Genomic DNA, 288,358 nt, shown 5'->3' with positions numbered 1-288,358 from the left:
GCGACGGACCGAGGGTGAGTGCTGCGAGAGGATTGCAGCCTCCCCTCACCGCTGCCCGCAATGCCCTGACATAACCCCCCCCTCGAAGACCGCCCAGAGGGCGGGAAGCCGAAGGCTTCAAAGGAAACCGCGCATGAAAGGAGCGGATCAAAGAGGGCGCGTCCAAGTCAGAGACAGAAACCCACGACCGCTCCTCCGGGCCGTAACCCTTCCAATCAACCAGATACTGCAACCGACCTCGAGAGAAACGAGAATCAAGGAGAGCAGCCACCTCATATACGTCACTAGAGACCGCGCGGAGGGCATCGGAACGCCTGAGAGACCCAGAGAACCGATTACAGAGGAAGGGCTTCAAAAGGGAGGTGTGAAAGGTGTTAGGTATGCGCATGGAAGGGGGCAAGGCCAGGGAGTAAGACACAGGATTCACCCTACGCAACACCTTATAGGGACCAAGGAACTTGGGCGCGAACTTCATCGAGGGGACCCTAAGGCGGAGATTCCTAGAGGACAACCAAACCCTATCACCCGGAGCATAAGAAGGAGCCGCACATCTGCGACGATCAGCAAATCTCTTTTGAGTAGCAGCAGCACGACAAAGAGCAGCATGGACCTGATCCCACATCTTCCGTAAGGAGGCGAGGTGCTCGTCCAAAGCGGGCATTCCCTTGTCGGAGAACACACCGGGAAGGACAGCGGGTTGGAACCCATAAGCCACCATAAAAGGACTTACGCCAGTAGAAGAATGAGACACAGTGTTCCTGGCAAACTCAGCCCAGGGAAGGAGATGGGACCAGTTGTCCTGGTGTGCATTCGTGAAACAGCGTAAATACAACTCCACAGACTGATTTGCTCGTTCGGCAGCTCCATTAGATTGCGGATGATAGGAGGAAGCAAACGATAAGGAGACCCCCATCTCAGCACAAAAGCCTCTCCAAAACCGAGAGACAAACTGAAGGCCCCTGTCAGATACGATATCTTGTGGTATACCATGCAAGCGGAACGCTTCTTTGGCAAACACCTGAGCCAACTGAACCGCAGAAGGTAGCTTCTTAAGCGGAATGAAGTGCGCCATTTTGGAGAACCTATCCGTTACAGTCAAAATTACTGTCTGCCCATCAGATGAAGGAAGATCCACAATAAAGTCCATGGATAAGTGTGTCCACGGTTTCTTGGGTACATATAGGGGCATAAGGAGTCCCAGGGGTTTAACATTAGGGGACTTACACTGTGTACAGACACGGCAAGCCTGCACGTAATCTACCACGTCTTTTTTGAGTGAGGGCCACCAAAACTGTTGGAAAAGACCCTTGTAAGTCTTGGTAACCCCTGGATGACCGGCCGTATTGGCTGTGTGAAATAAAGTTAACAACTTCTTTCTGTCTTTTACTTTCACGTACAGCTTACCAGTAGGAGTCTCAGAGGGTGCTTGGGATTGGTATGACTTGATACCATCAAGAAAAAGAGACGAGATAACCAAACGGGTAGTAGCTATTATATTAGTTGTGGGTACAATGGGCTCAGGAGTGGAGGTAATAGAATCTACAGGTTCGTACTGGCGGGAGATGGCATCAGCCTTGACATTTCGATAACCAGGCCTGTATGTGATTATGTACTGAAAACGTGAGAGAAATAAAGACCATCTAGCCTGACGAGAGGATAACCTCTTAGCATCTGCGATATATGATAGATTTTTATGATCGGTTATAACCAGAATCTTGTGTCTAGCTCCCTCTAACAAGTACCTCCATTCTTTAAATGCCATCACTATAGCTAATAATTCCCTGTTCCCAACGTCGTAATTCTTTTCAGACTCAGACAAGCGTTTTGAAAAGTAACCACAGGGAAGGAGGGATTCGTCAAACGATTGTCTTTGTGACAACACTGCTCCTATACCTGATTCAGAGGCGTCTACTTCCAGTACAAAGGGAAGGGAAGGATCAGGATGGTGTAACACAGGGGCAGTGGCAAATGCCTTTTTTAGAGTCTCAAAGGCCACAATAGCATTAGGATTCCAAACCCTGGGGTGTAAACCCTTTTTTGTCAGTTTAGTGATAGGGGAAATAATGGATGAGAAGTTTTTAACAAACTTTCTATAATAATTGGCAAACCCTATAAATCGCTGTATTGCCTTAAGTCCTTGGGGAAGGGGCCAGGACAGTATAGCTTCCAATTTTGAAGGATCCATGCTGAATCCTTGTTCAGAAATAACATAACCCAAGAATTGTACAGAAGTTTGGTTGAATAAGCATTTCTCTAATTTACAATAAAGACCGTTCTGCAACAACCTTTTAAGCACCATCCTAACATGAGTATGATGTGTCTCCAAATCCGGAGAATATACCAGTATGTCATCAAGGTAGACTACGGCACAGACATGCAGTAGGTCTCTAAGGACATCGTTTATGAGATCCTGAAATACGGCAGGAGCATTACACAATACAAAAGGCATGACTAGATACTCGTAATGCCCACTGCGTGTATTGAACGCCGTTTTCCATTCATCGTTCTCCTTGTGTCAGGATCGGGTCAGGGATCCAACACGCAGAGTACAAAGAGTAGCAGATACGTATACCGGTCCTTAGAATGGCCGGACTTAACGTATAACTACGATAGAATGGTCAGAGACAAGCCGAGGTCGAGGGAACGAGAAGACAGGTAAGCGAGAGACAAGCCGGGTCAAGGATAACAGAAAGACAGGAGAGTAAATATCAAAGCCGGGTCGGAACCAAAAGACAAGAGAATAACAAAGCACTGTGTGACTAGGCGGACTAGAACCACGACAGGGCAATGAGTGAATGAGAGAGCCACTGTTAAGTATCCTGGCTAGGGAGAGAAGACACGCCTCCGGCGAGTCCTGATTCGTCTCCCGAGATTTGAGTGACAGGACGTTCCGGGTTGGCGTCATGACGTCTACCTCCGGTCCTCCTGTTATAAAAGGAAGTGACTCCCTCGCGGCCGGCGTTAGCAAGACCGAGTGAACCGCGAGGGGCCGAGGAGACATGCCGTCCGGATGGATAAACTTCTAAGTCTCTACCTCTCTCAGAGGTAGAGGCTTCAGGTACCCTGACAGTACCCCCCCTCTCAGATACGCCCACCGGGCGGAAGGAGCCGGGGCGAGATGGAAAGCGGGAGTGAAATGCCCTGCGAAGGCGAGGAGCATGAACATCCTCTTGTGGTACCCAACTCCTCTCCTCAGGACCATATCCCTTCCAGTCAACTAAATATTGTACTCTCCCCCGGGAGACACGAGAATCAATAATGGAGTTAACCTCATACTCCTCCTGACCCTCCACCTGAACAGGGCGCGGAGGGGCGATTGTGGAGGAGAATCTGTTACAGATTAGAGGTTTCAGCAATGACACGTGAAAGGAGTTCGGGACGCGTAAAGTAGCTGGGAGAGCTAGACGATACGCCACTGGGTTAATTCGAGTCAAGATCCTGTAGGGACCAATATAACGAGGAGCGAATTTCATGGAAGGAACTTTAAGACGAATATTCCTAGTACTCAACCAAACTCTATCGCCTGGAACAAAATTCGGAGCCGCCCTTCTACGTTTGTCAGCATGTTTCTTAACCAGTACAGAATTGTGTAGAAGAATCTGTCGAGTCTGATCCCACAACTTCCTCAAATTGGCCACATGGACATCAACCGACGGCACTCCTTGGGAAGGAGAAACCGAGGGAAGAATAGATGGATGAAAGCCATAGTTCATGAAGAAGGGGCTTGAATGCGTAGAGTCACAAACGAGATTGTTGTGCGCAAACTCCGCCCAAGGAATCAAACCGACCCAATCGTCCTGGTGTTCGGAAACAAAACAACGTAAGTATTGCTCAATCTTCTGGTTGGTTCGTTCGGCAGCTCCGTTAGACTGAGGATGATAGGCGGACGAAAAATTCAATTTGATGCCTAATTGAGAACAGAACGACCTCCAGAAGCGTGAAACAAATTGGGAGCCTCTATCAGAAGTGATCTCCGAGGGAATCCCATGCAAGCGAAAAATCTCTTTAGCAAAGATTTCCGCCAATTCAGGAGAAGTCGGGAGTTTAGGCAACGGTACGAAATGTGCCATCTTGGTAAACCTATCGACTACGGTGAGGATAACAGTGTGCTTTTTAGAAACAGGCAAATCCACAATAAAGTCCATTGCCACACAGGACCAAGGTTTGCCAGGAATTTCCAGAGGCTGCAGAAGGCCACAAGGAAGCGAATGCGGTAGTTTAGTTTTAGTACAGACCACACAAACTCCGATAAAATCCTTAATATCCTTCCGTAACGAAGGCCACCAGAAATCCTTGGAGATCAAAGAATACGTCTTGCGAACACCCGGATGACCAGCCACCTTACTCTCGTGAAGACACTGTAAGAGCTCCAATTGGAGTTCAGGAGGAACGAAAAGTCTGGAAGCCGGGGTCAGTCTAGGTGCCAGATGCTGCAAGCTCCTTATCTGATCAAGTAGCGGAGAATGGACTTTGAGAGTAGTGTTAGCGATAATGTTACACTTGGGTACTATAGAGGACAAAACCGGCTCAGATACGGCAGCAGGTTCATACTGGCGAGATAAGGCGTCGGCTTTAGAATTCTTAGAACCTGGCCTATATGTGAGTACGTAGTTGAAGTGAGTGAGAAATATGGACCAACGAGCCTGTCTAGATGATAGTCGTTTAGCCTCTCCAATATAGGATAAGTTTTTATGATCTGTCAAAATAGTAACAGGATGCAAAGTACCCTCCAATAAATGTCTCCACTCCTTCAAGGCCATTATAACCGCTAGTAGTTCCCTGTCACCAATGTCATATCTGCTTTCAGTACCTGACAATTTTTTGGAAAAGTATCCACAAGGATGTAATGGTTTATCTACACCCAACCTTTGGGACAGAACAGCACCTATACCTGTCTCAGAAGCATCAACTTCGAGTAGGAAAGGTAGTGTAGTATCAGGGTGAACTAAAATTGGTGCGGAAGCAAACAGCTCCTTGAGTGTCTTAAAAGCCAGAAGTGCTTCAGTAGACCAATTCTTAGTCTCAGCCCCTTGTTTGGTCATATTGGTGATGGGAGCAATGATAGAGGAGTATCCCTTAATGAAACGTCTGTAGTAATTGGAGAAACCAATAAATCTCTGGATAGCCTTGAGACCCTTAGGTAAAGGCCAATCTAATATGGATTGGAGCTTCTCCGGGTCCATTTCAAACCCTTCCCCAGAAATCACATAACCAAGAAAGGTAGTTTGGGATTGGTCAAAGCTGCATTTCTCTAGTTTGCAGTATAAGCCATGCTGAAGGAGTTTGTGTAAAACCCTTCTGACTTGTCCGTGGTGAGTCTCAATATCCCTGGAATGTATAAGTATATCATCAAGGTATACAATCACACAGTCATCTTGAAACTCCCTAAGAACCTCATTAATAAGGTCCTGAAATACCGCCGGGGCATTGCAGAGACCAAAAGGCATTACAGTATACTCATAGTGCCCATATCGAGTATTGAATGCAGTTTTCCACTCGTCACCGTCGTGAATTCTCACCAAATTATAAGCACCTCTAAGGTCTAACTTAGTGAAAATTTTAGAACTTTTTAATCGATCAAAAAGCTCGGTGATCAAGGGAATCGGATATACGTTTCTGATGGTTATCTTGTTAAGACCTCGGTAGTCAATGCAGGGTCTTAAAGAACCATCCTTCTTTTTAACAAAAAAAAATCCAGCCCCAGCAGGAGAGGAGGATCTTCTAATGAACCCCTTGTCTAGGTTTTCACGAATATACTCCTCTAGAACTAAGTTTTCATTCGTAGACAAAGGGTATACATGACCCCTGGGGGGCATGGTACCAGAAAGTAAATTAATTTTGCAATCAAAAGGCCTATGTGGTGGTAAGGTATCAGCCTTTCCTTTGTCAAATACTGCCTTTAAATCTTGATACAAGGACGGTATCTGTACTTTGGTAGAGTCGGTAGCGTTATTAAGTGAGTTGACACTACAGAGAGGTGACACTTTCTTTAAACAATTCTCTTGACAATCCTGACCCCACGAAACTATTTCCCCTGATCTCCAATCTATAACGGGGTTATGTCTCTTAAGCCAGGAGTATCCCAGGACTATGGGAACAGAAGGAGATGAAATGAGTAGTAGGGATATTTCCTCCTTGTGTAGAATACCAGTAGTTAAGTAAAGAGGTGTGGTCTCCCGGAAAATCACAGGCTCAACTAAAGGTCTACCATCAATGGCTTCAACAGCCAAGGGTGTCTTCCTTAACTGGGATGGGATAGTGTGTTTGGTGAGAAACTCTTGGTCGATAAAACTCTCAGCAGCGCCGGAGTCTATCAATGCCATAGTCTCTAAAGTTCCCTTCTCCCAAGTTAAAGAGACCGGTAATAGGAGTCTATGTTCTTTGTAGTTATGAGTAGAGGACAAAATCGAAACACCCAAGGTCTGTCCTCTAGAGAAACTTAGGTGCGAGCGTTTCCCGGACGACTGGGACAGCTCAAACGTACATGACCTCTGGCCCCACAATACATACACAGTCCCTCCCTTCTCCTGTACTGTCTCTCCTCCTCTGATAGACGAGTAAGGCCTAACTGCATAGGTTCTGAAACCTGTGGATTTTTGGTTTCAGAAATTTGAAATGATGGTGCTAGTCTAAAGGAAGATTTACCGGTTCTATCTCGAGTATTTTGTCTCTCCCTTAGACGTTCGTCAATACGAGAGATAAAGGAAATTAAGTCCTCCAGATTCTCGGGAAGCTCTCTTGTCGCTACCTCATCAAGTATTACATCAGATAATCCATTTAAGAATACATCTATATAGGCCTGTTCATTCCATTTTACCTCTGCCGCCAAAGACCTGAACTCTAGTGCGTAATCCACAAGTGTTTGGTTGTCTTGTCTAAGGCGCAACAGTAATCTGGCTGCATTGACCCTCCTGCCAGGGGGATCAAAAGTTCTTTTAAAAGCAGCTACAAAGGCATTATAGTTATAGACTAATGGATTATCATTCTCCCACAACGGATTAGCCCATCTCAGAGCTTTCTCAATGAGTAAGGTAATAATAAATCCCACTTTTGCCCTATCAGTAGGGTATGAACGAGGCTGTAGTTCGAAATGAATACTAATCTGGTTCAAAAAGCCACGACACCTCTCAGGAGAACCAGCATAACGTACAGGTGGGGTAACTCGGGAAGAAGCACCTACAGTAACTACCTCTAGCCCTGAACCCACAGAAGAAGCAGACATATTACGCATCTCTTCAGGTGGATTAATAGGACGAGACAGCAGCGCCTGTAGTGCTAGAGCCATCTGATCCATCCTATGATCCATGGCGTCAAACCTAGGATCAGGAGAACCAAGCTGACAATTTGTACCTGCAGGATCCATGGCCCTGTCGTAATGTCAGGATCGGGTCAGGGATCCAACACGCAGAGTACAAAGAGTAGCAGATACGTATACCGGTCCTTAGAATGGCCGGACTTAACGTATAACTACGATAGAATGGTCAGAGACAAGCCGAGGTCGAGGGAACGAGAAGACAGGTAAGCGAGAGACAAGCCGGGTCAAGGATAACAGAAAGACAGGAGAGTAAATATCAAAGCCGGGTCGGAACCAAAAGACAAGAGAATAACAAAGCACTGTGTGACTAGGCGGACTAGAACCACGACAGGGCAATGAGTGAATGAGAGAGCCACTGTTAAGTATCCTGGCTAGGGAGAGAAGACACGCCTCCGGCGAGTCCTGATTCGTCTCCCGAGATTTGAGTGACAGGACGTTCCGGGTTGGCGTCATGACGTCTACCTCCGGTCCTCCTGTTATAAAAGGAAGTGACTCCCTCGCGGCCGGCGTTAGCAAGACCGAGTGAACCGCGAGGGGCCGAGGAGACATGCCGTCCGGATGGATAAACTTCTAAGTCTCTACCTCTCTCAGAGGTAGAGGCTTCAGGTACCCTGACACCTTGATACGAACAAGGTTATAAGCCCCCCCTGAGGACTAGTTTTGTAAAATATAGAGAACCTTTGACACGATCAAACAACTCCGTAATGAGAGGGATCGGATAGGCATTTTTAATCGTTATATTGTTTAGTGCTCTGTAATCTATACACGGTCTCAAATCGCCCTCCTTTTTCGCCACAAAAAAGAAACCAGCACCAGCCGGAGAGGAGGACCTTCTAATAAAACCTTTAGTTAAGGCTTCCCGTATGTACTCCTCCAAGACCTGGTTCTCTTTCTCAGAAAGAGGGTAGACCTTACCCCTAGGAGGCATAGTACCCGGTAATAGGTTAATGGCACAGTCATACTCACGGTGTGGAGGTAACTTATCTGCCTCCCTTTTTTCGAAAACCAATGCAAGGTCTGCATATACAGAAGGGACAGAAACAGAAAGTGGTTTAGCTGTGGGCACGTTGAGTAAACAAACGGGACGTACCTGGGCCATACAGTCTCGTTGACAAGATTCCCCCCAGGAGAGTATATCTAAACAACCCCAATCAAGTACTGGGTTGTGTTTAACTAACCAGGGAAAACCCAGAACGATGGTAGCAGTAGGGGAGTCAATTATTTGGAAGGTTAATCGTTCCTTGTGTAAAGCACCCACAGACATAACTATATCTTGGGTTTCATGGGTCACCAGAGGTTTCTCAAGTGGTCTACCATCTATGGCCTCAACGGCCAAGGGTGTGGCCTTTCGGATCAAAGTCAGGGCTGCGGTTTTGGCAAAGTTCTCATCCATAAGGTTGTCTGCCGCACCTGAATCGATCAAGGCTTTGGTTGTTATAGTAGTTTTATTGACCAAAAGAGAAACCGTAATAAACGGTCTGGAGATGGACACATGAGGGGACAAGGTCATAACACCCGAGGCCGACCCCTCTCTGGGCCTTAGGTGCTGTAGTTTCCCTGTAACTTAGGGCAGGTATTACAGTGGTGCCCCCTCTTACCACAATAAAGACATAACCCCTCCCTTCTACGATACGTTCTTTCAGCCTCAGTTAACCCTGTAGCACCCAATTGCATGGGTTCGGGGGATGGTTGCCTAGGAGCGGGTAATGCTAGTAATGCAGTACTGGGTAGAGCAGGTAACACCCGTGTATCCAGCTGTCTTTGAGTACGCCTCTCTCTAACACGGTTATCAATAAGGATTACATAGTCTATAACATCATCCAGAAGAACAGGCAGTTCCCTGGATGCTATTTCATCCAGTATGTAAGCGGCCAAACCCTCCTGAAAGGCTGTTACGAGGGCGTCATTATTCCAAACCACTTCAGCTGCTAGAGTGAGGAAATTCGATAGTATAATCCGCTACAGATCTGTTACCCTGTCGAACCCTAAGCAGAGCCTTGCCAGCAGAGGCAACCCTACCGGGTTGATCAAACGTGCGTTTGAATGCTGACAAAAAATCTGCAAAGGACATAGGAGACATTTTCCCACATGCGGTTTGCCCATGCTAAAGCTCTCCCAGACAGGTGGTTTATCAAAAAGGCAATTTTGGACCTGTCGGTGGGATAGGAACGTGGATTCATCACCAAATGGATGTCAATTTGATTGAGGAAACCACGACACAAAGCTGGGTCACCACTATAGCGCTGTGGCGGTGTCATATGGACTACATGAGCAGGAACGGGTACTGGAGTGGCAATGGGTTCGGGCACAGCAGCAGCCGCCTCCTGGACGGCAGGCTGCAAGTGTGCAGTACGAGCCAGTATGGTCTGTAAAGCTTGAGCAAACTGATCCATACGGTGGTCCAAGCCATCCATTCTAGCCTCCTGATTAACTAGGAGCTGGGGTATGTCAGCAGGTTCCATTATGGCCCTGTTGTAATGTCACGATACTGGGGAACCCAACACGCTAACACACACACAGACACACAGACAGAAAGTGTGCAGTACCGGTCCTTAGAGTGGCCGGGCTAAGCACACACAGAATAGTCAGGAAACAAGCCGAGTAAGGGGAACCAGAAAACAGAATAACGAGAAACAAGCCGAGGTCAAAGGGTAGGAGAAAGTCACAAAGTCAGTATAACAAGCCAGAGAGTACGTAACCAGAAAGCACACGTTCAGAATCAATACTATAAAGCAAAGACCACAACAGGGCACAGATAGACAGGAAAGGTAAGTAGTTAAATCCTAGCCTGAATCCTGATTGGCTAACCACCAATCAGTATTAACAAACACACGTGGGGGATATCTATACCCCCCACTGTGTTTGTTGCACTGTAGCTTTAACGCCGGGTCACGTGAGTGACCCCGGCGCTTAGGTAATAGTGCCGGCTCCCAGCGTGCAGCGTTAGACATGCTGCCGCTGGGAGGAGGAGAGGAGGACGCGAGCGGCGTGTCAAGAGGAGAGGACGCCGCTCGCTTATCGGTAAGGGGAGAGGGGACCGCGGGCGGCGACGGACCGAGGGTGAGTGCTGCGAGAGGATTGCAGCCTCCCCTCACCGCTGCCCGCGGAGCCCTGACACGGTGAATCGGAAGCATTCTCTAAGTCGGCAATGTTTTCATTCTACATATTGGCTTAAAACATGATATCTACTTATTGGCTTAAAACGTGATATCTACTTTGAATTCTAGACAATTCCCGTTGTAGTGAATAACCCTGAGTGGTTTATGACAGTTTGACGGATGTACTGTTACAAAATGTCCATCTCCTGGCAGTTTCTAATAGAGAACCACCAGCATCTTGAAGCCTATCTGTAAGGACATGAAGGGGTGCTGCCCTGCGACAGCACTGTCCCTTTAAATGTGGGAACCAACTTAGCAGAGAAATAATGCAAGGACACGATGAATGGAGCAATCAAGAAAATGTATTAAAGAAAACCAAAGGATAATATATACAAAACAAAATGTACAAGGCAAAAGTAAAGGCCTTAGGCAGGATAGTGCAGCCACCACAGAATATAAGTGGGGCACAGATCCTAAGCCACCAAGCACTAAATAAAAGACACCAAGGAGCAAAGCCCGCAGCAGGTCACACGAAAATAAGGCAGGAGCAAGGAGTCAGAATCACGGGAACCAGGAAACAGCAGGTACAGGATAAAGGATGAAGGATAATGATCTGACCGGGAGTGAGGGGAGAAACCAGAATATATAGGTGCTAAACAAGGGCCAGGTGTAGTGCTTAACGAAAAGAAATGAGAAACAGTGCCAAACAGAAACAGTGGTGAGTACTGCACGAGGGCATATTAACTAAGGAGTGTCGTGACACTATCAAACCTTCAAAACCACAAGAATTTACGCCAACAATAGGTTTACTTGGAGATTAATTTCAGACTGAACTGCAATTTGGAGGAATTCCAGAAATCTGTGTATCAGTGAATCTGAATCACAAACTAGCTGGGTTTCACAATGCCAAACGTGTTTCGGGGAGGCTGATATTCAGAATTTTGCCTTTGGTACTAAAATAAGAGATGATTGATGTCAAAAAAGATGTCTACGGAACAGTAACTAAATGTGGATTTTATTCACAGATCAAGTGAGCAATACAGGGGTGGGGGGGGAAGGAGGGGTAGTAAAAAATATATATATTTATATATTATACATTTAACCTACAATATATAAATATAGATTTGGTTTTACTGCTCTGGTTTCAATTTTTTTTTTTTGTTGATCTGTCATCCAAATGGTGGGAAAATGCTCCTATCAGTGTACTGCAAAACATGTGCGTAATATTATATTATGTATTTGTTTTGCAGAACACTGAGTAGCACATGTTTGCACGTGTTTAATCTGTTTTCCTGATTCAGATTCCAATCAACATCTGGACAAAATTTTATATTTTTAGAAGAAGAAAAAAAAAAGAATTTGGCAGAACCGAAATTACTCGAGTTTAATAAAAACAACCAGACCATACATGTACATGTAGCAGTTTCTGGATTTGTAATAAATTATATGTCCATCCCGATATAAAGCTTACTTACCTAATGGATGTTGAAGAGAAGAAACCGTGTACAGTGGTTATCAACTCGTCTCAGAGGAGCACATAGAGAATGAAATCTCTAAACAATATGGTTAAAATAATCCCACGATAGTAAATTTATCATGCTGTCCAAGTTTGGATTTATATACATCAGTTTTATTTCCCCAGGCAAACTGAAGGTTGTTTTAGATGTCTCCTCTATTCTCTACAAGTAAAGACAAGTCCTAACAACAGAACTCTTTAACAGCATAGGTCCCACCTGTATTTTACAACGCAAAACAAATGATTACGGGTCATTTTAATTAGCCATTTAGCCCATTAAATATTTAAATTCTTCCCTCAGAGCTTTGTCATAGCCCAGATTTACTGACTGATAAAAGTGATGGCATTTCATAGAAAGTTCAACCGAGTAGGGCTTAGGATCGAAGAACCCAAAGGTTAACAAATGTTGGAGATAGAAATAGCTAAAACGAGTTAATGGGGAACAGTTTCAACCAAAGTTCATGTTAGATTATTCAATATTAAAACGAAACCATATGTAAATCTGCAAAAAATATATATTTTACAGACATATATTTGGAGACTGCATCAGGCTTGTTTTCTGCTATTTAATTAGATGTTACTTGTTGCATAGAGACATATCAAGAAATTATATATAACATATTGATACACACACGTTATATAAACAGTCATGGGAAAAAGAAAGTACACCCTCTGAATTCTATAGTTTTAAATATCAGGACATAACAATCATCTGTTCCTTAGCAGGTCTTAAAATGAGGTGAATGCAACGTCAGATGAACAACAACCCATGACATATTATACCATGGCATGATTTATTTAACAATAATAAATCTGTGAAATAGCTAAGTACACCCTTACTGCTTCCATAGGAATTAATAGTCTAAATAACAGACGGCTGCTGCTAATGAAATGCCCTTGACTAAATGATCGTCATCAAGTGTGATCACCTCTATAAAGGCAAAGTTTTAGCATTTTGCTGGTCGGGAGTATTTAGTTGTGTTAACACAATGCCAAGGAGGAAAGACATCAGCAATGATCTTAGAGAAGTAATTGCTGCTGCCCATCAAATCCTGTATATATTTAACAAATATATTAATTTGGTTACACCTGCATTAGAAGAATTAGGAGTCTGAGAAAAAGGTTCAGTGGTTATAAGGACCCCTGTACTGTAAAAGGGACCGAGATACGATGAATCCTCCTTTAAGATATCTGGAGACCCCAGCCCATTATAGATATATTCTCATTCCACAGCACTAGGGGTATTTATTGCCACCTGTCAAGTAACTATACCCTCCTGCCCCCATATATTGGTTGGGGGTATCAAATATTGTGGGTCGTTCCAGGCTGCAGCTGTTGGGAATTTACAGTATTCTTAACATTTTAGGCCAAATAGCCAAACAGAAGACACGGCTGACCTGGAAGAGGTTTCCAATATGACTATATTGTCCTGAAATGTACAATTCACTTTGTATTACGGACAATTCTCAATGTAGTGAATAACCTTCTCTGTACAATGGCATGGGCCGGTTATACTATGCCATTCCATTCTTCTAGATTCCAGGCCGCTTCCCATAACCAGACCAGTGTAACGAGTATATACCCCTACACGCAGGATCCAGCCAAACAGAAGACAGCACAGAGGAGAGATACGTCTACTGGACCTTAGAGTGGCCGGACTCGACGTAATAGGAGAAGTACAGAGTCAGGAACAATCCGAGGTCAAGGGCACAAAGAGACAGCGTAAACGAGAACTAGCCGGGGTCTGGTACACAGGAATCAGCAAGCCGGCAAACAGTACAGACAAGGATAAAGCGAAAACGAAGTCAGAATACAAAGCCAAGGTCAAATACGGAGAAACACAACTGAACACAACAAGCACTAAAGGGAACTGTAGCAGAAACCACGATAGGGCAAGGAACTAAGGGAAAAGGGTGAGTATAAGTAGCCTTCAAACTAATGTGATTGGCTCCTGTCATTTCCACACCCCCAACAGGTAAGTGTATGGGGTGATTGGCATGACAGGAGCCAATGGGAGCCTTTTTGCAATTTAGGCTCCCACTGTCTCTTTAAGAGCGCGCCCGAGACTCGCGGCGCGCTCTTAGCTGCAGGCGGGACACGTGACCGCATCTGGCGGTCACTGCCCGTCTTCCTGTTGGGAGAGTCGGATGAGCCGCGCGCGGCTCGTGCAGCCGCAGGACCGCGCGCGGCTTGAAGAGAGGACCGCGGCCGGCCCCCGGATAAGGTAAGTAAGGCTACAGTACCCCCCCCTGAGGACACGCCCTCCGCGCGGGCAGGACCAGGCCTGGCAGGAAAACTCGAATGGAAAGAACGTACAAGGCGGGGAGCATGAACAGCATCCGCAGAAATCCAACTGCGCTCCTCAGGCCCATAACCCTTCCAATGTACCAAGTACTGAAGCCGACCCCTAAGGAAACGAGAGTCAATAACAGCAGACACTTCGAATTCCTCATGACCCTCCACAGAAACAGGAGGGGGAGGGGGAGTATGCCGGGTATAGCGGTTGCGTACGTAAGGCTTCAACAACGAGGTGTGAAATACATTAGGTATACGCAGATTCTTAGGCAGACCCAAGGCATAAGAAACGGGATTAACCTTATGTATAATGCGATAAGGACCAATGAAGCGGGGAGCCAATTTCATAGAAGGCACCCGGAGGCGAATATTCCGTGTGGAAAGCAAAACCCTGTCCCCCACAACATAGGAAGGAGCCGCTCTGCGATGCTTGTCAGCCTGAGCCTTCTGGCGGGCAGCAGAGTCCACCAAAGAACGCTGAACCTGCTCCCAAGTATTACGCAAACCAGCCAAATGCTCATCCAGAACTGGCATGCCCTGTGAGGAGAATGCAGCCGGAAGAACCACGGGATGCTGGCCATAGACAACGTAAAAAGGGCTTTTGCCGGAAGAATCATGAGTGGCGTTATTCCGATCAAATTCAGCCCAAGGAAGCAGATCAGACCAATTGTCCTGATGGTGAGACACAAAACAACGGAGGTACTGCTCCAGAGACTGGTTGGCACATTCAGCAGCTCCATTAGACTGGGGATGGTAAGCGGAAGAAAATGAGAGAGAAATACCCATCTCCGAACAAAAGGCTTTCCAGAACGTGGAAATAAATTGGCTACCCCTATCGGATACAATAGATAAGGGAATACCATGTAATCGAAACACTTCTCTAGCGAAGATAAGAGCCAGTTCCTTGGAAGTGGGCAACTTGCGAAGAGACACAAAGTGAGCCATTTTGGAAAAACGATCCACTATCATTAGGATGACTGCGTTACCATTCGAAGGGGGTAATTCAACAATACAATCCATTGATAGATTAGACCAAGGTCTCTCGGGAACGGGTAACGGATGCAACAGCCCACAAGGAACTCTACGAGAGGATTTCATACATGCACAAGTAGTACAAGCACTTATATAGTCAGTAACATCCTTACGTAAGGTATCCCACCAGAATTACCGAGAAACGGCTGACACCGTTTTGGAAATACCAGGATGTCCAGCAGTCTTAGTATCATGATACAGTGACAGAATATCCCGTCTCTCTGGAACGTCAACAAACAATTTATCATTAGGCCTCTCGCTAGGTGCCATGCTTTGTTTCGCTTGTATGGCCTGCAAGAGGGACGAGGAAATAGACAATATAGTAGTTGCTATTATCCTGTCTGGGGGAATGACAGGAGTGACATCAATCTCCTGTTTGTCAATAGTCTCGAACTGTCTGGACAGAGCATCCGCTTTAGTGTTCCGATCACCTGGCCTATAGGTGATTATATAATTAAAATGAGACAAGAACAGTGACCACCTAGCCTGCTTGGAAGACAATCTTTTAGCTTCGCTAAGGTAGGATAGGTTCTTATGATCCGTAAATATGAGGATAGGATCCTTAGTGCCCTCTAACAAATGTCTCCATTCTTTGAGTGCTAAAATGATAGCAAGGAGTTCGCGATTACCCACATCATAATTCCTTTCTGCTTTGGACATTTGTTTAGAAAAGAAGCCACAAGGATGCAATGGCTTGTCAGGAGACTCTCTTTGGGATAAGACAGCACCTACCCCTATATCGGAAGCATCAACCTCAAGTATATATGGCAATGAGGGGACAGGATGCTGTAAAATAGGTGCAGAGGCGAACGTAGTCTTAAGAAAGTCAAAAGCCTGAAGTGCCTCGGTAGACCAGGCACATGTATTGCCATCCTTTTTAGTCATACGAGTAATAGGTGCTACGATAGACGAAAAACCTTTGATAAAACGTCTATAATAATTAGAGAAACCCAGAAAACGCTGGATGGCTTTCAGACCTTGCGGCAGAGGCCATTCTATGACCGCAGCGAGCTTCTGGGGATCCATCCGAAAACCCTTAGCGGAAATCAAATACCCTAAAAACTGGACCTCGGATTGGTCGAATAGACATTTTTCTAGTTTGCAATAAAGACCATTAGCAAGAAGGGTCTTCAGAACTGTCGTAACATGTCTGTGATGAGTGTGTAAGTCTGTAGAATATATTAAAATGTCATCCAAGTACACAATAACAAATGAGTGAATAAAGTCCCTTAAGACATCATTAATAAATTCTTGGAATACTGCTGGGGCATTGCAAAGCCCAAATGGCATGACAGTATACTCATAATGACCTGACCTAGTGTTAAAGGCTGTCTTCCATTCGTGGTCCTTTTTTATACGTATCAAATTGTATGCTCCTCTAAGATCTAATTTGGTGAATACCGTAGCATGTTTGAGCCTGTCAAACAATTCTGTTATTAATGGTATAGGGTAAGCATTTTTGATGGTGATTTTATTAAGACCTCTATAATCAATGCAAGGTCTTAAATCACCTTCTTTCTTTGATACAAAGAAGAACCCCGCTCCAGCCGGAGAAGAGGATCTCCTAATAAATCCCTTGTCTAATGATTCTTTAATGTACTCCTCCATGACACGGTTTTCTTGAACCGATAGAGGGTACACCCTGCCCTTGGGAGGTATAGTGCCAGGCAACAAGTCAATAGCACAATCGTAGGGTCTGTGAGGCGGTAATTTGTCAGCCTCTCTTTTATCAAAGACAGTCTTTAAAGATAAATACTGAGAGGCTATAGCCGTAGACAAAGGAGGAATGGTAGGAACATTAATAGAATTCACAGGCGTGACTTCAATAGCACATGACTCATGGCAGGCTTCACTCCATGATTTTATCTGCCCTGTCTCCCAGTCAAAAATGGGATTGTGGGCACGTAACCATGGATACCCTAACACCAACTGTGAAGAGGGAGAGGTGATGACCTGGAACCGAATGGTTTCATAGTGTAGAACCCCTGTGTACATGTGTAGCGGTGCAGTCTCGTGAGTAACAACTGGAGATATCAATGGTCTACCATCTATGGCCTCAACGGCCAAGGGTATCTCCTTCTCCCTAATGGGAATATTGTTTTTCTTTACAAAACCAGAGTCTATAAGATTCTCAGCTGCCCCAGAGTCAACCAGGGCGTATATATTTTCAACTATACAACTCTCTCCCATATGTAAAGAAACAGGGAGAAGCAGTCGGTTAGGAGGCAATGTAGGAGACTTAGAAATCACACCCAAGGCCAGTCCCCTATAAGGTCTTAGGTGCGAGAGTTTTCCGGGAGAAAAGGACACTCCCTTACCATATGGTCTCTCTTACCACAATATAGGCAGAGTCCCTCCCTTCTCTTATGTAATTTTTCATTATCAGAGAGTTTGGCAACCCCTAATTGCATGGGTTCCTCTTCAGATACTTTTACACTCTCCGGTGTATTAACTCTGGGGTGAATAGTTGTAACAAAACGTCTATTCCTGTTCTTGGTATAGAGCCTGTCACGAATCCTATTATCTATATCGATGAGGTAGTCAATAAGGTCCTCTAAGGCAACAGGAAGCTCCTTAGCTGCTACCTCATCCAATATAGAGTCTGATAAGCCTTCCATGAAGGCAGTAGTTAACCCATTGTTGGTCCAATCTACCTGTGAGGCAAGGATACGAAACTGAATAGCGTAATCAGCCACAGACCTAGAACCCTGTTTAACCCTCATTAATGCTCTTGCGGCATTCTTAGACCTTTTCATAGTGTCAAAAGTTCTGCGAAAAGCTGTCAGGAAACTGTGAAAGTCATGCACTATAGGTCCATTAGCCTCCCAAATAGGGTTTGCCCATTCAAGTGCTTTGTCGGTAAGTTGGTGCATAAAGAACCCAACTTTAGACCTCTCTGTGGGAAATGAACGTGGATACATCTCAAAATGAAACTCTATTTGGTTAATGAACCCTCTGCATGTCTTAGAATCCCCTCCATACCTAGGAGGAGGCGTTAAATGGGCCGTAGCATTAGGCACAGTCGATACTTCAGGGAGCAGGGGTGTAGGAGGGTTAGGTGCGGTTGCTGGAATGGTTCTAGCTAAGAGCGTCTGGAGAGCCTGAGCTATCTGATCCATACGGTGATCCTGCTCTACAAATCTAGCCTCATGGGACGCCATCTGTTGAGCTAAATCTGCGGGGTCCATGGCCCTATCGTAATGTAACGAGTATATACCCCTTCTATAGTTTTAAATATCAGGACATAACAATCATCTGTTCCTTAGCAGGTCTTAAAATGAGGTAAATGCAACGTCAGATGAACAACAACCCATGACATATTATACCATGGCATGATTTATTTAACAATAATAAATCTGTGAAATAGCTAAGTACACCCTTACTGCTTCCATAGGAATTAATAGTCTAAATAACAGACGGCTGCTGCTAATGAAATGCCCTTGACTAAATGATCGTCATCAAGTGTGATCACCTCTATAAAGGCAAAGTTTTAGCATTTTGCTGGTCGGGAGTATTTAGGTGTGTTAACACAATGCCAAGGAGGAAAGACATCAGCAATGATCTTAGAGAAGTAATTGCTGCTGCCCATCAAATCCTGTATATATTTAACAAATATATTAATTTGGTTACACCTGCATTAGAAGAATTAGGAGTCTGAGAAAAAGGTTCAGTGGTTATAAGGACCCCTGTACTGTAAAAGGGACCGAGATACGATGAATCCTCTGGTTTAAGATATCTGGAGACCCCAGCCCATTATAGATATATTCTCATTCCACAGCACTAGGGGTATTTATTGCCACCTGTCAAGTAACTATACCCTCCTGCCCCCATATATTGGTTGGGGGTATCAAATATTGTGGGTCGTTCCAGGCTGCAGCTGTTGGGAATTTACAGTATTCTTAACATTTTAGGCCAAATAGCCAAACAGAAGACACGGCTGACCTGGAAGAGGTTTCCAATATGACTATATTGTCCTGAAATGTACAATTCACTTTGTATTACGGACAATTCTCAATGTAGTGAATAACCTTCTCTGTACAATGGCATGGGCCGGTTATACTATGCCATTCCATTCTTCTAGATTCCAGGCCGCTTCCCATAACCAGACCAGTGTAACGAGTATATACCCCTACACGCAGGATCCAGCCAAACAGAAGACAGCACAGAGGAGAGATACGTCTACCGGACCTTAGAGTGGCCGGACTCGACGTAATAGGAGAAGTACAGTGTCAGGAACGATCCGAGGTCAAGGGCACAAAGAGACAGCGTAAACGAGAACTAGCCGGGGTCTGGTACACAGGAATCAGCAAGCCGGCAAACAGTACAGACAAGGATAAAGCGAAAACGAAGTCAGAATACAAAGCCAAGGTCAAATACGGAGAAACACAACTGAACACAACAAGCACTAAAGGGAACTGTAGCAGAAACCACGATAGGGCAAGGAACTAAGGGAAAAGGGTGAGTATAAGTAGCCTTCAAACTAATGTGATTGGCTCCTGTCATTTCCACACCCCCAACAGGTAAGTGTATGGGGTGATTGGCATGACAGGAGCCAATGGGAGCCTTTTTGCAATTTAGGCTCCCTCTGTCTCTTTAATAGCGCGCCCGAGACTCGCGGCGCGCTCTTAGCTGCAGGCGGGACACGTGACCGCATCTCGTGGTCCCTGCCCGTCTTCCTGTTGGGAGAGTCGGATGAGCCGCTCGTGCAGCCGCAGGACCGCGCGCGGATTGAAGAGAGGACCGCGGCCGACCCCCGGATAAGGTAAGTAACGCTACAACCAGTAATTCAATGTATAACACGAAGAATTTCATATGAGATACATTTTGAATGGCCTTTCTATTACAAGTGGGTTTTTGGGGGTCCAATTCTCATATATTACTTTGCTGTTATACATTCCATTGCATAGCAGTAAAATTTATTTAAAAAGGTCTGAAATTCTACTAACAGAGCTAGTAACAAAGTATTTCTTATGACAGTTGATCTGATTAACTGAGAACAAAGGAGAGCGAGGAACACTGCCTATAAAGTATATGTATATACAAAGAAATTAAATTAAAATAAAGAAAAAAAATATATATTTATTTGTGAACAAGATACAAAGTGATTATTTCGTACATCCACTCCTAAACCGTCTGTATAAATACATACAGGGGCATACAGAGATGCTATGCAGAAATAAAAGGTTTAAAAGGAGAATAAACAGCACTTGAATCACAGCTATTCTCAGGTTAATCGTTGCCCCTTGAAAAGCCGCCTTACCGGCGAAACGCGCGTCGGGGGTTTTCTGTTCCCTCCTAATATTACACTCTCTGCACTAGCAGTTAATACCTTTGAATATTCGGATTACTAACGATAACCATATAGGCTGTGGGTGAATCGGGAGGGATACTAAGGTTGTAACCACCTACACGGATTGTGGTTATAACTTTCTCTGCGTGTTTAGCGCATGAACATTATTTAATGTACGTCTGATAAGACTTTATTCTGTTTATATTTTAGTTATTTAGACGCAAGATAGCGAGTTGTTTCTAAGGGAGGTGCCCTTGAAGGCACAGTTAGTATCTATTATCTGACTAATTTGTGATTAATTTCTACCTCTCTCCTCCTGTACCTTTCTATTTTCTGCAGTTAGCGCTCCTACCTGGTAGGTGCCCTTGAAGGCACAGAGATATATATCTTTCTATCTGTCTTTTCTCCATACTGATTTTGGGGTTACTCGTAAATTTACCACCCAGAGTAGGTATCATCTCAGAAATAGGAGATACCACTACCATAGCTTGCAGCCTACTATAACTCTAAGACAGGATTTAGACAGCACCTGTCTCCTGTCTTAACTACAGTTATAGATAATATCTTTTGCAACCTGACAAACCACATCGAGATATTACTAATCATAACGGTAGAGACATTACTCAGATAGCATTGTCTCCTGTTTTTTGACCACAGTTATAGACAGTATCCTGTGCAGTTGTACGAACTGCCAAAAGTACTACCAATCGTGACAGTGGAGACATTGCAACGATTAACCTCAGAATAGCTGTGATTCAAGTGCTGTTGATTCTCCTTTTAAACCTTTTATTTCTGCATAGCATCTCTGTATGCCCCTGTATGTATTTATACAGACGGTTTAGGAGTGGATGTACGAAATAATCACTTTGTATCTTGTTCACAAATAAATATATATTTTTTTTCTTTATTTTAATTTAATTTCTTTGTATATACATATACTTTATAGGCAGTGTTCCTCGCTCTCCTTTGTTCTCAACTAATCTCCACGTAGGGTTAACCCCTTCACTGCCTAGATATCTTTACACTAGGCTTTCACTTTGTAAAAACTTGATCTGATTAACTATTATTTCACGGTTGACTCATTTCAACAGCAATTGACTGGACTACTTCTTTCCTGGTTTACTACTGCCCTCTGGTGACTGATATGTAAAATGCATTCACCAATGAGTCCTGTATAAAAGCTTAGTTGTGGTCTCGATGTCTAAAAGGGGCAACCATGAATCAGTACGTTTAAAGTAAATGTGATCACTTTTAATGACCATATTGAGGGATATATGGAAGTAGGTCCCAATATTCCAGGTTTATAAAGCGTTATACCCCTTGTTTTTATATTTCCACTAAACTCTATGCACTCCCTTATATACTCTACATTATGTACCCATTATAGGACTATCTGTAAGTTATTACAAAGCGTTATTATTTTTTTCAGACATAATTTGTTAGCAAACCTGTCTGTCATTGTCCTCACATATCCCAATATTTATGTTTAAACATTTCCCCAGTGATTCTGCTTATCTCGCCCCCCCCCCCTCCTGCTTTTGAGAGTACAGGATATAACACACTGCTTGTCTTATTGTATCACATCAGTGGGGGGGGGGGGGGGGAATCTAAAACAACACAGCCTTGCCAAGCAAAACAGATTGGAATATACTTTGCTGGGATTACTGGGCTTTCATTTTATATTAAAAGGGACAATAATGATTAATAGCACATAAATCTTATAGAAACGATTGTATGAACGGGCCTGTACATGACTGGCACATGTACTTATTTAATCATTGTAGCAAGCATTGCGTCCACTGCCATCATTTCTTAATTTATATCAAACAGGTATTTATCACTTTATTAAGAGACAAAGTGCGAAAGCGGACGTAATCACCATGGAAACCAGTAGAATGTTTCATTGAGCACTTGTTTTGACAACGTATTTAATAGTTACTTTGGTGCACACATAATTCTCCTTTGAAACGAGAAGCACCATATAATTATACCAGAATTAAACAAATATGTATTTATAAGTTGCAGAATAACTTAAAAAAAAAAAAAAAAATGATACACCAGGATTTACTATTAGGAACTTCTAATTATCATGAGTATGTCTGTGGCTTACAGTCAGAATATATTGAGAATATATTTCTTTTAATAAAACTGTTATTTATTAAATAATTTCGCATAACATCCTCTTTTAAATATAAATAAATCGTTCCTTTCATGGCTGTTAATATTCCAAAAATGAGAATCAAATATGACCTTTGTGGGATGCCACAGTGTTTCTTTTTTGGGGTGCAGGGGCATATTACCAAACTAATAAAGAGGGGGGGGGAGAAAAAAGGCACAATAGGTTTGTTTTTTTTGTAAAATAAAAAGGATATTTAAAAACATTGTCAGTCAAAACAAAGCTAAGAGCCTAAAATGCGAAGAATAACAGCTAAATAATGCCAGAATTATTAATTTAAAATAATTAATTTAAGACGCTACATACATACATCTCTCAAGCGCTACTAAGTCACCGGTCTTGGGACATGTCCAATTTTTAAACCTGAAATTTTGAAAGATTGATATGTGTTACCATTATGTCATTGCAAACTGTTTAGTGGCACCAATTAAAAAAAAAACAATAAAAAAAAATAAATGTATAACTACAGCACACATTAGTGGTTATGGTGCGAGGAATGCCTTTACACTACCCCTCCCCACTCCACATTATTGTAAGCAGTCAATCTGTTTTAGAATGGTTTGACTTCTTACCACTAGAGGGCCAGTGGTACAGAACTTAGATTATTAGCATGCTGTCCTGAGGAATTATTGGCATCCTTTATTTTATATGTAATCAATAAAAGCAACATTTTAGAAAGACCGTGAGTGCGGACCTTTAGCTTGATCTCTACATACCTGGATGACCCAGGCCCAGCACCACTAAGTATATATATATATATATAAAAAAAAAAAATTTCAGTCAGTTGTGCAAGGAAACTATGGATTAATATATATAAATATGTTAAAGATGAAATAATTTTTTTTAAATAATTAAAAAATATATATATATGCAATTTCGTTCTAACTGTATTATATTATATATATATTCTATATTGATATCAAAATACACTTAGAACGAAATAATATATATATCTATATACATAAATATATAAGCATATATCACTTTATATATATATATACCAATATATAAATAAAAATACTTGTAAAAAATGAATTGGCGTTCAAATTAGTTTTTTGCATTTTTCACAGAAAAACTAATATTAACGCTAACTTTGGCCACTATTTGTGACTAAGTGGCTACTAAAAAAAGACTGGACATACCCCATTTGCAATACCTTGGGTTGTCTACTTTTGCAAATGGTATGCCATTATGGGGGTTATTCTCATTTATGGGCTACCTTACGGTCTCAAAGGCAACATAACCAATCTGGCAAATTTCAATGTTAAAAAAAAAAAGGAAATGCAAGCCTTATATTTGACTCTCTAACTTTTGAAAACACCCAAAAACCTGTACATGGTGGGTACTGTTATATTCGGGAGACTTTGCTAAAAACAAATAGTGTTTTAAAACAGTAAAACACATCACAACAATTATATCATCAGTGAAATTGACGTTTGTGTGTGAAAAATGCAAAAAAAACTGCACTTTCACTGATTATATCATCGTTGTGATATGTTTTACGGTTTTAAAACACGAATATTTGTGTTCAGCGAAGTCTCCGGAGTACAACAGTACCCCCCATGTACAGGTTTTATCGTGTCCTGGAAAGTTACAGGGATAAATATAGGGCTTGCAAACCAAATTCTCTGGACTTTGTGCCTGGGTTGTCAGGCAGGTCCCTCATATTGTAATTAATAAAATTACTTAATTATGTAAAAATATTATTTAAATAGATTTGTAGAATTCAAATATATATATATATATAAATGTATATATTTTAAATTATTTATATATATATATATATATATATAGATAGATATACATATGTATTTATAATGTCATTCTAAATGGATTTTGATTTAAATATATATATATATATATATGTAGATTCTTATCAAAATACAGTTAGAACTAATTTAAACAGGTATATAATTTTGTGGGGGAATTTTTTTTTCCAATTTATTTATTGATTATTTTATATATATATATATATATATATATATATATATATATTTAACATCATTCTAAGTGTATTTTACTAATATATAATTATATATATTATTATTAAAATACACTTAGAATAATGGTTTATGTATGTGTATATATAGATATGAGCGTTCAGGCAGTCCCCCTGCAGACACTGCAAAAGCCGGCAATTTCGGCCCTGTGATCTCGGGGACCTTGCGATCACATGGCCTGGGAGGGCCGGATCGGGCAGAGGAAGGATGCCTGAGCTCCCAGGATCGTGACCGCCAACGTGGGATCGGCGGGGACCCGGTAAGTGCCCTGGACGGCAAGGACGTTCTATGCCGCCCTCCGGCATTTAGAGCCACCCCAAAAAGGACGGCATAGAATGCCCGCCATCCTTAAGGTGTTAAATATAGTCTCCTCCTTTACTGTATTTAAATGTTTCTATCATATCCCCCCTGTCTCGTCTTTCCTCCAAGCTATACATGTTAAGATCCTTTAACCTTTCCTGGTAAGTTTTATCCTGCAATCCATGAACCAGTTAAGTAGCCCTTCTCTGAACTCTCTCTAAAGTATCAATATCCTTCTGGAGATACGGTCTCCAGTACTGCGTACAATACTCCAGCCCGACATCCAAATATACACATCAAAAGACAAAGATTTGGCTGAGACACATCATTCATTTTGCAGTCTGTAGAAGCTGCAGATCCTGTATTTTTGCAGATACAGAGACATTGTGAGAAATATTTTTTTATTTAAATGTTTTTGATACGTGTATAAAAAGCTGCCCTTTAAAAGCCAAAATATAACTCCCTTATCCTTTTCTTCTTTCCCGCTGATCGGATGCTCCTGCGGATTCCAATTCTCTCTTTTTCTCCTCATACAAGCTGGAGAGATATTGGTCAGGCTGGATCGCAGCCTCCTTTAACTCAGACATGATTTTCTCAACTTTCTCCATGTTCCGAGCATTCTTCATTCTCCTCCCTGCAATGTACAGCTTAAACTCGTCCAGCTGGATGAGTCTGCATGAATCTTCCTCGCACAGGTTTTTCAAACCTTCCGCACTTTTTACTTCGGGGAAGAAAACTAAGCCAGACGTTTTCTCCAACTCTTCGAGCCCAACTTGATACTCGGGTAATTGGTGGTCAAATCCAATGTGGACATTGGGTATCACAAAGGCTCCGACTGCAAGTGTCTCTGCAGGTGACTTCCTCTTGGCCAGGATGACTTTGTAGAGATGAGAAGGAACCGAGACATCATTCATTCCAATCACCTACAAGTAAGAGTTTTGACATATAATAAAAGTTAGGTTTGGCAAATTTGTATCCAGTTGAATTCATTAGATGACATTATTTCCTATGTTACATTATAATTGTTTTGGAAAGATTACATGACTCAAACAGGGTTATTAACTAAAGTGAGAATTCTGGGGAATTAAAGGTGAATTTTTAATTTGAGACTAGAGTAGCCGAACTGGAAGCCCAGTTGACTTGGACAATTTTTCCAGTTCGGCTACTTTGGCCTTAAATGTGAAATTCTCTTTGAATTCTCCATAATTCTCATTTTGGTAAATAACCCTGAAACTGTTGAGAAGAGAAAAGAACTCCTAAAAATATATTGTCAAAAAGTGCTGCTGGGATGAAATTTGGTGCATTGTGATATCAAAAGCACTATGTTATCTTTCGCAAAACTAAAGCAGACCATCTGTGTGCTGTGCACCATTAACTGGAAATGTTTTGCATAATTTTCCTTTTAACATTTCCTTGGCAATTCTAAACACTATATACACTACAATAACAATGTGACTTATTGTTATATATAGCGCCAGCAAATTCCGTAGCGCTGTACAGTGTTCAACGCTTATTACTACATCAAGGTTAAAATTTATCGTTTACTATCCCACAGGGATTTATTCAATTTTTTTTCTTCTCAAAAGTTTAATTTGAATTTCCAAAATTACAAATTATCGCATTATAATCTTGCATTGCGGGAAAAAAAAAAACACAATACACTGATGAAGTGTAGTGCACAGTTTCTCTGCGGTAGCCAAGAAATTAGGTATTATTTTAGTTTACTGATAAGCACAAAATTCATTTCACGAATGAATGCTCTTAGCCTCTGTTTGATTTGCTAAGAAGGAGTGTTCAACTAGCCTGGAAATTCCTAATAGTGTAATGGCAAACACGCAGACCGCTGTGGTTTTAAGTAATGTTTAGAGACAATTTCTTACCTGATAAGTGACTCTTTTTTTCCCGTCCTCGTTCGTTTGAGGCAATACCAGAGGTCCGGAGACGATCCATACATCATCGAACCGGTTTGTCAAGTCCCGACAATACATTTCAAGTCTCAGAATAAAAGAAAATATCATTTTAAAAAGGAAGGCAGAACTACACTCCCTCCACCACCGCCGGAATATAACACAGAATAATTTACCACAAGCTTTTCTTTTGTTTGCGATTAGACACTTCGAGAACATAAGTATCTGATAAAAAGTAATTAATTGAGAACCGTAGCTTGTGCTAGACAAAAGGATCATTCCCAATGTACAATAATTATGGAACAACAGGACCTCTGTGGTTTAGTAAGAACCTGCAAAATGTGGAATCAAAAAACTCAACAGGAAAAAAACGAAGATGTAAAACTAGTATTTAATAAAGTTGAGGAACTTGGAGTGAATTTGTCTGTAGTGATTTGTCGCACTTATTGGGAAACGGGTTACCCCATGGGTGTCTAAAGCCCTGGACAGACCCAATTCCTCTGATCCATTGTCATTTACTCTGTTGGGACTGACTGGACTGGTGTATTAAAAACAATGAAAATAAACTAATAGGCAAGGTTTTCCAGGCAGACAGGCTCCGTAGCCTTATGTAAATATTAAAATAAATAATTATTTTACTCAATAATAGTGGATGATAGGGCACTATACAGTTTTTGGCTGCCACCCCTGCATTTTATAAAAATGTTTTCAAAATACTTTCAAGTATTTTGACAAAAATTGAGGTTCTCCTTGCGCCCAGGGACGTTTGAGCCGCGAGGCAAACAAGGAATTTGCCTTGGGCAGCATTTTCCAGGGGGCGGGAAAAAAAGCCACCCCAAATGCCCAGGGCAAATGTCTTTTTAGCCTTGCGGCTAACTGACAAGCCAGGCGGGCGGTCGGGTGGTCAGGCGGTGAGGGAGCACTTTCCCCTGAGCTATGATGTCATATTCCGTCTCCCGGCATCACTCTGCGGCGCGCGAGAGAGCTGAGCAGAGCGTTCAGGGGAAAGTGCTCCCTCGCCAGCGCTGCCTGACCGACCGCCCAGCAGCCCCACTAGACCCCAGGGAGAGGGAGAACCACCCCCAGTATTCCCAAAGGTAAGGAGGCTGGGGGGGTTACATTTTTTTTAAAAAGTGTGTCTGTTAGTGTGTGTGTCTGTTAGTGTGTGTGAGTGTGTTTGTTAGTAAGTGTGAGTGTGTGTGAGTGTGTTTGTTAGTAAGTGTGAGTGTGTGTGAGTGTGTTTGTTAGTAAGTGTGAGTGTCTGTTAGTGTGTGTGTGTGTGTCTGTTAGTGTGTGTGTGTCTGTTAGCGAGTGTGTGTTTCTGTTAGCGAGTGTGTGTTTCTGTTAGCGGGTGTGTGTTTCTGTTAGCGGGTGTGTGTTTCTGTTAGCGGGTGTGTGTTTCTGTTAGCGGGTGTGTGTTTCTGTTAGCGGGTGTGTGTTTCTGTTAGCGGGTGTATGCGTATCTGCCAGTGAATGTGTGTGTGTGTATTTAGAAGGCGGGGCAGGGGAGAGCGCGTGAGTTTTGTCCTGCCTAGGGCAGGACAAAACCAGGATACACCACTGCTTGCGCCCAAAGTCTAGTTCCTCTACGGCCAATCGGGTATTGGGATATTTTTTCCATACAGGGGCACACAAGCTTGGACAGTGATGATAGATTGCAAGAAGCCGCCCCACTCTTCATAAATCACTGTTGTCAAAGGTTGGGTATTTTTGGACAGATAATATGAGAGGAGGAGGGCGGAAAGCCAAAGAACTGCTACAATATGATTATAAACACTATCCGTTACTGTTTATACTTCCATTGCAGCATAATACTTATAGTGCTAACAGATTCCTTTAACATGATTACAGAATGGATAGAAATTAAACAATGCAATGAAACAAGAGTTACACAACTCTTCCCATCAATATCCGGACACCTCGGCCTTCACCCCTCCTGCTGTTCTGCAGGTCTCATTCCCACTTTTTATATTTTTTTCCCTCTATTTCGCTTAAAATGTGATTTGCAAATAAAGGTTCCACATATAAGGCCACTTGTCTTATGATCTTCCTTTTATGATATGTCAAAACATTTTGTTTTTGCTTTATTTGGTTTTATCTTTAATAAAAAAGGGTTTACAAAATGAAAACAAATGACATAGAAAGCTTGGTAGTAACAAAGTGTCCGCAGCTCTACCAAACAGATTTCACTGTAAAAAGTCACATTTTTGATATGATCCAAGTGGAGTTATTTACAGGTTTTATGCTATTTTAATTTTAACCCCCCACACTCCTACTAAACCTATTCTCTGCTGAGCCTTTCACGAATGCATGTGCCCTTGTATTTGTTTTCCTTTCAGATTAGACGTTTTTATTTAGCAGAACTCATGAAAAGAAAACAAAAAGTTTACCAATATCTTAATTTGGCTTAAAAAGTCAGACCTATAATGAAAAGAAAAATTCTTCTCAAATGTCTACAAAGAAAAAACACACCATTGTCCAGTGTGTGACTGATTCTTTAATAACCATATATTCATTATTGTTCTATGCTCCGTAGTATTAAACTTCACCTTTCTAAATCACAATGGCTTTCTGTTGTATTCAACTTTTCCCTTTTAAATCAAAAATTGCAAAATAAAAAGGTCACATGTCAGTTTTTTACATTTTCGGGATATTTAAGCATAAATTTCAGCTTTTTTTCCCCACACACGTCATGTCACATATAAAGTAGATCCTGCAGTTTCAAGACGTATGGTTTCATTGTGGATACACCCAGATGTAAATGTAGCAGAAAAAAAAAACATATTTAATTGCCCGCGTTTTTATCAGATTCATGGTAATTGTGCAGACATTTGTTTTAGAATTTGTGTAGATCCCTACATTAAAATGCTACTAACTGGCTTCACGTTAAGAAAAATATCTTTTAAATAAAACACAGATTTAGAATAAATCTCCCAAAAAATTTTAATTTAAAAAAAAAAAAAAAAAAGGTCACTTTAAAATAGATGGTGATGGGTATTCTAATTATGGGATTTACCCCATTAAGGCAGTAATTGACAACAGGATCATGATAACTTTGTTCAGTTATGATGTTTCATAGCCAAATCTGATAGACAGGAAGGATGATAGACAGTCGTCTGGGATCCTAATGCTGTTTGCAGTCGTGTCAATAATTGTGAAGACATTATATTTACAGATAGGTAAATAGACAGACAGCCTGATTTGTGTTTTGTCCACGTGGCATTTCAGTACAAATAATTTTGTCCATGCATTCATTTTGGGAAAAACTACCCACTCCCTCTGTGGTGGAATCTCGGTAAAAATAAATTTAGTAGGCCGAGATTACCACGTGGCATGTGTACGTGCATATGCTGACGTATCGATCAGTTGGTTGCACGTGGCAAGATACGATCAGTAGTGTACGGAGCATGTGCAAGAATACAGGATATAGTATTCCCCTCCTCCATTGTGCTGGACAGGCCATGCGGTCAAACAGGAAGTTAATTCTTATTTGTGTTGATTGGTTAAGAGAATGTGCGGGTGGAGCTTAATATGGGAGGAGTTATATGCCTATATAAGGAGCCTGCACTATTGTCCGGGGCTCAGAACTTGTGGTATTTTGGTGACGCTAGTCCCTCTGAGTCCCGATCGGTGATCCAATAAAGAATCTCTTCCTTCCTGAAGAAACCTGTGTCCATCTCTCTGTGCTTGGCTTCCGTCAGTTTCTCCGGTATCACCTCTAGCATGTAAGCTCATTGAGCAGGGCGCCCAACCCCTCTGTTCCTGTGTGTCCAACTTGTCTGGTTAAAACTACATGTCTGTTCGTCCACCCACTGTAAAGCGCTGCAGAATTTGTGGGCACTATCTAAATAATAACATATAACATATATACATATATGTTATGTGTGTGTTAAATATATAATCATACATTTTCTACAATTTTTTTCCACCCTCTAATGGTTTCTTCTCAAATGATCTGTGAATAAAATTAACATGTTGTGGCTGTCCACTATAAACCTATTTATTTTTGGGTGGTGTGAGGAGACTGTGGGTAGAGTCTATCTGGATTTCATCCAAGACTTTTCAAACGGTTAGACAGAACCAGAGAAATCAGAGCACCCTTAAGCCCGCCGTCTGAGATAACAATGACAAATGTAATTTCATCCGGTAATATATGCTCACTTTATGCAATAATATGCTGCAGGTGATGGGCTGGCAGGATTTAGGACACCAGGTTCTAGCAGTTCTTTCTGAGTCACAGAATAGATATAGCTTAACACAAACCAGAGAGTCTGTATTAATAACTACCTACCACCATAACCACTATGATAAGCTGTACTGGTTATGATGTCTACAGGGTACCTTTAGATACGGCCAGATGCCAGTTCTGGTTTTGTTCTCATACTGTGCTCACCTGTTCCAGAAGCCAGCATTATTTTCGTAATTTTGGGGAACAATATTGGAGAGGTAGAATGTTTCTGCCATGGCTTCCTAGGTTTAAAAGGAAAAACAAACAATTAGACATCATACTAAGCAGAATTATCTAAAAAGAATCCCATAAATACACGCATTAAAGAAACTGGACATATGGGAGTAATACTGAGATCTAGCCCCTACTAGAGCTTTGAGCCCCAAACAGTTCATATTTTGGTTAATCCCTTCCAATCTTCACAGTTTCCAAGGTCTCATACTGTGGATTCCAACTAATGATGTTGAGCTCTACTCTTGAGGATAGAACATAAACCAGGACAGATTACCCACTGTAAAGCGATGCAGAATGTGTTGGCGCTATATAAATATTATAATAATAATAATAATAATTACTTGGAAGGGGAGAAAACAGATTCTACAGCACAAGGAAAATCCAACCAGAACAATCACAATACAAAATGCTAAATGTTAAGATAAATCAATATTCTATGGATGATAGCCAATACGTAGTACTCCAGCAGCAGGACTAAAACTCCTGTGATGGTCAGCCAGTCACAGACACCTTTGGCTGCTTTTAGGATGCTGGCCGAGGAACATAAAACATGCGGTTCCAAAACTGCCAAAGGAGATACAAGCAGATAATGCCAGTTATGACACTAAATGGCATTAAAAATGAAGCCCCAGGTATATAAATAGGTCAAAGTGTTGCCTTTTGCAGCGGAGCAATAAGGCTTCATTCAGGGGCGGTCAAGGGGAAGATCCTCAGTTGTTGCAAAATAGCAAAGCATCATGGGGGTTATTGTTTTGCAACAGTTGGAGATCTGCCAATTTACCATTCCTTTCTTCCATAAAATGAAAGACAAATATCTCATTTAAAATCAAGTATTACAAAAAAGAACACTTTAGCAAACTTCAAAATTAACTGAGGGGTCAGCATGTCTTCACTGAATCCACCTCCACATAGGGCAAAAGAAGAAAGCCAGATCAATGTCATGTATCACACGTTTGTCAGCAGAACCCACAGACACAGAGAGATACAGCTACCGTGTACAGACACAGGCTGCATTTAAAGGACAACGCTCACTGCCCATGATCTTTCATATTATGTTTACTTATCCCTATATCTAACAAATACAGGATTTTTTAGGTGTTTAAAATAATATTAAATATATAAACACACACCTTGTTATCCTACAACTGGGTGCCTCCATCTTAGCTCCCTGTCAGTCATTGTTATAAACTCTGTCCTTTGCACCTGGCAGTCGGCATAGAGAAAGCGTACAAAGAAGACAAACAATGTTTCTATTTCTCGAATTCATTTGCAATGTTTGCCCTGGCTGTGCCTTGTCGGAACTGGATTCTGATAGAATTTGCTAAATCGTTCATATAAATTTAACAAGGAACAGAGCGTCTCAGGAAAACAGGTTAACTCAAGTTAAATGTAATTATTAATGTTTTATTCAGGGCTGTAAGTTCTATAAAAGTATCAGTTCCGGTAACCCTTTCTGTCAGACACTCTCAGCATATTGAGTCAACACACTTATAAACAGGGCCGGCGCGTCCATAAGGCGGCACAGGCGGCCGCCTTAGGGCGCACGGGCTCTGGGGGCGCAAAATTTCAGTGACCGGCAGGAGGGAAGCTCTCCCTCCTGCCAGCCACCATCTCGGCCCCGGCGCGGCTGTGCTGTGCGGAGATCAGACGCGGCGAGGGAGCTCTAATCTCACCGCTCTGCTCCCTCGCGCGCTGTCTGCTGATTACCGCGGGAGCCGAAATATGACGTCATATTCCGGCTCCCGCGGTATCAGCAGACAGCGTGCAAGGGAGCAGAGCGGTGAGATTAGAGCTCCCTCGCCGCGTCTGATCTCCGCACAGCACAGCCGCACGCCGCTCAGCAGGACCCCAGGGAAGGATGCATCATCCACACCAGCTCTCCAGGTAAGGAGGCTGGGTGGAAAATGTATATTTATTAAAATAATTAGTGAATGTATGTGATGTGTGTCTGTGAGTGTCTGTGATTGACAGTGTGTGTGTCTGTGAGTGTATGTGAGTGACAGTGTGTGTGTCTGTGAGTGTCTGTGTGTGTGTCTGTGAGTGACAGTGTGTGTGTCTGTGAGTGTCTGTGTGTGTGTCTGTGAGTGTCTGTGTGTGTGTCTGTGAGTGTCTGTGTGTGTGTCTGTGAGTGACAGTGTGAGTGACAGTGTGTGTGTCTGTGAGTGACAGTGTGTGTGTCTGTGAGTGACAGTGTGTGTGTCTGTGAGTGACAGTGTGTGTGTCTGTGAGTGACAGTGTGTGTGTCTGTGAGTGACAGTGTGTGTGTCTGTGAGTGTCTGTGTGTGTGTCTGTGAGTGACAGTGTGTGTGTCTGTGAGTGTCTGTGTGTGTGTCTGTGAGTGTCTGTGTGTGTGTCTGTGAGTGTCTGTGTGTGTGTCTGTGAGTGACAGTGTGTGTGTCTGTGAGTGACAGTGTGTGTGTCTGTGAGTGACAGTGTGTGTGTCTGTGAGTGACAGTGTGTGTGTCTGTGAGTGACAGTGTGTGTGTCTGTGAGTGGCAGTGTGTGTGTCTGTGAGTGACAGTGTGTGTGTCTGTGTCTGTGAGTGACAGTGTGTGTGTCTGTGTCTGTGAGTGACAGTGTGTGTGTCTGTGAGTGTCTGTGTGTGTGTCTGTGAGTGTCTGTGAGTGTCTGTGTGTGTGTCTGTGAGTGACAGTGTCTGTGTCTGTGAGTGACAGTGTGTGTGTCTGTGAGTGACAGTGTGTGTGTATGTGAGTGTCTGTGTGTGTGTATGTGAGTGACAGTGTGTGTGTCTGTGTGTGTGTCTGTGAGTGTCTGTGTCTGTGAGTGACAGTGTGTGTGTCTGTGAGTGTCTGTGTGTGTGTATGTGAGTGACAGTGTGTGTGTCTGTGTGTGTGTCTGTGAGTGTCTGTGTCTGTGAGTGACAGTGTGTGTGTCTGTGTGTGTGTCTGTGAGTGACAGTGTGTGTGTCTGTGAGTGTCTGTGTGTGCGTCTGTGAGTGACAGCGTGTGCGTCTGTGAGTGACAGCGTGTGCGTCTGTGAGTGACAGCGTGTGCGTCTGTGAGTGACAGCGTGTGCGTCTGTGAGTGACAGCGTGTGCGTCTGTGAGTGACAGTGTGTGCGTCTGTGAGTGACAGCGTGTGCGTCTGTGAGTGACAGCGTGTGCGTCTGTGAGTGACAGCGTGTGCATCTGTGAGTGACAGCGTGTGCGTCTGTGAGTGACAGCGTGTGCGTCTGTGAGTGACAGCGTGTGCGTCTGTGAGTGACAGCGTGTGCGAAAAATGCATCTTCGCCTATGTACCTAAAAATCCAAGCACCGGCCCTGCTTATAAAGCAAAACAGACAATTACAATTGTAACGGATCGCCTGGCACCCCGACTGGGTACCTCCGTTGAAGGATGCTCCTAGCGCTTCCTGAGGCCTCCAAGCACTGCAGCAGACACCATAACCACCGTAGACTCCTCCAGAGAGCAAAACAGGAACCAGCTATTCCAAGGGCTTAGCAGTGTTTCCGCAAGGGAATATGACAAGCATAGCAATCCCTTGTAGCAGATTCCCCCAATAAGAGACGGCACTCCAAATTGAGGGTAAAGTAGAACTCAGGTTTAATTACACACACTATGCTTTTATGCAATTCTCCCCTGCAAGGGAGACGCCCACATCCAATTATAGATTACCCAATCACACAATGGTTACATCCCACAGATTCCCTCCCCTTAGCCTGAGAGGTAACCCAATTATACGTACAATTTAAACATACATTTTACCCAACTTTCATAACTCTAAAACCATACATCCAATATTAATAACAGTTACAAATTATTAATCAGCACATTCCAAATACAAACATACCCAAAAATCATACGAATCCGTCCAGACGTTCGGGAGATAGGTATAAGTCACTTTTGACCGACCGGCGACCGCAGGCACCTTTCGATGCCCAAAACAGTTCCATGGATTTGGGCTGTGCGGTCGGTCTATTTTACACCGTGAAAACGACTAAGTCCCATTCGAACGGGCGTTCGAATCTTCGAACGGGACTTAGTCTCCAGCCGCGGTGTCGAAGAAGGTACGGGTCAGCGGTGTTCGTGCATTTGGGTAGCCGCAAACAGTTCCATAGATTTGGCTGCACACACCGCTGACCGCATTCGAATAAGTTAAAATGGCTGCCGCCACGTGTTCGTTTGTCGAATGGCGGCCACTTGACGACTTCAGCACTTCGACGACTTTGACTGCATTCGAAGTGCCAGTTTAAAAGTTGGAACACTGCTCCCAAGTATTTAAAGGGCCAGGAACAGCATACAAATATCCATTGTGCCCAAATACACTTCCTACAGGGTTAATACACCCCAGGGCCATAGTCGCAGGGCAGGAGGCTAGCAACCAGGCTTCTCCAGTTCACAGTGGCGAGGTTGGTTCCGCCACAACAATGTCCGGGATTTAGTCACTAAACCGGGAAATTGGGAAGTGAAATTGTTCATGATGACGCAAGCACTGGAAAATAAAATAGCAAAAAAAAAAAAGGGGGCAAAAATTAGATAAATTCTACAACTCTGTGGTTTTGACCTATAATTTGTAATTTTTTTTGTGATTTTCCAGATATGTAAATCGGTTTGTCAAGTTCCACTGAAACATGTTAGAAGGACAGAAAATAAATAAATAGCTGATGAGTGGATATTTATATTTTGTAAATTTCACTTTGCATTTCACAGCCGTCTTTCCCTGAATTTTGTGACAGGTTTGTCTTAACATTACTTACAATAAATGACACACATTCCACAATAATAAACAATGGTGTAGGTAGCCCCTGATACATTGCCTCCCTCCTATATATGTTAATCTTCATATGTCAATCATTGTCTCCGGAGAGCGATAACGCATACAGCACACACATGAAACGGAAATAGGAATGTGTCGTACAGTTGAAAACTTATTGTCTCCTGCTGGCGCCATGTGACCTCTGGACCACCCGCTCTTCAGATAGTCTTCATTGGAGGCATTAAAGATTTGGGGGATGTTCGGATCCGGCTTGAACTTACAGTGTTTCCGGTCAGCTTTACCTAAGATAAAACAAGCAATTTCAATCAAAAATTATATAAATAAAAAATAAAAAAAGAAACATATATGAATGTTTCTAATAAAAAAAAACACATGTAGAACTATACCAAAGTAATTAAAGGAACACTCTCCTGCCCGATATTGGTTTAAATCACTGTTTAGTACATATACCCCTAATGAAAACTTACATCATTTAATTGTGTTAAGCTATGTTTGTTTAGATATTATATCAATAAACGGCTTGCAGTAGTTGTAGATCTATTGTCTGCAGCCTTTACAATCACTCTCAGACACCCAGACTTTCTGTGGCTGTCCAATCACAGACTTCCCAATGCAGCTCAATGACAAGTCTCTGCAAGGCAGGTGCTGTCTCTTGAGTTTAGCTCCGCTGACCTAACAGACCAGAAAGTAACAGGACCGGTTGTCTGATTTGCAGCCAACAGCCAGGAGTTTCTATTGAAACCTGCACTTTTTGTAAAATAAAATAAATAATAAATACGGTATATACAATAAATTAGAGGACACGCTCTTCACACATAAAGCACTTCAGAAAACTAACGTGCTTTAGGGGTCAGTAGTGACCATTTAAATTATGGAGACAGGAATGAGATTAAATTGTTATGGAGTTGGAAGTATTCCTTTTGGGACACAGACCTCTTTCTCACCAGGCAGACCTACTATATTGCCCATAAAAATCTTTATAAAAAGTATTAATATCCAAGGGTTGCAGATTTCCAGTAAGCACAAATACTGAAAAGATAGCAGAGCTTAAACATATTGCATGCTCTGTACTGTAGATGTAACAGCAGTTAGACCACAAACATGCAGGTTATGTACTGATAAGGTAGCAGAGCTTAGACCATACACAGCGCAGGTTCTGTATTGATAAGGTAAGAGAGCTTAGAGTATACACAGTGCAGGTTCTGTATTGATAAGGTAAGAGAGCTTAGAGTATACACAGCGCAGGTTCTGTACTGATAAGGTAAGAGAGCTTAGAGTATACACAGCGCAGGTTCTGTATTGATAAGGTAAGAGAGCTTAGAGTATACACAGTGCAGGTTCTGTATTGAAGAGGTAGCAGAGCTTAGACCATACACAGTGCAGGTTCTGTATTGAAGAGGTAGCAGGGCTTAGACCATACACAGTGCAGGTTCTGTATTGAAGAGGTAGCAGAGCTTAGACCATACACAGTGCAGGTTCTGTATTGAAGAGGTAGCAGGGCTTAGACCATACACAGTGCATGTTCTGTATTGAAGAGGTAGCAGAGCTTAGACCATACACAGTGCAGGTTCTGTATTGATAAGGTAAGAGAGCTTAGAGTATACACAGTGCAGGTTCTGTATTGATAAGGTAAGAGAGGTTAGACCATACACAGTGCAGGTTCTGTATTGAAGAGGTAGCAGAGCTTAGACCATACACAGTGCAGGTTCTGTATTGAAGAGGTAGCAGGGCTTAGACCATACACAGTGCAGGTTCTGTATTGAAGAGGTAAGAGAGCTTAGAGTATACACAGTGCAGGTTCTGTATTGATAAGGTAAGAGAGCTTAGACCATACACAGTGCAGGTTCTGTATTGAAGAGGTAAGAGAGCTTAGACCATACACAGTGCGGGTTCTGTATTGAAGAGGTAGCAGGGCTTAGACCATACACAGTGCAGGTTCTGTATTGAAGAGGTAGCAGGGCTTAGACCATACACAGTGCAGGTTCTGTATTGAAGAGGTAGCAGGGCTTAGACCATACACCGTGCAGGTTCTGTATTGAAGATGTAGCAGGGCTTAGACCATACACAGTGCAGGTTCTGTATTGAAGAGGTAGCAGGGCTTAGACCATACACAGTGCAGGTTCTGTATTGAAGAGGTAGCAGAGCTTAGACCATACACAGTGCAGGTTCTGTATTGAAGAGGTAGCAGGGCTTAGACCATACACAGTGCAGGTTCTGTATTGAAGAGGTAGCAGAGTGTAAACAAAAAACAAAGCAGTCATAATGATGTATATTTCAGCTTCATGGTATGGGATTCACTTACCAAGCATTTTTTCTTTTGAAAGATGCTCAATGACCCATCTAGGAGTTTTCTTTGCTTGGTCGTAAGATAAGGCATGGTTAATATACTGTCGGGTCTCTGCGCCACTCAGTGGAAATCCAAACTCCTCCAAGGAAGTCCTGGGTGCCGTTTCTAATAGGGATACATCCGAATTACACGTCAGAATAATACAGGACTGTATCTCTTTCTACAGTGTACATATTACTGTTATAGAACGAGAGCAAATAGGTTATTATGGTATTTGCGGAATAAATCTGAGCTTTTATATTTATCTTACGTGATAACTATATTACTAATCACTCAGGTGTGCTGTAAAACTGTCACAAACTGCCATGAAATATATCGTATAATATTGTCTCAGATACATTTTCAGCTCTGAAAAACGTTTCTTAATATTCAAACAAAAGATTCCCTGTGCAAATTATTTATGAACTGCCTTCTGTGTGGGATCAGTCTGATGTGCCATTACAGAGAGAACATATCTGAAGAATAAGTGGACAAAAACTAAAACGTGAGATGGGATTTACTAAAGGGCATGCTACTGAGTTCTATAGAGAGAGAGAGAGAGAGAGAGAGAGAGAGAGAGAGAGAGAGGGCTAGACTGTGTGAATATGTATTCAGTATTTATTAGTACATATTAATGTAGTGTACAGTGTGCATATATATATATAACTATTGCCTGCTTTTACATTGTATAAACTGATATCGTATAAACAAGAGCAGCGTTTCCCAATTGGTATTCCGCGGAACACTAATTGGGGTATTGATATATATATTAATATATTAGTGTATATGTATTGATATATTAGTGTGTGTATTGATATATTGGTGTATGTATTGATATTTATTGATATATTAGTGTATATGTATTGATATATTAGTGTGTGTATTGATATATTAGTGTATATGTATTGATATATTAGTGTGTGTATTGATATATTGATATATTAGTGTATGTATTGATATTTATTGATATATTAGTGTATGTATTGATATATATTGATATATTTGTGTATGTATTGATTTATTGGTGTATGTATTGATTTATTGGTGTATGTATTGATATATTAGTGTATGTATTGATATATATTGATATATTTGTGTATGTATTGATTTATTGGTGTATGTATTGATTTATTGGTGTATGTATTGATATATTAGTGTATGTATTGATATATATTGATATATTTGTGTATGTATTGATTTATTGGTGTATGTATTGATTTATTGGTGTATGTATTGATATATATGTGTATGTATTGATATATTAGTGTATGTATTGATATATATTGATTTATTGGTGTATGTATGGATATATTGGTGTATGTATTGTATTCATATATTGGTGTATGTATTCATATTTATTGATATCAGTGTGTGTATTGATATGGTGATTTAGTGAATACGGTTACATTATACAGAAGACATTCTGCTTGGATAAAGCTCTCTCACCAGGTACCGGTTCCCTCCGGCCGTACAGTTGCAGGGCGGCCAGACACGAGGCTCCGCTGGCTGTAGCTCCTACAACGAAACCGGCCAGGAAACGGCGGCTCCGGGAGAACATACTGACGGGGGAGTTGCCGGTTCAAGGAAGAGCGAGGAGGGGGAGGAGTGGCCGGGACCGGGAACAGCAAGGGACCAGGGGGAGTGGCCAAGAAAAGGAAGCGCCGGATGGAACGTTCAGGAAATGTATCGCTTGCAGAGAATGACAGAGAGATACATTGTAACAGGGATTAGAACGTTATACTGAATCCCCCATTAAACCTGCCTGGAGCGAGCCTGGTCATTTATACACACACAACTTACCGGGAGCTCTGTGATACTATACATACACTGCCTGCACAGAGTGGGTGTTACTTCGTGGAGCTCTGTGATAATATAACATAACCTGCACAGAGTGGGTGTTACTGCCGTGGAGCTCTGTGATAATATAACATACCCTGCACAGAGTGGGTGTTACTGCTGTGGAGCTCTGTGATAGAACACACCTTGCTTGCACAGAGTGAGTGTTACCGCTGTGGAGCTCTGTGATACAATACATTCATGCACAGAGTGAGTGTTATTGCTGTGGAGCTCTGTGATACAATACATACCGTGCACAGAGTGTTACCGCTGTGGAGCTCTGTGATACAATACATACCCTGCACAGAGTGTTACTGCTGTGGAGCTCTGTGATACAACACACCTTGCACAGAGTGAGTGTTACTGCTGTGGAGCTCTGTGATACAACACACCTTGCACATAGTGAGTGTTACTGCTGTGGAGCTCTGTGATACAACACCTTGCACATAGTGAGTGTTACCGCTGTGGAGCTCTTTGATACAACAACATACCGTGCACAGAGTGAGTGTTACTGCTGTGCAGCTCTGTGATACTCACTCTGTGCACGGTATGTTATTGTATCACAGAGCTCCACAACAGTAACACTCACTCTGTGCATGGTATGTTATTGTATCACAGAGCTCCACAACAGTAACACTCACTCCGTGCACGGTATGTTATTGTGTTACTGTTGTGGAGCTCTGTGATACAATAACATACCGTGCACAGATTGAGTGTTACTGTTGTGGAGCTCTGTCATACAATAACATACCGTGCACAGAGTGAGTGTTACTGTTGTGGAGCTCTGTGATACACTACACAGCACATGGCAGTATGTTTTATTGCTGTGGAACCAGAAACAGATGCAAAAAACGATTGTGAGTTGTATTGCTGTGGAAATGTGTGATCCATCCTGGCACATACTGCAGAGCTCTGGGATACTCTCATACACACCACATATTACTGAGTATTATTGCGGTGGAGCTCTGTGATAAACACACACGCCGCATTCTCTTTACACAATTTACGGTGATGCAGTTGACACACAGTGTCTGGATTTTTCTTGTACTCATCTTATTCAGTTAGCAGCATGGCATGCTGGGTTATAGGAGGATTCAGCCACACTTAATATTTCTTTGCATGCATTCTTGGTATTGCCAAATCAACTCAACCTAGTCTTGTTGTATGGAGCAGGCTGCACCTAACAATTTCTTAGATTCAGTGGATGTTAAAGGAATCCTATAGTGCCAGGAAAACAAACCCATCTTCCTGGCACTATAGGCTCCTGGAGTGCCCCCCTTCCTTGGGGCACTTACATGAATCCAGCACCGATGTCCCTGGGCGCTAGGTCAGGCTTTGTCCACGCTCCCCCCTCCTCCCTGCAGTCAGCCGGCAGGGGAGACCTAATGCGCATGCGCGGCAATGGCCACGAGACCTCCCCCATAGGAAAGCATTGAGGACATCCAATATCCAGATAACTGACCAAAGGTTTGTTTGGATTCCGGAAGCCCTCTAGTGGCTGTCTGTTAGACAGCCACAGATGGCAGACTTAGAGCTGCAATGTTGTACATTACAGCACTAAGTGCAAAAGGGACACAGGGGGGGCTCTAATGAGGCATCCAGGCAGGAGACAGACACCACACGAGCGATGCCTTCCTACACAGAGCAATCCCCCGGCTCGGGGCAAAGCCCCGCTCCGCACCCCCCCTTGGCCGACGGGGGTTATCTGGGCTTCACAGAGACGACTCTCACTGCGGCCAGAGTTTCCGTGTTAGTCCTACGCCGATCACCTGCACTGGCAAAGGCTGTCTGAAGAACAGCCCGCTAGCAGACAGATGCAGACACAGAGGGTAATATTCACTTCAATAGGGAAGCACTCTTATGCTGCTTTGGGGATCTTGACGGCGCTTCACGGAAGCCTATGTGGTGCTGGGAGGTGCAGGAGACGGTCAAAGCATGGACTCTTGGTGGGGGGGTCTGATGGACTGATTCAGACTCTGAGTGCCCACGATATGCTTCTTATCTGCCGTCACATTCTATGTTTCTGGTGAGTTGGATCTGACCCAGGGAAGACTGATGGAGGATAGGCTTCCTAGGGGGCCTACAATAGCAAGCATGGGAACAGCTCTCTCATATTACAACTGACACTGCTTTACTCAAACCACATCATGCAGCGATATTGCTTAGTCTGTTCCTATCTTTATAATACAGTTTGCCCACATTGCTTAACGACATGTGCTTCAAGTGTCGCTAATTCCAGGTTTCCTAATGCTTAGCCACTGCTTGTAAGATGACAGGTTGCACAGCTTTACTGATCAGCCTGCTACTATCCTCCCTAACATGTATTTTTCCCCTTTGGCTAATAGTTGTAACTCATTGCCACCATTGGCTTTACCTTGCTGATACCTAATGTAGTCCGACCTGGAAACACGATTTAAATGCTAAATTGCATATCATATATTGCATATCTGCGCACAATGATTCAGTCAGATTTGAGGCCAATCCCTTATTGTCTGTGTAGCACTTACCAATTTGTTTGTTTCCCGATGCCTCTCACATGTCATGTCTTTGCTTAACACAAAGTTTATTGACACAGTAAATACTTCCAAAAGTGGCCATGCCCCTTAACGTTCAACCACTGATGCTAACTTGTACTTCACCTGAGGAATGTGCCATTATTGGAGAATGTAATGTTCTTTTATGCTTTCTCGCTACTGATCTGTGATATTGCTCTCTACTGCCTCATTTAGCCCCTGTGATGTGCTCCAAGTGTCACTAATCCCTGGTTTCCTAATGTTTAGCCACTGCGTGTAAGATGACAGGTGCACAGCTTTTCCCCGCTTTGGCTATTAGTTGTAACTCATTGCCACTATTGGCTTTACCTTAACGATACCTAATGTAGTCTAACCCAGGAACACTATTTAAATGCTAAATTGCATGTCATATATTGCATATCTGCGCACAATAATTCAGTCAGATTTGAGCAGGCCCGGACTGGCCATCAGGCACACCGGTGCTGACACTATCCGAGTGCCGTCCCTGCTGCATTCCATGACTGGCCGGTGGGGAGATCTTTGATCTCCCTCACCGGCCCACATGTAGTATATTGCAGCCGCCGGCGGGCAAGAGAGGGAGGGAGACAGGACTTGCAGATCCGCCGGGTTCCTCTTGCAAGACTAGAGGCTAGACTTCACTCACCCCTAGCACCACCAGGGATGGCAGCAGCACAATCCCCCCTCCCAGGCTAAAGGTAAGAAGGGAGGGGGGATATAATCAATCAAAGCACCTTCACTTTCACTCACACACTCACATCACCCTCACTCACACATCACCCTCACACACTGCACCTCTGACACTCACAGCACCCCCACACACTGCACCCCTGACACAGCACCCTTACCCCCACACACACACACACACACACACTGCACCCCTGGCACTCACAGCAACCTTACCCACACTACACCCCTGACACTCAGCACCCTTACCCACACTACACCCCTGACACTCAGCACCCTTACCCAAACTACACCCCTGACACTCAGCACCCTTACCCACACTACACCCCTGACACTCTCAGCACCCTTACCCACACTACACCCCTGACACTCTCAGCACCCATACCCACACTACACCCCTGACACTCTCAGCACCCATAGCCACACTACACCCCTGACACTCTCAGCACCCTTACCCACACTACACCCCTGACACTCAGCACCCTTACCCACACTACACCCCTGACACTCTCAGCACCCTTACTCACACATACTGCACCCGACACTCACAGAACCCTCACACGCACACTAAACCCTCACGCAAACACTACACAATACTCTTTCCTGGCATTTTTGTCTCCTGGTATCCCATCTATAGAGACACTGGAGACAAATTTCAAGCAAACACAGTGCAGGCATGTTATTTAATTTGCTTGCGCTGTGCAGAACATATACAGGGTCTTTTTCTCATGCTAGAGCTCTTCAGCAGAGTTCTGCACATGGTCTGCCCTGGAAGAGCATTGAATTAACATGCTCACTTTGTGATGGGGCTTGCTTGTCTTGGTGATGACAAAACACACGCTACCTGGCCTGCCCCCTTTTCTGTGGACCACTGTAATTAAAAATGCCCGGGCCGAATTTTCTTCCTAGTCCAGCCCTGGATTTGAGGCTACTACCTTAAATGTCTATGTAGCGCTTACCAATTTGTTTGTTTCCCCGATGCCTTTCACAGGTCATATATTTGCTTAACACAAAGTCCATTGGCACAGTACTTTCAGTCTATAAGGACGCCTGCTGTTGATCTCGGTTACACGATGCTTCTAAAAGCAGCCATGCTCCTTAACGTTCAACCACTGATACTAACCTGTACTTCACCTGAGGAATGTGCCATTATCGGAAAATGTAATGTTCTTTTATGCTTACTCGCTACTGATATGTGATATTGCTTCCTACTGCCTCATTTAGCCTCTGCGTAGACAACCGCTCTACTATCTTGCTGTTTGACTGACAACTATAACTACAATAAAAAAAAACATTTAAACAAAAAGGGACACAGCACCCAGACTACTTCAAAGAAAAAAAAAAAATAGGAAGCTATATAATCCCATATGGCGTCAAAAGTTAATGCAGTGCAATTGAAGATTATGCTAGCGCTAGTGTACTTATAATCTTAATTTTAATAATGACAGGAGGGGAGTATTTTGCATTACTCTCTTTACTAAACTCCACAGCAGAAAAGAAAGTGAAACATTTAAACCAATCAAAATGCAAAACAGTGAGCATATAGTCCCAGTGAACAGGCACCTCCACCTCTTTCGGAGCGACATCGGAACAGGGAAGAAGGTTGATGATAAAGTCTGTAACGAACATCAGTAGTAGTCTTTAACGGGAGTGATGAACTTCTTGGCTTGAGTAGAAAACCAGGTACCAACAGGTGAAGCGTCCAATAGGGTCTTTGGTCTTTATAATATGAGCCGTAATCCTATGGATATGTGGTAGATGTTCCCAATCTTTGCGAAATTAAACTGAAAAGAGAATATGAGAAGGTTAGGCACCGGTCTTGAAACTGTTTGTAGTCATGACAGTGATCCATCGGATAATATTGCATTAATAATTTGAGAATTCAGTGTGTAATCTATTAGTAGTTAAATAGGCTGATGATAACAATGGATATATTAAGCCTAACGTATTAAATTTAAGAAGACAGTTAGACAACAGGAAAGGAAAGATGTAGACAAACTATGAATAGAGTAGTTCCCCTCCTCCGGGTGGGAAGGGTGGGAAAATACTCGCCTCCTGTCATTATTAAAATTAAGATTATAAGTACACTAGCGCTAGCATAATCTTCAATTTTATCACATGACAGGAGGCTTCCTATTTTGCATTTTTAACGCTGTAGAATAAGAGACATAGCCGCACCGGAGTTCGGTCGGAAATAGAAGGTGCGGAATGTAGATTCTCTAGACCAGTCTGCGGAGCGTAGGATTTCCGTTAGGGAAGCGCCCGCCATAAAGGCTGAGGATGCTGCTGCTCCGCGCACCGAGTGGGCTCCAAACGTAGTGTCAACGCCGGCTAGCGATAGTAGCCAGCGAACCCATCTTGCTAGAGTGGTGGTAGTGATGGGGACATGTGGTCTAACATATGACACTAGGAGTTGACCTGATGGTGAGGATCGGGGTGGTAGGGTAGTTTCCACGTATTGTTGTAGAGTGGAGACAACACAGAGTTGTGGATCTGTGGGGAAGAAAGGATAAAACACAGATGTGGAGTCCGTCTTAGTGCGACGAGATATCCGGAATGTAAATCCTTCAGGGGAGATTGAGAAAGCGTCTATGTCCAGAGCTCGAATGTCTGAGACCCTGCGGAAGGAGACCAGGCAAAGCAAGACTGTGAGTTTTGCTGACAGCTGACAGAGGGAGAGTCTGTCGTTAGTTGGCCAATCCCTCAGGAATCGGAGAATTACGTCGATGTCCCAAAATTGAGAATATTTCGGCCCTGGGGGGCGTTGTAATCGAATGCCTCTCAGGAGTCGACATACGAGTGGGTCCTTTCCAACCGGGATCCCTTGAATGGGGACATGGGCCGCTGAAATAGCTGAACGGATTACGTTTAGTGATCTGTAGGATCGGCCCAATGAGAATAGGTGGGATAGGAAGTTCAAAATGGTTGGAATAGTGGCCGTAAATGGATCGAAGTTTCGTTCCAGACACCAAGTGGACCAGGAATTCCAGGCGGATAGGTAGCATCTTCTGGTTCCAGGGGCCCATGAGTCCCATAGTAGTTCCTTAGCAGCCTGCGATAGTTCGCCGACTTGCCAGGAGCCCCTGAAAGCGTCCAAGCCACCAGATGGAGACGATTGTCTAGGATGAGAGGATGCGCATTGCCTTTGGGATCTGTGAGAATGTACTGATGATGAGGTAGTAGGAGTGAATCGTTGCATGATAGAGCTAGGAGATCTGGGAACCATGGTTGTCCCCTCCATAGTGGAGTGATGAGTACTAGCGAGGTTTGCTGGTTCTTCAGGTATGGTCCTCGCTATCATGGCGAAAGGAGGGAAGGCGTAGGCTCCCGTGATCGGCCATGGTTGTAGAAATGCGTCCACTGCTGCGCACTCCGGGTCCGGGAGCCAGCTGAAGTATGATTTCATTTGTCTGTTGTTGCGGGATGCAAATAGATCTAGGTGGAGTGGTCCTAGGCGATCCGCGATGTGGTTGAAGATTTGTGAATCCAGTTTCCAGTCGCTGGTGTCCCGCCAGTGGCGTGAGAACCAATCTGCTGTGAGGTTTGTCTCTCCTGGGAGGTATTCCGCCGTGAGGGAGATGTTGCGGGGTAGGCAGAAGTTGAAGATGTCTTTCATTATTTCTGACAGGAGCCGGGAGCGGCTCCGCCTAGGCGGTTGATGTAGCGGACTGCGGAGATGTTGTCCATCCGGAGGAGGATGCAGCAGTCCGACTTGTCCTTCGCTAGGCTTCGGATAGCGAAGGACCCGGCTAGAAGTTCTAGGCAGTTTATATGTAAGTTGAGGTCCTGGGATGTCCAGGCGCCTCCTGTCGATATATTTCCGCTTGTCGCGCCCCATCCTCAGAGGCTGGCGTCTGATTCCAATATCATGTCGGGAGCCTTTCCGAAGATGGCTCGGCCGTTCCACGCCTCCATGCTGTCCAGCCACCATCTGAGTTCGTCTCTGACTTCCTCTGTCATCGGGACCAGCTGGTCGTAAGAGGGGTTTTCCCTGAGGAAGGAAGCTTTGAGACGTTGCATCGCCCAGTAGTGAAGTGGACCCGGGAATATAGCTTGAATGGAAGCAGAGAGAAGTCCCACTATGCGTGCGAGGGCGCGGAGTGGAATGGTGTGGCAGCGGATGGCTCTGCGTAATTCCTTGCGGATGGCTGCGGATGGCCGTAGGGTGCTGGAGATGGAATCTATCTCGAATCCCAGAAATTGTACCGTTTGTGACGGGGAGATAGCCGATTTCTGAAAGTTCACTATGAAGCCCAGAGATGACAGGAGATCCGTGGTATACCGTGTGTGACGTATCAGTCTGAGTCTGTCTGAGCAGAACAGTAGAAGGTCGTCCAGGTATATGATGCAGCAAATTCCTTGCGCTCAAAGATGTACGACCACGGGCTTCATCAGTTTGGTGAAACACCATGGGGCCGAACTGAGGCCCAAGGGGAGGCACGTGAATTGCCAGGGAAGGCCTTGCCAATGGAAACGAAGGTATTGTCTGCAGGATTGGTGGACGGGAACTGATAGGTAAGCGTCCTTGAGGTCTAATCTCGTGAACCAATCCTTGTCTTGTAGCAGGTCTCGTAGAAGATGTATGCCTTCCATCTTGAAGTGGTTGTAAGAAACTTATTCGTTGAGTTGTCGTAGGTTTATGACGGGCCGAAGATCTCCCGTTTTCTTCTTTACCAAGAAGATGTTGCTGAAGAAACCTTGAGGGTCGGAGGCGGGTTCGATCGCGCCTTTCGAGTATAGGGTTTGAAGTTCGTCGTCGATGAGAGAGGTGTCTATCCTTGAACCGTGGATGGGACGTGGTAGTTCCGTCTGTCGTGGTTCGTCTACGAAGTCTATGACGTAGCCTTGTACTGTCTGAAGGACCCATGCGTCCGTGGAGATGGAGGTCCATTCCTGAAAGAAAAGGGATATGCGACCTGCTGTATGCATGGGAAGAGAAGAATGAGTGAAATGGTTGCTTACCTGAGGAAAAGCGAGCTCTGCCTCGGGTGCGTGGTCCTCGACCTCTGTCTGCGCCTCGAGTGTAGGAGTATGGGCGATATCCCACCTCTGGGTAAAAAGGTTGGGGTCTCGTAGAGCGGGGGCCTGAAGGCCAGAAGCGGCTGGCAGCACGGCCCCTTTGGCGGCCAGCCCGTCCAAAAACACCCCTGGTAGGGTTTTGTCTGAAGACTCTACGCATTGAAGTCTGAGCCTTGTTTAAGGATGCATAGACGTTTACGTGTCTGCTTAGCTCTTTTAGGAAAGCTTCTCCAAAGAGCTTGCCCTGTGCCATAGGACCTAGTTCCTTGGTGCCCAACTCCACCAATTTCCCGTCAATGTGGAGAAGTGCTGCTTTACGTCGCTCAGATGATAAGGCGACATTGGCATTACCCACAAAACAGAAGCACCTTTGTGCCCATTCCCGCACATCATGCGCCCATTCTCGCACCATAGTAGCGTCAAATTGATCGGCTTTGGCGTCGTCAGCTAAATACATAATTCTGGATAATGGTCCCACAGAATCTAGAAGTTTATCTTGTACCCCTCTGAACCCTTTCTCTACACCTTTGCGTGGGTCACGGCCACCTCGCGACATAAAGGTGGTCATCACCTGGTCGAATTCTGGAGTGTCCGCAACGTGGTCAGGTAAAAATAGTCGTGGGCATTCCGACCTTAAGCGGTTGCGGACTGTCTTGTCCATGGACTTCCGTAACCAGAGGTGCATGAACCTCGCTAAGTGGTCGGGTGGTGTCCAGTCGCTTGAGCGTGGGTGTCTTATTTTTCGTGGGTCAAAGAGTTTTTGCCCCAACGGGTCGAGTATGGTCTCCTCGTCTTCTTGCGGGGTCTCCGCATTGTCTGGTTCTTGGGGTTCTCCCGTGAACATGTGTTGTGGAATGAAGGATTGGGATCCTGAATCTGAGTCCCAAACGTTTTCGTTGGAGTCTGACTCGTCCGCTTGCCATTCGTCTAAGATGGCCATGGATTTAGCGTGAGATTCTTCTTCTTCCGAAGAATACTCGTGTTGTGGGTTCGGGGTGGTGGCTATAGCGGGCTTAGTGCGTTTAGCCGGGTTTTTGCCTTTGTTAGGGTTCTGGTGACCCTTTTCGCCTTTCCAATGGCGTTTGCCCGTGAAGGTTTCTGGGCTCTTGCGTGATTCTGGTTCGTCAGAATCTGAGTCATGGCGGGCTGTGTGGGTTTTTGATGGTTTCCTCTTGTCATTACCAGAGGCCATCATTTTGGAGAGAACCTTCTCCATGGAGGCGGATACGGCCTCATTTACCATGGTTTGGAGCTCTGAATTCTGAGAGGTCTCCATAATGCCTGAATATGTGTTGGCACAGGGCATATTATAGAGGTCAGTAAGCTGTATTAGACAGACTTAAGCTGTTTTATATTGTTATGCAGACCCCAGCAGGGTGCAATAACGCGTTGTGTTGTACAGAGTACAAATTACCCCAGCAGGGTTTATACAAGGTATGAAATTGGTTTGAGGAGAAAAAACAAAAATAACCCCAGCAGGGTTGTAAATATATATATATATATATATGATACCCCAGCAGGGTATACAGTGTCAATGGTGGTAATATAATAGTATATGTAGCCCCAGCAGGGCAGAATACAATACCACTAGTTGGGATTTGTGTTCTGGGCCTCACCCAGGAATGCAGAGGTGGCCACAAAGCGACCTCTATAGCAGCACGGTTAAGGGCAGCACCCCAAGTAAGCACAGGTAAATACCTTATGTGCTTTACACAGCTTTTGCTAAAAACTGACCTCTGTGGAGTATTTGCGGTTAGAAGTCCGTCCGTGTGTGTCCCTTGCGGTACTGGCTGCACTCGCGGCACTTCTAAGATGGCGTCCGTAATCTCGCGAGATGCGGGATTAAAGATAGCCGCCGCGAGTGTAGCCGCGGCTGGCGCCAAGCCGCGGGAAAAGGTGAGAGGGAGCCGGTAATGGCGGCAAAGCGGGGGCAAAGACAGGGGGACCTGCCTAAACTCGGGGAGCCGCCCGAGGGCGGAAACCGAGCGGAAAGAGCGGGAAAACAACGGAATATTCTCACTGGGTTATGAGAATAAAACTAGAGAGTCCCAGTAAGGGAAATTAATTTAAAATACAGGGACACCAAGTAGTATAAGTAGTAGAAAAAGTAGAAAGATAGAAATAAAAGTAAAAGTCAAAAGAAAAAACAATTATACATGTACAGAAAACTTTATATATTATGAGGTAAAAGGGAAGAGCCAAAAACTCTGACCTGTCTGCGATGGAGCAGTAAAGAAAGAGGGGGAGGAGCCTGTTCACTGGGACTATATGCTCACTGTTTTGCATTTTGATTGGTTTAAATGTTTCACTTTCTTTACTGCTGTGGAGTTTAGTAAAGAGAGTAATGCAAAATAGGACGCCTCCTGTCATGTGATAAAATTTGGGACTATATATATCAATCTGAATAAAAAGGGTTTTGTGAAAAAAAATAAAAATCCCATAGTTTCATAGCACCATCACCACTAAAAATATGATTAATGGTGTTTGGAATTTCCCTTTAGCCCCTTCGTAACCAGTGATAACATTGTTCCATCATGTCATGGTGTAATAACTCCACAATTCTACCATCACTCAATTCCTGGGGCCAGAATTAGTTGCTCCACACTGATCGAGGTGGTGCTTCTTGCAGTCCTTTAAATTACTGCGGCTGGACTTCTGGGTTGACAATTTCCGTCAGCACCAAATATTACTTCTGATAGGGGAAGACCCACTGGCTCTCACTACAAGCTAGTTGCAGAGGATGTTCAGCGTTGAGCAATTGGGCAATGCAGGCTGATAGGCACTGATCAGGGGTACATTTAAATCATAGTGTAATAACATGTCACAATAGGATTGCGCTGTTCCCTTACAGTGGCACTGCCGCCCTCCACCCCCCATAAAAAGCGCATGTTATGTTTTGGCATACACGGCTTTATTCATGCAAGGACTAGATTAGGAGACTATCAGGGTTGTTCACTACAGTGAAACTTCAAAGGGAATTTCAAATTAAAGTTAAAAATAATTGAACTGAAAACATTCTCTAGGTTAAAGGGACACTCCAGGCACCCAGACCACTTCTGCTCGTTGGAGTGGTCTGGGTGCCAACTCCCACTACCCTTAACCCTGCAAGTGTAATTATTGCAGTTTTTTTTAAACTGCAATAATTACCTTGCAGGGTTAAGTCCTCCCCTAGTGGCTGTCTATTAGACAGCCACTAGAGGGAACTTCCTGCTCTATAGCACAGGTTTTCTGTGCTAGAGCGTCGCTGGACGTCCTCACGCTGTGTGAGGACCTCCAGCGTCGCTCTATTCCCCATAGGGAAGCATTGAAATTCATTTTCAATGCTTTCCTATGGGGTGCGCTAATGCGCATGCGCGGCATTGCCGCGCATGCGCATTAGGTCTCCTCGGCCGGCGGGCGAGATCAGTCTCGCCCACCGGCCGACGTAAGCAGAAGGAGGAGCGGCGGGGGAGGAGGAAGCAGCGACTAGGGACCTATCGCTGCCTCTGGTAAGTCACTGAAGAGGTTTTCACCCCTTCAGCAACCGGGGATTGGGGTGGGAGGGAGAGGGACCCTCCAGTGCCAGGAAAACGGATTGTTTTCCTGGCACTGGAGTTTCCCTTTAACTATGCTCCTAGTTTTGGCTACTCTGGCCTTACACTGACGTTCACTTTAAATTCTCACATTCGTAAATAACCCCGAATGTGCACGCTCTTGAATTTTACAAAAAAAGAATGTTGAGACTCAGGGAAACAATGACAAATTCTCTGCAGAAACGAAAGCACAATGCAGCAATTGTGTGTGTGTGTGTATATGTATATATATATCTATATATATATATACACACACACACACACACAATTGCTGCATTGTGCTTTCATTTCTGTATGCAGAGAATTTGTCATTATTGGTTTCCTGACTCTCAAATTTGTTTTTTGTATATGTGACATCTTTCAAACTGTACTGTGTGAGTGTAATATATATATATATATAAAAAACATACACACACACTACACACAGTACAGTTCGAAAGATATCACTAAGAACGTCTTAGGTATTGAACTTTGCTTTTAAATATCACAATTAGTTTTTTTTTAAGAAATCAATGTTTCAGTTCAGAATATAAAGTGATATCAGGATAAACACACAGAGTCACAATGTGATTTTCAATTTATTAAATAAAAAATTATCTAACTGTGCTATAAACACAACATGGCTATTATCTTTGCCTGAGTTTTGTCATTTTAGCAAACATTCAGAGTTTTGTCAAACACCCTGAGTGTCTCACCCTTTGCTCACCCATAGTCTCTCCTTTGTTATGGTATATCCCAGTATATTCAGCATATATATTTGCTTGCCCAAGTTCTATTTTATCAAAGTAATGGATTTTTACCACCTCTTCTTGGCAACAAAGTAATCTTCTACCCTTTAATTTACAGTTAACACACAATCAGAACACACAAACACACACACTCTCATACCGATTCTCACTCGAAGATTTACATTAACACACGTCTAATTTGATACCGAGGGATAGGGCACTGATTGGCTAGAGCAGTGTACCTGCCATAACTTAGGCATGGAAAGAACAGGGAAGAGAAAACTGGTAAATAGGAAAAAATATATATATTTACATGCTTTTTCTGCCTGTCTATAAAGGATGAATGTCACTATAATGACTGCATTCTAGCGGAAGGGGGACTGGAAGAGCTCAGAGAACATAGTACACTACAGGATTTCTTTACAGATTGCAAGAGCAATTTGCAGTGACCCTATAAATTATTTTTTTATATATATATAAATCTTTATTTTTCAATTAAAAAATTCATTCACATACGACTTTTCAAATATATAAAATTGGAACACAGTACAATAGGTTGCGTTACAGTAGGATATTATGCATAATTAACAATAGGACCGTGTTTCAAATGATATATACAATTTCTGCTGTATCTACAATCATACAGTCATACGATACATACAGTTCATCTTGTCCATACATCACACAGTTCTCTGCTACCTAGGAGTGGCGATCTATAGGGGAGCGGGGGGTTTGAGTTTTATGATTAGAGTATCTAACTCAAGGGGCCCAAACTTCATTGTATTTCTCTTTGGATATCTTATTTTGAGCTATCCCAGCTTCCATACTACGTTGAAATTCTACCTGTGAACATATATCGTGCCAGTTTAACGCACCCATATTTCTCCAATTTCTGGCCATAACTATTTTTATTGCCATGAAGATATGAATCATGAGAATTTTTAGTTGTATATTGCTTTTTGGCAGATCCAATTGAAACAAAAACATTTGAGGCGTAATCACAGTCTGAGTCTCAAAAATAAAAACTACCAGTTCTGATAAGATTATTTTCACAGGTTTCAACTCCTCGCAGTCCCACCAGATGTGGGAGAATGAACCTAACTCCCTACCACATCTCCAACAATCTGGTAGGAGTGTGGGTTGAAATCTGTGAAGACGAGTAGGTACCAAGTACCAACGGTAAACAACTTTAAAGTACACTTCCTGAATATTCACCCCATGTATGTATCTTTTTACTGCTTGTAGGCCCGAAACCCAATCCTCAGCCGAAGATGAAAAATCGAGTTCTTGCTCCCATTTATTCATTGCTGGTGCTTTTTCTATTTGCCTTTGGCTTCTTAGAAATTGATTAAATCTAGATGCAATTTTTTTTTATTATAATGGGATGCTACGAACTGGTCTATTGGAGAAGTTTCCGAAAGGACTTTCCCATAGTAAAAGATTTTATTCTTAGGTAATTAAATATTTCCTTCGAAGGGAGGTTATATTTAGACTGTAACATTGGAAATGACATTATTTTGTTATCATTTAGGAGTTCCGCAATTCTTACGATTCCGCAATTTTCCCATTCTTGAATATTTATATCCTTTATGTAAAGTTTTAAACATGCTAATGGGGCGTTTCTTGATATATGTTTTGTTCCATATTTTTTTTTCAAGTGCTTGACAATATAAATCATTGTATTATTCATCGGGTTACTAGACCTTATATTTTTTAAAAATTCACTGTCGCACCACCAGAGAAATAAGGGTTCAATATTACAGAGATCTGATTTTTCGATATCTAACCAATTTGGTCTTGACATTGTGAAATTATCACACTTAATTAAGTGTGCTAACATATTGTTCATATATAGTTTCTGTATATCTGGGAAAGAAATTCCCCCTTCTTTCCAATCTCTCTGTAATATTTCCAATGCCACTCTAGGTCTCCTATCTTGCCATATATAGTTTGATAGTTGTCTTTGGAGACCGCGTATCGTCTGGCATGGCACCCTTAATTTACAGTTCACACACAATCAGAACACACAAACACACACACTCTCATACCGATTCTCACTCGAAGATTTACATTCACACACGTCTAATTTGATACCGAGGGATAGGGCACTGATTGGCTAGAGCAGTGTACCTGCCATAACTTAGGAAAATATATATATATTTACATGCTTTTTCTGCCTGCAGAATGAGACAACTGTCTCATTCAAAGGCAAAGTCTTTAAATGAGACAGTTGTCTATAAAGGATGAATGTCACTATAATGACTGCATTCTAGCGGAAGGGGGACTGGAAGAGCTCAGAGAACATAGTACACTACAGGATTTCTTTACAGATTGCAAGAGCAATTTGCAGTGACCCTATAAATTATTTAACTGTACTTCTGTATGCAGTCATTATGCCCATTAGGGATGTGCAGGGGCAAAAAATTCTGTTCGGCACTTCCAAAATTCGGGTCTTCGGCAATTTGGTTCGGTACTTCCGGAACTCGAGACTTCGGCAATTCCATAAACCTACCACTAACCCTACCCCTTACCCTACTAGGTTAGGGGAAGGTTGGGGTACGGGTTAGGTTTAGATTCCTGTCATCATTCCCTTAATTTTACCTCCCTCACCTGTTTTGCCACTTTTCAGAAATCCGAAGCACTTCGGCACTTCCGAAATTCAGAACGTCCGATTTGCTGAAATTCGTCCGAATTCTAATTCGGACTGAAACCAATTGCATATGTCTAATGCCCATATCCAAACATTTTTTTACCATCTAAATGATACTTCCAGGGAAACTGTGCATGTAGTGAACTGCTGTTCACAAATTGGAATGATTATTTACCAACCTGCCTGGCCTGGTTCCTTGTCCTAGTACCTCTGATTGTATACTTTTTTATATTAAATAAAATGTTTTACTCTACATTGATCTCAGCATTTATTTTTTTTAATACAACATTCAAATGCGGAAAAAAAACCACAAACAATAAAAGACAACAAATCAATATTTACCTGTAATTTATTGTTCATTTTAATATACAAAAAAGATAAACTTCAAATAGTCCTTCCTAAAATGTCCTCCTATTGGTTATGATGTGGCTGCTTCACACAGGGCAAATACTACATTCATAATTATTTATCCTGGCTCCCAGTGTACATAATTAAAGCAGTCAAACTGGAACTACAGTATAAAGGGACAAAGATTCACAGCAAATGTATGTACTATGATACATTATTCTCTCTCCAAAAAAACCCAAAACCCTTCATGCCTTCACTGCAATACAATGAACGTACGGTTTTACAGCCGATGTGGTCATTGGTAGCTCTCTAGCTGTTGGTCTTACATTTGTTCCCTTTAAGCACATCTGGAGAGTAGTCCAGCCTTAAAACAACAACAACCAGAACACATGTTTTGCATACAAACAAAAGTTAGTTTTTAAGTAGACGATTGCTCTTCTAAAAACCCTTTTTTGTTTTGTTTTCATGCTAGAACTCTCAAACTATGCATACAGGGAACATTGCCTTTGTCTACAGTTTAAAACAGGGCTGGATTTCACATGAGTTTTGTAGGTAGGCACATGCAAGTGAGCTATTATTTTAATGGTAATGTGGGGGGCTTCTAGGCATTACTAATTGGTATTCACTATCAGTTTAACATAAGTCCTTCCCCAACCCATCCCACTCAAAGAATTACAGCTTCTGCCCCATAGATGGGTGGGGTATCTATTATAGTGGCTTATAAGCATCTGTGGCGTACATGTGACCTTGGCTGCAGAGCTACCATTTTGCCACCCCTATTTTATCAATATAGACATATCTAGTGGTACACAGCAGATATGTATAGATCAATATATCTATTGAGAAAAAGTCCATTTGTTTAATACATGTTACAGCAACAGGCTCAAATGTATATATAGGTATATATAGAATCTTTTAAACAGTTATTTTAGCATTACGTTCGTTAAATCAGTAGTATAAACTATCTCTGCTACATTGTGTTTTTTTTTTATAGCTACAACAGTGAAATATAACATACAATCTTGTACATTTCACTTCTCATCGTATTCAAACAGTACTGGTGGATTGGAACCAAGGATTGGACATCTTTTGTCTTATTTAACCATCGGAAAGACTTCTTGAAATGCTGTTTTGTATAATGCTTTTTTTTTATTTTTCAATCTTTTAATATAAAAAACAAAAACAAAAAAACAACGAAATAAAAAATAACCATGATTAAATTTTTTTTTTTTAAATATATATATAAAAAAAAAATAAAAAATAAACTAAACACCTTTTAAGAGCGTTCAGTATCTTTTAAATAATTTGATGAAGTCATCCCGACACAGATGGTAAATTCTTTTCTCATGGCTATTTAGACAAAGATTTTTTACAGATGCCAAGATTGTTCCATAAGTATGTAAGACAGTGCTGTTTAAATGACTTACATTCAGAAATGTGCTTTTAAAACAAAAACTGAAAAAGTTGAAGTCTTACGATATCAAAAACTTAGAGGAATGTTTAATAGGATTAATAACTGTTGCATATATTGTATGGTTTTCAGTTTTTGACAGCTGTTTTCACCTCTGGGAGACTGATCCCAAGTCTGCTTTTAACCTGGGAACTTGCAGGATGGAGATGTGAAAAGTTGATGTATGTATTGAATACCCTTAGTCCTAAAGATGTCCCCCTGGAAGTGGGTGAAACAGCATTCTATTAAAAAGGGAGGTTTGTAAAGAGACCAGGGGTTAAATATAAATAAAAAAAAATTCTAGCGCAATTAACGAGAACAGTCCATTAATTTCTATAGTGATTGAGCCACTCTAACAAATACACAATCCTTTAAGGTACTCAAAACTCTAAAACGAGCCCCACAGTTTAACGGTGGATAAACTGACAATTAAATTTATACACACCACTAATAGGTGTCCATGATCACAGAGTGATTAGTGATTTAAAGATGAGGAGATTTTGCTAATTTTATATATCTTCTACACCAAAATCTCAGTCTTAATTTTATGAGAAATATCTTGTTACCTTGAGTTCTATGGCATCTTTACAGACCTCCCCTTGTGTTTGAGTTTAAATATTAATATTCCTGTAAGCTTCTTGATAACTATCAAAGATCAATATTGAGGTTACTCTGAAATTTCACCAGACATGCAAGTTTTTCAATACAGATAAACTAAAGGTTTATGAATGGCATTGTGTGGACCGAGAATTAAGTGAAAATAAACCACTAATAATTTAAACTTCTCTAAAAAGACCATGGCCTGAATTTTATGGGAATCCTTGAGTAGATCATTTTCATGGCTTCTTGAAATTGAATGGGTTATCTCGTCTAATTATTAAATGCAATTTAATTGGATTTGGAAAACAATAGAAATATATATTATGGTTTGAATTTTGCATGTAACCACAACTCACTGTCTAAAGAATAAACACAATAAAAGTCCAATACTTGGAGACATTTGATAAAACCACTGCTGAATCTTCAATTTTCTTTCCCCGATTAAAAAATATCTTGACTTAAACTGTTGTGGTATGTAAAGAGGAATCTCACGCACTCCACTGCCCCCCTCAAAAAAATAGTTAAATATATTATGAATAGCTGTGATAATCCTAGAGAACGGATATTAAAGTCTTGTATGTTTTTGTGTGCTGTCATTTTAAAAGTAATGATGTTTCCATGTCACAGGGATAAACATTCCATTTGCAGTTTGTCTAGCTCCTGCACACATTTTACAATGACATTTTTATTTTTGTTAGCTGTATCAAGCTATAACATTTGTTAGTCCTTACAAAACGGCCATAGTATCCGGTTCTGTTTGGAGATAATTTTCCACACTATAAAGCGATTATCTCTTACTGCCGGAGTAATCTCTAATTTTACAATCAGTGTATGAGATGTTAACAATCCATTTCATAGATTGAGTTTGCGTTAATTTGGGTTTTCCGGTTTGCAAGAGTGGAAAAAAAGACAATCAAAAGTAAATGCCAAAAAGAACGTTGATTTTGTAAGAATCATAGACTCTTTATGACCATGTATAAAAGCAATGAATCCACATTTTTATTTTTAAAAAGTTGCACTGGGGATATATGTGGTTTGTGTATGTATTTGTGCATGCAGAGTGGACTGTGATCCCATTTACCTCAGGATACGGATTACATTTTTCCATTTTTTACCTCGTCCACTTTATTGTGGATTAGGTGAATCGTTCCGGTGTTATTATTATTATTATCGCCATTTATATAGCGCCAAATGATTCCGTAGCGCTTTAGGTGTTAAAATTGAGGTATAACTTTTAAATATGTTCACCAAAAAGGAGGATATTTGTTAGTAAATTATTTTCAGTTTTTCTGATGACGTTATGATGTAGGACGATACTTTTGGTTCGTACATCCAAATAGGTGTGAGACAAACGTGTGAGTTAACCTCCACTAAATGACACATTTGAAGACAAAAGTGGAAATGGAACCAACAATGCAAAGCCACTCCTGTGAGGAGTTTGCAGAAGGAGTTGATGGTTAGCAGTTAGATATGATTATATTAATATAGGCCAAAATATAATCCGAGGATGGGGGAAAATATGTTCAAAGTATTGACAAATGTTGTGGGTGCTTTGACTACTAACACACAACTCACTCGTGGTTGGGCTCCAGTAATGTGTATTTATATAGGAATATCAATCTAAAAAGGTTTCCAAAACCATGTTGTTTTTTTTCTTCTTAAATTTTGCACACACCAGAATTGTTAACCAAATTAGCTGATGAAGGAATAAGCTATTAACTGCTTTATAATTGATCTGTGAACTTAGTAGACCTAGCCAAGAATGAAACCTGTTACCCATAGGTCCGACCTTAAGGCAGTGCATTAAATCAACCAACCTTTCATAATTGCATCAAGCAAATGGCAACTTATTTGAACACCTATGATCTTGTAAAAATGTGTGCCTCAAATGGTTGGTTATTAACCTTTTGTGACAGGGACCTACCATAAGCATGGTAACACACAGCTCAGTTTTAATAGGAGTTCAGTGTTCCATTCTTTAACTATAAAATATTAAAACGAATTCTGCAAAACACCTTCATCAGGCTCTACACAGTGTCAGAGGGATGGCCAATGCCCTGAGGAAGGCAGTGCCACTACAGTAAACAATTTAGAGCGAGTAGCACCAGGGAATGGACAATAAAGATGTGCTAGCCCCAACCACTGGAGAGACTCACTGAACTATTTTTGGACCACTGTCATAAATTATAAATGGTGCTTGAATTATTATAGGGTAACTTATTAGTCTCTAGATGTTGATGGGAGTACATACTTTCAGCTATTACTAAACGATGCCTATAACCCAGGTTAGAACAGGAACCTAGTTTGAAGTAAAGTCGTATAAAAGGCAACATCTGGAGTCAACTGGGCCAATTTATTTTGGGAGACCTATTTTACTCTGGATTGCATCTCACCCCAAGATAAACAGCATAGAAGAGATTTAAAAAGTACTAGAATGTCACTTTCACAGACCTTTCCCAGGGCGTGCGCTCTGTCTGGTTTAGGTCTCATAATTCAAAGAGGTTATGGGAACAAGGTGTCCTGAATTAACGATGTGCGGACATAAGCTCTTTCTCTACTGCAACTATACCACAAGAGGATGATGCATTCGAGAAGTCCCATATATGATACATTATTTTTCATTTAATTATTTTTTTTTTTTTTAGAGGGGTGACAGGAAGGCCTAGCCCATGTTATGTATATAACACTTCAGTCCACTATCAAATATAGGACTTTTTGTTGTTGAAGGTAAATGACAAATTATGATCACACAGCAGACATCCAACACAATGCCATTCAATAATTTTACACAATTTTTTTTTAGAATGTTGGGATTGTTCCAAAAAACTTTTCAATAGGTTTCATTTTCATTTATTTCACACATCATAAAAACTTGCATCAACAATTTCCTGTCTCGAATGGCAAAAATTCCAAGATAGCAACACTGTTTAACATGAGATTTGAGGTAATTGGTTTATACAATAGCTGGATCACAATAGTCAGAAACCAAAGAATGAGATGAGATCATGAAAACGGCTAAATCGACTTCCAGAACAATACAAAAAAAACCAATATATATATATGTAAAGCAATATAAGATTGAGATGTTTACAGCAGTTGTTCCCTCTTCCCCTTCCAATGAAACAAAGGCACAAAAACATATCAGTGTTCAACTTCAACCCTTCAAGTGTTTGGAGGACAGCACAATGCGTCACTCCATTCCAGCACTCAAAGTGTTAAACATATAGAAAAAACTGTTCCGTCACAGAGGAAATGTCAAAAAAGTTATTTGAGGTCTTTTTTATGATTTTTCTTTTTTTTTTTTTAATCCATGAGATATAATGTAGAGGTTAAACAAGAGCCTGGAACACAAAGACAATATCTGAACAATCCATTTCTTTTTTTACACAATATGTAATATTACAATGTAGAGGAGTCAAATAACATTCATAGATAAAAAGTTATAAAGTGATAATGCACTTATATCACATATCGGCTGATCATTAGGAAGGTGCCTGCTGAACACTGTCCACTCAGACACCCACAGAAATCTGCTGCTAGGCCTACTGCGCAAGTCGTGATAACACGGTGTCTTTAAATTATTGCCTGTCAGTTGATGTATGCACCAGAAAGGCGCTAAAAGCATTAAAAATACATTTTTGGACAAGAATGCATCAGTTAACTTCCACAAATTTTTATTTTAGTAACTTTAAAATGACACAAGAAAAGAAACCCACGCAAGTCTTTATATTAAAAGGAGTTGTGCTGCACGGCATGGGATGGTTACTTGAATAAGCCGTCGTATTACTTATTTATAAAAATACATAATAAGCCAAGCTGACATTCTTAAAGCAGCCCCTCATTTCCAAATTATGTGGGTCCTACTGTGATCAAATAAGCTTCCTCAGTTATATCCCAATATTAAATGAGGAGATTAAAATATATATATATATTGAAAGTGCAATGCCATTTTAACTGAATTTTGAAACTGATCAAGACTTGACATTCACTGGTATGATGCAGATCGACTTTTAAAAATGGTTTGCATTAAAGTTACAAATCATTTTCTACTGTGACCTTGTTAACGTCTCTTGTAATACTTTGCTTTACACATATGCCCTTATCTGCTTAGAATGGATGTTGTCCCTTTAACATTTCCCTAGGGTGCACACAGCTTCCTGGGCCAAGAGTTTTATACACAGTGGGCTTAATGTGGGACTAATAAGAGTTCCTTTAATATATAAAAGAAAACAGTAGGTTAATACAGTCTATTGAAAATTAAAATCTCACATTTTGGGCCAAATAGAATTTTGATTCAGTGGGAAGATCGAGAAATGAATTCAAGTCTAGTTAAATCTCTCCTCCAAGAAGAAAAATATACTTAAGTGAAAACATATCCCTGCGCGCTTTGTCATCCTGATTAATAGAAACACACATAAAAAGAATTTACTTAACATTTTAAGTACTTGTGCTGTCCCAACATATAGTCTGCCATATGTTTTCACAAACCAGTCAATCAAGTAGAACCCTCAACTTAAGCGTGCCTTCTGATTGGCTGGTGTGCTATACCCAATATGGGATACCAAGGACAATGTGAGCGATCTACACTATACCAGGTATTGGCAACAAACATGAGGGGAAGCTATAACTAAGTATTAAATACTATTCTTATTTCGGGCATTCCATAGCTAATTCCTATATAGCAAAATGTCCTTTTAATATATGTCACTTAGAGAGTCAGACTGATAACATTTATTTTTGCATATAGACTGGAACAGAAAAACAAAATAATAAGAATGTGCTTTTTATTTGCCCCAATGTCCACTGTGAAGAAGTTACTAATGCATTCATGTTCAGAAAAAAAATTACACTTACCCCCTAGGAGATACATGAAGTTAACAACATACCTACTATTTCAGAAAATAGCAGTTATGTTTCATACCAAAAGAATTAGTGTTCATCTTCTCTTTTTCTGCTGGAATTTTCAGCAGAAAAATTAAACAAAGTAATCACAAAATTATATATTATTCACAAATGTATATACACTTTATAAAGAACAGTATCACACACACATGTTAAAGTACACACTAGACAACTTAAAATGACCAGTGGCAAATGGCATAAAATATACACATTTTATGTGTTACAAAAACACATTGAAATAATTGTTCCCAAAACAAGAGTTACTAAGAAAGAAAAAATAAAATAAAAATAAAAAATAAAATAAAAAACTTTTTTGTATTAAATAAGTTTTAAACATTTGATATAGTCGAACTCATTGGTCACAATAGATAAGATGTAATCTTTATGGTGAAATAAAAACGGTGTCAATCACTAAATGGTTCAAAAATGTAAAAATCCTTTTCATTATTAGATGGGGAATACCGGTAGTCTTATTCTATCCAGCAACTATATTACACGATTTTGTAATTTTTTTTCTATTTCGATTACTTATTCATTCACACCGTTTCATTGCCATTTATTAACCTCCCTGGCGGTCTGGTTATGTCAGTATTTTTTAATGTTAAAGCGGTACATTGTTTTTACAATGTATTGTCTGTATTTTTTTACATCAGCGGCTCGTAGGGACAAGGTAAATGATACTACAGTGTAATCCAAAGCATGGCTCGGGGTTATCGCTTGTGGTACTGAAAATTAACCCTGAGCCACGCTCGGGATTAGCGCCAGGGAGGTTAAAAGGGAAAAAAGGGTTCCTACAAAATTTGGGCTGGTAACAATTTAGGTTGAGTTGGTCTCTAAGTGAATGAAATAGAATGTCAAAACTTAGACAATGGTAAATAGAACGTGAAGAAAAATTAAATTAAATAAAATTCATATGTTTGCAAACAACAAAAATAGAGGTTATTTTTTTTTTCATCTCTGGTAATCATTTTTTTATGTTGTATGGAATATATATACCATATATCAATAACATCTACAAGATTCTCTCAAGTACAGTATTATTTCTTTCTGGTAAAAAAAATGAAAAAAAAATCTATTGGATTATTTATCAAACTGGGGTATAAGTCATCAATACACAGTTAATTTAATGTGACAAAGTAGTTTGGAAAAAAAAAATCACCATAAAATTAAGGCGGTTTATGGAGAAAAAGGGAAACTTTACCCCCTATTTAGGCATCTACATTCATTTTCACCATCAGCAATTTAAAGCATAAGTATAAATTCTTAAAAACATTTAATCTGATTTCTCAAAAGGGCTGTATTGGAAATTGTTTATAACCAATAACATGGATAAAAAAGTTTGATGAAACCCAACATTTTAGCAAATCTACATACTCGAGTTCTGCAGCATGCACGTATATTTTTTTTTATCTCAAAAATAGTTTGGGACATTTAAATCAAATACGTGCAATGGCTGTAAGGGGGGGCACTTTACAAGCTCCTGTTTAAATCTAATCAAAGCAGTGTGATGCTTCTAGGGTCATAGCAGAGGTCCTCTGTAAAAGTTAGACAACGGTCATAAAATGACCAAGTATGATTGACAAGGGACTATTATTCTTTATATAAAACATTAACAAAACTAGTAATCTTTATTCTCTGGAATAATTTCAAAAGCATCTCATTATCATTTAAGAATGGTGTCAACCATTCTTGATCGCCACTAGAGGGACTTCCTTGATTCAGTCCTACATAGATTGCAAGACGAAGGTTCAGCATCCCTACATACTGACTCAACAAATTTCTACCAGGGGATGCCGATTTGTCGTGGAGCGGAAATTTGCTGCACATGCGAATTAGTCTCCCAATACTTCCCTACAGGAAAGTACTGGGTTGGTTGAGATCATCAGCACTTGATCTCCATCAAAGAGGCAGGGCGACCACAAAGAGAGGTAAGACTTGCTTTTTCAAGTGTTCCTTTAGTCAGAGTTTAATTTTTTGTAAAATGACAAGCTTATCAGGTGACAAGGGATAAAATGTGTTTTAAATACATTGTTGAACCAACTGGGAAGCCCTTAAACGTAGATAAGGAACCTATTTTTTGTGTTTAGATCCAGAGTTTAAAACAAAGTTACTGTAAAAGGGAAAACCATGCAATGTGGCAGTGTTCAGCTTAGCCATGCTGTTGGGTTTTTAAAAATCTCTACCAAAAACATACTTTTTGGATCAAAATGACCACTAGGCGCTTACATTATTTGGCACTTTGTCCATGGTGGTCTTGTTTAATCTTAGTATTGGCATAGCTACAACAGAACAAACTCAGCTTTTGGTTTTTTTTTTTACTTATTTTTTAAGTTCATGAAAATCATTTTACAACTTGCTTTTGCTGGAATTTATGTTGTCTGTATCTGAGGTATGAATATATCTTAACTATATATTATAGAAAACCTGTTTGCATTTATTAATTAAGCTTCGACTAATAAAGTCAGTTCTAAATGAATTCTGGCAATACAATTTCCGTCTCTAAAGGAAGCCCACCTGTACAATTCCTTCCTTTTAAAACATCATCTTACACAAAGATTAATAGTACTAACTTAAAACAAAAATGAAAGATCATTATTATACAGACATAAAAATAAAAAAAAAAAGTTCACAATTTCAATGCCAGGCAAATATGCAACACAATTTGGTTGCGATCAAACACTTTTAACACTTCTCTTGCGCACAGACGATTTGCGATGGCTGCAGTAACTTTTGCGTTCAGCTGATAGCATAATGTCTAAAAAAAGACATACACTGTAATAGACTATGAAATCAAATATGGCACTTACAATAAGTACGTTAAAGCTTAAGAAATTTGTCAATTAAAAGAGGAAAAACCAGAACAACTGCTGCAAAGCTCATTTTAGCTTGTGTTGAAGGAAAAATAAAATACAGAAAGTGAATGCAATTGGGAAATAACAGTAAGCCTTTCATATTATCAAAATTAATGAATTTTAGATTATCGGCAGCACTGTTCCTCAAGACAACCCCCAAGGACCACAAACATTCCACAATTTGAGAACCACAGGCTCTACTTCTCGAATACATTGGTTTACAAGATACTGACAGCAGTGAAGAGAGACAGTTTGTTTTCATCAAAAAATATCTTCATGCCCATTCATTAAAATCTATGTTAACCACAAATGCAGCTATTTTGACACCTTTTTTGTACAGCAATCACGGGATGTCAAAAGCAGCAAACCTTTGGACAATCCTACTTCTCCATCTAAGAGACTGCGACTTCTTAAATACAATAAGTTTAGAAAAGGAAAACAACGTGCGATTCCCCCTACAGGTTTAAAAAAAGGCTTACTGTGTTTTAGAAAATGGATCAAGTGGAAAATAAAAACAGCCATCGTAGATATATAAAATGATATGCACTTATCTCATTTAGGCAGTTAATCTACAAATGTGTACAATTATTTACAGTGGTGTTCATATAAAAACAAAAAAAAGGTAGCACTTCCTAAAAGATTTTGAAAAGTTGTTTTTTTTTTCCTTTTTTAATTAAGATTTTTTTTTCTTTAAAACTCCCTTGTCAGAAAAGCCAACTTACATTAAAATAGACTTACTACAAGACAACACAACTAAAAATATATAATAAAACTTATACAAGTATAAAATTCTGAGGTATTTCTGGTTTGAGGTGGTCTATGGTCATGACTTTTAATTTTCCGTTTAGGTTTTTTTTCCTTTTCTTTATCTTTTCCATTGACCTCTTCGACATGCTAGGTAGACAACTGCTGCATAGGTCACACGAGCGTTCTGCACTTGAATAGAGAGAGACCTTGGAAGCCACATCAACTGAATTTGTGTGTGTTTTAAAAAACAAACAAAAAAACTAAGAGACTAAAAATTGCTTTGTTTTCCAGATGACAGAAAAAAAAAATTATATCGAAGTTTTGAGAATCAGCAGCATCAGAAACATTCACAGATTTGAGCAACATGAATGGTACACCTAGTAGATTTCTGAAAATGCACCAATCTAGGTCTTTTATCTCGGGATACAGAGAAAGAATCTTACAAACCATCATTATGATGAATACCAGTTTTGCCAAATGTAATCCAGGCCACGGTGACTTTAGCTCATGTTGTACACACAAACCTATGTTGTTAAAGCTGAAGGGTTGCTAATCCCATGGACCACTGAGTGTAGCAAAAGTATTGGCATTGACAAAATAGCTTGACAATCTGGTGCAAGTGTAGATGGCTGATTTCAAAAACCTTATTCTCTCCTATGTACAATACTACTATGATTTCATTTATGGATGTTTGCATATAAAACTTGCCTTATGCACACCAGAAAATCTAAATTCTTTTTCTCCACAAATCCAGTTTCACAGTCAGTAGATAGACCAGGTCTTTCTCTGTACCCAATTCCTCCAGCAATGCTCAGCATTGGAAAAAGCATCCTTTGCGATTTTTAATGGATACCTGAGAAGTAGTTCCATCGTGATCCAACAGTTTGCTACATGCTGAATTTACAATCCAGGGTCTGTACTGCCCACACGTAGGACCATCTAGATAGCACTTACTCTCCTACAGGAGAGCAGCCTCTTCCCAGTTTGTCTACGTCACAAAGACACCCGTTAGATCCGTAAAAAGACACCACTGATGGTTATTTTTGGAGCATACGGTCTAGAAGATAGTAGAAGAGGGTGATAATGGTTGTAAAGAGAGAATCCTGTTTGTGGAAGGTGTATCTTTATGTAACAGTCTTCAACTTACTACAAAGTTTGCAGCATTTTGTTACCTAAGATCGTAGGTGGCCCTCGTCAGAGAAGGTCTGACCATTAAGAGGAACCAAGATAAGAGTTATTTAAAAATTAGTTTGTTGAGGTTCTGAAGTACCTGCACCTTTCTGCATTCATTAGTCGGCACCTGAATGCTTGCTGAGATGTCCATTTGTCTTTAATACAATAGAGCAACGTGCTGGTAAAATTGATCCAACCCCTCCCTCCCCAAAGAGAAAATAATGGGGAAAAAATAAAAATAAAAAATTATAATAATACAAAAGTCAAGATAAAATAGCAGCTGCATTCATGTTTTTCCCCAAAATTTGTAAAAAAAAAAAATGTGTGTATTTCCGCCCCCTTCCCAATTTCTGAGTCTGGAAAGACAAAAAGTAACCTGGGACTCAGATACTGGACTCTTTGGGTGGTAAGTCCACATTGGTGACAGATGTAACGATGGATACAAGGCAGTCCGAGGTAGTGCCATTTACTAATTTGCGAATCTGGGAAATACGCTCTTCTACGCAGCCAGCTGAGAGTCGCGCTTCTGCATCGTGGTCCCAGCATTCCTCGATGGTGACACATAACTGTGCCAGTCCCTGACAACACAAAGGCACACAATAAGTTCATAATTTTTGTTTTCCAAAAATAATTTCTGATACAAAACCCATTTAGTCTCTCTAAAACAATTAAAGACTGTATACATATCTGTAAAGTGCCATTATTAATATCTGTCTAATAATGCCAAAAATGAATAATCTTCAGCACCGTTACAAGTAGGAACAATGATTAAATAAGCTTTAAACCAGTGGTATTCAACCTGTGGCCCGGGACCACTAGCTGCAAGCCGGCGTGGGAGGCAGGGCGCACATTCCATTCTGTGCTCCTCCTGGACAGCTCTTTCGTGCGCCCTGCCATCAGCCAGGCGCTGGAATATGCAGTCATCGGCAGCAAATCGCTAGCCACCAGGAACAGAGGATCCATTCAAGCCTCCCAGAGCAAGTACTATTAAATGTGTGTATGTTTTGTCAGTGATTGTCTGTGTGTGTGGGGGTCTGTGGATATGTCTGTTATTGTGTGTGTATAGGTGTGTGATTGTATGTGTATGTATATATGTATGTGATTGTGTGTACAGGTCTGTGATTGTGTGTTAGCACATATGTGACTGTGTGTATAGGTCTGTAAACGTATGTGTATGTATCTCTCTGATCGTGTGTACATATGTGATTATGTGTGTATGTATGTGACTGTGTGTATATGTCTGTGATTGTATGTGTATGTATTTGTGATTTTGTGTATATGTCTGAGGTTATGTGTGCATATGTATACGTATGTGTTTAGTAGATAGCTCCCTAATTTTGTATCCTTAAATATGCCAATCCCACATAAGGTTAACAAATAAGGGTTTTATCTACTAAACAACAGAAATATCAAAGTTAAGAAAAGGGCTTTTATAGTTTTATTACTTATATACATTATCTGTCTAATTTAGTTGATGTGTGGTCCAAGACAATTTCCCTGCGCTCAATGCGGCCTAGAGAAGCCAAAAGGTTGGACACCCATGATCTAAACAGTAAGACAGCATGCAGCCCATAGGGAAAAATTATGTGGCAACCAATAATCTATACATGTATATTGCCCACAATTAAATCGAGTGCTACATTTTAGGGCAGACTAAATTAGGACCCGAGCATATCTGAACACTAGATACGTGCAAAAATGAGTTTACAATTTGTGTGAATAAAAGTCCTATCAATCGAGAACAAAATGATTTAGAAGATTCAGCTCATTCATAAACAAACCGAATCAGTATCACCCTAATTGAAATCCTTTTGAAAAAGATTTTAATTCAGATGATTCTAATTTGGTTTGTTTGTGTCCAAACCAAGTTTTTGGAATCTATACATTTGACAATTGTATTCGGACAAATTTTTGCACATGTCTACTGCACACATCTCACTACCAAGTCTGACCTACTCCCCGACCCTGTTGCTGTTTGGGTGTGAAAGTTAATCAGGTCTGGTTTTACTAACATTGCCTTGCAAACTTTATATATTTCATATAACACCACTCTGTTCTTTTCTAAATAGGGGCTTTCAAAAAATTAACAATGGTAGGAAGCAGCGCTTACAGGATGTTTTAACCACTGCTCTTTGAATGCCGGCCGCATCTTCTTGTGCACCACAACATCCTGAAGGTCTTCTAATGACGGATGTTGGCCAATCTCTTCTTCAAATGGCAGCATGTACTCATCAACTGGGCCTATAGACACAAGAATTCATCATTTTCTTGATAAATAAACTCACATTTTGTTTAGACTCAAAAGTGCCTAAATCCATGATGTTTAAACATTCTGTTGTCAATACACGCAAATTATTTTCAGATTCTGAAATGCCAAAATCTGCTCTCACTCTGTATGGCTTTCTATTTGGGTTAAATTTAGTATGGTCGCAGCACTTCATACTAAATTCTTGTTGGTTTTTTGCTCCGTTTATTACTTTGCAAACAAAAGAATGGGCTTAGTGGTGCATAGACGCATTGCTGGAGTAACTAGTGAATGTAATCACATTTTGAGTGTCTGTAAAAAAAAGAAAACAAATAAGATCAAGTAAGAAACACACACACACACTGGGAATTGAACATATAGCCCTGGCAAGTAGATATTCACCCCTGGTGAGTATGCTGTGGCTTACAGTGGTAAGTCACTTTTCAGGACTGGCTAGCAACATATGACCCATTTACACACAGATATTCCACTCACAGCACAGATCTGTAAAAAGTCTTTACCTATACGTATTCAGACATATAATTTACCATTAGGGCCTACAGCATATCCCTTTAAATAACAATGACAAAGGCGTCAATACTCTGATTACCCAGTAAAGTTATGGCAGCAATCTAATGGCAAGTTGTGCTCAAGTGGCAACTGAAAAACAGTCTCATTGAGGCTCTGATGCTTTACACAAAGAGGAAAAGGGCAGGCAACTATCTTCGCTGTGAGATATGGAAATAGACACCAGGAATGTGTCATTATAAAGGAGAAAATGCATTTCAGTTAGAAGTATTTTTTGTGAATATTTTCAGCATATTTATTTAATATATAGCATAAGAATGGATTTATTTTAATAAAAGTTCCATAGGATTGACATACTATTGAATATCCATAAGCCATTCCTCTATTTACCAGATTAAAGGTAATAATGTGAAATATAAATGATGTGGTCATAGCATGATACATCTTGGAAAAACATGTAACTTTTGTAAACAGTGACATCTACAACCACAAGAGGGAACCAAAGACTCACCGTCAGCTGCCGTACATCTGGATACAATTTCCCAGAGGACCAGCCCCATGGCGTACATGTCTATCCTGAGAAAGGAATCTCGCTGAAAGTTAATTGCTCCCTCTAGCACCTCTGGAGCCATGTACCGCCTGGTGCCAACCTGGAGAGAGAACATTTCAGAGCTCATCATCTTTCCCCTTTAATGAACCACCGGATGATCAGCAGATACACGTTAAGCTGAATTGTGAAAGCTCAGCTACACATAAACAATGGCTGAACAGGCATTTTTAGTGTCAAATTAAAACACCAAGGAGTGCTGAAATGTTAAATCAGAAGACATCCATTCTACAACTTTAAAAACAGATGCTGACATAAAGGCCACGCTCGGCAATTGCACTGATCTACAAAGGGTTAAACATTCCTATCTATTTATGAGGTGCACCTTTATTCATACACAAATGGCTTTTAATTCCATTTCTTACTAGCCCTAGGGCAGAGGAAGGCAGCCTTCAGCAAACCACATGTTGTGGACTAAATCTCCCCTGATGCTTTGCCAGCATTATGACAGTAAGAGCCTTAGTGGATATGTAATACACAAACTTTGGAGTGCCCAAGGTTGCCTACTTCTGATCTCGGGGATCAGAGCAAGAAATGATACTCTGAACATAACTACCAACATTCCTCCTGTTATGCAAGAGATAGAGTGTAACGTGCATGTCTCATTATCCACGGTGGTGCACGTCTCAAAAAGGATGGAATGAGTGATCTCACATGATTCACAGATCTGGACTCCTGATGGGGAGGAAGCCGTATTGATAGCTACTTCCTGGAAAGGAAGACTAAACTTGCTTCTAGCTAAATGTGACAAGTGTTTTTGGTCTGGGGTATGAGCCAATTTTAGATAAATACATGATGTTCTCATTGATTACAGATTCAGTGTGATTTACCTGTCCATGAGTATCTCCTGGGGGCTTTCCTGGTTCAAACCGTACTGCCAACCCAAAGTCCGCTAATATCGCTGTCAAGTCATTTCTCAAGAGGACATTTTTACTTTTGAAATCCCTATATAAAAAAAAAAATGTAAAAATTAAAATAAAAAAATAGATAGAAAGCTTTAGATTTGAAATATATAAAACAACAATATATTACATGCGTTGGTTAATTTGCCACAAACATTTCAGATAAAAAAATGGTTTAATCATTATTATTATTATTATTATGTTATTATTTATATAGCACCAACAAATTCCGCAGTGCTTTACAATGGGTGGACGAACAAACATGTAGTTGTTACCAGACAAGTTGGACACACAGGAACAGAGGGGTTGAGGGCCCTGCTCAATGAGCTTACATGCTGCTAGAGGTGGTAAACATAATCTAATATATGGCTGGGACAAAAATCAATTACAAACAATTAGCATATGCTGTTTGGTTCCGTATCATATTACTCAAAATATAGTTTTATTATAGTTTTTGCATTAAAAGCATTGCAGCTTTCACACTCTGTATTTGCAAATTAAGAGGCAGTGACAACCTTGAAAACCAGTATATGCCACAAACTGCGTGGCGTTCATTAAATGCAAAGGATTATTTAGTAAACCCGTTTCCAGTTTGCTGATAGATACTTTGAGCACATTTTCCAAATTGACACTTTACATTTTTTTTTTTTTTTTTAAAGTTAATACCCCCACTATTTTTAGAGCAACCACCTGCAAAAAAAGATTTTTACTTAACTAGAATCCAGCACCAGGCAAAGCACCCAGCCCTGACTTCCACACCTCTTGTAACGTCACCAAGGGTATCGCGCAGCCCAATCAATGATTTCTCATAGAGAAGCTTGTGGCTCAGTCTGCATCCTCTAAGCCAACAAGGGGAGGGGAGAGCAAGCTGTTTGCAAGGGAGAAGCGGATTACATCTGTCATCAGCGTTCTGTGTGCGCTAATGACAACTGTAATTTTTGTACAGAATTGATATGAGGCAGCCTGGAATAGAGCTCAAGGCTGTTTAAGTCACGCCTGCCAGGGTGTAACTAGCAGAGTTCCAGTCTGTTTAAGTCACGTGTGCCAGGGTGTAACTATATCTCTTTTCAACTAGACTCCTACCACGGTGACCACTTCAAATAGCTGAATATCATGGGTAACGGTTTGTTTTATTCTGAATAAAATAAAGGTTTCTAAAGCTATATTGTATTGCACAGTTGGAAAATACAAGGTAACGTGTTAATATTTAACAACTAAATGGGGTTATTGTTTTATGTGCTAGTGTCTTTAAGTTCTGCAACACATTAGACATATCTTTAGGGTCAAATTTTTTATTTATTTTTTCAGACAGAATTTCACTTTGAGTATAGATTTATTTTTAAAAGGAACTACATGCATAAACATGTATTCCAGACCCTATAGTATTAAAAATTATCCCCTCCCCCCCGGTCCACCAATATTGTAAAATATTACTTTTATTCCAGTCTGCTGCTGCTGGCTCTGCACCTGATCTGCCTCCTTAGCCAACATCATCAGACGTGATGATCTCAGCCAAACACAATGCTTTCCCATAATAAAGCATTGGGATAGGCGGAGATGGTCAATTCTGATAAATTCAGCCAGGGGGGCGGACCAGGGGCATCTCTATGAGAAAAGTTTAGTGGAGACACTGAATGTCAGTCACACTGTGCAGCACTGCCCCAGAAAGCACCTCTAGTAGCCATCTGAGGAGTGACCAGTGAAGTTATCACTAGGCTGTAATGTAAACACCGCGTTTCCTCTGAAAAAACACTGTTTACTGCAAAAAGCCTGCAAGGACGGACTATACTCACATGAACAATTACATTGAGCAGTAGTTGTTCTGGTGAATATAGGGTCCCTTTAATATGAAAAGTTGAACAAATATAAATTGAGAAATTATTACTTTTGGCTACCAATGGTGGAATAACAGCCGAGTTTAACATATGAACATTCCTAACGCTACAATGTTCTACTAGCTATTTAGGTGTGGGCCTTCCATGTCAATTTAAGTAGAGATGTCACTTTCTGACTAAACTGCTACAAAAATAAAAAATAAACAATGATCAGATAGAAGAGGAAGGAGCAGCACGCAAGTAAAAGAAAACTGTACGTCACATCATACATTTGGTTAGGATTTGATTACAAGCTGGTTTAACAGATGGTTATGCTCTATAGTTAAATGTATGAAGATTTTAGTCTGTCCCAGTAGAGCCACTGTAACTGCAGGCTAGGTCTGTGTCATTTAATTAAATGGAGTAAAAGGAAACAGGGGAGAGGACTCATTTTTAGGACCAGACTAGATACATCCTATGGAGAACACTTTCCCATAGACAGATTATTGAAGAGGATGCTTGATCTTGTTTTAGATATAGGCTTTTTAAGCCACTGCATATTTTGGCTTAATTGTTTTTGTTATATGTTAATGTCAGGTTGCGCTTTCCAAAATGTAAAATTATACCAGATATCAAATTATCGGTATTGGAATGCAGCGAGACAGGCAAGAAAAGCCAGATTGAGGGGTGGGTACACTGTGTACGTCCCATTTTTAAATTGATTCTGTAAATAAACTTTAGAGAATAAACAAACCATCTCAGGGTTATTTACTCAGAATAATTGATCCACTGACATTTTTTTTCTTGCCCAGATTTGTATATGTCAAGTCTTTTCATCCACGACAACATCTATTAACATATTTATATCCTTTATAAACAGAAATACTTTTACACGTAAAAGGTGAACTTATTCGAATGGGATTTTTTACTAAGTTTCACCTGGAGTAGGAGACCGAGCTCCAGTTAGTAAGGTGAAGCGAAGGAACATTATTTCCAAGTCATCGCAGCGTCCAAGAATTGCAAATCCAACACACGTTAAGAATCTAAACTACAACAGGTGAATGGACAAGCAAAACACAGTATGAATAAAAATCTTTTTCCACCAGATATGTGGCTGACTGTCACGGTAATATACCCAAACACGCAAGAATAGTTCAGATTGTCTAGAGGCAAGAAAACAAGATACGTCTTACCGGACCTTAGAATGGCCGACTAGACGAGGACAAGAAAAGACAGAGTCCAGAACAAGCCGAGGTCAAGGGGACAGAGAGACAGCGTAAACTAGAACAAGCCAAGGACTGGTACACAGGAGAGCAAACCGGCGAACAAGACAAGCAAGGATAAAGAGAAAGCGGAGTCAGGAACAAAGCCAAGATCTAGCACCAAAAAACCAACTGAACGATACAAGCACTAAAGGGAACTGAACAGAAACCACAATAGGGCAAGGTAATAAGGAAACAGGTGAGTATAAATACCCTAGAGTTCACTTTGATTGGCCCCTGTCATATCCACGCCCCCAAAACGTGAGTGTATGGGGAATGTGGCATGACAGGGGCAAATGGGAGACCGTTTCAAATTTCGTCTCCCACTGTCCCTTTAAGAGCGCGCCCGAGACACCGGCCGGCCCCTGGAGAGGGTAAGTACCGCTACACTGACAAAGTTTGCTTGAGTAAATATTATGGGGGAATTGATAATCACAGAATTAAATAAAATACTAAAAATAACTTGTAACTTATATTTTTCATTTAAATGTAGATCCTTTCTTTGAGGTGTCTGGTCGATGGCTAAACCTTGCCAGCATTTTGATTGTGATATTGACTAACCTTAGATGATGACACGACTTTCTATTTATTACAGATTCAGTTACAGTGAAATGACAATTTATATAGTGCGTTCTGCAGCGTTGTAGAATAGGTAAAATAAGAAACAAAACACGTTTTGTTCTATATATTTGTCACAGGGGTGAGGGAGACTTCCCCTGGAGTGTGAAACTGCTGTAAACATATATTGTTAAACTTACTAAGCGCACCAGTCACGGTTCTCCTTTTTATATATAACACGTTTGATAAATGGGAATAATCGGTAAAGATGCCCTTGTTCACACAAGCTTACAATCTAAAAGACGAAATTCATATGTTTCTGCATATTTTAATTTATTATTTATATAATGAATTACAAAAATGGGATAAATTCCTGCATATTGCTTCCCTGTTATATAATATTACTAGAGGTTTGTATCCCTGTCTGTAGCTGTAGGAGCATATAGATGCTTGCACAAACTCGATGGCCAACACTTTAGGCATGCAATCTATCACAGAAGGCTGTGCAGAATATTACTATATTAGTACTCCCTGTGTAACGTTCCATTACTATATTAGTACTCCCTGTGTAACGTTCCATTACTATATTAGTACTCCCTGTGTAACGTTCCATTACTATATTAGTACTCCCTGTGTAACGTTCCATTACTATATTAGTACTCCCTGTGTAACGTTCCATTACTATATTAGTACTCCCTGTGTAACGTTCCATTACTATATTAGTACTCCCTGTGTAACGTTCCATTACTATATTAGTACTCCCTGTGTAACGTTCCATTACTATATTAGTACTCCCTGTGTAACGTTCCATTACTATATTAGTACTCCCTGTGTAACGTTCCATTACTATATTAGTACTCCCTGTGTAACGTTCCATTACTATATTAGTACTCCCTGTGTAACGTTCCATTACTATATTAGTACTCCCTGTGTAACGTTCCATTACTATATTAGTACTCCCTGTGTAACGTTCCATTACTATATTAGTACTCCCTGTGTAACGTTCCATTACTATATTAGTACTCCCTGTGTAACGTTCCATTACTATATTAGTACTCCCTGTGTAACGTTCCATTACTATATTAGTACTCCCTGTGTAACGTTCCATTACTATATTAGTACTCCCTGTGTAACGTTCCATTACTATATTAGTACTCCCTGTGTAACGTTCCATTACTATATTAGTACTCCCTGTGTAACGTTCCATTACTATATTAGTACTCCCTGTGTAACGTTCCATTACTATATTCGTACTCCCTGTGTAACGTTACATTACTATATTAGTACTCCCTGTGTAACGTTCCATTACTATATTCGTACTCCCTGTGTAACGTTCCATTACTATTTATTACTAATTACTACTAATCTTGCTGTGGTTCCATTAAAGTGCCTATTTTTGAACCAAGGAGTGCCTGGACCTCTACTTCCTTAGTGTAAGATCAAAGCCTACAATAAATGTTATCCCAACATGTACAAAAACAACTTCTAACATATATAAAATGCCAACTCATGCTTTGGCATGACACTGGTTATAACTGATAAAGCCCAATGCAGGTTTGGCATCAGGACAACAACAACAAAAAACCTGATGAAAGTTGGGAGCTGAAACATTGCCATTTTATTGGATCATGTAAATAAAAGCTAAGTTTTAAATTTTGTAATATTTAATCCCTGGAGTGAGGTTTTTCCTTGTTTTTTGTATGTATGTATATATATGTTAATATTACAGCCTCAAAAATGTAGATAGTGCTGAAAACGGCAGATAGCTGTATCAGGATATGCTGAAATAATCAAAGTGGGGAAACTCAAGAGAGGCTAATGATCCATAGAAAGCCATACAATGGATGGAGTGTCTAATTTGTCACACCATTCTTTAGGGAAGAGCACATTCGTCAGAGGAAATCAGTTTCACCCAGCTTGAGCCCGGCTCCATCTGCCCCAGCAAAACCATTACAGAGGAGTCTTAAGTACATTTATATTTTGGATAATGGGCACACCCCAGTGTGAACCGGCAAAGTTCCCTACTGTGAATTGCCCGGCCTGTCTCTGTTTAAAACGAACGGCAGATGGTGTGCATGGGGGGGGGAACCCAAGAAAAAAAGAAAACAAAAAAAAACCAAAACACCACCTTTTTATTTATTTGTTGCCATGTTTGTTCTACAATAATGCACTAAAAAAAAAAAAAAAAAAGATTAATGCATTGGGATTTTACTAATGAGATACAGGCTAATTGTTTGGAATATTTGGTCATTAGCAAAAGACGGCTTTAGCTCTGGAAAATTAATCTTGGGATTGTGAAACTGGAATGTTGAGACTAGCCTGGACACAAAAGGAATGTTAGAGTTAAATTCAAGTCAGGAGCCGGGAGACCAGTGCTCCCAAATATGGTCGCAAAGAAGCCTAGAATCTGTCATATTTAGCAAGAGAGATGCTCACGAAAAAGCAAACCGAGGGCTTGATAGGCCAATATATTTAATTCTAATCATGGAGAGAAACAAAAAATATAAAAAAAAAAAAAATTAAATACACAACCACACTCCTCCTCCAAAAAAAACATACTTTAACAAAATGTGTATGTGACATCTCCATGCAGTCTGCATTTATAAGATTTGTGAAAAAAAGAGCTCAGTAAATTACAGCATGGTATGGTGTTAGGATGCCACCTTTGCAATAAGTCAGTTCATGAAATGTCATCCCTGCTAGATATTCCACGGTCAACTGCTATTATTGGAAAGTGGAAGCGTTTAGGAACAGCAGCAACTCCATCACAAAGCAAAAGACCACATAAAGTCCTGGAGCGGGGTCACTGAGTGCTAAGGCATGTAAAAGTCACCAACACTGTGCTGATTCCATTGCTGAAAAGTTCCAAACTGTGACTGGCATTAATATCAGCACACAAACTGTGCGACCGGAGCTTCACGGAAGGGGTTTCCATGGCCGAGCTGCTGCATGCAAGCCTCACATCACCAAGCAGTGGTGTATCCTGGTTTTGTGCTGCCCTAGGCAGGACAAAACTCAGGCGCCCCCCCCTCCCCCCGCGCCACCCCCACCCAACCTTTCCCCCGCCCCGCATTCTAAATACACACACACACACATTCACTGACAGATACGCATACACTAGCTAACAGAAACACTCACACTCAGTAACAGACACACTCACACTCAGTAACAGACACACTCACACTCAGTAACAGACACTCACTCACTAGCAGACACAAGCTAGCAGACACACACACTCACTAACATACACACACACTCACAGGCAAACACACACTAACAGACACACACACTAACAGACACACACAGTCACACACTAACAGACACACACAGTCACACACTAACAGACACACACACACACACTAACAGACACACACACACACACTAACAGACACAGACTCACCCACCCACATTAACACATTTTTTTAAATTTATTTTCAACACATTTTTTTTATTTTTTTTTAAATGTATTTTTAACACATTTTTTTTTTTTTTATTTAACACCCCCCCCCCCAGCCTCCTTACCTTTGGGAATGCTGGGGAGGGGGGGTGTCTCTTCCTCCCTGGTGGTCCAGTGGCTGCTGGGCGATCGGGCGGCACTGCCTGGCGGGCGGGCGGCGAGGGAGCACTTCCCCTGAGCTGTCTGCTCAGCTCCCTCGCGCGCCTCAGAGTGAGGCTGGGAGCCGGAATATGACGTCATATTACAGCTCCGCCTCCCAGCCTCACTCTGCGGCCGGCGAGGGAGCTGAGCAGACAGCTCAGGGGAAGTGCTCCCTCGCCGCCCGCCCGCCCGCCCGCCAGCATGTCTGTTAGCCGCAAGGGCATTTGGGGGACGGCTTTTTTTGCCGCCCCCTGGAAAATGCCGCCCAAGGCAAATGCCTTGTTTGCCTCGCGGCTAATACGCCCCTGTCACCAAGTACAATGCCAAGCTAGGTCTCTTACATCCAGTGAAGGGAAATCTTAATTCTGCATAACAGCACACGGTTGTCCAGCATACCAAGAAATTTTAAAAAATGCTATGCTTCCAACTTTGTTGGAACAGTTTGGTGAAGGACCTTTTCTATTCCAGCATGACTGTGCCAAGACATGGTTGGACGAGTTTGGTGTGGAAGATCAGAACCCTGACCTCAACCCCATCAAACACCTTTGGGATGAACTGGATCGGAGATTACGAGCCAGGCCTTAGAAACATAGAATGTGACGGCAGATAAGAACCATCCGACCCATCTAGTCTGCCTTCCTAGAAGAGGGGAAGCGGTTATAGCTGCAAAGGGGGGACCAACTACATATTAATGTCTATGTATTTAGAATGTGATTTAATAAAAGTCCCTGATTGTCAAGTGTCCCAATACTTTTGTTCCTATAGTGTATACAAATCAGCTTGCAAGACAGCACTTAGGAGACTTACTTGTGATGAAAAGAAATGCCACTTTATTTAAAACAGCTAGTGTTCTAGCACAACAAAAATAAATATCAATGTTTCAGTCCTCACTGAGACTTTGTGAGCTTTAGAATTATGGTTTAGTGAATAAGTGAGTCCGCTGGATCTTGTAGGTGTGTGTATATATATATATATATATATATATATATATATATATATATATATATAAACACACACACATGCATGCGCACACACACTCACACTCACATGTTTCTTCTATTCCTAAATTACCTATTATTCAGTTTATGAAAAAACTTGTTTTTGGGGAGATAGTATCAACATGCTATAGTCTCCCTTGACTATCTCTACATTGGCCACTGTTTTCCTTCATTCTAACGTTCTACAATCTGCACAGAGGAACACCGAGATATGTCAGAAGAGCGGCTGATTAACACCTGGGTTGGTTTTGCATTACCTGCCAAGTACGGGGAGCTTGCCTGGATTACCTTCGTGGGTGAGAGACAAGCCAGATTACGCACTTGTAAAGAAACCGGTCTCAGCCTGTACAACATTTTTCATTATATTTAATCATAATCTAGCCTTTCCACTTGAAGATATGTTTGTTTTTTGTTTTAAAAAAAAATAAAAATGCCGAAGACTTTATCCAGACTTTTACCATTACTGTTGCAGCCACGTAATGGCTGTACTTAAATTGCTAAAAATGTTCCTTTTTTTTTCATGCTAAGCAAAAAGTTAATGTCATTATGAAGGGAGTTAAATGAGACTGTGAAGTAAACACCATCTGATACTGTCACTCACTGAACGTTAGCATTTTATGTGCCATTTACATATTTGACCATCAACCTTTGAGAAAGGCGCTTGTTTTAGCGCCGAAACGTGTTAGGCGTACTATGATTTTATAATCACTGCACTTATTATTTTGACACTGTTTGGGGTGTTTATTTAGTGTATGAGGAGTTGAAGCCTGAATGGAGCGAAGTTTAGGGAGAGAGTTAGCCTGCTTTGACCATATGGCTTTGACTCACTTAGGATATAATCTGACAGCACTAGCCAGCATGTGTTACATTGTAGCATAGATACAAAGTGCTTTAGTTAGAATCCTAATGTGTAGCTATTACTGGGGCAGGAGGGTATCTTTATTACAAGACTTTGTAGTAGTAACTGCTCGTTTTTTTGAGAGGTCCATTTATTTCTCTCATTTTCTATTTTGGGCATTTATATGCTATGTACTATAGACACCTCCTATTACCCCCTGTGTAGGCTCCCCCCTTAGCTCCCTGAGCTTCATGTATCTCCTCTTGATTTATTAGTGTGTTTTTTTTTTTCTGTTTTTTTTCTGTTAATGCCTATGATTAATAAATTTATGTTTTTTAAAGTAACAGTGTATTCAGACCTATATCCCATTAGTGTATCCTGGACTTTACATCACACTATTGAAAAATTCTATAAAATTCCCTTGTAACCATTATTAACCCTTTTTTTTTTATGTGGATTTAACAATTGTCATCGCGATCCAGTATAGGTCTGGCACATGCAGGGCACACACGGAGTTGCAGGATAAAAAACAGAAACATTGTTTATTATGCTCTCTCCATGGTGACTTGTCAGTGCGAAGGGCAGAACGGGACCCAAGTGGGAGGCACACACTTCCAGTATAGGGGTAAATACAGCCGTGAGGATATTGTTAATCAATTTAAAAATGTCCGACCTCTTAATAGTTATAGTGTGTAAGTAATCATAGTATTAAAAATCCTATGAAATTAGGATTCCTTATAAAAATTGCAGACATGAACGATAGGTATTCTATTTCCACTGAATGTACAATAAAGTCTCAATGTGAGTACTTGTCGATTCTTTTTATAAACCAAAGCAGATTATGTAACATTATTTAATACAATGGCAAGACATTCCAGGATAATGTGCACTTCACCCCACTTGCACCATACAGGATAAAAGTATAACACTGCTGGATATATATTTGTTGCAACAGAATCAGGTCACACACATCCTACAATTCCTTGGGAGATAAAAACCTATCCTGAGGTTCTGTCAAAACCTGCCACATCGAGATAGAGACACACTAATCTATTGTTACCTGTGAGCGATTGCAGGTTTGTGTCCTTCCCCTTTGCAATGCGGCACATCCTCGTGGAGATAAGCCAAGCCATGAGACATTGATTCTGCGATGTGACATAATTCGTTCCAGCTGACTACATTTCCTTTCAGGTAATCTGTGAGCGAGCCCTGCATGAAAGGAGGTTTAAAAATAAAAATAAAGAAAAAAAATAGTGAAATTGCTTTGACAGAAAGGATCAGGAAGTAAATGATGCTGTAGATGTGGTCTATATTTTAACCTACCTGGTGTTAACCCCTTAAGGACCAAACTTCTGGAATAAAAGGGAATCATGACGTGTCAGACACGTCATGTGTCCTTAAGGGGTTAAAGGAACACTATAGTCACCTAAATAACTTTAGCTAAATAAAGCACTTTTAGTGTATAGATCATTCCCCTGCAATTTCACTGCTCAATTCACTGTCATTTAGGAGTTAAATCACTTTGTTTCTGTTTATGCAGCCCTAGCCACACCTCCCCTGGCTATGATTGACAGAGCCTGCATGAAAAAAAAACCTGGTTTCACTTTCAAACAGATGTAATTTACCTTAAATAATTGTATCTCAATCTCTAAATTGAACTTTAATCACATACAGGAGGCTCTTGCAGCTATTAACATAGCAGGGGATAAGAAAATCTTAATTAAACAGAACTTGCAATAAAGAAAGCCTACATAGGGCTCTCTTTACAGGAAGTGTTTATGGAAGGCTGTGCAAGTCACATGCAGGGAGGTGTGACTAGGGTTCATAAACAAAGGGATTTTTTTTTTTTTTTTTTTTAATTCTTTATTTTATTTGTGCATGGCTTAAACAATCATGTTTGTACCGCCACAATAGCAGGTGCAAGCAGGTTTGAAAACATACATTAACACAGGTATGGCATTGAAATACATAGCACAGTTTGTTTTTTTTGTATTCAAGATAGGAGACGAGTTAAAAGTTAAACGCTGGATCATAGTTACACAAAAAAATCGGCCTGTCTCAGAGTTTAGTAATGCAGTATACTGATTAATCTTACAGCCTAGGGAATAACATGCTAGCTGAAAATATCTGAGGCTTGCTTGGTACATATAGTAAAATCGCTATTCTATCTAAACTTAGAATTGGCATGCTGTGTCACGAGCTACCTGAATGTATACATGCAGTTTAATCATATTTGCATTGCAATCTGTGAATAACATATAATCTATCAATAAGCTATTCTCGCTTAGCTGCTAGGTTACTTATATTAGATCAGCGCTTCGCTGCCTGATAACAGGCTTGAGAGATGGAACAAAGGCAAAAACTTAAAGCTTGGTTATAGTAGAGTAGGTGAGGAAGACAAATATGCTAGGCAATGTGGCACGGTTGGCGTTTGCTTAAAATATAAAAAGAAAAATTATGCCACCGTGAGTAACAAATAACCCTGGGTTCCGAACAGAGACTCCTCTCCCAGAGGAGGACTTGATCTTGATTGAAGTTATTCTGGAGGTAGAGAGTAGGCAGCCCCAGTCCTCATGCAGAGAGCAGCCAACTCCCATCACTGGCAGGTCACAGTTCTTTGCTTTTCAGCTCTGTCCGAGTAAAGATGTTGTGGTGTGGCTTGTCAAGTAGTTTCAGACGGTTGCTGGTGGGAGCTGGGTATGTGTGAGGTCTTCACACTGATCCTCAACTGTCGTGCGCGTAGCTCGCTTGTACAGCAACGTGCCGGCTTACAGTCTGAGTACCCTTGGAGCCGCTTGCCAGTCAGATGGTCTCCGCTCAAGGTCCTCGGTGTCGATTGGAGCACCTCAGGCCGGGACACAGGATAGGTAGGTTGCTCTAAAGATTTCTCCCTGAGTTGCCCGTTGTGAGCGCCAAGAGCCCCGAGGAGGGGCCGCCCTCTCCACAGCGTGCCGTTCAGGCTCAGCCGCCATCTTAGATGAAAAACAAAGTCCCCGCTCGGTGTGGAACCCCAGGGTAGGCCGGGATGACCCCCACCGGCCCAGAGGGGGGGGAAGCAGGGCCATCACCCCACTGCATTAGGGGACCTCCGTGTTGCAGCCAGGCAGGATAGCAGGGCGGCGGCCGTCCGCCCTACTCACCACCTGGATAGGGTTGACTAGGCCTCGGTCTCGAAGCTCCGTTTTCACTCCAAACACGGTCCCGGAGGCGGGTCGCTGTCTGATCTCCGGTCCAAGCACCTCATAGTGCAGTTGCCTGCCGTGACTCAGTGCCAGAAAATGCATTTTGGGGCCATATTGCCTGAAAATTACGGGAGCTATAGTGCCATGCATCCACTCTGCTTGGCGGTCCGGCCCCGCCCCCCATAAACAAAGGGATTTAACTCCTAAATGGCAGAGGATTGAGCAGTGAGGCTGCAGGGGCATGTGCTATACACCAAAACTGCTTCATTAAGCTAAAGTTGTTCAGGTGACTATAGTGTCCCTTTAATCTTTACAGACAGCGTTATTCATTAGTGAGAACTGAGGGGTATTGACTAGGGAATTAAACATTCTATGCCAAAATAACTGAACCTAAAAAAATCTACATCTCCTGCTCAGCTAAATTGGCCTAAACTCTACAATGAGCTTGTCAAACCCCAGTTTAGTGACTTTTTGGAGGATTGGATGGCACCTCTGCTAATTAATTTTTGCCATCAGTAAATGCAAGAAGTATTTCTTTTCCAGAAGATCAGCTCCTTTAATCAGTTGCTGAAGCACGAATGACAAAGTAACAGCATCATTTTGAGGTGGACAGGGAACGAGAACAGAGTGTGCACAAGGTACATGCGCAAATAAGAATTCTGCATCGAACCTTATCGTGAAATGCAGTTATCAGCCACAGCTCCATCTCGTGGTTTGCACCCCTCTTCTCTGCTCCAATGAATTGCAAGAGGTTTTCATGTTTCATGCCTGGGGTGTTAAATATTTCTTTTTCGCTCTGCCATGACTGCTTATCCTGGGAAACAGAAAATCTTAATGTCAGAAGGATTTAAATTTAAAAAAATGAACGGAGGAGGAGGGAAGAAAAAAATAAATAAATCTAGTTTCACTGTACATGGAGAGTGAAGTAACTCGCAAAACTGTAATGTGTGTTAAGATGTGATGCTATGGAAGGAAAATCTGTGTATTAAGCAATAAATGTTTTTTGTCCTACTTGTCTTGTTTGGTTAATAATGAACAACAGTAAGCGCAAGTTTTTATTCGTAGGCAAACAAATGTTAGCTAATCACGTGACTTTTATTGACTCCCAATCTGCTCATCCTATTTGTATGGCTTTGACTTTTTAGAGAGTCTGATGCTTGTAGAAGTTTAGACAGATAAGGTGTAATCTGGTTATCACAAAATATCTAACAAAAATACAACAATTTAACCGTATGCACAGGATGAGAAAATGATTCATGATCGTGATAACTCCGCAAAACAAGTAACAATAATAAAAATTAAAAACAGTCTAAGGAACAATGGTCAGGAAATTCTAACGTGACAAATTGTCTTACGACTACAGAAAGAATAGCACTTTTCTCGAATATAATGATGTGATTTTGCAGGTCTATGAGTTTAGGATTTAAAATCAATGAAAGCATAACTTTTGTCCTTTTGGGGACTTTTCCCGTCTCTATTAAGCATTTTAGTTTTCTGGGAGCAGTGCTTCAATTGAGGGATCTTTTTACCCAGCTGTATAAACATTTGTCCTATTAGCAGTTGGACAGACGGTTCTGTCTAGTGAAAAGTTAATTCAACGTGGGAGCGGAAACTGCAGGAGCTTCACAAACTTCAATGAAATGGGGAAAATATACCAGGGGCAGGACATAGCCCTCTCCACGAACAGTATGTCATTCTTTCTTTAAGTAATATATATATATATACATACACAAATAGATATTATACTATACCATGTAGTAATGCTGGTCACATGATCAAAGTTAATTCTTGGATCTTAAAAAAAGGTTGTGGAAAAATTTTACCACTAGACGTGTTTTAGACTGTTGAGAGAATGCATAAACTTGCCTCCTGTGAAGCTGTACAGCAAGTCTGTCTTAAACCTAAGAAAATGGAGAGAAGTGCCGAGCCTGGCAAGTTCTTATAAAATTCCTAGAAGGCCACTGAGGTATTTTTGCACAGAAACTTGCAAATCTATCAAAATATTTGTTCTAATGAAGACAAATTGAATCAGACTTTGATTGAACAAAAACAGTTCATTTACATGTGTTTTGTACACATTTCCATTCCTCCTCCTCCCCCCCCCCCCCCCCCCCCCCACCAACAAGGAAGAACATTTTACTGAAGAGGAAATAAGATTCCTGTCCAGATTTTCATTGTTGATATTTTTATTTAATTTAATGCTGAAGAACTTTAGAAAGTGAGTCAATGGTGAATTTGCCTGAGCGGAATATGAATGAATCTGGCTAACGGATCTGCCTATAATGAGTGCTGAGCATGGTATAATGAGAGCCGGGCTTAGTGATTTACAGGGCAAAGCTGAGCTTCCAAACCCCCCACCCCCCTCCCGCCCCCCATGTCTGCTGGTAAAGAGCCAAGACGGAGCGAAAGTTCAATCTGTATAGCGTTCAACGCACACAAAGGAATGAACATGAGACTCCCAGCTCGGGTAGTTTAACGTGAATAAAAGCAGTAACACCAACTTATTATAATTTGGATTAAGTTACCCTTCGCTACTGCATGAGCTCAAATTAAATAATTTGGACTTCTAATGGCTAAAATAAATCACAGCTGGACCTGCAGCGGGACAAAAGGCTGGCCTAGTAAGCTATCTCGCATTTAGATTGGGGTTCAGTTTGTTTCAGTTAAGCGGATGTGCTTTAGGGTGTAGGGGTCACAAAAAACTCCTTAAAGTCACAAAGTCCTATTTTTGTTTCCTCCATCAGAATATATATATATATATATACACATACACACTGCTGGAATTATCTTGTGATGAGGATATAAAGTAGTACATGCTGATATCTCTTAATCGATTGACAGATAGAGAATACAGATAGAGACTATATATGGAGAATATAGATAATTTGGAAAGATAATTAGCAGCTTCAGAATGATGTTTCAGATTTTCATGCCGCCTATAGGTGCCAAAATGCATGGCAATGTAGATGCCCATGGTATTTTTCCATTGTCAATCAAGAAGTTGATACAATTTCTACTATACTGTGTTGTCATAGTGATCAGCACATTTTTCAGGTGTGGAGAGAGGGTTTTAAGTCACCCATTCCATACTTAAAGAGACACTATAGTCACTAAAACAGCTACAGCTTATTGTATTTTTGCAGAGAAAAGGCAGTATTTACATTACAGCCTAGGATTCATCATCCACTGTCCACTGCTCATATTGCTGCTAGAGGTGCTTCCTGGGGCAGTGCTGCACAGTGTGACTGACATTCCGTGTCTCCACCCTCTGCATGCAGACACTGAACTTTCCTCAGAGATGCATTGATTCAGGGTATCTCTATGAGGAGATGCTGATTGGCAAGAGCTGTGTTTGACTTGTGCTGGCTCTGCCCTTGATCTGCCCTCCTTGACAATATCAGCCAATACAATACTTTCCTATGGGAAAGCATTGTGATTGGTTTTGAGCAACACTTCTGATTATGTCAGCCAAACAGGCAGATCAGAGGCAGAACAGCAGCAGAAGACTGGAGTAAAGGTAAGATAATACTATATTTATGGAGGGCAAAGAGGGCCAGATGGTATTTTTAACACTATAGAGTCAGGAATACAGGTTTGAGTTCCAGACCATATAGTGTTCCTTTAAGAATATCAAAGTTGTGTATTGCTTGTACGCACAACACAAGCCAACCAGTCTTTATGACAGATTTCATTAAGGATATTTAGAGAAGGAAACTCCATGCGGCAGATCTGACATTTTTATTGAAGACTAGACACATTCGGCCTCACCGGGAAAACAATTCAAGAGAACACCTAGCCAATAAAGCCAGAGTATTGATTTGCTTTCAATTAGAAAATCACAAATCTCACTTCATTCCCATATGTACTTTACGGAACACTTCAGAATTTTCAATGCAGGAAGACACGTCTCTCAGAGCAATCCCTGAATGGATTTTCATTTTGCAAAAATAAAAGGCTGTAGATCTACATCAGTGGCAAGAACAAGACTAATCTACATCTCCTCTACTAGAACAATACTGCACCATGTAATCATTCTATACCTCCTCTACACGGTGCAGTATTGTTACAGTAGAGGAGGTATAGAATGATTACAGTGCAGTATTGTTCTAGTAATCATTCTATACCTCCTCTACTGTAACAATACTGCACCGCATAATCCTTCTATACCTCCTCTACTAGAACACTGCACTATGTAATCATTCTATACCTCCTCTACTAGAACAACACTGCACTATGTAATCATTCTATACCTCCTCTACTAGAACAACACTGCACTATGTAATCATTCTAGACCTCCTCTACTAGAACAACACTGCACTATGTAATCATTCTAGACCTCCTCTACTAGAACAACACTGCACTGTGTAATCATTCTAGACCTCCTCTACTAGAACAACACTGCACTATGTAATCATTCTAGACCTCCTCTACTAGAACAACACTGCACTATGTAATCATTCTAGACCTCCTCTACTAGAACAACACTGCACTATGTAATCATTCTAGACCTCCTCTACTAGAACAACACTGCACTATGTAATCATTCTAGACCTCCTCTACTAGAACAACACTGCACTATGTAATCATTCTAGACCTCCTCTACTAGAACAACACTGCACTATGTAATCATTCTAGACCTCTTGTACTAGAACAAAGGCTACACCATGTAATTATTATTTGAACTCTATTAGAACAAGACTTTTACCAGTTAATCTTTACTTGCTATGGAGAACTTACCTTTTTCAGAACCAGGAATTAGCCATTGACACAGTATTAAAGTTTACAGTTTTATGTACTAGACTGGGACTGTAACACTGGTAACTCAGTAATCAAACGCTTTCTCCCTTTTTAAGGCAGCTCACCTGACTAGGAAAGATTTTTACAGCCACATAATCATTCATAAGTCGTGCTTTCCACACGCATCCAAATCGACCCCGTGCCTTGATTTCCAGTAACTGTAAAGGTTTAAGTCCGACGGTTGGCGAGGGAGGCGGAGGACCTGGGTCCTGAGGAGAAAGTAAAATACCACATTGAGCATTTATGGACATTGAGAATTCAAATGATCTTGGTTTCTTGGAACCGAACCAGCTCATTAATTAAATCAGAGTGAATAAATATAGATCACCTGCAATAACCCGAAAAATGTGAATCTTTGTATCCAAGCCAAGCTTGCATAGATACAGTGAAAACCCTTTTGAAATTCTTGCAAGGATGGCGATAAGCAAGGAGGGGCCAAGGGTAGAAACATAACTGGATTTGTGCTCCACACTGGAAATGTAAATTAACTATAACAATACACTTAGGATACATCAACCCACAGATTATGCAGCTTGCATAGACCACAAAATATTAAAAAAAGAAAACAAGGAATAATGACATGCAATCAACAATAATTTAGTGTTAATTTCGTCGACTAACAATTTCAGTAAAATTTTACTCAACTAAAATTTTTGAGATTTAGTAAATTAAAACAAACAATTCAGATGACTAAAATACGACTAAAACTGCTTTTTAGTCAAAAGACTATCACAAAAACTTAATTTAAAGTTGCAGCCAAGATTCCCACTGCACAGAGAGGCTGTGGAAGGGGCAAAAGAGACAGAGGCTTTAACTAAACCCATTTTTAGTCGTGTCAAATAAAATCTACTGGAGATTTAGTCGACTAGACAAACAATTCAGATGACTAAAATACGAAAAACTAATATAGCTTTTTAGTCAAAAGACTGACTAAAGCTAAATTGCAATTTGCTGCCAAAATTACCACTGGAATAATTCTCCTTTGCCATCCTAAAATGTGTAAAAATGCATGGAAATTATTTTGTGCCACTGTGAAACATCTTCACGTATATGTGCATGTATGGAAAAAAGTATTGATTTTCATTAATTTTACAAGCACATCACAACTGTACTAGTTTCTGAGTAAACAGGGAATCTAAAGACACATTCAAAGTGCCATAATCACAATTGTTAATTGGGTTCCAGCCAATTTCTTGACCAGAATTTCATGAATAATGAATTTTTGGAAACAGACATAATCTCAAGAAGTAGATTTGCATAAAGAGCAGTAAAACAAATTATACTCTTTGAAAATGGCAGTGCCCATTAGCCAGATGCATCTGCCTAGCAAAAACTTTGCAACAACATTCAAAAAAACATTACAAAACTTTACTAACAGAAACATGACACTGTCTCTTTAAATTAAATCATCTTTGCGTGCTCCGGGTTGTTACAGGAGAGACTAGTTTTAACAGAACTAAATGCTCCACATGCAGTTAGAAAAGGTTCTGGGTCGCTTTGGCTTTTACGGTGTTGGCAAGTTTACAAGAGCTACTTTCACTGCAGATCACGTCAGTTACGATGATGCTGGTTTGATGAAGTACTCCTCCTACAAGGGCCTTTACTGCAGCAAAGTCATAAAGCTTTCGATTTAAAGCGTGTAACATTTTATTGGCAATTAGCACTTCAGAAATAAAAGCACAGTAATTGTGCACCATTCACAGACAATCCATTGCGCTGCAAAAAAGACCAACTAAACAGGTTTAAAACCATTTTAAAAAGCGCAAAAATGAAAAAAACCCCACACAACTTAATTTCTTAATTTTAATTTCATAAGAAAAGCGTGCATTGAATTAAATCTGTTACAGATTGGAAATTGCCAGTGGTCAGGCATCAGCTAATTGCTCATGCATAATTAATTAAAATCGATTGATTTAAACAAACATAATGACACTGAAGGGGCACTAGTTAACCGTGTTTTGCTACAGGTTAAAAAAGTGTGATAGATAACAAAACAAAACGCACTTTACTATTCTGGAACAAGCACAGAGATTAAAGAAAAGGTACATACAATATTTGTGTATGTAAACCCTAGGGGTGTTACATGGCCAATCTTTCTGTCATAGTAACGGGAAATATTCTCAACATCGTAAAGCAACATTCTAAACAGATAACATGCTGAATTGCTTTGTGTGTGTTTGTGCCAGTGGTTCTTTCCTTCCATTTATAAAAAAGGCAATTTTAACAGAAATGGACACTTTCATAAATTACAGCTGTAACCCTGTCTGACAGTCAGTGAGGTTTTTTTTCTGTTAGCTCCACTGAGCTTGGCTAGAGTGCGCCTGTTAATACTTCTCGATAAGCTGTAGCACAGTACTGATAACAGTGAATACGGCTAGTTGGTAGAGATTCGGCAACGTAGTCTGTGCGGTGAAAGAGGGATGGGCTTGCAGTACCTACAGATACTACTTCTGCAGCTATTGCCACATATTTTTCCCCCATACTCCCAATGAAAACCTGCAAAAGAAAATATTTAGTAGGTAATCGTACTAAATTTTTCTTAAAAATATAAAAATGCTCCACCATTGCCACCCTCTTAAATTTCCTAAAGGAAAAGTAAACCGCAAGTCTGTGATAGACCAGAAACTTGCCATTTAAATAGACAGAGGTGAACGAAGGCTGTAGTGTGCTGGTTTCTAAACAGTTAAAAGACATACAAACTTTAAAAACATGAAAAAAAAATAATATTTTTGCTTTTTTTTCTAGAGCATGTTTAATAAAATAAAAAATAAAAAGTAGGAAAAAAATATATTTCCTTCATTTCACCCTTCGGTAAGTCTTTATATATTCCCTTTTTAAAATATCTAAACAATTCTATTTTTTTATCCAACCCTCTCACTTCGAGATTTCCCTTTAAACAGCATATAAACCACATTCACCTGTGCCTGCGTCAACTTAATCATCAGACCACACAAATCTCGTAATTAACTATTTCATGTTCTCTGATCTCATCAATGCTCCAATTTCCCTTTCTTTGCATATTAATTTACAATAAAAACAAAACAAATTGCAAATCCTAGTTTAAACATGCTTTCCACTGGGGTTTCCATTCATGACTAGTGTACCAATGACTATTTTATTTATTCTTCTATTTTCTGATCATATACAAGAAGCCTTCTGCAAACGTTCTAGCTTGTTTACTCATCTCAAACTCATCACTTGATGTGTGTACAGAATTCCCTTAAGGATTGAATAGATAGGGAATATCAAAAAACAAAAATGGTTTGTGTACAAGGTATATCTGCCTCACTGTGCCTTTTTGTAGACACGGAAAATACTGAACCTTCATGTCAAAGTGGAAATGTGAAAATGTCTCGAATCTCAGTACCAGCTCTTCGAAGTCATGCTCTTCGTCATCAAAGGGGTGAAGGAAAACTCACCTCGTTAATGTCAACATGCCCATAGGGAGGCTTTCGATGGCGATACATCCAAAACGCTAAGAGAATGGCCATCGAGAGACCAGCAATAGGAAGCAGGGAATACACTAAAATGTTCAACAATGAGGCTGCTGGTTGTGACTTTGCATCAAATGTCCCTAAATAAAGAAGAGGACAAAAAAAGGGGGGGGGGGGGGGGGAGAGAAAGAAATAGAAGTTAATGATGGTCAATAAACTTAGAAACAGTTTTTTCAACTAAACATACAACCTTGAAAACATACATTACATTACATTAGAGTGGAGATCTACACAACCTCAAGTATTTTTTCTTTGGACTCGCTCTGTCAAGTATTGGTTTCAGAGTTGCGGAAAATGTTGGTGCTATATTTTATAAACCAGAATACTATAAATGAAATGATCCAATAATTTGGATCTCCATTTGTGTGTAATTATCTTACTTTTTCTGTGATTTGCAAAGCATTTGTGTGAGAAAACGCTCACATTCTGTATATCTTTAGAGGTACCGTAGGGATAAGAAAAAGCATTTTTCTTCTTTTCTTTTATAACGGGCACTTTTACAAGAAACAAGACAACTAAAACGTACAAAAGAAGCTATTCAAAAATCCAATTCATTGTGAACATGTGATTTAGATCGCCTGCTCATTATACTTACCATGTTTGACTATATATCTGGCCGACGATTTTCTTGCTCCATATTCTTTAATAAAAAAATAAATAAAAACAAAAAAAGTTACAAAAAGAATTGGAGAATAAAAAAGGAAATAAATTTAAAAAAAGTTTCACATACAAAACATATTTTAATTTAGGTAGCTTATTGATTTCATGGAGCTAATAAAATTAAAGGAACACTATAGTCACCTAAATTACTTTAGCTAAATAAAGCAGTTTTAGTGTATAGATCATTCCCTGCAATTTCACTGCTCAATTCACTGTCATTTAGGAGTTAAATCACTTTGTTTCTGTTTATGCAGCCCTAGCCACACCTCCCCTGGCTATGATTGACAGAGCCTGCATGGAAAAAAAAAAAAAACTGGTTTCACTTTCAAACAGATGTAATTTACCTTAAATAATTGTATCTCAATCTCTAAATTGAACTTTAATCACATACAGGAGGCTCTTGCAGGGTCTAGCTAGCTATTAACATAGCAGGAGATAAGAAAATCTTAATTAAACAGAACTTCCAATAAAGAAAGCCTAAATAGGGCTCTCTTTACAGGAAGTGTTTATGGAAGGCTGTGCAAGTCACATGCAGGGAGGTGTGACTAGGGTTCATAAACAAAGGGATTTAACTCCTAAATGGCAGAGGATTGAGCAGTGAGGCTGCAGGGGCATGTTGTATACACCAAAACTGCTTCATTAAGCTAAAGTTGTTCAGGTGACTATAGTGTACCTTTAAGCAATATTCTCATTTAGAAGAGATTTATAAAGGATAATATTACTTTCTGTGTATATTTTCATGGCATTTCAATAAAGTAAATATCTTCAGACATTAGAACATTCATTTCTTCTTCCTCCAAATTTAGATTTGTACAACCCAAGGATTTTTAGATTGACTTTGCATGTAGAACTGGGTGGGATTCACTTGACCATCCTGGAACCCAAAATCACGATCACTGTATATGACCAGACACAGTTATCTAGATCCGGGTTTCCCAATGCAATCGAGGAACACCAACAGGCTCGAGAATCACTGATCAAGACAGCCCCTGCTATTCTCACTTAATACACCACACTTTTTAAAGAAAAGTGGAATGTAAAGAATTCTGAAATCTTAAAGAGATTTATTGAACACCCTAAATCTATAAAGAAAATAGCACAAAACAGCACTGAGCAGAATTGCATAAAGCTTAGTTAGGACCTCTCTAAAGTAAGCCCAACTTACAAACGCTTAAATATTTTTAACTTCCTTTGCTTTGTTAATTTTCCAGTCTGGGTCAGTAAGTGGACAGGGGTGTTCCGGATGATGCATGGCACGTGTGAGCAGAGCAATGGCCTCACCTACCTTTACCAGCACAATTCCAATTTTTATCCACAATGTAACTATACCTGCCTATAGCTATAATTGAGTTCTTAAGAGGAAGGGTTACGCATGGTTTGAACTGAAATTCGTGATCACAGGAAGGGGGTCTCTCTATATAACATACAGTATGTTCCATCATAAAGAATAATAAAATCTCACCACAATACAATAATGTACCATTACCAATAGATAAGAATAAAAAAAAAAGTGCAATTAAAAATAAAAAGTCACAATACTTTAACAAAGTGCTAAATCACCAATAAAATGTGATTGAAAACAAAATGTAATATGACAATTCCCAATGCCTTGTAGTGGGCAGGTGGACTTTTTGTCCTCCAAGTCAAATACTTTATTTTTATTTTTTTTGTTCCCTCGGTTTTTGTTCATTCCCATAAAGATTCACACATACTGGGAAACATTTCTCTTTGACTTGCAGCTGTTCATGTAAGCACATATGATTGCATAACGGATTTAACCAACTCCCCTCAGTTTATTGTCTAATGACCACATTTGGAGACGTTCTACATAGGCACAAAGTTTGACTAATCTGGTGTCTCGGACACTGGAGAATTCCTTGGGGAATGCATGCGCTGTTTGGGGAAGGGGGGGAAAAAAAATTAAAAAGCGCCTCACTGCAGCTGATTAATGTCTGTCTGCACTGTGCTAATGGCACAATCCCAAAAGAGGGGACTTTGCAAAATCAGTATAGCAGACAAAACAATACAATGGGAGGTCTGTCCTGTATGGAATCTGAAAAATAATCATTCTAGAACCTCTATAGCCTCACCCTTTCTACGACAGCTCAAAATTGCTGTTCTTCGAGAAAAGATCAAGGATTTACTGAATGCTGCAGGAACAAAGGAGCTGAACTTCGCAGAAGTAGAGCCTTCTTTGTCCAACGCGAGACGCTCTCTTGCAGCAAAATTCCGTTTTTTGGAAGATGCTCGAAGCTATAAATCCTCCGCAACATGGCTGAGAAACATGCTAAATGTATTAGGGTATAAAGAATGGCCAATTCAATAAAGCATTAGCCTTTGATCATCTTTAGTAGCAGAAGAGAGTTACAAAGCAGATACACAGATTTAAAGTACTCCCGAGGTGACCACGGATTTATATTCCAAATAAACATAGCTGATCATGTCTGCCAGTAAGATATTGTGGAAATGTTCAAGAATCAGAACGACACATGGGTAAAACAAATCTCCTTCCTCGAGGATCGCTGGAATACAATACAAACAGTAGTCTAACAATGGAGATCAGTCCTGAATCCATAAATCTCTTTTTTTCTTTTTTCAGCACACTGCAGTACATGACTGTATTTCATTATAACCACTACTGCAGTGGTTATGGTGCGAAGAGGATTTAAGCCCCTCCCTCTGTTTGCATCAAACCATTCTGAGCAGTTTAAAGGGGTGGGGGGGGGGGGGAGGGAAGGGAGAGCTGTGTTTTTTTTTTTTGTTTTTTTTAGCACCCAATGTGTAATTCACGTGCTGTGGCTCAAGACAATGTTGTAGTAGTTTACTTCAGCATTAACTGTTCGACCTGGTACGTCAAGGACAGGCTACAAGGTTCTATGAGTAATGCAACATTCAAACACGCTTTAAAAAATAAATAAAAAATGGGGGAATGCACCTAAATACTCTTTGTACTGTAACCACAACAATACGCTATGGTGGTTATAGTAGTTAGAGTGCTATTTAAATAGAAAAAGCAAGCAACATAACCAGAACAGATTATTGAAGAGGTTGCATCACAAGGACACTTTGGTTGCAGACTTGACAACTTTACTTTTCAAGCAGCCCTGTGCCTCACACATGATAATCAGCTATGCTTACTTCATTAAAAAAACATATTGTGGCAAAACTAGCCACTTCTGAACTACATACAGTACCGGTTGTCCGTAGGCTGAAAATATAATGTATAACGTTAAATGTATGTGTATTGCTCTATGGCCGTTCGCATGCTGGCAGCCGTATGCTGCCAGCATACAAAGCATTCATACGACGAAACACGGCTATCCTGGCCGTTCGCCGTACGAATGTGGACTCCCCAGGTAGACCACACATTCACAGGTCGTGTGGCACCAATTAACCGATTGCAACATTGTTGCAATCGGTAATTAAGGGCTCTCCTAGGTGGCCGTCGTTCGACTACCGACCATGCGGCGGTCGGCCATCTTGGATCCCTTGTCTCTGCAGCGGTGTTCGGTCGTCGAGAGCCTGGAATGGAAACCGGCTACTCAATGATTTGAACACCGCTGGACTTCCAGAGCGTTCGGGAGTCCCGCGTTCGGTACATTATATGTCCCGTGCTTATTCGGTACTTTTAAACCCTCTTTAATGTTTTACTGTATTATGTGCGGCGTTCGGTCAATTCAGCTGGGATCAGAGCGGTATTCTCCCAAAGTGTGCGCTCCGACCCCAGCTATCTACCGAACGTTCAATTATTATAAAGTACCGAATATTGTGTGAATTGTGTATTTTAATGTCAATTGTCGGTTTTGCTGCACGAGGAGATAATCCACTTAAGCGTCCATCTTAGTGGGAGTATCTTTCTCGTGCAGCAAGGCCTGTTGGGAAAGTCACAGTGCATGTTGGGAGAAATCCCCTGGAATTACTGTCGGGAAACCCCTTGCATGGGGAACTGTATAAATATGCTGCCTGTGAATAAACCGAGTTAGTTGACTCCCAAACTGTGTTTCGTCCGGTTATTGGGAGGATTGGGAACATTGCCTTGCTTTCTACTCTGACTGTGGATTTCCTAGATGTACCAACGGATATCGTATGCTGTTACACTGCATTCCGTTACACATATAAGGACAGGAAATAGCAATCAAATAAGGTGGGAGTGAAGCAGAGCTGGAAGAGAGAGTAGAGTGCTGCCCTTTAGGAGAGAGCAAGAGACAGGTATGTGAGGTAGGGGTTACTCAGAGAGGCCATAAGCTTTCCTAAAGAGATGGGTTTTAAGGCACTTTTTAAATTATTGAAGACTAGAGGAGAGTCTGATGGCAGTAGGCAGGCTATTCCATAGGAAGGAAGACGCCAGCGAGAAGTCCTGCAAGCGCGAGTTGGCCGTACGGGTGCGAGCAGCGGACAGGAGAAGGTCACGGGCAGAGCGGAGAGACCGAGAAGGGACATACCTATGGATCTGTGAAGAGATATAAGAGGGGCTAGAATTGTTCAGTGCTTTATAGGTATGGGTTAGCACTTTGAATTGACTCCTATAGGAAACAGGAAGCCAATGTAAGGACTGACAGGGGGGTGAGGTGTGAGAGGACCGACTAGAGAGGAAAATCAGTCTGGCGGCAGCATTCATTACAGACTGTAGCGGGGCAATATGGCTTTTGGGAAAACCAATTAGGAGAGGGTTACAATAATCCATGCAGGAAATTACTAGAGCATGGACAAGCTCCTTAGAAGCATCTTGCGTAAGAATGGGGCGGATGCGGGCTATGTTTTTAAGATGGAATCTACAGGATTTGGCAACATACTGGACGTGAGGTCAGAGTCAAGTATGATGCCAAGACGGCGCGCTTGAAAGGATTGACTTATGTGTATACCACTAACTTGAAGAAAGAGAGTAAGAGGAGGATCAGTATTAGGAGGAAGAAAGACAAGGAGCTCAGTTTTAGAGAGATTGAATTTCAGAAAGCGGGAGGACATCCAGTCAGAGATGGAAGAAAGGCAAGCAGTGACACGTTGCAGGACAGCAGGGGAGAGCTCCGGGGAGAAGAGATATCTGGGTGTCATCAGCGTACAGGTGGTTGTGAAATCCAAATGAGGTAATAAGTTTGCCAAGAGAGGCAGTATGAAGAGAAAATAGAAGGGAACCAAGGACTCCAACCGAGACTGGAAGAGGGGAGGAGGGATCATTAGAAAAAAGGAACTGGATGAGCGTTGGGAGAGAGAAGAGGAAAACCACGAGAGGACAGAGTCACAGAGACTGAGTGATTGAGGAGTTTGAAGTAGGAGAGCATGATCAACGGTGTCAAAGGCAGCAGAGAGGTCAAAAAGAATTAGAATGGAGTAATGGCCTTTGGATTTAGCTGCGATTAGGTCATTGGTAACTTTGATAAGAGCAGTCTCAGTAGAGTGGAGAGGGCGGAAGCCAGATTGAAGAGGGTCAAGGAGAGAGTTGGAATTGAGGAAGTGAGGCATACGGGTAAAGACAAGTCTTTCCAGAAGCTCTAAAGGAAAAAAGGAGCAGGGATATGGGACGATAGTTAGAGGGGGAGGATGGGTTAAGAGATGCTTTTTTCAGGATAGGTACTACAGTGGCATGTTTAAGGTCAGCAGGGACAACGCCAGAAGAGAGCAGTTAAAGATGTGTGTTAAGGAAGGAACAAGACAGTGGGAGAGAGATCTGATAAGGTGAGATGGGACAGGATCGAGCCACCTCTTGTTCAATAGACAGGGAGAAAGTCTGAAGGGTAGGAAAGGCATGATCAACGTGTGATTGAGAAAGAAAATGGCAAGGTGGGGAGAATTATTTCCTTAGCTGTTCAATCTTGTCGGTAAAGTAGCATGCAAAGCTACTGCCTGCAAGGTTAGTTTGGGGGGTGGCCACAACAGGGCGAAGAAGAGAGTTAAAGGTGTCAAAGAGATGCCTGGTATTGCAGGAGCATGAACTAATGAGAGAGGAAAAGTATGGCTGTTTGGCGAGGGCAAGGGCTGCGCTGTATGAACACAATATGAATCTCTAATGGAGATAGTCTGTCTGCGTGCGACATTTCCTCCAGGAGTCCCATACCGTGGGCTTTGGCTGATGCAAGACATGTATGGTTTCTGTCAAAGCACTTGAAAAACGTTAGGACCAAGGGACTGCACTATAAATCCTACAATATGCGGTCATCGGTTAGGACACTTGGGAGTGTCTTTATATCAGGATTCCTTTCCATTAATAAAGAGAACCCAAGGACCTGCTTGGTGGACACATGCTCGTAGACTCAGATTCCAAAAAGGAAGCAACAGGAAGATATTGCTCAGTGAGATATCGCCAGGGAACGTGTTTGTATATGCTTAAAATGGCATGCAAATAATAGTAATAACAATTCACATTAAGTACAAGAGACTCATGATTATATTTAATGTATGCTTACTAATGCAAGGAGCGTAAATAACAAAATGGTGGAACTAGAGGCAACAGCATACACTAATCAATAGGGCATAATGGAAACCTGGTTTGATGAGAGACACAACTAAACAACTAACTTAAATGGTAACACACTATTTAGGAAAGATTTTTTCAAAAAAACACAACCAGGTAGGGTGGTGGGGTATATTTGTAGGTCAACCATGAGTTAAAAACAAATCTTAAACAAGTGGAATGTGATGAGGAAAATGTGGAAGCTTTATGGGTAAATACCTGCTTGGGGCAAAATAAGGGAAATTAATTGTTGGTTGGGATATGTTATAAACCACCTAATGTTAATATTGATGAGGAAGAACTGCTGTTTGAGCAAATTGGGAACGCTGCATATCTGGGTAATGTGAATTATTGGAGATTTTAATTACCTGGATATGAATTGGGATATTGATACCAGTAGTTCAACAAGGGGAATCAGGTTTTTGAATGAGTTAAATGACACTTCCATGTCACAACTGGTACAAGCACCAACTAGAAAGGATGCTTGTGTAGATCTGTTTATAATAAACAATGTTGATCTTTTGATTAACATTCAAGTGGAGAGCACGTGGGATGAATTAAATATCTTCAAACAAATATTAGAAAGGTATAGTACTCAATATGTACCATTGGGTAATAAATATAGAACAAATTGAAACCAATGTGGCTTATGTAGGTACACTAAAAACAGAGTGTGTGTTCGTTATTGAAGACCAGGAAAAGGCAGAAATGTAAAAAAAATAAAAAAATCTTTTTTTTCTTAGTATATATTAAGGAGGAACCTATGGCTAGAGATGGGCAAATGATTGCTGCAAATAATTTGCAGAAAAAATGTGATTGGATGACTCTAATCAAGGACAAGGTGCTGCAGCAACTAAAGAAAGTTAATATAAACAAAGCTCCAGAGCCTGATGGTATTCACCCACAAGTACCTAAGGAGCTATGTGGGAAATAAGTGAACCTTTGTTTTTAATCTTTTAGGATTCTTTTCTTTCAGCAATTGTTCCGGAGGAAGAAAGAGGTTGTCCCTATATTCAAAAATAGTTCAAAATTCATACCTAGAAACCTGCTAAAGCACTTTAGCTTGCTGAAAAGCGGTGTGTGTGAAGAGTGTCTTTTTTTTGCAAAAAGTGCAGCTTTCAATAAAAAAAAAAAAAAAATTTCATTTATTTACCTGGTTACATCTCTCTGGCTTTCAAGCAATCAATCCTGTTACTTCTTGGTTATGTTAGTTCAGTGGAGCTAAACTCAAGAGGCAGCAATTGTACAGAGCACTTCTCACTGCATTGTGAAGTCTTTGATTGGACAGTTGGGGAAGTCTGGGTGGGGTTAGAAGGGGAGGGCTTGCAAATGATGCAGACAAGAGAAATGCATGTTTTATAAGCGGTTTTCAGATATAACCCCTAATGAAAAAAAATGTATCATTAACCTCATGTATGTTTCCATTGGGGTATATCTACTAAACAGTGAATTTATTTATTTTGTGTTTGAGCAGTGGAGTATCCCTTTAACTTCTGTGGCTGGTAAAATATTTGAAGGGGTTTTGAGGGATATTAAGGAATTCACTGGTAAGAATATGGTTATTAGCAAAAATCTGCATGGTTTTAAGTAACATGGGTTATCTCAAACTAGCTTAATTGCATTCTACAAAAAAGCAAGTAGAAGTATATATCAGGGTTTTCCATTGGATGTTATCGCCTTTTGCTAAGGCGGTTTGACAAAATAAGGTTAGTGTTCAAATGAAAATAAATCGATCTAGATGAAAATGTTTGTTCTCGGGTAGGACATTGGCTTAAAAATAGAGTACAGAGAGTTGTCATTAATGGTTAATGTTTAAGCTGGACAAAAGTGGTAAGTGATGTCCCTCAGTGTTCGATTCTGGGACCACTTTTATTGATAATATTTATAAAAAGATCTTTAAATAGTAATTGAAAGCTGTGTTGAGTGTTATCAGATGACACAAAACTCTGTTAAGTAATACAACGTGAGCAAGATATTATTTTACTTCAGGGGAATTTAGATAAATGCAAAGTTATGTAATTCGGGGTAAAGAAAGCACTAGCACCTTAAAGCGTAAACTGTAGTGAATTCGGGACAACACATGAGAAGGACTTGGGAATGCTAATAGACAACAAACTAGGCAACAATAGGCAATGTTAATCAGCAGCCCCATGGCCAGTAAGGACATGTATGAAAAGGGCATTAATTCTCTTGAAGAAAATGTAATTTTGCCTCTTTATAAATCATTGGTAAGACCACACCTTGAATATGCTGTGCAATTTTGTGCACCTGTTCTAAAGAAGGAGATTATGGCACTAGAAAAAGTGCAGAGGTGGGCTACAAAACTGATAAAAGGAATGGAGCATTTTAGTTATGAAGAAAGGTTAAATATAAATCTGTTTAGTTTTGAAAAATGGCACCTCAGAGGGGTTACGATAGCACTATACAAATGTATTTGGGGCAAATAGAAACCACAGTCTGGGAATCGATTCATAAATCGGACTATACATAGGTCACGCATTTAGACTGGAAGAAAGGAGATTTAGTCTAAGGCAAAGGAAAGGGTTATTTACAGTAAGAACAATCAGGATGTGGAATTATTTGCCTGAAGAGGTGGTTTTTATCAGAGTCCTTACAGATATTTAAACAGCAGCTGGATGAATACTTGCAAAAATGTTTTTTTCCGCTAGTTTGTTACAAAATTGGAAAGCACTTCCAACTGAGTTTGATGTCAGAAAGGCTAAACTTGATGAATGCATTTCTCTTTTCAGTCTATGTAACTATGTAAAGACGGATTCTTCTGTCTTCTTAATTGAGATCATGTCCTCCTGTTCTGTTAACAGACAAGGGAAACATCACCTACCTTTTTAATTCTAGCCTACAGTCATATGATACAAGGGGAAATCACTGACTGGCTGGAGAACTTTGTTGCCATAGCACCAAAAAATAAATAAATTAACAGGCTTAAAAATGTCAGTGCTGTTTACAGACATTTTATGCTATTGAGGAAAAAGATTATTCCTTTACTTACTACACATGCCAAAACGATCAGAAATGTAAAAATCTCATCAGAATAAATTAACAAGCATTCAACATGTTTTTTTCTCCTTTTTATCTCCAAGGTAAACATATTATGTTGATTCATGCATAAAGATGAACTCGTTAACGGTACACACGTTTATGACTACATTTGGACACATGAGGCGCAGATAAAATGGGTTTTGGGTAGAAGAAACTATCAGAAAGATTTATCAGAATCTTTCTGATAGATTTATCAGAATGTTCTGTTCTAAAAAGTGGTGCAAAAAAACCCCAGTGAATAATAATAAATAAAGTAAACAGAAACCTCCTTAATAGACTAAGCTTGCTGGTTCCACCGGTTTCCATGGTCACTAAACCATGTTTAGTACATTAAACCACTTTTTAGAACCGAGAACTTTGGTATAATTCCCCCATCTATCTACCTTGGGGTACCAGAGGCCATCTCTGGTCTTTGGTGGAAGTGGCAATGTTTGAACTGGTTCGATCAAGAATGAATTCTAGGTTTGGTGTAGAAAACATTAATGAATGGCAATATGTTACATAATGCTATCTGTGACCTTCATTTTACAGTAACCTAAATAAATAAGCACATTCTCTTTGATTTTATTTATTTGCTCATTTGTATGGTTATCGTTTTTCTTCTACTGGTCTTACATGTCCTCTAAAAAAAATATCAAACCCTGTAATAATGTCCAAACCATGTGCACACATTAGGATAGAACCTAGTTTGTCAATTTGTACCCACTGTCTGGACCGCAGAACGCTTGTAATGTTACTTAACAAGTATTGGGTTTGTGTAAACAATTTGATTGAACAATCATATTTTTTTTTTATATTTCACAAAAGTTGGGCAAGACTGAGGTTGGGGAGAGCGGTGACCCATGAATACCATTATTCCCCAAGTTTGAAACTATTTAAAAGTAACATGTGGAAAGAAAAACGTTTTGAAAGGTTAGGGAAGGAAATAGTATAGCATTTACATAAATATATTCCTTTCCTGATCAAATGCCATCATTTACCTATGGATTAGCTCCTTCTCTCAAAGCAGAAAGGACAGGAAATAGGGCTCTGAAATTAATATAAACATGTAAACCCCATTCCACCAATGTTTCTTCCTGTCCTATACAGCAGTTAGGAAGGAGTCTTCTTTAACAGACGAAGGAGTCTTCTTTAACAGACCAATATATTTGTAGGCCCGGGTTTCAATCTCTAATCCCTGAAGACCCAGCAAACGGCACATTGCTAGACTGGATCCCCTGGGTGACCCCCTTTTAGTGACCAGGGGGTGTGATCTAACTCTCGCCCTGAGGAAATGACAATTCCGTTAAAGAATTACACTGACTGATGTAGCAGTTTACATAAATAAACCTATAGATTCCAACCAAGGACCAGATTTATTATTTTTTAAAAATATTGTGGATATATTTTATTATTTTTATATATATATATATATATATATATATATATATATATATATATATTTTTATCCTAAACTATTAATTCATTTGATAAGCTTATAAAAAAATTTATATTAAAATCTGAGCCCAAGTTGTTACACATGGTATGAAGATAAGATAATGAAAAACACCCATCTCCGTCTTAACAGCAATCTATGGATTTTTGTTGTAAAATGGTTTTATTTATTTTTTTAACATTCCAAAGTGTTCTGTATATCAGCTGCTGTTTACAGTGTATTTCACATTATCATCAAACTTTTTCATAATTTATTCATATAGCGCCAACATATTCCGTAGTGCTCTAGAAATGTTAAAATGTTGCAGAATATCCTGATCCCAATAACTCACAATCTATGGGAGATTCAGAATACTCCTCTCATCAAAAGGCACTTTGCCTGTTCTATCCTTACACCTGCAAGGTAAATGCGGCCATGTGGACACTTACCATCTGGTAAATGGGTAAATTTCTCGTTGCAATAGTTGCCCTCACAACAGCAGAAAAACACTTGGGGATTCTCTTCTTTTGCTACGCATTCCTGCCTGGAAGTCAAAGGAAACATAATTAGTTAGAACACAGATGTCCCCTGTTCTCAGATTATTACCCCTAGTATTTTTGGTATTAATTCAAAGATCATACCTCCCAAGATTTCAAATGGACAAAGATGGAGACCTTAATATTAGGTTGCTTACTAATAATTTATACAACTAAAATGTAATTTAGAACAAATTAACAAAAATAAAGAATGGAAAAAAAACCAAAAAAGACCAACAAGAATATTGTATCTTATTTGCACAGACTGATTTCTAAATACAGTTATTGAAGGTTAAATACATTACTGGGAGTATTATTGCTGTGGAGCTCTGTTAAACTGATATTACTCTGTCAGTATTCGGTGTAGTCTTCTGATTTTGCCGCAGATCCTGACACGTTATGGGACTAGGTTCACACAGTTTGAGGAAGGAGAGGTGAACAGTAATAATAAATGCTGATAATAATAACAGCCAATGTTTTTGAAGTGGGCCTAAAAGTGAAAGGGGAATTTCAATATAACCACAAGCGAAAAAGAGTCCAAGGTAGCTTGTTTTATCACTATACAATGATTGATTTGGAACAGCATTTTGGGCAAAAATAGCTCTGAACTTTGGCCTAAAATTACATGGGAAAAACTTTATGTACCATATCTTGAAAAAATTGTGCATGCAGACATTCCCTACTGCAACAAATAACTACATACAATGAATTTCACCACAGGTGACAGGAACAAGCCCATACCCAACTCCTCATACACATGTTTCACATCATTTTGCAAACAAAATTAAAATAAGATTGCATTTCGGTTTCACGGTTTTTCTTTTGTTTTTTGTTTTTTACCACAGTGTCACACAAGGTAATGGCTGTTTTGCCATTTCTTTGCAATGGGACAATAAACAAAAATATACACTAATACCCATCCCCAAGTATCCCTGATTTAGCAGATCGTTTAGCAGCCCAGTTTTGGGCCCCTGCACCACAATCTCAGGTTTGTAACTGAAGTGTCAACCTTCTTGGGAAACAAGGGGAAAACGTGCTACAAAACAAAAGTCCGGATTTTACTGCCTGTAAAGAGTGCTTTGACAGCACCCACGGCAACCCCGAGAGAAGCCGGTCAATGAGCACTCACAAGACTCCCTATTTTTGTCAGTTCTCATTGTGTTTGATTTTGGTAGTTATTTGTTTTCAAATAATAATGAATGATGTGGAAAATAAGGGTGCAGTGAGAATCCAGGTCAGATGCAGGGTAAAGGCAGAGGGGTTCAGTCAGAGGCCAGGTCAGATGCAGAGTAATGGCAAAGGGGTGCAGTTAGAGTCCATGGGGTATGCAGGATACAGGGATGCTCAGGGGAAGAGGAATGAAGCAATGTGAGTGTGGGGGTCCAGACAGTTGAAGGGTAGGAATGTGGGTAATTCACTGCATGATATACAATATAACTGGACAGATCAAAATTTTTAAAAGGATCCACAGCAGCTGGTTTCAAAGATCTGAACCTAACTGATAACTTAGCAATGGTACATTAATAGTCTGATAGTGTGTGTGTGTGTGTGTGTGTGTGTTTGGGAGATTCAGTTGAATCTGATGACACAGATTTGCCTTACACTCTATAAGACAGGGTCTCTTACCATTTAGGACACATGGCTGGAAATTTAAACCATTCATGCTCGTGCCCTTCGATGTTTAAGGTGACAATGCTGACTTTCAAAAAGAGCTTACTAGGCAAGGCTACGTAGCATTTATGGGACGACCAGAGGAATGCTTTGCTCAGCAGTAACAAGTGCCTGACTTTCAAAAAGAGATTTATTGATCAGAGTATTGTGATCACAAGACAAGGTAAGCATAAAATGAAAAATAGATGTTACATGAAACAAAGCCTTGGCATGCAGAGAAATGGCATCTTTGCTGATAAAGCAGAATTAATTTCTGCAGGCCCACCTAGGTTGGACCACACCTCCGTGCTACACGAGAAAAATGTATGCCATGGGTTAGATAAAAGTAGGCACTAGACATCTAAAAGGGCATGGACATCACAGAACTGGACATTGTGCTCTCGAAGGGGACGCAGATAAAGCAATTAAAGATTGCAGAGCTCAAATAATCTCAATCTGTAACCGTCTTATTAACCTAGCATTTTCAGCAGTCCTGTGCAGATTTGGGGGGGGGGGGGGGGGAGATGGGGATGAGAAGACCTACAAATACGTTGGTTGCTGGGTAGGTTATATTGTATACCTATTTGATCCTCCTCAGACCTGCCAACTTTGAGCAAGTCTTGCATGTGAGTGGCACAAATTGCAACAAGGGCAAAGCGGAGCGCACACACACAACACACATACACACGGATGGCATGCTGGTTAAAAAGTGTTTAATACTGCATTTCTGCTTTACTGCACATCCGTGTTCTTGACACTGCGAGATAGAAAACGGAGGGAGAATTGGCTTGGTAGGGAATTCTCCAAATAAAGCGTGATTAAAACCAAATTGGGCACTTCCTCTCTTTGCAGAGATTAGAAATGTGATAACTTGTCGGTGTAAAAATTGGTCAATATAAAAAGGTTGGGCCCTTTTCACTAAATGCCGCCAACATAAAAGTAGGTTTCTGAGTGGGTTAAAGCAGCCGCAAAGCTATTCTGCTGAGGTTTGAGTGAATAAGCCCCAGTTATTGTTTACAGTGTGTATGGAGGACTGAATAGAGTAGTGGATTCTGGTACCTGTATTTCAATGATCAGATTTCTACTTGTAAAGGCTGTAACTATAACTCTCCTGTGCTATAATGCCTCCTAATATGTACACATGTGTTATTGGTTAAACACCACTTAATAAGGGAGAGGAGAAGAAAGGGAGCTGCAAAAACAGGTATCCGTAACGCAACCAGCGAGAAGCATGTAGAAAGCGGGACGGAGGGGGAGGGTTAACATACAGAATATTGCAAAGGCCAAGAGCTATAAAATGCTTAATATTTGTGTTCGATCCTGGATGGTCTCAAATACTGAAGAAATTGGTTTTCAAACCAAACTAGAAGAATGACATTTAAAAGCTCACTCTGTTAATAAGGTTTTTAACTGCTCAACAAATTGTTCCTCTGTGCCCTAGACGGAGCTGGCTAACACTCCAAAATGGGGATCTGCATGACTGCATCCAAAATTATTAAAGTGTAATAGATCAATTAAAGTTCAAAGGATGCAAAGCCAATGCATTTATTTAAATCAATCCCAGATTTGTCATGACAACTGGTGCAAAACAGACTATTATAGAAGTTGTATAAAGGCAACAGAGTTTATGCAATTATTTGAGATAAGTGAGTTGGTAAACACACCCACCGATACAGGGATGTGGAATTTGTATTGTCCGATGGGCAACATGGAGAGAACAGTATTTGGGGCTCAGCCTGTGAGCGCTATACTTTCAATGCTTGTAGATTTCATTAGACCATCAATCTGTGGTTCCGGCGCGTTCAATTGAGTGCGCATTGCTGCCTCTCTGTACTATGACTCCGTGAGTGCTAGAACTGCAAGGAGCAATTAACAAGGTGTGGTCTGAGGTACGTGCTCCATGTAAGTTTAGAAAAGATTTGGCTTTGCTTAAAGTAAGTGATGTAACACACATTGCACGCGCACACACAGCAAACATATATTACATCTATTACACCCAGTTGCAAAACACACTATGGGGGAGAACATTTATTTATTAATAAAATATTTTACCAGGATGGATACAATGAGATTTCCCTCATTTTCAAGTATGTCCTGGGTCCACAAAACATTGCATTGTTACAACAGGATACAATATTAAAAAAATACAATATACAAACTATATATATATATACATATATACATATATATACACATATACATAACAGGTAATATTGCCATAGAGCTCTTAAAAGATTTTAGATTGAATGAATATTCGACTGTGTCCCTGGGGTTATTTCATAATTGCGGTGCTCTGTAGGAAAATGAGTATCCAGCCACTTTATTTTTGTTTTGCGGTATGCTAAATATCGTGCTAGTACTGGATCAGAGGTTATAGGAGGTGGGAGAAGCTGGGGACAGCATTCTACCCAGGTAGGGTGGGAGCTTCCCAGAAATGCTCTTATGCACAAGGCTGGAAAGATGAAGAGTGCGTCAGTGACAGCCAGTTTAGCTTTTAACATGTCACAGTGGTGGGTAAAGTAACTACATTCTAGTACAAAGCGGCAGAACGAATTATACAACGTATTAGGTTTATTAAGGTGTATTTGCGTTGCGGGTGCATGAACGACCTCCCCATAATCAATGACCGGCATTAGCATTTGTTGCACTGTTTCCTTACTGTAGGGCTTAGGCAGGGTTTGTTTCTGTACAGGGCACCTAGTATTGGGTAAAGTTTTGAAGACATTTTTTCAATATGAAGGCCATAGGATAGATTGGGGTCTAGATTTTTAAAAGAGCAGCCTGCTGTCAGTGTGCTATTTGAATTTGTTCTGATACACAGTAGTTTACGTAATTTAGGTACAGTTCCAAAGATCATTGTAACAGTTTGTTCAGTGTTTAGGAAGAGTATGTTACCCGCTATCCACTTTTCTACCTCTGTGAATTGGAGCACAGCCTCAAGCTGCGGTAGCTTGGGTTTACTAGCGTAGATTACAGTGTCGTCTGTATACATGTGTCTGCATACATTGGGTGATACAAATTCCAAATGTCAGAATCAAATGTCAGAATCAATATCAAACCAGAAAAAAAATGGAAAAAATAGCCTGTTATGACTCTAGCCGAGCGGAGTATTTTTCCAGATCAGCTATTTTGGCCTCAGTATTTTCTTTCAGATTTAACCTCGGACAATTCAGAGTTTCGTGAATACCCTACCAATGCCCAGGTCTAAGCGGGCACTTTCTTATTTTAAATTTAGTTTCAGGACAAGTAGATTGGGCTACCACTTAAAGGGACACTATAGTCACATGAACAACTTTAGCTTAATGAAGCAGTTTTGGCGTATAGAACATGCCCCTGCAACCTCACTGCTCAATCCTCTGCCATTTAGGAGTTAAATCCCTTTGTTTATGAACACCTCCCTGCATGTGACTTGCACAGCCTTCCATAAACACTTCCTGTAAAGAGAGCCCTATTTAGGCTTTCTTTATTGCAAGTTCTGTTTATTTAAGATTTTCTTATCCCCTGCTATATTAATAGCTTGCTAGACCCTGCAAGAGCCTCCTGTATGTGATTAAAGTTCAAGTTAGAGATTGAGATACAATTATTTAAGGTAAATTACATCTGTTTGAAAGTGAAACCAGTTTTTTTTTTTTCATGCAGGCTCTGTCAATCATAGCCAGGGGAGGTGTGGCTAGGGCTGCATAAACAGAAACAAAGTGATTTAACTCCTAAATGACAGTGAATTGAGCAGTGAAATTGCAAGGGAATCATCTATACACTAAAACTGCTTTATTTAGCTAAATTAATTTAGGTGACTATAGTGTTCCTTTAAGTACAATGTGGAAAAAAAAAATATCTATATATACATATATTTTTTTTTCTTTCCACATAGTAGCATTATAGAATATTATGTAACATAGAAACACGTTAAATATGACAATTATAAAACTAATTTGCTTTGATTTACAAAAACATTCTCCATTACGGAAGGGAAATGTGTCTGGCAACCTCATACTATGAATTTAAACTTTCATACAGATGAGAATGTGTTGGAAAGTACCTGTCGTAGCAGTTAAAATCATCCAACCAGCATCCTTTCTTCACAAGTTCGATGAAGCCAGAATTATTCCTCCAAGACGCGTAGCAATGGAGGCGTTTGTCCTTTTCGCCTTCACATTTCTCCAAGCCGCTTTGGTTGGTCCTTTCAATCTCCCAGTTGGCGTTGTAATAGATGCATTCTCTTGTTTCTCCTTCATCGTGCCCGGAGCCTGAACGGGAAGAATAAATACAAGTTAGAGTACTGCATTTTGGGGAATCAGGATAAACAATAAATCAAATACTCAGTTTGTGGATGAATGCATCACTCAACATTTGCAGGGACAAAGAGCCAAAACTGTTACTTGCCAATTCTCTATGATAGAATTATTGGTGGTTTGCGTTGAATGCTGCACATGCACCCACTAGTATTTCCAATGCACCTCTATGAGGAACACAGGATTGGAAGGTTATTTTCAGAGACAAGCGTCCATTATGGTATTAAGCGAGGAGGAGTGGTCGACAGCGCCATATTTTTTAGATAACAGTGGGGGGTGCTGCAATTAGCTAGTGACAGGTAGAATACAATGTTAGGAAGGTAGAGATTTATATTCCGAATGTTTTTTTTAAGGATTTATAGGTCCAATCAAATGGTGAAGGAGAACGCTTACTAAATTTGTGATATGAAAATCCATGATTACAAAAAAAAAAAGTGGCACTCGAAATACTTCCACAATAGAAAGGTTAAAAATATACAATACCACAAAATACTGTATTGTTTTATCAAAAAAAAAAAAAAAAAAAAAAAAAAAAAATATGAATATAACCTTTATCTGTTTAAAGCATTCTTTACAATACATCTTTAAACTCTACAAGAGAAAGTGAATCATAAAACGCACCGCACGGGATCACAAGAGGGGGCAGAGATAAAAATGGAATAAGCCAGACATTGTTAAGCTGGAAATAGCTTTTTCAATGCTACTTTTACTAAAAATACCAAGTCAACACCAGGAACCAAAATAGCAGCCAAAACTATTGTTACAATAAGAGATCCAAGAATAGCTGGCTGGAAGAGAATCTTATTAGCCCAGAAATATTTTGCTTCTAACCCAGAGAAGACATAAAACAAAGCGTTCTACGTCTACGCTAACACTTAACAGGCATTCGTTTTTCTTTCAAGACACAAACATTGCAGTATGCCAGATATAACTGCCCTTTGTGTACTCGAGCACATTGGTTTTAATTAAAAATAAGTCACAGCTTACACAAGGCTTTCATTATCTTTCTACAAGTAAATGCAAGCAGTACTCCTAAAAATATGTTTTTTGTTTTTGAAGAGATATGGAACGGTTTTCATTGCAGGGCAAAAAATACGCCTCTAGTGGCTGTCTTCCTGAAAGCCACTAGGGGGTGCTTCTACTGCAACGAACGAGTTTGGCTCAGCTATGCCACGTTCGACGTCGAAGTCACCAAATGCGGATAACAAGTCTGCATTGGTATGATTCGATAAGAGAAGCATTTATTCCGATGTGTTTCTCAACCGCGACGTTTCGCTCTATGAGAAGTAAAAAACTAGTGATGTTGCGGAAGGCGAGTCAGGCAGCTGCAACGATGGTGTGCCAGAGCTGGAAACAAGGCATGTAAAACAAATTGTGGGAAAGGAACCTGTGTCACAGTAAAGATTATATAGTTAAAGCTATCACAACTAATGAATCCTTTATTTGTCCCTCTACTCCTCGTTTGCACAAAAAGGTAGGGACTACATTTTCTCATGAAGAGAGTGATCTTTAGCAAATTTTAGCGATGGGCGGAGTGTAAGCATGCAAGTTCCATTTTCATTGCTAAGCAGATTCCTCCGCAATCCATCAGTCAAGAGAATCCGGCAGAGGGCAAACTCAGGACATTATGGACAGAGAAGAACAAAATGGAGGCACCAAGGTATTAAGATCCGGTACAAGAAAGAAAAACAACAAAAAAAAACCCACAAATATAAATAAAGGGAAGTGACAGAGAGCATAACCATTAAGATGTAAGGGGCATGTAAAAAGAAAAACAAAGAAAGAAGAAGAAAAAAATGGTTTTACAGAGCCCTTACCCTTCCTAACAATTTTTCCTCCGATAGTTTGTCAGATCTTGCTTTAGAACACCCACAGAAGTCACAGAGCTGTGCTGTGCCTTACGAAGACAGACAGTAAACCTCGTTTCATTATGGGGTTTGCTGTTGGGGGAACGGGGACTTAACTATGAATGTCTATCCAGTGTTCAGGAATAAACTAAACTAGCAATTAAAAGTGGTTAAACAGATAACGACGTCATTTCCAAGGAAAACATAAAGTATGCGCTTGTATAAACAGATTCTGTCAAACACAAAATATATGTTCAGGTAGATATACCCATAACCTAGACACTGTGCAGCCGTAACTGTAAGTTACACGTTATACTTACCTGTAGGCCACCAAACGGTACTTTATCTGTACATTTGCTAGCCATTGGACTAGTACAATGTATATAGATCAAACCGGCCTTACAAAAGCATGTCTGTTTAACCCCTTAAGGACACATGACATGTGTGACCTGTCATGATTCCCTTTTATTCCAGAAGTTTGGTCATTAAGGGGTTAAAGCATAAAATAAATAAATAAATATATATATATATATACACACACACACATACACAGGCAACACACAGCCATTTTCACTTTTTGACTAAAACATCCATCACATTCAGCCAGACAGGGCGTTTGAGTCGAACAATTAAAAATGTCTATAAATATTTCCTTCAAACTTTCCCTCTATATTTATTGCAGATTATTAGGATCAGAGCAGATTTTCCTGTCACTGTATCCTGAGGATACGTTTTTCTGAAATTTCATTAGTTTCGAAGCGGAAATGAAGACGGCGGTGCTACGAGACTGGAATTTCATCTGATATGGATCCACCGGTATGTTGTGAGGCAAAATCTGGGGTTCAGTTGAGGCCAGACGGGTAATTACAAGAAAGAAAACACACTTATGAGCTTATTCAGAGAGCCGTGCCTCAGGGATCTCCCAGGATGCAGTGTGCTCACAGTATGTACAGACTGCACAGTGATATTCAAATGACAGCACTCCACGCTCCCGTCGTTTTTAAGTTTACATCTATTTACACAGATTGTCATGAATAACAGTCTGCTCCACGTAATAAATGCAAAACTAGACTTTTTAATAAGCAGCTCACCCAATATCCGACAATGAATGTTATGAATGTTTATTTTTACTGTTCAAATGGCTAAAAAAAAAAAAAGCATAGCATTCCATTTATACACTAGAATAGCTGGGAAATACGGGAATTTATATATATATATTTATTTATTTTAAAAAATCATCAATATGTTATTTGATATTAGGAATCTGAGACAAGTGAGTTGCAGGAGAACCTTCTCTACTTCACAGCAACTACAGCTCATTCAAGGTACCCAAGATCACATAATTCGATCTTGTGGCTCATGTTTCTAATACCTGTAGTTCCCAGATCACCTAATAGAGCAGTTGTGTAACTCAGTGTTGGGAGGACAGACAAATTGCAGCAAAAGCAGACATCTGTGCTATACTTTGGATGAAAAACAAGGCATTTTAGACCATATATAATAGGACAGCAGGCTTCCTTTGGGATCAGGCATGTGGTCAATGATTTTAAATACAACGCCAACATGTTCTCCCATCTCCTGATTGTGACCCTGTCAAGCATGGCAGGTCAGTAACATGAACCGTCAGGGCTGCTAGCACATGTTTAAATAGCAGGCAAAAAAAAAGAAAAAAAGCTATGCAATTTCCAAAAGCCGAGCACATTCTACTGGTTTCCATGAGCACAGCTCTACTTTAAGCGCTTCTTTTCCAAAACGGCTATAGACATTATAGACATCCCATTGTACTTGTACGATTTTATTTAAAACATGGTCTATAAACATCCGTTATAGAATGTCCCATAAAGATCTAACCAAGCAGGGAGACGTTCTCAGTAGAGAGATTAGCGCCAAGTAGACCACCAGACACTTGTTAGCGCTAACAGAAGCATCAGAAAGAGAGAGACTGCATAAATAAATAAATCTTGCGTTCTCAGAGGAGCCTCTATTTCTTTCACTGTCAAAGACCAGCTTCACCAATAATTACATTTGTTTATTTTTTAAAATTTCTGTTCATATAAAATTTCAAAAACACTATGCATACAACGTATCAAAATACAGAAAATAAAATAATATACATTGTGATTTGTGATGACCTATGAGTTGTCAAGAGAAACAATAGCTTTGGTTTTACCCTCTAGAGGGAGCTCTTGCACCTTTGAACTCGCAGTATATTCTGCTGTCTGCTCCATACGTGTTTAACACAAAGTAACAGCTTTTAAATGAATGGGCTTTTGCTTTCTATAAATGTCCTTACTCAGACTCACTGGCTGCAGTGTAAGCACAGTGTGCAGAGTAAATCGGTGGGAAAACAGGTCTGCCGAGTTGTGTATGATGCATAGCTCTGCTTACAATGCTCTGCAGGGATCACATCGCCTAAAAGTGGAGTCCACACCCCCACAACTCACCATAATGGTTACTGCATGCACTTTATATACCATGCCAGACCATTATCGCCAGGCATGGGACCAATCTGTAGGCCGCTAGGGATGGGACGACCCGTCTGTAGACCGCTAGGGATGGGACGACCCGTCTGTAGACCGCTAGGGATGGGACGACCCGTCTGTAGACCGCTAGGGATGGGACGACCCGTCTGTAGACCGCTAGGGATGGGACGACCCGTCTGTAGACCGCTAGGGATGGGACGACCCGTCTGTAGACCGCTAGGGATGGGACGACCCGTCTGTAGACCGCTAGGGATGGGACGACCCGTCTGTAGACCGCTAGGGATGGGACGACCCGTCTGTAGACCGCTAGGGATGGGACGACCCGTCTGTAGACCGCTAGGGATGGGACGACCCGTCTGTAGACCGCTAGGGATGGGACAACCCGTCTGTAGACCGCTAGGGATGGGACAACCCGTCTGTAGACCGCTAGGGATGGGACAACCCGTCTGTAGACCGCTAGGGATGGGACAACCCGTCTGTAGACCGCTAGGGATGGGACGACCCATCTGTAGACCGCTAGGGATGGGACGACCCATCTGTAGACCGCTAGGGATGGGACGACCCATCTGTAGACCGCTAGGGATGGGACGACCCATCTGTAGACAAGTGGGTTCCTTAGTGATGCCCATGTAATTGGAGAATATGTTAAATTGCAGTTATTAACATAGTACCTATGTAGATGGTTTACAAGTATTACATTTTAGATGACAATAACTATTGTGAGTCTCATTTACACAACACTACCAAGAATCCATAGCTGCAAGTTTAAGTGCTGCATAATCTGAAGGTCTGCCAGAGCTACTGATCTTTGTACTATCACGTATTACGCAAAACAAAATCTATAATATTCTGTAAGAATAAAACCAGAATGAAGGTGTCTTGTATTAGGTTTCCGAAGCATAGAAAATGTAGGATACTATGGAGCATTGCTGTGATCACATAGCACGTGGTCCTTTATTTTCGTTAAATCGTCAAACACCCAAATCTTGCACAGATAATCAAAGGAATTACACAATTATCACTACATAATCTCTATATCGACTTAACCCCATCATAGTGCCTTATTTTGACTTAAATCCTCTACTTGTGATCGGTATGATAAAAAGCATTGTTTTTAACGTTGGAAATAGATTGATAGAAAGTTTTCATCAATCTAGAACAAATCAATCTGGATTTATCACCGAACTATCTGTACGGAACATACTATTGATGAGTTCTACTTTTGTTTTCTTCGTATCCACTTTCCGCCCCGTAAGTCAATTATTTAGCACTTCCACCTTTCAACTTCATGTCTAAACAAATCGAGACTTTATTATCACTTGTACTGAAACTCTTGTTTTCCCACTTTTCCCACTTTTTTTATAATAATCTAGTATTTTTTTTTCCATCTAGGTATAATACAATTGTATATTAAATTGTACATTACAGTGATAATAGTCTATGTACAATTAAAAGTATAGATTAAAAACATTATTACAAACGTCAGCTGACTAGGAAATGAAAAGCTTATTGAATACCTGGACATGTAACAAACATGCTTCACAATATTTTTGTAAAATTATCACTCAGTAACTCTCTATACATCACAAAGAGTGACATGTATCTGATAGGACAATGCATATATTACATCATCCTTAAAGGGACCGTTCAGGCAAATAAATTAATCAAAATGAAGCTGGTTCACCTGGAGTTGTTAAACTGTTCCAGTGCCGAATTTCCCTGCCCCTCTGCTATATAGAGTTCTACAAAACAGTACGCTTTTGACGAATCAGGCAGCGGTGATTGGCTGAGAGTGGTTCATAAAACTGGCTTGAAAAAGTTTTTCACAATTTATTAAAAAATGACTTGGGTTTACGACACGGTAAACAATTTGCTAAAATAAATCCTCTGGTTTAAATATAGAACATTTTCTGAAATCTTATGCATTTATCATGTTTTTGACAGTCCCTGCAAAATGCACTTCGTAAAAGTGCAGAGGATATTTATCCCATAATAAAATGAGACATTTCTGGCACATGAATATGACAACTGCTAGCCTTATTAGGATAGATAGCTAGATAGATATTCTTAAACATTTGAGAATGAGGCCTGAAAAATCTAATTCAATGTAGAAATTAATATTATTGTATTTAACCTATCCTGTATATGAATGAATCCATCTTGGGTCTCTGTGAACCACTGATATAAGCTCCACCCTCTGGACCTGTCAGTCAACACAGAGAGAGAGGGGAGAAACAGAAAAAAATGTCCTCAAAGAATGAGTTGATACTTTTTAACACCCTGTAAGATAGAACAAAATATGAAACCTTTCACATATATATGTTCTACAAATGTTTTAGCTATAGAATACCAGAAAAAGAAAATATACCTTAAGGGTAAAACACAAAGTCCCATAATTAGTACAAGCACTTTTCTATCGATCACTGCAAATCCAATTCGTTGGCGATTGTAAGAAGAATAAATGAAACGCTTAAAAATGCAGAAGTGCATAGATCAATTAACAGGAATCAATGAGAATGTGAACTGCTCAGCACTTATCTAGAATGAATCCTCCACTGCTACATCAGCAGCCCCCATAACATAATAACATATGCAAAATAAGGCACCACTGACAAAGCATCGCTCCTCTTATTAAAGGAACACTCCAAACATCATAACCACTATGGCAAAGAGTAGGCTTGATATTGTCTTAAAAATGTGTTGCTGTGTACTGTAAATACTAAACACCAGACTCAGAGATTCCTTGTACAAACTGCAATTTCTTAGAGTTCTGGGCTACCGAAGTCACATGTGCGGGGGATGCCACCAGTGGGATTCCCGGCACACTAGTCCGAATATCTCATCAGGTGCAGCTTTTCAAGTAGACACGCTGCACATATAGATTCTGAATAGCAAAAGCGGTCATGGTGATCGGGGTAACCCCTTAAGCAAATTTACATGCTATGTCCAAGAGGACAAGTAAATTAGGACAAATTATTGAAGTTTAGGTCTGCAGTCCCTGCAAAATGCACTTTGTAAAAGTAGACAAAAAGCTGTGTGTCAGACCCACTTCCCAGGCAGGGCTGTGCATTATAGGTTTTGCAAGTTTCCCCTTTGAAGGCCCACCTGTCATTCGATTAATCCCAATATTGTGAGGTATGATTTAATAGTAGAATCAACCACTAGCTTTACTTAGAGGTTTACTTGTGCAAAAGTCACTGCACTAAATTGCATATAGCTCCATGGTATCCTGGGAAAATGGTAGCCACCATTGAGCTGAAGTGGTCTGGGTGCCTATAGTTGTCCTTTACGAATGTCCGATTTTAGGTACATTGATCGTGGTGCCTGGAGTGTCAATTAAAGGGCATTAACTCAATGAAGGAGGAGACGCCGCTCGGCACAGCTCAGCTTTTTGACGCTAATGCGCAATAGCCTCCCAATGCTTTTCTATGGGAAATCAGATAGGCTGAGGTCTTCAGTTTTGATTATCTCCGCCATGTAGGCAGAGCGAGGTGGGTCCAACTCACCATTTTTAATGTTAAGAGAGAGGAACGGGTACTTAGATTGGTATTTTACCACTATAGTGTGAGGAATACATGTTTATGTTCCTGATACTAGTGTTCCTTTAACAAACCTGGAAACATTTAGAGGTTTGATGTTTCCTTAGTTAATTTCTTGTGGATAACCGAGGAAGAGATCTCTACCGGATGCTGCAATTGACACAGAAAACAATGTGGTTACATCCACATTTAGATATCTATTCCCAGCCTGCTGTCGGGTCGATGAGGACAGCTCTAGCCGTGAATAGAATGCATTACCTACTGCCAGCTATACATTGCGATATTAACGACAACAAAAGCAGTTTTGGATTTTATATGGACATAATGTCAGATATCATTCTTCCTCTAAAATGATACTCCAAGCTGCTTAGCTTTTGTATACTGGTGGTGAGGAAAAAAAAAACTACTATATTCAATACATACATACAAAAAATAAAAAGGGTATTATGCTTTTGTTGAATAACACAAAGACTGATTTGAAGAAAAAAAAAAAATCTTTTGATATTGCAATGGTCTCTTTTTATGTTAACCTCTTCAGCGCTCAGCGCTCAGATGTTTAAAAAAATATATTTGTGTACCTTTATTATTACAGTGCCAACATATTTGGTAGCTCTTTGTAGTATATAATGATTATACATATAAAGATCGCTAGTCAGATTCTCATTTTATCGAAAATTAATGGTAGATCGAATATATAGAAGCTACATAGGAGACAGTGATACCTTGCCTCTTCTCCCATGCACACTAACAGAATAGTTATGGATCCAGACACTTTAATCTGGGACATGACTCCGACTGCGGAGGCGCCAGGTCACAATGGCGACTAGGAACTTTGTCCTGGCGCCTGAGATGTGTCAGCCCGTTCAGTGGAGGTGGCCCGGCGAGAGAGCGTGGAGGAAGTCTGCTGAGGGAGAATGCAGGCGGTCGAGTGAGAGAGCATAGAGGTGGCCCGCTGAAGTTGAATTCGGGTGACCCAGTGAGGGAGCATGGAGGCGGCCCGCTGAAGTTGAATTCGGGTGACCCAGTGAGGGAGCATGGAGGTGGCCCGCTGAAGGTGAGTTCGGGTGACCCAGTGAGGGAGCATGGAGGCGGCCTGCTGAAGGAGAGTTCGGGGACCCAGTGAGGGAGCATGGAGGCGGCCCGCTGAAGGAGAGTTCGGGAACCCAGTGAGGGAGCATGGAGGCGGCCCGCTGAAGGCGAGTTCGGGGACCCAGTGAGGGAGCATGGAGGCGGCCCGCTAAAGGCGAGTGTTCATGGACCCAGTGAGGGAGCATGGAGGTGGCCTGCTAATGGTGAATTTGGGTGACCCAGTAAGAGTGCATGGAGGCTCCCCACTGAGGGTGAATTCGGGTGACCCAGTGAGAGAGCATGGAGGCGGCCCACTGAGGGTGAATGAAGGTGGCGGGAAAAGGAAGCAGTTCTCTTCTTGCTCTGATCCCTCGTGTGTCCTGCAGTAATGCCAGGAGCAGAGATAGGGTGTCACTCTGGCCCTGGTATCACCAAACAGTGCTTTAGGGAGCAGTTGATGCTTTCCCTGGGTAAGGATCCACTTCAGCTCTTCTAAGGTAGTGAGGCTGGGTGGACTTAAATTTAAATAACAAAAAAAAAAAATATTTGTATGTGTGTGAGAAAATGTGTGTGTGTTTGTCTGAGAGTATTTGTCAGTGAGTGTGTGTCTGTTTAGGTGACTGCCTGTCCGTCCGTCCGTCCGTCCGTCCCCCCCCCCCCATGCTCACTGTAGCTGTCCCTGCCTCTATGGCTATGATAACCAATCTTGATGATCCCAGCTAAGCAAATACTTTCCCATAGGAAAGCATTGGGAGGCTATTGCGCAATCAATGCAACTCTATGGGGAACATACAGCACCTCCATGCTGAACGTAGGTCCTGCACACTGTGCAGCACTGACCCAGGACTCTCTAGTGGCTAACTAAGTGACTATCACTCGAGGTGTTCCTAGGCAGCAATGTAAACACTTCATTATCTCTGAAAAGGCACTGTTTACATTAAAGAGCTTGCAGGAACAGGTTATAGACACCAAAAATACTACGTTAACCTGTATTGGTCTCGTTGAAAATTAAGCTTTGTTTGGGGGGGTTAAAAAATGGTTTCAATGGCTCTCAAGGTGTTCTATAGGAGTGCTGGGCTGGTCAGGGCTAGCATGCATGCACACAGCGCTAACCTTACCCTTTTAAAAGCCTTAATGCCCTGGATTCCAAATGAAATGTGAAAAGGAGACACTACTCTTAAAAAGGCCAAAAATTACAGAAACATTTGCTAATGGCAAGAAGTTAGAGAAAATATACACAGACCCTGTACCAACACACTACAGTGAGGTTTGTTTTATTATTTGATTATTAGATGTATAGAAAGTGTAGTTTTTTTATGGTAAAAAGGACAGTACACGCTCACGAATTTGGGCATTGGTGCCCACGTGAAATTAGAGGGGTCCGGCAACAGCTGAACGCGCTGAACTTGCTGACTCAACCCTCTCCTGCCTGCTTTGTCCGAGGACTAGAAAACAACCAGGGACAATGTTTATGCTCTAGACAAAGTCCAGTTGAAAAGGAATCAAGCTTGACTGATCTTTGTACGGTGACCTGAAAAAACCCTACCCATGCAATTCAGAAGTCACCAGCTGTGAGCGATCAAACTGCACTGACAATTACACGGCAGGTCACCTTTCATTATTCAGAGCACCGCTCCTTATATATTAGACCTATACTTATTCAGAAAATTACCCTACATTAATATCCCTGCAGCTATTCCACAGCCGGTCTAGTCTAGGTTGCAGCTTGTGCACAGGAAGCTGTGATAATTGGGCTTTAGCTGATCGCTGGTAAGATGACGGGGTTACCCTATCCATAGTCAAGTAACCAAAAATAATAACAAAACACAAGGAACGTTAAGAAATCACAATAAATTTCATGTAAATATTCTGCCTTAATGATGGAATACATTACCATTAAATGTGCGCTACCAGCTCCCACATGATTATTTTAATTATCGGTCTTTATATAACGCCAACTTATACCGAGGCGCTGATAAGGGACAGAATTTAATAATACCGGAGATACACTGCAGGTGTAATATATAGATGAGGTCACGGTTATGATGTATTGGCGGTTTTGAGTTACGCATTCAGGATAAAATGGCGTTCATGCGATTGCATTACTCGTGAACATTCCAACATTAGAACTGGTGCACATGGAATATAATCTGCAATCCCCGTGGAGAGTTATGGGAACACCAGGATGGTGTAAATCATTTCCTGCTTTCTGCAGACCTTTATTTTCAGCAAATGCAGGAGCTTCAAATCTCCATATTTATTTTTCATTTTTATTATAATGTGTAGTTATTTTGCATTATCAGTGCATTGTAAAATGCATTAATGTAAAACCGTTCACTGGGGGACTATATTCAATGGTTTGGCCACACCTGGAAAACTATGCAAGTTAGAAAATAAAAAAATATGCGTGGCCCATTGTACAGCGCTATGGAGTTTGCTGGCGCTATATAAATAAAATAATAAATTTTTTTTTTTTTTTTTTTTTTTTAAAGAGGGGTGACAGGTAAACGCAGGCAAACGGAAGAAGGTTAGCATGTCCCTTTAATAAAATAAGATGCTGTTAAAATACAAAAATACTATGTGCACCATCACATTTAAACCTGTTCTTAATAAATCACAGCTTTATTGAGGATTGACAAGTTTCCAAAAAAATAAAACATACCAGTCTTAATAGATCTATCTGAACACAGAGAATATTGTTTTGGGCTTACTGGCGTAATACCAGGTAAATGGAAACTGTAGCTGTAGTGGTTATAGTTCAGCTGTATGCAGTTCCCTTGAAGGAACAAGAGGTTAAAGGTCAGCTCAAGTTGCCAAGAAAACAGAATTTACTGTATATAATCTTTTTTCGCTTGCTCCCCCCCACCCCTCCCATTTCCAGTCCCTCGAGTTGCATTTGGTCAAAGCAATATTTTCTGCAATTAAAGGTAGTGGGGTTATTTTGGATGGTTTTCTAATACTTTGTTTCTCGGTTGCAGGGTAAAATCATAGCTTGTTCTCTGTAGGAAGATTGTCTAGATAGCAATCCAATGGATTCAGGTTAGAAGGTGAAATAGTTTGTTCAAATAGCACCCGGTTTGTTTTTAGCTCTTTGGGGCATACAATCAAAGACCCTACAGCTTGCTGTAGGGCTATTACGCTATAAGTACCCAGGTGCAATTCCTAGTAATGGAGCAAACCATTTTGCAATGGTTTGCCTATTACCTGGGTCCTGACGTGGGGTGAGCCCCCTCTGACGTGGAAGATTGGCAAACAGGTCCCACAGAGCGACAGCTGAGCACACTCGGACAATAAATGGCCCTCTATGCAAACCTGCACAGAATGGATATTGGCGTGTCTGGAACTAGTTTCAGGATGGCTGATGATCGTACCGTAGATGGAGCTACACCTACAATACAATGTAAGGTTTCACATAATCCAAGCACCATAACCCCTTTAAAATAATGAAGTGGTAATGGTGTATAGAGTACCCATTAAGTAAGATTCTTTATAGAAAAATGGTCATTGTTTTTTATAACTGAAAATAAAATATTTGGGGGAGATTTATCCGTAGCAGCTCTTGCCTAGCAGATTCCATGCTGCCATTTTAAAATTGGTTAAGGTGCCTGACATTTAGCATTCTGGTGTTAAACTGCTTTTTAACTGTTTAACACACAAGTAGATTCCCCCAGTTGCCGGCCTGCATCTCCTCCTCTCCAGAGGTATTAGCCTGAATTCCTAAGTGGTAGCAATGATTTCATGGAGCTTGGTAAAATCTCCTTCCGACATGTATAGACCGTTACATGAATACATTATTTCTTAATTACATATTTGCCAATTGCTAGATAGAGGCTGCAAAATAAGACAGAGCTTTAAATTGAAGTATTCTGCATCGGTACCAAATATCTGCAGACAAGAAAAGTCTACCATTTGAGCTTAAAGACATGACTTCTAGCTTCAGATAGGCAGCGCAGGGTAGTGCTTTGGATCTAGAAGCCAGCAAAAAAAGTTAGGAGCCAGTTTTTCCATGTCAAAAATACAATTCTTAAAGGGACACTATAGTCACCAGAACAACTACAGCCTAATGTAATTGTTCTCTGTCTCTAACCTGTCCCTCCACACCTTTCAATGTAAGCTCTGCCTTTTCAGAGAAAATGGCAGTATTTACATTGTTGCCTAGTAACGCTTCTAGTGAAAGTCACTCAGATGGACTCTAGAGTGCATCCTGGGTCAGGGCTGCACAGTACGCAGCACCTACATTTAGCGCCTCCATGCTGTGCATGGAGGCGCTGAATGTTCCCCATAGAGATGATTTCATCCAATTCCGCTCTATGAGGAGATGCTGATTGGCGCAGCATGGCGTTTTGCCACACATGCACAATAGCCTTCCAATGCTTTCCTATAGGAAAGCATTGGATTGGCTGATATCATCAAGATTGATAAATCGCCTTCATGGACGCAAGGCCAGCTGTGGCAAGACCAGCACAGCAAAGGGGGGGGGTGGGGGAGGAAGGGGAGTAAAAACCCCTACCCATGTGATTGGAGGGGGACTGGTCACCTAAACACACACACACACTCTCACTGCAATAACAACACTCATCAAGGTGACCACCCAGCCTCCCTACCTGGAGCTGGAGAGGTTCGGTTTTCCCTGGGGTCCAGTGCGGCTTCAGTCCTCTCCCTGCAATGCTCCATAGAGCGTTGTTTAGTGATGCTGGGGCCGGAATGACATCATATTCCGGCTCCCGGCATCACTGAAGGACGCGCGAGCAGAGCAGGGAGGTTACAACTCTCTCGCGCATCTGCCTCAATATTCCAGCACGCCCATGCTCTTTATGAGCCGGCCGCCCGCCCGCCTCAACTCATAGGCAGGCGACCACCCCAGAGGCAACCTGGTGCCTGGGATTTGTCGAGCCCTGAGGTAGCGGATTACAGTCCAAAGAAAACCTTTAACCCCTTAAGGACCAAACTTCTGGAATAAAAGGGAATCATGACGTGTCAGACATGTCATGTGTCCTTAAGGGGTTAAAAGAAGCAACATCTTTATATCTGAAAGAGTACAAGAGAGAAAAAGAAATATCAGCCCTATCATGCTCTATATACTATGCCAGGGGTTCCCAATTATTTTTTCCCGTGGAACCCTTTGACATAGTGTATCAACATCGCAGATCACGATGTTAGGGTCGCTGAGCAGCTGGTGTGCTGAGCGTGCAGCCCCTGGGGTCCCTGGGGGCCTCTTAGTGATGCCAGAACCGGAGTGACGTCATATTCCGGCTCCAGAATCAGTGCTGTGCCCACTGCTCCCTCGCCCATTTTATGTTTTTTCAACTTTTGGCGGAACACCAATTGGGAAACGCTGTGCTACGCTATTCTCTATAACCCTCTTGTCATCTAAAGACATATCAGTCTTTTTAGAAGGGATACAAAGGTCAGAAATTGACTGCCAGTAAACCAACTTGGTCTAGTTCAGAAATCAATCTGGTTTATATAACAGTGCTAAATATAAAAATCCAATGGTTACAAATTTTACAGTACAAATCACAAACCCTTCAAGAGAGATGAATAGAGCAAATATTTTTGTGCATAGAATATGAATCAAGTAATTTCTATACATTTTAAAATGCTTTTTCTGTATTGTATTTAAAAAAAAAAAATCAAATTTTAACAAAAATCTTATTCAATAGTAAGAAGGGCTGTTCTCGGGTACCACTGGCAACAAAGGGCTTAATAAGATTATAACCTCTGCTATGGGTGGATACACAGTCCATCATGAAGGCAGCTCTACAATCCCCATCATTGGGAAGAGTGTAAATATCACATATTACTTTCAGTTCAGTGGTACAGGCCACATTTCAGGCCTCTGTCCAGTTGTCCCAGACTTGTTCTCTAGTGCCCTGCTTCTGTAGATCAGAAATTGATCTGTGGTGGCGCGGACTCTGCGCGGGCCGGGCCGCAACACCTGGCGGCAGGCACCTGGTCGCAGGGCTGTGACCCCTGCGACCGCAGTATGTACGCCAGTGCATGCAGATACACATACACTTAAAGGACCACTACAGATACCCAGATCACATCAGCTCAATGAAGTGGTCTGGGTGCCAGGTCCCTCTAGTTTTAACCCTGCAGCTGAAAACATAGCAGTTTCAGAGAAACTGCTATGTTTCACTGAAGGTTAATCCAGCCTCTAGTGGCTGTCTCCTTGACAGCCGCTAGAGGAGCTCCGGCGATTCTCACTGAAGATGCTGAACGTCCATAGGAAAGCATTGAGTAATGCTTTCCTATGGGCGGTTTGAATGCGCATGCGGCTCTTGCCGAGCATGCGCATTCGGAGCTGAGAGGCGGATCGGGGCAGAGGGATCCCCAGCGCCAAGGGAGTCTGGCGCTGGAGAAAGGTAAGTGCTGAAGACACACACACACTCTCACAAACAGACGCATACACACTAGCTAACAGACACACATTTACTGTAGGGATCGACCGATTATCGGATTTACCTATATAATCGGCCAATATTCCGTATTTTCGGCAATATCGGTATCGGCCAATAGAGATACCGATATTGCCGATAATACCTCCCAGGACCACCATGCTCATTACAAGCCCGGCGGTCCTGGGGAGGGGGCGGGCAGCAAGCGTTTACTCACCTCCCAGCAGCTCCTCCAGCTCCCCAGTGTAAATCTCGCGAGACCCGCGGCACACTGGCCGCGAGACTTACACTGGGGAGCTGGAGGAGCTGCAGGGAGGTGAGTAAACGCTTGCTGCCCGCCCCCCCCCCCCCCCCCCCCGCACAAAAACTAACACACCCTCTAACACACCCACATTTTTTTAAAAAAATTAATCCCCCAGCCTCCTTACCTTTTGGAGCGCTGAGGGGATTCCCTGGGGTCCCCGGGCAGGCTGGCTGGCGAGTGCGCGAGGGAGCACTCTCCGCCCAGCTCCCTCGCGCACCGCGTACTGATGCCGGAGCATCAGTATGATATCATATTCTGGCTCCGGCATCAGTGCGGTGCGCGAGGGAGCTGAAGAGGGAGCACTGACGCGACCCCGGTATGTACGCCACTGATGCCCAGCCCTGTGAATTGTATTGGTATCTCCTTATTGTCCTGGGTTCTTTGGATTGTATGGGTATCTATGTATTGTACCAGTCTGTATTAAATGGGAACTACTATCAGGAGTGAAGCACATGAAATTAACCCCTTAAGGACACATGACATGTGTGACATGTCATGATTCCCTTTTTTTCCCCAGACGTTTGGTCCTTAAGGGGTTAAAGGGACGCTGTAGGCACCCAGACCACTTCAGCTCATTGTTTACATTGCAGCTCTAAGTCTGCCCTCAGTGGTTGTCTATCAGACAGGCCCAGGGGGCGCTTCCGGAGTCATAACGACTTTTGGTCCGTTATCGGACGCTGGATGTCCTTGCACACTTCATGAGGGCCTCCAGCGTCAGATTTTTCTCTATAGAAAAGCATTGATTCAATGCTTTCCTATGGGGAGGTCTAACGTGCCTGGCATTTGCCACGCATGCGCATTAGACCCCGCTCGTCGCGAGAGAGAGGGGGGGCAGAGCTAAGGATAAGGCGCTGGGATAAGGTAAGTTAATAAAGGGGTTTTAACCCTTCATTTACCAGGTAGGTGGTGGCGCGAGGGGGGGGGGGGAGGAGAGAGTGCCCGGAATACAGCTTTGTATTCCTGGCACTACATTATCCCTTTAAGTGGACAGATGCCACAGGACATAAGATGACGGCTACAGAGTTAAAGGGTGGAGTCAAATTCTTGGAAAGGAGTCTGGTACCCACCATCTAAAAATGCAGTAACAAGAATGGGATGAGATGTCAACAAGATGACACACAGAGCAAGAGACAAGTCTGAAGTGACAGGATGATGAGGTGGGAAGTATGGAGCAGGAAATTATTTGGTGCTACATTCAGCAATTTCATGTAAGCCCTGGCCCTCCACAGGAAATGAGTGGCACCCCTGTATTAAAAGGTTTGCGTAATGTAAAACTACAGACAGAATACACACACTGTATACTATTTATATCTGTGTATTTAACCACCACACATCTTTTAGCTTTCGCTAATTTTAAAGTATGCCAGAAGTATTTTATATTCCAACTCAATGGCGCTCACCATTGCCACAACTGTGGCGTTTAGTCACATCTAAAAGCAAGGTCAGTCAAGGTCGCACTGACAGCGACTCTGGGAGAAAAGAATTCGTGCCATGAATTATGATCATGCTAATACTTTTGTAACTCGGATACCATTTACGCCACTGTTGCAGCTGCTAATGCTAATGTTAATACAGATTTGTCTTCACCCCTAGAGTGCTAGGGGAGGGTGGTGATCACTTAGCCCCATAAAATAATTTATTAGACTAACCTTTAAGATACCCTAGTTTATTGTGTTTTCATTGTTTAAAATTAAATCTAACCAAAAATTCACATAAAGTGGGCAGGGCCCTCGTCACCAATTGTTCCTGTGTGTCATCTATGTTTTGTTAGAATTAAATGTTTGTCTTTGTTTCCTATTGTACAGTGCTTTGGGATATGTTGGCACTATATAAATAATTGTAATAATATTTCTGGTTCTGCATGTAAAACACTGAAAGCACTTCAGCAGATTATTATTATATTTATATAGCACAACAAATTACGCAGCGCTTTACAATGGGTGGACGAACAGACATGTAGTTTTAACCAGACAAGTTGGACACACAGGAACAGAGGGTTTGATGATCTTACATGCTAGAGGGAGTGGGGTATAGTGACACAGTAACAGAGGGATTGAGGGCCTGCTCAGTGAGTTTACATGCTAGAGGGAGTGGGGTATAGTGACACAGTAACAGAGGGATTGAGGGCCCTGCTCAGTGAGTTTACATGTTAGAGGGAGTGGGGTATAGTGACAGTAACAGAGGGATTGAGGCCCTGCTCAGTGAGTTTACATGTTAGAGGGAGTGGGGTATAGTGACACAGTAACAGAGGGATTGGGGGCCCTGCTCAGTGAGTTTACATGCTAGAGGGAGTGGGGTATAGTGACACAGTAACAGAGGGATTGAGGGCCCTGCTCAGTGAGCTTACATGCTAGAGGGAGTAGGGTATAGTGACACAGTAAAAGAGGGATTGAGGACCCTGCTCAGTGAGCTTACATGTTAGAAGGAGTGGTGTATAGTGACACAGTAACAGAGGGATTGAGGGTCCTGCTCAGTGAGTTTACATGTTAGAAGGAGTGGGGTATAGTGACACAGTAACAGAGGGGTTGAGGATCCTGCTCAATGAGCTTACATGCTAGAGGGAGTAGGGTATAGTGACACAGTAACAGAGGGATTGAGGGTCCTGCTCAGTGAGCTTACATGCTAGAGGGAGTGGGGTATAGTGACACCGTAACAGAGGGATTGAGGGCCCTGCTCAGTGAGCTTACATGCTGGAGGGAGTAGGGTATAGTGACACAGTAACAGAGAGATTGAGGGTCCTGCTCAGTGAGCTTACATGTTAGAAGGAGTGGGGTATAGTGACACAGTAACAGAGGGATTGAGGGTCCTGCTCAGTGAGTTTACATGTTAGAAGGAGTGGGGTATAGTGACACAGTAACAGAGGGATTGAGGGTCCTGCTCAGTGAGTTTACATGTTAGAAGGAGTGGGGTATAGTGACACAGTAACAGAGGGATTGAGGGTCCTGCTCAGTGAGCTTACATGTTAGAGGGAGTGGGGTATAGTGACACAGTAACAGAGGGATTGAGGGCCCTGCTCAGTGAGCTTACATGTTAGAGGGAGTGGGGTATAGTGACACAGTAACAGAGGGATTGAGGGCTTGCTCATGAGTTTACATGCTAGAGGGAGTGGGGTATAGTGACACAAAAGGTAAGGGAAGTATGATAGAAGTAAATTGGTAGAATAGTATTCAATGAAGGCTTAGTGAGGGGATTTTTTTTGAGCCATTAGCAGTTTAATTGATATGCTTTTTTGAAAAAGTGTAAAAGTGTAAACCAGGTGAGTGTCTAACGGAAAAAAAGCAGATGTCATCAAATGCTCTGTTTTTTCAGATTTTCTTTGTGATTGGTGTTCATCTGAAAGACCCAGCGACAGGACAATATTACAAGGTGACAGTTTTACGTGACGTTTATTTACAAGGTAAAAGGGCTGTGTAGTTTAAGAATAAAGTCACTGGCTTTGTATCTCAGCAGTGAGACACTTCAAAACAGTTTGCTGTTCCTCCGTTTTGTCACCTTTTTCTCTTGATCCACAAGTAAAGAATGACAGAAAATAAGTCTTATCCACAGGTTATTTTGCGGCAATATCTTGCAATATCTTGTTGTATGAGCTTGGTGGTAAATAAGCTGGACAGACTAGGCAGGAATGAAGGAGTCAAGGGGAACGAAAACAAAAAAAAAATATAACGAAAAGACATTTCCAACATCATATTTTTTTTTTAAACTTGATTTTACAGAAAGGTTGCCAACCACGGCGTTCCAACTTATCTTAAGACTACATATCCCAGAATCCTCTGTTAGCAAAATGTGCTATACCTAGTAAAAGAAACATAATTTAGATTTAATGCTGGAGAGGGCCAAGCCAGACTTTGAAATGTGTCAAGTTGGTTCTGATTAACAGTGGTTATTTATTGCTTGGAGTAATGGAAAGCACAGCAGAGGGAACCAGCCAATAAGGACCAGAAAGAGACCATCATTTGATTTATTGCCTCTTGGATGATGCTTATAGATTTCGTTTAAAAAATAAAAAAAAATCCATTAGGATAAAGGGACAGTAGCAGCTAAAAATGAAGTTGGATTATTAGCTGCAGGCTGACCGTACCCATGAACCTGCACTTGATTCAATCCCAGGCAGCCATGAACGGGAACATGGCAACATGCCATGTTTTTATGTTACGTTTTTTATGTTCTAGCGTTCCTTAAAAGAAGCACCATAACCACTACGGCAGGCAGATTTTTGTTCAATCCTTCTCATAGACAAATAATTGAGGACATAGGGTGCCTTTAATCACTGCACTCTGCCAATCCGATGCTTCTCACATAGAAACGCTGAATTTAGTGCTTCGTTGTAAGAAGTATTGGCGGCGCCCGGCACTATCATGCTGTGTGTGATGGCAGTGAACGCCTTTGGAAGGCCTTAATTAAAGAAGGGCCTCTAGTGGCCAACTGCCCGATAGCCACTAGAGGCATGTTCGATAAAAAATGTTTTTGTTTTTTTTTTAAATGGCAGCATCTATGCACCACAACCACTTCATTTTAAGACAGTGGTTTTGGTGCTTAGAATACCTCTTGCAGTATTATAGAATCTAAAATAGTTTGCACACTTAACCTGTGAGCACAGCGGTATAGACGTCAGCTTAAAGAACACAGAGCAAAGCTACATCTGATCAAGTTGTCTTCACTTTGCGTCTTCCCAGTTAGTTATATTGAAATAATTTCCACTTTTTAAAAAAGGTAGAGGACTAAAACATCCCACTACATGTATGTAGTATGTGTATGTTACATATACACTTAGTTTTCAATGGGAACACACACACACACACATACAGAAGTCAAACTTCACAAAACCAAACTAAATCGACTGAGATGTTAAAACAAATTCATACACTTTGAGCCTATAAATATTTCAACGGCGGCAATCTGAATTACAAAGATCTATTTCATCGCTCTCAGCTAATTTTAAGATCAGAGCAGGAAAATCAAGCACTGTTTTGAGAAAACTTTCACCCACTGAACATCTCCACAGATTACACAGTGTATATCAGCAACTCTTAGCAACTGCAAAAAACAAACAAAACGAAAAACAAATACAATTTGCAACTCAAAATACATCCGGAAAATTCCATATAGTCGTTTAATAAAATCTACCATCTAATAAAACGCAGATTCCATTCCAATGTTTCTTGTTCCAGTCCCTTCTCGTGGAATAAAAGGTTGGTTATCGAGTGGAAATTTAATTTCAGTGGTTTTGTATTTTTAAGACATTTCTTTACAAGTTGTTGGTTTTTTTTTTTTTTTTAGCTGCAAGAGAGCAGCACCCCCCTCCCCATACTTTCCAACTGAGAGTATCTGTCCAGCTAATGTAATCCTTTAGTACTGCCTAGCAACAGTTATACTGCGCACCCCTGAGGATTCAATGCACTCCAACAAGTATTGTCCAAAAGCACAATGAAAAATAGGCATTGCTTGGTTTTCTCAGTGAACAACTGCTGACTGTGAAACATTAATTCAGACAGAAAAGTATCTTCACACAGGGAATCAAATCCCACGAGGCTGTAAGAATGAGGAATATGGTCCAACCTTAAGTCATTTAACCAGTACATCCAAATCAAAATAATCAGGGATTTTACTTTACAGTCCTTAATAAAAAAAAAATGTAAAAAAAAAAAAAGTTTTAAAAAAAGTTTTTAAAAAAAAAGTTTTTTTTCTTTGAGCCAAAAAAAAAAAAAAAAAAAAAAATCAGACATATTGGAAGCAGCAATTAATAACAAAAGTGTACCAAAGATGAAGAAGCCCTTACACAGCTATATGGAGATATTTAAATACATAAGGCATGTGAAATTAATTTGCTGCAGAGATACATAAATCGAAATGTATACCTAAACATTGGTGTAAGTTTACAATAGTACCCGCAACTTAGTAAATAGGGGTGTGGAAACAAAGTCGACAGTTTGATGCCCAATTGTTAGCTAATTATTGCTGCAAATTTTGTGTATTTATTTCCTCATCTGCTGCTTCTTTCGTGCCCTAACCATTATTTTTGAATACACACAAAAAATTTTCAGCAACACAATGGATCTATCTGCCCTGAAACTGTTCTATATCACTCCGTTTTTGCCCGCCTTTCTAAATGACAGTCTTCTGAAACATTACTTTGCAGGAGGTTCCTAGTTGAAACATGGAATAGAGTATATGTCATTAGTTGACTGCTCCAAAGTACCGTAAATAAGAATTGTGGCCAGAGAGTCTCTTGCAAATGAAAGTTATCCACCCCACTTCATAATAAAGAATTTAAACCAATTGGTTTATTTTCCTATTATCTAAATTTGGCTGAACCACATACAATTTCACAATAGGATTTGGTAGTCAAACGATGGCCTTTATTTCACTTTATGTTGGGTCACTTATCAACAGTTTATTACAGATTCTGTACAGAAAGTATCTTAAAGGAAGAGAGCAGCAGAAATGCGAAAAAATATGATATACTATATAAATACACACTTAAAAAAAAAATAAGAAGAAAAAAAAATTATATATATATATATATATATTCAGTTTCTAGAAGGCATAACCACCATAGTTCAAGAGGAAAGAAACTATAATCAATATAATTTTTTTTTTTAATAAACAAAACCATGCAACCATCTACATGTATCTGAGTTACAGGAGTTCAGATCCACTATATAAAATGCCAATGTTGCATATTTTTTTTTAGCAAACCTGTATTCCAAACACTATAGTGTTCTTCTAAGTGTTTAAACTCCTTCCCCCCTCATTTGTAAAAAAAAGTTTTAAGCATCTTGTAGCCCTCGGTACACCAGTCTCAATCTTGTCTTGGTTATTCAGACGAACAGCCTCAAAAGGTCGTCAGGAGGAGAAACACAAGAGGTGTGTTAACCTTGCAATTATAACAATGTCTACAGTGGTCCTTTAAAAAAATAATTTTGCAAGTGTTATAATGGAACAAACCAGAAGAAACCTTTCTGGACCGTTTTAGACTGTCCGCAGTAAATTACTCCTATTTTTCTTAGGAAAGTTTTACTTAGGAAAGGACTCTGCATCCCTTAGACTGGTTGCCTTCTCTAAGGAACATGACAATATTTTTATCACATCACATAACGACATAGCATCGAGGCGCCAACAACTAACAGCTTGTTGTTATACCAAAAAGGCAAACAATTCATACGATGCTCAGAGCAGATCCCAAACAGAGCCATGTGACACACAAAGCTCCCATGCCTAATTATCTACAAGATTTTCGCTCTCAAATGTAGGTGCCAGGCAGACGGAGGAGGACACAGGGAAATTTCATTGTGATACCAAGCAGATGGTGGATTCAGGGAACAGTCAGGGTGATGCAGGGACTGAAGAGAATTCTACAATTATGCAGAGGAATAGTGGGGAGTCTTGAATGTTCAAAGAATACAGACTCCTTCAATCTCCTTTAGAAAGCCACCGAACATAATCTACCTATTAACAAATCCAATGTTACCTTTCCAAAATATTCACCCCAATCCCAAGGTTTGGTCACATACATCTTACTGACTGCCTGTTATCAAAAACACGGTTCAATGTATTTTGGATGCCATAAGTTAAATTGTGGAATTAAACTCTGGAAAATCCGCAGAAATGAAACCCAGCAAAGATCTCCTCTTCCACTGTATGAGTGCAACTCAATGGGTTAACGGCATTTACCACCACTTCAGACAGATATATGGTGGTGGCCGCACTACTCGTTATTACAGGATCAATATTGATTCTGACCAGAACTATTAATAACAAAAAAAGCTGACATACTCCAAAGACGTGCAACAGGTTTTCAATTAAGTTTCACTAACTTAAAGGGACACAACTTCTGAAGTTTAAAATCCTAAAACAATTTTTTTTAGATCACTCTTTAGTAGATACAGCACCAGAAAAAAAAAAACATTCAACCATTTAATTATGCCTTTTTTTTCCCTCCAACTGGGGGTATACCTAAAAAAAACATGCAACCATTTAATTATGCCTTGTTTTTCCCTCCAACTGGGGGTATACCTAAAAAAAACGCTTGCAAAACATGCAGATCTCTTGGCTGCAGCTTTTGTAAGCCCTCCCCTTCTTACCCACTCAAGTCTTTCTGCAGCTGTCCAATCACATATTTCCCAATGTACCGCAAAAGAAAGTCGTTGCAAGGCAGGTGTTCTGAGCAATTGCTATCTCTGAGTCTACTGAGCTAACCAAACCAGGAAGTAACCGGGCCGGTTGTCTGATTGACAGCCAGGGGGTGTAACAAGGCCAATTTCTACTGAAATCTACACATTTTGTAAAATGAAAAAAATAGGACACACTCTACACACTCAAAGCACTTTAACCCCTTAAGGACCAAACTTCTGGAATAAAAGGGAATCATGACATGCCACACATGTCATGTGTCCTTAAGGGGTTAACACTCTAAACTGTTTTATGTGTGTAGAGTGTCCCTTTAAAGTTTGGGAAATGTCTTGGACGAGTTTTTTTTATTTTTATGGAATTAGAAAGGACACCAACCTAATTAGTTATCTGGAGTCACAGGGTTGATTAGACCTAGTTACAGTAAGATCAGATACATTGGTTCAAAACTACATTTTAGGTTTTGTATCATGTTTAGTATGCATTAATTGCCCCATATAAACTGGGATTTATACACCTAAAGAGGCTAGGCCTAACAAACTGAGATTAACCAAAAGTGTAACAAAGAAAGCCCCTAATTCAATTTCAGAGCCCAGACAGAATTGCATTAAATTATCACTTCCTTCTCCAAAGGCTCTCTTGGGACAGAAAATACTGTTACTTCTCAATGACATTAAACGCTAATGTTTTCTGCTAATTTCTCTGTTTAATCTTTTTGTTTTGTACCGTTTGTTATATCTTTTCAAATGTGTGCACTGTGACTATTTTTGCTCATAATAAAATATCCCATTATTAAAGTTCTGCCTTTTTTGCTATATAATGGATGATACATCTATAATAGTACTTTTCTATGCTACTTTTTTTTTTTTTAATTTAAATTTAGGTGGGGTAACCCAAGACCCAATTTTCAAATTGTTCTTGTGATGGCAGCTTTTATGTCAGACTAAGAGTGAATAGCATTAATGGGAAAAATGTTTAGACCTAGTGCAGACAAAAGGTGATTTTTATCATCAGCCATTGAACCAACTCACATGCTCCTGACACTCACAACACCCCTCACATCCATTTATTGAATTAACCTCCTCAAGCATCATCTTAATAACAACAGACATCAAATTCATCAAAATATAAAATAGTCCTTAAATGTTATCCTGCTATACAGGTACATCATCTCTTTAAAGGGACACTTTAGCCACCAAAACAACTTTAGCTTTCACACAGCTTTTGTGTGACTGCTCAATTCTGTCATTTAGGAGTAAAATCAGTTTTGTTTCTACCAATGCATTCAACAAAATGGTTTAATTTGCAATTAGATGTAAGTTAGTTACTTTAAACATTTTTATCTTCTGCTCTGTAAAACAGAGGAGACTCCTGTGGGATCTAAAACTAAAACGGAGCAGGCAGATACAAAATTCTAAATTAAACAGACTGTGCCATAAAGGAAGATTAAAGGACCACTCTAGGCACCCAGACCACTTCAGCTTAATGAAGTGGTCTGGGTGCCAGGTCCTTCTAGGGTTAACCCATTTTTTCATAAACATAGCAGTTTCAGAGAAACTGCTATGTTTGTGAATGGGTTAAGCCTTCCCCTATTTCCTCTAGTGGGTGTCTCACTGACAGCCACTAGAGGCGCTTGCGTGATTCTCACTGTGATTTTCACAGTGAGAGCACGCAAGCGTCCATAGGAAAGCATTATAAATGCTTTCCTATGTGACCGGCTGAATGCGCGCGCAGCTCGTGTCGCGCGTGCGCATTCAGCCGACGGGGAGGAGAAGAGGAGGATCGGAGGAGGAGAGCTCTCCACCCACCGCTGGAAAAAGGTAAGTTTTAACCCTTTTCCCCTTTCCAGAGCTGGGCGGGAGGGGGTCCCTGAGGGTGGGGGCACCCTCAGGGCACTCTAGTGCCAGGAAAACGAGTATGTTTTCCTGGCACTAGAGTGGTCCTTTAAGCATTAGATCTCTCTTTACAGGAAGTGTTTAGGAAGGCTGTCATGTCACATGCAGGGAGGTGTGACTAGGGCAGCATAAACAAAGTGATTTAACTCTTAAATGGCAGAGAATTTGCAGTGAGACTGCAGGGACATTATCTCTACACTAAAAAGTTGTATTGGTGACTATAGTGACCCTTTGACAAATCAAACAAATGTCTTTCATTAATAACATACTTTGTAATTTTAAAATAGAGCTGTGGACAGGTGATCAACCAACATCATGCTATACACAGCTACTACATTGCAAATGGATTGAAACAATACAGCATTATGTCACAGTCTGTCTTAGGACTGCAGAGAGCACACACAGACTGCGTGCTGACTCTTTGGACACTCTTTTGCTCTCCATAAGAAACATTGAATTGGTGGATAAGGATGATTGTGTAATTATTACAATGCACATTCACAATGACGTATCTCATGGTTTTTGGATTTATAATTCAGAACACTAAGAACATAATGGTTTATCTGCTAAAGATAAAATTGTGATGAATAAAAAAAAAACAAATTACAAAACATAAAAATATTGCTGGAAAACAGCAGAACAGACTATTTCAATGTAACTATTTTAACTGAAATTTTAAATTTGGTTTTCAGTTCACTATATTTCTCGGTTTAGTGAATGACTTATCCATCAGCCCAGAATACAAATTCTTCTAATAAGACAGTAAAAAGTAATAGAAAGCGGACACTTCATAAACTCGTAAATTAACAAGGAAACTGCATGTTTCAGGCTAAATAGCAAAGATCTAAGTGCGGCCATTATATAAGGCAATTCTGGTTTATTTTAAAGTTGGGGGGGCGGAATTAAAGTGTGTTGTGAACAAAAATGATAAAAGAAAAACACTAAATTCGTGAGATAAAAGTTATTTGTAAACTATGCTTTTAACTGAATCCTACATGAAAAAAAAGGTTTAGAGACGAGAATCGTATGGTAGACATCAGAAAGTTCCATCTTCCAGCTGGCCAAACACATTGCAGAACTAAAAACCTAACAAAAGCAAGAACAGATGTTAGAGGGGGATCAATCCAGAATGCTGACCGGGACATGTCAGTCTAGAGTCATCGAGAACTGTATAAAATCAAATCATGAAAGTGGAATCACAAATAATATGTTTCCACACTTCATAAACACAGCATTGATATGATGGATAGGAAAACAGATGTTGAGCTGTCTAGTGTCATTTGTAATAGATGCGAACACTACACCCTAGTACGGTCATGGTTGGAAATCGGGTTATTGAAAGGAAGGGGGGGGGGGAGGGGGGAGGAAATATGCAAATGTGAATCTGTGAGAAACAAGGGAGGGGAATTAGTCATTTTCCTAGGAGGGAGAAATCCCAAAGGGTAAGTTGACATAGCTGAAAGGGGGAAAGGGGTACCGTCTGAAAAAGAAAAAAGTTTTTTTTTTTATTATTTTTTTTTTTAAATAAAACACAAATTCAATAAAAAGTGTAAAGTTTCCCAGGGCTTGTGACACAAGCATGGCTGTCCGGACTGGGAGGGGAAAAGTCAGGAAAGATAGAGTCCATATGGTGTGTTATTCTACTTTTTATTAAAAGAGAGGCCTCCATTCCTTTGCAGATGGGGATGATTTACAAGCCATTTTAAGATGCTAAAAAAGCAGAAAACAATAAAAAAGGGTTTTATGAAAGTCAGAACCATTGTTGGGCGTGCAAGGCATCAGTCAGTAAATAAAGATCTTTATCAATATCAATGGTGAACAGCACCATCCCCCAAGCAGAAAGAGTGTTCAACACATTCCATTAAAACCCTTTTCTTCTAAAAAGATATAATAGCACGCCTGTCACCAAGGGGACCTTTACATGGATCGTTATGGAATTAATGGGGGGTAATCCACACCACAATCTGTCACGGTAACATTTAGTCTTTTTTTGTTGTTGTTTTTCATTATCATTATTTTTGACCCTTTACAAGGGATTGGGCACATTTCATTTTCACTGTAACATCAAGTCTAACAAAGTAATATCTCGGCCTGTACATCTCCTTACTGGCTCTTTCATTAACCGGCTGTTTATTATTTTTAATGCTATTTACCTGTACGGAGGGTTTATGAATAAGGATAAGCTTTTAGGATTTATGGACAGCACTGACAGGCTGCAAGTCTTGCATTAAAAAGCAGCGCAAGTGAAATGATGCTTAGAGTGTCCTTTTAAGATACCAGAAGATAAAATGGCCTACAGCCAAGGCACCGATGTGCCATTTGTTAACTCAGCCAATATTAGAACGTGTTATAGGCAGATTTTAATGCTGAATTGATTTACGTAATAATCTTATATAAGAACAATTACATAATCACTAGGAAAAAAGAAAAAAAAACGCAAAATGCACCTCATGGGGTAAAGGAATCACTCATTTGAAACAAGTATGTGGTATTAAAGCAATCCCCGCACCAGATAAACATAGCTTTACTGCACATTAGGAAGCTGTGAGTTACACATGCTCTGTGCAGTCTATTTTATTTCAGTAACTATTGCAGAGAATTGTGATACAACGCCAAGATGGCCGCCTCCACATTGGAAAACGCCATCTTTAATCACTAGTTACATTAAGTACTATAAAAAGGTTAGATAAAATATTAAAAATCATTCAGATCATCTGATTGAATTAGCATTTATAAAACAAAAAAACAAAAAAAAAAAAAAAACACCTGACTAACATTGCTAAAACTTTTGGTAGAGACAGGAGGTATTTTAACATACAAGCAATCTCCCCTTAAGGACCAAACTTCTGGAATAAAAGGGAATCATGACTTGTCAGACATGTCATGTGTCCTTAAGGGGTTAAAGCTGTACATGAAATGCATTGTATTTTCCTGCTCTGCATTGAATTATTTTTGGCAATGGCAAGCAAATTGAGATAACCGAGATGACCGACTACCATGCAATCACTATTGCATTTTGATTGGAAACCTAGAAACCTTGGCCAGTGACCAGAAGAAACACTCATGATTATAAACTAATTGTAGCCTTCACCTGTATTAAATACAGTCTTCCTATAAATATATTAGAAATTAATATTACATATTTTTTTCTCCCAGTTTATGTATTGCTGTTTTTTTTTTTTTTTTTAAATATTCCTTTTTTTGAAAAAAAGTCCACTTTTAAAAAAAGAAAACCTTGGGAATCGAGACAAAATAAAACAATTCCTATTGCGTACCTTTTGTATGATGCATTTGAATGCATTGGTACATTATTGCTGTATAATTAGAATACACATAATACATAGATAAAAGCAACATTTTATACTATCGTTTGGAAAATAGATCTCTAGCAAACATCTAGCCATCTGCTCATTTGTTATAGTAAAGTATTAATTAGCAATCTACAGCAATTGATGGCATCGTTAAGTGCACCTGTTTCTCATAAAATAGTGCTACTGTACAAAACTATAAACACGACAGAACAGCTTTCAAAAGCTATACAAGCTTGTACGAAAATACAGTAAAAAAAAAATTAAAAAAATTATATATATAAAAAAAAAATACTGGAAAAAAAACACAAATGAAAAGGTAAACCAAGGACAGGACAGCAAGATAAAAGAGATATTTAAATAAGTATCAGATGTTTTAAAAACTCTTAAAGGGAATGAAAAGAGAGAAGAATAGCAATGTGGGCAATGTCTCCATAGAGGACATCTGCTCCAACTATCTGCTGTGAAGTTCCCAAACGATATCAATGGATACTGCTTGAAGGAGTTGTGACCTTTCCATCAAAAGGTAGCAGAGCTACAGAGCTGCCCCTTAACAAAAACGGGCCCTAAAGCAGCAGGGAGCCTGCTTATAGATGGTGTAAACAAAGCATTTCTAAGTGGGGCTACAGTAAGATTGCCTCTAATTAGTGGTCCTGTAAATCTCCATTGAAGGAAAGGAACAGGGCTATATTTCGAGTAAGGAAGATGCATTTGTGGTTTAAAAGCTCTGGCAAAGATCTCCAAGACGTAATCTACAGTTTGGACTGAAGGAACTTTAGAGAACATGACCACTTCATGCCAACAAGCACATGCAGACCAGACAACGGCAATAAAAACAGGGAGCACCCATCTTAAACTGCTACTCACACTCCTTGCACCATAACTATGGTAAGGACTTCAATGACTATGGTGCATCCACTAACCCTAACCAGACTAGTCGTAAGACAAGGCCCCCTCTCCAAAAAATAACTGTATACACTTATGGTTTTCTGAAGCATCTTGCGGTTTTATGCAACTTGTAAACAACGAGGTTTATTGATTTAACAAGCCACACACCATCATGAAGCAAGACCAATTTTTATTCTGATATCACAAAACGGAGGAATGTAGTAACGCAAAATAAATTTAAAAAAAAAACACTTCTGTACTTAATTTTAAAAACATTGTTTGCAGCAAAATTCATAACTAATTCGATCACTTTGAAATTCTGGCACAACTCGAGCCTTCGTACCTAATCCTAGTGAAAAACATTTGATACGGAAGATCAGATCCATATTATGTCACAATCGCAACACAATTCTCACGAAACATTTTTAAGCATAAGGCCCCAATGTCGCCTTGTTTTTAAGGTATGCAATCGATGAAGTAAACACATTCCTTGTTTTTGCGCTGAGCCATTGCGTTGAGCTTTGGGATGCATTAACCTTTTTAAGGTTATAAGCTGCATCAGCTACACCATTACTCTATATACAATGCATACTGCACGTGAGAATCCTTGGAATTCTTAACTAAGAATACATTGCAACATATTTACTTGGATAAACAGAAAACCTTTGATTTGAGCGATGGAGGAAAGTCAATCCAGGTAAAACTCTTAGAAAACATTAACAACATGACGGTTGACCAACATCCCCTCGTTCAAGGAACTCTGCATTATGTAAAGCAATCACTATTGCTATGCCTTTCACGGGAGGTGAAAAACAAACACACCAGTATCATAAAAATTATGGCTTTTAAAAACATGTCATTGACATTAAGAAAAGTTTACATTAATATTTAAAGCGGCACTGTCATGCCGAATCCCGTTTTTTTTTTAACCCCCCTCCCGCCTCCACTACATCCAATCGACCCCCTAGTCACCCCCAAATGCCCCTAAGCCCCCCACATTACCTCTTTTTAATTCTTTATCTTCTGCCCCGATCTTTATTCAGGGCGCCGCCATCTTTGTGTGGGTAGGTGAAGTCCCTGTGGGACACGTCATCTACCCACACTAGACAGACTGTGAGATTCCCGCACATGCCCAGTGAAACACCTGGACATGCGAACGGGAATTTCACCTATTCATTCATTCATCAGACAGACGAATGAATGAATAGAAAAAATCAGACGAACAAACTAACACTGTGTATCAGTGTTAGTTTGTTCGTTCAGTTTATTACAAGGAGGGAGCTACCGGCGTGCAGCTCCCTCCTTGTAATATGTAAAGACAGAAGCGGCAGGGAGCAGTGCTCCTCGCCACTTCCTAAGCCCCCCATGTCCCCCCTCACTCTATGGGGGTCAATATGACCCCCATAATAGGACAAGGGAGATTAAAATCTCCCCAATGCCCCTACTCGCTATACCGCGAGTAGGGGCATGTCCACTAAACAGTGAGCAGCCTGTGGCTGCTCACTGTAAAAAAAAAAAAAAATGGTAATAAGGGGGGGACCTACTGTCCCCCCCCCCGGCCCCCACCCCTGCGCGGTGGGTGGGGGCCCTAACAATAAGGGGGGGGGGGACCTTCTGTCCTCCCCCCCGGCCCCCACCCCTGAGCGGTGGGTGGGGGCCCTAATAAAAACAATAAGGGGGGGGACCTATTGTCCTCCCCCCCTGGCCCCCACCCCTGCGCGGTGGGTGGGGGCCCTAATAAAACAATAAGGGGGGGGGACCTATTGTCCTCCCCCCCTGGCCCCCACCCCTGCGCGGTGGGTGGGGGCCCTAATAAAACAATAAGGGGGGGGGGACCTATTGTCCTCCCGCCCTGGCCCCCACCCCTGCGCGGTGGGTGGGGGCCCTAATAAAACAATAAGGGGGGGGACCTACTGTCCCCCCCCCTGGCCCCCACCCCTGCGCGGTGGGTGGGGGCCCTAATAAAAACAATAAGGGGGGGGGACCTATTGTCCTCCCCCCCTGGCCCCCACCCCTGAGCGGTGGGTGGGGGCCCTAATAAAACAATAAGGGGGGGGGACCTACTGTCCTCCCCCCCGGCCCCCACCCCTGCGCGGTGGGTGGGGGCCCTAACAATAAGGGGGGGGGACCTTCTGTCCTCCCCCCCGGCCCCCACCCCTGAGCGGTGGGTGGGGGCCCTAATAAAAACAATAAGGGGGGGGACCTATTGTCCTCCCCCCCTGGCCCCCACCCCTGCTTGGTGGGTTGGGGCCCTAATAAAACAATAAGGGGGGGGGACCTATTGTCCTCCCCCCCTGGCCCCCACCCCTGAGCGGTGGGTGGGGGCCCTAATAAAACAATAAGGGGGGGGGACCTACTGTCCTCCCCCCCGGCCCCCACCCCTGAGCGGTGGGTGGGGGCCCTAATAAAAACAATAAGGGGGGGGACCTATTGTCCTCCCCCCCTGGCCCCCACCCCTGCTTGGTGGGTTGGGGCCCTAATAAAACAATAAGGGGGGGGGACCTATTGTCCTCCCCCCCTGGCCCCCACCCCTGAGCGGTGGGTGGGGGCCCTAATAAAAACAATAAGGGGGGGGGACCTATTGTCCTCCCCCCCTGGCCCCCACCCCTGAGCGGTGGGTGGGGGCCCTAATAAAAACAATAAGGGGGGGGGACCTACTGTCCTCCCCCCCTGGCCCCCACCCTTGCGCGGTGGGTGGGGGCCCTAAATGGACCCCCCCCCCCCCCCCATCAAGGTGACTAGGGGTCCCAAGCCCCTAGTCACCCCCCACCCAAAACATTCTATCCCCTACCTACCCCCCTCACCCTAAAAATAGTGAGGGGGGAATAAAATAACTAACCTGTAAAAAAAAAAAAAAATAAACTTACCATTTGACGTCTTCTTTTTTCTAAATTCTTCTTACTTCAGCCCCCCAAAAGGCCAAATAAAAATCCATAAACCCGTCGCACTTTAAAAAAAAAAAAAAAAAAAAAACCGAGCGCAAACAAAAATTAATCCATCTTCACCCATGGAGGGCACGCCGCGTACTGAGCTCCGCAGGGCGGGTCAAGGCTTATAAAGCCTTGCCCCGCCCTGCAATTAGGCTTAGAACACAATGATTGGTTGGTTTAAACCAATCAGAGTGCTCTGTGTCATTTTACACAGCGTGGGAAAATTCAAAAGAACTTTCCCACTCTGTGTAAAATGACAGATCACTGTGATTGGATGGTTTTCAAGCCATCCAATCACAGTGCTCTGTGTCATTTTACAAGCGTGGGAAAATTCCAAAGAACTTTCCCACGTTTGTAAAATGACACAGAGCACTGTGATTGGCTTAAACCAACCAATCATTGTGTTCTAAGCCTAATTGCAGGGCGGGGCAAGGCTTTATAAGCCTTGACCCGCCCTGCGGAGCTCAGTACACGGCGTGCCCTCCATGGGTGAAGATGGATTAATTTTTGTTTGCGCTCGGTTTTTTTTGTTTTTTTTTTAAAAGTGCGACGGGTTTATGGATTTTTATTTGGCCTTTTGGGGGGCTGAAGTAAGAAGAATTTAGAAAAAAGAAGACGTCAAATGGTAAGTTTAATTTTTTTTTTTTTACAGGTTAGTTATTTTATTCCCCCCTCACTATTTTTAGGGTGAGGGGGGTAGGTAGGGGATAGAATGTTTTGGGTGGGGGGTGACTAGGGGCTTGGGACCCCTAGTCACCTTGATGGGGGGGGGGTTCATTTAGGGCCCCCACCCACCGCGCAGGGGTGGGGGCTAGGGGGGGGAGGACAGTAGGTCCCCCCCCCCTTATTGTTTTATTAGGGCCCCCACCCACCGCTCAGGGGTGGGGGCCGGGGGGGAGGACAGTAGGTCCCCCCCCCTTATTGTTTTTATTAGGGCCCCCACCCACCGCGCAGGGGTGGGGGCCAGGGGGGGAGGACAATAGGTCCCCCCCCCTTATTGTTTTTATTAGGGCCCCCACCCACCGCTCAGGGGTGGGGGCCGGGGGGGAGGACAATAGGTCCCCCCCCTTATTGTTTTATTAGGGCCCCCACCCACCGCTCAGGGGTGGGGGCCGGGGGGGGGGGACAGTAGGTCCCCCCCCCTTATTGTTTTATTAGGGCCCCCACCCACCGCTCAGGGGTGGGGGCCGGGGGGGAGGACAGTAGGTCCCCCCCCCTTATTGTTTTATTAGGGCCCCCACCCACCGCTCAGGGGTGGGGGCCGGGGGGGAGGACAATAGGTCCCCCCCCCTTATTGTTTTATTAAGGCCCCCACCCACCGCGCAGGGGTGGGGGCCGGGGGGGAGGACAGTAGGTCCCCCCCCCCTTATTGTTTTATTAGGGCCCCCACCCACCGCGCAGGGGTGGGGGCCGGGGGGGGGGGCAGTAGGTCCCCCCCCCCTTATTGTTTTATTAGGGCCCCCACCCACCGCGCAGGGGTGGGGGCCGGGGGGGGGGCAGTAGGTCCCCCCCCCCAATCTTTAACCCCGCGCAGGGGAGGGGGGGTGTTTGTTTTTTTTGTTTTTTGTTTTTTACAGTGAGCAGCCACAGGCTGCTCACTGCTTACTAGACATGCCCCTACTCGCGGTATAGCGAGTAGGGGCATATTATTTACTAATACTAAGTAATCTTTACTTAGTATTAGTAAAGTTGGCTGAAAGACCAATTCAGGTCTTTCAGCCTTTTAGTAGATAGCTCCCTGATACCGTGGGAATTAGGGAGTTATCTACTAAGCGGCTGCAAGATGCAGCCGCGGCAATGAATAGGATCGGAGTTTCATTCATTAGAATGAAATTCCGATACAAACAAAGTACCGAATTGCATCCTAACACCAATGGAGAATTCTGTTAGGATGCAATTCGGCAGTTTTGCCGGCGTTCTGTCTAAGTGACAGGACGTTTGGCAATACTGACAGGAAGCATTGTGGGAACAGGGAGGAAAGCTAGGGATCATGGGAAAATTGCTCTGACCAGCGGAAATGAAGCACACTTTGCTCCTCCGCTGGTCAGAGCTGGTCAAGCGGAGGAATCCCATAAGACAAAGAGTCCCTACTTTGTCTTATGGTTTTAAAGAAAACTAAAGGAGACAGGAAGAAAAGAATAACAGATCCCGAGAGAGGGGGAGAAGAGGAAGAGATTGAGGAAAGGTAAGTTCGGCATGACAGTGCCGCTTTAAAACAGGGCATTAAAAGGTGCTTCTTTAGCTCAATGATTAACTCCGTCCTCTAGGACGCAACTTATCAGGCAAACCATTTATTGTATCTTGTGAGATAGCTGTCCGTTAATAAACCTAATGTAGGAACTGTTCAGAACTCAGAGTCACCTCAGCCTTTTACCCATCATTAATAAAAGAAGTAATGTTACCGTTAAATAATGGAAATTAGATGCAACATCAAATAGAAGTGTACACTGAAGACTTGAGTTTCCCAGGATAGAAATATAAATATAAAAACAAAACTTAAACTTTGATTAACTTTTGGCACCGCTATGGGAACAAGGGTACCCTATCCCTTGGGTAAATGACTCCAGACCAAAAGGAACCCATCTTAAAGAGAAAATTACTGTTACAAAATTTGTATACCTACAGCACAGAAAAGGGCCCGTTACCCAAACATTGGGAATTCTCTGCCTAAAAGATGCTGTAATTACAAATTTAGTGGAGATGGTAAGATAGTTGATGATGCATTTTTGCAGAGAAGAATATTTGATGCTAGAATACGTAACATGGCTGTTAGTAACAACTTTTAGATCAAAGGAGAAATTAAAAAATGTAGCCTTTTAGCTTGCCAAGTGGAGACTGTGTCAAATTATTTTATTATTTTCTATTCATTACTTATTTTATCACCAGTAGATACAAGATTCATTGCATGTACACCACAGTTATTTCAATCTCCATTTTTTTCCTAGACCTATAGCACCTCTTTTTTGGCTTATTTTTGTTTAATAGATAACAAATGCATGGAAAGTGCCATCTTGTAGTACTTTTCACTTATTTTCAATTTTTCGATTTTAAATTACCCCCTCTCCCCCCCACCAAAAAAAAAAATGAAACAAGTGCATTTAAGTAAACTTTAAAAAAAAAATAAAAAAATCCTGCTTTTATTATTACATACATTTTGCTTCTATTCAAAGTGTAGGCCACTGATGGCTTGTTGGAAAACTGTGTTTAAAGGGAAAATAATCAATGAAAGAATGAGGAAGATAAAAGGAGTAACTGATTTGTACCCATCACCCTTGGAGCAAATGGATATAAACTTTGGACACAGGGTTTTGTCTGTCTATTTCCCAGAGAGCCGTCATCTAACTAATGGTCCGCAAAGAGGTTTTAGGTGTTCAACTCCATCGGTTCTACAATGTTACATATTTAATGGTTTGCAATCCTAAATAGCATGCATCTGAACAGTACTGAAACGAATAAAAAATAAAAAAAACATTTTACAAGCTTTTACCACCATGAGATAACTCATTTATAACCAACAAATTGTTTTATGGATATCACAACTCCCATGAAGCTTTGTAGGCTTGTAAAGCAGCACATACATTATGTACTGATCACCCACATTAAAACCACCAGCCTAACATTGTGTAGATTCTCCTCATGCTGCCAAAACAGCTCTGACGTGTCGAGGCATGGACTCCACAAGACCTCTGAACATGTCCTGTGGCATCAGTCACCAGGACATTAGCATCATATCCATTAAGTCCTGCAAGTTGCGAGGAGGGGCCTCCATGGATAAGATTTGTTGTTCAAGCACATCTGACAAATGCTCAATCGGATTGAGATCAGTGTGGTATGGTGCATTATCCTGCCACTATCGGGGATCACCATTGTCATGGAAGGGTGTACGTGGTCTGCAGCAATCTCTAGGCATGTGGTACCTGTCAAGTACCATCCACATCAATTCCAGGAAGATTTCCCAGCAGAACATTGCCCAGAGCATAACACTGCCTGTGCCTGTCCATATTCTTCCCATAGTGCAACCTTCTGCCATCTCTTCCCCAGGTAAACGATGCACATGCAGCCATCTACCTGATCTAAAAGAAAACTTGATTCATTAGACCAGGCAACCTTCTTCCATTGCTTCATAGTCTGGTTTTGATGCCTACGTACACATTGAAGATGCTTTTGGAGGTGGACTGGGGTCATCATGTCGCTAAATGGGGCCTACGACCGGTTGTCCTTCCTTGTACCGCTTTTGGTAGTTACCAACCACTTCATACCAGGAAAATCCCAAAAGACTTGCAGTTTTGGAGATGCTCTAAATCGGTCATCTGACATCACCATTTGGCCCTTGTCAAAGTCACTCAGATCTTTTCGCTTGTCCATTTTTCCTGCTTTCAACACATGACATTAATGAACTGACTTTTCACTTGCTGCCTAATATATCCCACCCTTGGCAGGTGTCATTGTAACAATATAATCAGTGTTATTCTGTTACCCGGTCAGTGCTTTTAATGTTGACGAAGATTAGTGTAGTTGTGCTAGGTTATCCTTAGGGATAATTATTGCATCTCATTTTTTTATTTTATTTATTTTTAATTTTTTTATGTACAATGTTAGCCATACTTTATTTTTTTCTATAGACCAGAAAAAAAAAAATGTTGGTTCCAAAATGTCTGAATACCTTAGCTCTCTATGAACAGGCCAGAAGTTATTTCTGTTGTCACATACACTGCCACTTGTGACTCAAATGTCCTGGCAGCGGAAATCTTACGCATTATTTAAATATAACATCTTTAAGTCCTCACTGACCTCAGCCCAGAGATTCAGTGCAGCTGATTCAAAGCCAGCTCATCCCGTGGCCAAATTTAACAGGTCCTGTGTCCTCTCCCCCACACGGCCCTGTCAAAGTGCCTTTAAACTTGAGTGCGGTTGTTGGCAGGAGAATGCTGCCCACCCAGCAATTCCTTCATTTCCCAAATGTAACAGAGAAATGATTAATTGAAGAACACTGGGAAGGAATACCAAAATCAATGGCACTTCCCCTCATTAGAAGCAACACTGAACTAATTAGAAGGGCTGGAATGTGACGCAGCAAAAACCCAAAAGATAGATTAAAGAACACTCCATTACTAACCACCCCATTTTTTTTTTTTTTTAACAAGTCATAGATATACCCCCAATGAAAACATAAGTGCATTTAATTCTGCATTTCCCATTGGTGAATATATATAAAAACAGCTTGCAATAGCTGCAGATCTCGTCTGCAGCCTTTTGAAGTCCTATCTTCAGAGGGGGAACCATGAGCATACGACTACGGCTTTCCACAGCTCAGTGAAAAGGGGTGTGGGGGATTAGGGGTTTGCCAGCACACTGACAGCCAATGATAATAAAAATTTGACCTTTACTGGTCATATTTGTGACAGTTTATAAAAGTTCTGATTTTCTATTAAAATCACAATTTTTTTTATAAACGGTCAAATATACTGACTCCAGACACGGAAAGCACTTCAGCAAGCTTTAATTAAATAGTTTCCCTCTTTATCCTCATGAATGCTTTCATGAACTGGTTTTCAGGATGAAGACAGTATAGCCATCTATGTAGACAAGTGATGGGAGAGAGCAGAAGGTCCCTCAACAGCCAATAATTGCTGGCTGCACGCGAGGGTCAGAATTCACAGAAGCAGTAATGGTGAAATGTGTTGCTTTTCTTGGATACCTGGTTTATTATTCCAAAATCTACTATATATCTGTACCTCTGCAATAGCTTTTTTCAACATAAATCTGCCAACCCAACGACTGCCTGCAAATATATTTGCAATGTCAATGATATTATTTGCACAATAAAAAACAGATATTTAATCAGGCTGTAAAGTCTAAAGAAAACACTGCACGCTGTGTGTTCTACATCGGGAATGGCTCTGTGCTGCCGTAAGAGGATCCCTTTCCTGATTTACAGTTATTGAATGTACTTCTGAATCGGCCCATGCAGAATAGCATAGCTGAACCATCATTATCCCTGGAAGTTATTGCCTCAAAACGGACTAGACCACAGCTCCGTGCAATAATCTATTCAAAGTGTATATAGAATCCATTACAGGAAATTCACTGTAAAATTACTTTAGTGCTGGTGATTTGTAACCTGTAGAGCACACAGCATTGTCAGACGAACAACAAAGTCAGAAAATGACAAAATGACAAGGTTTTGGGTCAAAAGACCAGAGGATCAGGGCTTGCCTATTTGTCGAAACCGAGAAATGAGATAAAACATTACAATAAGATACATGGATGGCGACGGAATACAAAAACCAAAACCAAACATGAACTCAATTTCTATCTACTGTGTACTCTTCTATATATTGTAACAGCCAAAGTACGGGCAAATGTATAAATCAACTGTAATAAGTTAATATTACTTAAAATAAATTTTGAATTTTTTTGTGATATCTTCAAATAAGTCGATATCTTATCTACTGTTTTATAGCGCTATTGTGGTTAAAAAAAACAAAAACTCAAATTGAGCGTGGTTTTAGTAGATACATTGCGCTTCCAACCAGAAATAACTGCCCCATGGAGCAAGGATAAGCCAGGAGATAAACATACAGAAATTTATTAGAAAACACACAACTCTGTTACATTACACGCACGATTAGGTTTCCAGTAATAAACTATTACAGTTTTCCACACAGCAGGTGCTGAAACAGTATGGGGATGCACACTGTATACAATGTGTTCCTACAACGAGAAGCCCAGGCGAGAGTATGCCAAGGTGCAGTATCCATGTTTACATACATTTACACAAACACACTGCAGAAGAGCGTGTTGCCGGTGTTTGTGCTCTGCATTTTGTGGATTTTTCTCAGCATTGTATAGGGCACGTTACAGAATTAACACAATTGGGACTCTCCACCCAGATCTAGGACACTTGGTCGGTATGTGGCTTTTATAGTGTTCAAAAGCCACACTAAACCCAATACTTAACGTAGATAACCCGCAGCAGAGACCTTAAAGCATTGGTTAATTTAAACAAACTTCTTAGCTTGTGTTTTACGTGCATAATGTATTAACCAAAAATCAACAATGAAAACCTGCGTTTTCTTGAGTGTAGCGCTAAATGTGATAGAATAATACAATAGTGAATAGTGCTCTTAATTGCACTTACCCTCTTTTATACACTTGTATACATGAAAAAAAGGGAAAAAAATAGACAAATAATTGTGCAGTATGTTTAAGCTGGATTAGAAAATTTTTTGTGAATTCTGAAGATAGAGTCAAGTTCACTCACATTTGTTAGAGCCTTTTATAGATATAGGGCTCTAAACTTCCTGGCATCTGTGTCTTTTAGGGTAGACCACACGACCCCCCTCTCACGGTATACGTATACGTGTTTTCCTCCAAATTTAGATAGAAAAAGAGACACAGGTAATCTGATCTGAGCGTAGTATTCCCAAATACTATAAATATCAATGAAAGAATAAGATATAGTATTGCTCACCTTTTTTAGAGCCTTTGTTAACCGGCTCTAAGTGTATTAGCCTAGTGTCAATTTGTGGGGTGACACTACCCCTCTCTGGAATCACTTCGACAGGATACAGCAAAGAAGGTTGAGTATAAAAATATATTTATTATAAAATGAATATTCTAAAATTATGTATACAGTTTTACTAGAAAATAATAAAATCTGAAATATCATATGTAAAATACAAATATTTGTTGCCAAAACGCGTTTCGCCGTCACACGGCTTCCTCAGTCGGCTTCTGATCTTCTTCTGAATAAAATCGCTTATATGTCTTTAAATCGACCGCCAAAATCTCCTGATTTTTAGTCCGGTGTGTTTCCAGTGGCTCGGGTTGATGTCGTCGCGTCACTTCCGGTCCTCCGTACTACATCTCCCATGGTGCTGTGCGGATCTCGGCGTCATTTCCGGTGTATGTCAGCGGTGTTATGGGAAATTGAGTCCAAAGTGACATCGTTGTATAGTTCGTTTTTAGTCCGTGATTGTATTTTAAGCATATAAATCATATGTTCCGGGTAGAAGTAGAACGAGATAATTGTAACGTTAGTATTCAGGAATAATTTGACAGAAAAGTGCAATTATTGAGATGACAATAAATAGAAATAAAATTATAAAAACAGAGAATAATCTATTATAGATTTATCTATATTTAATTCCTTTGTTTAGTGTCATATGTCCACCTCTGCAGGTTTGGCTGGGGGTTGTTTTTATCCTTTAAACAGTGAAAAATGGAATACGATAAAGGGGCAATAGAAGTAATTGGATCCCTTAATATTTCTAGCAGCATACATTATGAAGATTCTCAGGGTTACAAGTTATTTCTATTCTAAAGAGTGTGGAGTTTGTTCTGACATAAAAAAGTCTCTGAGTTTTTTCCAATATGGGTTGTGATCATATGAATGTCCTTAATTGTTATTTAGTTTGGGGTGGGAAACGATATTAGTAATGTGATATATTAGTGATAAAGTTTTTTGGAGAATACAGTCTGTTGAAGGAATATTTGACTTTGAATTAGTCTTTGAGTTTATTTACAAGAAATTCTTAATTTGGTTAAGGTGCATTTGCTGTAGGCGTAAAATTCTTAGAAGGGTTTGGTTTTAAAAATTAAGATTTTAAATTTAAAATTTTAAAAAAATCTTTTTTTATAAATATGAACTGGACCTCACCTCTTTTAAAAATTAAACATTTTTCACTGTTTAAAGGATAAAAACAACCCCCAGCCAAACCTGCAGAGGTGGACATATGACACTAAACAAAGGAATTAAATATAGATAAATCTATAATAGATTATTCTCTGTTTTTATAATTTTATTTCTATTTATTGTCATCTCAATAATTGCACTTTTCTGTCAAATTATTCCTGAATACTAACGTTACAATTATCTCGTTCTACTTCTACCCGGAACATATGATTTATATGCTTAAAATACAATCACGGACTAAAAACGAACTATACAACGATGTCACTTTGGACTCAATTTCCCATAACACCGCTGACATACACCGGAAATGACGCCGAGATCCGCACAGCACCATGGGAGATGTAGTACGGAGGACCGGAAGTGACGCGACGACATCAACCCGAGCCACTGGAAACACACCGGACTAAAAATCAGGAGATTTTGGCGGTCGATTTAAAGACATATAAGCGATTTTATTCAGAAGAAGATCAGAAGCCGACTGAGGAAGCCGTGTGACGGCGAAACGCGTTTTGGCAACAAATATTTGTATTTTACATATGATATTTCAGATTTTATTATTTTCTAGTAAAACTGTATACATAATTTTAGAATATTCATTTTATAATAAATATATTTTTATACTCAACCTTCTTTGCTGTATCCTGTCGAAGTGATTCCAGAGAGGGGTAGTGTCACCCCACAAATTGACACTAGGCTAATACACTTAGAGCCGGTTAACAAAGGCTCTAAAAAAGGTGAGCAATACTATATCTTATTCTTTCATTGATATTTATAGTATTTGGGAATACTACGCTCAGATCAGATTACCTGTGTCTCTTTTTCTATCTAAATTTGGAGGAAAACACGTATACGTATACCGTGAGAGGGGGGTCGTGTGGTCTACCCTAAAAGACACAGATGCCAGGAAGTTTAGAGCCCTATATCTATAAAAGGCTCTAACAAATGTGAGTGAACTTGACTCTATCTTCAGAATTCACAAAAAATTTTCTAATCCAGCTTAAACATACTGCACAATTATTTGTCTATTTTTTTCCCTTTTTTTCATGTATACAAGTGTATAAAAGAGGGTAAGTGCAATTAAGAGCACTATTCACTATTGTATTATTCTATCACATTTAGCGCTACACTCAAGAAAACGCAGGTTTTCATTGTTGATTTTTGGTGATCTTTTATATGTGGTGGGTTTTATAGGAGTACCCACGGAGTGTTTCAGCGGCTATTTTCTTTAAATTGTACACGAATACAAAAAAGCGCCACCTATTCCACACTTTTGTGTATTTTGAACTTGTTTCTGTATATCTTACTCCTTGTAAGTGTGGAGGCAGCTAAAATGTCACTATTTGAAAGAAGAAAGAACTACTGCACAAATATAGACACTATGTTTGACACCCCCACTTTAATACATAATTCTCAACCTCAGACCAATACCCATGACCTAAGAGAATGTCAATACAAATTAACCAAATGCATGAACCAAGAGGTTAAAATAATCTGGGAAGTAGCAACCCTAGAAAAATATATTAAAGAAAAAATCACCCCTAGAGGCCTAAGATACAACAAATATCCCACATTTGATAAAGGGGAGGAAGAATTTATAGAAGAATGGCAGGAGATGCTAGAGAATTTCTCCTTCACAACTATGAAAATGATAATCAAAAGGAGAAAACTCACTTTACAGAAATTAGATAAAGACATAAATGAAATTCAAACCCAACTTGTAAACCATACTACCTCTGAAGAATATGAAACCATAACAAAGACAATCCAAAAACAAATAGACAAAACAGTAATTGAGACCATAAATATCAAAAGAAAGAAATATAAAAGGGACAGGTACGATTATGACAATAATCAAGTCACCACCTATGCAACAAAAGAACAAACTAATACACATAACAATAATCACCAGAAACACTACACTAGAAGAGACCACTCCCCACAACAGAGTAAAAATAACCATGTCCATATAAATAGAAGGGAAAACAACTACAAATCAAACCCCACACGTTCTCAATGGGAGCACAACAATTCACATGATAGGAGACACCACTCTAGAGCTAGGTCACCACATTTAAGATTCCCTCCACCACAACCAAGAACCAATAAATTTGCAACAACCCCTACAAAGGAAAGATATGAACTAAATAGAAAAGCCAGGGAAAGATCACCCATCCTCACGAGAAATAGAAAAGAAACACAAAAAAGTAACAATTTTACTTCCAACAGATTTGACATTTTAACAAACAGAGATATTGAAGAAGATGATTTTTTTCAGGAGGGACGCCAAAAAGGGAAATACAAAGCAGCACAACCCCCACAAAATACAAATTCCCCTCAAAATACCACTCCCAAAAGACTAAGGAATTTAAGGGGAGGGGCACACGAGGAGGCAAGACACACAACAAGATAAGAAAAACACTAGCACAATCACAATCAATTATTTTTAATCTAACGGGGAATCCCCTACCACTGGCCGAACAAAAGGTTCTAAACAAAGGACTAAAATTTGTTCCTACACAACCCTTAAACAAATTCGACATTTTTATAGATCTAAATAAATACAAAAGACAACTATGTCTAAAAAAATGTTTTATGAGAACAGACAAATTAACATATCAAACCTCACCTTCAAAATATGTACACACTGACCTTAAGGAAAAATCCACTTTCTTCCCAAATAATTTTGTATCCAAAGAGATGATTTCGTTTGAGAATGCGGTCATGCAAGAAATAAATCAAATCAAACCCAAAAATAAGAGACAAATGAATTTAAACAAAGAGGAGTGGTTAGCACTAAAAGCACTTCAGAAGAACAAAGAAAAAGTAATCAAACCAGCCGATAAGGGAGGTGGGATTGTAGTTATGAGAACGGAGGATTATCTACAAGAAGGCCTAAGACTAGTTGGAGATGGGGACACATATGAAAAGTTACCAGGAAACCCGACATTTACCATTAAGACAAAATTTGAAAATTTATTACAGAGGGGAAAAGAAATAGAGATATTAAATGAAAAAGAATATAAATACCTCAACATCATGAAACCAAAAATCCCTGTTTTTTATCATTTACCAAAAATCCACAAAAATGCCACCAATCCTCCAGGTAGACCGATAGTCTCAGGCATAGGCTCGATATCAAGTAGACTATCGGAATACCTGGATAAGTGCCTACAACCAATCGTACAAAAAACTAGAAACTACCTCAAAGACACACTCAATATTATTCAAATTTTACAAGAAATACAGTGGGAACCAGACTACATTCTAGTCACCGCAGATGTGAGCTCACTATACACAATCATCTCACACACTAGAGGAATAGAAGCCACACAATTTTTTCTGAAGAATGATGATTTTTATCCAGATGAACAAATTAATTTTATAACAGAGGGAATAGAACTCATTTTAAATAATAACTATTTTTGGTTTAACAATGAATTCTTTTTACAAAAAGTCGGTACTGCTATGGGGACCAGGTTCGCTCCTAGCTATGCAAATCTCTTCATGGCATTTTGGGAGGAGAGATTCATAAATAACAACAAGGACTGGGAGACGAACCTGGTCTCCTACAAGCGATACATAGATGATATATTTTTTATTTGGAAGGGCTCAGAGGATCTTTTAAAGTCATTTTTAACTTTTTTAAACACCAATGACTGGGGAATTAAACTAACTACGGAATACAGTAAAGAAAGCGTAAAAATTTTTTAGATCTCACAATTTTTATAGAAGAAAACCAAATTAAGACAAAAACCTTTTTTAAAACAGTAGATGTAAATAATTACATTTTTCTAAACAGCTGCCATTTTTCACCCTGGTTAAAAAATATCCCAAAAGCACAGATAATGAGGATCCGCAGAAATTGCACAGACATAAGCACGTTTGGAACCCAAGCCATAAAAATAAAAGAACAGTTTATAGAAAAGGGTTATGAAGAAAAATCCCTTGTGGACACTATTAAACAAATAGAAACAATGGACAGATCCTCTCTATTGAAATATAAACAGAAAACCACAAAAGAACATAACATCCTACCCTTCATTAGTAATTTTAATCAAGAAAGTAACAGAATAAAACGAATAATTAGTAAACACTGGCCGATGCTTAGGAACGACCCAATGCTGTACTCGATTCTACCAGAGAAGCCTAGATTTATATACAGGGGAGCACCCAATCTGAAACAAAAACTAGTACACAACCATATAAAAGACAAAAAACCCACCCCTTTCTTTCAAAAGAAAGGTTTTTTCGGCTGTGGCCTATGCTCAGCCTGTAAAAACACAAAGAGTGTAAAAAGACACGTTATAGAATTTTCGGATTCAAAAAAAGAAAACAAATACAAAATACGAGAAATGACTACATGTTTTTCAAAGAGAGTGATATATCTACTACAATGTTCCTGCAATCTCCTATATGTGGGCAGAACCAAGCGTCCTTTATACGTGAGAATAAATGAACACATACGAAACATAAAGAGAGGATATGATAAACATAGCGTTTCCAACCATTTCAAAGAGGTACACAACAACGATCCCCAATTTCTAAGTTTTTCAGCTATACAGAAAATCACCTTAAATTGGAGAGGGGAGGATGAAATAAAGAAGCTAGGAAAAATCGAGACAAAGTGGATTTTTAATTTGAACACCCTAGCCCCCCATGGTCTGAATGCGGATTTCGAACTTTGCCATTTCCTTTAACCTCTTAACCTTTTAGACTTTTTAATAATTTTTAAAAGAGGTGAGGTCCAGTTCATATTTATAAAAAAAGATTTTTTTAAAATTTTAAATTTAAAATCTTAATTTTTAAAACCAAACCCTTCTAAGAATTTTACGCCTACAGCAAATGCACCTTAACCAAATTAAGAATTTCTTGTAAATAAACTCAAAGACTAATTCAAAGTCAAATATTCCTTCAACAGACTGTATTCTCCAAAAAACTTTATCACTAATATATCACATTACTAATATCGTTTCCCACCCCAAACTAAATAACAATTAAGGACATTCATATGATCACAACCCATATTGGAAAAAACTCAGAGACTTTTTTATGTCAGAACAAACTCCACACTCTTTAGAATAGAAATAACTTGTAACCCTGAGAATCTTCATAATGTATGCTGCTAGAAATATTAAGGGATCCAATTACTTCTATTGCCCCTTTATCGTATTCCATTTTTCACTGTTTAAAGGATAAAAACAACCCCCAGCCAAACCTGCAGAGGTGGACATATGACACTAAACAAAGGAATTAAATATAGATAAATCTATAATAGATTATTCTCTGTTTTTATAATTTTATTTCTATTTATTGTCATCTCAATAATTGCACTTTTCTGTCAAATTATTCCTGAATACTAACGTTACAATTATCTCGTTCTACTTCTACCCGGAACATATGATTTATATGCTTAAAATACAATCACGGACTAAAAACGAACTATACAACGATGTCACTTTGGACTCAATTTCCCATAACACCGCTGACATACACCGGAAATGACGCCGAGATCCGCACAGCACCATGGGAGATGTAGTACGGAGGACCGGAAGTGACGCGACGACATCAACCCGAGCCACTGGAAACACACCGGACTAAAAATCAGGAGATTTTGGCGGTCGATTTAAAGACATATAAGCGATTTTATTCAGAAGAAGATCAGAAGCCGACTGAGGAAGCCGTGTGACGGCGAAACGCGTTTTGGCAACAAATATTTGTATTTTACATATGATATTTCAGATTTTATTATTTTCTAGTAAAACTGTATACATAATTTTAGAATATTCATTTTATAATAAATATATTTTTATACTCAACCTTCTTTGCTGTATCCTGTCGAAGTGATTCCAGAGAGGGGTAGTGTCACCCCACAAATTGACACTAGGCTAATACACTTAGAGCCGGTTAACAAAGGCTCTAAAAAAGGTGAGCAATACTATATCTTATTCTTTCATTGATATTTATAGTATTTGGGAATACTACGCTCAGATCAGATTACCTGTGTCTCTTTTTCTATCTAAATTTGGAGGAAAACACGTATACGTATACCGTGAGAGGGGGGTCGTGTGGTCTACCCTAAAAGACACAGATGCCAGGAAGTTTAGAGCCCTATATCTATAAAAGGCTCTAACAAATGTGAGTGAACTTGACTCTATCTTCAGAATTCACAAAAAATTTTCTAATCCAGCTTAAACATACTGCACAATTATTTGTCTATTTTTTTCCCTTTTTTTCCATGTATACAAGTGTATAAAAGAGGGTAAGTGCAATTAAGAGCACTATTCACTATTGTATTATTCTATCACATTTAGCGCTACACTCAAGAAAACGCAGGTTTTCATTGTTGATTTTTGGTGATCTTTTATATGTGGTGGGTTTTATAGGAGTACCCACGGAGTGTTTCAGCGGCTATTTTCTTTAAATTGTACACGAATACAAAAAAGCGCCACCTATTCCACACTTTTGTGTATTTTGAACTTGATAATGTATTAACCCCTTAAGGACCAAACTTCTGGAATAAAAGGGAATCATGACATGTCAGACATGTCATGTGTCCTTAAGGGGTTAATATTAGCAGCAATACTAATTACAGTTAGGTTACAGTTCGTTATACTGGGTGGGTTTATATTATTAAAGGGACACTCCAGGCTCCCCCACACATTAGATGCACTGTGTAGGTTAGGTTACAGTTAGTTATACTGGGTGGGTTTAGATTATTAAAGGGACACTGCAGGCTCCCACACACGTTAGATGCACTGTGTAGGTTAGGTTACAGTTATACTGGGTGGGTTTAGATTATTAAAGGGACACTCCAGGCTCCCACACACGTTAGATGCACTGTGTAGGTTAGGTTACAGTTAGTTATACTGGGTGGGCTTATATTATTAAAGGGACACTCCAGGCTCCCACACACGTTAGGTGCACTGTGTAGGTTAGGTTACAGTTATACTGGGTGGGTTTATATTATTAAAGGGACACTCCAGGCTCCCGCACACCTTAGGTGCACTGTGTAGGTTAGGTTACAGTTAGTTACACTGGGTGGGTTTATATTATTAAAGGGACACTGCAGGCTCCCACACACGTTAGATGCACTGTGTAGGTTAGGTTAGAGTTAGTTATTCTAGGTGGGTTTATATTATTAAAGGGACACTCCAGGCTCCCACACACGTTAGATGCACTGTGTAGGTTAGGTTAGAGTTAGTTATACTGGGTGAGTTTATATTATTAAAGGGACACTCCAGGCTCCCACACACGTTAGGTGCACTGTGTTGGTTAGGTTTCAGTTAGTTATACTGGGTGGGTTTATATTATTAAAGGGACACTGCAGGCTCCCACACACGTTAGATGCACTGTGTAGGTTAGGTTAGAGTTAGTTATTCTAGGTGGGTTTATATTATTAAAGGGACACTCCAGGCTCCCACACACGTTAGATGCACTGTGTAGGTTAGGTTAGAGTTAGTTATACTGGGTGAGTTTATATTATTAAAGGGACACTCCAGGCTCCCACACACGTTAGGTGCACTGTGTTGGTTAGGTTACAGTTAGTTATACTGGGTGGGTTTATATTATTAAAGGGACACTCCAGGCTCCCACACACGTTAGATGCACTGTGTAGGTTAGGTTAGAGTTAGTTATACTGGGTGAGTTTATATTAAGCTGTCCAGCTGTAAGCTTTCTACAGTATAATGTCAACTTTGTTGCATGTAACTGCAAATCACAGAAACCTCAGCTGTGCCAAATAAGGCCTGCTTATGGTATATGTATAGAAAGTGAAGAGAACAGGATTGGACAAGAACCTACTTGGTTAGCATACATCTACACCCTTATCAAAAACCAAATAAACCAGTCTGGAATGATTGTTTTACTACGTCCTAACCCTGGGAGAACCTCTCAATGGAGAGATGCTATAAGAAAACTACAGGATGGTTAGGCTCTGTGATTTCTGTCTTAGTCCCAATGGGTCACAGTTCTGCCAGAGTCTTTCAGTTTTCATAATTAACCAAGCAAACAAAAGGTATAATTCACTGGCATATTCCGTCATGATTCCCTTTTATTCCAGAATTTGTGTCCTTAAGGGGTTAAGGTAACCGCCTCTTTAAGTGTGCAGATAAAAATAACATGACGGAACGATAAACACTCATTTGCATTTTATTGCAAAGAAAATTGGCAGTAAAAATATACGTTAAAGGTCAGCTTGTTTATTTACGTCAAGTCTGGTCAATTAAAAAAGGTTATTTTATAATGAATTCTATGAAGGCATCTCTGTACTCTTCAACCTCAACTTTACATTCTAAAAACAAAATAAAAAAATAAAAAACTTAAAGCAGCACCCCCACTTCCAAAAAAACAAGTGTTTCATGAAGATAGAATTTTTATGAAATAATTATTTTGACTGTGTTCAAATTTCACTGAAATTACAACTCAGTCAAGAGATATACAGAGACAAAGTAGGGACTGCTTTGTCTCTGTATATTTCCTACATCTGACAGTTCTAGAATCTGGGTTGAACTACCACTGTCTAGAAGTGTTAATATCCCAGCCGTCACAAGTGATGTCTGCAGGGAATTAGCTTTATCTATGAAGGCTCCTGCGGTCTCCTGGGTTCCTCCATAAACCTCAATGCTATAGTCTTGTGCTTGCACAAGAGTTGAGTAGTGATGTTGGCTTCTGGCGTCTAGTGCCAGGAACTGATGAGTACCCGCTGGGAGAAGACGGCGATGCCCACGAGGGACAATTTCAGCTGAGTAAAACTCCCCTTTGCCTGCCCTGCCAGCCACCGGACCCCAAGCAGTGATGTCACAGTCAAGGGTCTTTGCAAATTCTGTAAAGTCCTCGGATGATGACCATGCAGCTTTAATGATGGTCTACTTCTGGTCAATCTTTGATAACACTAAAAAGAAGACAAGGCTGTAAATGCAGTTCTTAAACTCCTATTCACATAGTTGATAAACTACAAGGCCGCATAAGGAAAGGGATGCATCTTTTCATCAAGAGTAGAAGATTCACAAAACACCTACCATTAATTTGAGTTTTTAACATAACAAAACTTTAATCCCAAGAGACCAGCTATAAGGAAAAATGCTCTATAAAATGGTTAGTTATACTACCAGAGGAACGGAATACATTACTGAAATGTAAACATCACATCTTCAGGTGTCATACGTTAGTACAAAACACATGTCTACAGGAACGTCTGCCTAATCATAGTGGATAAAACATTTTTTTTAAAAGCAAGAAAAACAGACTTCCGTGTCTCGCTCCTGCTAGGCTCCTGCTAGCGTGAACATTAGGGCCATGCGGGCTGTTTTCCATTAAATAAAGCCAAACATCTTAAACTACTAGCAGCATCTGCAAATTATTCCAATTCCTGATTCGACACAGAAAACTTAAAGTTAAATAAATAAATAACGCCCAGTGCGGTTTTCAATAAATCCCCATACAACTAGAACAAGTGATTTTTTTATTTCACTTCTTTTGCCAAAAGATCAGGAAAAACAAACTAAAACAAATACATAAATGAATAGAGGGTATAATGATCCTTCAAACTATATTATAAAGGGATCTGTCGCCTACTTCACATTTGACAGAGGTTTATATTAAGAAAAAAAAACTGCAAAAACACAAAAACACAAAATAAAATAATAATATAGTTCACTTTAAAAGTTCTGTAGCTGTAAAGTCAAACGAGTTTGCCGGTTTACAGTTGTGTGGCCCAGATTTTTGGCAACAATCAAAGAGGCCAAAAGAGGACTAGGAGGAGAGAAACAGAAATCCTAATATCGCTTACAGAAATTTGTCCAAAATTGCCAAGGCAAAGGAAGAAATGCAAAGTCCTCCACTGATCTGAGCAAGGAGAAGCCGTTGTCTTCTAACTGCAGTAATTATTTACAAACTGCTGCAGATTGAAGTCATTGTCAGCAGGGAGAGTTAGTGCAAGGTATTCTCTGCACCACAACCTGCTATAGCACCTAAGCTGACCGTATAGAAAAAGTATGTCTAAAGTTTCAAAGCATTTTAATAAAATAGAATAAAAATAATTGATTAGTAAGACTATCTTAATTAAAAAGAGAAAAAAGTTACTTGTGGGGTCGCCAAAGTTTTTCAAAGACCCTCCCAAGAAACATGTCCAATGGATGATGGTGCCTATAGATAGGAAGAGAGGGGACCTGCTCAGGTCCAGTTCATTCCCGCTCTATGCTTCCATAATATGTATTCATCCTGAAGTGACAATTATTTATTCGTAAAGGGAGCTAAACGGTGACTAGGACATTATAGCATTAGGGATACACATTTGTATTGCCAACGTTGGTGTTCTTTTAAAATATATTTATCCTTACAAAGGTTCTGGAATTACAATATATGCTTTCTTGGAGGATTTTATTTTATTTTAATTTTTAAGGGGGTGACTACTTAACTTTGTACGGACCGAGTGTATCAACAAGCCTTATGTTCCCATTAATATATTCCCATTATAATTATTATTATTCCTGGTATTTATATAGGGCCAGCATATTCCATAGCGCTTTACAATATTACCATTAACCTAAACCCTATTAACGCCTGGGATGGCAGATATTTAGAGATACATTTTCAATGTATTTTATGACCATTCTAGATCAGAATTCTGTTTAGAGATGTGAAACCAACAGTGAACAACACGTTAATCATAAATCCGTAATGACAGCTCAACGGTTCGAAATGGCTGACTGGCAATTTACATTAGCATTTTCTAATCAGTACTAATAAAGAGGGTTGCACTCTGGGAGAGCAGCCTACAGGGATGTCGAAAGTAGGATTGCCCTAGAGTCATATCTGCAGATAAATTGGGCTTAAAATGAGAAAACAAAATGTGTGTGTGTGTGTGTGTGTGTGTGTGTGCATAGCAGACTGTTGCCACTGATCCAAACACTTAGACAACTGCTGTCTGTGGAATACTCTGTAACACAGCAGCTCACACTTCATGAGGGAATTTATATTAAAAAAAACCAACAAAAAAACATGTATTTTGCTCTATAATTTGCAGGGTCTTTGTCCCTAACAGAGAGAAGCAGAGGACGAACATGGAGAGCACACTCTACGGCTGCTTAGATAATGCACAATATACAATTCCACATTATCAATATAAATTTTGTCCAACCTGGACGACAGCCACTAGATGTGTGTTTAACCCCTTAAGGACCAAACTTCTGGAATAAAAGGGAATCATGACATGTCACACATGTCATGTGTCCTTAAGGGGTGGAAGGGACACTGTAGGCACCCAGACTCACTGAAGTGGTCTGGGTGCACTGTCCCAGGTCCCTTAACCTTGCGTTAGTAACTATTGCAGTTTTTATGGGGTAACTCCACCTCTAGTGGTGGTCTACCAGACGCTGGCCGTCGTCCTGCTTTGCATGAGGACATCCAGCGACACTAAAAAACCCATAGGAAAGCATTGTACCCGGCGTGTCAAGGTTTCCCTGGACTGAATAAGGAAGGGAAAAACATGACTGCTGCCCAGGAAAGGGGGGATGGATTAAAGGGGATACATATGTAGCGAGTAGGGTACTGGTATATATGGGAGCCTGGGGGGTGGGCCCTGGCCACTCAGCAGGTAGTAACAGATCTAACAGGAGCTTTCCCACCCTCCCTCCCTAGGATTGTGCCTTTTGGTAGAAAAGTGGCGGTGGTGGTGGTGTCTTTTTTCTTTGTGTCTGGTTGTCTCTGTTTTTGTTTTGTCACAGCGGAATACCTGGCCAGCGCATGGGAAGGCAAGTGCCAAGTCGGATTGGGGAGTCGCAGCATGCTTGGGCTGAAGGCGGAAGGCAGGCTGCTTTGGACTCTGGAAAAAGGATGTGAGATCTGTCTGATGGATGAATCACCCCATCAGCTGACAGTTGGTTTAATGCTGGTCAAAATGTTCAATAAAGCTGTGGCCGTTGCCCTTATCCATTATACAGGTGTTGTGTGTTTATTGGGCAACGTAGGGGTTGTGGGTCTGCAGTCAAGGTTTCCCTGGACTGAATAAGGAAGGGAAAAACATGACTGCTGCCCAGGAAAGGGGGGATGGATTAAAGGGGATACATATGTAGCGAGTAGGGTACTGGTATATATGGGAGCCTGGGGGGTGGGCCCTGGCCACTCAGCAGGTAGTAACAGATCTAACAGGAGCTTTTCTTCAATCTCCTACCTTCCTACACCTCCTGAGAGTTTTTAAAAAAAAAAAAAAAAAATTATAAGAATAGAAAAGAAGTTTTTACTGACCTTAACAAATTTATCTACTCACCTTTCCAAGTGAAGAGCTATGGCAGCGGTGTCCAAGGATTCCCTGGTGGAGATGCTGCAGGCATACATGGCGGCGAATGGCTCTGGGTCGTTGGATGAAGTGATGGCCGGCCTGCAGGGTGGCAGCGACGTTGCAGCAGTGGCGGAGCCCGAGGAGAGGCAAGATGGCGGTAGGAGGCCTAGGCGATCCAGACCTCCTACGCGCCTTTCCCCCAGCCCGGTGCGGCGAAGCAGCGGGAGACCGAGAGTGACCGGGGCGAGCGGAGTGAGCGGAGCGGCTGGAGGTGTCCCCTTATCTACCCGGGCTGCAGGAGGGCGGCTGCGGCAGGAACTGGAGGCTGTTCGGCGGGATCAAGATGGCGGCGGACGAGGTGCGAGGTCGAGGAGTCCGGCTTCTTTTCCGGCCCAGCCGGATATGACGTCTGAGCACGCCCGACGCGCGGGAAGAGTGACGTCAGCAGAAGCGCCGCGGGGCGCGTACGTGACGTCTGTGCACCGGAGCGTGTGGACGTCACAGGCCCCGCCATCTTGGAACCGGGCAAACTGGTCCGGAGAGTCGGGCAGCCGGGAGGCTGGCCTGGAAAGTGCCCACGATTCGTGGAGGGACGGCGGCCGGGCTGCCGGTCGGCCCAGCACATCGGGTGATGGCGGCCATGGCGGTGGTCGGCCGGAAGCAGCGGAGGATGGCGGCCTGTGGAGAGGCCGGCTGGATCTAGAGGAGGAACCGGCCATGGGAGAAGAAGACAGTGCAGAGGAGCAGGAGGAACAGCTGGAGGACCGTGTGCCTGGCAGCCTTCCTGTGTCTGGTGAGTCAGCCTGCGCAGGCGCATGGGGTAGCCTGGGTACCGGTATAGGGTCCAGGGAGTCGCAAGGCGAAGTTTTGCGCTTGCTTAGGGCTCTAGTGGCAGGGTTACCAGGGGCAACGCAAGGGGGGGGCAGTAGCGCCTGCGCTAGGGCCCGCGCCAGCAGCTCCAATGTGCGCTTTTCGCCCCAGCATACCCGGGTGTGAGTTGTCTCCGCTGGGCATGCATGTCCCCAGTGAGACGCGCGAGAAGATAGTGCGTGGTGAATTTGTGGATTTGTTATCCCTGGTTCCGCCAGACAAGGATTCCGTAGATAGGCCTCGAAGGGGGGAGCCGGGGGAAGGGGACAAGGGCAAGCAGCTCCTGAGGACTTTCGGGAACTGGTTGCAGGGGTTTGCGGTTTTCGCCAGCGTCTTGTCCAGGCGGTTTCCGGAAAGGGCCCCTTCATTATTTGGATACCTAGATCTCATTTGGGGGGCTTACAAAATTTACGGCGGGCAATGCTGGTTTCGTTATGACCAGCAATTTCGGCAGAAAATGGCGGTGTGCTCCGGGTTGGACTTCGGGGTGCAGGACGGCAGCCTCTGGCTGCTTCTCATGACTCCCAGCCGGCCGGCGCCCTTTCAGGGCGCAGCCGGTGGCCAGACAGGGACACCGGCTGGTCCCAAACGAGGGGTTTGCTGGCTCTTCAATGAGAGCCATTGCAGGTGGTATAGTTCCTGCCGTTTTAGACACGAGTGTTCTCACTGTGGAGGAGCGCATCCTGCAGCGCGCTGTTTCAAAAAGGGAAAACAGGCTCCTCCAAAAGGTGGGGCGGACGCCGCACCTAAAGGCCTGGACCCCGGTGAGCGGGGAAAGGATGGCGCCGTGGCTCGCGCGGTATCCTAAGCGGCGGGAGGCGTTGCTGTTGGCGGACGGGTTTTCGTCGGGGTTTTGGGTTCCGTTTGTTCCCTCGGCGGAGCCGCGTTTTGCTAACAACTTGCGCTCGGTTCAGGGTAGGGAAGGGATGTTGCGGGAAAAACTGGAAAAAGAGGTATGTTTGGGGAGGATGGCGGGGCTGTTTGCCCGCTTGCCATTTGAGAATCTCCGGGTGTCGCCGTTGGGTTTGGTTCCCAAAAAAGAGGAGGGAGCTTACCGCATGATTCATCATTTATCATATCCAGCAGGTGAGTCTGTTAACGACGGCATTGATAAGGAGTTCAGCCGCGTCCGGTACGTGTCGTTCGACAGGGCGTTGGAATTGGTCAGGGACGCCGGGGTTGGAGCCTGGTTAGCGAAGTCCGACATTGAATCGGCTTTCCGCTTGTTGCCAGTTCACCCGGAGTGTCATCACCTCCTCGGTTGCCACTTCGAGGGTAGTTACTACTATGACATGTGTCTGCCGATGGGGTGTGCGATTTCCTGCTCCTATTTCGAGTCTTTTGCGTCGTTTGTGGAATGGGTGGTCATTCAGGTTTCGGGTTTCGGTTCAGTTACACATTATTTGGATGATTTTTTGTTTGTAGGGAAACGGGGGACAGGGGTATGTGGGGACCTTCTGCGCGTTTTTCGTGAGGTGGCAGCTGATTTTGGCATCCCGGTCGCGGAACAGAAGACGGAGGGCCCGGTAGAGGTGCTGTCGTTCCTGGGGGTGGAAATTGATTCCACCAACATGATTTTTCGGTTGCCGGAAGCCAAGGTCGCTTTGCTGTTTTGTTGGATCGACCTAGTCAAAGGAGCGCATAAAGTACAGTTGCGACAGATGCAGGTGCTGCTGGGTCACCTGGCATTCGCATGTCGGGTTTTGCCGATGGGTCGGGCGTTTTGTCGCCGGCTCTCTTTGGCGACGGTGGGGATTCGGGAGCCGTATCATTTTATACGGGTTACGAGAAAGCTTAAGGCGGACTTGCAGGTGTGGAGTTCTTTCCTGGAGAAGTACAACGGCCGATCGTGTTGGTTGCGAGCGGCGGTTGGTAACTCGGTGTTGGAACTCTTCACGGATGCGTCCGGCTCCCTCGGTTTTGGGGCATACTTCCGGGGCCGGTGGTGTGCGGAGGCCTGGCCGGACAACTGGCAGGGTAAGGATCTTATGCGCAACCTGACCTTCCTGGAGCTCTTCCCGATTGTAGTTGCAATGGAGTTATGGGGTCACGATTTACGGGACCGAACGGTTGATTTCCACACGGACAACATGAGTGTTGTACATGTGATAAATCGTGCAACGTCGGCTTCGCCGCCGGTGCTGGTGTTGCTGAGGCGATTGGTCCTGTTGAGTTTGCAGCATAATGTGTGGGTTAGGGCGTGTCATGTTCCGGGAGTGTTGAATGTTGTGGCTGATGCGCTTTCTCGGTTCCAGTGGCAGCGTTTCCGAGAGGCGGCACCAGAGGCGGAGCAGGTGGGGCAGCCTTGCCCGCAGTCTTTATGGGAGCTCGGTTCCGAAGATTGATGGGGTTGGTGACGGAGTCGTTGTCAGCATCATCGTGGAATTCCTACCGGGCAGTGTGGTCCAAGTGGCTCGGGTTGGTTCCGGGGGAAGGTAGCCTGGCGTGGGACTCGGGGCGCTTTGAGGTAACCTTACTGTTTTTGGAGCAATTGTTGGAGGAAGGGCGGTCATGTGCTGCAGCGGAGAAGGCCATGTCGGCCCTGTCCTTCTTGTTTCGGTTCCTGGGTTGGAAGGATATGACCAGGGAATTTAGTATTCAGAGAGCCCTGCGTGGGTGGCGTCGGAGGAGGGTCCCGGATCAGAGGAGGCCTATCTCGGTGCAGCTTCTGTGGGAACTCCTGGCGGCGCTGCGGCGGGTGTGTAGCTCAGAGTACGAGGCGTTGTTGTTCGGGGTCGCTTTTTCTTTGTGTTTTTTTGGGGCGTTGCGGATCGGAGAGGTGGTGGCCGCCAGTCGTCGGGTGGCGCCGCCGCTGTTGGTGTCGGATGTGCGGTGGGCGGTCAAGGGGCTGGACATTCGGATCCGTAAGTCCAAGACGGATCAAAGAGGTGAAGGAGCGTGGGTACGTATTGATGCAGCGGGCGGAGAGTATTGCCCAGTGCTCCTGTTTCGGAGATTCTTGCTGGTCCGCCCTTCGGGCGGGGGTGCGCTGCTGGTGCATCAGGATGGGTCTCCTATGACGCGATATCAATTTAGCAAGATCTTGCGTGGATCCCTGGTGGCGAGCGGGAGGAGCCCGCAAGGGTACTCGGCCCATTCCTTCCGGATTGGGGCAGCCACACAGGCTAGTGGGATGGGATTTTCACCGGCGGAGGTGCGGGAATTGGGGCGGTGGAGTTCAGGTAGGTTTCAGCTGTATGTCTGGCCGCACCTCTTATAGGGTTTAATGTCGGGGTGAGTAACAGTTTCTTCCCGTTCAGTTTTTTCTGTTTGTTTATTCTAGGTTCTCGCCCACGTTACGTATGGATACTAGGGCATTCTTACATCTATTGGGCAGCGAGGCGGGCGGATGAGCGCCCTTATGGCCGCAACCTGGGGTTTTCATATGATCAAGTACGGGTCCGATGGAGGGGCATTCGCGGGTTGTCGTGGAGCCAGGTGTACCCAGAGTGTCGTTTTCTGAGCAGGTTTGTTCCCAGTTCGGTGATGTTGGTCATCCATGCAGGGGGAAATGACCTGGGGCGGGTCCGGACAGTGGATCTCATACACGATATGAAGGACGATCTCGCCCGTTGCATGGCACTGTTCCGGGATGTAACGTTGGTGTGGTCCGAGGTGATCCCGAGGCCCTGCTGGCAGCTGTTGCCTTATGCAAAAGGGCTGGAGCGCAGCAGGCGCAAGTTGAATGTGGCGGTTTCGAGATTTGTTCGTCAGCTTGGGGGCATCGTAGTCCGGCATGTGGAGTTGGAGGGGGATAACAGCGCACTGATGCGATCCGATGGGGTACACTTAAGCTTGATTGGTTTGGATATTTTCAACGTGGGAATGCAGGGTGGGATTGAGAAGGCGCTGGCGGCGGGGGGCGCGATGCCGGGCGAGAGGGTAGGGGGCCGGCATCGCGGTGGCGGAATACCTGGCCAGCGCATGGGAAGGCAAGTGCCAAGTCGGATTGGGGAGTCGCCGCATGCTTGGGCTGAAGGCGGAAGGCAGGCTGCTTTGGACTCTGGAAAAAGGATGTGAGATCTGTCTGATGGATGAATCACCCCATCAGCTGACAGTTGGTTTAATGCTGGTCAAAATGTTCAATAAAGCTGTGGCCGTTGCCCTTATCCATTATACAGGTGTTGTGTGTTTATTGGGCAACGTAGGGGTTGTGGGTCTGCAGTCAAGGTTTCCCTGGACTGAATAAGGAAGGGAAAAACATGACTGCTGCCCAGGAAAGGGGGGATGGATTAAAGGGGATACATATGTAGCGAGTAGGGTACTGGTATATATGGGAGCCTGGGGGGTGGGCCCTGGCCACTCAGCAGGTAGTAACAGATCTAACAGGAGCTTTCCCACCCTCCCTCCCTAGGATTGTGCCTTTTGGTAGAAAAGTGGCGGTGGTGGTGGTGTCTTTTTTCTTTGTGTCTGGTTGTCTCTGTTTTTGTTTTGTCACAGCGGAATACCTGGCCAGCGCATGGGAAGGCAAGTGCCAAGTCGGATTGGGGAGTCGCAGCATGCTTGGGCTGAAGGCGGAAGGCAGGCTGCTTTGGACTCTGGAAAAAGGATGTGAGATCTGTCTGATGGATGAATCACCCCATCAGCTGACAGTTGGTTTAATGCTGGTCAAAATGTTCAATAAAGCTGTGGCCGTTGCCCTTATCCATTATACAGGTGTTGTGTGTTTATTGGGCAACGTAGGGGTTGTGGGTCTGCAGTCAAGGTTTCCCTGGACTGAATAAGGAAGGGAAAAACATGACTGCTGCCCAGGAAAGGGGGGATGGATTAAAGGGGATACATATGTAGCGAGTAGGGTACTGGTATATATGGGAGCCTGGGGGGTGGTCCCTGGCCACTCAGCAGGTAGTAACAGATCTAACAGGAGCTTTCCCACCCTCCCTCCCTAGGATTGTGCCTTTTGGTAGAAAAGTGGCGGTGGTGGTGGTGTCTTTTTTCTTTGTGTCTGGTTGTCTCTGTTTTTGTTTTGTCACAGCGGAATACCTGGCCAGCGCATGGGAAGGCAAGTGCCAAGTCGGATTGGGGAGTCGCAGCATGCTTGGGCTGAAGGCGGAAGGCAGGCTGCTTTGGACTCTGGAAAAAGGATGTGAGATCTGTCTGATGGATGAATCACCCCATCAGCTGACAGTTGGTTTAATGCTGGTCAAAATGTTCAATAAAGCTGTGGCTGTTGCCCTTATCCATTATACAGGTGTTGTGTGTTTATTGGGCAACGTAGGGGTTGTGGGTCTGCAGTCATGGAAGAAAGGGGAGCGGAAAAAAACCCTGCAAGTTTCTAAACACAAAAAAGCAAGGTTTTACCATGCACAGTTAAAAACAAAAATAATAATAATAAAAGACAGGACCATTTCATGAGTAACTTTAGTTTTCCTTTAGCAATATAAGAACAGAAGTATTACATCTATGCTAAGTTATACCACAATGCAGTGTTTTGCATGTTAAGCAACATAAAAAGTACAGTACGGTATAGTGCAGTTACGTTATCTACACATTTTGATAAAATAATATTTTTTTTCAGCAATTAGATCAAAATGTCAAATGGGTCAAAAGTCTAAACACTTACTGTGAACGACAATTTAATTTTGATGATTTTACAAATTAGCAATTATTTTCCATCAGTTCACTCAATTTAACATAGCCTTCAGAAACTGCCGCAAAGCACAACGAAATCTCTGCCCGTTAAAAAGAAACACGCACACGTGAAGACACGCATTACAGCCTACAACACAGACTTTTTCTAGCGCAAACAAACGGAGCTAACCAACTGTGATAAGTGGCTAAATTCCTACTGAATTGATGGATCACAAAATATTTAAATTCAACCTACCATTTCCCAATGTCAAGCAGATTACCATTCAGAACAGTCAATTAATCCAAGTAATGATAGCTATAGACTTTAAACAACCACCAGGTGCATTTGAAATCCAATGTATTTATCACGGTGTGATATAGGCCATTTTAGCAGCTTGACCCATGATTTGCATGCTTAAGCCACCATTTTAGGTATCTCTTCCTCAGTGGGGAAAAGCAGCTTGGTCACCGAAGCTTCAAGAGAAGGTGTTGTGAGCACCAGAGGTCTTTGTTGACAAAAACTCAAAATGTACATTGGTACATTTAAAGCCATAGTCTCTAAGCCATGGCTTGACAAATATGTTGGGAATCTTGGAGCCAACTTAAAAAAAAAAAAAAAAAAAAAAAAAAAATTAAAAAAAGTTCAGAGCCAGGTTTATTTTTTTTTAACTAACAAAGTTTCATTTTCAAAAATGCAATTCTCAAAGGGACACACAGTCTGTTGCGGGCTCTAGCATGCTAGTAACAGCAGGAAACAAAGTCTAAATTAAACAGACTGTGTAATAAAATAAGTTTAAACATGAAATCTATCTTTACAGGAAGTGTTAAGGAAGGCTGTGCAGATTACATGCAGGTAGGTGTGACTAGGGCTGCATAAAAATATACAACGCTACGGAATCTGATGGCGCTATATAAATAACAACATAATAATAATAATAAACAAAGTGATTTAACTTCTAAATGAAAGAATTGAGCAGTGAGACTACAGGGGCACGATCAATACACCAAAACTGCTTCATTAAATGGGTACTGTAGGCACCCAGACCACTTCAGCTCATTGAAGTGGTCTGGGTGCAAACTCCCATCACCATTAACCTTGAGCATGTAATAACTGCAGTTTTTATAAACGGCAATAAGTACCTACTAGGGTTAACTCCTCTAGTGGTGGTCTACCAAACTTTTGGTTGCCTAAACAACACTGAACGTCCTCACGCTATGCATGAGGACTTCTAGCGTCACCTGAATCCCCATAGGAAAGCATTAAATAATGCTTTCCTATGGGGAAATCCAAATGCGACCACGGCCATTGCCAAAAGGTCTCCCCCGCTGTCTGTCACCAGCCAGGGAGGGGCGTAGACGGAGCCTGACACAGCACCGAGGGACATCCGAGGTGGACCCAGGTAAGTTACAGAAAGGGTTATTAACCCCTTCTGCACCATAGGGTGATAAGGGAGGGTGGAGGGGCTTTGACAGAGAGGGAAGCTTTAGTGCCAGGAAAACTAGTTTAAAGGGGATGGAATATTTCTTTATAAAAGTTAACCAGCTGTCTATCAGAGTACAGTCACTGAGTCAGCTTTCCATACACTCTATAAATCATAATAAAAATGTGAGGATGGGTCACCAACGTATTCCAATTGAAGGCTTTCATTGTTACATAGTAGAAGCATCATGTGTTCATTTTCATGGTAATCTGCGGAGACGTGATGAAGTTCTTGAACGTCTCTGAAGCTTCCCATGTGGCCGTCGTTTTTAAATGTTACAGTTACCACTGTCAGTTACGAGACCAGTGAAGATATATTGTCATTCGGCATGGCTTAAACAAAGCATAATATGACAGAGATTAAAGTGGATCTGTCACCCGTGAGATTTTCTGAAATCATTTACCTTCAGGAACAGCCTCTGCTTCGCAGTTTTAATTTTTAATTATTAGCGTTATTAGTTAGGTGCGTTTTTATTTTTTTGCCACTTCAGAGATTTCCCTCCTGCCTTGTGTTCAGATCCCGTATAATTACTCTCTCCTAACCTGAACTTGTCTCTTCTCACTCTTTCGGGAATACCCAGAGCATTGCAGTTTAAAAATAAACTTTGTGGATAAAGATCAGACCTGACCAAGGCAACTCCCAGTAAGGAAATCATTTTTAGAAGACAACGGTACATTCACGGGACTGTATGTTTGGGAAGGAGTTTGAGTTTAGGTCCTAAATTTACATAGTTATTCACAAAAGTAAGAATTGCTGGAAATTCAAAGGGAATTTCAAAAGTTAGGCGAAGCTTTAGTCAAATTCAGTCAATTCTGTTTTTAGTCTGGTTATTCTGGTTTTGCCTTTGATATGGCCTTTCAATTCCTAACAATTCTCACTTTAGTGAATAACTTTCCTATGATGCTCGGGTGAATTCCACCGTTCCAGGTCTCCACGATGCCACTTCGCATGTTTGGCTACAATCATCAACATAGATTATCTCAGCCAATCCAATATTTCCCCATCGTGAAACATTGTGAGGCTAGTGCGCTTGCGTGGCAAAAACGCTGTTCTGCACCAATCAAATAATGTGAGAGACTGATTGAAATAACCAAAATGGTTCTTGTGGCTTATTAGCCCTACAACGTAAACATTGCCATACCTGTATATAGGACAAAACTACCGTGACATGGCTATCGAACCACGTCTTTTAGATGATGTGGTCTGGATGCCTAGAGCGTCCTTTTAAAGAACCACAAACAAACATTCAATAAGGAAAGAAAGTAAATGAAAGGAACGAAAAGTCAAGGACAGCTGTTACATCATCACACGTTTACTTGTACTGACAAAATATCGGACTACACTGAAACAAGGCTAATATTAATAAAGAAGGTTGCGCTACAGGATATAGGAAACATTTTGTAGACAACCAAGACCATCACATGGCTGTCATTAGTTTGTCTGACATAGCGTAGAGTTACATCAAAATGCAATTTACTATTACGCAAACTTCTCCAATTGTACCTCTGTCAGCACCAGTTCTACTTCAATGGCTCTAGATGGCGGACATGAAAAAAAAAGCAGATAGTAGAATGAGGACTTGACAAAGTTAGGAGCCAGAGGACCATTTATTATCCATGTTTGGACATTTTTTTAATTTTTTTTTTTTTTAAAGAAGTCTAAGGAGGCATAGAAAGTTGGACAACCTGTTTAATAGATATAAAACATGATGTGATTATAGCCAGTCTCCTTCCTTTGTCAATCCCCGGTAGAAGATATTCTGTATCCAAAGTGTGTCGCTGGTTAAAACTGATAACGCTGGGGCTGTTTAATAAAACAGGATATCCACAGCGAAATGTATTCTTTATGCTGGCTGAACACCATGTAGTTCACAAACACCTGGAATACCAGCAATGCCCCCGAAACCAACCCCCTGGCACTCAAACGATAAGCCACATTTAGTCTATTGTGACAATAATTAAACTTGGATTCGGTCATGGAATATGCATATAAATACTTTGGGAGATAAAAAAAATAAAATAATAATTCAGATTAAATAAAACGCCACACACATCTTGCCGTTTATCCTCCCAGTGCTACCTCTCAAAGTGCTCGTCGGATGAAGCAATCCTCTGATTGGCAGGCAGCCAGCTGGATACGAACAGGGGCTTTTCCTATCCTGTTGCTTACTCTCAATTCAGACGCTTGTTCGTACAGAGCACTATTTATAGCAGCTGGCGAGTAACCAGCCACAACTCAGCCGCACATAGACCGCAGGAAGGGGGGAAAGAAAATAAATCGAGAACGATTTGTTTGTGTTATTTTTCATTTACAAGTAGAGGTCATGCGCAGAGGAGATTGCAATGAACAAATGACATCTCACATGTACAAATCTGTGGTGCTTTACAGTTGTTTGGCCACCAAGAGTCTCGGATTTCCTTAGAAAGTCCCTAGATTAGACCACAACATGGCGTATTCACAAACTACTTTTAAATTGGTGAAAATCCAACCTACACATAGATCAGATCTCATATAAACATCAGATTTTTCCTTTTTTTTTCCCCAGATGTGTTTCGGAGGAAAAGGAAGGATATCTTCAAAAGTGGGCAGAGCAACCCTGACAAGTGTCGGTAAGGGGCATGTAAGCTTACTCTGCATGATCTCGATTGAGACCGGTGGTGTTTATTCACTACACTGTATCGACCGCAATAAAAAGCAGAGACAGCAACATTTACATATGTGAAGAAAGACAACCACTTGGACATCAGTGGAGACGGCCATGCCGACAGAGGCAGACAGGTTAGCAGCAGAGTGTCCCTCCGCACTGGAAAAAAAAGTGAGCAAAACCTACCCTATTTTTATTCTATAGTGAACACGTGAGTGGGGGATACACTAAAAGGAGTAGGGACAGGAATAGGATAGTGTTGGGAATACTTTGTATTTCTAGCGCTATAGTGTTCCTTTAATGGTTCTCATAGATTCTCAATCTACCGAATGGCAGTACAAAAATTGCCACGTATATACCTTCTCTTTGGATTGGAGAAAAGAGACAGAAGTCCAAGTGGCTGCTGAAAGGAGTCTGTCCTAGCTATGTAGTAAAGGATTTTGTGTTTTGCGTTTTCTTTTTTTATTACTGTAAAAAAGGGGCCCTGAATTTAGGAGCATAAAAGAACACACTAAACTTAAAAATAAATATATTTATATTTAACCTTAGAGTGGTCCCTTAAGTATATATGAATTTATGGATTCATTACCCTCTTTGTAAATAAATGCAGAATCAAAGGCACAAAATGAGATCCAGCTGTAGATTTTATTCAAAGAGGAAGGAAGCAGAGGCTACATAATCAATAAGGAAACAAGAAAAAAAGAAAGAAAAAAAAAAGTATAATCTGAACAGATGCACAGACAATGCATTAAAGATATATAAAACAAGAAAGATACTCCTCAAAAGCCGAGATGGACTTTATGCCACTTCAGGTGGACTCCTTCCTCTACAGGAAGAATCTCCACCAATCAGGTGGTCTATGGCATCTGATCTTATCAGGTAAACTAGCAGGGGCAAATAAATAATTCACGGCTAAAGTGTCATGATATAAACAACTTCAACTGGTTTTTGGTAGTTTTGCTTCTGCAAATGTATAGACTAAGAGAAAAACCTATTTAAAAACAGGTCTTTCTCCAACAGGCCAATCAATTCTTCAGAACAGACTCTATACCAAAGAACTGAATGCCATAGAGAGCAGAACAGACCAGCGCTCCAAACAGATTGCCCTGTGCAGGTGCTGTGCTTGTATCCTGAACGGAGAGCGAGAGGGAAGTGTGGGTGGAATGGAGGTGAGTGTTACAAAAAAGCCACCCAAAAAGCTGAGGGCATGGCAGGGATGGAGGAGTGTAGAGCACACTTACTGTTTCATTAAGCACAAGTGGTTTTCAGACTTTGGATGCCTAGACTGACCCTTTTCTATTGGATTCACCCAACCATTATATGTATATTTTTTTAAATGAGTTAATTAAGAATAAAATCTTCACATTCTCCGGTTCTTCAGAAAGTTACTTTGTAGATAGCCAATTCTGCACTGTGTGCTTTTTGGGCTATAATAGACAGCACCCAGCCCTTGGCAGAGATAAAAATAAAAGCTTGTGATCTCTTTTGACCAATCTTCTTGTAAGTCATGATTTGTGATTCATGATTTGTGGACCCAGGACATACTTGAAAACGAGAGAAATCTCAATGTATCTTTCCTGGTAAAATATTTTATAAATAATAAATAATAATAATAAAGTCGAGAAGATGGCCTAGCGCTAGGGCACTTTCTGCATTCCAACAGCGAATGTGTCAAAAAGCTGCACACCAGGTTATTTCTCCAACATTCTTTCGTGACTTCCCATAATGCCAAGTAAAAGGCAGCTTTTGTCTACAAAGGATTAGTCCAAGACACAAGGCGTGCCTAGAATTCTCCATCAGTGGAACCTTCTCTTAAATCCATAAAACAGTTCAATTAACCATCGAGGCACCAGGTGGTGAGAACATTTATAACATTTCAAGGGCCTTTGGTAGAGAGTGTAGGGTTTTACTATTTGATTTCCTCTCATTTTTTATCTTTGGATGAACCTGGCCTACTGTGAGCTGTATGAAGACAAGATTTATTAATTTACACTGAACTGGTTATATACAAAAACAGGGACAAACTCACCTAATGGGAAGGTAGGAATTTATAGTCTATTACTGTGTACTAAGATATAATTACCAACTGACAGCGTCTGAGCTGGCATCAAAGAAAAGATGGAAAGGGTTTGCAAATGGCTCGCACAACATCCCACAATTCTAAAAGGACAATGGAGGCGTCAATTTGTACTGAAGACTGCACAAAAAAAAGGTACACACTAAAGTGCTTGGGGTCTGGAGTGCCCCTTTGAGTGAGTTTTCTACTTTAAATTAGTTTTACCTTTACAAATGGACTGGACCAAACACTAGGGTTTCACTATTGGCCATTTCACAACACCTGCACCTTGGTATGCTTATCCTTTTGCTTGTTCCATACATCCATACCCCACATACAGTCCTATTTCTCCATCCAGCAGCTCAGGACTAACATTGAGCAGTTTGCCTTCTGCTACAATACCTCTACACATGGCCCTCACTCCACACGTTTACACATGGCCTTCCACGGGCACTATGACAATTTCTGCTTCTCATTTGGGCAATTACATACGTCAATTTCCTGATATATGAGGGTCAAAGAAATACAACATTCCAATATTAAACATGGCTCGTTAGGCCCGCGCAAGTCTGTTCCAAACTGCCCTCTCTTGACATACCCCTGAGAACCTGGAACCTATCACTACGCATTTCACACATTCAGGCCTCTTCGGTCTGTCACTATTTTAACTGCTTAGTACTTTTACTTTAAAGGGACACTCCAGGCACCCAGACCACTTCTGCTCATTGGAGTGGTCTGGGTGCAAACTCCCACTACCCTTAACCCTGCAAGTGTAATTATTGCAGTTTTTTTTCTTTAAACTGCAATAATTACCTTGCAGGGTTAAGTCCTCCCCTAGTGGCTGTCTATTAGACAGCCACTAGAGGGAACTTCCTGCTCTTTAGCACAGGTTTTCTGTGCTAGAGCGTCGCTGGACGTCCTCACGCTGTGTGAGGACCTCCAGCGTCGCTCTATTCCCCATAGGGAAGCATTGAAATTAATTTTCAATGCTTTCCTATGGGGTGCGCTAATGCGCATGCGCGGCATTGCCGCGCATGCGCATTAGGTCTCCTCGGCCGGCGGGCGAGATCAGTCTCGCCCACCAGTCGACGTAAGCAGAAGGAGGAGCGGCGGGGGAGGAGGAAGCAGCGACGTGGGACCTGTCGCTGCCTCTGGTAAGTCACTGAAGGGGTTTTCACCCCTTCAGTAACCGGGGATTGGGGGGTGGGAGGGAGAGGGACCCTCCAGTGCCAGGAAAACGGATCGTTTCCCTTTAAGGCACTTGCTAGTTCTGGTATTTCCCTTCCTGCAGTATGTTATGGGATTTGATTAGATGTGGCGGTTTGTTATTTCTCAGGGTGTTCTGTCTCATAAGCAGTTCAGGTTCTTCTAGTGGAAGGATGTGCAGTGGGAACTCATGCCTAGATTCGGTACAATCAGGTATCCGGTACCAGTTTTTCATGTACTCCACATGTCTGCACTGTTTTGTTTTATATTGTGCTTTTCTGTCACTATCCTGAACTTGATAATTTGTGAACTGTACCCTCACTCTTGACATATACTTCACAGGAGTCTTGTTCAATTATTCTGGTCACCTCCTTAATGGCCTATATCATTATGCCAAGTCTCACCAGGTATACTTTATATCGACCATTGCATATCTGGGGGTACTTTTGCATGTATGGTCAACTGAGTCATTTATCACACTGTTCAATTTCCTTTGGTTAGTTTGGCAACAGATATTAATAGAGTATTTTGTGTCCTGGGCTCATTGCACTTACTTTACCTACCTTACTGGCAATCTCTGTTGCATTTTCATTGGTTACGTAGTTCTGAATTATGAACACTAAGTTCTTGGGTCTCTCTCTCTGGTTGGATTTCGGTTTTGGACCTCTGTAAACATTTTCTTCTGCCCTCCACTTTATCTTCACCTATTCTTACCATCAACTTCTAGCACAGCTTTCATTTATCTGCCAGTGTATGTCTAATCATGCAACATTTATTGTTTTGCATTTACGTTTTTCAAGTCACCACGTAAGTGACTGGCTTTGCGATACTACTTCCCTTCTTACAACAACCACTCACTCTACAAAACTTATATTTAGCTGGGTCTGGCTGTTAGGGTACCGTAAGTGGCCATCGGTAGTTTTTGGCTTCTTGTGCCATTATATAGCTGTCTCATGAGGCCAACTTCCATCCTCAACTACGGAGATATTCGCCCCTCTGGCCAAAATCATAGTTACTGCCTCGCAACTCTGTCCTCTTGGCAAAGCAGTTAGGGTCTCACCTGTCACAGCTAATTTATTTTGAATCTGTTTAATCCTCACCGAGAGGCCAACACCCCGCCACAACGCTCGGCTGCAATCATACCCAACGGGCCAAATCCTAGGTAGAACCTCTTATCGCCACTTGGCAACTAGTTAGGTTTCCAAGTCACCAATTTAGCTTAATTGTTTCGCCACTAGGCATAACATAGGTCAGCCAGTATCTTGGTGTCAGAGTATCTCCCACTAATGATTTTTCTCTTTCAGGTACGGTTATAAATGCTGATAAAATTTAAAGTATTGATCGTGTAATGTCGACACGTATTAAAGTGTTAAACTATTTCGGCACACCACAACCACCTTATGCACCACTAACATAGCTCTGCTTATTGTCCCCGACCACAAATGAAAAGGCGGAGCCTGTAGTTGTGGGAGGGGATATTGCAATAAATACACAGGTCGCCCACTTCCTCTGGGCTGAAACTGTCTGGTTCACCCCACCCACCACTCACTTTATCAAGCCATTTAAATTGGTAGGCCCTCTTTTTACATGCCTACCCGAATGTTGGTTTTGGCACACCACAACCAACTTGTGCACCACTAACATAACTCTGCTTATTGTCCCCGACCACAAATGGATATATATGAGAAAGGGAGACCAAACCAGAACTTGCACTGTGCTGATGTGTTCCAAAAGTGTATAACTTTGCAGTCTATGGTTAATTTCTGACCGCTGGCCATTTTAGATCTTAGCCCATGCTTGGGTTAAAAAAAGGAGACAAAAAAAGCAGTGTTTAAAAAAGAATACATTGCTAAGGGTACCTGCAGAAGTAGAGAGACAAGTCAGAAACTCAATGCCTGTCTGCGTTTTTTTTGCATGTCAAGCTGGGAACTCTGGGATAGTTGTGGAAACATGATTTATTGTGTTTCTGTGCCCAAGGGAGGACTTTCCAAAGTCCAATTTGAGATATGCCGGTGATGTACATCAGTAATTTCTCTATTTGCCCTGTGTGGAGTTTTATTGCGTGTGTGGTCTCATCACAATCTGACACAAACAAATAGAAATAAGGCACTCACGGTTTTCAGTCCCGAAAACCACCAACATCTTTAGATAACATTGCCTCGGTGCTCCACAGTGGAACTAGAATACATTATTTAAATATTAGAAAGGAGTAGGCACTCCATAACTTTGTTATGAAAAAGTTACAAAGTTTTTAATTGTGCAGTGTCAACTTTGCGGACCCACTCATGGTCCTTTCTCAAGGAATTAATTTTTTTTTCTGAAGATTGTAAGCTCATTTGAGCAGGGTCTTCTTCACCTCTGTTATATTCTGCATGTAGATTACTCATCAAATATATCCATTCAATAATACTAAAGCACTGCGGAATAGGTTGGCGCTATATAATTGATAATAAAATACACACAAATGCACACATAAAAATGTCCTGTCTTCATTCACGTATACATCATAATGAAGGTTTCTTCTCACAAGGCTTATGTACCGATGGACGCTTTACGATACTACTTTACAATAAATGAACATAACACCAGCCATACTGACAACAGACTCCAGCTAGGAAATTAAACGCCGATATCATTATCTCACTCTTGCTTAAACGAGGCACATAAAATTATATTGCAACATATGACAATCTTCACCATCCCCATAGCCGATAATCTTTAAAATTATCTTTACAGAGCATTCCCTTTTCTGCCTTGATACGATAAATTGCCGGAGGCATAAAATTACCAGTCAAATCTCAGGGGTTCCTCCATTACATCAATATCTTACAAAACCACATCTCAAATATCTTTAAGCAATGAATAGGCACTCACATGAATATGACAAAACATTAACATGTCAAAATGATTCACAATGCGAGATGAAGATATGCATAAACTGTGGTCAGTTTAGTGTTGAAGTTATTGTTTGTATTGTGTAACCATGCAGATAAGTATTCACAGTCACATGCTGATGAGGGGCATTTAAACATTCCGATGATTGACAGAGTGTGATAAAGGTCATGTGACCTAAACAGTACTCATTTAGTCGTTGAAGAGCAATTAACTTGGAGATTCACAATGTGACTTATGTGATGCTTGAAATGTCTTTTGTATATCTGTATACAAGGGATTTGCTATGTAGATGTATTTACCGAAAAGTCTTTATTCCTTCAAATATGCAGATCACAGTCCTCTAAATTTCGGAACGTAATAAGATGTATAAATAAAGGAACCATTTTTGTTACGCATGACCCATTGTAATTTATTTTTTTGTATCTGCATCTGTATACAGTTTGTAGAAATATATGTCTCAGCAAGTATTATACGCGAGAACAAAAAAAAAAAAAAAAAACTTGTTAGAAAAGTGTCAATTACTCCAGACAGAAGTGAACTTCAGGGCAAGAAACGTATTCTATAAAATGTATATACACACACACATACATACATACATATACACACACATACATACATACATACATACATATATATATATATATTTTCATTCACATTTTTGTGTAATAATTTTATTTATAAGAATTTGGCAATGATACAAAATTTGTCAGGTCCACCTTTGCACCACTTACTGTATATCAGAAACCTTAAAAGCAAACAGAGTTGTAACAAAGAAATCTTGAAATCAAATCAGATGGAGAAATTCCCTATTCCCACATTAAAAGAAAATGCCAGGCACCATGACCACTGCAGCAAGTGGTCAAACCATTAATCAAAGTAACTGGTGCTCCTCTCTGTAGCCTCCATGAGACCCAGTAAGCTCTCGGCTGGGTCCAAGCTCGGTGGGGCATGTCTTCGCTCCATGACAGAAAGCCATAGTTGATGCTCTCAGCCAATGAGCTGACTCTGCACTGCTGGGCTTCGCTAAGGAGAGCTAATGGAAGCTCCTTGTTGGAGCTTCCGGCTCTCATGCAGACTTCAGAGAAGCAGAAAGTGGTGCCTGTCAAACTATTTAGAACAGCCCAAACTATTCTAAAGCAGTTTCATTAGTTACACTGGCAGTGTGCAAGGACATTGCTGGCACTATAACCACTATAATATGATGCAGGGATAATGATAGTTGCAGTGTTTCTTCAACACAATTCTATTTATTAAATGGTGACCTGCCACCGATTCCAATTTAAAGCTACAATAGTTGAACTAAAAAACATAACAGATTGAATTTTCTTAATTTGAATGGCTATCTTTCCACACTTTTGTAAATAAACCTTTGATGTTTTAAATCAAGGTTTACTGAACATACATACAATATTTCTAGCGTGAACAACGTCACAGTTAACAAATCGCAACATATTCAGGTTCATCAAAACAGAAAACCAAAAGTTACCAAAATAAAAAAAAACGTCTAAGAGAGAATAGAAAACTAAGAAAGAAGAAACCGGACAATTTAATATTAATGATTAGAGTTCAATATCTTTGGAGCAGCTATGTACACTTACCAAACATAAAATGAAAAAATTAAATATTTGTGAAAACGTAACAGAAACAGGCTCAGCGTTTGCAATGTCGTTACATTTGATAAAACATTGTATTGTTTGCCAATAACCTTGAAAAAATAAATATATATTTTTAATAAAACGTCTTACATGAGCTAAATTTTGGTAACTATGAAGCCCACACTTTAGGAATATATATATATATTTTTTTTTATTTTTTTATTTTACACACACAACGCCAAGGACACTGCTGAGTTTTTCTTACTTTCCCAGTGAATCTTGTTTCACCGCTACCACCTGGTCACTGATGGGGGCTCCAGATTCCCACCCGTCCCCTTTTTTTGTTGAGTGAGCTCTTCATAAGAGGCGAGAGGTAGGGGGGTGGAATTAAATAAGAAATGTTGGCATGCTGCATGAAAAAAAAAAAAAAAACACCACACACACAACACAGCAATCAGTTTGCTTCCAGACTCCCATTATTTATTTAGCAGACATGCCACCCTTGCTAAAATAAAATAAATTCAATAGGATGTGTGCAAATACAGCTGAAATTTGTTTAGAGGCACACAATCCCAATCTATTGACACAGGGAGACTGAAAAGGGCAGGCCATTTAAAATGTAAATCACTCTGGCCATAAATGAGGGGGCTGGGAGGGTACTCATGCTGTTATTGCCACGTACAATTACTAGAAGACACATACCCCAAACAGAATGCTTCCAGGACGGCCTGCACTCCTCGCAAGCTGCCAGGGAAGCAGATTGGCGCCCCATTTTCATGCAAATTTGCATTGTTTCGCAAAAGCCCAGCAGGTGCTCAGCTTTACTTTCCATTATTGAAATTAGAATTTAGCGGAGGAGTTGTGTATACGGATTTGCTGTTCCTTTTAAGAGTCCATTTCATCACAGAAGGAAAATTGCTCTAATGAGGGTAGTAGAATTAATTGATTAATTATCCGCGTGGGGCGGGTGGGTGTTGGATCTATGACACCATTGTAAAAACATACAACCAACATGCGTGGGGGAGGGTGGGATCAGAAAAAGAAAGATGGCATTTCATTCATGCAATGGAGGATAAATTTGTATACATTTGGCTAAGTCACAATATACATTTTAACTAGAAGGGAAGGGTTACAGATCTGCCAGGAACCTTCTTTCACCATTAATTTGTTTGATCATATAATTTTTTTTGTAGGACTCCTCTCAAAATGTTGTCATCATCTACCCAATATTTCAGTATGGTATTTAATAAAATCGCTCCCAATTCCCATCTGCTAGAAGGAGCATTAAAGGAAGCTTTGAAAGTGAAAGTCCTGGCCAGTATGGGTTTCGGGCATTCGGGAAGAACAAGGAAACCTTAGAACAATGCCATAGTGATCCCTTCTCCATGAGAAAGAAGACCAAAGTGAACTACAGAGCAATCAGCCAGCTGCCAATCACTCACACAATTTCAAAGAAGACAGACACTAATCAACCACAAAGACACTGGAGATTAGCGGAATACAAGACGAATTTGCACAAACAAAACTATATTTCACCCTATTTGCACAGATAGCTTTAGATATGTAGGGTTTATTTTTTATTTTTATTTAACTTTTTTTATTATCAATATATATTATATTTTTTTCACAACTAAACACATACAATTATAGTAAGGTTAGTGACTTGGACATTTGTTCCAGAAGAGGTTAAACTATAGTACTCAGAAAGACGTGCACATTGAATGAACAAATTAGGGACATCGTGCAGAAGTTTTTTTCAAGTCTTTAATCAGGTTATGGTAATAACAGAGTCCAGATAATTCCAAATCAGGAGTTTAATACTGACATCCGGTATTAAAGAAAGGTATTTATTAATAAAAGGTATTTCATTGGAAAACATACTCTGGTACCAAAGTTTGGCAAAGACGCCTTTAGTAGTGGGTCGAAATATTGAGAGGTCCACACATTTCTAGAATAAACGCGTGATTTTAAAATATCGGACGTTGCAACTCCAATGGGAGGTTGGACTGATAAACTGGCACAATGTTACAAACAGAGACCAGTGGAAAGCTGCTGTTAAAGGCAGGTCCTAAGCACCACGAGTTGAGCCTACAAATACTATAATATTGTACTTTTTATTTAGAGTCATTTCCCCAACTAAATCTAAATAAAAATTGGGGGGAGGAGGGAAAGGGTATTCCTTTTTTTCAGCACCAAGGAGCACTGGAGACCAAAAGTGCATGCGGGGCAGTGCTGTGCTCCTATTGGAGGCAAGCTGGGATAACCAAGATGGACTCCATTGTCACAGCAGAAGCACCTCTATTGGCCATCAGGTAGACAGAAATTTAAGGACCGTCATATCTACTAAACAGCAATGCTTTACCTTCTAGTGTTTAAAACTAAAGAAGGGATTCTCTAGTGCCAGGTAAACAAACCCGTTTTCCAGACACTGTAAAAACTTGGAGTGCCCCTCTATGGGGATTCCGGCGACGCTGGAGGACCTCATGCATAGCGTTAGTACGTCCAGCGTCGTTTAGACGACCAAAAGTCGCCTAAGAATCTGGTAGACAGCCACTGGAGGAGAACGTAACCCTGCAAGGTAATTATTGCAGTTTATAAAAACTGCAGTAAGTAGACTTGCAGGGTTAAGGGTGATGGGAGTTGGCACCCAGACCACTCCAATGGGCTTTAGTGGTCTGGGTGCCTACAGTGTCCCTTTAATTAGTTAAGATGAAGTAGAGAGGATGCCTTTAATGGTCCTTAATGATAATTACCCAGAGTAAAATAACGACGTCCACAGTTCACTCATAATACCACTTCAAGAATCTCCTTCACAGTAACTGGCTTTTGAGAAAAGTCCAGCAATTTCTCTCCCCCCCCCCCCCCCCCCTCCTCCTCCTCCCCTCCATCTCCCCCTGACAATGCTGGTGCTGACACATCCACCAAATTTTGGAAAACTGTTCATCACATTTAGGGAACAGGAGCAGCCTATTCTATATATTGTATAAAACTATAAACGATCACTTCAATATACATGTAACGGTTACAACTTTATACTATGCTCCCTCCTGAATCACACAGTGCATTATATATCCATTCCAGCCCCTGATCTTCTCCCACGAGTATTCTAAGAAACTTCCAATAGAACTAATTATGTTCTCTGGGTGGCACCGTTCCCTGGCATCCGAAATATGGCCCGTTGCCCAAAATATAGTAAGTAGAAAACCAACGCCAACATCAGGTTCTCTCGCTGGGCTGAAAGGATAAACTGCTTAAAGCATTACTGCAAAGATGGGCTAAAAGCTGCAGTTCTGCGAATAATTCCACCAAAAACACAGATTTTCAACAAAAAAAAGTGTTGCCATTACTAGTAGCCAGTTATCGCTGTACAAAGTTGTACAGATATCACAGGAACTAATTAAATGTCATTGCTGCAGTAGAGGGCGCCAGGGTTTGGGTGACCTCATTTGTGTGTTTGTCCTATTGCTCAAAAATATTTTGTTTAAAAAAAAATTTAAATCGAAAAGGCTGCAAAACCGATCACAAACTTGTTGCATCGTAACATACTTAAATAAGCTAAGCTGCTGTGGTTCTGGTGCTTAGAAATGTCCCTTAGAAGCATTTTCGAGTTCTGCATGAACACAGCTGGGTTTTTGGTTACACGTATAACAAAGCCACAAAATACTTGCAGTCTGTGCAATGTGTTTCATTCAAGTTTGCTTAAAAAGCCTAAGCTAATCGCTGCAAACATTAAGGTGGAGAGATCACTCAATTAAAAGTATTTGACTGATCTGGAGAGGGAAGCGCCTGCCGCTGCAGCCCATTTTGTTGCGGAGTTTGGTGGTTCTCATATTGCACAAGACTAAGGAACTGTTACAGTGATCGCATACAAACATTTAGCCATTTATAAAGCACCACAATTCAAATGCTTTGCCTTCACATCCCATCCTGTCAAACTTGCCTTATGGGTCATGGACTCTTTGATCTTCAGTTTTGGCATCAGAAGCACATGACACTTCAAAAGGATTACAATAGCCCAGAGATGTAATAAATATTAACTTGCACAGGCCTCCACTTAACCCCTTGAGTGCCAAATGAGTGCTCAACACAAAGCAAGTTCTAAATAGTCTCTAACGGCAAAATAGTGTGGGATGGAAAAATAAAAAGGTTAGGTACTTTTGGCAACTTGTCCTTTTTTATTATGTTATTTAAAAGAAAAAAAAGAATTTTACAAGTTGTTTTTGTTTTTTGCATTACTTTTCAGTAACGGATAAAATACAATGTAGATGATGATAGTTACGTATCCGCTAAATAGATACAGATAGTTCTGAATGGACAGCAAAGTAGCAAGAAAAGTATAATAAAAGCAATTTTTCATTTTTGAAACGTATTGCTTATGCAAGCATAGTACAATGTGGTCTGCCCGATATAAAGGTAGGATGTATCTAGATATACATGCCTCTTAACATGGTTATCATCCTGACAGCTGACCAGGCCACAGATACGCTTGCCGCACACCTGACGCCAACAAGCCACATCTGTCAACAGCGACTGCGTGTGCAAGCTGGGTGGTTATGTTCTCGGTCATAAATGGGAGGGTGGTCCGATCTTTTATCACGCTTAATCTAAAACAAGTTTTAAACCTTCGTAACATTTTTATTTGTTTTAAACACAATTAGGCAGATGTTAATAAACAATCATTTGCTTTGATTTCTCTTCTGGGACATGCAAGGTCAGTCATCACAATGTAGAACTTTTCATGTACTGCTCATCAGTATACAGACACATACCAGGGAAAATTGAACCGAACTAGGACGACCATACTCCGAGCAATGCACGCTGTACTAGAAAATGGGGAAATGCTTAAGATGTTATCTCTTCATATTGTAGCACCAAGCAATAAAGCTTAAATCCTCTTGTGCCTACAATATTTAAACTTATCAGCTCCACAGAAAGCAAAAAAAATAAATAAATTGGGTTAAACCAGTTCCAGGTGGAATTTCACTCTGCAAGTCCTGCTATTGATTGGCAGCTACTTAAATTCCCTACTTTGAAAAGCATGCAATGTGGATCAAATGAGGTGTAGACTGACCGGCCGGGGTCAGGTTACCAGGCTTGCAATAAAGGCTTTTTTAAATACTACCATCACTTAAAGCACCAATGTCCCTCCTGGGTTTTTCATAAATAGCTACGGTCTCTACGACACACTTATTTAGACACACTGAGTTTCCAGCACAATCAAAAGATGGAAGAGATGGAAGAGACAGCTTTGCTGTAGGGAAAGGCTGATGTTTGCCAAAAGTAAGAGCTGTAATTAGGTTTTGCATGCGCCATCTTGGTATTTTCCATTAATCACCAATGCCCAATGGGAAGTGGCAATGTCTACGGAACATCTCAAAGATTTTGCACGCCGCACATTTAATTTATATATTGTGCAAAATCCCCTTGAAATGAATAGGTTAAAGGTCATACTATGTATTCTTATAGTTAGGCTACATGTGTGTAATCGCACATCAAGTAGCAAAGCAGGGACACTGCTAGATACTAGAAGATTCAAATCTCTGGATTGCAGAGATTATGCATGTTCACACAAACAATGCAAGTTTCTGAGAGCTATGATAAGAAGACAGTAGCTAAAAGCTTTAAAAAAAAAAATTAAAAAAAAGAAAGATACTATATATCTGCCAGATGTCTGGTTTGCGCATTTCCCCCCCAAAGTGCACTACACTGCACACATCTGACCAAAAAAATCAAGTAAACTAAAAATTGTTAGAAATATCTTCCATACTCCAATGGGACGAAGTGATCTGAGTGCCTATAGTGTCCCTTTAAAGAAGGAGAGGGGTGTAACTAGCCGCTGGCACTCAAGAAGAAGCACTGCACCTCCAGACTCCTACCATCATGATCACAGCGGAGCAGTAAAATTCTACAATTGTTTAAGTTAAGGATTATAAATGAAAAGCTTCAACTATCAGTCCGGTTTTATAGAGCTATCCATGAACTGCTTTCTTTAATGGAGATTCTAAATATTTCTAAAAGGCTGCAATAATGATATACCTACTGAGGACCAACGTATTAAACACTGCAAAATTAAACTAGGTGTATCCTACGTGAATGTGACAGAACACTTAGCCGTACAATACAGTGCATCCCTTCTCGCCCCACTCCTGTCCAGGCGCTGGCTGCAATACATAGGTTGGTTTCATAGCACAAAGCTATCCTGCTTACATCGTTCCCCTTTCTAGGTTATAAATCAGCCTTTTACATCACATTTAATGATGTGTTTGGCTGGGTGCCCACACCATCTGCCAATACATACCACCGATGATAAATCGAGGTCTTTCAAAATCTTTGTCGTGGCCAACGCAGTCCGATCTTCGTGGCCAACTGTTACATGAGCCTCTTTTGCATGGCTCCTTCCATTTGTCATCCAATTATTTTTGCCCTGTGTTAATGCACTAATTCTGCTTTGTTGGTCAAATTGCTCACATAGCTTATAAATACTACAATACAATTTTTCTTTTAAATATTTTTAAATTATTTAAAATAAAAGATTACATGTAAAACAATCTAAGTGAATTGTTTAAGAATGCATACATTTACCTTAACACCTCTCTTGAATCTATCTCCTAACTAACCCTTCTTTGATCGGTAGCCCTGTTCATCAAACAGAAGGCTATGTACAATTTGAATGAATTAAACTGTTCCAAAGTTACAATATTGGACTGTACAGCACTGGTGCATTACATCAGGGTTTACAAACATGCACTAGCTCCTATCAATGGCCTTGCTAGACTATAACCTAATTTCAGGGCCCTCCAATCATTGTTTCTATTGGCCCATGGCAAGTCACTAAATGCAGTAAAATAATGGATATGTACACATTATAAAATGATGCAAAATGCTTTCATGTGGTCACTTGCAATGCAGCACCTAGAGTGGAGGGTAGGAATCTGCTCTGGACTTTCAATATTCATAAAAAATAAATAAATAAAAAATTAAAAAAAGAATTGTCGGGCGTAAAATCACAAGTATTTATTTGAAATGACAATAAAACATAATGACAATTTTCCTTTTAACTACGTACATTTAAGCGCACTCCGCACAGGCAATAATATACATACAATAAAAAGAAATTGTTGCTATTCTCCTGAAGCCCAGCTGTTTCAGTTTATAAAAATTCATAAAAATGAAATATATTAAGTATGTGAGAGTTTTGCGTAACAGTTAAATGCTGAAACATGAGTTGATGCTACGGAGCACGTTTAACAAATTAGCGCGGCCAAGGACAAATATTTGGTGAATTTTCCAGCAAAATAAAACTTCCACTCTCAGAAGAATAAAGTGGTTTTCAACCTCTACTGAATGTTAATACATTTTAAATGATGCAATGTATTTACCAAGAAATATCTAACATTGATTCAGTGCAGTCTGCAGGGTCCTACAGATAGCTTCTCACTTTTCAAGAGTTTAATCACCAGAGTGCAAGATTAGAACACTGGAGGGTGTAAGGCTCACGGGTAACGTGACATTAACTACAAAATATTACTTTGAAGAGAACGTGTTATCGCTAACTACAGAGCCCCTATGTCCTCACAGAGGTGAGTGTTACACTTCAGTAACACCCACCTCCGGCCTGCTCTCTCCTACCGCAATCTTTGTTGATTTGCCCTCCACAACACCAACATGCTGGCTTCTTTGTCGGCATGCCAGAGTCTGAACGGAGTGGCATCAGTTACTCCAGAGATAGCACTAGCAGCAGTGGCTTGGGAGATGCCACAGCAACCACAAGAGTGACAAGACATGTGCTGTGGTTTCTATGTGTACAGAGTAGGAGGACCATCTGTTGGAGGTCATTTCTGCTCTTCATTGTTAGTCAATTGTTGCAAAAATGTATAGATAAAATGTAAGCTTTTTCAAAAAGAGCATAAGTTTATCCTTTAAAGGAACATTACAACTTGCTGTCGTGGTTATGGTAACAGGAGTGCCCTTCCCCCGTAAGTACTTAAACTGTTTTAGAACAGTTTGACCTCTTATTGGAGGTTGGCTGGGTATTGCTCCCCGTCTCAACTACAGATGACAGAGAGGCGGAAGCTTCTAAGCAGTAGGTTCCATTAGCACTTTCTGAACCAGAATGGCTGAGAGGGTTAGTAGTGGAGGTCAGGAGCAGAGCCCGGGAGCCCCAAGGTAACAAGTAAAATGGTTTAACCATTGACAAATTTGGCAACAGGGTAATTCTAATACCATAACCACTACTGCGAACTGTAGTGTGTATAGTTTTTGAAGTGTTCCTTTAAAGAAAGTAGTAGACCGTGGTAGATAGCATGAATAATCTGACAGATAACGGAGTATTGCTAACACAGCTCGAGATAACACTACATAGAAATTGAAGAATGTTTGTAACATTTTTCAGTTTGTTAATGCCATTAACACAGAGAACAACAAACAAAATAAATCATTGGACTATCATAAACTAAGTGAAAGGAGTGCTTGGAATCATATACAGCATTTAAAGCAGCACGATCACCACCACCCTACCCGAAAAAATTAAATATATTAGTCAAGAGATAAAGAGACAAAGTAGGGACTATTTTGTCTACTAACTTTAGACTCTGGGAGGAGTCCAAGTGTCAATCCACCCCAACCCTCAGCGTAGCTTCAAACTGTATTTTTTATGGCTTTTGTTAGGACTTAAAGCATGTAGTCCAAGCTCCCCAAAAACAAAAACTTTGGTTCGAAATCGACAAAACAAACAGCTAACCAAAGTTTAAGAAAAAAAAGAACAAATAAAAAATCCTTCCATATAGACGTTATCTTTGCTGCTCTTCATCAAATGGACACTGTAGGCGCCCAGACCACGTCAGTTAATTGAAGCAGCCTGGGTGCTGTGTCCTTATTGCCCTTAGTGCTGTAATGTTAAACACTAGAGGGATTCCTGGCTTGAAATGGACCTTTGGCCTGGAATCTGATGCTGGACGTCCTCACGCTCTACATGAGAACCTCTAGCGTCAGGTCTAATGTGCGCAAAGCATTTGCCTAGCATGCGCATAAGAACCCGCTCGGGACGGAGGAGGAGGAGTTTCGGTGCTGAGATCACGTAAGTAAATAAAAGGTTGATTTAACAGGGGGATGCGACCGTGCCAGAAATATAGCTTTGTAGTCCTGGCACTATAGTATTTCTTTAATGAATTGCCAGCTTAATCTCCAGAATATCTAAAAGTGTAACATTATCAGTAGGGTGTAAAACCTTGATTAATGTGTTCAAACAGATCTAGATAGGTCTCTCTCTAGAATGTAAGTTCATTGAGCAGGGCCCTCCACTTCTCTGTTCCTGTACGTCCAGTTGTCTGGTTACAATTGCATGTCTGTTAGTCCACCCATTGTACAGCGCTACGGAATCTGATGGCGCTATATAAATAATAAAATAATTATAATTTGTGTTGCCAAGTCTGTCTGTCATCAACCTTATTTGCATAACTGTTCACTGCACTCGTACATTCAGCGCAGCAGAATATGTTGGTGCTTTAATAATAGCTTGTTTTAAACAATTTCAGTTGTGGTGTGCACTGAGGAGATGACACAGGAGCTTGGAGTCCACCAATTAGTTTGGTGTAGGTGATAAGTATAAGAATGGTTTTGAAGGGACAGAGCTCTGATATCCAACACGAGTTCTAAGCCACTCTTGCAGAGCTATTTCAGGAGCAGATTTAAATCCCAAAGAGAAGCTTCAATCTATCTTAAAATCTAGCTGTAGGAATTTAAGGATGAGAAGCAGAAGGTCACGGTGTGTCAGATCCCAACAGAAAACTTCAGGAGCAAAAATTTGACACATTCTATGATGTTCTCTTTATGTAGAAGAGCATGTTGATGGAAGCAGCATATCAAGGATCTTATTATTCAGATATTTTGATTACAGATTTAACCTCCCAGCAGCCATGCTGTCAGATTAAGCGTTTTGAGGTCTTCTCCCGAAACGGATTGATTCTGAAGAAGATTGCTTGAGAGTAATTTAGTGATTTCCGCTTAATAAACTGATGAGCTCTAAACCAGTCTTCCTTATTGCCATCAAGTCTAATAATTTAAAGCTAGGTGAAATATCTGAAATATGTTTGAAGATGTGATCACCCAGTTCCCATTCTGATTGTCTACATCTGGCACGGGTAAGGCCGCATGCCAATAGATGGTCCCGACTCCTGTTATGAACTGCATAAGCTTCCAGTTGAGTTTATGACCAGTCAATTAGTTTCCCTCAATATGAACTCTGATGCCTGTTTGATTGTTTATGCAGGTTACAACCATACTGTTGTTGACTTGGATATCAACCATATGATCTTCCAAAATGGTCTGGAAATGGAGACGAGCATACCAAACTGCATGCAATTCTCAGAGGTTTGATGAATGCTGACTTAATGCGGACTAATTACCTTTGGTCACCAATTCATCTAGCTGTGCTGGCCAGCTTGTTCCTGAAGTATCTGTCAAGACTCCACCTGTGAGGACATCACAACATTCCCTGATTTGAGAAACCCAGAGCTCATGCCTCACTTCAGATTTAAATAAATAATATTGCTTGTGAGACATGTTCTTGTCCAACAACTCTGGTCAGCTTGTGTAAATGTTCCACCATAAAAAAGGCTTCCTGTTTGTACATCTACTAGCAGAATAGAGGGTTGGGACTCACATCCCTGCACGCTTTCCATTGTGCAACTTTGACAACCTTCTCCTCTCCACAGCAGGACCTGAAAAAAGCTTTACAAAACACCTGGCAAAGGGCCAAGTAGCAACCTGTCCTAACCCGCCTATGTAGTAAGGCAAGTAAACATCCATCCTGGACACAGGACAGTCAAAATCGGGGGCTTGTTAAGCATTTTTAGAGCCCTGAAACAGTACTGGTCAAGCAATCCCACTTGTAATCATTGTAACTAGATATCAGGAAATAAATATACACACACGGCAGACAGATAAACAAATATTACATGGCACTGAATCAGTGTCATTGGTGAGTTTATATAAATTGGCCTTGGCTGCAGTGATGCACGCTGTCCAAACCATATTTATCTGCCGGCTCTGATGTGATTGTGCCTTCTCTCCGTGTCGGACTCCTCAAGATTCTATTGTGAAATCACAGAGTATCTTCTCTCAATTGAGCAATTCATAAAAAAGGAAAAACAGATGAATGACCACAACTCATTTTCTTCAATGACACCTACAGTACAAACATAGTGCTGATCATGGCACTCAATCAGAAACACGCACGGTTACAATTTAGCTTACTCCCTGCTGAGGATGCAAACGCTTACAGCAAGAGCTGCTAAATGGACATTTCAGACTCATTTGTAATGCATAATAAAAAATTGGTTTAAAAGAAAATAAATAATTGGTCAAAAAAAATGTGCGAGCTTTAAGTGACCCTTGGTTGAGTTATGTTGAATGTGACCCACTGCTATTTGGGGTGGGGGTGGTGGGTGTGTGTCAACAATATTAGTTGAGCAAGTTACATTACAAAGACAACATCCTATTCTAGACTGGAGGGATCACAACACTTAAAGGATCACAAACATGTATTCCTGACCCTCTGATGTTAAAACCACCATCTAGCCCCCCTGGGCCCCTCATGCCTCCATAAATATAACAAAATCTGTTTGCCTCAGAAAAAAAAGCTGTCTGCTGACATCATCAGAAGTGGTGGCCTGATACAATCACAATGCTTCCCCATAGGATTGGCTGAGACTGACAAAGAGGCAGATATGGGGCCGAGCCAGCATGATTCAAACACAGCCCTGGCCAATCAGCATTTCCTCATGGATATGAACTGAATCAATGAATCTCTATGAGGAAAGTTCAGTGTCTGCATGCAGAGGGAGGAGATACTGAATGTTTTGGATGCATTTTAGGCAGCCATGACCCAGGAAGGATCTCTAACAGCCATCTGAGGAGTGGCCAGTGGAATTATGACTAGGCTGTAATGTAAACACTGCATTTTCTCTGAAAAGACAGTGTTTAAAGCAAAAAGCCTGAAGGGAATGATTCTACTCACCAGAACAAATTCAATAAGCTGTAGTTGTTCTGGCGACTATAGTGTCCCTTTAACTTCGCTGCCTTGGGGACGTTTTTCTGCAAGCCATAAATAGTCAAAATGATGAATTAATGCCAGAACTCCAACCCACATAGTTTGAAGTTCAGAACGTAAACCTACAGCTTTGGATATATTTTTTTAGGTCTTAAAATTTGAAAATACAATAGGTAACTCTTGTAGTGACTTTGACATGACTAGTTTTTCTCCACCATCTTAGTGCAAGTGGGCCTTAATAGACAATCATATCTGTGAAATATAGTTAAACAGAGTTGTTTTTTTTTTTTATATTAATGGTTAATCTAAATCACCCAAAAGATTAGGTCAATTAAATACAAATTTCATTTCTGGCTTGTCAAGAACAGAAGTTATCAATAAATTGATCCTCTCAAAAATATTGTTTTGTTGTTTTTTTAAAGCAGCTCATTAACAGAACAGTCAAATTTGGGGCAATGGGGACTCCAAATGCTACACCTTTAAAAGGGGAAAACGTATAATAAATACATTTAAAAAATTACACTTAAGAACAAAAGGCCAAAGTAAAAAAAATTCAAATGTTTGTTTTTGCTTAAAGGGACACTAAGCAACACAACTATTATGTTGCTTAGAGTGTCCTGGTGCCATGCCCTGGGTTTAATGTCAAACCACCCCCTCAGCTGTGTTGATGGCGCATTATTGTCAGTTTTGTAAAACCTGGTACTGGCTGAGAGTGCAGGGGTGAGTGCGCCCAGGCTGGACAAACTAGACACTGATACCGCAGAAGTGTTAGTTACACACTCTATATCTATGTGGCCAAGGCGGCGAAAATCACACAGAATCAGTCTTAAATGTTTCAACGTTAAGGAGACAGTGCCAGGATGCTATGTCGCTTGGAGAGACCCTTTAATGCAAAATGCTCCCTTTCTTGGAAGTAAACAGTATCAAAACTGTGTACTTCCACGCTCTGTCGAAAAATTAGAAAGAAACAAGTTCAAGAGGACAGACAGATGTTGCGGTAAGAGATGGCATTCTAACTGGAGATAACATTCCAGTATCAAATCCTTCAGAGAGACCGTTGTGAAATGAATCTTTTGTTTAATTAATACAACTTGGACTGCCAAATGCAGCTTCCTGACAGACAGGGAACAGCTGCTGCTGAAACAAACATTCGTCTTCCTTTCTTAGAACCTTAGAAATTCCAACCAACAATGAAACTAAACAGCGCCACCACCAACTTGCGCTACCAAACGCTATAAACATTAATAACTATTTTTAATATGTATTTTATAATGAATGCCGGGGTGACGGAGGGGGACGGGAGAGGGGTGTAATTTTTCTCTAGAACCCAAATTTTATTAAAAATAAATAAAATGGGGGGGCGGGGCTTGGGCATCATGGCTGCTGGTCGCACATGGAGTGAGCTCCCAGCTTGACTCACATACTCCGACTATTTTACTGCAAGCCAGTTCGCCACAAACGACTTCCACAGCCCCATACCATGTCTGGCACTCTGGGGAAATACTCATGAGACTTCACGCGACTTGCCAACTTGAATTTCCCACGGAGTTCCCACTGCGGCCTACCGTTGCTGCGGGACGGGTGAAACGGCCGATCACCTGCTCGGCGCGACGCTGCGGTGTGCCACTTGCCCCGTTCCCCCCCCCTCTGGACCGGTGGGGGATATCCCGGTCCACTTCTTAGGCTGCACAAACTCACTGGCGGGATACTGAATCAGCTACAGAGGCTCCCGGGGACTCCCGTAAAATGGTAGACGCCACATGTGATCCCGATGCCTCAGGGGGCAAGCAGGACTGGGAGACCAGGCTGGACAAAATTTTCAGCGAATTCTGGAGTAAGCTCGAGGAAAGACTACATAAACAAGCCCAGACACAACCATCTGCCTACTCACCTCACAAGCGGATACCTACCCTGCAGCACAAGTCCACAGCAGCAGGAACAATGCAGGCCCCAACATGGCGGCGGCGCAAGACGCACAGGAACAAAACAGCAAGCAGGAGGGTGCCGTTACGATCCGGCACAAGAAACAACCAGAACCTGGTCCGAGAGGTTACTATCGGCAGCTCTCCAAAGAGGCGCCGACTGAAAAACCGGCCACACAAGCGGCAACGAAGTGCCCGCTCCCTACCTAGCATTCACCTCCACTTCAAGCCACCACGACTCCGGATGGGTGCTGACACAATCTACCCTTCTGGGAAGCACCGACCCCCCCACTACGCAATGCTCGTCCTTCAAGGCCTACCACATGCAGGAAGACGGTCCCTAGACCCTGTTACCCAGGCTGTGTACAGCTGGACCCACGGAAACACAAAGCTGGCACTCATCGACGCTCACAGCTGGGAGGGCGCCCCGGCACGAATTGGTGGACTCTCACATAAATGTGTCCCTGTTCCTCCATCCACTGGCATCGGCTGAACGGCTCCGTGACAGTATCATCAAGTCTCTGCAGCTACGATGCCAGTACTCGAAATGCGGTACTCCATGTTATGCGATTGACTGTGATACTCTGGGCCTCTAGTGACACTATATCTAATTTATATTTAGCATGTTAGTCTTCAATGGCAGGTAGCCAAATCCTGGCAAGGTTGCCACCACCCCTGATTTACCCTGGCTAATTTTGTAATTGTGCCCTAGTTAACCCGCCACAGTTAAGCAGTTACCATCCGGTAGTTATAGTTAACTGTTGAATCTATCTGCAATTCTATTCCACAGCACTCTGACTTCTCTCTATACATGACATGATAGAATTGTGTCCTTATCCTTTGATTGTTTTACCTAGCCTGACTTCTCTTGTTTTTTTAAAAAAAAAAAAAATGTGCTGATAATGATTGCCATATAACTGAAAATCCTGTTTTATTCCATCGGCTTGTACTTGCTGTTGAGGCAATATAAGCGTGTTTTGTTATTCTAAGCACAATAAAAATAAAGAATTTAAAAAAAAAAAAAAAAATAAATAAAATGAAAATCCATATCATAATGGTTAAATTAGGTAGAAGTATTACAAAAAATGTGATTTGCCTGCAGATCTGTTCCTGAAGTCTACAATATTTTTTTAGGGGTATTATCTACTTTTCCCAAGAAGCACATGATTGGCAGAACTTTTACATACGTATTAGAACTTGTCTTCATTCCATGGCATTGAAAATCCTTTGATGCGATCTTATGATTCAAACGGAGACCAAGCATTTTAAAATTGTAAAGCAATGCAAAATATGTCGGTATATCTAAAATATATGCGTTAATCTGCAGAAAACCATAGAGATCGGTTTAAAACCATAAAAAAAAAAAAAAAAAAAAAAAAGTTCTGCAGCCGACAAGTTCTTCTTTATGAGACAGAAGCCACAGTGATCTATTTTTTTTACACCCTTCAAAAGAGTAGCAGCTGCAAAAGGAAAATTAATCTCCTATTTCAATAACAAAGATATGCACACATTACGACTAAAAATGGCAGCATTTCACTATTCAAATTTCAACATATGCTAAATGGCAAAAAGTGATCTTTTTCGCTTTGTTTGTAGCTCAAAAAGATCACGGGACATCAAAGGAATAAGGAAAAAGGCATGGATTGCAACGATTTGTGATTTTTCTCCTTTTTAGTGCAGCTAAGGAAACATTCTACCATGGCTACATTGTACCATGGCTACATTCTTTGACTGATCATTAATAAACTAAATAACAGCATTAGTAGCAAGAGCGCCAAAAAGAGCCAAATTTCACAGATATCGGTTTAAAGGGACACTCCACTACCCATACAAAAAAATGAAAAATGAAATTTTGGAATTTAGTTCTCATACCCCAATGTATTGTATTATGCTTTTATTTTTTCACTTTTTTTTTTTAGGGGTATAGGTAAAAACAGCTTGTAAAAGCTACAGATTTCTACGCTGCAGCCTTTGCAAGCCCTCCCCTTCTAACTCCTCACATACTTTCTATGTCTGTCCAATCACAGACTTCCCAATGCAGCTCAATGTGATGTCTTTGTAAGGCAGGGGCTCTGGGCAATTGCCGCCTCTTAAATCTTGCTACACTGAGCTAAACAAACCAGGAAGTAACAGGACTGCCCGCCAGGGGTGTAACCATGTTAATTTATAGAAGTGCCAATTTCTATCAAATCTGCATGTTTTGTAAAATGATAAAAGAGAAGGCTCATACATTAATCACTCCAGCAAGCTAAACTGCTTTAGTGGTCTTGAGTGTCCCATTTTTAAGACTAGCTGTCAAAGTGGGAATCTGGGTGCCACGCAACTTGACCTGAGAAGGACCATTCTTGGTCACTAGCTCTTCCATGCTGTGCCTTTAGTATAAGATTTGTTAAGGCAGTAGAAGGTGTCCTGGTAGGAGATATAAGAGTTTATACATGGTAGAACCATAAAATACAATTACACCAATATGGCAGAGTTAAGGTATGACAAAATCCAAATGTTTTTTTTGGAAATGTGCTGTTTACTCATTGACCACCAAATTAAAATGAACTGAAATATCAAAATCATGACTCTAGCAGGCTTTGGGATTGTTCTAAATTTCCTATTTCTGCAATTCAGTTTTGAATCCACGAGAACTCTGTGTTTAAGGTGTGAACTCTTTTTAGAGTCAACATAGAATAAGGATCACGCTGATATGTATATGCCAATCCTGGGGGTCCCGCTATCATCTATATGTCTCTCGCTTTAGAAAGACACCAGTGACAGAGTAAGTCAAATAGTGTTAAACAATAGAGTTTCCAGATTGGGGAATTTCCAACTTTAGTCCAGGATGTTTTGAAAAAAAAAAAAAAAAACATTTCATCACTTTCTCCCTGGAGGCTCCAAAAACTCAAACTTGTGAAAGCAAAGGTCACTACTGAGTTTGCAAGGAAACAACTGCATGGGTATATTAAAAAAACAATGTGTAAAAAAAAAAGTTTGCAACCTGAAATTACTCATCTCTGCCAACCAGATGCATGACCGAGGATTTGCACAGCCGTGTGAACGTGTCCTGTTTGAGGCACGCAGTCTATCAGAGGCCCTCACTGTGACTGTGTGAGAGCTCCAGGAGGCGGGCGAAGGGGTAAAAAAGGGAGCACGTGGACATAATACTCCGTACCCCTACTTTTACCCTTTGTGTCACTACACCCCACTCCCTATAGAATGTAAGCTCATGGAGCAGGGCCCTCCACCTCTCTGTTCCTGTACGTCGAGTTGTCTGGTTACAATTAAATGTCTTAGTCCACCCTTTGTACAGCGCTACGGAATCTGATGGCGCTATATAAATAATAATAAAAAAGCAACATATATATGAGAGAGAAGCTAGTTTTATTAAACTCTGACAAAGCCTTGAATTTTACTTTACAAAGCTTAAATTCAACGACAAGATATAATTTTTAAAGGACCCTATAGTCACCAGAATAATTACACATTAATGTAGTGGTTTCCCCATAGATAGGCTGTCTCTGTAGGCTTTTTAATGTAAACACTGCCTTCCTTGGCAGAGCTGGAGTGAATTTTTTTCCTGGGGGTCTAGCTGCTCGGATCGTCTTCATTGCTCTTTGTACGCTGCTCCGTTTAGTGATGTCGGAGTGACGTCATATTCTGGCTCCCGGCATCAGAACAGGAAGATTACAGCTCCCTCCCTGCCTCCACGCTCCCAGAGATGGCCAGCTGCATTCTCCCTCAGCCGCCCACCTTGGAATGAAAAGGCTCACAAATCCCAGGCGCCAGGACAGAATTCATAGTCGCTATGGAGAACTAGGATTTGTCGAGCCCTAACTTATTTAGCACCTAGTTCCAAACACTGTGGACGTTCAAGCCCTAAACCGGAACGGTCTGGTTTCAGGTCACTAATCTTTTTGGATCAAACACCCCCAAAAAAGAAAAACCACTGTAGTTTTTAGAAACTGTGATGTTTACATTGAAGGGTTACATCCACCTCCGGTGGATGTCTTCCTAACAGCCACCAGAGGTAAATCCGCTGCACTGACCGACTAAAACTCTGCTATGCGACACTGCAGTTCATAGGAAAGTACTGAATTCAATGCTGTTCTGTGAGCGACCATTAGATGCACATGCAGCACGCGCTGCACATGTGCATAATCTCCCCAATGGTCCTCTACGAGAAGGATTGGATTGAAGCAGCGATGAGGAAGACATGCTTCCTGCACGACATTGAAGGAGGCCGAAAGGCAAACAGAGCAGAGGGAGTGTTGGCGCAAGGAAAAGGCCAGTAAGTAGCGGTAGGGATACATGCTTGTATCCCTAATGCTAGTGTGCTCTTTTAAAACATTGTTTCAGTGTCAGGGTGCCTGCAGTAATGCAGAATGAAGTCTGAAACCAAAACACTTATTGTGCCCAATTGCACATGGAGCTGGGAATTATGGGATAGTTATGGAAACAGGATTTCCTTGTAATTGATTTGCCTAAGGGGGACTTTCCCAGCGTCTCCCATCAGATATATAGGGGATGTACATAAAGAAATTTTTAAATTTGTAGAACAGAAAAAAAATAAAAATAAAAAACACACCAAAAAACTAAAATGACTCCCTCTTTTACATGTCAGTCAGCCACAGATTATTAGTAAGTGTCATGCAAGTGGGTCACACTGCCCGCGCCCCCTCCATTTGTCACCATGATAAAACACACAGTTTCTGCTCGGCTTATTAGGCCCTGCAGGCATTGAAAAGGATTAAATGTACAAGTGTCACTCCGTGTTTGAACTGCAGCATAAAAGATTCAGATTGCTGACATGTTAGTTTGTGACCTTCAAATCCAGCCTTATAATAGCATTACTTCAACAAACGTCGCCCACCAAAGCACCGGTTGGGTTAAACGTGCACAAGGCCTTTCCTTTCCACCATTAACTACACTGAACGAATCCGATGCTCTGAATCCATTCACATGAAGTGAGGTCACTGCAACGCCATGTGAGGGGGAGATAATGTGGCAAACAAACACATTTTTGTAATAACGTGCGACTATTAGCGATTGAATAAATCACTAAGGCCATGACACCTTCTGAGATTTGATAAAGCATACAAGCTTGTCTTTCAGAGCCCAGATAGGATATAAGTGCTATATAAAGGGTTCTGATTATTATAGTTTCACCTTATCATTTCCAAAAATTAACAATGGTTAATAGATACTCTTATCAAACAATAAGCAAATGTCATTTGATCAAATCGGACCTCTTTGTGTGAATGTAAGGCTTGTTGCAAATGAAACTGTTGCGCCAGTATCTGAGCAAGTTTGTGCACTGTCTTAAAGGGACACAATAGACACCAAGACAACTTTAGCTTAATTACGCAGTTTTGGTGTATAGATCATACCCCTGCAGTCTTACTGCTAAATTCTCTGCCATTTAGAAGTAAAATCACTTTTGTTTCTGTTTATGCAGCCCAAGATACACATCCTCTGGCTGTGACTTACACAGCTTGCATGAAAATGGTTAAACTTTCCTTTTTTTTTTTTTTTTTTTTACATACAGGAGGTTCCTGCAGGGTCTAGGAAGCTATTAACAGAGCAGGAGATATGAAATTCTAAATTAAACAGAATTTGCAATACGTGTAAACATTAGATGACTCTTTACAGGAAGTGTTTAGTAAGGCTGTGTAAGTCACATGCAGGGAGGTGTGACTAGGGCTACATAAACAAAGTGATTTAACTCCTAAATAGCAGAAAATTGAGCAGTGAGATTGCAGGGGCATGATCTATAAGACAAAAAACTGCTTCATTAAACTAAAGTTGTTTAGGTGACTATAGTGTCCCTTTAGTGATAATGTTAAGTCTTTTGAGTCATGAACATGAGACGATACCAGGCAGATGTATCATCAAGAAATGTTTAAAAGATAGATGCTCAGTAGAGCGCTGTAATCGCGGTGCAACCTGTTTTCCACCTCACTTTCCCAGTATGCAAGTCTTTGCGACATGCCAACACCATTGCTTGCACCTGGCAAGGACTAGGCACTGATGAAGGTAGCAACACCAGGCATGCGGGCCCCAGAGGAGAACGCCGCCAAAGCAAACCACTGCATACAGGTGGACACAAATTGGAGGTAGGGCCCTGAGGTACAACCCATGATACTTCCCACTACTGCTCCACAAAATAAAAGCCCCTATATTCTGTCTCCCGAGGGACAGGCTGACACTGGGGAAGGTTGGTTGGTATCCAGGTTATATACTATGGGGGAGTTACTGTATATTATGTATTTACATTTCTATAACAGAACCTTCTTGTCTAACTGCCGCTATCCATATGGAAAAGATTGATCTATATATGTTTAACATGCAGCTCTAATTCCTGATTGCTACCAGACTTTAAATGATGCGGGCTAGCAGCAATGTATAAAGTTACATTTCCTGCTCCTTTTTGTGTTTGTCAGAAACTTCACATTATTATTTAAGCCCTCAATATTTGCATCATACCTGGAGACATTGTTCCACCACAATGGATTGCAGCTAAAACACTCATCTCTTTCAAACAAACTGCGGGAGTTTGAAAGCATCACAACCCAACTTTCACCTCAAAAATGGCATCTCATTAAAAGGGGGCAATCAGATTTAGGATTGTCAGAATTATGTTTAATTAACCCTTAAATTAAACTAATATGCATTTTAGTGGTATGAAATGTAGAATCTTATTCCGTAACTGGACCCCTCCATCTTAGCTTCCTGTCAGTCATTGATACAAGTTCTGTTCTTTGCACCTGGCAGTCAGCATAGAGAAAGCCTACAGGGAAAAGGAGAAATGAAACAATGTTTCTATTTCTCCTTCTCATTTGCAACTTGTGCCCTGGCTGTGCCTTGATTAGACTGGACTGTCAGGAAGACACTCACTAGATGTGCATTAACCCCACAATCATTACACTGCCAAATCTACTGACAGGCAATGTTCCACAGGGGTTAAATACACTTAAGTCATCAAGTTTAAATAAGTGATTTAGCTATAAATTGTTTGGTACCTCCTGTTCCTGTGTGTCAAACTTATTTTATTGCAAACGTTTGTTGGTTTCATACACCCAGGGTACAGTGCTACCTAATATATTGGCATATTATAAATAATTTTCAAAAATGTATCAAATTAAACCAATATCTGATTAAATCACACAAATTGTTTTTTATTTTTTTTAAATAAATTACCATAACGTCATAGATATTGCATCGCCGTGCCGAGACCCGCTGTTAACCTACAAGCACAAGTACAGGCTATGGACACAATCAGCAGTTCACATTTACTGTAGCGAACAAACTCGCAACAGAACCTAAACCCTGAACCGCAATACAAACGAAAACGCATTAAAGCTCTGCCTACGACGACAAATCTCCGAAGACATCAAGGCAGAACGTTCTACTATCAAGCAACAAGTTAACGTATATTTAAATGCAGCTCAGTCATTTGCAGCATTATTCCCATTAGAGCTTGTTTTTACAGAGGAAACCTTGAAAGCACAATGTGAGGATGTGTAGAGTTTGCTACTTACACATTATATTCAACTTATTTGTATAATTGATGGCCTTGTAAGTAGTGCACAAGGTTGAGAAACCTAGCATTACACACCCCGGCAACCACAAGTAGATATCTTCATTATGCTGGAGCATTCAAAGCAACAAAACTAACATCATGACACAATATATTTTTTTTTTCTTGCTAGTTCTCTAGAGTTCTATAATCTATACATTTTTATCTTAATTCATAGATTGTAAGATCATTGGAGCAGGTCTTTCACCTCTTTTCTGTTATATTCTGCATGTAAATATCCCCATTTTAGAATTGTAAAGCACTAAGAAAAATGTTGGCGCTATATAAATAATAAAATTCCTTAGAATTCCTGGCTTTGTGCACAGTCTCATTAGGTTGCCTATAGTCGCCTATCGCTCAGTAGGAGGGCCCTTAGCTAAAAAGAGAGACCTGAGAGAGATGGGCGTGCAATGCCGTCTACATTTGTTATTTAATGCAAATAAACCAAATCCCAGCAGCACCACTCCACGACACCCAGTAAGGTAAAAAGAAAGGGAACATAATACAAAACCACAACCCACTGCACCTAATGATCAATGTCTAACATAGAACAGTATTCATTATACGATCGTATGACAAAGCAGACACTTTGTTTCATATACTTCATTTAAAAAAAAAAAAATTATATATATATATATATATATATATATATATATATATATTTCATGAAAAAAGATCCCTTGCACTCACGCTTTCTTTAGGTATTGCCGGGTGCCAAAGTCAAATGGCTGATGCATATAACAAATCAAATAGAGATGACTGCACTCTCCAGTCTTCATATAAAATCAAATGTAGTTTATTGGATATACATTAAAAAGAAAAAAGATTGACGTTTCAGCCCCACTCTGGGCTTTCATGTATGGAATTTTTGATCCTGAAGAAAGTCCAGAGTGGGGCTGAAACGTCGATCTTTTTTCTTTTTAATGTACCGTATATCCAATAAACTAAATTAGATTTTATATGAAGACCGGAGAGTGCAGTCAGCTCTATTGGATTTGTTATATATATATTTCCTTTCAAAACTTGATGAAAGGATTATTATATTAAAAACCATTTTTTTGAGGGACAGTTGTCCTTTAAGGAGTTTTCGTTCGCTCTACTGAACCAAGCTCACTTAGCTCACTGGCTGAGAACATCAGCTAATAGCTCTCTCTGAGTAGTAGTGGAGGCAGGAAACAGAACCCAGTAGACTCGAGGTAAGAAGTCAAATCATTCTAAAACAGTTTGACTACTTGCAATGGGGAGGGGGGCGCCATAACTAATAGCACGCCTTTTCCTGCAAGGGTGCTTAGATTGTTCCTTTAGGTCAATTACAGCCCTGTTAACTCACCAAGGCCTTGCCACAACCCTGAAGTAAGGGCATCTATTTCACTATTACAGGCTATCCCCCAAATTCTTCATTGCCAACTGGGCAGAGAGATGTAGATATGGGTGCAGCTAAAAGACGCAGACTGTGCCACTGGTAGTCCTGAATGACGTGCCCGGGGGGTTAAAATGTGCTCCTTCCAAGCTTTTTAAAGGAGGTTGAAAAGCACAGGTTTAAATGCAGTGTATTATACAAAATGTGCATTTTGTTTCCCCGCAATGTTTTTACTGTGAGAACAAATAACACAAAGTATTGCAGAAAGGGCCAAGACTGGTTGAAAATTCCCATAAGTACCTGTGGATAAAGCGAGAAGTCGTGCCAAACCTGAAGATGAAAAGGATTTGCAGCCAGCAATTGCAAAAAGTTGAAATGGGGCCAAACCATCTATATTCGCTGGCTTCAGTAAACAGGTTGCGGAATTCCCTGGCAAGCTCGGTGAACTGGAAGCTTGAGGTGTGAAGTCTTTCCTGGATGCTTAAAGGGTTAATGTAAGCACCATGGCCACTTGAGGTGGTCATGGTGCCATGAGTCTATGTGCAGTACTTTGCTCTGGAAAAACTGCACATACAGAGTTTAACCTCTTTGTTGCTGGAGCTGTAACTCCAATACCAGCAGCTTCACCGGGGCATCAGTAGCCAGCAACGAACAAGTGAAAAGTCATTGCTATGTAAAACCAAACAAGGTGATTATTAAACGAGCGCACACAGATAAAAATTATTTGTAACCTCATATACAAAATCTTCTTAACTTAGAGTTACATATAAATCAATTTTCTGAGCCCATTAAAGTTGTCTCAGGACTTATGGAGCATATAGGTCTCCTTGTAGACACAGGATGGATTCCTTTTAGTGGTTAAGGTCCCAAAAAGTGCAGAATTGCTGGAAACAGGACCTCCAAAAAGAGGGAGGTATATAAAAACGATCTATTACTTGTATAGATAAAAAACATAACATTGGAATAAGTGCACAACGTGTTTCAACCCCACAATTGGGTCTTCTTCAGGTACATTGCTGCCTAGGAACACCTCTAGTGGCAGTCAGACTGCCACTAGAGAGGCTTCCTAGTCCAGTGCTGCGCAGTGTGCAGCACCTACTTTCAGTGTCTCCAAGTTCTGCATTGGGGCGCTGAACATTCCCCATAGAGATTGCTTGATTCAAAGCATTTCAACAAGGAGAAGCCAATTGGCGCAGTGCTTTACCGCGCATGTGCAATAGCTTCATAAATGCTTTCCAATGGGAAAGCATTCGATTGGCTGAGATCAATAATAATGATCACAGCCATAGACACGGAGCGAAGCATGCCAGCCACGGCAAGACCAACACGGTGTGGGAAAAAAACTGAAAAAAAAAATCACCATTTTACTACACTGAGAGGGGACAGTCACATAGGTATTTTAATCAATACAATGTCAGGAATACATGTATGTTTTTCTGACACTATAATGTTCCGTTAAAACAGAGGGTGACCCTTTAATTTATCCCATTGTGCCAATAAGAAAACATATAACTGGCAGTAGAAAGTGTAAAGATGGGCCCAATAGGAAGATGCATCTCAAATGCAGATATTCCAAATAGAATTGGGAGTTAAAGAATTGGGGCGGGAATGCTCAGCTACCATTTATACATAGATTTACCCTCCATCAATTTGAGCTCACAACACCTCCCATTCATTTAATTACCCCCATCCCCCCTCCCCCCCCCCCCACACACACACACACACACACACACACACACACACACACAATTTTAGCAAATGTGATACTATTCAATGTGGAGAGGGGTGTCGGGTGTCGAGAAGAGCACTATTTTTTGTCAAACTGCTTTAATTCAGCGGTCGAAGTTCTGCCACAGTTGCAGATCAGATGTTTGCTCGCTAACTGCCTGTTTGGGGCAATAAACATTTGATGAGGAAACACTGGGCTAGTAACATAGCAGATGCCTGGGGAGGCGCATGGCCATGACACAACTCATGCTGAAGACACAAAGTCTTGTTTACAATACTACAGTAAAGCATGCTCTGTGCACAGCCAACTGATATTAAAATAGGCAAACCCGTGTCATTGCGAGTTCTAAAGGAGGCACGTGAGCGAGTCTGTGACATCAGCAAGCCTCTGCGATCCGTGTGTGTAAACATAATGACTCACACGCCATTCTAGCCTTGCTTTCAGAAATTGCTGCCTCTACTCGTTAAACACCTAAAAATAAACCTGCAAGCTCAACTCGGGTCGTTTCTATTTTAGGGAACTGAGAAATACAAGCATGTATCAATTGTGAAGAGAAAAGGTTTCTTCATTCCGAGCGACAAACAGGTAAACAATGCCTGGTTTCACAAAGCCCTGCACATACCTCTGGAGCTTTAAGGATTAGACAGCGAGAGAGTGGAGGGAAGAAGTATACAAAGAATTAAAAATAGTGCCCCTCCCCCAAATCTGGAAACGCGTATTAAAAAAAAAAAAAAAAAATTACACATTTTTTTTTATTATGACCATATTCGGAGAAATAAACCATTTACTTATGTGCCAGCAGATCCTGAAGTGCTAGTATCAGAATGAAAAAAAAAAAAAAAAAAAACAACTTCATAATTACATTATTTAGGGCATTGTTGAAAATGGCCACAATGTTTCATCACAAAGGACAATATATAAAAGGTGCATATTAACCGCATTCATTTGGCAAACTTGTTCACTTTCAAAAGAACATTAAGAATGCAATAAGGATTGTACTGGCCCCGTGTAATAAAACACAATTTGGTTAGCTTTATGTAAACATTAGCACTACATTACGGATTATTTACTATTATGAGAATGCAATGTAAAAATAACTGAATTGGAGCTATGCTTTTTAATTTGGCCACTTTAGCCAAAAATAATATATTCATTTAGAATTCTCAGTTTAGTAAATAACCCTGTTTAAAGCGAATCAATCAATTCACATGATGCAAGTCATTTCAGGTCCTATCGACAAGACATTACAATAAAAAGGGCACTACACAGAGACGCCCTTACTTAAAATAGACTACGTCTAGCACAATCACCACGACTGGAACTGCAAAGTCTTTAGAAGAGTAAACTCCACGCTGCAGGCCATAACAGCAAAACCATATACATCTTGGAAGAAAGGCAAATAAGGGATAATGAGAACTACCCAATCATTATTTTTCCTTTAAATTTCCCATATGCCCCAAAATTGCAACTTAAAGGGATTATAAAAGAATTAAACAAAACATCTTGCAATTGTATTCTATTCACTGTCTATAGATACACACAATACCGCCTTCGAGATAAGTACTGCAATGACTAATGTATAGCTCATTATGTTCTCTTGGAGTACAGTTAATATATACATGACAATTACAGTGCCTGCCCCTGTGTCCTTGGGAGGGTTTTATGACGATCACACAATGATCCCTGTTCTTAGTTTAAACAAGCTGAAGGCACACAGTACTGGGAACATACTGCTTAGAATGGAAATTAGAACAAAGCAAGCCGAACAAAGGTGATTTACTGTACACTTTAACACAAATAAACGTTATCCTCCCAAAACAAAAAAACTGTATAATAAAAACCTAGATCTTTTTTTTCTTATTATTTTTTCTTCTTATTATTTTTTTTTTTTTTTTTTTAAACTGGGCCCCCATCAGCATTTTTGGTTTGTCATTAAAGGACCACTCTAGGCACCCAGACCACTTCAGCTTAATGAAGTGGTCTGGGTGCCAGGTCCAGCTAGGGTTAACTAATTTTTTTATAAACATAGCAGTTTCAGAGAAACTGCTATGTTTATCAATTAGTTAAGCCTTCCCCTTTTTCCTCTAGTGGCTGTCTCACTGACAGCCGCTAGAGGCGCTTGCGTGATTCTCACTGTGAAAATCACAGTGAGAGCACGCAAGCGTCCATAGGAAAGCATTATGAATGCTTTCCTATGCGACCGGCTGAATGCGCGCGCAGCTCTTGCCGCGCGTGCGCATTCAGCCGACGGGGAGGAACGGAGGCGGAGAGGAGGAGGAGAGCTCTCCGCCCAGCGCTGGAAAAAGGTAAGTTTTAACCCTTTTCCCCTTTCCAGAGCCGGGCGGGAGTGGGTCCCTGAGGGTGGGGGCACCCTCAGGGCACTCTAGTGCCAGGAAAACGAGTATGCTTTCCTGGCACTAGAGTGGTCCTTTAAAACCATATGTGCTATAAAATATGTCTTTATCCCGATTCTTCTCTGGTGAAACAATCATGACTGATGACTCTCGTCCAATCAGCTGCTTCTTATAGCAGAATTGAGGACACGGCACATGCAAATCAATCACACAAACCGCCAATCCAATGCTTCTCATCGGATGGCAAACAGTAATAATCTGCAGCTAAAATCTTTAGCTTAATCTATTTCAGGCTAAAAGTCACTAGAAGTTGTGTAAACAGTGCCATTCATAGGAAACAGCACTGTTGTCTTCTCCGTGGATGCAGAGGCAATATATATGTCCGAAAACCACTTCCATGTGATTAGGTGATGTTGGTGCTTAGAATGTACCTTTAAAATTTAAGCTACAGCTTTCTTAGCCAGAGTGCTCAATATAGATATAGTGAGTGATCACAGGTTGAATTACAGACACAGGAATATGTAATTGGACATATTGATACAAAAGGAGCCTTAAACAAAGTGTTTTGCATCAATTATTTAGAAGACACCAGTTTAACCTGCAGGGATGTCTTTTTTTCCCCCGAAAATAAGACAGTCTAATATTCATTATTGCCCCGAAAAATACACTAGGGCCTATTTTCGGGGAAAGGCTTATTTCAGGGAAAAACGGTAGCATGTGCTAGAAAGCTGGTCAACTTTCGGGGAAATTCCCCCGAACATACTCCAGTTCACTAGTGAATGGAATCCCGCGAATCTATGTTCAAACATAGATTAGCTTACTAGCGCATGGAACCATGCAAATCTATAGATTAGCGAACTAGCGCTGATCTAACTAGGGCTTATTTTCAGGGTAGGGCTTATGTTACAGGCATCCCCTGAAAATAAGCTAGGGCAATTTTTTGGGGAAACACTGTATGTCTTTCACGTCAAAGTACTACCAATCGTTGATACATCCCTCCCATTTGTCCGTGCTTTAAAGAGGCAGTCCTTATATTGCACCAAACTACCCTGCCCCTTTTTTCTGTCCAAATGTCTCTCTTCTATGACTGGGAATGCTTTGTGTATCTAAATGCAGTCATAAAACTCACACTAATGTCTCTTTAAGCTATAATAAACAGTTTACAAATCAGGCTGTGTAAACAATATACTTTGATCCTGGTCTAAAATTACAGTCTCAGGTAAATGATTTTCAATAGGTCATGAAGCCGTTTAAAAGTCCAAGAAAAAGACACACCCCCTAAATAAAAACGTGCCATTGGAAAATATGTAAATAAATCTAATTTCCAAGACTTTTCCTTAATAGACACATGGAAGGCAGAGAAGGGTCAGGGTGCAATATGCTATATAATATTTCCATCTACCTGGGGACAAAGGTCACTATAAAAATAGGTAAATAGATAAGTCACTGACAAAAGATAGTGTCACTCTCCAAGTAATGGCCTTTTAACTTTGTAATGCGCAACGTGTAAGAATCAACATGTTGGATATACTATATTTATAAAACGTATGATCAATGTGCACTCTCTCTGGGAGAGAATTTCGACAACAGTTAAACTAGCAAAAATGGAATCATAGGAGCAGACGCCTGTTCATGCAAATTAGCATTTCACTTTCCGAGTAATTCGAATGAAGAAATCTAAGTCAACAAAACAATACAAAAAACTTCAAAGCAATCGTCACAAACGGCAAACAAAAAAAGAAATAAATCTAAAAAACACACAAAGCACAAGAAGGTCTTTTGGGTTACAGAGGCAAACGTGCCGTGTGTATAAAATGTATTATGGGCAAACATTTTCTCTTTAGTTGTCCATTTGTGGAGTTGTCCACATCTGCTATGAGCTTAATGCGAAATTTAAAAACCCTGACAGCGGCACTGGCTGTGTGTCTGCTAAACAGTGTCACTGCATATTTAATGAGAAGCGTGAACAAAGAAAAGCAGCACGGCCGCAGAAAGGCTGTAGTGAGCATGATCGCTTTCCATTTCAGCGAGCAAACCACATTCCAAAACAAAAAAAAACAGCATCAGCCCATGCTATTTAAACCAGTACACCAGTGGTGTGAAGCAGAGGCAGCGCACACACCCCAACACAGCAGCAGCCCTAGAATAAAACATTTTACAATATCAGGGGTGTGTAGCATGTGCAGGGGCGCAGGGGGAGGAGTCAGGAGAGCAATATGATTACATAGTACACAAGATATTTCTACGCACCCTTTCAGTACCAAAAATGGATTAAGCAATCTCACATCGCTTCACTTGCACATAAAGACTCTCCCATCTTACAATGCTTTGGCATACTGGTATTTTGGGTTATTTCTTAACCCCAGTTGAGGTTATTTGAACAGTAATGACATTTTTAACAAAACACTTTTTTTTAATGGCTTAAAATTTTTTTATTTTTTTTTTAAATCGAATACCTTGCAGTACACATGTGTAACGGTCATTAACCCGTATATGAACTGCTCATGTGTTCGATAAAATCCACATAGATATATTTTATTTTTCTCCAAACAACCCAAAAACACTGAGGTTATTGTTGATATCAAACACACATAAGAAGGCAGCGTCCAAGATATATTTTTACTCTTTATCTAATGAAACAATGTTTGTTTGTTTAAGGCTACTCGACTTTATATTTTATAGGATCTAGTGAATATATTGTATTTACTACTGAAATCCGTCATATCTTCCATGAATCGATGACCAATAAAACCCCTGTCTAATTGTATCCTAATACCACATGCAGATGAATTATTTTGTTTAGCTGCCCAATGCATTCTGTGTTTAGTACATACATGAACACGAGGGAAATGTCAACATACATTCTTCACAAAGCATGTTTTAAAGAATAACTTTCAAACAGAATAGAATTTGATCAAAAACCGCTCTTCCCTAAATAATAACCATGAGGTACTCAAAGAAAACTGTCAAATATAGAAATGTAATTTAAAAAAAATATATGATGGGCACATGTATCTGCATACTGAACGTAGAATAAGTACATATGATAAGTACATTCACATGCCACTGGTTCATGTACACAATCAAGACAGTGCCGCAAAATCAGGACCGCCTACACTTAAATTTGAAGTCAAATCTTTGTGTTCCCAGCAATACTACAATAAAACTAAACATAATTTGGTTATCGAAGGTTTAAGGGGATGGAGCTAACCAAGTTTAGATTTTTAACCCCTTAAGGACACATGACATGTGTGACATGTCATGATTCCCTTTTATTCCAGAAGTTTGGTCCTTAAGGGGTTAACCGTGAACGTGAGGCAAGAATTTATAGTATTTCCTAAGGTTATCCAGGACATAAAATAAAAACCTACAGATATGTACGAGCGTCACGCATGATCACAGAACATGCAGCCCTCCACGAATCTCACGGGTAAGCCAACAGTTATGGTCACAGATAGGGTATGGGTATGTGTCACACAAAACAATGGAGCCCAAAGATGTAATGTGTTGATTACAGAATGTATTAAACCAATAAGCAATCAGATCAGCCTTATTCACACAAGCAGTCAAGCTGTCTTGCCAAAGTGACCCAGCATGTGGATGCAGTTAGGACGCTCAATAGTCCATGTACATCCGGTCCGTAAAACGCCAAAACAAGACGACAGGGATCAAACTATTAAAAAAGCAGCACAGCTTTCTGTGGGAGGGGCAGTTTAACTTTACTACTGGGTGCTTGTGTTCCTACAGTCACAAATCAAAAGGCAAACAAGTCATTTTACAAAATTAGCAAACCCTTGAAAGGAAGACCTCAATTCATTAATACAAGCATGGTCTGGCATTATCAGTGCTGGAGAATCTGGCTGCAGATACTGGATACTGTGCCTGACACAAATCTCCAGCATCAAGCATCATCCAATCCCTCCTGAGGTTAAATCAAGGTATCCAATCAAACCAGGGGCCCGCTCTCATCAGGGCCAAGAACACAGAGAGAGTTGGAACACATGGCTGGGAATCTATAGTACGAACTGCAAAACACAGGATCAGCCTGGATGGAGCCACTGTTACAATGCTCAGGGAGCAGCTACCCTGCATTAACACAAACGTCCTTTAAACTGGTACACACATCACACACAAACACACACCACCCTGCTGCAAACTGGTACACACAGACAGTACCCTGCTGCAGACCGGTACATACACCACCACACATCAGACTGGGTACAGGGCTGCACATACACGTGACTATACCCTGCATGAGACTTTTGTACAAACACAGCATCCTGAGCTAAACTGGCATACACATCCACAATGCACACTACACGTTGGATACGCACACGCACAGCACCCTGCTCTACCCTGGCGCACACCCACACAGCACCTTGCTCTACCCTGGCGCGCACACACACACACACTGGACCCTGCTCTTCCCTGGGGCGCACACACACACTGGACCCTGCTCTTCCCTGGGGCGCACACACACTGGACCCTGCTCTACCCTGGGGCGCGCACACACACTGGACCCTGCTCTACCCTGGGGCGCGCACACACACTGGACCCTGCTCTACCCTGGCGCGCACACACACTGGACCCTGCTCTACCCTGGCGCGCACACACACTGGACCCTGCTCTACCCTGGCGCGCACACACACTGGACCCTGCTCTACCCTGGCGCGCACACACACTGGACCCTGCTCTACCCTGGCGCGCACACACACTGGACCCTGCTCTACCCTGGGGGGCGCACACACACTGGACCCTGCTCTACCCTGGGGGGCGCACACACACTGGACCCTGCTCTACCCTGGGGCGCACACACACTGGACCCTGCTCTACCCTGGGGCGCACACACACTGGACCCTGCTCTACCCTGGGGCACACACACACAGCACCCTTCTCAGCCCTGGCACTCACACACACACACACACACACACAGCACCCTTCTCAGCCCTGGTGGCACACACACACACAGCACCCTTCTCAGCCCTGGTGGCACACACACACACAGCACCCTTCTCAGCCCTGGTGGCACACACACACACAGCACCCTTCTCAGCCCTGGTGGCACACACACACACAGCACCCTTCTCAGCCCTGGTGGCACACACACACACAGCACCCTTCTCAGCCCTGGTGGCACACACACACACAGCACCCTTCTCAGCCCTGGTGGCACACACACACACAGCACCCTTCTCAGCCCTGGTGGCACACACACACACAGCACCCTTCTCAGCCCTGGTGGCACACACACACACAGCACCCTTCTCAGCCCTGGTGGCACACACACACACAGCACCCTTCTCAGCCCTGGTGGCACACACACACACAGCACCCTTCTCAGCCCTGGTGGCACACACACACACAGCACCCTTCTCAGCCCTGGTGGCACACACACACAGCACCCTTCTCAGCCCTGGTGGCACTCTCTCACACACACAGCACCCTTCTCAGCCCTGGTGGCACTCTCTCACACACACAGCACCCTTCTCAGCCCTGGTGGCACACACAGCACCCTTCTCAGCCCTGGTGGCACACACACACAGCACCCTTCTCAGCCCTGGTGGCACACACACACAGCACCCTTCTCAGCCCTGGTGGCACTCTCTCACACACAGCACCCTTCTCAGCCCTGGTGGCACTCTCTCACACACAGCACCCTTCTCAGCCCTGGTGGCACTCTCTCACACACACAGCACCCTTCTCAGCCCTGGTGGCACTCTCTCACACACACAGCACCCTTCTCAGCCCTGGTGGCACTCTCTCACACACACAGCACCCTTCTCAGCCCTGGTGGCACTCTCTCACACACACAGCACCCTTCTCAGCCCTGGTGGCACTCTCTCACACACACAGCACCCTTCTCAGCCCTGGCACTCTCACACTCACACAGCACCCTTCTCAGCCCTGGCACTCTCACACACACAGCACCCTTCTCAGCCCTGGCACTCACACACACACAGCACCCTTCTCAGCCCTGGCACTCACACACACACAGCACCCTTCTCAGCCCTGGCACTCACACACACACAGCACCCTTCTCAGCCCTGGCACTCACACACACACAGCACCCTTCTCAGCCCTGGCACTCACACACACAGCACCCTTCTCAGCCCTGGCACTCACACACACAGCACCCTTCTCAGCCCTGGCACTCACACACACACACACACACAGCACCCTTCTCAGCCCTGGCACTCACACACACACACACAGCACCCTTCTCAGCCCTGGCACTCACACACACACACACAGCACCCTTCTCAGCCCTGGCACTCACACACACACACAGCACCCTTCTCAGCCCTGGCACTCACACACACACACACAGCACCCTTCTCAGCCCTGGCACTCACACACACACACAGCACCCTTCTCAGCACTGGCACACGCAGCACCCTGCTCTACCCTGGCACACGCAGCACCCTGCTCTACCCTGGCACACGCAGCACCCTGCTCTACCCTGGCACACGCAGCACCCTGCTCTACCCTGGCACACGCAGCACCCTGCTCTACCCTGGCACACGCACACACAGCACCCTTCTCAGCCCTAATACACAACTTCTGAACACAAAGAAACAACCCAGCAAAGCGAGCTCCCAAAAAAAATAAAGTGAACACGGCTCGCTCTGGACTGAGCGGGGTTTGGGAGCGATTTATCGGCTGTGGGTGCAACGGGCACAAACACAAAGTATCCGGGAGTTCACAGAACAACAAGCAACAATCAGCCCCTAAAAACACCCCGAGCCCCCCCGCTTACCTGAACTCAAAGTTACCAGAAGAAGAAGTAAAGTCAGCCCAGGAGCCCACATTATCCCTGGGTAGAATCCCATCCAGCGAGCAGGATAATTCCTTCACATCGGTAACAATGTATCCACAATCAGAACCCGGGGAGCCAGGTGAGGGGCTGCAGGAGGGAGTACCCACGCGTGGGAAGGGGGGGCGTGTAATGAGGATCCGTGGGAATGAAATGTGTGTGAATCAGGAGCAGAGGCAAAACCAGATCAAACAGCAGCAGCAGCAGCAGCAGAGACTCCCCCCCTGCAAGGACTCCACCTTCTGCAGCAAGCAGATTAAAGGGGGGAGGAGGGGGGGCAGACACACAGGAGCCCAAACTTCAATGTGACAGATCCAGGAGTGGGTGCACATGGGGCGCTGGGAATTAGGAAGCTGGGTGTGTATTAATTCAGTCTTAATATTATTACTACAACACACAACACTCCCAAAATCCTGAACCCACTCCAAAATGGCTTCTAAAAAAAAAAAGAGAGGAGAAAGCCTAAAGCAACCACAAGGGAAACCCGGATGTTTGATACAAAGAGAGGGAGGGGAGCAGGGCACTGCCCCCAGGCATGTGAAAGGGGGGGGAGGAGAGGACGTGGGGGGGGGGGGTTGGTGTTGAATGGGATCCTGATTGGATATCTGGGATGTCTATCATAGTGGGGGGGGGGCTGCCCTAGACTGTCTGCTTGAAATGTGAGGACAAGCTGCAGGGGGGGGAGGCTGCAGACAGCATGCAATTTGAGGAGGGTGCTGGAGGGACATATAGGGGGGGGGAGTGAGAGAGCAGGTTGTATGGGAGTTGTGTGGTGTGTTACACATGTATGCAATTGAAAGGAGAGTGAAAAACTATCCACATGGAGAGCTCCACACACGTGGGATGTGGGAGCCAGCAAACAAAAGCCTGGTGTGTCACACACACAGCTAATACCATGTGCTGATGGGGGGGGGGAGGGGCTTGCTTTCAGACACCTCTAGAATATTTGGCTATTTTTATTATTTATTTTCAGCACCCAAAATATTTATAGAATGGAAGATTCCGCCCTTTATGTGTTTTATTTGTTCAGTCGGGTGCTGTCTGGATGGGATTTATTTAATATGTAAGAGGGGAGGGGGGATTAGAATGCTTTAAGTATGTATTTAATTGCATGGAGGATGATTTCATAGGCTGCAACATGGTATTTGAAAAATTTTATTTTATTATTTGGCTAAACTGAAACGCACCCTGGCAAGGTTTTTGGTTAACTCTTTGTGCAATGAAACACATTGTGGGAATATTTGGATCAACCCCTGTCTGAGCAGAAAGCTTTTTTTTTTTTTTCTTTTTTTTTCTCCTTCCAAAGTGTGGATCCAGGAAAACAATGTCTCTTTACATGTGTTCAGCAGACGTGGTTGGTCCAAAAATAAATACATAGAACATTCCACACCAATTTTTACACAAAATAAATATCACTACAACCTTGTGATGTAACAGCTTTCTGCTGTGTATAGTGTATCGTATCGTATCGTATAGTATATCGGATCTCTTTTTCTGCTACTAGAAAAATCATTCTTTTTTTGGTGGCACTCCCTCCACCCAGGGTGAGATTTTAGGTTCTAAATCTTGCAGTAAAAGAGATACTTTTGTCCATATAGTGTATTAGGACACACCTTTTATTTATTGAATTCAGGTGTTTCAAACAGACCCATTACCACAGGTCTATAAAATCAAGCACCTTGATTTTTACAGGGGGGGGGGGGGGGGGGGAGTTTGAAGAGCTCAGTGAATTGGCACTCTGATAGGACGCCATCTTTGAAATAAGTGCATTTGTGAATTTTCATCCCTACTAGATATTCCACGGTCAACTATAAGTAGTATTGTTGGAAAGTGGAGGTGTTAAGGAACAGCAGCAACTCAGCCGAAGAGCGGGGTCATCAAGTGCTGAGGCGCATGGTGCGCAACAGAGTTCCACACTTCCACTGGCAATAATATCAGCAGGACAACTGTGTGGTGGGAGCTCCATGGAATTGGTTTCCATGGCCGAGCAGCTGCATGCAATTCTTACGACAACAAGTACAATGCCAAGCCTCAGATCGAGTAGTGTAAAGCATACCGCCACTGGACTCTGAAGCAGTGAAGAATCACTCTTCTCTGATCGGCAGTCTGATGGGCGAGTCTGGGTTTGGCGAATGCCAGGAGAATATTATCTGCCTGACTGCATTGTGCCAACTGTAAAGTTTGGTGGTGGAGGAGGGATACTGGTATGTGGCTGTTTCGCAGGGGTTGGGCTAGGCCCCTTACTTCCATTGAAGGGAAATGTTGGACACTGCGATTCTTCCAACTTTGTGGGTACAGTTTGGGCAAGGCCCTTTTCTATTCCATGATGAATGCTCCCTACAGCACAAAGCAAGGTCCATTAAGATATGGTTGGGTCAGTTTGGTGTGGAAGAACTTGACTGGCTGCACAGAGCCCTGACCTCAACCCATTGGGATGAACTGGAATGGAGATTATGAGCCAGGCCTTCTCGTTCAACATCAGTGCCTGACCTCACAAATGCTCTACTAGACGAATGGGCACAAATTAGATTAGAAACACTCCAAAATCTTGTTGAAAGCCTTTTCAGAGAGTGGAAGCCATTATACCTGCAAACGGTGGACCAGCTACATATTAATGTCCATGTATTTAGAAAATGATGTCAGAAAGTCCCTGTTGGTGTAATGGTCAGATGTCCATATAATGTATGTAAAGAGTGATTTTCATTTCATGAAGCCATGAATTGTAGGGAATTTGTATTTTACAAAGCTGTAATGATAATGGACAGCTATTTGTAATATTTATATTTTGCACTTCGGATTGAAAATCAATGTAGTCCGGTGTGTTGTGACTACATTTCATAAAGGTCTATCTCCCCAGGTTACTCAGTAAAATGAATTTACCACGTACCAGCAAAGCTTAGGCTAAATTATCTGTACTGGACACATTTACCATCTCAGTTGACTTCCAGCTTGGCTTTTAGTTCTCTTGTCCATTCTTGTCAATTTCATGATTAGAAAATAACCCTGACAAATGTATTCACTATACCTGGACTGGATCAGACAATCGCAAATGTTGGTTGGGGGGGAAGCAACTCTATTTTCTGGATCTGCTATTTTGGCCTGAAATGTAAATAACCCTGTCAATTAGAGCCAAATCCTGAGCAGCTCAACTGCTAATGAATCTGTTAAAACCTATGTGCTAAGGAATGGAAAGGGCATTAGCGCACGTCAGCTCTAACACACATACTGCACCCTTCGCACACACTGAACCCCCACACACACACAAACTGCTCTCACACACACACACACTGCTGCTCCCTCACACACATATCACCCTTCACACACTCACACTATATCCCTCACACACACTGCACCCCTCAAACAGCACCTTTCACCCACACACTGCACCCCTCCCCCACACACTGCACCCTTCACACACCTACAGCATCCCTCACACACACCTCACCCCTCATACATACTGCACACACTACACCCTTCACATACACTCACAGCACCTCATAGACACACAGAAAAAAAGTAGAATAGAAAAAAGGGGAAAAAAGATACATGTTAGTGTATACATATATATATATATATATTTTTTTTTTTTTTTTTTTAAAACCTCCTTGCGCTATAAAATTAGTTACTGTGGCACTGGTGGGCGGTAAGGAAAAAGTGGGCCGTAGGTATTAAAAGGTTGACTACTCCTGGCCTAGATGTCCCATAAATGGTCCATAAATAAAATATCTATTCTTCCTCCTATGCACCTAAATATATTGAAGAGGAGTTCTACAGGGCCCATACTATATAAAAGCAATGCAAAGTCCACACCTCTAGATACCACCAGTACAAAAAAAATAACAAAAAGTGAACATACAGAATAATCTCAGAACATACCCACAAATCTTCAGAAATGAATGGTATTGGGATAGCTGAGATACAAGCCATGTATCAGGGTGTAGCAGGTTAGAGCCAAATGTGTAAACAGTAGAAATAGTTTGTGGATAGTATGAGGGAGTATCTTCTTAGGAGTATGGGAAAGCACAAGTCTAAGAAGGAGGAAATGATAAGGAGAGGTGGAGGTAGCAAAGAGTGGAGGGGTAAAGTAGGGCTTGGTTTATTAAAGGACCATTAGATGCACCCAGAACACTTCATCTCAATGAAGAGGTCTGACCGCAGTGACTGTGCCTTTCTTTTTAGTAAAACAAGGGGTGGGGGTAATAAAATCTAAAAGATCCAACTGAAACATTGCAGCAAAAAATATGCTTACCTCAATTTTTCTTTAAAAAGTTTCTCCATCAAGTCGATTCCAGTCGTAGCCATCTTCTAACATTCTAACATTGGGCAGTGATGTTAGGTCTCTGACGTTAAGCTAGTAACATAATGAAAGTATAATTAGCCTCTTTATAAAGACTTTCATCTTAAATATGTAGCATTAAGATCCAAAATAAGACATGATAGAAGTGGACAATTTCTGTTATCACCAAAAATAAATAAAAAAATATAATATTTCTTTATGCTAGACATGAGTTTAAAAGGAAATTTTATTTTCAACACAAAGGGCTCTTTAAAGCAACAAGAATGAAGATTTTTCTGCAAAACAGGAGTTGTGATAGCCACCCTTCCCAAGTTGGAGGTACCACCAAAGCACTGAGCACCATATGGCAAGTAATTATCTGCTTCAAGTATCTACGAACAATCCAGTTTTCAAAAGTCTTTATGAGGGAGCCTAGCATATTAAACACATGTGGACATCAAGATAGTCACTAGTTCAAAGGGAGCAGAAGTTCTGAATGCTCAGATGGACTGGAACAAACTCTGGGATGTAGAGGTAAAGTCATCTATAGATATGTGGTCACACAGTCATGTTGATAGTCTCTGCTATCACACAGGTCTATAACGTTTAGTGCGGAAGTGTTATGGACAATCATAAAAGCAAGCTTGTTCAAGAAAAAAAATGTGATTTCCAATGTAAAATCAGGAGGGGGGGTTACTTTTTTTTTTTTTTTTCCCTTATTTACGAGACACAGTCACTTCAGTATGCATATGTTTATGCGGTTGGTAGGAACTGCCTTCTTTTGGATCCACAGCAGAATCAGTGATGGCTAAAAGGTTGCATTTGATGGACTTCTTACTTTATCATTCTAAACGGCCATGTTACCTTCCAAATAGAGCAGGTCAAGAAGGAGTTGTCGATCAACAGTGTCAAAGGCAGCATTGAAGATTTTCAAGAAGGTCATTAGAACTGTGGAAGTCAATCAAGCGATAATACACTATTCTCTTCTGCTAATAATAAATTGCACAAAGACCTTGCTGAATCAGTTCCATGGGGATTGAGGTTTTTACATAAAAAATGCTGCTCTTGCCTTTGCACTCGACAGGGTCTAAGCTTCTGAAAGATCCGATAAAAGAGGCCAAGGAATTAAAATGTAGAATTGACTTTGCCTTGGACCCGGGTGCAAAGTATCTCTGAACAGCTCAAACAGCAAGTCAGTTGGAGTTAAACTTGGGATTACATTTATTGAAAAAACATGCTATTCAGGTTTTAACCCAAAAATGATCATGCCCAAAATGTATGTCTCAGATTCACCTGGAGCACTTGCACACAGTTTTATTTTAAAGTATCAAAAAATCAAGGGCTTTAAAGGGAAAGTGACTCTGAAAAAGTAATGTTTGCTTTTGAAATATATTCTCTGTTTGTGGCTGTCTTTTGTCCCTCTTCCATGTATGTGATCATTGGACAAATGCACCCTGCTATGTCTTGCTATGTGTTGCTGCAATGGCATCCGTAGTTATCTCAGGGCACTTACCAGCAGGGTCCAGTCACTGCAAACGCAGTCTGCAGCATTCTGTTTTACTTTTACAAACTTGGATTTATTTAACACTAAAACAAGTAGTTTTTTTGGAAGCATGTTGAATTATCAAAGTGTCTCTGACAATTTTGCTAATTTTACATATTTTTTTTTGCCTTCATTATCATTTCTTCTGGTCTTTTTTACTACTTATTTTTTTCATTACTTTTTGTGTAGCCTACTCCTGTTACTATTTACACCTTTTTTTTTTTTTTTTTGCGCCAGAAAACAATGTTAATTTATTTCATTCTATTACACTGCTTTTTTGAAGGGAATATATTTGTAGAATATTAGCACAGAATTCCCAGTTAGTGGGACAGTTCATTGGCTAGTTTGTTTGTGCATTTGAAGGGGCAAAACTCTTTCAGAATATGCAAAGAAGAAAGGTGACATTTTTCACACTATGTTTGAAAACATTGTTAATTTGGAACAGATGTTTGAGTTCCCTAAAATGACATTTTTGAGAACACTCTGAAACATAATCTCCAATATTAGTGGAGGCTTATCCAAAGGGGCACTCAGGGCAGCGCCCCATCAGTTTTTATGTCGGGAAAACTTTATTTGTCGTATTTTAGAAACACTCAGATTATTTTTATGGAGGGGTGGCTGGTAAGCCAAAATCAAGTAGGGAAATATAGTCTCTTGAATTCTGTAATAGCTTTCAATTCTACAGGAGCCTCCCCCCTCATTGGTGGCTGTTTTGAGAAGCATATTTCTTGAGAGCATATAGGCATGTCAAAAACAGGGCTGGTTCAAAATATGCACTGTTTCAGCAGGTTTTGCACATACCCTTTGTCCTTTAAGAAGGAATTTCAGAGATTTCCATTGTGCATGTCATGCATGTCACTAATAGTTTTAAGATACTCAGATACTTTACAGCTGATAATTTAGACAATCATGCTGTAGGTAGTTGAAAAGTTGTGAAGCCTTAAACTTCAGGACCAGGGCTGTGACTCTGAGGACTGATCTGATTCTGATTTCAATCTGTTTTAATCTGTAATGATTGTTGATTCTTTAAATCATGTCAGCTACTTATTGGCTCCATATTACTAATTAGCTATATTTTCATCTGCAAAGGTAATACGGAGTCTATCAGTATCCTGCTGCTGTTACCCTGTGCACACTGTGTGTAATGAGGAGTCTCTCAGTATCCTGCTACTTTATCTCTGTGCACACTGTGTGCTGAGACCTAATAGAGAGTCAGGAGTAGCAGAAATTGTTGGAGTCTATCAGAATCTTGGTGCTTTAACCATGTGCATTCTGTGTGCTGAGAGTTGACGGAATACTTGACATGTTTCATAACAGCAGAAATATTTAATAGAAAGCTAAAGTTATCATAGCAGGACCACTACTAAATATGAGATCACAAGAGGGACAGCTACGAGAGGGCTAGGAAGATAGAGAGAGAGATGGGACATTATACAGAGACATGCACTGTGCGGATATCCCTGTATTGCAGCTCTGTGTAATCCATCACATTGATCCTGGCTGTGTGGGATAGTTATATTATCTCCTTATTGTGCCCAGCTCTGTGTGTTATTTATCTGTGTCTTACTCAGATCTACCTTTTGTATGGGTATCTCTGTATTTAGCCCAGCCCTGTGTATTGTATAGGTATCTTTGTATTGTGCTCAGCTCTGTGTTGTCACGTCCTGCTCTGTTCTGTGGAGATGTCTGGCAATGGCTTCTGGTATCCAGTACTCTTGTTACAATTCTTGTTTCGTTTTTCCTGGTTTTTTGGTTTTCTATTCTATGTGTGGTTTTCTTTATGCTGGGATTTCTGGGTTCATTCCTATATTCCGTCCCTGGATTTCCCAGTCTCTTGAATTCATTTAAATGTTTGTTTTATGTTGCCACACCTGTTTGTTTTCCATCATTCCCTCTGTTTCAGAGTTCCTGCAGGCAGCTCTTCAAGGCTTCTGCCCTTTCTTTCAGGTAAGTGCTATATATGTCTTTTGGTTGTTTTTAGCATACTTTAGGCAGTGTAGGACCTGCCAGATATGGGGTACATTAGCGTTGTTGGCAGGCTTATGCAATGTATGATCATATAGTGTGACTAAATCCCCATGATTTTCATATGTAGTACTTAGTTATTTCTCCTCTTGTTTTAGTTTGTATACCCAGTCCTGTCCAGTCATGCCCATGTTATGTTCATGTTTTCCTCATGTCTTGTGTATATGTTCTGGGTTTAGCTTACTATCTTTCTCTGGTTCTGGGTTCTATTAGTTCTGTCTTGTTTCCATGTTTGGTGCCTTTCCTAGTCTTGCCTTGTTTCTAGTACTGGATACAATCTTGCTGCAGAGCCTCCCTATTCAGCTCCTGGGAGGTCTGCTTAATTTCCAAGCTCCTAGTTCCTGGTATCCACTGAAGCTGCATCAGAGTTCTGGTATGTGGCTGCACAAACGCTGGTGCTCAACACCAGGGGGCGTGCGGTTACCCTGCACCAGACCCTGCTTATCCACCTCCACACTGTGACTCCTACTCTGAACATCAGGCACAGTCCTGCACCGCCGCCTGGACAGTGTCTGGGTCCCGGGCACCGGACCGCCATCCTGACATGTGTATTGTATAAATATCTTTGTGTCGTGCCCTGCTCTGTGTATTGTATAGGTATCTCTATATTGGGCCCAGCTCTGTGTATTGTATAGGTATATTTGTATTGTGCCCAGCTCTGTGTATTGTATAGGTATATTTGTATTGTGCCCAGCTCTGTGTATGGTATAGGTATATTTGTATTGTGCCCTGCTCTGTGTATTGTATAGATATCTTTGTGTTGTGCCCAGCTCTGTGTACTGTATAGGTATCTCTGTATTGTGCCCAGCTCTGTGTATTGTATAGATATCTCTGTATTGTGCCCAGCTCTGTGTATTGTATAGATATCTCTGTATTGTGCCCAGCTCTGTGTATTGTATAGATATCTCTGTATTGTGCCCAGCTCTGTGTATTGTATAGATATCTCTGTATTGTGCCCAGCTCTGTGTATTGTATAGATATCTCTGTATTGTGCCCAGCTCTGTGTATTGTATAGATATCTCTGTATTGTGCCCAGCTCTGTGTATTGTATAGATATCTCTATATTGGGCCCTGCTCTGTGTATTGTATAGGTATCTTTGTATTGCGCCCAGCTCTGTGTATTGTATAGGTATCTCTGTATTGTGCACAGCTCTGTGTATTGTATAGGTATCTCTGTATTGCGCCCAGCTCTGTGTATTGTATAGATATCTCTGTATTGTGCCCAGCTCTGTGTATTGTATAGATATCTCTGTATTGTGCCCAGCTCTGTGTATTGTATAGATATCTCTGTATTGTGCCCAGCTCTGTGTATTGTATAGATATCTCTATATTGGGCCCAGCTCTGTGTATTGTATAGGTATCTTTGTATTGCGCCCAGCTCTGTGTATTGTATAGGTATCTCTGTATTGTGCACAGCTCTGTGTATTGTATAGGTATCTCTGTATTGCGCCCAGCTCTGTGTATTGTATAGATATCTCTGTATTGTGCCCAGCTCTGTGTATTGTATAGATATCTCTGTATTGTGCCCAGCTCTGTGTATTGTATAGATATCTCTGTATTGTGCCCAGCTCTGTGTATTGTATAGGTATCTTTGTATTGCGCCCAGCTCTGTGTATTGTATAGGTATCTCTGTATTGTGCACAGCTCTGTGTATTGTATAGGTATCTCTGTATTGCGCCCAGCTCTGTGTATTGTATAGATATCTCTGTATTGTGCCCAGCTCTGTGTATTGTATAGATATCTCTGTATTGTGCCCAGCTCTGTGTATTGTATAGATATCTTTGTATTGTGCCTAGCTCTGTGTATTGTATAGGTATCTCTGTATTGTGCCCAGCTCTGTGTGTTGTATAGATATTTGTTTATTCGTCTCTCTCTGTTTGTGGTGTGGTTATCTCTGTATTGTACTCAGCACTATGTATTTCATAAATATGTTGGGCCCAGCTTGTTTTATTGTATATGTATTATGCTCAGCTCTCTGTATTGTAGAAATATCTCTGTACTGTAATTGGAGGAGTAAACTTTTGGTGGAGGAGTCTGGCGCCCCTCCATCTTAAAACTTCACCAGCTGCCACTGACCAATGTGTATGTTTGACAGGATTTGACAGGCTGCATTGTCACATTCCGTGTATTTATCTAACGTATGTGACAGTGTTTGTGGGGTGGTATGTGATAGTGTTTGTTTGTCTGGCAGGTTGTGTGTGTGGATTGCATGTCTGTTAGACAGGTGGTTTATGCCTGACATGGAAACACACATACAGCATGTCTCCAAAGAAAAAAGTTTTCTAAGAAAATATTCTCTTTATTTGCTGCTTTCTGTGTATTTGTTCTTAGCATGAATATTATTATATATATATATATATATATATATATATATATATATATATATATATATATATATATATATATCAGAAAGCAGCCAATAACAGAAATCTTTTCTTAGAAAACCTATACATCCAGTGCCAATTTTAAGAATGACCTGCACTGCCACCTAATGTCTGTAGGTGTCGCCATTCCTCTCCCTGTTCTGCTTGATACAGTGTGTCTATCACTTTGCCCGTGAAGTTGATTTTTCTATTTGGTGGTTAGCACACAAGATCGGTCTGCTTCTGCCTGATACATGGAGCTTATTATAACAATAAGCTGGAGAGTTACTCACTGACATTTTGAAAGTACAACAATAGGAATTATTACACAGAAATGTACAGACCTTTCTAAAAGATTTTAGACATTGACATATTCTTATTTGAATGTTAATGGGCATATAAACTGCACTGGCGTGTCACTGCACTCCATTTTCATCTCCCCTCAGTATTTGCTATGTCAAACTAGGATGTCTAACACTTTTTATTTTATGAATTTGAAATATCTATTTAAGTGTTTTTTTTTTTATTAGGAAAAATAATTTTGAGACCTGTTTTCGGGTATGTCCTTGGATGTATGGACACAGGGCTGACCTTAGGCCATTAGGCGCCCTGTGCGAAAAATCATCAGAGCGCCCCCATCCTCCCTGGTCATAAACCTTCATCCATGTATGTGTGTGTGTGTGTATATAGGAGTGTAGTGTTTGTATAGGGGATTTATTACATTAAAAATGATTTAAAAATGAATATTCATTCCCCCTTCCCTGTTACATTGCAGTGAGAGGGGAATACTGATATCTCTGGTGCTCCAGTGTGCTGGGAATCAGGTCTGCCCCTTCACTGGGTGCAGACTATGAGTAACACAGGCATTTACAGTGTTAGAGCTTTCCTCTGGTAATCCGCGGCAATGCACTGATTGGCCGGAGCACGGAAGACAGCTACTTATGGTCTGCAACCAGCAGAAGTGCAAGCCAGTGGAGCCAGACTGCCTTCACTGCCTTACAGGCAGACAGTCACACACATACACACATACACACACACACTCATTTACAGGCAGACAGTCACACACTCAGTTGTAGGCATACAGTCACACACACACACAGTTACAAGCAGACTGTCACAAACGCTCAGTTACAGGCAGTCACACACACACACACACACACACACATAGTTACAGGCAGTCACACACACACACAGGTACAGGCAGACCGTCACAAACACACACAGTCACAAACACACAGTTCCCATCAAACAGTCACACACACAGTTACAGGCAGACAGACACACAGACAGTGACACACAGGCAGACCGTCACAGACACACACACACACACACACACACACAGGTAGACAGTGAGACACAGACGGTCACACACACACAGGCAGACAGTGACACAGTCACACACACAGGCATACAATCACACACACACATTATGGGATGGTAGGTGGGAGTGAAGGCAGTGCAGTTCCTGGAGATTAGTTTTTGGGGAAGCAGGGACTCCTTCCTGTTTCCCCCTTCCTATGCAGCAGTTACAAGCCATTAGCTAATGGGTGTTTTAAGCTCTGCCTGAGCCATTGTAGCCCCACCTCCACATCTTGGTAAGGCCCGCCCCTGCCATGTAAACCCTACCCCCGCGGCCACGCTATTTTCATATTAATCCCAGGTGGAGAATAATGAAATCCTCCACCCGGGTACATGATTTAGCTCCCGTGCACTCCTGTAACCCGGCTATGTGCAAGCTGTGTCGGACTCTAGAGTGGGGACATGGTCAGCATGGTGAGGACAGGGGATGTAGGTGGACGACGACAGGGACTGTATAATGGAGGCAGGGGCTGCTTAGAAAAAAAAAACAAATAAAAACAAACAAAAATTTTTATTAAAAAAAAAAAAACTATCTAAAAGGTATACCCCCCCCCCCCCCCCCCCCCCTCCCTGAGGCTTACCTTTGACTAGGGAGGGGATGTTACCGCCAGGGCCGGCCTTAGGCATTTAGACGCCCTGTGCGAAAAATCTTCACAGCCCCCCCGTCATCCATGTATGCTGTAATGTTTGTGTTGTCTGTGTATGTGATGACTGTGTGTGATATGTGTTCTATGTGTGATATTTGTAATGGGTGTATTAACAGTGTGTGATATGCGTGTATTGGTTGTATGTGACACACACACACACAGAGTCAGACGGCCATACACACACACACAGGAAGACATCCACACACACACACACAGGCAGACAGTCATACACACACACACAGACACACAAAGGCAGACAGTCTCACACACACACACAGACACACACAGGCAGACAGTCAGTCATACACACAGACACAGACAGTAATACACACAGACACACACAGAGGCAGACAGTAATACACACAGACACACACAGGGGCAGACGGTAATACACACAGACACACACAGACAGACACACACAGAGGCAGACCGTCATACACACAGACACACACAGGCAGTCATACACACAGAAGCAGTCATACACACAATCACACACACAGAGGCAGACAGTAATACACACAGACACACACACACAGAGGCAGACAGTAATACACACAGTGGCAGACAGTCATATACACACACACACAGACACACAGAGGCAGACAGTCATACACACAGAGGCAGACAGTCATACACACAGAGGCAGACAGTCATACACACAGACACACACACAGAGGCAGACAGTCATATACACACACACAGACACACACAGGCAGACAGTCAGTCATACACACAGACACAGACCGTAATACACACAGACACACACAGTCATACACACAGACACACACAGAGGCAGACAGTCATATACACATACACAGAGGCAGTAATACACACAAAGAGGCAGACAGTCATACACACACAGACAGTAATACACACAGGCAGAGAGTCACACTCACCTGACAATCACAGTTACCTGTGGAGGCAGTGCAGCTCCTGGTGACTGTTTGGTGGGGAAGCAGGGACTCCTTCCTGCTTCCCCTGCAGCAGTTTTCCGGCGCTTTTAGCTCCGCCCCCGCTGCACGGTAAGCTCCGCCCCCGCTGCAAATCTAAAAAAAAAAAAAATTTTTTTTTTTTTTTTAAATCCCGGCCGGCTGTGCGGCCGCACGGTGCCCCCTGCTCCATGGCGCCCTGTGCGGCCGCACAGCTCGCACACCCCTAAGGCCGGCCCTGGTTACCGCTGGTGGTCGGGTTGGACGGGCCAGACAGGAGCTGGAGGCAGGAGATCCACTGAAGGCCGCTGGGGAGTCTGTGAGCAGTGGAAGTCACGCCCCTGACATGATCAGAGGAGGCCGACTAACTTCACTGCCAGGCTCCTGCTCTACAGGGAGGAGGTGAGTTGAAAAATCCGAGTCCTTAGCCAGAGGCAGGGAGAGAGCCATAGGCAGGCGATTCGGATTTTTGCTCCCACTGCTCTGGAGCCCTAAGGCGGCTGCTTGTGCCGCCTTATGGACGCGTGTCCCTGTATATATGCAATATATCCTACCAGGACATTGTGGGATTCAGAATGGCTGGAGCACTCAGATCGGGTCCTGAAATACCCCAGGCCTAATTTTGTTGCATTGTTAGCCCCCAGTCCCATGTACTGAGAAATAATTAACATTCCAGCAATAAGCAGATACAGTTTTAATCTTTTTCTCATGTTAAGTTAGAATTTGTCCACCTCTAGTCGTGGTATATTAATGAATACTGTAGATTAGAAGTTGCTTTCTTGGAGGTTGCTGGTGGAAATATCAGAAGGATTGCAAACTTGTATGGTTATAATGTCATTAACCGCGTTTTCAAAGCTGAATTTTATTTTATGCAGCCATAAGTCGAGTAACATTATTATCCCTGCTGTTTTTTTTTTCTATAATTCTGCCAAGCCATTGTAAATTACAAGTGTTGGTGAATTTGACCACAAACGTTTAACATCAGACAATGATTTTCAAGTACATATTTTACCTCATTGTGTGATGGAGAAGAGGAATAATTATGAGGTCTTTGGAAGAACTGCAAAAATGACACTGACTGTACAGTTTGTATCAGATTTACTGGCAGTGATTCAGGGCTTTAAGCTCGATGATATGCAGTCAGTATATAGTGATTACATTATTGATTACCAGCAATTATAGAAAAAAGGTTTATTTGCTTAACTGAGAGCTGTGGGGAAGTGCAAGGTTATGCCAAAATAACCAAATTGGGCAAATCCTCCAATTTCAATTATTTCCCAGTTCAGTTTTTTTGCAGTGTTACAAATGCCCATATCATTAATTTTTTTTAGCAAAGCCTGGCTTTTGAATACATTCCAAAACATACTTCTAATTTTTGAACATTTACCACAGGAGACATTGTGTGACAATATGCTACTCCAGATCTTAATACTGGCACCCAAATAGAGTGAGAATTGGTGATGGTCTTTTAAAGTTAATTGCTTTTACACCGATAGCTGCCATGATTGTTCTTGGTTAAATCAAATCTTTGCGGAATCTGAAAACTGCTCGACACATAGCAGCCTCAATGCACTACATATTAACCAGTGGCACTCCTTGGAACACTACTCCCATTGCACTTAGCCAGGTGTAAAGCATTTCATACATCTTTTTGAAACCTTTGTTTAGGCATCACCTTCATATCTGTTTTAATTCCTCATAATCAGCCACTACCAGACTCGCGTACCCTACATAACACATGTGGCACTGTTAGGAAGGGCTGAGACCCTGAACATTGTCCAATGAAGCTCCAGATCTAATAATATTGGCAGAGTATACATTGTCCTGTATCCCCCAGAATACTTGTTTTATTATAATGAGGCCGTTCGCAGCTGCACTCACTTTGACAGGGTATTCTAAATCCCCCAAACGTTTCCCAATCATGACTGCAGCGGCTAATACACAGCGATAAGCGTCAGTGGGGCAGTCAGGCAGGAGAAGCATCGAAGAAGAAGACCTAGTTTTCTGCCCTTCACAGAGCAGGATTAACCATATGGCTACCCTGGGCAGTGGCCTAGGGCCCAGGGGTTAGACAGGGCCCAGGGTATTGCATAGCCCCATTAACCATGAAAGGGGGGAGGGGGCACACTGGTGACCTGCCTAGGACCCTCTATGCCTTGCTTAGCCACCCTTTTTCTCCTTCCTAGATCCTTCTGGGTTTTTTTTTCTATTCACCTATACCTTTTGCAAACTACAACCCTATTCTTTTCTTCACTGCATTTTTCATTTATTTGGACAAACTCTACTTTCACTTACATTCATTTTCTTTTCTTCACAGTTTTTTTGACGTCTCTTTATTCATCCTAACTATATCCTCCTATAACTGCGTTGATTTGTGGTCACTATTGTACAGTGTTGGATTTTATAATGTTAAAGGACCACTCTAGGCACCCAGACCACTTCAGCTTAATGAAGTGGTCTGGGTGCCAGGTCCTTCTAGGGTTTTTTCAGAAACATAGCAGTTTCAGAGAAACTGCTATGTTTATGAATGGGTTAAGCCTTCCCCCTATGTCCTCTAGTGGCTGTCTCATTGACAGCCGCTAGAGGCGCTTGCGTGCTTCTCACTGTGATTTTCACAGTGAGAGCACGCCAGCGTCCATAGGAAAGCATTGTGAATGCTTTCCTATGTGACCGGCTGAATGCGCGCGCAGCTCTTGCCGCGCGTGCGCATTCAGCCGACGGGGAGGAGAAGAGGAGGATCGGAGGAGGAGAGCAGGAGGAGATCTCTCCGCTCAGCGCTGGAAAAAGGTAAGTTTTTACCCCTTTCCCCTTTCCAGAGCCGGGCGGGAGGGGGTCCCTGAGGGTGGGGGCACCCTCAGGGCACTCTAGTGCCAGGAAAACGAGTATGCTTTCCTGGCACTAGAGTGGTCCTTTAAGTTATGCTTTTAATAAATAGATTTAATCTTCCACACTTTTTTATTTACACAGTTATATGATGCAATTTGGCATCAATATAATGTTGTTGTTTTTTTTTTTTTTTTGTTTTCTATTCACCTTCATTAAAAATTGTTAGTTATTTTGTTTGGTGGTCCAAGGTGATATCTTGAAGGAAAAATCATCCGGTGGCTTGGGGACTACAGAATGCCACTGCATCCAACTCAGCTGCTACCAACGCTTCCTGTTAGTGCCGTGCCTTCACCGGTTACTAGATAGAACAGCTAAATTTAAATTTTTAAGAGGGACCAATTGCATCTTATAACACTTTTCTGGTAGTTTTAGCAGCACTCAATAAATCCCACACTTCCAAGTCTTAGACCAGGCTTCCCCAAACTCCGGCCCTCCAGATGTTGCTGAACTACAACTCCCATGATTCTATCAATGAAATGGATAGGCTGAGAATCAAAGGAGTTGTAGTTCAGCAACATCTGGAGGGCCGGAGTTTGGAGAAGCCTGTCTTAGATGATAATTTTATGAGTACATCATGCAGGTTCTACAGTCATTTAGGTTGCTCTTGGTTAGCAATGAAAGTAGGAAGTGAAACAATATATATTTGGGTTATTTAGGTGCATTTATCACTACATACTAATTGCTAAATATCTGCATAATGTTTATGAATTTTTAAAGTAGGTGATGCTGAGTTATAGGAGCCACAGTGGGGCAGTTTTCTCGTGCTGTCTGTTTTCTATCAGAAATAAAATATCTGAAATATTTCTTTGTGAGACGTTTCTGGAGCAGTTAGATTAAAACAAAACTAAACTCCTGGAGTTCCTATAAATGGCATAACAATAAATGGAGTTTAGATTTCTACAGCGTGCCTTAATGTGTGGGAAAAAAATAATTTTTTTTTACCAAACAAATCACTTAAGCTACAAAAAAATAAAATAAAATGCCACTAAAAATTATTTGATTAATTTTAACATTATCACATAATATGCACAGATGTGGCTTTTGTAATATATGTAAATTGTAATATAAAATCATAATGTAATGGGGGCGGGGCCTGACGCTCAAGCAGGCAAGATGTTCTTTCCAGCTTTAAATGAGCTAAAACTGATTGTTTACACCAGCAAAAGGCTCAGGATGAAAGACCAAAAGACATCCTGACTAAAGAGGACACCAAAGGTCCCAAAATGATCGTTTATACATAATTATCCTGCCATCTTGCCCTGCGGCCTACTTGGAGCAGGGGGCGTGGAAAGAAAGCCGCAGTCAGACAGAAGTAGCCGATCAATCTGAGAAAGAAAACCGCAGTCAGGCAGCAGACAGAAGTAGCCGATCAATCTGAGAAAACCGCAGTCAGACAGAAGTAGCCGATCAATCTGAGAGAAAACCGCAGTCAGGCAGCAGACAGAAGTAGCCGATCAATCTGAGAGAAAACCGCAGTCAGGCAGCAGACAGAAGTAGCTGATCAATCTGGAGTCAGGTCAGGAAGCAGGCAGGAATAATCAACCGAAGGATAAGGAACCAGGAACATAGGCTGAAAATCAGGGCAATAGGATATAGAGACAAGCTAAATAACTAAGCACTGACTGGAAGGTGTGCTTGGTTTAAATAGGCGCTGGGATCACATGACCGGCCACCTCCCACCAGTAGGTGGAGCACACAGGATCTATATAAAGAGTTCAGGGACTCGCCGCCATCTTGCTTTACTCCCTCATGGATCTGCAGCTCTCCTCCTCCTTTTTTTTGCAGAATGCTAGGTCCGCATGGTGGCCCCCATCTTGCCGTGACGGCGTGCTCGCCGCGTACCTTGGCGGTGAGAGGTACAGAAGAAGCCGCCGCAGACCCGGGAGAGGGGTCTCCAGGAGCCGTGAGTACCACGACTCTGCCGCAAGGGCGTCGTAGGCGCCCAGGGACAGTTGAGTACACGGCAGTGCCGTGACAGCCGCATCGTTGGGGCCTCCGCTACAAGCAGCATACCCAGACAGGGTGAAGTGTTTCGAAGCCAGATTCGATAAGCTGTTCTGGGATTTCTGGCCCCTTCTGGCCTGCAGCTCCCACACTCCTGCCTTACCTTCCCACACTCCTGCCTTACCTTCCCACACTCCTGCCTTACCTCACCGACGCACAGAAGGGACTGTGCTACAGCATCGCTCCTACCACTCCCACTGCGAGACAAAGCCAAGCTGAGACTCGCTGGGCAAAGACACAGCGCAACACCAGCGGTGAGGAAGCGGAGAAGGTTATCTCAGCAAAGTCCTGCTGTGAGCCCTTGTCCACCTGGACAGTTTGCCAACAGGACTGTCGTGGAGAGAGGTGCGTGGAGTAGTAACCACTTGCACTGCCAACTGGCTCCAGTCCACAAACAGGAGTCCTCAACACCGAATATGGTGGGGGCCCTGAGATGGTGACGAGGCAAGCGGCGAGGTCCAAAGAACAGCCAGGCGACACAGAGGCAGTTGCAGACACTAGCCAAGATTAGATCTTCTGAGGAGCTGAAAATGCTGCGGGGAGCCCAGTTTCTGATGTCAACTTGGTCTGTGTTCAAAGGCCCAAAGTATCCCTCCCTGTTGATGGACAATGGTTGGCCCATTGAGGGCATCGGGTGACGTGAGACCTTGGGACTGACCTACACAGCGCTCCAAGCATGCTTAGGAGTGATAATACCAGGTTGGGGGAAAGTTACCTTTCGTGAGATGGACTTTCTAAGGGTTCTTCAATAGCTTCAGTAGAGCGGCGACCAGTCCAAGATAGCTACCGCATTCCTCGCCGCTCAGCACAGAATGCGACGTCTATGTGTTCTATGTCTATGACTTGCTGCCCACTTCCTGTCATGGTATCTGCTGCCCACTTCCTGTCACAGTATTTGCTGCCCACTTCCTGTCACAGAACTTGCTGCCCACTTCCTGTCACAGAACTTGCTGCTTACTTTCTGTAATGGTATCTGCTGCCCACTTCCTGTCACAGAACTTGCTGCTTACTTCCTGTCACATAACTTGCTGCTTACTTTCTGTCATGGTATCTGTTGCACACTTCCTGTCACAGAACTTGCTGCTTACTTGCTGCTTACTTCCTGTCACAGAACTTGCTGCATACTTCCTGTCACAGAACTTGCTGCATACTTCCTGTCACAGAACTTGCTGCATACTTCCTGTCACAGAACTTGCTGCATACTTCCTGTCACAGAACTTGCTGCATACTTCCTGTCACAGAACTTGCTGCATACTTCCTGTCACAGAACTTGCTGCTTACTTCCTGTCACAGAACTTGCTGCTTACTTCCTGTCACAGAACTTGCTGCATACTTCCTGTCACAGAACTTGCTGCATACTTCTTGTCATGGTATCTGTTGCACACTTCCTGTCGCAGTGATACCGGAGAAACTGACGGAAGCCAAGCACAGAGAGATGGACACAGGTTTCTTCAGGAAGGAAGAGATTCTTTATTGGATCACCGATCGGGACTCAGAGGGACTAGCGTCACCAAAATACAGCAAAGTCTGAGTACTGAATACATAGAGTACATTCCTTATATAGCACTGTAGCTCCTCCCACAATTAACTACACCCACACATACCCTTAACCTATTTAATAAATAGAGTCTAAACTCATCCATCCGGTCTAACCACGTGGCTCATCTGATACAAAGGAGAGGGACGCGTAATTCCAGTTCTTACATTCCTGCACCTGGTCAGTACAGTGATGACAGTATCTTAGCTACGTGTAATTAAGTAACTGATACTACAAACACATATACATACATATGCCTTGTGGCAATCTTAGCCTGCTAAACTTGTATTTTACTGGAATTACATCACATTCCCCCCTTTGATGCCTCTGATATTTCACAATTACTTGAGGCATCACTTAACCTTGGTTTGCATATACCTCAGGTTACCATGAACCAGACCAGACTTTTCTTATGATGTGAATCTTTTCAACACTCATCTTCCTGCATAGTTTCTCCCTGATCTAAAGCCTTATACTTATATATGGCCATTATCTGTGCAGCAGCCTTCCTCTCTGCTATAGTTCCTATCAGGCTTTGCACAGACCTAACTACTAAGGGTATAAGACACGGCAGGAGTAGACACAACATTAAAATTAGTAGGACTCCACCTACCACTGCCTTAAGCCCTCCAAACCACTCATACCAGCTACCAAACCAACTACTTGGATTATACCCTTTCCATACCTGAGTAGGCACATGCGCTAGTTTAACCATATGGCTAGTAAGCTCAGCTATTGCTTGCCCTTCGTCATCTATTTGAAGACAGCAATTACTTAGGTTAAACTTCCCACATACACCTCCCTCTACTGCCAAAAGGTAATCCAAGGCTAATCTATTTTGGTAGACTGCTGTCCTCATCCTGGTGTTATGCTTCGCTAGAAGATTGAGCGCTTGTGATGTCTCATTTGTGATAATCTCAACCACCGCCTGTAATCTTATAATACGGTTGAGCATATAAATAGGGGTTCTATAACCAAAGGTACCATCCTCAGCCCACGTGGCTGGCCCATAGTAATCTATAATACGCTGGGGAGGCCATTCATCATCTTCCCAGGCGCCTATCTCTATGGGTCCCCTTTTCTTCCTATGATTCACACCATACACTTTAACACCTAAAGTCTCACCTGTTTCAATCGGTAACAAGAAGAAGGATGGTTTGAGCATACCTAACACACATGCCCCTTCCCAGTCCTGTGGCAACTCCGAATAGGCTTTCTTACCACAGATCCAGTACAAATTTGCTGGGGCTCTCCAGGTAGATGTGATGGATAGATCAAACCACACATCCTTTAAATTGGCATATCTAGCAAACGGGTTAGATGGTTCTGAGACATTTGAAGCCGACCACCAAGTTGTATTCTTTGTATCATCATCATAAGCTTTTTGCCCTAGACAAGTTAATTCTCCTACAGAAGTATTATACATTATTCCTTTCCTTGCTATGCAAACATAACCTATGATGGAGGTCTTTAATCTCCACTCAGATTTACCTCTAACACTCATATGATAATCGGCTTGTGTAGATATTAATTGGTCAACTGCCTCAGAACCGGACATTACCTCCTTTGCTTCCCAAGGCCATTGGTCTCCCATGTTAGTACCTCCACACACATAGCAGTTGGTAACATTAAGACTACCGGCAATACTTTCAGCTAAATCGATGAACAGGTTTTTAGCATTATGGGGGATCTTATTATCTATACTCATCTCTGCGTAAAAGGAATGGTATACTTGATGAGTCTGGGAGGATACCGTATCAGTCTCTATTCCTATAAACAATAATGTCCCAGGATCTAAACCCGTCCCGTATATTTGAAACCCAAATAAATTTCCATACTTATCTAAGAACTTGTCGGGGTTATTAATGAGTATATGGACTGGGTTGCATTCCATAGACTTACAATAAGGGCTAGTCGGCAACTTAGTCACTATCATGTCTTTGTCTACTGTCTGTCCCCAAGTTGCCCACCCCACACAAGACCAATATGGGCAAAAGTTATAATCTCTATTTGGGCATCTAGGACTTACATATTTATTTTTGCTACTGAGACAAATATATTTATCGTTAGACCCATACGTCCTCTCCCATCTAAGATCCCCACATACATTCCACGGCTTTCTACCACTCGATATCGCTTTACACGCATCAAATAGCAGAACACCCGAAGAATGTACGGATTCTAACACCGTTTTATTAATTAGGGTCCCCTGAGGATCTCCATTCCTGAGAGTCAACCAGATTGTACGAGGCTGATACTCCGGACTGAAGCACTTAGGTTCTCCTACTCCTAAATGGCACACACTATAATCTATATTTAAGTATCTACATCTCGATACATCTCCTTTACATTCGTATTGTGAATGCCAAATTAGGGTTTGGGAAATATGGTTACCTGTTCTCGTAGTCTTAATGCATACCTCACAGCTAGGAGTGTCGGTACCTCTACCTTCCTGAATATAAAAACACATATAAATAAACACTATCAAAAGCACATCTTTCGCCGTCATCCTCAGTCTTCGTCCGTGCGATGGCGCCTCAGCTTCCAGGATGTGAGGGGCTGCAGGGAATGGAGTTCTGCTCATCTTCACAGGTGTCCCTTCGAGACTTTCCTGGCTTATACACTATGTGATGGTAAGCGGACAGGCTTTATTATGGCCTTCTCACTCACACCTGTAACAATAAAATTTGTAATCCACAATAATTCCTCGTTACTCCGACTGAGTAGTGCGTTTTAACCGGATCTTGCAGGGATTCTCTGGATCTGCTGTAACTTGCCAAGAATCGACTTCTGCTGGTTTAACCCTGGAGTGATGTATCCACGGAGTCACTTCTGCTACTTTTATTGCTGTAGGGGTAGACAAAAGAACAACATAAGGACCTCTCCACTTGGGCCCTAACGGTACAGTATTCCACTCTTTAATCCACACTTGGTCTCCTGGATGGTAACTATGAACAGGGGGATAAATATTCACAGGTAATCTATCTTGTACCCATTTCTGTACCTCCTCCATAGTTTTACCCAACTCTACAACCTGCTGCCGAGTAATTCCTTCTCCCAACTGACTCAAGTCCCCCCTTAAGTTACCAAGTACGGGAGGTGGTCGCCCATACATGATTTCAAAAGGAGAGAGGCCCATCCTTCTGGTAGGGGTACTGCGGATTCGCAATAAAGCTATGGGTAAGAGAACGTTCCACTTAAGTTGGGTTTCCTGACACATTTTAGCCAACTGGTTCTTTATAGTTCTATTCATTCTCTCTACCTTACCAGAACTCTGGGGTCTATATGCAGTATGAAGCCTCCACTTTATACCAAGCATATGAGTCAGTTGTTGTAGGCACTGGTGAACAAAAGCTGGACCATTGTCCGATCCTATAGAACAGGGTAGTCCATATCGGGGTATTATTTCTCGTAGCAGGAATCTCACAACTTCTCCTGCTTTCTCTGTACGAGTAGGACATGCTTCTACCCAGCCTGAATAGGTGCACACAATTACCAGCAGGTAACGATGTCCACCCGATTTAGGCATCACTGTAAAGTCTATTTGTAGATCGGACATGGGGAGTCCCCCCATAAACTGGACTCCTGGTGGCTTTACTGGTCCTTGTCTTGCATTATTTTTAGCACACGTTACACATCTACGTACAATGGCCTGAGTCAAGTTGGACAATCTTGGTATGTAGAAATGTTTTCTAAGAGATTCTTCAGTACTGTCTCTCCCAGAATGTGTCCCGTTGTGATAATTTTGGACAATTTCTACCGCTAGCGATGCTGGTATAACTATTCTTCCATCTTCTAGCTGATACCACTTGTTCTCCAGATACTTTCCCGGTTCAGTCTTTAACCACTCCTCTTCTTGAGCTGTATAAACTGGAGTCCATTGGGACAGTGGAGTTGGTATAAGAGCAGCTATATGCCCCACATACTCCTGTCTTCCTGATTCAGCAGCACGCTTAGCTGCACTATCTGCCATCCGATTTCCCTTGGTTACATCACCATCACCTCTCAGATGTGCTCGACAATGAATAATACCGACTTCTTTCGGCTCCCACACTGCTTCCAATAGTTGTAGGATTTCAGCTGCGTACTTGATTTCTTTGCCTTCTGAATTCAGTAGTCCTCTTTCTTTATACAAAGCTCCGTGGGCATGAGTGGTTAAAAACGCATACTTAGAGTCCGTATAGATATTTACTCTTAAACCTTCAGCCAATTGTAACGCTCGTGTTAGTGCTATTAATTCTGCCTTTTGTGCTGATGTTCCTTTCGCCAGTGGCCGAGCTTCTATCACCTTGTCTATTGTTGTCACTGCATATCCTGCATAGCGGATCCCTTCTTTCACATAACTACTGCCGTCGGTGTAATATTGAACATCGGGGTTCTGGATGGGAAAATCACGAAGATCTGGTCTACTTGAGAATACTTCATCCATTACTTCCAAACAATCATGTTGACTTTCAGTAGGTTGTGGCAAAAGGGTAGCTGGATTTAAGGTGTTTACAGTCTCTAAATGCACTCTTGGGTTTTCACACAACATTGCTTGATACTTGGTCATACGGCTGTTACTAAACCAATGATTTCCTTTGTAATCCAACAACGTCTGTACTGCATGTGGGACTCGTACATAAAGTTCTTGACCCAGAGTGAGTTTATCGGCTTCAGCTACTAGCAGGGCGGCTGCAGCTACGGCTCTTAGACAAGGTGGAAATCCGCTGGCCACTGCATCCAATTGTTTAGACATGTAGGCAACAGGTCTTTGCCATGATCCCAAGTACTGTGTCAATACTCCCACAGCCATTCTTCTTTGCTCGTGTACATATAAGTAGAATGGTCGTGTGTGATCAGGTAGACCTAATGCTGGGGCACTCATCAAAGCCTTCTTCACATCTTCAAATGCCGTTTGCTGTTCTTGGGTCCATAAGAAGGGGTCGTGCTCTGTACCTTTGATAGCTGCGTACAGAGGTTTTGCTAGTATCGCATAGCTGGGAATCCATATCCTACAGAAGCCTGCTGCCCCCAAGAATTCTCGCACTTGTCTTCTATTCTTGGGTATTGGTATTTGGCAGACAGCTTCTTTTCTCTCTGGCCCCATAATTCTTTGACCTTCAGAGATATGGAATCCTAGATACTTGACAGTTGGCAAACACAACTGAGCCTTCTTTCTAGACACCTTGTATCCTGCCTTCCAGAGAATGTGTAGTAGATCGTGCGTTGCTTGCTGACAGATTTCTTTTGTAACTGCTGCTATCAACAAGTCATCTACATATTGTAACAATACACACTCTCCTGGGATGGACTCGAAATCCAATAGATCTTGACTTAGGGCTGAACCAAATAGGGTAGGTGAATTTTTAAACCCTTGGGGCAGTCTTGTCCAAGTCATTTGGCGTTTTGAGCCCGTTACAGCGTTCTCCCATTGGAAAGCAAAAATACATTGACTTTCTGCGGCAATTCGGAGGCAAAAGAAGGCATCTTTGAGGTCTAAAACTGTGAAGTAAGTAGCCCCGCCCGGAATTAAAGCAAGCAGGTTATATGGATTGGGTACAACTGGATGTATGCTAACAACCGCATCATTGACTGCTCTTAAGTCCTGCACAGGTCGATACTCATCTGTGCCGGGCTTTTGAACAGGCAGCAATGGGGTGTTCCAGGGGGAAGTACAGAATTTTAGGATACCATACCGTATGAACTTATCCAGATAGGATTGGATGTTCTTCTTAGCCTTCTGCGGAATGTGATATTGTCTTAGGCTCACTGGATAAACCCCATGTTTCAGTTCAATTTTTATTGGTGGAATATTGCGGGCCAGTCCTGGTGGGTTGTTCTCTGCCCAAACTCCTGGTATGTTAAATAATGTCTCATCACTCCTAGGGTTTTGGCTAGTCAACACTGTATAAAGTCGCCACTCTTCTTCCTTTGGTACGGATAAAGTCATAATACCTGAAGGTCCATTAAACTTTAAAGATGTTGTTCCATCTGGTAGGAACGTAATCTGCGCTTGTAATTTGGATAGCATATCACGTCCCAGCAATTGGACTGGACATTCAGGCATATAAAGGAATTGGTGTTTTACTACGTGGCCTCCCAATGTACAGAGTCGACTTTTAAGAACCGGTCTTTCAGCACTTCTTCCAGTTGCTCCTATCACAGTAATAGTCCTTCCAGATGGAGGAGCAACTAGATTAGTCACCACTGAATGTTCAGCACCAGTGTCGATCATGAACGCACTCCTTTTCCCCCCTATTGATACATCGACCATAGGCTCCGCTCGACCAAGGGGGATGGAGCCCGGTCGGTATCAATAGTCCTCCATGACCGTGTCAGCCAATCCTACGAAGTCCCTACCTTCTCTATCGCGGGACCTTTGCGCTGCTGGAATATATCTGTCTTCCCTAACACTTCCTCTGTTCCCATTACTCCCTCTATAACCATTACTCCCTCCGGGGCCTCCTCTACCTCTCGCTCTGCCTCTAAAGTTTCCGTAGCCTGCCCTGGGTTGGTCTCTCTCGTACTGCTCTCTTTGCGGACATTCGTTCCTCCAATGCCCTTCTTCCTTGCAATACGCACACTGATCCCTACTCAAAGGCTCCCTACTCCATCTATTATTGCCTCTATCTGGGCCCCGTTTATCTACGCCTGCGATCGCTACCGCTAGCATATCAGCCTTTTTACGCATCTTGCGCTCCTCCTCTTTCTTGCTTTCTGTTTCCCTATTCATATAGACCTTATTAGCTACCTCCATTAGTTGGGAGATTGACATACCTGCAAACCCTTCTAACTTTTGTAGCTTGCGCTTAATATCTCCGTAAGCTTGGCTGACAAAGGCGGAGTTAACCATTCGGGAATTGTCTGCGTCTTCCGGATTAAAGGGGGTGTACAAGCGGTACGCCTCCAATAATCGGTCATAAAAGACACTGGGCGCTTCATCGCTTTTCTGGATCACCTCAACTGTCTTCGACATGTTAATGGCTTTCTTTCCTCCGGCTTTCATGCCAGCAATTATAGCGTCTCTATAGGCTCTGAGTTGAACCATATCAGCACCATTTACGTTCCAATCGGGATCAGTGTTGGGATAATGTGTTGCGGCCCATGCTGCTGGATTAGCTTGGTTCAAAGCACGGGCTCTATCCTCTAATGCTTTAATGGCTGCTTGATTTATTCTTGTCCTTTCCTCATTGTTAAATAAAGTCATTAATAACTGCTGGCAATCAGCCCATGTCGGATTATGTGTCTGTACTATTGAGGTGAACAGATCAGTCATGGCTTGTGGTTTCTCAGTATACGAGGAATTATGGGTCTTCCAGTTTAAAAGGTCGGTAGTGGTGAAAGGGACATATACGAAGACAGGGTCAGCGTGTGCCATTTGACCTGCGGCATCGATATAAGCTGACCCGGGATTTAAGCGAAGAGGCATCTGATAGTGCTTTAATTGTTGGGCACCAGTCAACTGTCGGGTTTGGATGGGGCTACGTAGGGAAGCGTCAGTCATGGGTTCCGGTCGGGGAGATATAGGGTATGGGGATGTGGGAGGTTGGTTTTGGGAAAAGGTAGTGAATAGAACACTTCGGGCCGAGCTAGATGAAGCTTGACCGGAAGTCTGAAGTGGCGCCAAATCAGGATATTCGTTTCTAATGGGGGTGGGTTCTGGTTCCGGAAGGGGAGATTTAGTACGAGGGGGGGTGGATCCTGTACTGGAGGAGGAAGCGGAAGTGGATGAGGGTAATGAGGGAAGGGTTACAGGACTTCCTGTATTTGCGTCACTTCCTCTTACCGGAAAGTAAGGGGGCGGCAAAGGGATCTCGGACTCAGGGGGCGTGTCCAAAATGGGCCTAACACCAGCCCTAGTGGACGAACAAGTCCTAGCTACCATGAGGCGACACTGTTCCTCGTGGCATGTCCGGAGCCATTTTGGCGAGTCATTTACGGCCTGTCTCCAACAATCAATATAAGGAAACTGGCCGTAAAGTTCAGGCCTACCTGATACAGCCACGTGTAAGCGCTGTACCAGAGTTGGATCCAAACTGCCACGTGGCGGCCATGCCGCAACCAAAGTAGGCCACTCCCTAGTGCACAAAGTGACCAAACGTACAGGGGACATCTTAACCCCAAAATCACAAACTTTGAATCCCTTTTTAAAATTCTTAACCATACATCCTAAGGGATCCGGAATCGTTGACTGCGACGCACCCATATTTAACAGTGGAACGTCGTCGACAACGATTACTATACATGCGTACTATTCAACAGTCACACCCGTTTCCTCTGGCAACAGCACCACGTGGTACGGTTACCAAGTGAAACGTACACAATAACAATAAACACTCAGGGAATTCCCGTACACACACAGCTGCTACACCAGTCACTATATAATCAATATTATGCCCTTTGGCGTAACTACACAGTCACCCACGCTATAATTCTCTATATACGAATTACCCGTCTATAACACACCCCAGTAACATCGTCTTTTACAAATAGCGGTTACAGTACGGTTAGCATAGGTCAAAGCACAAGTTAAGATCACAATACAATTATTAGTGGTTATGGTGTTAAACATGCAATGGACGACAATGATTAGTACTTATTATATAATGTCAGTAAATATACAGGGTTATGGTACCGTGCACTATAATACAGCAACACACTATTAACACTCTCGCTAGACGGCTGAGCTCGCGCTATCTAACAAGATATACACTTTACTAAAACAATCGTTAACACATTTACAATTCCCAACTAAACTATTGGCCAGTACCTTGAATGGACTACCTAAAACTATATACACCCGTTTTGGTTAGCCACACTGCCCAATCACCACATATACATAGCGAGCTAGAGAACCGAATTTACACAGGCGCCTCTTAGTCGTACTATACAACGAGCTAGAGATCCGAATTTACACAGGCGCCTCTTAGTCGTACTATCAAAAGTCTAGTGGGTTCCAAATTTACACGCCTTCCCACTTAGCCCAGATAGGATGAGAACTAGCGAACCGAATTTACACAGGCGCCGCTTAGTCTCCCGGTCCCTCCGACCTAGCGAACGTAATATACACCCTAGAACGCTAGTCTAGACAAGACACCGGTGTCCGGCTAGGGCTATTTACACCAGGACCCCGCCTGACTAACCAAATCAAACGGTCTGACTAAAGAGCGTTCGATCGAGCGGTGCGCCTTCGCTCCTTCCCTCCGACAGAGGGGGCAGATACAGATTCAAAAACCCCTTTGGGCCTACCGCACAATCGGTATACCCCTAGCGGGTCCTGCCGTCTAAAACAGCAGTTATCTTACCTCCTCGTTCCTGAACCTGAGTTCACACTCATCGACGGGGACACCCCAGCACTTCTCACGTAGAGGCCGATGATCTCCTGGACAACAGACCAGTGGCGCCGAGACGAAGGGAGGTCCACGCAGAAGTTCAGGGGTGCAGCCGTAGAGAACGTGGGCAAAGATAGACCGTCTCACGCCTCTGCCTCTCAGCTACCGTTGAACGATGAGCTTCCCGGCCAATGCACCAAATGATACCGGAGAAACTGACGGAAGCCAAGCACAGAGAGATGGACACAGGTTTCTTCAGGAAGGAAGAGATTCTTTATTGGATCACCGATCGGGACTCAGAGGGACTAGCGTCACCAAAATACAGCAAAGTCTGAGTACTGAATACATAGAGTACATTCCTTATATAGCACTGTAGCTCCTCCCACAATTAACTACACCCACACATACCCTTAACCTATTTAATAAATAGAGTCTAAACTCATCCATCCGGTCTAACCACGTGGCTCATCTGATACAAAGGAGAGGGACGCGTAATTCCAGTTCTTACATTCCTGCACCTGGTCAGTACAGTGATGACAGTATCTTAGCTACGTGTAATTAAGTAACTGATACTACAAACACATATACATACATATGCCTTGTGGCAATCTTAGCCTGCTAAACTTGTATTTTACTGGAATTACATCACAGCAGAGTTGCAGATGCTCTTGGTATCAGGTTACACAGACTCACTCCGGACACAGGTCATAGGAAATACAAACAATTTATTCTGCAAAGTCTCAGTCAGACTGGGCTACAAGTTACCAGTTAGCAAAGCTTATATATCACAGATGATGCAGTACATACGGACAGAGGAAATACAAGGGTTATACCCATACTGCTGCAATTAATGCCCTATTAGCAAGCCTATACTTATCTCAAAATGTATTAACTATGTATTAAGCATTCCTACACATGCCCCTGGTTCTCAGTGTTTGTACAGCAATTTAACCACATACGTTCCAGATGTTTCTGTGGCATCCTGTAGCCTCTATCACAGCAATACCTGTTGTCCAGTTGCTGTCGCAGTACTTGCTGTGAAAAGGCAGTGTTTACATTACAGCCTAGGGACACCTCCATTGGCCAGTCCTCAGATGGTCCCTCTGATGACAAACTCAGCCAATCCACTTCTGATGATGTCAGCCAAGGAGGCAGAACAGGGGCAGAGCCAGCACCAGCAGACTGAAATTAAGGTATATATACTATATATAAGGGGCCAATAAAACATATCCAGAGACACATGTAGGCATTTACACACATATAGACATGCATGCACTGCACTGCAAGCAGAACTAAGCACATACATGTATACATATACTGTCATAGGACTTCATGTCTACCGGGATAAATATTGAGATAGTTTTACCTACAGATCCAACATTCCACTGCAGGTGGATTTCTCTATGTCTGCATATCCACTTTATTGTTTCCTAGGAAATATTTTGTACATAAAAAGAAAATATAAATGTACTCCAGTCTGGAAAACCCAATAGCACCTAACAGTGAATCCAGAGCTTAAATCCTTAATAGCAAATAAACTATGGAAAATAACCATGTATCGGGTAACTAACACACAACGCTACATATGTTGTATATCTGCCTGCACATCCAGTTTAGAAATGCTCAGAACATATTTTATATTTGCCTGCTGAATATTAAAGGGTTATTTCAAGCACCATACGCACTACAGCCCACTGTAATGGTTACCATGGCCGGGTTCCCCAGGAATGGGGCAAACAATTTAGCAATGGTTTGCCCTCTTACCTGAGTTTCGCCAGGCTCCGAGGTGCCTATCCTGCTGGAGGACACACTTCTGGCTTCTGAAGAAATGTGAAAAACGGAAGCTGATCCAGTCACTATTCATTGGCTGTGAGTGTCAGCTGACCACTCTCAGCCAATGAATAGCACACTGTGTGTGGAAATTTGCACAATTGACATTAGCCAACCCTAAAGTCGAATTCGGACTGGCTAATGACACCCCAATGATGCTGCTGGAGGTGGAGTTACACTTCGGGTAGCAAAGGGGTAAAACTCAGTATGTACAGTATTTCGTAGTGAAACGCTGCATATACACTCAGTGGCTTTACTGCTCTGCTCATTTGACCACATCCACCCCTCTATGCTGGACTAATTATATAAAGCATGTCGCAGACCATGCGTGCTGCTGGCTAGGTTGCACTTACATGGCTGCTGACTAGCGCCCGGTTGAACACCGGTCCGGCATCCAACTCAGCCAGCACGGCCAGACCTCCTTCCAGACATTGATTGCGGCAGCAGCACAAGGGTGTTTAAATTGCTCGCCTCTGCCCCTTGCCCTGTATGTGGGGACAAATGGACGGGAGGATAACGGGAAATGGGGCCTGACTGAGACAGGGAGGGATGGGCCGCCAGGCAGCCAAGTGCAGTGATATCCCAAAAATCCAAAGATTACTCAAAAACTAAAAACAAACTCAACATTTAGGTGATGTATCCCACCAACTAAAATGAAAACTTAGAGTACAGCGCAAACAAAGTCATAATAAACACTTACAACTCAACAATATTATGGGGGTTTTTAAACATGTAAAAAAAAAAAAGAAAAAACACCATAGTGTATTATTGTATATAATCAAAAATATATTGGATGTGCTTTGGAAAGAAACTAGCTTTTATAGATATAGGCTCTAAACAAATCGCTTTCGTGCACTTTATAGGTGGCAACCACAATCAGTGCGCATTATTGGTAACGTGCTGAATATCACCAAATGTTTTCAAAGTGCTTTTTCATCTTTTCAAGAGCCCTTATAACTTGCTCTAGGAATACACGTATTGTGCCAAAATAAGGAGTGGCACTCACCCTCTGATCCGGTTTCTGAGTGTAAATGAAGAGGTGGGTATAAAATAAAAGTATTTATTTATAAATCACTAAAATACAAAAAAAAGTAAAAACAAATTAAATAAAAACAATCCTTGACATAATACTCTTTCCTCCTCTTTTTCCAAGACGCGTTTCGCCTCCTCTGGCTTTCTCAATTGACAAGTCTACACTCTCCCAGTTCTGTTTTTCAAGCTGTTCTAGGTCCGCCCACTGTTCCTCTCTGTCCAATGAGGGAATCTTCTCCACGGGTTTATTTCATTTAAAGGGACACTATAGCCACCTGAACAACTTCAGCTTAATGAGGTTGTTCAGGTGAGTGCTACAGCTACCCAGAGCCTTTTTCTTGTAAGCACTGTATTTTCTGAGAAAATTCAGTGTTTACATTGGAAGCTTGGAACACCTCTTGTTGCAGTCAATCAGATGGCCACCAGAGGGACTTCCGAGTTCAGAGGCCCTAAAAAGGCCTCACGTCTGACGTATTCACGCATGGGTGAATACTTCAGACAGGCTATCAGCACACAAAGCACTGTGAACATGCTTTGTGTGCTGAGGCTGTCAGCACTGCGTGGGAGTGGCTTCAGCTGACAGGTCTGAAGAGGCTGAAGACCGAGGAGGGGAGGATTCAAACAGTAAGTACATTTATTTAGTGAGTGTGGGTGGGTGACTGAGGGTGAGTGGGTGAGGATGGATGGATGATGGGTGTGGATGGATTTGGATGATGGGAGTGGATGGATTTGGATGATAGGAGTGGATGGATGATGGGAGTGGATGGATTTGGGGATGTATATGGATGAAAGGAATAGATAGAGATAGATAGCTATAGATAGAAATAATTAGATAGAAAGGAATAGATAGAAATAATTAGATAGAAAGAGATAGATATAGATAGATAGAAAGAATTAGGTAGATAGAAAGGGATAGAAAGGAATAGATAGAAAGAAATAGAAAGATATAGATAGACATAGATAGAAAGAATTAGATAGAAAAAGATAGATAGAAAGAAGTAGAAATAGAGTGTGTATGTGTTTAACAATATTTATTTAAAGTGTGTGTGTGCAGTGGCGTACATACCGGGGTCGCGACTGCGACCGGGCCCGGCCCACCAGGGGGCCCGGCCGCCCTGCGACCCAGGTATGTATGTCACTGGGCCAGCCTCTTCTCCTGGGGGGCCCAGGAGCCGGCCACCTCAGGGCCCCCCGAGGGTGGCCCTGCTGTCACCCGGCTGGCCGGTCCTGCAGGCGCACAAGGGAGCACTGTCTCCTGGGTGCTTCCTCTTCAGCTCCCTCGCGCATCGCACTGATACCGGAGCCGGAAGATGACGTCATCTTCCGGCTCCGGCATCAGTACGCGGCTCGCGAGGGAGCTGAAGCGGAAGCACCCAGGAGACAGTGCTTCCTCGCGCGCCCGCAGGACCAGCCAGCTGGGCGACAGCAGGGCCAGCCTCGGGGGGCCCTGAGGTGGCCGGCTCCTGGGCCCCCCAGGGAATCCCCTCAGCTCTCCCACAGGTAAGGAGGCTGGGGGGGATTAAAAAAAAAATGTGTTTGTGTGTGTGAGTGTATGTTAGTGTGTGTTTGTGAGTGTGAGTTAGTGTGAGTGTGTGTTAGAGTGTGAGTGTGTGTTTGTGAGTGTATGTTAGTGTGTGTGAATGTGTGTTAGAGTGTGTGTGAGTGTATGTTAGTGTGTGTTTGTGCGTGTGAGTGTATGTTAGTGTGTGTGAGTGTGTTAGTGTGTGTTAGTCTAAGAGTGTATGTTAATGTGTTAGTGTGTGTGTGTTAGAGTGTGTGTTAGTGTGTGTGTCTGTTACTGAGTATGTTTGTGCGCATCTGTTAGTGAGTGTGTATGTATGTCTGTCACGGAGTGTGTGTCTGTCAGTAAATGTGTGCGTCTGTTCATGAGAGTGTGTGTGTGTCTTAAGCACTTACCTTTCTCCAGCGCCGGACTCCCTTGGCGCTGGGAATCTCTCCGCCCGATCCGCCTCTCAGCTCCGAATGCGCATGCGTGGCAAGAGCCACGCGCGCATTCATACCTCCCATAGGAAAGCATTATTCAATGCTTTCCTATGGACGTTCAGCGTCTTCTCACTGTGATTTTCATAGTGAGAATCACAGAAAATCCTCTAACGGCTGTCAATGAGACAGCCACTAGAGACTGGATCACCCTCAGTGAAACATAGCAGTTTCTCTGAAACTGCTATGTTTTCAGCTGCAGGGTTAAAACTAGAGACCTGGCACCCAGACCACTTTATTGAGCTGATGTGATCTGGGTGTCTGTAGTGGTCCTTTAAGTGTATGTGTTTTATGCATGCACTGGCGTACATACCGCGGTCACACTGGTCGCAGCCCTGCGACCCGGTGCCTGCCGCCATGTGTTGCGGCCCCAGCGCGCGCAGAGTAAGCACGCGCGGGGGGGGCCCACGGATCAGTTTTCGCACCGGGGCCCCATGGGTTGTGTGTACGCCACTGTGTGTGTGTATGTTTAACAATATGTGTGTTTGTATGCAAACACTATATATAGAGAAACCTCTATATATAGTGTTTGCATGCAAAGTTTGGACTACGAGTGTTGCCGTAGGAGGGGGGCGGGCACACAGCGAGCTGAGCTGTCACTCAGCTCAGCTCGCGAACGCGCATTCTGCGCACATGCACGGTATAGCGCTGACTATCTTCTTAGGGTGGCATTCAATGACACTCTATGAAGAACGCGATTGGTGCAGCGCGAAGCCGCATCGCGATGACGCTTCTCTGAGAGAAGCGTCTGATTGAGCCCCACGATTTCGTCATTTTGACGAAAAAGGGGGCGTGGCCTTGCGGGTAGCTCAGCGCTGGAAGTGGGGTTAAGTTTTATTATTAAAACTTACTCTGATTTTTTTTTTTTTGGATGGCAAGTTCATATAAAAGCAAGAAAGAAGGCTGGGGGACCTGTCTTTCTTGCTTTTATATGTTGGCTATAGAGTCCCTTTAAGACGTATCCTCCATCAACTCCTCTTATCATGTTGCAGTAAATGCCGTCACTTCCTTTAATCCTTATTTCCTAGAGAGTCCATACTCCCTTGTAAGAGGTCGTTACCGGATAGGGAAGGAAATTATGCATACCGGCTATTTGCGTCACTTTCGCCTGCCGATTTCGACTACAACATCCATCATGCTTTGCAAATATAAAGTATTCCAGAAAGTCCTATTAAATGTGTCCATATATCAAAATCCTCTGGGGGTATTGTATAATAATGAAAATAAATAACAGCATTGTTAAACCTTTGTACATACATTTAATCTGCAATTCTCAGAAATCTTAAAACATATAATACATAGAACATACATTTTGTCTAGTGATTATGTATGAATTATATCCATTTTTCTAAATACTTTTTGGGGAAAAAATATATCATACATTTATAATATAGATATTCTTATTATTACAAAAAATGTGTCTGCATGGGTCAGTGTGTGTGTTTGAATCAGTGTGTGAATGGACCAGTGTGTGTCTGCATGGGTCAGTGTGTGTGTGAATGGACCTGTGTGTGTGTATGGATCAGTGTGTGTCTGCATGGGTTAGTGTGTGTGTCTGCATGGGTTAGTGCATGTGTTCCAGTCTGCATTGGTCAGTGTGTGTGTGTGTGTGTGTGTGTGTATAGATCAGTGTGTGAATGTACCAGTGTGTGTCTGCATAGGTTAGTGCATGTGTTTCAGTCTGCATTGGTCAGTTTGTGTGTGTGTATAGATCAGTGTGTGAATGGACCAGTGTGTGTCTGCATGGGTTAGTGCATGTGTTTCAGTCTGCATTGGTCAGTGTGTGTGTGTATAGATCAGTGTGTGAATGGACCAGTGTGTGTCTGCATGGGTTAGTGCATGTGTTCCAGTCTGCATTGGTCAATGTGTGTGTATATCAGTGTGTGAATGGACCAGTGTGTGTCTGCATGGGTTAGTGCATGTGTTTCAGTCTGCATTGGTCAGTGTGTGTGACTCATTGGGTGGAGCGAATTGGGCGGCAACATTTTTCTGCCTAGGGAGGCAAAAATTCTTCCACTGGCCCTTCCTTGTAAACTACTAGCCGTTTAGTGAGACTTGCATAAACACAGAAGTGTTACCAAAGACGGGGCTCTGCAAATATTATTGTTTGTTAGTATATTTTATAACTTGCTTGCATTTTCTTATGAATTCATAGTGGCTTGATATGGATCTTAATTCAGGGCAGTTTTGCCAGACAAGACATTTGGGATGGGCACACATACAAATGTTCAGCTTATTCACTATTTTCATAATTTATCATAATGTTGGGTGCGTTAGAGATGATATAATTAGTACCATAATGTGGTTAGACTGTTCATCGTTCCCTAACATGCAAGAAAGTACAAATCAGACGCCTGATTTTAAGATGGTCAAGAATATAATTCTAAATAAATAGCTTGCAATTTGTGCATCTGCTTAATAGATGAAATATGTTTCCTTATGAATTTACGTTTGTGCATTTTAATGATTTTTTTTTTTTTTGCAGGGAGTTAGGCTGACAATGGAGAGTGGAATGGCTCATTTGTATGACCTTATCTATTTCTCTTTAACATGTTTATTCATGGTCTTGAAAGATGCAGCCAATATCAGGTCACTGTTTGCAGATGTTAATATTCATAAATTAGGTAAAGCAGAGATGTTACTTCTTACAGAGGGATTAGGGTTAATTAGGGGAGAGGGCAGAGGAACTGAGAATAGGAAATTTTATCTACTGGAGGGGGGTTTGTTAATCAAATTCAAACATGCCTATAAAAAGGGTAAAAAGATGCAAATGCACCAAAGTGGGATATAGATAGCTGTGTTAGTTCATAGAGATAGTAATAATGTGTTGATCCAACAAGATATTTAATAGCTACTTTTTTCTATATTATTTTACCTCTCTGCAAATCCCTTTAAGATTGTGTGTTAAGTTGGACGTGGTGGAGTCTTTTTTAACTTCTATTACAATGTTACTACGCACGTGGTGTTTCATGCGAAAGGTGACTAGAAACTAGAATGGATAACAGACGGTTATATTTCAGCAGTGATTCAGCATTGAACGTTTGCACATAGTTCAGCGTAAAAGGCACTCAAACATAGTAACAATTATTTTACCTTGGCAAATGAATGTCGTGTACCACAGAGGGTAGTATAACCTCAAACTCTGACAATCTGTCTTGAATGCGGACTATTTCTCATTTTTAAACTGATATTATCTTGTTGTTAGATTTGTATGTAGCTGATGCAGCTAATAAAATAAAAAAATAGATCAATAAGAAACAGTACGCACTCCTTGTCCCATGATGTGCCACGGAATCCTTAAAGGGAATCTCCAGTGCCAGGAAAACAATCCGTTTTCCTGGCACTGGAGGTTCCCTCTCCCTCCCACCCCCCAATCCCCGGTTACTTAAGGGGTTTTCCCCTTACCTGAGGCAGCGACGATGTCCCTCGTCGCTGTCTCCTCCTCCGCGCCCTCCTCCCACTGGTTCCGTCGGCCGGTTGGCGAGACTGATCCGGCCCACCGGCCGAGGAGACCTAATGCGCATGCTCCGCGCATGTGCATTAGGTCTCCCCATTGGAAAGCATTGAAAACGAATTTCAATGCTTTCCTATGGGGATTTGAGCGACGCTGGAGGTCCTCACACAGCGTGAGGACGTCCAGCGACGCTCTAGCACAGATAATCTGTGATATAGAGCAGGAAGTTCCCTCTAGTGGCTTACTAGTAGACAGCCACTAGAGATGGAGTTAACCCTGTAAAGTAAATATTGCAGTTTATGAAAAACTGCAATAATTACACTTGCAGGGTTAAGAGTAGTGGGAGTTGGCACCCAGACCACTCCAATGGGCAGACGTGGTCTGGGTGCCTGGAGTGTCCCTTTAATGAAATCTAGAGCTAAACCCTCTGAAGAAATGTTCTAGGCTGATGCAGGCTGAGAGTGCATTTAACTATTTTATATTGTAGAGAGTATTTGCTGACAAAGCTGTCCCACAAAATGCCATCTTTGTTCCCATTTCTCTAAGAAACTTCAAATAACACAATGCTGATCTTGCCAGCTGAGAGAGTATTACTGCAAAAGTGACCACGTTACCATATTTTCCCTTTGGCAACTTGAAGTTAAATAGGTCTCTGACAGCTGTTTGGGACTTGTTGGAGAAAGAGAGCGCGGTTGAATGAACATGGGCAAATTTGATGCACTGGAATGTGCCTTGTCTGGATTGAGTTTGTGTAAAGCATTGTAGCTTTCCTACAGGCAGTGAGCTGGGGCCATCAGAAAATAAAAAGGTGGCAAAGGGTCATTAGCAAGGGGTCATCACAGTTCAAGAAGAACAGTAACTTCTAACTTGTTCCTTTGGAACTTCTTACATCTGTTCTTGGAATAGGCATCTCAATCCTCCCAATTTTCTATTCTCTCAGAAAAGTTTTGTTTGGCATTTTGTCCCAAGGCCTAAATATTTGAGGGCCTTTAGTGTTAGTCACTAAAACACAAAGAGGGACGCAGTGTCTCAACCTGTATGGTCCTGGACCAGGTGTTCTCCAGACCTGTGCATCAACTCCCTGAACCTCTGGTCCTGCTGATATGCAATCCACTGCTTGGCGTCCCATTCTGTGCACAAAAACCACAGAGAGAATAGGCTACCTATCTTACAGTTGGATCCTTATCCACCTGCTGTTTTGTCCAACAACATCTCTGCGATGCGCTTGTTTATTAGGTTAACTTGCTGGATGTTTGTGCGCTGATTTTGTCCGTTTGACATTTCTGCTGCATGCCTCATCATCCTGTCCATTTACTGAACTCTTGTTGCCTTTAGCCGTTTGATAAACAGGTCACATGTCCAGTCACCTCTGTGCCCGATCAGACCTCCTTCTGCAGAGACCTCTTTTTCATGTTGAAAATGGCAAGTTCTCATGTCAGAACTACCTGTTGCTTACAAATTTTAGGTTCCACTCCACTTATTTTCTAAGTGCAAGACAGTGTAGTAGTCTTCTTTATACGTTTTTCTTCCTATTTTTTGCTGAAACTGTGCGTGTTGGATCATACAAAAAAATCGGAATAATTTTACACAATGCTTTATGTAAGAAGATACATTCTTGTACATCGTGTGCCCATAATGGCCCTCTAAGACTTCTTTTTCTCTAAATACAATAGGAAGTCCTCATGGAATTCCCTTTGTGATATTTTCTCTGTCTAGATTCAATATACCATTTGGAAAAAAACATGAGAATACAATTGGATTTCTGTTTGATTAAAGTTTCCATAGTGATGGCATACGGAATGACTTTTGATGTTCTTTTTTTTTTTTACTTTTAGAGCTTTCCATATTTGATTTATTAATATGAAAATTAAAAAAGGAATTTCGAATGAGTAATTAAGGTGGGATTACTACAGGTGAGTAGATTGCTCGATAGGTGCACTATTTTGCCTGACAATGCTTTGTGAAAGATGTACAACTCACAGTTCCCTTGTACACTATGAAATCCAGCAATTACAACATATATAATCATTTGTTCCCCTTTGCATGAACAAATTAAAATGAAAATGTCAAGATTTTTATCTACCAGAGCAAAAGGAAAATCTGTGACAGAGTTTATTTATTATAATAATAATTTTGTCTGTCTAGATGCATTCTGTTGTTTAAGACATTATGTTACTAAACGTACACAGAATAGAGAATATTTAGGTTTCAGGAATTCACTTTTTACCACAATCTACTATTTTGACATTGTGCACCAGTCAATTTAAAATGGGAGTTTTCTGGATTTCTATGCAGTCCTTGTAGATTGGTGTTATGCTTCACATGACGTTCCAGTGTGCACTGGGCTAGCAAGTCCAAATGAGCCCAGAGTAAGGCTTAGCCTCACCAATAGATCCATAGCAGCTGTTTTAATTGTCTGGTTCTTGCTGTGTCTCCTCATGTCCTATTGGTGCTGTGATGAGATACAGACATGTTGTGCTCCTTTAATGAATGGTTGCATCATATACAAAAACAAAACATAAAACAGTTTTTGGGGCTCATATCCTCTTCACCAGGTCCCATACACAGATATAATACAGATCGAAAATTTAAAATCGAGTTTAGTAATACTAACTTTTATTTACATGATTCTCTCTCTATAGGAACCCAGCAATCCAAATCTCAAAATTACTTCCTGCGTTATATAATCAGATGATATAGCACCACATTCAAAGGTACCGTTTCCCTTTTGGTATCCAATGCAGCACCACTCTGCACCGGCACACCCACAGAACCACTCTTTTTCAGTTATCCATGACCTAGATACCACCTTTTCGCCTGCATTCCATACAAAACATGCTACCACTTTTCCAGAACTCCATATCAAAAACATCAACTCTTATCTAGCAAGCCATCACTAATCTCTTCTCCTGCATTCCATTGCCAACATGCATCCACTTTGCTAGCGTTCCATACCCAACACACCATCTTTTCTCCTGCATTTCATACCCAACACACCATCTCTTCTCCTGCATTCCATTTCCAGCATGCAACCACTTTACTCTCTTCTCCTGCATTCCATACCCAACACACCATCTCTTCTCCTGCATTCCATTTCCAGCATGCAACCACTTTACTCTCTTCTCCTGCATTCCATACCCAACACACAATCTCTTCTCCTGCATTCCATTGCCAGCATGCAACCACTTTACTCTCTTCTCCTGCATTCCATACCCAACACACAATCTCTTCTCTTGCATTCCATACCCATAACACCATCTCTTCTCCTGGATTCCATTCCCAGCAAATCACTTCTCCAGCCTTCCATTCTCAACACACATCCTCTTCTCCAGCATATCATACTCAACACACCTCACTATTCTAAAGTGTTGCATGGCCAACCAACTAACTGCTTTCCAGGACTCTTCTAGTTTGAGATTTAGTAGCATATATATCATAGTGAAATGTTCTGTTATGCCTAATGCAACACACAGGGATGAGGGAGTTGGACCGGTGGTATGCTGCTCAAACTGAATACAAATTGAGATTCACCAAAAACCTATCAATAAATGTCATAGAGAATAACACCTTGAATGTGGTGTGTGTGTTCCAGGAGCTAGCTAACCGTAATGGCTTGAGTGCAATAACAGAGGTACTTGAAAAATAGACTAAAACATAAAATAAATAAATAAAATAGTAACCGTGTAATACTCTATAAAAAGTGTAGCGGTTGGAATAGATGGGAATGAATCTAGAAAGTGCAGCAAATGTATATGGCGTGTATGTCTTTTTAAATCTGCTATATGCAGACTAGATGAAATATACACCAAATGATATACTTTTGTAAAAAAGATTTAAACCATAGAAGGCAGAAAAGGCAGTATATGGGACTGTGTTCTGCAATGCAATACGTGCTGAGTATCGCTAAAAACCACTTGAGAGAAATTAATATAAAAGAATAAAAATAAACTTAACAATTGCAACTGTGTCTGGAGAGTAAAAGTGCAGCAAATATATGTGGTGTGTATGTCTTTAAATCTGCTATGGGCAGAATAGATGAAATATACACCTAATAATATACTTTAAAAAAAAAAAGATATGAACCATAGAAGGCAGAAAAAACAGTATATGGGACTGTTTTCTGTGGTGCATTGCCTATAAGGTATCGCTGAAAACCACTTAGAAGAATTAGGTAGTTGAAACTGGGTAAAAGTAAAAACCAGTTTATTAACAAAATATATTAAAATATACTAGGAATATGTAAAAAACAAAATGCAACCCAGGAACGGTGTACAAGAGTATTACCAGCACAGTAGAGATCTGCAGTTAGAGTTAACCTCTGGGACCGGCTAGGATTGATGCAGATGGTCTATAGCAAAAATCTCCTTCCAGCTGCCGGTGAGGATGGCGTGTGTCTCAAACCTCACTCTAAGAGACGAGCACTGCGGGCCACTCGGTCCCAAGACCGTAGGAGGATCTCAACGTGGGTGATCTTCTGCTTGCCGGAGAATATACTGTATCCGTATCCTGCTTGAACAGCCTAACGCGTTTCGTGGGAGTCAGCCCCACTTCTTCAGAGACGGAATGTACTATATATAAATACTTTTTATAGAGTATTACACGGTTACTATTTTATTTATTTGTTTTATGTTTTAGTCTATTTTTCAAGTACCTCTGTTATTGCACTCAAGCCATTACGGTTAGCTAGCTCCTGGAACACACACACCACATTCAAGGTGTTATTCTCTATGACATATATATCATAGTGTTTACATATCAAAATACATATATTATTGGACATGAAAACAGAAAAGCTGGGGGTATTTTGTGAATGGTATCTATTTGGATTGCCTGTGTGTATATAGTTACCAGATCCACCATGTTTTCAGGGACACATGTAATTTTGTCATATTTATTAAAACACATGAAAAGGGTTTCCCTGCACTATGAATACTGTATAATCTGTAGGATTCTTCATTGCCTAATGACTTTATTTTATACACCTTCTTCTGTATTCTACATACTACTGGGCAACCCTTTTCATGTGCTGTCCCTGAAAAACATGATGCATATGATAACCCTATATATATATATACTTTTGTAAAAGAAGTTCAATCTATTCATTGCCCAGACTATGCTTGAGATGTAGCTCATTGTTTTGAAACTGTAGTCTAAATTCTACACCTTTATGAACCCCCCAAGGATGTTCCTGATGGCACTGCCGCTGCGTTCTCACAACGCTCCAAACATATGTTCAGTAATTGGATTCTCATTCCCAAGAGCTAAACGGCATTCTCGTTCTGCGCTTCCACTCATTCCCGGAATCAGCCATTACACAGGAACGTCTATTCTCCAACAGTGTCTTAAATGTTATAGAAAGAGGCAATAATAAAAGGGTTAAAATATCAGACTTGATGACAACCAACTTAGGGGTGAAACTGTTCATACTTAAGGTTCTTTACATTTTAAGGTTAAAAGGCATTATTTCTACAAGGTCATTTCACACAATATATGGTTTAGTTATTGGTCTGATTGAGTAACTGTGTAGCTACAGGAAAGAATTCTAAAAGGTGCAAACTATAAATGCAGAGATTCATTTAATGTATGGGGAACTATGAGCAACTTGCAACTCAGAGTAACGGTTACACTGCCAAGAGGTTTTCTTTTGCCTAAAATAATTGTGAAAATTTGAAAAACAAAATGTAAAAGAGGCACCCAGAGACAGAGAGATCTTAAGTGGCTGGCTACAGTGTGGGTGCTCTGCTTTACATGCTATGGGAGGGATAGCAGACAGTAGCATGAATTACAGAATTCAATGAATAAAAAGCCAGATTGAGTCCATAATATCTGCACACTAAGTTCTTCTGTAACCTTTTATTTTCTTTCTGCAGTCTCCCCGGTATTATTATTATTATTATTATGCGTGTGTGCGTTTTTTTAGTGTGTGCGTGTGCATGTTACTGTGTCACGTGGGCATGCAAATTCATGTCTCAAGTACCACTCAGCCACCTCTTGTTTGGCTAACTGCTTAGGCACTGAAAATGACTTGAGGTCAAATGATTTGGAGCTATCTGGGCTAGTGAAGACAGGACCTAGCAGAGGTTCTGCTAACTGCTCATCCTGCTTCCAGAGGTAAGTAAACACATGTGGAAATAGCTACTGGAGTAAAGACAGTCTGATACAGAGAGCATATGCTTTGCGTATCATTGAAGGTATAACATTGAGTGGTTGGAGTTTGTTGATTACAAAATGTCAGAATATGACTATCCATGGATAAGAATGGCGAGGCAAAACACGGGGCTACAGGAAATACTGAGGTGGCTGGATATTGGTGCAAAAGAGGGGTTTGTCAGAGAATAAATGGGTGCACAATGTTTAGGGACTGTGAGCAAGACATAGGAAACATAATAAACCTGAAACACCACACAAAGAGAGTATGAACACAAAAGCAACAGATCCACTAAGAAAGAGTTACGAAAGAAGACGAGGAAGACACATTGTCTTTACTAAAAGAGACTTTTTGTGGAGGGCATTACATAAAAATGGAAATTGGGTGCTTCTTAAAAGAATATAAAAAAAAAATGAAGAGGTTATGGATGTACTGCTAGTTTTTTCTTTCATTATCATAAAAACACGGGCACATACATTGAGATTTAGTAGCTTGCTCCCAAGTTTTATTCACTAATATTTCGATGAGAGGATGCGGAGGGCACACAGCATGGGCTTTCTGCATCTGATACAAGCAGAGAACGATAGGTTCAAGAGTTGAAGGACTCCAGTAAAATTGCTATTCACCTAAAAAAGAACAATAATGAATGTAAAAGAATGGCATTCAAAATTGGTATATGATTAATGAATTAATCCTTGAACTAGAATCCATACAAGCATTCAATAGAATGATGTAAAGAGTAGTGATCACATTTCAGTATATTATGGGTCAAAACAGGGGCATAACTACCATCGGTGAAGCAAGCATGCATAGTTTAACAAAAAAGGGAAAACAGGAGGTTAAGGTTCTTTAACGTATCAACCCCTTTGCCTGTAAGCTAGACCTACCTCTCTTACAGTATATTTCAAATACTTTTCATGTATTATTATTGAAACCTCTGACTTGGAATAAGTGCACTAAACAGGTCATTCCACCCTCTCCTATTCTTGTAGAGGGACATGAATAATATTAACTCCAAACCATTTTGGATTCCAGGGTTTCTAGGGGCAAGTTACAATACCTGGTATATTAAAAGGGTTACAGTCTAGATGCGGAGGACTTTTAATGCTCCTAGACTGGCCCTTCCTTCCATGCCAGCTTCCTTAATTTCCCAGGTGGTTCTGTGGGGGGTAAGATTAATGTAAGGTTACCTGTGACACGTAGCCACACTATTCCATATCCTCGTCATTACTGCTTCAAAATTGAAGTGGATTGCCATTTTGTTTGGCACCCAACTTCAAGAATAAAAAAACTCCACCAACGATTGAAGAGTTTGCTGAATTTTATTCCTTCACTCTCAGGATGTGTTCCATAAATGATAGCAGTAACTCTTGTGTTTGGTAACGTGAGATAAAGTGTACTATGCTCTGTCTTCAGGAATTAAATTGATGTAAAGGTCAAGTTAGTGATCGTTCTGCCAACAAGAACATATTTAAACGTCTGTGTATAGCAGAATTAGCCAACAGGGAGCTCAACTTCTGTTGTGGTTCTACAGTTATCAGTAAGCTCTGCCACCCTCCCGGGAGCTGGCAGTGAAGGAAAGATGTCCTGCAGCAGATGACGTGATAACAGTGCTTTAACTGGGTATTAATAAATAGAACTCATCCTTTCACTCCTACAGATATTGCTTTAAATCTTCAAATCTCTTCTGCGGCTCTGTCAGGTTTTGTTTAACATGATAATGTCAGTAACTTATAAATACATTTCAGTTGGCCATATATTCATTATACAGGTGATACTGTGTGTGGTGGCTCTTGGTGCACTCACTCCAGCCTCAGTCCACTCCTTGTGAAAGTCCCCAACACATTTGAATGGCCTTTTCCTGACAATCCTCTCCAGGCTGCGGTCATCCCTGCTGCTTGTGCACCTTTTTCTTCCACACTTTTCCCTTCCACATAACATTCTATTAATGTGCTTTGATACAGCACTTTGGGAGCATCCAACTTCCTTCGCAATTACCTTTTGAGGCTTCACCTCCTTATGGAGGGTGTCAATGATGGTTTTCTGCACAACTGTCAGGTCAGCAGTCTTCTCCATGATTGTGATTCCTACTGAACCAGACTGAGAGACCATTTAAAGGCTCAGAAACCCTTTGCAGGCGTTATGGCTTACTTAGCTGATTAGAGTGGGACACTGTGAGCCTAGAATATTGCACCTTTTCACAATATTCTAATTTACTGAGATTGTGGATTTGGGGTTTTCATGAGCTGTAAACCATAATCATCGCACTTATGACAAATCACGGTTTGAACTATCTTGTTTTGCATGTATTGCGTCTATCTCATATATTAGTTTCCCCTTTTACATCGCATTACTGAAATAAAGGAACTTTTGCACGATATTTAAATTTTTCGAGTATCACCTGTATGTTTTAGATAACAATATATAATTGTTTAATGAGAAAAGTTTAGGAAATGTGTGGAAGGGTAGTTTAATATAAGTACTGCACAGATATCAAGTTACATATTGTCACAAATTTACATTTACATGACGCCCCCCGCCGCTCCACGTGGCCATACTGCTGCAGTCCTCAGTCCTGAATGGTATGCTCGTCTTCAGTCCCACGAACGGCTCCCTCTGCTGGTTTGCGGGCTGAACTACAGCTCTTTAAAGGGAAACTCCAGTGCCAGAAAAACGATCCGTTTTTCTGGCACTGGAGGGTCCCTCTCCCTCCCACCCACCAATCCCCGGGAACTGAAGGGGTGAAAACCCCTTCAGTCACTTACCTGGGACAGCGGCGATGTCCCTCGCCGCTGTCTCCGCCTCCGCGACGCTCCTCCTAATGATTGCGTCGGCCGGTGGGCGAGACTAATCTCGCTCACCGGCCGAGGAGACCTAATGCGCATGCGCGGAAATGCCGCGCATGCGCATTACGTCTCCCCATAGGAAAGCATTGAAAAATCATTTCAATGCTTTCCTATGGGGTTTTGAGCGACGCTGGAGGTCCTCACACAGCGTGAGGACGTCCAGCGACGCTCTAGCACAGGAAACCTGTGCTAGAACCCAGGAAGTGACCTCTAGTGGCTGTCTAATAGACAGCCACTAGACGTGGAGTTAACCCTGCAATGTAAATATTGCAGTTTATGAAAAACTGCAATAATTACACATGCAGGGTTAAGGGTAGTGGGAGTTGGCACCCAGACCACTCCAATGAGCAGAAGTGGTCTGGGTGCCTGGAGTGTCCCTTTAATAAAATTATTCCCATGACGTCATCTAGGCGACCCCATGCTATTCTGGACTTATTTAAGGTCTGTTCTAGCCTTTACTTGTTGCCCTTTTGTGGTTTCTGTCCTGATATACTTTTGTGCTATAGATAATTCTCTCTTGTAGTATTCCTGGTATTGACCTCGGCTCGTATTTGAATTGTGATTTCTGGTATCTTGAACCGGCTGCGTTTTTGATTTGTGATTTCTGGTATTCTGACTCGGCTTCATATTTGACTCGTGATTTTCTGGTATCCTGACCTGGCTTTGTATATACTCTGTGTATTTCTGTATTGCTGACCTTTGTCTTACCCTGACCTTGTTTCTTGCTCTTTTAATATGTTAAGTCCGGCCATTCTAAAGCTCAGTAATACGTCTTTTGGATCCATCTTTTGGGGTTTTCACTTTCCTGCGTGTTGGGGTAAAACTTCGGTGACAAACATACATTTCTGTAGAGAAGATCAACATTTAATTACTATTATTATTCCTCCATTAGCATTGTTTTGCCTGAAACTCATTTTACCACTATGATCAAAACCTTCACTTTGTAGTGGAACTGACAGTAGGAATTAATGATGTGTAATTTTATTTTAGAATTCAATATAACGTGGATATTTATTTTAGAATTCAATGTAGCATGGCTATTCTGAAATCTGATCGAGAAAACCTTCTTTGCAAGTTCTACCAGAAATAAACAAACCTTAATTAGCGGAATTACAGTTATTTATACCGTGCCAACTTATTCTTTAGTATTGTTCAATAGATAAACCATTTCTGACAAATCACTTTTGACACACTGGAACAGTAGGTGATGAAGGTACTGCCCAAACAAGCTTACAAACTAAAAGGATGATGGAGAAATACACAGAGGGAAATTAGGGAATCGAATTTGGATATCTCTGAGGATAGGTTCATGGGAGGAGGGGGCACAATAGATTGAAGACAGCAGAAGAAGGTTGTAAGGGATACGACGTTAAGGACTGAGCTGATAAGCTTCTGTAGAGATGGAAGGAATCTTTGTATCAGTTAAGAAAAGTAACTACCTTTTTTTAATGCTACCTTGCTTGGCAGCTCAAAATTTGGCCATGTGGCTTTGCTGCTAATACAAAACAGCACCACTGGCTTGTCCTTCTCCTGCCCTAGCCTCATACTTGCCAAAGCCGCGATGCGTACATGACTTGCTTTTTATTCATGATGTCAGTAAAGTGACATTCTGAATCAATGCCAGGCTAACCTATTACCTGGGGCAGAAATGTAAAATATTACAGGTCTAAAAAGTCCATCTCTCAATCTTGGGAGAGAAGGATACTGGTTGGAATCGCTAAATATGGAGATTTTGCAGTACGAACAACCCTGTACGCAGCCAGATGGTTTTGTCCCATTCAGTACTGGCCAATCAGACTTTAGTGAATGACCCTGATGGAGACATTCTTTAATCTTGGTGTAAGTATGAGGCATTTGAAAATTAAGCACGGTAAAACTGGCACTGAATGGGTAAATGTGTTGTTAGGCCAAAAAACTAGGAACAGTGGTTCCTAGTGTACAACCATCTTGGACGATACTGAAGAGTGAAATTTCCCATTATGCCATCCTTATCAAAGGAGCCGTTTTTGGGTCCTGGGGAACTCCTTCATTTATTTTGTCAAACCTCTTAAAAAATGCTTGATAAACAAATGAAGAGTCTAAATTCACAACCTGTTTACACCATAGTTAGTACAATGAGCTACGGCTGTTATGGTGCTTATATATCTTACAGGATATGGAAATATTTGTACAGATATCGATGGCAGAGGAGATTTATCTAAATGTTCTTTCCTAAAAGTAAAAGCTGTTCTAAAGTACTAAAACGGGGGCAATCACCATAAAAAACTGTGGAGCCCAGCAGGCACAGTTCAACAGTGACTCCTCTCCTTTTACATTTTTAGCACCACTTTTTCCGCACAGAACACTGATAAACCTCTTCCATTGTGTCTATTTTCTATGAATTCATCTATTTTAGATAAACAATATTCAGACAAGGTTTGTTCGACAAGTCAAGCAGTATCCGCCAAATGTCATTTCTTTTTGCCGTATAATGGTTATTTTATGTATGTCTGTATTACAGTCAAAATGCTTTTGTGTTAAAACTTATGAGTGCTGCTTGACCTGAGATAAACTGAGTCAAACAAGATGTGTCATATAAATGTTATTTTTTTTTCCCAAATAAAAAAAGGTTAGAACCTAACACAAAGCAACAGCTTCTGTTTCTGAGTTTGTTTTGTATATTGCATAGTATTGCCCTCTTCATTCCTGTCAGTTTATTCTGCTCAATAAATAGCCTTCCTTAGAGAATGCACATCAACATGAACAATGCTAAACTAACAGCAACATTCTAGTTCTTTGCAATAAAACGGCAAATATTGCGATTTAATATTAAAGGAAAATGTGTCTCAATCAGGACAGGAGTAAGTTTATTTGGCATTTGTTGTCAATGGGTAGAACTTGGTAACTCCAGCGTTTGTGGAAACCAACCTGCCTTTCACAGGACCCATTCAGTAAATGTTGTAAATTGCTATACACACACAGAGCCAGTGTGAGGATGGCACCTCAAGTTTCTGCATCTTGGGAGATAGCCAATACCAATGTCTTTTAAGGTGTATGTTCATAGGGTAACAACAGTATAAATATCATCATGCTCTGAATAATGGTGAAACAAAATGAAAGAGCACACATCCTTCAAACACATTACCATTGTCTACAGAGCGCCACACTACATTGGTTCTCACTCTCTACATGATATGTAGAATGTGATGCACCCTCTTGTCACCTTAGGTCTTCAAGAGCAGCACAAGCACAAGACCATGATCCAAGAATGATCCAAGAAGGTGTTACCCATCAGTGTAGGAGGTACAGATTGACAATGACCTGTTCCGAGACATTAGAACAACTGAGGGTCATCCCACATTTCAGAAGAAATAAAGAGAAGTAACAAAAATTTGATTTCAGACCACTTATTTTGCCATGTTGTCCTTTCATTTTCAATCACCAATAAGCAGGTATTGATATGTTTATGCACTGGTTGGGTGGATGGATAAATGAGTGGGTGGGTGGATGGATTGGTTGATGGATGGATCAATGGATAGATGGATCTGTGGATGTATGGATGGAGGTTGAGAGAGACGCTACATTCCCCCTGCATAGCTATTTGTATACACACTCAGAAAGTTAGTCTGGAAAAATACACTAATAAAAGTTGTAAATTTGGGTCAAAATAGTTGTTATAGAATTTTTTTTTCAAATATATTTGTTAAATCATGCTTGACATCCTGAGTATCCATACACTCCATTGCACTTTTCCTATGTCACAAAGCCATCATTTTTTTATAATAAAAGTGCATCCATCTGTATAGGTGTTAATGGATTACACAAAACCAACATTTCCATCTACCAGATATTTGAATAAAGCAGGACGTGTGTTTAATCTGTCAGTGAGACTTTGTTGAAATCATATGTGCATTGCTCAAATTATTGTATCGACTTTTTTACCTGCCACCAACAGAAACGTGCTCTTCAACCATACCTACCTGGCCCTTTAATTAATAACGGCATATATCAGTATATTGTATGTACTTAATTCTTTATGAAGTACCTATGTATTGGCTTCTTGTTATTGCTAATGTACCTAAAGGATGATAGTGCAGGTTTTCTGAGTCAGTAGTTTTAGTTGTAATTTGTTCTACCTCCAGGGAAATCATCCTTCCCTATAGCAAAGCTTCAACGTTCCTGATTAATCTCATGTCCTTTCTCTCATTTTCTAATTCTAAGCTGTTTTGTTTTAATAAGGTGACCAGGAGCACTCTTCTACATTCAGATTGTGGCCTGGATAAATCCCTGTTTTAAGATAAGATTATATCCCACACTCATTTCTTGCATGCTAATGTCCAATAGTTCCTAGTAACCATTTATTGCCACACTAAAACACACATTTATTTGTGCTTGTACATCATGTGATCCAAGCCAAAAATCTTAGGTTTTAATTGATCGTACGGGCTGTGACAACAGGCCTGGAGAGTGGTGTTTGATTTGAGTACTATCGAAAACATACTGAACATGATATACGTACAGGTGCAAGACAACCCTTAGAGAAAAGTGTGTGAAAATCCCCTGCTGAGACTCATACTCTAAGCACATAGGGGCAACAAATTCAAAACTGAGTAAGTGAATAGTTGTGACTCTGAGTGGAGCATGGATGAAAGATGGAGATGCATTTTTTTTGGGGGGGGGGCGGGTGTTGAGGGGGTTTGACTGTATGCATAATATGTTTAATGTGATAAAAATAAACATTGTTTTTTTAAGATTTTGCGGCGCAAAGGTACCATTGGCAAGCATACTCCTGGGAATCTAAAAAAAAAAAAAGAAATGGAGGAACCCAATACCTCTCCTCCCGTCTACACCCTCTTCATTCCACTAAAACATAATGTTATGCCTTATTCTGGTAGTTTGCAGAAGAGTCTTGATCACTCGACTAGATTAACCCACACATTCATGTCTCTCCAAATTTTAGAAGGTGACAGAAGTCTGAACTTTATCTCTGGGGTTATTTACCCATAACCCAAGGGATGGTGAGGCCATAAGTTAATTTGGAGAAGGATTCAAGGATATCTAGGCCTTCATTACTGTTGGCCTTGTACAGTCTCTGACCTGCTTCCAAGAAAAATCACAGAAAACTTGCAGTCAAGGTCATACCTTCATATACTAACAAGAGTAATGTTTCATCAATCTGATTCTAGAACTGCACAATCATTTGCTATTACCTTAAAATGATACCACCAAAAACACTTTTCAAAAAGATCTCGTAGATGATCCAGCCATAAGCTGAAAACTACCATTCTACAAATGCTTCAATGATATTTTCTGGAAGATGATTAAGAGCTTAATTCACATCCTTGTCCATTTAAAAATCAATTATAGAGAATGAATCTCATTTCCATTAATAGTCGTGAAGAAATCCCATCCTCATTTTATGATTTATTATCATGGATTATATCTGTTACATATATACTTTACAAGTGTGCAAAGGTCATTTTATACAATTCTTTTGACCTCCTGCCTTAATCAGATTTTCTTTTCTGTAGATTATTTTATTAGCGAAGAAAAATATGATACATATTCACTTTTAACTGTTGTAATATTTGGTTACTTTTATTCTAAATTAACACATGCATAGGCATGATTTTTTCAACATTAGGTGCCTGAATTACAGCCAAGCTATTCCAGGTCTTTGGATCTCCCACTCTTATGCTGTCAGCAAAGTTCCTTCCATTTATCAAGTATCTCAAGACTCATCTCTTTACTTAAACTTTTGAAACACACTCTATCAGCACATCTGTAAACTTTAATTTGAACTTTTACTGTGACATAAAACTGTGAAGTTCTGAGTCTGAATCAGAGAAAAGTGTTGTAAATTGTTTCATATATAGTATTACTTTTGAGTCATATACTGATCAGCCACAACATTAAAACCACTCATTGGTGAACTGAATAACTGATTACATTGTTGCAATGGCACCTGCCATGGGGTGGGATATATGAGGCAGCAAGTGAACAGTCAGTTCTTGAATTTTGTATGTTGGAAGAATGATAAATGGGCAAGCAAAAATATCTAAGTGACTTAAACAAGGGCCAAAAAGTGATGACTAAACGACAGCGCTTTCCCAAAACAGCAATTCTTGTGGGGTGCAGAAGCTAGTACCTACCAGAACTGGTACAAGTAAGGACAACCAATGAAACAGTGTCAGGGTCATAGCCCCTCAAGCTGATTGATGCAATGGTTATCCTGTCTGGTCCAGTCACACAGAAGAGCTACTGTAGAACAAACTGCTAAAAAAAAAATCTTAATGCTGACCAGGATAGAAAGGTGTCAGAACACTCAGTTTGGTGCATATGGGAAGCAATGGAAGAAGGTTGTCTGGTCTGATAAATCATGTTTTCTCTTCGATCAGGTGGATGGCCAGGTGCATGTGCATCATTTACATGGGAAGGAGAGGGCAGTATAAATCATGCCATTTAGGAGTTAAATCAATTGTTTATGTAGCCCTAGTCACACCTCCCCGCATGTGACTTACACAGCCTTCCAAAACACTTCCTGCAAAGTGAGATCTTTTATTTTATTTTTATTTTTTTTATATTAAATTTATATTAAAGCGGCACTGTCATGCCGAATTCCGTTTTTTTTTTTAACCCCCCTCCCGCCTCAACTACATCCAATCGACCCCCTAGTCATCCCCAAATGCCCCTATGCCCCCCATATTACCTATTTTTTATTCTTTATTTTCTGCCCCGATCTATATTCAGGGCGCCGCCATCTTTGTGTGGGTAGGTGAAGTCCCTGTGGGACACGTCATCTGCCCACACTACACAGACTGTGAGATTCCCGCACATGCCCAGTGAAACATCTGGCCATGCGAACGGGAATTTCCCCTATTCATTCATTCATCAGACAGACGAATGAATGAATAGAAAAAATCAGACGAACAAACTAACACTGTGTATCAGTGTTCGTTTGTTTGTTCGGTTTATTACAAGGAGGGAGCTACCGGCGTGCAGCTCCCTCCTTGTAATATGTAACTATAGAAGCGGCAGGGAGCAGTGCTCCTCGCCACTTCCTAAGCCCCCCATGTCCCCCCTCACTCTATGGGGGTCAATATGACCCCCATAATAGCACAAGGGAGATTAAAATCTCCCCAATGCCCCTACTCGCTATACCGCGAGTAGGGGCATGTCCACTAAACAGTGAGCAGCCTGTGGCTGCTCACTGTAAAAAAAAAAAAAAAAAAAAAGGGTAATAAGGGGGGGACGGGGGACCTACTGTCCTCCCCCGCCGGCCCCCACCCCTGGACGGCGGGTGGGGGCCATAATGGGAATGAGGGGGGACCTACTGTCCTCCCCTCAGGCCCCCACCCCTGGGCGGCGGGTGGGGGCCATAATAGTAATAAGGGGGGGGGGACCTACTGTCCTCCACCCCCCGGCCCCCACCCCTGGGCGGCGGGTGGGGGCCATAATAGTAATAAGGGGGGGGGGACCTACTGTCCTCCACCCCCCGGCCCCCACCCCTGGGCGGCGGGTGGGGGCCATAATAGTAATAAGGGGTAGGGGGACCTACTGTCCTCCACCCCCCGGCCCCCACCCCTGGGCGGCGGGTGGGGGCCATAATAGTAATAAGGGGGGGGGGGGACGGGACCTACTGTCCTCCCCCCCCCCGGCCCCCACCCCTGGGCGGCGGGTGGGGGCCATAACAGTAACAAGGGGGGGGGACCTACTGTCCTCCCCCCCGGCCCCCACCCCTGGGCGGCGGGTGGGGGCCATAACGATAATGGGGGGGGACCTACTGTCCTCCCCCCGCCCCCACCCCTGGGCGGCGGGTGGGGGCACTAAGTAAACTCCCCCCCCCCCCCATCAAGGTGACTAGGTGTGCCCAAGCCCCTAGTCACCCACCCCCCACCCAAATAAAAAATGCCCCTACCTACCCCCCTCACCCTAAAAAATAGTGAGGGGGGAATAAAATTGCTAACCTGTAAAGTAAAATTAAACTTACCATTCAACGTCTTCTTTTTTCTAAAATCTTCATTTTTCAGCCCCAAAAAAGGCCAAATAAAAAACCATCATAGCCGTCGAACTAAAAATAAAATAAAAAACCCGAGCGCAAAAAAAAAAACCCGACGAAAAAGAAAAAACCCGAGCGCACAAAAAAATAATCCATCTTCACCCATGGAGGGCTCCGCGCAGACTGAGCTCCGCAGGGCTGGGCAAGGCTTATAAAGCCTTGCCCCGCCCTGCAATTAGCCTAAGAACACTCTGATTGGTGGGTTTAAGCCAATCAGAGTGCTCTTTGTCATTTTACAAGCGTGGGAAAGTTCTTTGGAACTTTCCCACGCTTGTAAAATGACACAGAGCACTGTGATTGGATGGATTTCAAGCCATCCAATCACAGTGCTCTGTGTCATTTTACAAGCGTGGGAAAATTCTTTGGAACTTTCCCACGCTTGTAAAATGACACAGAGCACTGTGATTGGATGGATTTCAAGCCATCAAATCACAGTGCTCTGTGTCATTTTACAAGCGTGGGAAAATTCCAAAGAACTTTCCCACGGTTGTAAAATGACACAGAGCACTGTGATTGGATGGATTTCAAGCCATCCAATCACAGTGCTCTGTGTCATTTTACAAGCGTGGGAAAGTTCCAAAGAATTTTCCCACGCTTGTAAAATGACACAGAGCACTGTGATTGGATGGATTTCAAGCCATCCAATCACAGTGCTCTGTGTCATTTTACAAGCGTGGGAAAATTCCAAAGAACTTTCCCACGCTTGTAAAATGACAAAGAGCACTCTGATTGGCTTAAACCCACCAATCAGAGTGTTCTTAGGCTAATTGCAGGGCGGGGCAAGGCTTTATAAGCCTTGCCCAGCCCTGCGGAGCTCAGTCTGCGCGGAGCCCTCCATGGGTGAAGATGGATTATTTTTTTGTGCGCTCGGGTTTTTTCTTTTTCGTCGGGTTTTTTTTTTTGCGCTCGGGTTTTTTATTTTATTTTTAGTTCGACGGCTATGATGGTTTTTTATTTGGCCTTTTTTGGGGCTGAAAAATGAAGATTTTAGAAAAAAGAAGACGTTGAAAGTTTAATTTTACTTTACAGGTTAGCAATTTTATTCCCCCCTCACTATTTTTTAGGGTGAGGGGGGTAGGTAGGGGCATTTTTTATTTGGGTGGGGGGTGGGTGACTAGGGGCTTGGGCACCCCTAGTCACCTTGATGGGGGGGGGGGATTTACTTAGTGCCCCCACCCGCCGCCCAGGGGTGGGGGCCGGGGGGGGGGGCAGTAGGTCCCCCCCCCCTTATTACTATGATGGCCCCCACCCGCCGCCCAGGGGTGGGGGCCGGGGGGGGGAGGACAGTAGGTCCCCCCCCCCCCTATTACTATTATGGCCCCCACCCGCCGGCCAGGGGTGGGGGCCGGGGGGGAGGACAGTAGGTCCCCCCCCTACTACTATTATGGCCCCCACCCGCCGCCCAGGGGTGGGGGCCTGGGGGGGGGAGGACAGTAGGTCCCCCCCCCCTATTACTATTATGGCCCCCACCCGCCGGCCAGGGGTGGGGGCCGGGGGGGAGGACAGTAGGTCCCCCCCCTACTACTATTATGGCCCCCACCCGCCGCCCAGGGGTGGGGGCCGGGGGGGGAGGACAGTAGGTCCCCCCCCTACTACTATTATGGCCCCCACCCGCCGCCCAGGGGTGGGGGCCGGGGGGGGAGGACAGTAGGTCCCCCCCCCTCTTATTACCATTATGGCCCCCACCCGCCGGCCAGGGGTGGGGGCCGGGGGGGAGGACAGTAGGTCCCCCCCCCCCTACTACTATTATGGCCCCCACCCGCCGCCCAGGGGTGGGGGCCGGGGGGGAGGACAGTAGGTCCCCCCCCCCTTTATTAACATTATGGCCCCCACCCGCCGCCCAGGGGTGGGGGCCGGGGGGGGAGGACAGTAGGTCCCCCCCCCTCATTATCTTTATGGCCCCCACCCACCGCTCAGGGGTGGGGGCCGGGGGGGGGGGGAGACAATAGGTCTCCCTCCCTTATTTTACTTAACGGCCCCCACCCGTCATTTAGGGGTGGGGGGCAATATTTTTTTTTTTTTTTCTACAGTGAGCAGCCACAGGCTGCTCACTGCTTACTAGACATGCCCCTACTCGCAGTATAGCGAGTAGGGGCATATTATTTACTAATACCAAGTCATTTTTACTTGGTGTTAGTAAATTTGGCTGAAAGACCAGTTTAGGTCTTTCAGCCTTTTAGTAGATAGCTCCCTGATACCGTGGGAATTAGGGAGTTATCTACTAAGCGGCTGCAAGATGCAGCCACAGCAATGAATAGGATCGGAGTTTCATTCATTTGAATGAAATTCCGATCCGAACAAAGTACCGAATTGCATCCTAACACCAATGGAGAAACAGTGCTCATTCTGTTAGGATGCAATTCGGCAGTTTTGCCGGCGTTCTGTCTAAGTGACAGGACTTTCGGCAATACTGACAGGAAGCATTGTGGGAACAGGGAGGAAAGCTAGGGATCATGGGAAAATTGCTCTGACCAGCGGAAATGAAGCACACTTTGCTCCTCCGCTGGTCAGAGCTGGTCAAGCGGAGGAATCCCATAAGACAAAGAGTCCCTACTTTGTCTTATGGTTTTAAAGAAAACTAAAGAAGAATGGAAGAAATGAATAACAGATCCTGAGAGAGGGGGAGAAGAGGAAGAGATTGAGGAAAGGTAAGTTCGGCATGACAGTGCCGCTTTAAAGCGATTTTTTTTCCATAAGTGACAAATATAAAAAAACAAAAATCAGATACATCACATATTATAATCAAATAACATGCGTTAAACATCTTCATAAAAACCATCTTCATTTACTATACGTATGACTCACAATAAATAAATAGGACTAAACATACTAAAAGAAGACAAAAACACCTTGAAAAACCCTACACCCTTTCAAAGCAGGAGAGTTACCTTAAAAAATATTGGGCCATTTAATAATGAAGCTTTAACAATAAATGACTACAACAGACACCCACTTTCTGCCCCTATTATCTGCAAGATATTTTACGAGAAGAAGAGAAAGAAAAAACATGAAACTAAGTGTTATGCCCTACCTTTGTCTAAATGGATAATTACAAACATAAATTATCCATATAGCTGGGAGCATTTTTGTAACCAACTAGCATACCACTCATATTTTTTTGAGAGTATTGTCATATTATTAATAATATCTTTTTTCCATGGATAATTGAAAAACTATTTGATTAATTAGAAGATTTTCCTGAAATGGTTTTGATGATTTCCATTGTCTAGCAATATTGATTTTGACAGCGATCAAGCAATGAGTTGCTAAACAGTTGTGAGATCTAATGTATACACTTCCTTTATTGCAAATTCTGTTTAATTTAGAATTTCTTATGTCCTGCACTGCTAATAGCTTGCTAAACCTTGCAGGAGCCTCCTATATATGATAAAAGTTCAATTCACAGTACATGTGATAAAAACTTCTAAAGCAAGTTAAACCATTATTTTTCTCTTGCAGGCTGTGTGAGTCACAGCCAGGGGATGTGAGGTTAGATGTGCACAAACAAGTGATTTCACTCATAGATGGCAGAGAATTGAGCAGTGAAACGTTAAAGGCATGATCTACACACAAACACTGTTTCATTGAGCTAAAGCTGTTTTGTTGACTGTAGTGTCCCTTTAAGCTTTGGAATGACGCTAGTTTTGTGTAATCACATTTCATATGTTTCTAAAAATTATCTAATCAAATTGTGTGATGAGTATATTTCTACCCACATTCTTCTTTTTATCTTAGTTAATATTTTATGTTATCTGTGACTAACAATTTTGTGAAACTTAAAAATAAAGAATGTTAAAAAAAAAAAAAAAGTTAATATGATTAAGTTTGAGAAGAGGAAGTTAAGCAGATTTGTGAAGTGTGAAGATAGAATAGAGAGGAAAGAGGCTAATAGTTTAATTAATATATCTTTTTGAAGAAGAGATTTTTTTTTTTTTAATGAATAGACTCTGAGTAAGAGTTTAGTGGACAGGGGACATGCCTTACATAGGAACGAGACAGCCATAGGAAAATCTTGAAGATGAGAATCAGAGATGAGCGTACGAACAAAGGACAGGCAGAGCAGAGAGGACTGAATGGGACCTGTTTAATAGTGAGGATAAATGCTCATATTATTGGGTAGCTTTTATGTTTTGATCATACACCTAATAGAGTGGAAGCTCACATTATTTGCTTTTAATATAGAGCTATTTCTTTTTATAGTCACGTTTACTTTATATTATTGCAAAATTATTTATATATTTTTTCAGGCCTTTCATTTTTTTTCCCCCATAGACTGAAGGTGAGAATTCAAAGTCTTTGTACACGCTAAGGAATTTGCTTGGGCTATATAAATTCTAAAATAATAATAATAATAATAATAACAATAAACACTGCAATTATAAAGCGTATTTTTCTGCGTTTTTATGTTATGACAAGAGTTCGAAAGACCTTGTCTTTGACAATTAAAAAAAGTTAGTGCAATTTTATGACCATACATATTCATTGACTACAGCATGAAAAAAATAAAAATAACACTATTTTGTATTGTGTCTCCTGGATAAGCAGTAAGGCAATGCAATTTTCTTTTTCTCTTTGAAATGTCAAGTTACTTACGTACTGTTGGATGACACATTGACAGTGATACATCTATTTTATTCCAGTCCCTCCAGATAGCGTATGTAAAATATTACTGACTCATAAAAACAGACATAGTAATATCATATTGCAATTTTTCATTTTACACAGAATTCGAGTATTATTAAGCAAGGTAAATATACAGGCTCTAAACAAAACATTAATGAGTGTGACATTCTGTGGTTTTTGCAAATAGCACAACGGATGACAACAAAGTGCTTTTCATTAAAAAAAAAAATACACACGAAAACAAGATCCCGCAAATATTCAGGAATCTGAAAAAAAAATAATTTTTCATATATATTCAGGACGCTGAGACAATCACATTGAATGAATGTTTGAGAAATGTGTTTTTTATAAAAGACAAGTCTTCTTGTATTCAAAATGATAAAAACGAGTATGTGAAGGCAGTGTGCAGTGGGTTATGGTAGCGTATTCTAGTAGTGACAATCGTTGTTTGATGAAGTGTAGGCATTGTGATTAATGCAGGCTGCAGGTCTAGAATGTTTGGAGATTCACCAGGATGTAACGATGATGAAGAGGAGATGCATTTATTCCCCTGAAATGCTTTTTGGGAACCAAATTTGTAGCAGCAATGGAACTGGTCCAGATTAAGATTAAAAATAAAAAGGTGTTAAACTGCATACAACAGATAATGGGGTTAATCACTATACTGGTAAGAGTGAAATATTGACAAATTTTATGCAAAGAAAAAATAAAATAAAAATGCAAATTAATAAACACCTCTAAATGCTATCCTGTAATTCTCTTAGCAATTGTCTACAATTCTGTTTCTCCCTTAAGACAGAATGGTCTTTTCAATAAATCGTGCATTGGGAGCGAATTCTCCAGGGAACTGCTAATTTTAAGCTAAAAATAGGTTAAAAGGCTAAAAATAGATTTTTAATTTAAAAAAAAAAAAAGTTTATTGAAATAGCATGTCACCTACAGTAAATGCGCAGGTAAACCACAATACAGAAGTCAGCTGTGATACAGAAACAAGGTAAAGACACCAAACACGACTGTTGTCAAAAAGAAACTCACAGACTTAAAATGTACTGGTTAGATGAATGCATAGACAAAGTCTTGTAAATAAAAAGAGTAGAGTAAAAAAAAATAATAACTATATAGAAGCGCTACCCAGGATGCTGGTCCATTAGAAATGGACATTAGAGTATGGTTAATTCCTGGCCTACATTGTGAAATTCTAAGAAGCACCCTGATCTTCATAATCCACCAGCTTGAAGAAAGGTGACCAGAGTTCCCAGTCTGCAAATATTGTGGATATCTATGTGACATGGTAAAGCAGGGACATAATTCTAATCTTTCCAATCTCTAATGGATGGCTGAGACACATTTTCCAAAAGAGGGGATCAGTTGATCAGCAAGTGTTTAAATAAGGATCTGCACCATACGAAACAACCAGCAAATCGAAGGAATTTGCATAAGGGACGAGACATTCACCATTGCAGCATACGCAGATGACATCCTCCTGTCACTGTCCAACCCCAGCCCCTCCCTTACCGCACTCCTGTCAACACTACAAACTTATTGCACAATCTCTGGATACCACCTTAATGCCACCAAATCGGAACTCCTACCACTCAACCTCTCAGCAGACACTCTCCAAGCTTTAAAACAAACATTTCCTTCCGCATCCGCCCAACGGCGATCACTACCTAGGCATACAAATCACCAACGACACCGCCACCCTATACAACACTAATTACCTCGCACTCTTCCGCAAAGCACATGCGGACCTCCAACGCTGGAAACCCATGAACATCTCCTGGCTAGGTAGAATAACCTCTGTAAAAATTAACCTACTACCCAAATTTCTTTACGCCTTCCAAGCACTACCCATCCCATGTAAAAAAGCAGACCTCAAACAACTACAAACGGCAATAGATCATTTTATATGGAACGGAAGGAAACCTCGGATCCGCCGATCCACCCTATATGTCCCCACACCATCAGGTGGACTAGGCCTCCCCAACTTCGCACATTACCTTCATGCAGCGCATTTAACGCAAATCTAACACTGGCACCTCCCCCCAACCCACAAGCGATGGGTAGACCTCGAACACCTTATCTTCGGACGCGAACACCCATCCCAATACATGTGGCTACCAAGACAACATAGACAAATACCGCCCCCCACATCCCCAACAATCACCCACTCATTAGACCTCTGGGACCGCCTCAGAGACAAATTCGATCTATCCACTGGCATATCCCCCCTCACCCCTATATTACGCAACAAAATGTTCCCACCTGGCCTAACACCACAACACTATGCCCATTTTGAAGAAAGGACCATCAGCAGACTAAAACACCTCTACCCAGACGGCAAACTCCTGCAATTCACAGACTTACCCAACCCCGACTCCCTGACGACATTCGATTACTTTCGTTACCTACAGCTCCGCAGCTTTGCATCAACAAACGAAGTCAGGGTGGCAGCCGCATCGACCCTCACGCAATTCGAAAAAACAAGCCTCCGCGCACCATGTCGTAAAAGCCAAATATCCGACCTATACCTAACACTAACAACTCACCACACCCAGGTCACACTCCCATACATCTCTGCATGGTAAAAAGACTTAGGACCCCCAGAGGAACCCACAAATTGGTCTGACATATGGGCGACCACCAAATCCATTTCCATTTGCGTCACCCACAAGGAGCAGGCTTATAAAATGCTCTTCAGGTGGTACCTCACACCCCAACGCCTGAAGGCCATGAAACGATCCCCCTGAAACCTCTGCTGGAAACTATGTGGGGACACCAGCACCTTCCTCCACTGCTGGTGGACCTGTCCCAAGCTCATCCCCCTATGGATGACCATTACAAACCTCCTAACCAAAATCCTCTGCAGGCCTGTACCACTGGACCCATGGGCGCTCTTGCTCTCTAAACCCATCGACGCCTTCACCCGCAATGAAAACAAATTAATAGCTAGAATAGCCTTAGCCACCCGCAGAGCAATAGCGGAAACATGGTCCACCCCACATATACCCACCCATAACCAAATACTCCATAAAATAACGTACAACATAGACATGGACAAACTAACAGCACAAATACACGATACCCCGAAATCCTTCCACAAAATCTGGGACCCATGGCTTGAGAACTCCACCGCCCCACCATGGTAAAAACCATTAAAATCACACCCTTCTCCACTGATCAGCAAACACCATAACGATAACCAACACGAACCCCACCACCCACCCAAAACACCCAAACGGGACCCGGGGGAGACCTCGGAAGGACGGCAAGAACACCCCTACCCCCTCCCCCCCGTAAACCTCATCCCCCCATCAACCACACCCACTATAAACAATTAACGGCACCAAGCCACCCCATACCCCCCCACTGGCACACAAAACCCGCCAACTATGCCACAACCATAAACCAACAAATAAGCCAAGCTGACCGCACACTTGACCTGGGGCACAACACCCCAACCTGACCCATCCACCTGGAGGGAAACCCAACCTACTACGCTCATAACGTCTAACAGAGCCACAAGACCTCCACCAAACACGGTCCACGAACAGAAGGCATACCCAAAAGAAACAACCCCGTTTGCTATGATGCCACAACCCAACCTAACCAAACTGTTAAAATACCACTATGTTGTTACCCTTCCACTAACCCAATTGTTTTTTTTTCTTCTGTACAACTGTTTTCATGTACCTTGAAAATGAAAAATAAAGAATCTTTAAATAAGGATCTGCATTTTGCATGGACGATATTCGGACGGGCCGAGCCGCCAAATAGACGTATACTGGATTACCTAAACAATTTTTTTTTTTTGTATGAGTTGATTCAGCCAAACCAACTTTTTCCACTGTGCACAAGTTTATCTTCTACCACTCTATGTGCACCCCAGGCTTACCAATGATAACGGCAATATCTAAACTCTTTTAGAAGTCTGACCTCTTTCTTGCTGTGGGATCTCAGCAGGTTATGCTCAGGATTGTAAATGCTGACAATAGTGATTGCTGTGCAGAGGTCACACAAACAGCTAATATTTAATGGCAAAAGATCTTTATCTTTGTTTTTACTAGTTAACATTTTTTAGCCGAGTTTGCCATAAAATGTACAAAAGATTCTGATTAATTCATGAAGTGCCCTAGAGCCTTACAATTATCTACATATGTTAAGTATCGGTAAATAAATGGTCTTTGGTTTTATTTGATAAGATTACAAGGTTTAATTGTCTGTCAATATCATTTTCTGTGTGATCACCTGAATATATCTGTTGTATTTAAGTAATGGTTATGATAATTGCTCTTTTTCAAATATTTGATTCATATTTGAACACACAAAAAAAAAACGAATTCTCTCTTTTTCTTGTTTAGCGTGCCTTTCAAGCCATTTTATAAACACTGTTTTGCAAGTCTTGCGAGCTATGTTATTAGGAGACAACAAAAAAATAAAATTATTAGCAGAAATTAGATCAGGGTTCCATATCACGCTTGTATTAACATGTGCAAATTAATTCTGATTTGAATCTTTACCGCAAGAACTCCTGCAGAAAAAGTATTCGTGTACAGAAATCTGCTTTTCTGTCATAATAAATTATCTTGAAATATAGTTATTCTTTCTTCCATTATGAAAAGCAATCCAAGAGGTGAGGTTCCCTCTGAGCATTTTTTGTGTTCAGCTCAGAGACACAGCAGAAACAGGTAACAAATTGTTTGCTTTTCTTATTGTGCAAAATGTGGGGCATGGTTTCGTAATGATAAATTACTTTAACTATTCCATTTCATTCATGGCCCCATCGCAAAAAGTGCTTTGAGGGAAAAAGGAAACTCCCTAAACCAGGTGTGCCCAATAGGTAGATCTTCAGATGTTGTAGGACCACAACTCCCATGATGCTTTGTATGCCTTTAGCATGACAAAGCATCATGGAAGCTGTAGTTTTAAAACATCTGGGGATCTACCTTTTGGGCACCCCTGTCCTAAACTGTCTCAATCAACTCTTATTCTTACTCTGCTGTGACGTGAACTGGATTTAGACACCTCCTGACTTATCGGACTGAACCTGTTGGTAAATACAAAGTACAATCTTACCATCATTAATGTTTTAATGATATTTGTTTAATTGCTTAAAGTTTGCGTGGAAAAAAAAATCATTTTTTTTCCTCATTAAAACTTCTTGGTTGGAAAGCTTTTTCATTAAAAAAAATATATTGTTTGTTTTCCTTATTTACTAAACGGTGCTTTTTCTACTGGAAAGAGAAACAATAAACGAACATAAATCAAATCAACTTTTCTTTTGCATTTTTATAATCATTTTTGTGAGATCCACGACAGACACCCTTCTACCCCTGTCACATGTTGCAAGGTGAAGAGATCTTACAACTGCAGATGCATAAATCTGTCCGGCATACCTAATGCAATTTTCCAGCATTCCTAGGGAGAGGACATGATTGGTTAGATCAATGTTTCCCCTGGAGAGGGTGTGGAAAGCATAAGAGAGGAGAAGTAGGTAAATGTGAAAACAACCTGCTTTTTCCCCAGCGTGCAGAGTGAGGCAGCTGTCTCATTTGAGACAGTTGTCTCAAATGAATGCATGTCATTTTAAGTGTTAAAGTGTTGAAGTTGTTTTGAAGGAAGAGAGACCCTGTAATGCATACAATTTCACACAATGGAAACTAACACCCCAGATAAAATAATTGTATATATTGGGGTTGGGGCTTGACTGCCATGCTGCTCAGTCGCATCTTGTCTGAGCTCCGTGCTGATTGCATTACTTTTACTGTTTGAAAGGCAAGACCCTCTATTAATATTGGGGCTCGACAACTATTGTGCAGACTCAGCGACCGGACGACATCAACATATTTTCAAGCTTATTTTACAGAGGCAGCCTTCCTAACTACCTGGAGATGCAGGTGAGAAATGGATGGCTGGTTCAGAAGCTTCAGAATTGAGCCCCGTATTCCCCTGGTTGGAGCGTGACTAAGTAGCACCTACACAGCAAACATCTACATTTGGAAGAGTTGAAGCCTGTTGGAGATCTTGGTGCTCTTTGTTTGTGCAGCCACCTCTCCGAAATGGTGGACACCATGTGGTCACAAGACTCCCAGTGTGCACAGTCTTCTACAATGGAAATCTTGGCCAGGCTCTTTGCTGATTTCTGGAGAAAACGTAGCCTCTGAATTCTGCCTCCAAAGACAAAACAGAGGGACTCTAGTTTACCTCAACAGCCATCGCAGAGTGTCCCACATCTCCTGTGTGAAAATTCCCGCAAGAAGGTTCCTGCTCACACTTGTATGCGGACCTTGAAGCCCCAGTGCCAGCTGTATTCTCTACACATAAGAAATTGCCTGGAAGGGTTTAAGCGCCAGCCTTACCTTATGATTGGGGGTGCTTTGGAGCCACTATTACCACCCCAGTCTGTGAGTTTTAGTCAACACTACCTTTTTTTGGGGCACCACACTGGGACCTATAGTCATTTGGTCGCTTTTCCCCCTGGGGCACTGTACTATGCCATCAGAGGGTATTGGATTATCTGACTTATGTGCATGGAACTATTACACAGGCCTATCTACATTAATTTTTCTTATCACATAATCCAGTCTAAAATATGAACTGTGGTGCCTTTCATACTAATTTTACTATTATATTTTTGTACCACTGATATAAATTGCATACATAATATTACTTAATAAACTTTAAAATAAATACTCTAACCTTTTCAGTGATCAGTGATCTGAGCTGGAATCGGGTGAGTACAGTAAGGGTTTATTAACACTTACAGTGCTGTGGAAGGGGGGCTGTGATGCGGGGGCAGAGGGAAGTATTGTGCTAGCAATACAGATTTGTATTTTTAACACTATAGTTTCCCTTTAAAGGGACACTGTGTTTGAAGTGGTTATAGTTACTGGAGTCCCCTGGTACCATTCCTCCATTTAGAATTAAATTATTTTTAAAGTTTTAATACTAAGCAAGAGTGCCAGTCAGAGGTGGCTCTCTAATTAGGCGGTTTAGGCGGCCGCCTAAGGCCTCGCGCTGGCTGGGGCCTCGCGGCCGCCTAAACCGCCTGTGGGCAGAGTGTGTCAGGTCCTCGGTCACTGACCGAGGACCTGACACCAGGAGGGGGCCCGGCGGCTTGCCCGGTATGCCGCCGGGTGCGAGGCCCCTCCTGGCTGCCCGGCCAGCCACCGCAGACACTGGTCTGCAGCTCCGCAGTGTACAGAGCTGCAGACCATGTGACTCGCGAGAATTGGCCAATCAGAGCGTTGCCGCGGGTTACCACGGCAACGCTCTGAAATCTCGCGAGATTACACGGTCTGCAGCTCTGAGGAGCTGCTCTGAGGAGCTGCAGACCGTGAGCAGTGGCCACCGGACCACCAGGGAGCCCACTGGACCACCAGGGAAAGGTAGGCTCTCCCTCCCCATCACCCCCCACCACCCTCAGGCTCACCCCCAGCTTCACCACCCACCACCCTCAGCCTCACCCCCACTACCACCATCACCCCCCACCACCATCACCCCCACCACCCTCAGCCTCACCCCCACTACCACCATCACCCCCCACCACCATCACCCCCACCACCCTCAGCCTCACCCCCACTACCACCGTCACCCCCCACCACCATCACCCCCACCACCCTCAGCCTCACCCCCACTACCACCATCACCCCCACCACCCTCAGCCTCACCCCCACTACCACCATCACCCCCCACCACCATCACCCCCACCACCCCTCCCCACCCTCACCATCACCCCCACCACCCTCAGCCTCACCCCCACTACCACCATCACCCCCCACCACCACCACCCCCACCACCCTCAGCCTCACCCCCACTACCACCATCACCCCCACCACCATCACCCACCATCACCACCCTCAGCCTCACCACCATCAACCCCCACCACCCTCACCATCACCCCTCCCCACCATCACCCCTCCCACCACCCTCAGCTTCACCCCCCCACCACCGTCACCATCATCCCCCCACCACCCTCAGCCTCACCCCCCACCACCATCACCATCACCACCCTCAGCTTCACCCCCACCACCCTCAGCTTCACCCCCCACCACCATCACCCCTCACCACCCTCACCATCACCCCTCACCACCCTCAGCCTCACCCCACCACCCTCAGCTACACCCACCACCACAGTCACCATCACCCCTCCCCACCCTCAGCCTCACCCCCACCACCCTCACCATTACCCCTTCACCATCAGCCTCACCCCCCACCACCCTCAGCCTCACCATCCCCCATAACCCACCACCCTCAGCCTCACCTCCCACCACCCTCAGCATCACCCCTCACCACCCTCAGCATCACCCCCCTCAGCATCACCCCCACCACCCTCAGCATCACCACCCTCAGCATCGCCCCTCACCACCCTCAGCATTACCCCCCACCACCCTCAGCATCACCACCCTCAGCATAACCCTCCGTCACCACCCTCAGCCTCCCCCACTCACATATTACCCCCCCACTCTCACATTAGCCCCCCCACTCTCACATTAGCCCCCCCTCGCATTAGCCCCCCCCTCGCATTAGCCCCCCCTCTTGCATTACCACCTCTCACTCTCGCATTACCCCCTCTCACTCTCGCATTACCCCCTCTCACTCTCGCATTACCCCCTCTCACATTACCATCACCCCCCGCTCCCTCTCACATTACCATCACCCCTGCTCCCTCTCACATTACCATCACCCCCGCTCCCTCTCACATTACCATCACCCCCCTGCTCCCTTTCACCATCACACCCCCCGCTCCCTCTCACCATCATACCCCTCGCTCCCTCTCACCATCACCCCCCCGCTCCCTCTCACCATCACCCCCCCCGCTCCCTCTCACCATCACCCCCCCGCTCCCTCTCACCATCACCCCCCCCCGCTCCCTCTCACCATCACACCCCCCGCTCCCTCTCACCATCAGCTACCCCATACACATAGGGTCTCAGACAAAAACGCAAACATGCTCACAGAGACATACATTCGCACACACAAGGATACTCTGTCAGACACACTCTCACAGTGCATCAATGTGTATATGTGACACTTTTTTGTTAGTGGGGCCTCATGTTTGTGTTTCGCCTAAGGCCTCATAAAGTCTAGAGCCGCCTCTGGTGCCAGTGCCACTCTGTGCTGCTTGGGCTAAGGAGGAATGATTTGCCTGAGCAGCAATGGGCGGCTGAGATTGTCAGCTGACTGCGTTCTGCCTATCACAGTGCTCATTGCTGGTATGAATCAGTATGGCTAAAAGGAAGTCTGCAATCTCTGTCTTAAAGGGACTCTCCAGTGCCAGGCAGGTCCCCTCTCCCTCCCACCTGCCAATTCCCGGTTGCTGAAGGGGTGAAAACCCCTTCAGTCACTTACCTGAGACCCTGCTGATGTCCCTCAGCGGTAGTTTCGGGTTGCCGCCGCTCCTCCTCTTCATTACGTCGGCCGTTGGGCGAGACTGATCCCGCCCACCGGCCGGCGAGACCTAAGGCGCATGTGCGGCAATGCTGTGCATGCGCATTAGAGCTCTCCATAGGAAAGCATTGAAAATGCTTTTCAATGCTATCCTATGGGGAATTGAGTGACGCTGGAGGTAATCACACCGCGTGAGGACGTCCAGCGACGCTATAGCACAGGTTTTCTGTGCTATGAAGCAGGAAGTGCCCTCTAGTGGCTGTCTAGTAGACCGCCACTAGAGGTGGAGTTAACCCTGCAAGGTAATTATTGCAGTTTATAAAAAACTGCAATAATTACTCTTACAGGGTTAAGGGTAGTGGGAGTTGGCACCCAGACCACTCCAATGGGCAGAAGTAGTCTGGAGTGTCCGTTTAATCACACTCGGTAGTGGGCAGTGTGTGGCCAGGAAGCCTTATTTAGTAATACACTGTACATAAATGGTTTAACACTGAATGAAAGGGCAGTGCTAGAGGACTTCAGGCTTGTAACTAATTCATTGAGGTGATATGGTTATATTAACTACATTTATTGGATATATATTAATTATAGTGTCCTTTTAACTTTACCATTCAGATTTCAGTTCTCTACAATTTGATGTTTCGTGTATAAACTCCTCTGTTTTATCTTGCTGGCATATGACTAGGTTCTTTCTAAGACTACGTGGAACACTTGCTGACTGTCCATAGACTGGTTTCAACTTTTACCCAGTGAAGGTGGAGTTAATGCATCTATCCTGCTGAGCAGCCCCTTCTGGTATTTCAGTTGAGGATACTGCCCTTGTGATTCCTATCAGTTTGATATAGACATGGTATGGGGTCTCTCTGTAATAGCACAAGTGAGTTAACATTTGTTTGAGACCTGAGCAAGGGCTATTTAATCAGAATTTTACTCGTTCTCAGTGTTTTGCTGATTTATGCTTAACTCCTTAAAGGACCACTCTAGGCACCCAGACCACTTCAGCTTAATGAAGTGGTCTGGGTGCCAGGTCCAGCTAGGGTTAACTAATTGTTTTATAAACATAGCAGTTTCAGAGAAACTGCTATGTTTATCAATTAGTTAAACCTTCCCCCTAATCCTCTAGTGGCTGTCTCACTGACAGCCGCTAGAGGCGCTTGCGTGATTCTCACTGTGAAAATCACAGTGAGAGCACGCAAGCGTCCATAGGAAAGCATTATGAATGCTTTCCTATGTGACCGGCTGAATGCGCGCGCAGCTCTTGCCGCGCGTGCGCATTCAGCCGACGGGGAGGAACGGAGGCGGAGAGGAGGAGGAGAGCTCCCCGCCCAGCGCTGGAAAAAGGTAAGTTTTTACCCCTTTCCCCTTTCCAGAGCCGGGCAGGGAGGGGGTCCCTGAGGGCGGGGGCACCCTCAGGGCACTCTAGTGCCAGGAAAACGAGTATGCTTTCCTGGCACTAGAGTGGTCCTTTAACATGAGGTGTAGGACCCATTTCTCCTGCCTGGAAAATGCCAACAAAGTTGTTTACAATATTTGCAAGGGTGTGATTGGGATCAACAACGTTAATAGCACATCAGGAGATGATAACATGTTGATAAGATTGAGGCCTTAAGTGGGCACATTAGTTTTCGTCAGTGATTCTTCGTTCATTGAGTCTCAACCCAAGACATACCAACAAGAATGTAGGCATTTTCTAATTCTGTTCCCTTAGTAATACTGACGAACTATGGACAATAGTGTACATTGAGAGCTGGGAGAAACCATAGCCTTAGTAATCCAGCTTTGTACAAAGTGTGCATTAGACTTACATTAGTACATTAGACAAAAATGGGGTTGAGCTGGTTAGTTAGAATTTAGAGACTTTATTACCAAGAGTGTTGTGGGGACCTTCTGAATTCACATTGCATGGAGCCCCCCATTTTTTTGTTATAATGCTGAATGACAAACAACTACATGACTATAGTTACCTGTTCTTAGGATGTAATAATTCCTCTACTTCTAATTTGTAGCCCATTTCTTTCCTTCTTATTAAACTGTAGGTAGTGGGGATCTTAAAAGAGATTGGAAAGTTAAAGGAACACTATAGTGCCAGTAAAACATACTCGTTTTCCTGGCACTATAGTGCCCTGAGGGTGCCCCCACCCTCATGGACCCCCTCCCGCTGGGCTCTGGGGAGAGGAAAGGGTTAAACACTTACCTTTCTCCAGCGCTGGGCGGGGAGCTCTCCTCCTCCTATCCGCCTCCGATCCTCCCTTTCGGCTGAATGCGCACACGCGGCAAGAGCTACGCGCGCATTCAGCCGGTCTCATAGGAAAGCATTTACAATGCTTTCCTATGGACACTTGCGTGCTCTCACTGTGATTTTCACAGTGAGAATCACGCAAGCGCCTCTAGCGGCTGTCAGTGAGACAGCCACTAGAGGATTTGGAGGCTGGATTAACCCCATTATAAACATAGCAGTTTCTCTGAAACTGCTATGTTTATAAAAAAAAGGGTTAATCCTAGAGGGACCTGGCACCCAGACCACTTCATTAAGCTGAAGTGGTCTGGGTGCCTAGAGTGGTCATTTAATGCTTAACACACCCTACAAATTCTATTCAAACAGGTATATTACAACATGTTACTAAGCAGCTTAAATTAAATTTAAAGCATAACTGTCACCTCAAATCTATGTTTTAATATAATAATCCTTTCGTCGAGCTTGAAAGAAACTAACATTTTTAAAATAAAAAATAATAAAAAATCCCTACATTTAGATTATGACAGTATCCTTCAGCCATATACATACACCTTGGGTCGGACAGTGCTTGAAATGGACAGTTAGTCTCTATGGTCTTCCGTGTTTCTGTGCAGGGAGTGAAGCAGGGAAAACCATAGAGACTAACTGTCCATTTTCAAACACTGCCTGACCAAGGTGCATGTATATGGCTGAAGAATCCTGCCATATACTAAAGGTAGGGATGAGTTTTCTGATTTTTTTTTACATATACTTCATAAAAAAAATGCCTTTCAAAACTTGATAAGTATTATTATACAAAAAATAATTTTGAGGTGACAATTGTCCTTGAACACCAACTATGTAATAAATATTATTGGTTTACTGATTAATGGTTTCTTTTTTTTTTTTTTATAAGTGACTGTTTCTGTTTAATCCGTTCCCTAATTGTCCATTAAGGCACAGACTGAGTTAAACTAGTTATCGCACTGTTGGCTGAAGAGTTATTCGAGCTGTAACTCTACTGGGTATTGTGAACGGTTGTGTTGTGTTAAATTGCCCAGTCGAACCATAAGTGATTTATTAGCTGTTGTTACATGGCCAGCGATAACTGAGGTCATATTATGCAGCACTGAACATATGAATAAGCTTATTGCAACAAATAGCAGAATTTATAAAGGACACGCTGGCATGGGTCATTAAAATATTTTTAGATGTAAGAGTATCTTCTTCTCAAGCCCCTCCACCTCTCCAGATTAAAATTAAATCACCAACGTTTTGTGCGCATGGAAGAAAAATAAACTATATGACTACCGATGGCCCAAGTATTATTTAAATATTTCAGATATTTTCACAACAAAAACAACCCTTATTTATTTTAATATGCAAGTAATACAAATATACTGATGTTTTATTTTATTTTCTACATGTAATAACATATTCTTAGTTTTGTTTAAATGGATTTTGTGTAGTCCTACCAAATGATGATTTGTGTTAACCGGGACACTATAGTCACCAAAACAACGTTATCTTAATGAAGCCGTTTTAGTGTATAGATCATGCCCCTGCAGTCTCAGTGCTCAATTTCTGCCAT

The 288,358-nt window shown here is 41.8% G+C and overlaps 2 protein-coding genes across 2 annotated transcripts; both read right to left on the bottom strand.

The window, feature by feature from the left end:
* Positions 1–25,420: 25,420 nt before the first annotated feature.
* On the bottom strand, positions 25,421–40,055 carry EXOG (exo/endonuclease G). The gene is made up of 6 exons (XM_063450819.1): positions 39,901–40,055; positions 38,431–38,580; positions 36,270–36,409; positions 31,323–31,399; positions 26,903–27,017; positions 25,421–25,945 (listed from the first exon to the last, which is right to left on the bottom strand). The coding sequence occupies exons 1-6, from the start codon at positions 40,010–40,012 to the stop codon at positions 25,487–25,489; spliced, it is 1,053 nt and encodes a 350-aa protein (XP_063306889.1). The 5' UTR covers positions 40,013–40,055; the 3' UTR covers positions 25,421–25,486.
* Positions 40,056–67,910: 27,855 nt separating this feature from the next.
* Positions 67,911–216,720, bottom strand: ACVR2B (activin A receptor type 2B). Its single transcript, XM_063450818.1, has 12 exons — positions 216,251–216,720; positions 110,180–110,387; positions 104,404–104,498; positions 92,968–93,012; positions 92,298–92,452; positions 88,944–89,087; positions 84,752–84,895; positions 81,960–82,108; positions 71,760–71,874; positions 70,834–70,972; positions 69,660–69,790; positions 67,911–68,127 (listed from the first exon to the last, which is right to left on the bottom strand). The coding sequence occupies exons 1-12, from the start codon at positions 216,321–216,323 to the stop codon at positions 67,933–67,935; spliced, it is 1,593 nt and encodes a 530-aa protein (XP_063306888.1). The 5' UTR covers positions 216,324–216,720; the 3' UTR covers positions 67,911–67,932.
* Positions 216,721–288,358: the final 71,638 nt, after the last annotated feature.

This window comes from Pelobates fuscus, chromosome 4 (genome assembly GCF_036172605.1).
Source record: "Pelobates fuscus isolate aPelFus1 chromosome 4, aPelFus1.pri, whole genome shotgun sequence".
Classification (NCBI taxonomy): Eukaryota; Metazoa; Chordata; class Amphibia; order Anura; family Pelobatidae; genus Pelobates; species Pelobates fuscus.
Note: the sequence above shows the minus strand (reverse complement) of the source record. Positions and strands in the feature narration are given on the sequence as shown.

Excerpts from the sequence above, each read along its gene's own strand:
- EXOG (XM_063450819.1), bottom strand. The coding sequence starts at position 40,012 with ATGTTCTCCCGGAGCCGCCGTTTCCTGGCCGGTTTCGTTGTAGGAGCT. Across the intron at positions 38,581-39,900 it reads CCGGAGGGAACCGGTACCTG|AAACGGCACCCAGGACTTCC; the intron begins GTGAGAGAGCTT and ends TATCCCTATTAG. Across the intron at positions 27,018-31,322 it reads AATGCTGGCTTCTGGAACAG|ACTTGAAATGTATTGTCGGG; the intron begins GTGAGCACAGTA and ends TTTTATTCTGAG.
- ACVR2B (XM_063450818.1), bottom strand. The coding sequence starts at position 216,323 with ATGGGATTCTACCCAGGGATAATGTGGGCTCCTGGGCTGACTTTACTT. Across the intron at positions 93,013-104,403 it reads ATTTACCCATTTACCAGATG|AATATGGAGCAAGAAAATCG; the intron begins GTAAGTGTCCAC and ends TTTTTATTAAAG. Across the intron at positions 84,896-88,943 it reads TAAAAATCTTTCCTAGTCAG|GATAAGCAGTCATGGCAGAG; the intron begins GTGAGCTGCCTT and ends TCTGTTTCCCAG.